Here is a 288,358-nt window from a genome sequence, read left to right on the forward strand (position 1 = left end):
TGTATTATGAGCTTCTAAAACCAGGTGAAACCGTTAATACTGATCGCTACTGACAACAAATAATCAATTTGAACCACGCTTTGATCATGAAACTACCAGAATGTTCCAGAAGACATGGCAAAGTAATTTTGCTTCATGATGACGCACCATCACACACTTCAAAACCAGTTGAAGACACGTTCAAAGATCTTGCCTGGGAAGTGTTAACCCACCCACCGTATTCACCAGACCTTGCTCCTTCAGATGACCACTTGTTCCGATCAATGGCACATGCACTTTCTGAGCAGCACTTCAAAATGTACAAAGAAATGGAAAATTGGGTCTCTGAATGGTGTGCTTCAAAACAAGAAAAGTTCTATTGGGATGGTATCCACAAATTACCTGAAAGATGGGGAAATGTGTTGCTAGCGATGGACATTACTAAAGTTTCTCTTGAAATTATCGTGTTTTCTTTGATTACAAAATTCGCATTATTAGCCAGTACACCTAGCGTTGAAAGTCGTAACTGTCAAGAGCTGCTATAAACTAAGAAAAATCACATAGCCCAGCAGCATGGCTCAGTGGCTGAGCATCAACCTATGAACAGAAGGTCCCGGTTCGATGCGGGCTGGATCCCCAGCAAGAGGCAACCAATCAATGATTCGCTCTCATCATTAATGTTTCTATCTCTCACTCCCTCTCTAAAATAAAAATATTATTTTAAAAAATCACATACCCAACCAAACTTTTGAATATACAAAGCTATACAAAGTTAATGCTTAGCAAAGAATGACCAATAGACATTTGAAATAATATTCAACCCTGTCAGTAACCAGGAAAGTCTAAAGGCACTATTTTTCACCCATCAGATAAGTATGACAATATGACGTGTTTAAAAAAGGTTGGGAGAAAACAAGGCACTCTCATCTATTATTAATGGAGCAGGTATATTGGTAGTATTTTTTGCAGGACAATTTAGCAGTATAGATTAAAATTTTTAATGTTCATACTCAGTTGAATCAGGTCACTTCCAGAAATCTATCTTAGGGAAATACTTGAACATGTGCACAAAGATCCTATACAATAAAGAGGGAATATGCTAATTGACCATCACTCCATCACAAAGATGGCTGCACCCACAGCTGAGGCCAAGTTCCCTTAAGGAGCCTTAACGAGCAATCAGCAGGGACCTGAGGCTACGCCCTCTCCTGCCCCCGTGGGGCTTGACAGGGGACCTCAAGGTGCTCTTCCCATCCTGGTGCTGGGTAGGGGACCTCAGGCTGCTCCCCCCACCCGGAAGGGCTTGACAGGGGACCTCAAGGTGCGCTTCCCGCACTGGTGCTGGGTAGGGGACCTCAGGCTGCTCCCCCTGCCCCAGCGCCAGGCCGGGGGACCTCAGGCCTCACCTCCCACCAGGTGGGGCTTGACAGGAGACCTCAGACCACACCCCCTGCCCAGCGGGGCTTGACAGGGGACCTCAGGCCATGCCCCTCGCCCCAGCAACCAGGCCAGGGAACTTGAGGCTGCGCCCCCTCTGCCTGGCTGGGCTTGACAGGGGACCTCAGGCCGTGCCCCCCACCCAGTGGGGCTTGACAGGGGACCTCAAGGTACACCCCCAGTGCTAGGTCAGGGGAACTCAGGCTGTGCCCCCACCCAGCGGGGCTTGATGGGGGACCTGAGGCTGCGTCCCCTGGCTGGTGGGGCTTGACGGGGGACCTGAGGCTGCACCCCCCTCCTGATGCTGGGCCGGGGGACCTGAGTCTACGCCCCCCGCCAGGCAGGGCTTGATAAGGGTGGGACTGGCCGGGTCGGGATCTAGCCCAATGCTGGGGCGGGGAGGGGGGGCGCTGGCCAGGTCTGGGTCTCATGCAATTTTGAGGTGCATGTGGGTGGGCGGGGACTTGACTCTGGGTCCCGTGGTGAGCCCCAGACTCTGACAGGAGGAAGGTTTTCATATACATTTTACTAATTTTCTTTCATCTCTAACACTTCTATTATAGAGAAAGGGCAAGTAGCAATATTAAATTATTTCCTCTAATTAATCCCCTTTTAATGTGCACAAATTTTGTGCACTGGGTCACTAGTATATACATGAAGATGTTGACTGAAGTATTGTGTGGGGTTTTTTTTGGGGGGGCTTATTGAAAAAATTGAAACTTTCTATGTCAGTCAGAAAGAAAACAAAGGATTGCTGAGCAGCCTTTAAAATGAATGAGTAAATTTATTGGTACTTACATGAAAAAATTTCCAAGATATACCGTAGTGTTAAATGGTAAAAAGTAAATTCCTGATTGTGAATTACATAGTGCAGCCATTTTGATTGTGTATATCACGTGCATCCATATGTATGGGGTCAGGTATGACATAGAACTTTCACATTTACCCAATATTCCAGTGTTTTGATTAAGAAAAAGAAGAAAACAGTTTAGAAAAAGAGACATCAAGCTATTTAGTTGTGTTTACCTTAAAGAGGGGAGAAAAGGGTGAAATGAGATTTTTACTTTTCACTCTATAAACTGTGAAAATGCAAAAACCAAACACAGTTATTTTGCAATTTTTGTGAAATTAAAGTTAATATAAAAGATAACGAGAATACTTTCAAAAATAAATGTCATGGACCTCAACCAAGTTTACCCTAGCGATTTTCCAAGTCACACTAAACAGTAACGTAGGATGGCATCACGGGGCTGGACCTGGCAGTTTTCCAGTCCTCCTTCCCTTACAACATCGTCAGGAAATGCTTCCAAAGCATTGCTCACTCCTTCATGGAATATTACCACCTTCAGCATTGCCTTCCGGACCACGGGCTGCAGCGCCCAAACCGGCAGGATCCCGGGGGTGGGCGGGCTTTATTTCTATTAGAGGGTGCGCACTCTGTGTGCAGCAGTCCAATTTCCACAGAAGCTAGTCATGTTTGAAAAGGTAACTGTCACCTGTGATTCATTGGGTGTACATTCCGCTGGGGTGGCAGAGCGGCCCTGGGCGATGACGCAGGAAGGAACGCCCCATTGCCGGCCGCGCGGATCCAGTCGGCGGACCTCACCGCCCTGCGCGCCGGCGGCCCGACCACCAGCCGCGGCCTGACTGCGCAACCAGCGCTCCGAACCCTGCACTCCTTCCGGGGCCTGAGACACGCGGAGGCCACGCGTGACCTGCCAAGGAGGCTTAAGGTCATCGTGAGGCCCTCGGCCTCGGGGTGGACAGAAAAACCCCCAAAAGGCAACTGCCCTGCGCCGAGCGCCGGGAACCTGGCCTGACCCCATCTTACACCGCGCAGCACGCGCCCCCTCACGGATGGCGCCGACACGCAGGACTTTTGGTTTCACGTTCATGCGCAGCCATGGGGGGCGAGGGAGTGACGTGGCCCACCAGCTAACATGAAACATGCACGTTGCAGGCCTTTTTGTACTTAAACCCAAAGTCCTTCAGCGCCCCGTGAGGGCGGGCAGACGGCCCGACGCACGTTCAGTAACGAGCCACTCCCTCCATTTTGTCCCAGTCTCCTTCAGCGACCCCAGCGGCGCTGCTTTAAAGCCTCTTGAGTATTGAGTGTAAAGAGGGGGGAGGCGGGGGCGCAGCCCGCCCAGCCCGCGCTTGGGGGACGGGCTGCACCCGCTGCAAGGGGGCTGGGGGCCGGAAGGACAAAGGACACGTCGGGGCCGCGGGCCACGGCCTGTGCGAGCCCACTTCCGGGCGGGGGCCGCGCGCGGGACAAAGCGGCGGTGACGAGCGCCCCCCTCGCGGCGCGCGCCCGAGGGCCGAGCACGCGGAGCACGAGCGCGGGCGACGGTTAGAAATGGCGGTTGGGGCGGAAGGCGGGGGCTGGGAGGGGAGAGGCGCGGTCTCGAGGTGCCAACCGCGCCCCGCCGCAGCCCGGGTGCGGCGTCGCTTCCCGAGCCCTCCCCTCCCGCGGTGCCGGCCGGCAGGGCGGGGGGGAGCCCCTCGGGGAGAAGGGGTAGCCCGTTCGATGAACAAAGGAAATGGCCCGGCCAGCGAAGCCACTGCAGAGCAGCAGAAACGTTCCCTAAAATGGCGGCCGGTGCGGGGGGGCGGGGCTTCCGCTGGCGCGGCCCTAGGCGGGGCGGGGCTTCCGCTGGCGGCGGCCCTGGGCGGGGCGGTGGTGCAGGCGCCGACTAGTCCCCATGGCCGCCGCGCCGGAGCCCGAGGAGCCCGGGCCGGAGAAGGTAACCTGGGCGGGGGGCGGGGGGCGGGGGGCGGGCGGGCGGCTCTTAAGGACGCGGCCTCTGGAGCTGGGACACCTGAGGCCGGAGCACGTGTTGTTGGCTTCCCTGCCGTGCGGGGGTGGAATCTATTACTGTGCTCCACTCCCCTGACATTTTTGTCTGCATTGCCGGGACAGGGGAGCACACAGCAGGAGGAGGGGACCGGTACTAATGAGCACTGCGGGGCACTGTGAAAGGCCGAGAGGCCGTGGCGGGAGTTTGCCGACCAGGGCCTTGCGCTGTAATTTACTAGTCCAGGTGGGTTTAGCCTTGCCTTGGATGCTGTACACTCAACATGGAGGAGTCCGTAAATCCTGAGGCGTGGGAAGCTGGTTAGATTCCCGCGGGTTTCTATGCAGAGGAGGAGATAAGATTGGGATTTTCCCGTTAACCTTGCTGTCTCTCGACCTCGTGGAGCACTGCAGGGTGATTGCATGTAACCCGCAGCTTCCGAGCTGGAGCTCGCGATCCTGCTCTGCGCTCATCCACCGTGGTGGCCAGGACGCGCGCCCCTGTAAACTTCCAATCCAGGCTCGGCCACACGCTGCTCCACCGGGGCCTGACCGTGCAAAGCCCTCCACCTCGCCGCTGACTGTCCTCCACATGTCAAAGCTAAACGAGGCGCTCTGGTCTCCTGCGGAGCTCCCGTCCCCACAGCAGTGTCATCTCACCATTCATTGTGCCGGAAGTTAATCATGTCTCCTTTCTCTTGGGCTTGATATCCACTGCGTATCAGTGGCTCAATCATGAACACACATTGAAGACCCGCAGTGCGTAACTGCTCCTAATCTGTGTTAGGATAGTCTCTGACCAGCTTGGAAATTTTGCTCACTTTTCCAAAGTTCCTGTTTCTCTGGGGACTTTCCCACCTATATTTGGCCAAGACAGCCCATCATCAAAAGGTTAATATGAACAAATGTTGGATAAAGTCTTTCCCTATTTAATAACAAATTGTCAATTTATACAACTCTTGGTGCCTTTTGTTTTTAATGTATATTATTTGGATTATGTTTAGTGTAACAAAATGTACCCGTTTGAAACTCCCATATTTAATGTATGGAGAACACTGGGCTCTTGAATGGAGCTTTAATCCCTTCTGTATCGCATTGTTCACTTTGATAGGAGAGAACCGCTGTCATGTAATGGTCATCACGGTGGTTTACTTCACTGAGAAGTGATGAAAGTATTCAATGAAAAAAATGACCTATTTAATTGGCACAGCATTAGCAAAACAAAATACTGTAAATAAAAAGTACTGTAAATTCATGGGACACTAGTACCTATCAAAGCTCATCAAAAAGTATAATAAAAGTAATATAAGCTATGTCTGAATTACGTAGCAGCCCAGGGTAATATCAGAAAAGTCAGCACTTAAAAATTTTTTTTTTCAATTATTTCTACTATAATCCAGAGATTGATCTTTAAGAGTCGGCCAAGATAAAAATGAGAAAGGGCACTGGCCTGCAGACCAAAGTGTCCCGAGTTCAATTCTGGTCAAGGGCATGTACCTTGGTTGCAGGCTCCTCCCCAGCCCAGGCCCTGATGGGATCTGAGCAGTGTTTCTGTCTCTCCCTCTCTTCCACTCTCTCTGAAAGATCAGTGGAAAAATATCCTTGGGTGAGGATTAAAAATAAGAGTGAGGGAAAGGTATCAAGCTAGCAAACCTGATAGAACTAGCCCACGAGGAAAACAACATGGACACTGAGGCAGATACATTTGGCAATGGGAAATGAGCTGGGTTAATTTGATCTGATCTATTTCCTATAAATTATTAAACTGGCATTCTGGCTTAGAAATCTTGAACTTCACTTGGTTCTATCAAGGTGAGCTGGTAATGTTGCTTTTATAAATCTCAGAATATGCCTACAAAATATTTTTTAAAATCCTTAGTTTAAGGGCTAAATTTATTACTGACAAGTTAAACTGAAGACTAATTAGGGAATAGAGAAATGCAAATATACATTTCTGAGAATCCTACATTTCATATGCTGAAGACTAGTTCTTACTTGCTTCTGGAAATTAACAGTAATCAATACTCTGAACCAGCGATTTTCAATCTTTTTTCATCTATGGCACACATTACTAAAATTGTGGCACTCCAAAATACATTTTTTGCTGACAAAAAAATTAGGTATAATTATGACTCATTCACACCAGATGTCTGTTCACTGTTGTCATTTTAAAATTTGACAATCTAATGGAAAAGAGGTCAGTGCCCCTGATTAGTCAGATTTGGTCATGTTTTTAATTTTCTTTGCAAATGTATTTTATTGATTTCAGAGAGGGAGGGAGATAGAAACATCAATGATGAGAATCACCAATTGGCTGCCTCCCGCACACCCCCCACTTGGGGATTGAGCCCGCAGCCTGGCCTATGCCCTTGATCGGAACCAAACCCAGAGACAGCTGATCAATGATTCTCCTCTTAGATTTTGTTCATTCTTACCCAGTTTCCATAGAAGTTGCAGATAACACAATTATGTATTTTAGTGCTATTACTCCCTTTGAAAAATGACTCCTGTGAGCCTTCGTTTTTTCCATCCATAACAGACCCAAAGGATTAAAGGATGCAATGGAAATGACAAGGTCTTGGGGAGGCGGGGGTGCTCCAGGCCGACTTCCATTCTGTCAGCACCCTACAGCCCTCTATGTAAAGACCCTGAGCTGTTTCAGAGATCTCAGAGGTCATGAGAACTAAACATAAGGGCTGTCAAGGGCAGGGCACTGATACCCCCACCAGCTCTGTACTGAAACTGGTTTAGGCCAGCGTTGGTTTCTAGCCTTGGCAGTACTGGCATCACAACAGGTTACGTCGTAGAAGGTTTAGCAGCAGGATCCTGGGCCTCTAGCCACAAGCTGGTTCTAGAAGGGACCATCTTAAATAGGGTATGTAATTTCTGGAAGATGTTTGTCTTTAAAAAGACCTGAAGTCTTCTAAACATCCCAATGGCCTATCCCAGATCTGACTTTTGAAAATACCTTCTGAAAAATCGGGATAGTTACCTAGCTGGCTTAAATAGCACAATCTTATATTTGGCAAGTATGTTTTATATGCTGGTAAAGGATTGGGGTGGATGGCATTTTTCACAAGTGCCCCAAGAAATGTCCGCAGATTCTGGTTATCCTGGGGGTGAGGGGGTGTCACCCCATGGCTCCATTGTAAAAGGGAATCCAGACTTGAAAAGCCCAGAGGCCTTATAGGAACTTGTGTGATCTTCGGTGGAGGTGTCCTGCTTGCCATGTTGTGTGGACAACCCGATGGCTTCTTTACTTCTCCACCCAAACATGAAAGCCACTCCTTCTACGCCGTGTTAGCGCCTAGGACCTATTAGGGCTGACACTACTGACCACGCTCTCTAGCCCTAGCATCGTAAGCATCCTTCTTCCCCTGGGGAGATAGGCTGGGTTGGAGGTGGCATGCAGAGCCCAACATTCCCTACCTGCAGAGCAGCTCACACCCTCACCTCCAACCACTCGTTCCACTGGGCTTTTGAGCTGATAGAGAAACTGATTTTTTTTTTTTCTAAGTGAAATGAAAAACCTAGAAGCACAATTCAAATGTTTATGAAAATTTGTATCAAAGAGCTTCCGAAATTAAAGTGCAGTATTAATGAACACCCGCTGTGTGCGTGAAGTAATCTGTGTTAGGGGGAAGTGTTAGCAGGGAGAGACCAAAGGAAAAATGGAATAGAATGATCCAAGAGGGTATGTAATTTTTGCTTTATTATGAACCAGGTCACACATTTTGTCTTTTCTGGCAGAAGCTTAAGCCAAAGCAGCAAACAGGAGAAAAATACAACCAAGAATATGTTATTTCAACCTTTAACCTGACTTCCTTCCCCACTTGTGACCTGTCTTTCCCTTATATTACACCTCGTCCTAGAGACCCCTCCTCCCCCTTTGGCCTCCCACTAGAGCAGGGTGGGCAAACTTTTTGACTCGAGGGCCACAATGGGTTCTTAAACTGGACCGGAGGGCCGGAACAAAAGCATGGATGGAGTGTTTGTGTGAACTAATATAAATTCAAAGTAAAGGAGCGGAGGGGAGGGGAGAGCAAGAGAACCCTCCGCTCTTTCGGCCCCGTGGGCCGGATAGAACAGCCAATCCGGCCCGCAGGCCGTAGTTTGCCCACGGCTGCGCTAGAGCCACTTAATGGACAAGCAGCTTTCTTTTAAAAGCTACATTACTTACTGAAAACCTGCTTAAGTTTTCTACTTTTTTATTGAAGAGAAATGCCACAATGAAACATAGATGTGACTTTTTTCTTGAACATCTGTCCTGCCCTCCATTGAGGGCCACAAGATAAAGACAAGTACAATTTCCTATCAGTCAAGAAAACAGATCAGCAGTTATAATGCCTAATACTTATCTTTACATTAAATATTTAAAAAATATATTTTTATTGATTTCAGAGAGGAAGAGAGAGATAGAGACATCGATGATAAGAGAGAATCATTGGCTGCCCCCTGCAGGCCCCCACTGGGGATCAAGCCCACAACCTGGGCATATGCCCTGACCGGGAATCAAGCTATGACCTCTTGGTTCCTGAGCCGATGCTCAACCTGAGCTACACCCGGCTGGGCTAAATATTTATTCTTATAAACAACTGATGTTCACCTCATCATTAGAATTGTACTAGTCCCACTTATGCTTCCCAAATTTAAAGAGCTCATAAAATGTGCTTATTTCCAAACTATTTAATTAGCAAATTATTACCCAACATCAAAATTCAATGCATTTAGGTATGTTATTCTACTAGGGGCTTTCTGGTTTATTATCAAGGTTTCCCACTAAGATTCAGCTTGTTCAGACTGAATACCAAAAGCAGGATGTTAAAAGTAAATGGATCGATTCCTGTCTTTGCCAAACCACTGTGATCTACAATATTTTCTTGTTCAATTTTTATTTTATCTTAGCCCTTTAAGCTCCTAGGAATTTTAGATGTCGAGAACATTCCCTGTGCACGGGACTCAGTATTATATGGTTCATTAGGATCTGTTGTGGCTGGCCTTGGACATTTTTTGTTAACTAGTGAGTATCTATTTTCCTCTATATAAACACACATCTATGTGTGGCGAACAATTATTTTCTAGATGAAGTAATATGTCATATATAATAATTACAATGGCTGTGCTTTTTGACAGGTAGAATTAGAAGATCATGTGATGTTGGAGTGGGAGGATTTATTGTCGTGACTTTAGGATACTGGTATGTGCACTAAGTATTCAAGAGGACCCATGATTATAGGTTTATCCAATTCCAACGCACATGCTCTTTCCAGAGCAATTTCCCATTGGGAGATTTCCACCCTCAGTTATTTAGGAAGCATTTTTATTTTTAAGGAAAGGACTTTTTAATGGAAATTCCTTAAGAAATGATATTGCTGGAATGTCTTAATCCTTTCAGTATGTGCATGTACTCATTTTATACCATTTCTTAAATAAGTAGATGACTGCATAATATGCCATTAATGCCAAGTTACGGCTTATACTTGTTATGAAGGCCTCCACCCTGTACCTTATACCCTAATTCCCATTTCATCCCTGCTCCCAGCATATCTGATGTTACTAGGAACTGATATAGTATGGATGACTATCAACTCTGTTTTCGTCAGCAAAAAAAGACCCAAAGTACTGGTTCCATTTGCATGAGGTTCTACAAGTAAAGTTAAGCTAAGGTGACAGAAACCCTCATCCTATGAGGAATATGCTAATTATCCGTCACACCGCGAGGCTTAACGACTGGATCACAGATCTGCAGGCGGGCTGGGCAGCAGGCGGAGAGCTATAGGAGGGTGGCAGCGACCTACTGGTGCACGGATTCGTGCGCAGGGCTGCTAGTTTTACATAAAACAAACATAGTGTTCATAGGTACCGTTGACACCAAACCACTGAAAAGAGGTCTCCAGATTAGAATGGATGTATTTTCAATCTCGGGGTACTCATCTGTAAGCATTCCTGAATTTTATTACTATAAAATGTCAAATGTTTCTATAGGAACTTTATATTAACAACTTCGTATTCTTCTCTTCCAAGGCTCCATTGTAGGTATAATTATGCCAAGCTAAGGATCCAGGAAAGAATCACCAGAGAAGGAATTAAAAATAAGATTTTATATGAAAGTACCCACCTTGATCCTGAAAGAAAACAAACCAACAGCAACAGCAGCAGCACCTGAACAGTCTCGAGCATAGAACCCAAATACAACTGATGTCAGTGTGAACCAAGATAAGATCAACTATGTAAATCATTGCATGTACCATAAGGTTTTCAATCAAGTAAATAAAGCATGTGTAAGTTGCAGAGTCTCTTTTTCACTTGTAGGAACGTTTTATGAACTTATTATGGCCCTGTTATCTACCACCATATAGCTTAATAGTGGACTTGACATACAAAATAAGCAGTGTTCAGCAAGCTTAAAAAAGTTCCTTTGCAGTGAGTGTAATGATGTCCATTTTAAAAAATAAAATCCCAGTTGGATTTTAAAACTTGCCTTAAAAACAATCCTATTACTGTACAGTTAAAAACAAGGGAATACTTCCTGGTTTCTTTTAAAAATATATATATTTTTATTGATTCGAGAGAGAGGAAGGGGGAGAGAAACAATGAGAATCTTCGACTGGCTGCCCCCTGCACGCCCCCTACTGGGGATCAAGCCCGCAATCCTGGCCTGTGCCCTGACCGGGAATTGAACCCTGACACCTCCTGGTTCATGGCTCCACACTCAAGCACTGAGCCACGCCAGCCGGGCAAGTCCTCATTTCTCAAACCAATGGTAGTATGTGAGACTTAAAGCTAACGGATGGGATCACTTTGCAATTATTTTAAAAACATGTCCATTGCTTGACACTATTCTTCCATGTCTTACACAGGAGGTAAAGGTTGCTTTTTAACTGTTCTAAATATTGTTTTGGAAGTATGCATAGTTTTAAGTTTTATGTAGAATTTAAATATGCACAAAATATTTTCAAAACTTGTTTGATGCAAAGGAAAAAGAACTTCCAGATTACATAGTAGTATTACACTGATATAGTAAGACATTTATAATTCATTCTTCTGCCATATATATATGAATGAAGAATGAATTATAAATTCATTTATAAATGAATTATAAATGCTGCATTTATTCATTCAGGAAAAAATTCTTCCTCTCCAAAGCAGTGACTTTTTTTGTTTTAAAATCAACATTAAAAAAAATCTGTTAACTAAAATACATGCTAGGTCTTCCTGGTTAAGAAATGATCCATGTGTGGCTATTACTATGAGGGTTAGGGTGCCTAGGCTATGTGGTTTACCAAATGCCATAATGGCTAGACTAGTGAATGACATTGTCACACACCTGTCTTAATGTTTACTGATCCTAATCATCTTTGACTGCCAGCAAAGGAAGGACTTGGCATTGATTAGGGAAGGGTATCAGAAAGGAAAATGCAGTTGGCAAGGCCTTGCCCACTCTTATTGACACAACACTGAATGCAGTCTATGTTATTCATATTACAACAACCAAATATGTTTTTAAGAAGCCATGATGTGACACTCATTTAAGAGGCTGCACGAGTTGGGGAAAAATTGTTGAGTACTCAGCAAAGCTGATATTTAACAAGCTATCTGTGCAGGCCACTTGTGTCCTTAGCTTCAGTTTACAAATATATGTAACATAAAACGAGGCAACTGGATTAAATAACTAAGGCTTCTTCTAGCTCTAGCATACTATGGTTACATCTTACCCCGGGTGAGAGAGAAGCCTCTCTTGGCTGGTGAAAATTTCCAGGACCCTCACCAACAACAAGGTTAGTTTTCATTTTCACAGCAGGACGCTTTATAAATTGGAGACCTGGAGAAAAACAGGGAGATGTCACTTCATAAGTTTACATGATCATTAATACTATGTATTTTTTTCTTTAGTAAGATGTTAGATGTATTACTGAATTATTAGACTAACAGACTCCAGGCCCTTTATCACATTGCTCTGGACACATTTGGTAAGGCCTCCATTGTATATCTTGACACTTCCACTTCTAGCCTTTCCAGTCCATTTCCACTCTGCCATCCCACTTCCAGGCCAATCACCTCTATCTTCAGTGCACCCTGGGCCACCATGACCTGAATGCATACTCCCCTCTAACTTACATTCTACTTCCTCTCTGTAACCTTTTTTATCCTCCTGGTCACTAACCTCTGGGGATTGGGATCACCTTCTCATTTAGGCTCTCATGCCCGTTTCATCTGTTACAGTAGGTGGCACTTCCATTGACTTGTGCTGCAAGCTGAGCCTAAGTGTCAAGAACCCTGTCAATGTTTATCTTCACATTCCAACCGAGGGTCACAAAACAGTCACCACGTGTTTGTTCCAGTGAATTACTAAATGATCACTAGCAAATGGACAGAAACCAGGCTCCCTTCTCATCCAAGCGCACACTTCAGAGTTTAGTCTGAAAGAGTAACCTACCTGCCACGCTCACCTGGAGCCTCCAGCTGCACCGCGTCCGTCAGTGTCCCAGCAAATCCGAAATGGCACACTAGGTGACATAGCAGTAGGTACCAGCTAAATAGCTGATTAAAATAGAATTGTGGTCATTAGTAGTTTTTACAACTTCTTGTGGCTTATCTGTCATACCTACTTTAACTTTCCAGTGCTTTATGCATTTCCCTCTTCCCTCGCCCCTCCCCTTTGCTTTGACTACTTGATTTTACATTTTAATAAAAGGACCTCAGGGAATTAAAATTAACTTCAAGCTTCTCTCTGGACTTGTAATTGATACTGACCAAGTTAGGCAACAACAAAGTTTGACTATCCCTAGTTCCATTATTTGATTTGCAAGCATCTCTTTAGTCTACGTACCTCTACTCCATCGCTGGTTTCCCTTTGCTTCGATTATATAATGCGAGGAGGTCTACATAATAAATTCAGGATTCCTGTTTATGCACTTTTCAGCACAGAGCTAGGGATCAAATAGGGTTTGAATCCTTCTATTCCTAGATAAAAATCTGTTGCAGATGGGGGTCAAGGCACCCCTTTAAAAGTCATGTTAATATATACACTATGCTTTGGGTAAGCAGAAAACCTTAGTGAGGAAAGTAGGAAAATTAAAACGATTGCTATGATTGATTTTAATGGTCCTCCAGAATAAAGGATTTTTGGAAGCATCTTAAAATATTGTCCAGCGGTCATCAAATCAGGTCAGTGTAATATACCAATATCCTTTACCACCCAAATACTGTTATCTTACACATTTATTTTGTGCATTAAGTTCCATCTCTGAATTTTCTCTTAAAAAGGAAGCTTTAGGGACAAAAAACTTATGAAGGCATTTCTCAAAGTATTACATTTTCAAAAGGTTGTAACCTGAGCACTACAAACATGCTGTACAAGTCTTTTCAACCACTGCCTTTGCCTTCCTCTTCATTTTCTAGAATGATGACTTTCTCCGCAAGTATTTCTATTGTGAGAAAGCGATCAGTGACACCAAGCAGGTACTGCTCACTTTAAGCTGAGCTATGGGCTCTTCAGAAGCCATTAGATTGTTTTTAGTTGACGGACTAGAACTCGTTTCATTGAACAGACCCCTGAGCTGCATTTCAAGTCAGTCTAGCACCCAAGTCCACTGATTGCACCAAAATACAGTATTATGGAATACGCAGCAGGAAAAAGCAATGTCCTCTAAGCTCCTTATCAAGCTTTAAACACATCAGGGAAGAGGCATTAATACTCTGGACTGGCAAAGCTCCCCGAGCCTTATTCCTTCTTTAATACTTAAATTTACTTCCTAGAATCTCACTTTGTTATCCAAAAGGATCTCAATCACTTTTTTGTTTTTTTATACTTACGCATTTAGTATAGATGCAGGAAGTTTTGGGGAAACTAAGAACACAGGTATTCTTTTTTATTTTTTGCATCAGAATACTACATTTAAAGTCTACAAGGATGGAGGACATTATAACAGATGTCTTGCAAAGTTAAACAATGAATTCAAACAATCAGAAGAAGGTTCTAACCTTAAAGAGGACTGGGCTCTATTTGCATATACTGCAAATATCTATGCAAGGGCACCGCCCACTTCTGGTATAGGAAGGAGAAATCAAACTTTATTTTCTGTTATAGAACCTACCCATCTGCTTACCAAGTTTCCCCCTTGCCCTCCATCTTTTTAAAATAAGGGGAATGTGAACTAAGGTGACCCTAGAAACTCAATGTAACAAGTGTTAAATGTACAAGCAGCAATTAATTTGGAGTACCTATTGGAATCACTGGAACAGATTTAGTTGGGCCCTTTTACTCTTCACACAGCACAGTCACATGGACAGACTAAGGAAAAGGAGATGAAATTTAAATCAGCACATTGTTTTATTACTTATAAGAAAAAAATAGTGAAGTTGGAACCTTTTATATTGTACTTAACCAGGACTCCTGTATCTCCCTTCACTGTTATCAAACACCTTAATAGCTACCTTAAAAAAGTAACCTGTTAGCTGCCACTCACATAAGCCCCAATCACTCTGAAGTATTGGTTTTATCTCATCTTCTCTCTAGATGCCTTAGCATTTTAAAGCTTGTGTCCCTCAAGTTAGATGTCTATACTGTTTTTACCTAAAAATTTTCTGGCTGGTAGTAATTTGTGGCAATGCCTCTCAAGTGCTTGGCAAGCATAGGTTTACTGGACAAAACTAATTTTACCTCCTGGCGATGGCGGACTGTTAAAGGAACGGCAGGAAAGAACATGCCACAAATAGCTGTGTGTATCAGCTAGATGCTATGTCAGCCTCTCTAGCCTATAATCCCTGCATCCCTCCAGTTTGCAGACACTCGAGCTGGACACTCAGGAGTGACTGCTGTGCCACGGGAACAGCCACAATAAGGGGCTGAACCTTTCTTGCATTTCTCGATTTGTCTCGAATGTCATCACCTCACTACTTGACTGGAGTATAGCTGCTCATACCGATTCAGCTCTGTCCAAAGTAAAACCCCTGTTCCTTGTCAAGTTGCAAGTTACTGGTGACTCTTGGCATAGAAAGGGAGGAAACAATAATATTCCTAAGTAATAATTAGGTAATTACAGGTTAAACACATGGTCACGTTCCTTGTCCAACCTAACCAAGCAGTGATTAAGGATGTTCTGGCCTATCAGCTACCCGCACCCTTCATTCCCCCAATACTGGATCTGCAATCGCCTAAAACCACCTATCTACATGATGCTGAAGAAAATGATCTGGCTTTCCACATGGACTGCACTTGCCAACTTAATCACACAAGATATTTACATTCTTTAATTATAGGTTAACATTTCTCACCTATTTCCAATCTACTAGCCCTTATAGTTCATTGGGCAAATGAAACATATTCAACCACCTGTATTTATAGTCAATTGGATAGGATGTGAGAGTATATCCTTAGTGTAAGTGCATAGTCATCTTTGTTAGCCATTCCCACCTACCTACATGTTTTCCTGTACCTGTGTGGTAATAGTATTAGGTAAAAAACACACCCTGGAGATTAACCTAAAAAAAAACAAAAAAAAACCCTCAAATGCTAAACTGGCTAACCCTACCATCTGCATGTTTTGGTGTGGAAGTGGAGTAATGACTAGGCCAGTAAGAAAATTCCAATTTTAAAAATTACCCAAAGGAAAAGGCTCCTTTCCATATCAAAAGGGTATTAGTAGTTTGACTATTTTTAGATTAAATGTAGGCAATTAATGATTTGAAGAGACTGTAGTTTATGTAATAAATGCAAATTGCTGTTTAGAGAGCTGAGGCATTGAGGGATTTTTATTCAAAGCACTAACAGCCCCTTTAAAACAATGGATTGCCAGGCCATAACCTACTCTTGCTTTATTAACTATTTACTAAAATGTTAAAACTTAAACCCAGGTTTTCTCAAAGCCCCAGAAATAACGACAAACTCAAAACATTTCAAGAATTTTAGGGATAAAATGGCTTTTGAGAGTATTATGTTCAACTTTCTAGAATATTCTGATGATTATTCTGGAGGGCTGGACAGTAGAGAAGTTCCATCCATTTTTTCAAAGACATTCCAGTTACATGTAAAAAGGAAATTATGGAAATTTATGTTGTTTTTAAGATGTGCATGAGAAACTAACTTTAAAGGATGGAAATGTATACTTTCTTTAGCAAAATCTTAACTGGATCTGGTTTGGCTTTTTAAAAACATCAAATATACTCCTGTAAACTGACAATCAGATCTTTATGAGATGTCAATACTACTACCTAAAAAGTACTAAAATATTTCATCTTTTTCATTTGTGCAATGGGACCTATTATAAAAATGATCCTAGGATTAAAAGCCAATTTACACTTAATTCCCACGACTGAGGCAAATATTAAATACAGAATAGACTGTTCATGAATGTAAACTCCCCAAGTAGGTGAAAAACATACTATTACCTTTCCTGGAAAACTTTCAAGTACTTTTTCTAAGAAAAATATCTTTAAGATGCTTTAAATACCTTGTTGCTAGTGCTTAGGACAACTAGTTTCATATTTCTCATTTTCAGACAGGATATACCCTAGGCAAATGAGAGCTTATTGTTTTGTGGGTTTACTATGGCTTGTTTGCCATTTAAGATTTCACCTTGCTATCTGTCTGTCAGAAGCTGGTCACAGCCTTCTAGGTCAGAGCCCTCCATGGAAGGCTAGATCCAGTAACAAGATGTAACCTACCAGCAGCAGCAGAGAACTTTCTAAGTCATGTCAGTTCACAGTACTTCATTTCTATCTTGCAATTTTTTCTTTTCTGATTAACCTCTTATGTTGTTAATGGTTTTAATACTATGGTAGTTGACCAATCTAATCCAACTCTTGACTCAGCATCTGCAGAACTTTCTAGTGAAAAGCACCCAATAGCAATCTCACAGGTGAGTGTTCCCTAGGTATAGCTGGGACATTTGTTCAGCACTGTACCTCGTGTTTTTGTTTTGCTTTCCAGGAGGTAGGCACGGGGAGGAGAGGATAAAACAAGTTTCTCATTCACAGATCTCACTCTCCTCAACTTGGCATTTCTCTCCCTTTTGCTTGCTATTTAATGCTCTCCCTGTTCTGAATGTTTTATATACTTTCTAAGATTATTTCTTTTAATATAACCATAGACATTACTACTAATTCTGATCTTGAGACTCCTTAAATCTATCTAATAGTGCCTGTCATTTGGCCATTACTCTTCCACTGCAATTATTAGAATATGGAGTTCTTAGTAAGCAATATTGAACTACAAGGTATATTCAAGGTTTTTTAAAGGCACCTAGACATTTAGATTACCTAAGCATTCATTAGCAACAAAGTTTGAATTTTGCCCCCTGGGTTTAAATTAAGTCTACGCAATCCTAGTAATAATGTATACTGCAAAGTAGCTCATGCTAGTCACTGCCAGCAGCTCGCTAATTGCTGAAAAGACAAAAGCCCTTGAGACACTGCCTTGTGCTGTTAAGTATTTTTATGGTGATTGTAAGATTAGTCCTGCTCCACAAATTTATCAACTGAAGCTACCTACACCAACATCTAAAACTCAACTCCAGCTCCGCTTGTAGAAAAAAAATCCTAGTTTGTTAAAAATCTGATTTGAAGTGGCTAAAACAAATCTAAGCAATCAAATATAGACAAACCTAAACTTACCAGAAGCAACCTAGAATACCAACGAAACACTAGACTGAAGCTTTAGTTCTACAGTTTGACTCCTGATTCCTCACTTCACATTAGTGAGGGTCCTTTAGAAGATTAAGTGTTCTGTGCAAACCCAATAAAATTACAGTTAGGGGATCTAATGTTATCACACAGCTACAGTAAGTTAGCAGTGTTGTGTAGTAGTGAAATCAATGACTGGCTTGCATGAGGCTTCTAAAAGCATCTGTTCCCAGAGTTTCACGTATGTATATAAAATATCAGTTGAGGACAGCCATTAGCGTTTTGTAAGATGATAAACTGAGTGTTAACTTCTCCCAGCCATTACCTTTTCCCCTCATTAAATGTTAAGTCATCTGTGGGGGAGGGGAAGGGAAGAATTCAACTTTACTTCATAATTCAGATCAACTGTCAATATACATTTAAGTTTTTAAAACCTAAATGTTCCAAGTACAGAGTAAAGAATAAGCTGTCCAGAGAGCACACACTTAGGTTTTCTCCTCTTGGGAGTTTTAAAAAGGGATTTTGAACCTTGATGGCGAGAATCCCAAAACGAGAGTAAAATGAATTCTTTTTATTGCAAACAAACGTCTAAATTAATTTCTCCACCCACTTTCTTTAGAAAGAAAAAAGAAATCAGCAGGCTAAGGAGATACCCATTCAAGAACTGACATGATTAAAAATTAAGATATAAATGGGTGACTCACAATTGCATTAGCTTACAAAGATGGTGGAGTTTACTACTACAAGCACACTAGGTATACAGTATTTTGTGGGAGAAGGGCATACAGACATAGCTAACTTCATATAGATCCCATTAGACAACTGGATTTACAACAAGTTTTTTTAATAAGAAATGGGCAAAGCCAGCTTTCTTTTCAGAATCAAAATGCAGAACAAATGGAAAATTATGGTATTTAACCTTCACAAGTTTGAGCCTCCACAAATAATACAACCAAGTTTTACATTTTTAACAGCCCTTCTACATACACTCCATCTTCTCTATCTTGGTTCCAAGTTTTATCTTCATTCAATTATGCCAATTCCAATGTTATTTAAAAAGAAAAAGCCTTCCCAGTTATTGTCAGAAACTACTATTTAGCATACCCCCTCCACTACTCAACAAACTACAGAGAGGATGGAGTGTAATATGAGCAGTACAGAGTCTTATGCAATTCATGAGGACCACTTAGTCCTTACATGAATCTGGTTGCTAACATTTCTATTATATTGTGACAATGACTCCCGACTGTTATCTCTGAGAAATGGGGGGAGTAAATTCTTAATAAAAGACACCAGGTACAAAGCAACATTTTACTTTTGTTGTGATAAAAAAAAAAGTCACATTTTACAGATAAAATGTAGAACCCTGAAATACTGACACATTCTCTTATCGTGCACAATGCTGAGGTTCTCTTACGATTCACTTTAAAACTGCAATTAAAAATGTACAAAAAAGAAAAGAAAAAAAATCAACCCACAAAGCTTCTAAAAAAGGAACCCGCAGGCACTTCCTCTTGTGGAATGTTTAAAAAGTTAGCCTACTAAAGAAAACAGTCGACTTCTTGTGAAGGTTTTGGAGAAATATGTATCAGTTCGTTTTATTTGGGTATTCAATAATATCCTTGGTGATAATGCTGACTCCATGGCTTCTGACCCCAGAATTGCTGTAAGAGAAAATTTTTTTTTAAAGAAAAAACATCAATAAGCCACTCAAACTGCTTTTAGGAAATGACAATGAATCTAATTCAGAGTAATTGCTGGAAACAAATTTATACCTGTCATACCTCTGATTTCTATCAAACCATGTTCAGTTAGTATTAATATCCCATTATTATCATCAATAAACACATTACAAAAGGAAACACATCAGGACTTGGTTAGTTTATACAATTAAAGCTAGTAGTAAAAAGAACCATATGTATTAAATACTAATTAAATACTAAGTTATACCAAACATCAACCTATTTTACCTCCAAAAGATAAGATTATGGCTACGACTGCAACACAATTCACACCTTGCCCAGTAACACTTACAAACACTTCAATCCCTGGATAAGATCTTTTTGAAGAATGATTCTTATGGAAAAATACAATTTAATGTACTAAGCACATAAGAAATTACTTACACCCTGCTGCCACTGGTTGTAGCCCTGAGATTGATTTTTATAGCCACGATTGTTTCCTCGTCCTCTGAAGTTCTAAAATGTAAAAAAAAGGAAGAAAAATCTTTAAGAACTCGGAGCACAACTTCTTAGAAGGGTTGTACATGGGAAGGATGAGAGGGCACAGCACAGAAATGGGATAGTTGCTAATTAGTGTGCCTGAAAATCAAATTTAATTAAGTGGACTCATTTTACTGCCATCACTAATTTTCCTTATGTCAGTGCATGGACACTGTGTCCCCACGATGCTTACAGGGGCTATACAACACAAGCTCACTCTTAGACTGATTTATACAGATAACTAGGGATCAGTGCATGGACACTGTGTCCCCACGATGCTTACAGAGGCCATACAACACAAGCTCACTCTTAGACTGATTTATACAGATAACCAGGGACCACAAATCGTTACCTGGTTGTAGTTCCCTCTGTTGGGCATTCCACCTCTGTTGTAGTTCCCTCCTCTGTTTGAATAGCCACCTCGGCTGCTAAAAACAGGGCCACGTGGGTACGGATAGCCAATCCCACCACTTCCGCCTCCGCCGCCACCTCTCTGTGGCATGTTGCCCCTCCTGTTATATCCACCACGATTCCCAGGAGCTAAAAAAACAAGAGATACTTTAGATTACAGTGTGTTATGCCTCCTTTATACATATGACTTAAGAGTTCTTCTGGACCACTTCCTTTATTTTAGGGGAAAAATTAATGTTTAAAGGTGGAAAGTAATGTTTAATTTAACCACTGACATAACCTAGGTGTGTGTCCTACCAAATCACATTAAAACTTTAAACTAGGAGCTATGATCAATATGAGGATCAGTTTTCCTATGTTAAATTCAGCTAAATAACATGTAGACCCAAATTAGAAGATTTTCACTTGTGTCAATCTCCAGTCAAATAGAGAATACTGAATATTAACTTGCCTCCTCCTCTGAAATTTCCACCACGCATATTGAATCCACCACGTCCTCTGTGGCCACCACCTCTGTTAAACTGGTTCTTGCCGCTCTTATTTTTATTGCTCTTCTGTTTCTTTTCGGGGTGAAGAGCCTTTTTGCTCTCTTCCTTATATTGCTTCAAAAGTTTTTGGGCCTCCTCCTTCTGAAGTTCCACATAGGTTATCTCATCAAAGCACTCAGCTACCTCTGGCAGTGTAAAGTTTCCTATAAGGAATAAAGTCAGGAAAAAAAAGGGAATAAAGTCAGATTAGCACACATTCACAATCCTTAAATCTCCAATTCTTGAATGGCTTCAAGTTTTTCAACACACACTACAGTAACTATTCCTGGTTTACTAACGCATTTTCCTAAAAGTAGAAATAAGCCAAACATACTCATTTACAAAGAGTTAATGTAACTCCTGGAACAGTATTACTAGCAGAAACTATTAATTTAAGTTTACAGATGTAAGTCACAGAAAGAGATTTAATGTGACAATAGAGTAAGATCCCATGCCTTTCATTTTGAGGACTGCATGTTCTGGTAGGTCTTTGCCCTCTACTTCCGCTTTCTTCTGTGTTCTCTGCTTATAGTCTTCATCCTTCGGGCAAACGACAACAGCTTTCCGCTGGAAGCCCGCGAACAGGCACATTTTTCTCCTCTGGGCAGCAGCAGACACGTTTGTCTTAAAAACAACAACAAAAACTTATTAATTCTACACCAAACCCAATTCTCATTTACTTTTCTCAACTTCAAAGCTACAGAGCTTACCTGATCCAGAATAAAATTCCGCTTCTTGCGAGCAGCAATCTCAATAAACTTTCCAAGACATTGTGGAGCTCTCTGCAGCAGTGTGTTCAGTTTTCCCGTGTCTGCCATTTGCTTCTTAAAGCCTGCTACCTGTTTTAAAAGTGAGAAGTTTCCTTTGAGCTTGTGAATCTTCAGCTAAGCATCAGCTTAAATCAGCCGCCCACAGGCCGGATCCGGCTATTCTATCCGGTTCTCTTGCTCTCCCCTCCGGTCCTTTACTTTGAATTTATATTAGTTCACACAAACACTCCATCCATGCTTTTGTTCCGGCCCTCTGGTCCCGTTTAAGAACCCATTGTGGCCCTCGAGTCAAAAAGTTTGCCCACCCCTGGCTTAAATCTATCCTACATATGGAAAACAGGCAACATTTTAAAATTTAAATATTGCCTTTTCCCACTATTGCTATAATAAAAAGGGTCACTAGCATGTACTAAGACCCCAAGCTACTCATAATCTTTGTAGCTATTGGATGGTGAGAACTTTAATTCTTAAAAGACAATGAAGCCTAGAATTTGGAAAGCAGTTTACCTTACAGATAAAGAGCCCACATTTAAGTAACCAATTTCACTTTCCCCAAACTCCCCACTCTCAAATACTATCAAAATGGATAAGGACAGTAGGCAGGATTACTTAGAATACCTTTGGGTCTTTTTAAAATGCTGAGATCATACCCTAAACATTCTACTTACCATCATTTTATCCATTATGGTATTTGTTCCAAGAATGTTGTATTTACCAGGATTTTCTGCTGCATGTTTAGTAACCCAGGTAGTTTTCCCAGCTCCTGGCAAGCCGATCATCATAACCACCTACAATGGAAAGAGAAGTTATTTCACTGTCTAATCATCAGAAGCCACCTAATAATTCAAAAATATATTTTAATGCACAAAACCCACTTTAAATATCTGAATTTTCATAGCACAGTAACAAAGTAATTTGTGGAAAACTTAACACTCCACATAAAGAGAGAAGATAGCTACTTAGAGAAAAATTACAGGAATGGCATAAAGTAAATGAAAAACACCAATCACCTAACTCTTCTAAATGTCATTTTTGCCCAAACAAAAGCAGTGCTCAACCGCTTTTTTAAAAAGGTCACTTACTTCACAATCTTTCTTCTCTTCAGGCCCCTTTGGACCTCTAACTCGGTCCTCCAAGGGAACATTCTGGATCAAAGTATAGTCTTCAGGTATTGGAAAATATGGCTTTTCCTTCTGACCAAAATTAAATTCAACAGCACAGTTGTGGCAGAGAACATGTGGGAAGAGTGGCCGATCAGCAAGAATTTCCTTACTGATTTTGAAGGCAACACCAAGGTCTTGTCCATTCTTTGCATAGGAGAGTTCGACTTCATCGCTTTCAAAGTTCTGTTAACGGGGGGTGGGAAGAGATTAAGTTTTAATCTGCTTCCTGTAAACCTTCTAAGAACTTCAAAATTCAGATGAGTGAAGGTTACCCTATGGAAAACCTATTTAGGTTCGATCTATATCCCAAAGCAGAAACAATACTGCTTTAGAAGGTAAGACTAGATTTTCAGGTCAACTCGATGTTAAGTACTTTTTATCAAAGTGAGTTAGCAGTGAATGTTGATACTGACACAGCTTTAAAAAAAAATTTCCTAGCATATAACTTGCCATTTACACATAAAAACTTAGCTATGACTTACAGCAAAACATGTAATCACATCATTTTCATCAAACTTCTCTCCATAATCTTCAGTCTCACAGTTGCATGTTTTTATTCCTTTTAGAGAATACCCATAAGAAAATTCTTCTTCTCCTAAAAATAATAAGGAACTACCATGAAGTTGATTTTTTTCAAAACAGCTCAATGACCCATACATTTTAGTATTCCTGATGTAAGGTTTAAAAAAAAATGAGCATATACTAAATACTCTTTCACATACACTGACTTTATACTAGATATATTGAGTTAAATAACTAGTTTGCAAATTGCATAACATGGATAACAGTCTATCTTAAGTATTACTGGTCATAAAACAAGTAAACATAAAAGAACAAAAACTAAAACTTAGCCTATGCCTACTACATGCTAATGTTATTAATCTTACTTAAAATATTAACAGAATTGGACAAAAACAAGCAAACTATTTGGAATGCCTTCTACTCTAACTACTAAAATCAGACCCTAACACTCTAGTACACAGTGTTCAGATAGGAACTTCACCAAGTAACATTCCACTGGTGGTTAGAGACCAGCCAATCCGAACTTCATGGATGTCAATATCTTTTGTATATAAATGCCTCACTGGGATCTTCTCTGTAACCTGAAAGTCAAATCATAAATGATTAGCTATAAGCCAAAAGATAATCCCTTGAAACCTGGCTTATTTCATTTCACGGGATAACTCTTCTCTGGCTACGAATACAAAAGTCACCCACTCAAGAACTTAAAAAAATTAATATAAGAGCTTATAAATTGAAAATGTTTAAGTATTTGATTGAATCATGTTTAAAAGAACAGTTAATGTTTAAAAATTACATCTTCTCAATACGCAACCTACAACAATTAAAACACATAGTTAACATTTTTTCCTCTGGAACAAAACCGAGTCTATTTTTAAACCCTTGGTGGGTCTTTTCAAGTGCCTGATTAAAAAAAGAGCGCACTTTTAATAAAAATGGGGCTAGCTGTGTAACACAAATTCTGATCAAACATGTCCAACTATTACAAAAGGTTTCTATCCCTCTTCTAATTCACAGAAACTTCCAAAAACAAAAAGTTCTACTGATACCCAATAGCACCAGGTAAATGGAAACTCACAAAGGTTCTTAAAAAACAAAACACAAAATTATATTTACCTTCATTTCAAAGCAGACTTTGCCTTTTGACACACCGTAAGAAGCCCTTCCTCCAGCCCAAAGAAAAGCAAAACTCTCCATAGTAAGGGAAGAAGCACTGAGGCGATCTCTTGATATTTTAAAATGCAGATCACAATTATCTGTAATTATATCAATACCATATTATTTCTTTTCACATCGAACGTAAATATATCTGCTATGTAGACAAAACTTGGTTATTAAATTTTTGCACATATGTCTAACTGCTACATAAGACACTTTTTTTACATGCTCTTTTAAATTTTCAATTTTAAGCCCCACTCCCACCAAGTCACTCTTGCCAAATTATGTACTGAAGTGTAAACCACCTATAAAACTAAGAAGCACCAAGGTTTAATGTGTATTTTAAGTATATAAAATAATCAAGACAATGTGACATTAATACATACCTGGTCTGCTCTTTACCTTGATTTAGAGGCAAGCAGTAGAGGATAGCAGGAAATCAAAGTGAAGCATGCCAGAACCAGGTAGAATTTACCAGTGCCACAATAGAACTGACAGGAGGCCATGACCAAATATTTTTTAATAGGAGTATGAGCTGCTGATCCTGTACTTTCTATTTTTAAAACACCAGGGACTCTAGATCCTAAATTCTTTTCTAAAACTTGTGAAGGCAGCCTCATCTACAAAACACAAACCTGGTTGTCTAATGCTGTAACTATTATCACATTCAGGTCTCCTTTCCTTGTGCTGCCTGTTCAACAATGGGGGCTACCCACTTCCGGGATTACCCAAACCCAGAATGTCTTTAACCTAGCTAGCTACCTTTTGGGTCAGTGGCTCATTAACAAGCACTTTTGAGGGAGAGCTGAAGTTAGAATGCTGTTTCGTTAAAACGTTTTTATTGGTGAGAAAAAAAAAAATGAAATCTACAGTTTGGAATTCCCCTTACATTAGCTTTGTTCTTAAAATTCCTGACCATCATTGACAGAATGAACCCAATATTGCACTTAACAAATTGATATTCCTAGGTGACCAGTTACAGTCTGTCTACTTTATAATAATGTTACTTTCTTGGATCATTGCCTCCTTTATCTTGCCAATACCTAATACTTTATACTTAAGAAACCGAATTTAACAAAACATTCATCTGACTACTTTTCCATGTAGTTTTCTTTTAAAAGACTCCACTATCTTAACTACCTGTAAAGGGTACTCAACAAGAAACCAAGAGTTGGACGTTAACACTCTGACATATCTGAACAAAAACAATCTGTATTCAAAAACACTGGCATCTAAGCTTCAACTCCCCAGGCTCTACAGGGCAGGTCGACACCTTACCTCTTATTTTTCAAGCAATTATTTCTACCCTTTGTTCTATCACTGAAAGAACTGTGTTCTGATCAAATACTAAATCAACAGATCTCTTCCTAAGTAAAAATTACAACTCTGACAGCCATGGCCATTTAGGTTTGCAATACTAATACTTCCTCATCCTCAACTGCAACCCAACTGGGTAAAGTAGCAGTATTTACAGCGCTGCCATTGATACCATTCGCTGGTGAAGAAAGCTAGTGGCCCAGTGATAGGCCACTGCTGCTGCCCCAGGTCTTTGGAAGAAATCAACTTATGTTAAAGCAGCAGCTACTGAACTGGAATTGAGAACAAAAGAGCAGTTATTGATAAAGTAATATTACAATCTTTTAGAATAGGGAATACACTTGTGTGCTAATGGGAAAAGCCATTAATAAATACGTAACTAATCCAAATAGCTCACTTAAGTCCAAAAAAGATGAAATTACTTTATTGAAGAAGCCTTACAAGTTTCCATTAGCTAGTCAAAAGTTGGCATTAATTTTACATTCCTACAAAGAACTTTCAAGTAATATAAAAGTATTACCAAATTGCTAGAGCCTGTGTAATTATCAATACAACTGATGCTATACTAAGTATTTAAAGTACCGGAAAAATCATCTTCCTGCCTTTAAAAACCTGTTTCCATTTCCCCGTTAAAGTTTCTGCATTTAAGCTCAACGTACTACATTTTAGGTTTCCTAACATTTTAAAACCGAAACCACATTTGATAACTGGGGGGAGCAGCAGCTTCACTTACAAGTGTCAAGACAAACCACCGTGTCATCGAAGTGCTCATCTTCTTCTTCAACAGGTGGCTGAGGAGACTTGGCTCTGAAAGACAACATTGTCTCCTGATACAGCTTTTCCCACCAAAGAATACGGAATGGGTGACAGGCAAGCCTGGGTGAGCATCCTCTACCTGCTATACTTGTTCTCTTCAATGTACTCAAAATATCCACGGCCATGATCTTCCCGAGGGCGTTTAACACCTCTCTTTTTATCTCCGCCCTTCTGCTCTGTTTTGCCGTCTCCTACAAACACACAACACCCCTATTTAGGAGGCCAAGCCACAAGGCAACACAAACAGCTCTTTGGTTTTAAGGCTCGAAACAGCTCGGCATTTCCTTGTTCCTTGTTGGAAGCGCTTTTAATCGACGAATCAAATGCGAATTTAACAACAATCAGTTTGAAACCGGATTGGAGTTAGTGACGCAGTCTAGAGACATTGCAAGTATTGGCAGTCCATGAGAAGATTCGAGAACCCTAACGAAAAATAGCGCCGCACAGGCCGAGCCCACGTGCACCCAAAAAAAGAGTTCAGGACGGGAGAGGGGACGCGCCTGCCCCGCCGCCCCTCCCCCTCCCGGGCCCGCGCGCCCCGCGGCCGCATTGTACTTACTTTCCGACCCGCGCTCCCGGCGGCCCCTCCCGCCGGAAGTGACGTCACACCGAGCCCCCACGCTCAGGGCACAATACCGCGGCCCAGCGCCGCCAAAGCGCGCCCAACCCGGGCCCTCGGGACTCTCCCCTCCCCCCGAGACATGTGCCCGCACCGCGCGCACGCAGCGCGGCGGCGCCACCGCGGGCCGACTGGGCTCCCTCCGCCCGGGGCACCCCCGCCAGCGGCAGCTGCAGCTCCCCCGCCTCTCGAGCCACATAATGGAGGCGCTGCCACCCCCGTCGCACACACCGATCCCCAGGCCTCCCGGCTAATCCGGGATTCCCCGCCCCCCCCCCCGCGCCCCGGCCCAGGCCCTCCCTCCCTCCCGCCGCGCGACGTTACAACGCAGCACCCACCCGCCGCCGGCCCCGCGGCGACCGCCACCCCCGCCCGCTCACCTCCCGACTGCTGCGGGCCCTGGCTGGCCCCGGGCGGCGCCACCGTGACCGCGAACAGCGAGGTGGGGCCGCTGCTCTTGCCCGCGGCCTCCTTGGCGGCCCCGCGCTGCTGCTGGGGCTGTTGCTGCGACGTCGCCGGCGGTTGAGCCTGCTGCTCCCCGTGCCCGTTCTCGTCGCCCGCGCCTTCCTCCTCGTCTCCGAGCTCATCCTCCCCCTCCTGGAAGCCCTGGTCGTCGCCGTTCTCGTCCTCCGAGGCGGCCTCCTCCTCCTCCATCGGGCCTGCGTCGGCCGCCCCCGCGGCGCCGTTCTCCTCCCCGACCTCCATCTGGTCGCCATCCAGGGCGGGGATCCCCTCCTCCTCGTCCTCCTCCTCCTCCTCCTCGTCGCCGCCGGCCGCGGCCTCTTGTTCGAGGCCTGCTCCCGAGCGCCCGGCGGAATCCCCGCCCAGGTCAAGGCTGCCGTTCCCGGGCTCCATGGCGGGGCGGCCGCCGGCCTCCTCGCTGTCCAGCGCGGCCTGGAGCCGCTCCATGAGGTCGGCCTTGAGGCCCTTGTCGGAGAGGCGCCGCTTCTTGAGCTCCTCTTTCAGCTCCGAGACCTTCAGCTTCTTTACATTAACAGGCGAGGAACTCATGGTGAGGGCCCCGTTCACGCTGGCGCTGCTCAGACTCGCTCCTCCTCGGCACTGGCTGCGGCTGCTGCGGCTGCTCCTCGGCGCGGGCGGCGGCTGCGGCTGCGGCTGCGGCTGGACGTGGGTTCCTGCTGCAGAGCGGACCCGCCTGGTGTCGAACGGCGCCAATTCCTTTCACGGAGTTCGCGAGGGAGACGCCGAGACTCGCTTGGCGCGAGCGAGCACGCAACGTCCTCTCGCCGCGGCGCCGCGCACGTAATATAGCGGCCCCGCCCCCCGATCCGGGCGAGTCTGCGCGCAGGACAGGCGCGCTCCCGACGCCCCGCCCCCGCGCCCGGCCCGGGTCCCGGCCCAGAGCGCGGCGGGTCCGCGCAGTGCGTTGCCCATTGGTCTTGAGCGGATGGGGGAAGAGCAAAGCGCCTTTCGCTTACGCCGACCCACCGCGACCCGCGTTGGCCTTCCTAGTTCTCTGGTGGCGACACCCGCACCGTCTCTGCCCTTCCGGCCCGGAGGCTGCTTTTACCCAAATGCTCTCCGTCCTCCACTTGTCAATTTCAACTGGAATCCTCCGCCTTCCATCTTAGATTGTCCAGCTATTTGTTTCAAATTCCTTATTAAATTTTTTTTTCAGTTTTGATTTGTGCAACACAAATCGGCAGTTATTACACGCAGGGCGTTTCCTTACGCTTAATATTTGGTTTAATATTTTCTAAGTCCTGCCGGCGAATTGGATTTTAAACTGCGGAAGGGCGAGGGCAGAGCCCTTCTTTTGTCTCTTGCGCTCCCCTGCTGCGGGCGTGGGGGTGCGCTTGCCCTAGGACCCCCCACCATACTCCTCGGCCTGGTCGCGGCAGCTGTGCCCGCGGTTCTAGCAGCCGAGGAAATCAAGCCTCAGAATTGCCTTTCTGGGTCTTCTGCACCCACCAAAGAGACGCACCCCCTCCAAGACGCACTCGGCCGGATTTAGGACCTGGCCATCCAGGGTGAGGTCCCGGGAGCTAACAATGAGGATGTAGGAATATTCTTGACCAAATCATGCTGAAACTCTAGTAAAAGCTTATGAAAAATAAAGGGCTGTGATTTTGTAAAAAGAAAAATAGACTCACTCTAGAAATGTGTGGAGTTGATTTTTGGTGTCTTCGAAGTTTAATTTTTCTCTTTACTAAGGTGTGTTATGTTCTTGAGGTTTTAGATAGGGGTGCCAGAATTTGGATTTGGGATAGAGGTGACCATCTTAAAACCCAGAAAATCTACCAGTGTTCCACTATCTCTGACTAATGAGGTCAGTTATACTGGGTACACTGGTGCTTAACTGGCACAATAATGCTGCCCCAATATTAATTTGAAATTTGGAAAAATACACATGTAAGCTTGCTCCCATAGGTTAGTATGATTTTACTGATGAATATATATACATTTTTATATTTTGCCATGTAGTCATGAATAAAGATGAAATATTAACACTGAAGTGATTTTATTTTTTTATGAAATGATTTTAATTGAAATGAATGGACTATGTACAGTACTGGTAATTCTCAGTTCAAGTTAATGGAGGTAGATGGCATAGCATCCAAAATAGAAACCTCCACATAATGTCAAAAAACTCATTTTAGCCTTTGGATATAATGTCCTGGGTATAATGTCCTTTGGATATAATGTGACTTATAAACAAGTCACAAACTAGAATTTAAACTTTTCAAATTCTTTGCCCTTGTTCAAAAATGGGAAGAAAGCTAAGGATGCTTACCTGTTCACAAACTGGGGAGTTAATGAATGAAGTATAGTTATTATGATGGTCCTTTTGAGTTTATGTGTTCTTATTTTTTTAAAATATATTTTTATTGATTTCAGAGAGGAAGGGAGAGAGAGATAGAAACATCAATGATGGAAGAGAATCATTGATTGGCTGCCTCCTGCACGCCCCCCTACTGGGGATTGAGCCCACTACCCAGCATGTGCCCTTGACCCGAATCGAACCTGGGACCCTTCAGTCCGCAGGCCTACGCTCTATCCCCTGAGCCAAATCAGCTAGGGCAGTTTATGTGTTCTTAGGTACTACCTATATTTATAAATATTAGTGATATGAAAACAATTTCCATTTAACTGGAAATAATTAAACTATGAAAAAATAAAGTTTATCTAAATAACAATTTATAATGATTCTTGGTAGGTTAAGTCAGTTGTAATAATAAACATGAACTATAGAAAGTTCCATGGCTTTATCCCCAAGAGCTCTGCAGACTTTCTGGGCCTGAGGAAGCATGGAGACCTTCAGTCTGCTCACGTGACAGCCCAGGGAGTTCCCAGCCAAGAGCTCCTCCATTACGGTGGGCTTTCTCAGGCAACACGTGAGAGAAAAAATATTCAAAGAGCCATCACCTCACTGTTTGCTCCTCTTATAAACGGGTGAAACCTGCCATTTGACATTTCACCACTTGAAAGTTCATGTAATGCCAGTTTTACTCATTGGTTTTGCTGCTTATGCTTTCAATGCTATCATGAAGCAACTACTTAGACCATCCTGCACAAGAATGAGATGAACGTGATTATGACCACATAAGCTCTCTTCCCACATGCATCCTCAGAGCTAGTCTAAGTTCCTTGAGAGCAGGGAGCAAGGTGAACTTGACATTTCCAGCCCCTGTGCAGTGTCTTGTCCTCGGAGAGACCTGCCGTGTGTGGGGAACAAGTAATGAAAAATATCCTCCAAAGACGTGTGAAATGTATCACAACCCTGATGCGCACTGAATAATTGTTCACTTTAAGAGAGTTCTCCAAAAATCAAGTAGAGGCTGTGCTAATAAGTTTTATTTACCAGAGCTTCCTTGGCATAGCACCTGCAGAATAAATAAGTGATTTTATACTTATCTTAAGAGTAGCCAGGCCCAAGGCTGTAGTATATTTCTCTAATGTCCCATGTCTCCTAACCCATTTCCTTATTCGATAGAAAACAAAGGTAGGGACTTATATTCTCTACCACTCCTAGCAATATTGCCAAGTACTGGATGCTTGACGAATATTTTTTAGTTTATTTAGAAGGTGGTATTAAACTGTTAAGAAAGTCTTCTTGCCCTCACCGGTGTGCCTCAGTGGATAGAGCATTGGCCTGTGGACTGAAGGGTCCCGGGTTAGATTCCGGTCATGGGCATGTACCTTGGTTGCGGGCACATCCCCAGTGGGAGGTGTGCAGGAGGCAGCTGATCGATGTTTCTCTCTCATCGATGTTTCTAACTCTCTATCCCTCTCCCTTACTCTCTGTAAAAAAATCAATAAAAAATATTTTAAAAAAAAGGAAGTCTTCTAGCTCCAGATATAAGCACCATTGACAAGTGTCGTCCAGGATCTACCAGTTGACTATGATCTAGAAAAGCACATAACGATAACAAATTATAACCAGCGCTGCCCTAGCCGGTTTGGCTCAGTGGATAGAGCATCAGCCTGTGGACTGAAAGGTCCCAGGTTCAATTCCAGTCAAGGGCACATGCCTGGGTTGTGGGCTTGAACCCCAGTAGGGGATGTGCAGGAGGCAGCTGACCCATGATTCTCATCATTGATGTTTCTATCTTTCTCTCCCTCTCTCTTCCTCTCTCAAATCAATAAAAATATATTTAAAAAAAAGATTATAACCAGCGCTGTCCAACACAGTAGCTGCTAAGCCATATTTAAATTAAAATTAAAGGTTAAATTTCTCACTCACACTACCCACACTTCAATGCTCCATGCCACTGGTCTCATACTGAACAATGCAGAATAGAATGTTTTATCGTCCAAGTTCTTTGGGACAGTGCCTTTACAGACTGTTTTGAAAGTGCAACTTACACCAAGGAAGGAACCCTCATCCATATATGACGCAACAGCCAGACTAAATGGAAAGCTGGTCCCAAGAATTAGACTCTACCCTTTGTTCTAATGGGAAAAGCCATTACCTACTGTGAGCATTAGATAAACTCTAATTATTAGAGTAAAAGTGTGTGTGTTTATATGTATTTATAGTATAGTTTTATAGACACATACAGTCATCTCCCAATTCATCTATGTCTCTACTTAACAAATATGTATATATACTTAGATATATATTGTTATTTATTTTTGTTATTCCTCACCTGAGGATATTTTTCCATTGATTTTTAGAGAGTGTGGAAGGGAGAGGGAGAGACAGAGAAAGAGGAATATCGATGTGCGAGAGACACTTCGATAGGTTGCCTCCTGCATGTGCTCTGACCCTGGTGAGGGATCAAGCCTACAACCGAGGTACATGCCCTTGAATGGAATCAAACCCTCACCATTCAGTCTGTGGGCTGACCTCTATCCACTGAGCCAAACTGGCCAGGGCTACTTAACAAATATTTATGGAACGCCTGCTATGTACCACGCACTATACTCTGCAGGGAAAACAGATATGGATGGCACCGTCCCAGGCATCCAGGAGCTTGCAGTTTGGAGAAAAAGACAAACCATAACCAGGATGCTACTGGGACACTAGCACCGCTCCGTGGGGAACCCGCCATTTTGACCATCTGCTGAGCCATTGTCAGTAAGGTTCCCGTGGTGCAGGTTTGCACACATGCTTGCCCACCCACAAACACTCACACATGCAAAAACAAAGCAAAGCACAGCCTCACAGACGCACTGAAGAAGCCAGTGTGTGACATTTGCAAGTAAACAGTAATTAGCTACGATGATCCTATATCATATGCATTATTCTAAATACAGAGCTGCCAATCATTTGCAGTCTTCTGACCTCTGACAAGTCCTTCATTAAAAGCTACCTGGGCGTGGCCGCGGTTGGGCATTGACCTATGAACCAGGAGGTCACGGTTCGATTCCCGGTGAGGACATATGCCCAGGTTTCAGGCTCGATCCCCGATGTGGGGCGTGCAGGAGGCAGCTGATCCATGATTCTCTCTCATCATTAATGCTTCTATCTCTCTCCCTCTCCCTTCCTCTCTGAAATCAATAAAATATATTTTTTTAAAAGCTGTCTGGAATATAAATCTTAGGGATATAATGTACAGCATGGTCACTACAGTGCTATACTATGTTGTATATTTGAAAGTTAAGAGTGTAGATCTCAAAGGTTCTCATCACACAAAAAATTACTGCAGTGATAATTTCACAATATATGCAAATCTCGAATCATTATGTTGTACACCTGAAACTCATATATCATATGCCAATTATATCTTAATTTTTAAAAAGCTGTCAGGGGTTAGGGGGGAAACGTTCAACAAAGGGCCTCCTGTACTGTCCTAATTGCCTAGACACTGTGTATACTCGCTATCTGCATAGCCTTTCCTTCTATTTCCTGCTTCCGCTTTGCTCCACCCGAGCACATTTTCCATGAGCTGTCTTTGGAGTCCGCTGTGTTTTGTCCTGATTCATTTATTTGTGAAATTAACGGACAGTGATTGAGTGCCTGCTATGCACCAGCCACTGTACTAGGCATGTTGTACCAAACAGCTCTAATCTCCAGAGCAATCTCACAAGGTAGGAATTATTTGTCTCCGTTTATAAATATGGGAACTGAGCATCAGAGGGGTTAAGGAAATTGACCAGGCTTAATACGTGGTCAAGGTAAGATATCAAATCACAGCGACCTGACTCCCAGGCCAAGCTCTTTTTCCTGCACCAGTAAGTTGGAGTCATTAGAGTTTCAAAGTCAAAACCGACATGCACTGTTCTAGCAAGATTTTACAGAATGTGGTACAGGAGAAAGAGACAGGTGAACCAACAATTGTATTCTTAGAGTAATATGTGCTATGACAGAGGCGTGTATTCAGTTTGGGAAATAGAGCCACGGGCTTCTTAGGGGGAGAGGCACTGAGCTGAGTGTTCTGACGTGAGCAGGGCTGAGAGAGGCAAGGCATTTGCACACAGGAGGAACAGCCTCTGCTAACGCATTGGTGAGCCCTGGCCAGTGAGCATTGTCCCGAGCACCGAATGGTCACTGTTCGAGTCCTGGTCAGGGCACATACCCAGGTTGTGGGTTCAATCCCTGGTTGGGGTGCGGAGGCAACTGATTGATGGTTTTTCCCACATCTCTCTCTCTCTCTCTCTCTCTCTCTCTCTCTCTCTCTCTCTCTCTCTTTCCTTCTCTCCCTCTCTCTCTCTCTCTCCCTTTCTTTAAAAAAAAATGGTACCAAGGATTGCTGTTTTCCCATTTATTTTTCCCCTTTTTTGTGACCTGTACTTTTCAATTACAGTTGACATACCCTATATAATAAAAGGGTAATATGCAAATTGTCCCCTCAACTGGGAGTTCCACCTGAGTTCGACCAGAGGGCTGGGCTGGCCCACCAACCGCCCAGGGCCCCTCCCCGAGGCCAGCCCCATCCCCAATCACCCCCCACCAGGGTCGGGGGCGGGGCTGGCCCACCAACCCCCTGCGGCCCCTCCCCCAGGCCGGCCTGACCAGATCACCCTGATAGAGGCTGGACCCCATCTGTGCACTGGGCCTCTAGTAATATTATATTACTTTCAGATGTAAGCATAGTGATTAGACATTTACGTATCTTATAAATAAGCCAACACGCCTAACACCGATCTGACACCATACCTGGTTATTGCAATATTCTTGACTATATTCTCTGTGCTATACTTTACACCCCTGAGGCTTTCTCGTGTTTTTTTAAAAAAATATATTTTATTGATTTTTTACAGAGAGGAAGGGAAAGGGATAGAGAGTTAGAAACATCAATGAGAGAGAAATATTGATCAGCTGCCTCCTGCACACCCCCTACTGGGGATGTGCCCGCAACCAAGGTACATGCCCTTGACCGGAATTGAACCTGGGACCCTTCAGTCCGCAGGCCGACGCTCTTTCCACTGAGCCACACCAGCCAGGGCAGCTTTCTTGTTTTTAAAGGAGGTGGGAAATCTTCATTTTTATATAAATTCTCCTAAATGTCAGGGGTGGTTGACACTATATAGGCCAAAATGACCATGTCTTTGGCCATTTTTTTTTCCGTCCTGCGCAGCCGTCGCCAGCCTTTTGGACTTCACGGACCACGACCACCCGTTGGAGACCGCTGGCCGAGAGGGTCTTGGCCCGGGCACTGGCAGGAAGATGGCACAGGAGGCCGTTGGGAGTGGAACAGGTGGGAAGTGATGAAGGCCACTCTGGCCCAGGTCAAAGGGTGTGTTCAATCTGAGGAGGGTAACAGGGCCGTGAAACACATCCCTGACGATTTCTAGGGTTTTCTTAAGCCCCAGAGGTGTTCACTGGGCCTCTGACACGACCATCCAGTCTTGGCAAATACAACCATTTGGGTTAATTTTCTAAATGTTAGGTTCTTGGCCTAGCCTGAGAGGTAACAAAGCATCCAGGACAAGTGACAGGGGAGTGCATGAGCCCTTGGAGAGCGACAGGGCTCAACAAACAGCTCTATTCCTCACCAGCCAGCAGGTAACGTAGGCAAAGTTGCTCCTCTCTCAACGGCAGCCTCTTACCTTGTGAAATGATCGCGTCTTATCTACCCCGGAGGGGTAAGAATCACATATGCGAGAATCGTAAACCACGAAATGCTATACAAATGTATGGTATTCATGTAATTATTACTTATCAAACATAGGCTTTGGGGGGAGGGGGGAGGGAGAAAGTAACTATCTACTTATTTCAGTCTGAACTTGAGAGGTAACTGTTTATCGGAAGACTTTACAATGTAAGTCTGACAGCTCAGGGAACACACTGACGGCAGTGGCCAGGTCAGTAAGCTCCGCCTCCTGTGACTAGGACCCCAGACCACGCACAGTTCATCTTCTCCCTGGAGTAGCAAAGCCATTTACACAAACGGCCTTGAGAGATTTTTGACTCTTGGATGCTTATCTGTGGGCGAGGTTCACGCCACCATTATTGCCAAGGAAAAAGATACCTGGGGCCTTATGCGCATTACTTCCTCAGAAGCATTGTTATTATTATGAAAAGTAAAAACACACCGGATCAGGCACTAGAGAAGAGTGCAGGGCTTTAAAATGTGAAGAGAAGGTCATTGGCTGCCCAGCAGGGGAAACAGGTCTCTTCTTGGTAATGGCAATGAGTTTTCTCTGCCGTCCACAATCACCAGGATTGCTCAGCGATCTGTGGGTTGACGGTCAGCTGACAACTGCAAGGCCCCAGGGTGCAGAATGGGGTGTCACCTTGGAGGTGCTTACCTATCCATGTCTTCACTCCAGAAATGGAACTTCTGCACCCGGCCTTTATTGCATAAGCACTCAAATGAGTTGGAAACAAATTCACACTCAAATTATAATGATAATGTTGCCCAAGCAAGCTGATTAAGCACTTTGTAAACAGATTCCTTTTTTAAAACATATTTTATTAATTTTTTTTTAAAAATGTACGTTATTGGAGAAAACAAGATGGCGGCATAGGTAAACACCTAAACTGCTGCCTTGCACAACAATTTCAAAAGTACAACTAAAGGACAAAAACGGACATCATCCAGAACCACAGGAAGGCTGGCTGAGTGGAAATTCTACAACTAGAAGGAAAGAGAAAAGCACACTGAGACTCAGAGGAGCTGCAGGAGGCAGAGGTACCAAGGCGCGCACACGGAGAGGACTAGCAACTGAGTGCACGGCTGGCTTTCTCAAGGGGGAGGGAGACAAAAGCTCCCAACTGCACTGAACTCCAGTTCTGGGCGAGACTCTGGGGACCCAGACTCATACGGGGTGAAACTGGACTGTCAGGAAAGAGAAATGCACACTAAGACTCAGTGGAACTGCAGAAGGCAGAGGTACCGAGGCGCGCGCGTGGAGAGGGCGGGCAACTGAGTATGTGGCTGGCTTTCTCAAGCGGGAGGGAGACAAAAGCTCCCAATGGCTCTGAACTCTAGTTCTGGGCGAGATTCTGGGGACCCAGACTCATTCGGGAAGAAACTGGACTGTCTGGCAGCAGGCAGAACTCGAGGGCAGCTTTCTCTCAGAGGTGCTTGCAGCGATTACCATGGGACACTGAGACACAGGGGCCTCTTAGGGCAGGGCTGACAGGAAACTAATGCTGTCTGCTTTGCCCTGATACTCCGCCCCATCCAAGCTGAGCACAGAGGCTTTTGCAAGTCTTGTCTCATAAGGGTGTCTCCAGCACAGAAGTTCTCCCAGCGTAGACACAGCTGATCCTCACAGCCAATTGGCCTGGAGGTCAATTCCTCCCAGAGATACCAACAACGATCAAGGCTTAACTACAACAAGACTGTGCACACAGCCCACAAAGGGGTGCACCAAGAGTGTCCACCTCAGGTAACTGGGGAGGCTGAGCCACTGGGCCCTATAGGACACCTAGCACACAAAGCCACTCTATCAACTCAGGGAAGCAGCCAAAATGTGGAGACAAAGAAACAGATCACAAATGAAAGAAATGGAGGAAAGCAAAGGACGGGATATAGAGTTCAAAACCATGGTTATAAGGTTTTTCAAGAATTTTCTAGAAAAGGCCAATAAATTTAGTGAGACCCTCGAGGATATGAAAAAGGACCAACTAGAAATTAAGCATACACTGACTGAAATAAAAAATATTATACAGAGATCTAACAGCAGACTAGAGGATCACAAGAATCAAGTCAAAGATTTGAAATACAAAGAAGCAAAAAACACTTAACCGGAAAAGCAAAAAGAAAAAAGAATCCAAAAATATAAAGATAGTGTAAGGAGCCTCTGGGACAACTTCTAGAGTACCAACATCTGAATTATGGGGGTGCCAGAAGAAGAGAGAGAGCAAGATACTGAAAACCTATTTGAAGAAATAATGACCAAAAACTTCCCCACCTGGTGAAAGAAATAGACTTACAAGTCCAGGAAGCGCACAGAACCCCAAACAAAAGGAATCCAAAGAGGACCACACCAAGACACATCATAATTAAAATGCCAAGAGCAAAAGACAAAGAGAGAATCTTAAAAGCAGCAAGAGAAAAACAGTTAGTTACCTACAAGGGAGCACCCATACGACCGTCAGCTGATTTCTCAATAGAAACTATGCAGGTCAGATGGGAGTGGCAAGAAATATTCAAAGTGGAAAAAAGATGAACAATTGTAATAATGTGAACAATAAAGATTTATTAAATTTAAAAAAACACACAAAAAAAGGACATTATTGATTTTTTTACAGAGAGGAATAGAGAGTTAGAAACATCAGTGAGAGAGAAACATCAATCAGCTGCCTCCTGCACACCCCCTACTGGGGAGGGGATGTGCCCACAACCAAGGTACATGCCCTTGACCAGAATCGAACCTGGGACCTTTCAGTCCACAGGCCGACGCTCTATCCACTGAGCCAAACTGGTTAGGGCTAAATAGATTCTTAATTTACATTTTTCTAGAAGCAATTGGGGTTATAGATCCTCCCTTCCCCCTACTGGTGGGTGGAGTATGACGTAACCTGTGTCTGCGGCTGGGACATGCCCGAGACATTGAACCACCAATCATCGCGTGCTGAGTGCCCTGGGCCCCACCCCTTCCTGTTCCTCCCTGGGCCCCACCCCTTCCCGTTCCTCCCCTCAAAAGGCGTGTTCACCTCTGCACGTGGCACATGTTGCTGTTCTCTCATTTTGAGACAGCCCAGCTGGGTCCTCCTTCTCCTCTAATCCTGGTTTTTCTACCCTCTTTTGTAATGAATCTCGCTCATTAGTGTGGAATAAACTTCCTCTTTTAACTTGTCTGTGTCTCCGACAAGGTAAGAGGCTAAGCGAGAGCCGCCCGCCCGCCGCCCCGCCGGCCACTCCAAACAGCTAAGTGAGATTTCTGTTTGTCTGTAGAAATTTTGGTTTGCTCTTCCCTTGTGTATTGTGAGCGGCCGCCATGTTGGCCGCCTGGCTTGCTGTTCCCATGGGGGCCGCCATCTTGAAACAGCAAGGCCCAACCCTCTCTGGCCGCATGGCTTGCCGCTCCCATGGGGGCTGCCATCTTGAAACAGCAAGTTCAACCCCTCTCTTTGAATGAAGTTACTGAGACCTCCCACAGCCTGCCCCTGTGGGCGCGGCCAGGTGTGGCCACCCGCTGCCGCGCTCCTCCTCCTCCTCCGGCCCACAGCCCGCCGCCTGCTCCGCCACCCCCCCCCCCCAACGCCTTCTCAGACCCCGGTCCGAGATCTAGTGAATACGGCCTTTAAGGTTTTAATGCCCGTGAGGAGCAGGCAGAGTCAGATCGGGAAGCCCACCTTCGACAGAAGGTGAACCTGCAAACCCAAGCCTTGGTTGCAGCTCTGAGGCCGACAGCAGCCACGCACGGTCCCAACCGTGCATGGTCAGGTGCAACGAGAGGACAGACGCCACCTGGAGGATGCTTCAAGTGCAGAAACGAAGGCCACTGGGCAAAGCAGTGCCTCGGCCCTGGGCTCCAACCAAGCCCTGCCCGGTGTGTGGTCAAAGCGGCCACTGGAAAAATGACTGCCCCTGGAAAAGTGACGGGCCCTCTGCGTCTCAGCGTGGAGGGGCCGCCCTTCCTGCCGCTGGCCATGACTGAAGACTGGCTGAAGACTGAAGATGCCCAGACTCAACGACCCCCATCACCCTCGCCGAGCCCAGGGTAATGCTCAAGGTAGCGGGTAAGCCGGTGTCCTTCCTGGTCGATACGGGGCTACCTTCTCTGTCCTGCCCTCCTTTTTCAGGGCCCCTTTTTCCCTTCCATGATCTTGGTCATGGGTATTGACGGCAAGTCACCCTTTAATGCTCTGAAAACTGCTCTGGCCTCAGCGCCTTCTCACCCCGCCCCCTCCCCCACTCCACCCTTCCTAAAGAACAACTTTCTTACTGGCACAGGCTTATCAGAAATGTAGATCTTTATCTCTAGGAAAAAAGTGGCAGTTTTAAAATTCAAGCAGCTAGAGGCTCCCTCCTCCCCCTGCCTTTTCTAAATATTTTAAATAGCATACAATACTGAAACATTAATTGCTAGACATGTTTAGAATATTTAATGGAAGGTATGTTGAAAGAAAGAAAGAAGTTCCAAAGTTAACTGTTGACAAGACTTGTAAAAGGAATCAGACTCTTACCATTTGTTTGCATTTACTTGGCGGGACCCAGAGAGCAGGTATCCCGCCAACTCACCTGGACGGTCCTGCCCAGGGGTTCAGGACAGTCCTCATCTGCTTGGCCAGGCCTTACCCAGAGACCTCCGACAATGCTCGTTAGAACCCAGCACTCTTCTCCAGTATGTAGATGATCTCTTTCTCTGCAGCCCCTCCCTGGACATGTCTCAGAGGCATACAGCTGGCCTCCTCAACTTTCTAGGGGGACAAAGGATACCGTGTGTCCCCTGCCAAGGCACAATTGTCGGCCCCCACCGTCACTTACTTGGGGATCTGTCTGACGCCCAATTCTCGAGGACTGACAGTTGACCAAACACAAGCAATATGAGACCTACAGCCTCCCACTTCTTGTCCTTTCTAGGGCTGGTAAGATTCTTCCGCCATTGGGTCCCAAACTTTGCTCTCCTAGCAAAGCCCCTATACCAGGCCGCTAAAGAAACACCAGTAGGCCCCCTCTCCTCACCCTCCCTCATTCACCAGGCTTTTTCTAAGCTCCAGGATGCCCTTCTGGCATCTCCCTCTCTCCCGGGTTTCGGCACCAAATTTAAGGTTCGAGGTACAGGAAACGGAGTCGGAGACACAGACAGGTTAAAAGAGGAAGTTTATTCCGCACTAACGAGTGAGATTCATTAGGAAAGAGGGTAGAAAAACCAGGATTAGAGGAGAAGGAGGACCCAGCCCGGCTGTCTCAAAAGGGGAGAACAGCAACACGTGCCACGTGCAGAGGTGAACATGCCTTTTGAGGGGAGGAGCGGGAAGGGGTGGGACCCAGGGCACTCCCATGGGCTGATTGGTGGTTCAATGTCTCGGGAATGTCCCAGCCGCAGACACAGGTTACATCATACTCCACCCACCAGTTGGGGGAAGGGAGGATCTATCATTCCAGAGTTCAACTTCCTGCCCTCAGGAAAGACATGAATCTACAAGTTGAAAAAGGGGGGCCAGTTATGTTTTAGGGTCACATCTTACTGAAAGGCGATATGATTTCTTCCCATCCTAGGAGAAGCTGGCTGGGCTGCAAGACGGAACTCATTTCCAGTTTTCTCCTTCATCAGACCTTGAGTCGCATTTACTTCAAGGTGAATTCCTAGGACAGGAACTTCAAACATAAATACAGACACATTTTACATTGTAAATACTAGTGGTTTTTCTATCACAGGTGTTTGGAAGCTGTGCTTTGCACCATCTACATGACAATGAAATGCCATCGGGAAGGGGGTCCGTCATGAACACTTCTGAGGGACTGATCTTTGGAAGGCCCTGCTAAAAGCTCTTCGGTGGCTTCCCCTGTCCTGGACATAGAGACCCACGCTGGGCCTCCAGGAGGTGGCTTCTGCAGCCTCTTCAGTCTTATCTCAGGTTTCCCTGTGCTTCGTGGGCCCGGGGGACCCACCCGTTTCCAGGGCCTGCCTGTGCTGGAAATACTCTGGGCTACCCCCGCTCAAGCTTCAGGTCTCAAGGTAACCCTGACACCCTGACCCCGTTATGTCCTGCAGACTGTACCTCCCTAACACTACTGTTGGCAATTCACACCTACCTCAGAGGCGCGTCCCCTGCGCACACTGCCTGCTGTTGGGGGTGGTGGGCGGGGGGGAGCATTCAGCAAACGTTAGCTCTTCATCTGCTTGTTGCTACTGGTCTGCTCACCTCCCTCCCCAGACTGTGTCTCACTGAGGAGGAGAGAGTGCATCTGCCTTGTTCATTCATCCTGTAACCCAGACCTCCCACAACGAGGAGAATTAAGGTGACTCATAGGTGCTCATTACATAGTTGTTGAAGGAAGGAATATATGAAAATCTGTTGAATGGGGAGAATGGGGAGATTTTGTTTAATGGGTACAGAGTTCCTGTTTGGGATGATGGAAAACTTCTGGAGATGGATGTGGGTGCTGGTTACACAATGACGTGAACATACTTAATGCCACTAAACTGCATACGTAAAAATGGTTAAACGGTCCATTTCATGTTATATACTAGTGTATTGTACCACAATAAAACATTTTGTTCAGTGAATGCATAAGCAGTTAACCAGCTCCTATCCAACTCCAATATTTCAATTCAGTACATATTCCTAGAGTGTCCACTCTGGGTAAAACATGAATGTGTGCTTTTGGACTTATTTAATAGTCTGTAAATATAAAATATGCTCAACAGTCAATCTCCATCACCCTTTGTGTGTCACATGTGTTTTAACTAGATAGACAGGTCTTATTTATCTTTAAATCCCAGGAAGCTAGCACTCATGTGCTCAGTTAATGTTTGTTAAATCAAAATAAGACAAATAATATAGTGTTTGTTAGGGCTTTCTCCATTTCATAACACTTCCACCAGCAGAATCTCATGTTATCACAGAATCGCCTTTACTCTCACCCCTTCTTCTCTTTTCCCTTTTCTTCATGTTAACAGCCATTTCTTCTTGACTTTCTGTTGCCAGAATCAGCACAACTTCCTCAATTTCTTTTTCATGTTTTACCCAAATTTGCTGCTTTATACCTTTGACAACGTCCAAGTCCCAGAAAGGAGTTACACTTGGCTGTGAGGTGGAAGATTACTGGGGACAGTGTAGCAGCAGCAGATGGATGAGTCCACGCCCTAGAATCCTGAGAACTCACCCGTGTCACAAAACCTCCGGGCATCCTTGAGAGTATTACACATCTCACTTCAGAAAGGAATCACATACCATTCATTTGTCCATTGTCTGTAGTTTGAATGGTGGTCATGTTTTCTCATTGCTTCCTTTATTTTCCACAGAAAAAATGCCAGCCTTTTTTATAATGGAAGAAAGTAGACGAGAAGATACTGTACAATAAAATATTGGGAAACATTATAAAGAGAAGGGAACATTGAAAGCATGAGGCTAATGAGAGGATAAAAAATAGTCCATTTTCTTTTTTTTAAAAAAAATATATTTTATTGATTTTTCACAGAGAGGAAGGGAGAGTGATAGAGAGTTAGAAACATCGATGAGAGAGAAACATCGATCAGCTGCCTCCTGCACACCTTCTACTGGGGATGTGCCCGCAACCAAGGTACATGCCCTTGACCGGAACCGAACCTGGGAGCTTTCAGTCCGCAGGCCGAAGCTTTATCCACTGAGCCACACCGGTTAGGGCAAAATAGTCCATTTTCAAGGCCTAGTGTCAAACAGTGTTACTGCCAGGAGCAAAGTCTCCCACAGACCCTGGCTTTCAATGGTCGACAAAATGGAAAGGAGGAGAGAGGTGACAGTAGCTGGATTTGAAGCCAGAGATCTCATTAGACTTCCATATACATGTAGGCAGAGTTCTCGTTCCAATATTCCTAACAGGCAATGTAGCAGAGTAGGTAAGAGCACAGATGAACAGGCTGCTAGAGACAGTCCTTTTTCCTTTACTTACTGGCTGTATGAACTGAGGCAAGTTTCCTAATCTTTCTACGCTTCTGTTTCTCGTTTATAAAATGAGTATAATAAGAGATGCTCATAGAGTTTTCATGAGTATTAGATAAACTAATCCTTGCAAAGCACTTAAAACAATGCAGGCTTGTATTAAGTATTATATCAAAGTTTGATAAATAAATAAAATTACAAATATAGTTAATTTACATCTTAGCATCCTATAATTTAAAAAACACTTTTTCGTGTATGTCACCTCATCAAATTCTCCCCAACTCCGGGGTAGCTCTTGTTACCTTCATTTTATGCACGGGGGAATAAGATTTCTTAAGTGTTTTTGTTAAGTTAATAGCTTTGAGACAATGTTGATAAAGAAGAAAAATGAGCATTTTATATCTTTTCTTTCTTACCCTTTCTCCAAGGGAAAGAATCAGCTTCTTTTTTTTCCTATTTCCACAGCAAAGAGAATGGTAATTCATCACTTAATTGTTATTTGATTGCCGTGATGATGAATAGAATAGTTGTTATGATAATAAGCAGAATAGCTTTCATTGAGATAAAATATAGTTTGCATATTTGTATTTATAATATGTGGCATATTGCATGTCTCTCTTCTAAGAACACTTATCTATTGGTAAATCTTTTAATGCTAAGAAAATAATATTAATTTCAGACATATTAGCCTTAGTGGTGTATGTCACACTTATGCACTAACTCCTAGGCTGAAATTCAGGCTATAAGCCTGTACAGGGGAGCTCACCGCACACTTTGGTTTAAGAGACTCTTCCCCTTCTTCTCCCAATACATACCCATACCTGGAGTTACATAAGAAGTTTGTTTTCTGCTCTGCAATTATTGGTGTTTCCTATTTTATTTTATTTATTTTTTAAAAATATTTTTATTGATTTCAGAGAGGAAAGGAGAGGGAGAGGGAGAGAGAAACATCAATGATGAGAGAGAAGCATTGATTGGCTGCCTCCTGCATGCCCTCTATTGGGGAGCGAGCCAGCAATCCAGGCATGTGCCCTTGACTGGAATTGAACCTGGGACCCTTCAGTCCCCAAGCCAACACTCTATCCATTGAGACAAACCAGCGAGGGCAGAGTTTCCTATTTCCTATTCTCTGCAGGGGCCAAGATTCTCAGGGTAGCAGGTTAGCAAGATTGCGTTCCTCCTCAGGCCCTGGGAGCTGCTAGACACTGCAGAGTGGTGTTTAACGTACAGTCTTGGGAGCTGGGAGCTGGACTGCCTGGTATTTATTTGGCTGTGTGACTTCAGGCAAGACACTCAATGTCTCTTCATTTCCTCACTCAAAACACGGAGATAATGGCAGTATCCACTGTATTGGGTACTTAGAAATATTACATAAGTTAATGAATGTTAAGCATTTAGAACAGGCACTACTCATGGCCAACATTCAGTAAATGTTAGCTATTAACATTATGTTCTATTTGTTTAACACCTCTCATCATCTTCTTGTTTAAGTCAATGGCTTTCAAACACTTCACCTATAACCTTCAGTAAGAAATGCATTTTATATCACAATTCAGAAAATCCATATTGATATTACTAACACATAAAAATGAAATTGAAGTTTCAAGAAACATTGATACTTACTACATGCATTGTACTCTACTAATTTATGTTCCCTTTTAAAGAAAAATACCGAGAGTGTTCTACTAAATTGATTTCACAGTCCATTAATGGGTTAGTTTGAAAGATTCTGCTCTTTGATGGGCAGAATAATGTCTCCCTAACATGTCCACTCCCTAATTCCTGGAACCTGTGACTATGTTACCTTATGTTAGGTGGCAGAAGGAACCTCACAGATGTGATTACAGACTTTGAGAGGAGAAGATTATATCAGATTATCCAGGTGGGCCCAGTCTAATCACATGAGCCTTTAAAAAGTGGAAAACCTTCCTGAGCTGGCCAGAGAAGGAGATGTGACACCAGGAGAGTCAGAGATGCAAAGTGAGAAGGGCTCAGTCTGCCACCGCTGGCCTTGAACATGGAGGAAGGTGGCCATGAACCTCTAGAAGCTGGAAAAGGAAAGGAAATGGATTCTTCCTGGAGCTTCCAGAAAGGAGTGCAACCTTGCAACACCTTGAACTTAGCCCAGTGAGACCCATGCCAGGCCTCTGACCTCCAGAAATGGAAGATAATAAAGTTGTGTTAAGACACTAGGTTTGTGCCTGGCCGGTGTGGCTCGGTGGCTGAGGGTCGACCTATGAATCAGGAGTTCAATTCCCAGTCGGGGCATATGCCTAGGTTGTGGGCTCGATCCCCAGTGTGGGGGCATACAGGAGGCAGCCAATCAATGATTCTCTCTCATCATGGATGCTTCTATCTTTTTTTTTTCTTGGTATTAAATTATTATTATTATTATTTAATTTCTTTATTAAGGTATTACATATGTGTCCTTATCCCCCAATTACCCCCCCAACCCCTCAACTCATGCCCTCACCCCCCTGTTGTCTATGTCCATTGGTTAGGCTTATATGCATGCATACAAGTCCTTTGGTTGATCTGCTTCTAAGCTCCCTCTCTGAAATCAGTAAGAAATATTTTTAAAAAAGACACTATGTTTGTGACAACTTGTTTTCACAGCAACAGGAAACAAATACAGGATCTAAGCCGGGAACCTTAACGTCACCTTTGAAAGCTCTCTCCTCTTAGCCCCACATAAATCACCTGTTTCTTTTGCTTATAACTTTGAGGATCTCTGGAATAATCCATAAGCTTTCCCAATTTCCATGGCCATTGCCCTCATTCAGGGCCCCTTGATCTCTCTCTTGGGCTGTAAAACCTCCTCATGCTTTCCCTTCTCCTGGGACTCAACCTGTTCCACATCGCCCTCTTTCTGGCTTTCAGAGTTAACTTCCTGAACTACCAGTATTATTACCTCCTGGACGTCTGACGCCCCATCGTGCCTACAGAATGAAATCTGAGGTCTTAAGAGTGCTATTCAAAGCCCTTCAGAAGATCCAGTTCAAATCTATACGGACACATTTTCCTGCTGCAATTTTCCCTATTCTGGCCCCTCTGGAGATCATATTCAGAAAGTTATTTTACCACTTCACTTTATTATAGTTGGTAGTTTAATTTTTTTTTTTAATTTTACCCTAAAAAATGGCTTTTTGGGAGCCAAAGGGTGCACCAAGGAGCCCAGCCTGCCGGCCAGCCAGCTCCTTCTGCATCCCCGCGCAGGCCTCAGGCCTGTCCTTTATATTCTGCCTCCCCCGTCTCAACGTGTTTTACTTTTTAATTAGGGCATCAGTGGCCCAGAGAACTCTCTTTCCCATGCCTGGGAAAAATAAACAAATTCACTAGGCAGCACATTCTTCATTTACATCTTTTATTTTAATAAACCTCATTAAAAATTTTTACCAACCTATGCATTTGAAAGGCCCTGCTGGGACTAACATCAATATGTGAACCATAGAGAAATGGGGGGTGTTGCTTCCCTCCTGCCTCTGCAGGCAGGAGCCTGAGATGCTTCTTAGGGGTCCCACAGGTGATGAGGGTGGTTGTTTCTCCAATGAAAACCGAAGTCCGAAGTCTTGACCCTGCCTCGAAGGCTTCTCAGGTAATGTGCCCTTTTCTCCACATCCCCTGTGGTTTAGCCAACCAAGTCACATCAGATACATAATCCAATTTCAGCCCCGCTAGAGGAAATTTCAGGTTAGAAACTACATACCGTTGTGAAACAGTGTCCCAGTCGGCTGAAGCAGCAGAGGTCCATTTTCTCACAGCTCTGGAGGCTGGAAGCCCAAGATCAACGTGCCGGCAGGGTTGGTTTCCTCCGCAGCATCTCTCCTTGGCTTGCAAGTGGCCGTCTTCTCGCTGTGTCCTCATGGGGTCCGTATCTGTGCACACACATCTGGTGTCTCTCCCAGTGTCCACACTTCTTTTCTTTTCTTTTCTTTTTTTAATATATTTTATTTATTTTTTACAGAGAGGAAGGAAGAAGGACAGATAGTCAGAAACATCGATGAGAGAGAAACATCGATCAGCTGCCTCTTGCACACCTCCTACTGGGGATGTGCCGCAACCAAGGTACATGCCCTTGACCGGAATCGAACCCGGGACCCTTCAGTTCGCAGGCCGACGCTCTATCCACTGAGCCAAACCGGTTTTGGCCACACTTCTTTTCTTAGGACACCAGTCAGATGGGATTAGGGCCCACCCTAAAGGATTTAAAATATATGTATTTATATTGATTTCAGAGAGGAAGGGAGAATATTAATCCCTGCCACAACCTTGCACAGAGTCATGGTTCTAATGAATTGCTTCTAGGCACCCCGACCTCCGCTATGGCCCTCTGTTTGGACACTGTGTTTCCTTTTCTGTCTCAAGGCTGCGCTCTGTGCTGTAGCCCTTGTTTGGTCTCCTGAGGAATGAATTTTTTTTCGTGCGGAAAGACCTACCCCATGTCCTTTGGTTATAACTGTTTCCCGTGTCACAGCTGCTCTGTCACAAAGTCACGAAGCCTGTGCTCTTTCCAACGTTTTTTGTTTTTGGTTTTTTTTTTCAGAGAGGAAGGGAGGGGGAGAGAGAGAAATATCACTGATGAGAGAGGATCATTGATCGGCTGCCTCTTGCATGCCCCACACCGGTCAAACCCACAACCCGGGCATGTGCCCTTGACCAGAATCGAACCGGGGACCCTTCAGTCCACAGGCCGACACTCCATCCACTGAGCCAAACCAGCGAGGGCTCTCTCCGACGTTTTTGACTTGTACTCTTTTGAAGACTAGCCTAAGCCCTTCCATTTGCAATGGAATTTCTGAGGTACTGTGTTGTGTTCCACTCTCGCCTGCTGTTTTTCTTTATGCCCTTGTCTTCTTTAAAAGCAGCTTTTAGAATTTTTAGAATCAACTCTTTGCTCTATGTAGTCACTTAAATCTTACCTCTGCAGAATTCAAATCCGGATTCCCAGATACATGATCTTGCCAGTTAGAAAGTCATAAATATCATTTCCAGTGAAGTGAACAGCACTGACTTCCATGAAACATTTTAAGTAAATAATTCGGGGCTTGTAGCTCTTCTTCCTCCTGCTTCTATATGTATAGTGGCAACTGGCATTCTTGCTTCAGAGGCCAGGTTCAAACTTGACCAACATACTTGGCCGCACAGGAGCTAGGTCCTGGTTCTGGGCTGTGGTCTGGGTGTAGCGGTAGCTTCTCAGGACTGTCAGTGGCCGAGTGATGCAACATCCTGAATAGGAACAGATTTGGGGACTGATAACTCATGCCTTGAGCAATCACAGGCCCAAGTTCAATGTCCTGTCCTGGAAAATTTGGTGGTTTGTGCAGGTAGATGTTTAGAAAATGAGCAAGGGTAGCTTTACTAATCTTGACAGAGCCTTATTTAAAACTAGAGGCCCGGTGCATGAAATTCGTGCATGGGGGGGAGGGGTATCCCTCAGCCCAGCCTGCACCCTCTCCAATCTGGGACCCCTTGAGGGATGGTGGGATCGGGCCTAAACGGGCAGTCAGAGATCCCTCTCACAATCCAGGTTTGCTGGCTCCCAAACACTTGCCTGCCTCTGCCTGATTGCCCCTAACCGCTTCTGCCTGCCAGCCTGATCACCCCCTAACCACTCCCCTTCCAGCCTGATTGATGCCTAACTGCTCCCCTGCCAGCCCAATTGCCCTTAACTGCCCTCCCCTGCAGGCCTGGTCACCTCCAACTGCCCTCCCCTGCAGGCCTGGTTGCCCCCAACTGCCCTTTCCTGCTAGCCCGGTCACCCCTAACTGCCCTCCCCTGCAGGCCTAGTCCCTCCCAACTGCCCTCCCCTGCTGGCCTGGATCCCCCCCCCCCCAGCTGTCTTCCCCTGCAGGCCTGGTCCCCCCCAACTGCCCTCCCCTGCAGGCCTTGCCCCCCCCAACTGCCCTCCCCTGCAGGCCTGGTTCTCCCCAACTGTCCTCCCCTGCTGCCCTGGTCTCCCCCAACTGCCCTCCTCTGCCCTCCCCTGCTGGCCATCTTGTAGCGGCCATCTTGTGTCCACATGGGGGCAGCCATCTTTGACCATGTGGGGGCAGCCATCTTGTGTCTTGGAGTGATGGTCAATTTGCATATTACTCTTTTATTAGATGGGATAACTTTGTTTCTGTTTTGTGTTTTAGTCTGACAACTGTGTGTGTGTTAAGTAGGCATTGAAAGTCCAAGTGCACCCTAGCTGGTTTGGCTCAGTGGATAGAGCATTAGCCTGGGGACTGAAGGGTCCTGGGTTCAATTCTGATGAAGGGCACATGCCCAGGCTGCAGGCTCGATCCCTAGTAGGGGGCGTGCAGGAGGCAGCTGATCAATGATTCTCCCTTCCCTTCCTCTCTGAAATCAATAAAAATATATTTTAAAAAAAGTCCAAGTGCAAGGCACAATCATCCTGAAGGACAAGTGTTACTCCAACTCCAGGGTCTTCCAACCGAAAAACCAAATTCATAGGCAGCAGGGGGTCTTTGCTTTGATCTTGTTTAGTTGAGGTTTGATCATTTGCTTCCAAAGTTCATACTAATATTCAGGCTAAGAGATAAGGCTATCAATGCTAAGGTTGGAGAGCCAGCCCATTTGTTAGCTGTTGTAATTGAGATAGACTCTGGTCGTTAATATAAATGAGAGCGACTCTCCTTCGTCATCCGGTTAGTAGTAAAGAGCTCTGGTTCACGTCCTAGCCCTATCTCAAGCATCCTCTTCACCTCGTAGCAAACATAGCCCTCATTTGCTAAAGGATGATAAAAGTATCCTCAACATTAATTTGTATTTTTATAAAAATAATACATGCATATTGTTTAAATCATCGAAGGCTTGTCACACACACACACACACACACACACACACACATACACACACACACACATACACACACACACCAGCAATTCACTGTCTATGACAGACTATTTTCCAAAGATGGCCACAGCGATCTCTCCCAGCCCACAGTGCTCTTCTTTAAGGAGACCTTGACATTCCTCCCATGGAATGGTGGTATCTGTGTTTCCTCCCCTCTAGCCTGAGTGGCTTCTGTGACTGCTCTGACTGATGGAGTAGTATGCTATGTGATGCTGTACTAGCCAGGGTTCTCCAGAGAAACAGACCAAAAGGTTCTCTATAGAAATATAGAGATTTTTAAAAAAATATGTATTTTTATTGATTTCAGAAAGGAAGAGAGAGGGAGAGATAGTAACATCAATGGTGAGAATCATTGATCAGCTGCCTCCTGCACGCCCCTTACTGAGGATTGAGCCTGCAGCCTGGGTATGCCCTGACTGAGAATCAAACCATGATCTCCTGGTTCATAGGCTGATGCTCAACCACTGGGCCACATTGGCCGGGCGAGATAGAGATTTATTACACGATATTGGTTCATCCAGTTATAGAAGCTGAGGAGTCCCACACGTGCCCTCTGCAAACTAGAGATTCAGGAAGGCTGATGGTGCAAGTGTAGTTTGAAGCCTTGAGAACCAGGTACACCGAGGGCAGGAGAAGAAAAACGTCTCCGTTCAAGTGGTCAGAGAGTAAATTCATCCTTCCTCTGCCTTTTTGTTCTAGTCAGACTCTCAATGAACTGGATGATGCCGGTCCCCCGCCCCCCCCCCCCCCCCCACACACACACATTGGGAAGGGCAATCTACCTCACTCAGTCTACTGACTCAAATGCTAATCTCTTCCAGAAACCGCCTCGCAGACATAGGCAGAAACCATGTTTAACAGAATAGCTGGATATTCCATGACTATACAAATTGACACAGAAAATTAACTGTCAAAGACGCTATTTGGCATCATGTTCTCTTGAGACACTCACCTCTGGAACCCTGATGTCCACTGTCTTGATGTCACCATGCTGTGAAAAAGGTCCAATGAGCCTATCTGGAGAGATCTCACAGAGAATCCCTGAGACTACATGAAGGGAGAGAGAGAGAGAGAGAGAGAGAGAGAGAGAGAGAGAGAGAGAGAGAGAGAGAGATGCCTGGCTAGGCCCCAGCTGCTCCAGCCCCAGATCCAGCTGCATTTCCTGTATCTGATAGCAACATCTTGAGAGACCTTCACTCAAAACTGCCCAGCACAGCCCTCCCTAAAATCCTGATCCACAGAAACTGTGAGCAATAATGCACAAAATGATTGTTGTTGTGCAAAGACATCAAATTTGGGGGCGATTTTTTACACAATGATAGAACCTGATCACTTCTCAACCCTGCTTATCTTTCAGTCTCATTCTTCTGAGAGAAGCCTCTTTCCATGCCTTTAGCTGTTTCTCCTCCCATTCACAACTCCCTAAAAATTAAATGTTTATACTGCTATCAATCTCAGACACATTACAATTTGACTTCCTATTTTGGAAGATGAAGGTATCATGCTCTTATGTTATCCTACCTTCCCAATGCTACTTCCTCAATTACCCAAACATCCTATATAATAAAGAGGTAATATGCAAATTGACCCTCATGCCCTCGCACCAGATGGCCACCCCATGTGGTCAAAGATGGACACCACAGATGGCCGGCAGGGGAGGGTAGTTGTGGGAGATCAGGCCAGCAGGGGAGGGCAGTTGGGGGCAATTGGGCCAGCAGGGGAGCAGTTAGGAGTCAATCAGGCTGGCAGGGGAATGGTTAGGGGGTGATCAGGCTGGCAGGCAGGCAAGCGATTGGGATCCAGTAGTCCCAGATTGTGAGAGGGATCCCAGATTGGAGGGGCTGCAGGCTGGGCTGAGGGACAACCCCCCCCCCCCAGTGCATGAATTTAGTGCACCGGGCCTCTAGTAATTATATAAAAACGTTGGTTAAGCCAATATTTACTTTTTTGCCTTATTGTTACTACTACATAAGTCTTATTTACTGTTGAGTCAATTTATGCATAATCATTGCATTCTCTTCCTTATGCTACTTAATTTCTCCTTTGCTCAATTTCCCATGTCATTATCACTCTTTCTCCTCACACTCTCTATCTGAATTGCAAAGGCCCTGAATAAGATTTTCCCCATGGTCAGACATCACGTGGGCTACTATCAGTGTCCTTTCCCCCTGGGCTGCATCCTCTGGCCCCCGTTCCTGATGGGCTGGCACTCTAGGTGCAACTTCTGTCCTGGGGCTTCCTTACGCCTGTCTCCTGTGATGGATTCCGTTGTTCCTGACTCTGGTATCCTAGGCTTTCTTGGGTTACTCCCTCATTTTCATGGAGCACATCCTCTAGTGGCTTTCTACGAAAGGATGAGCCACAAATGAAAATGTTGAAATCTTGCCTTGCTGAAAATGGGTTGCAACTATTAATGGATTAATAGTTGGGTGAGGTGGAGAACTCCAGGTTGAAAACACTCTTTCTCAAAAATTTGAAGGCATTGCTTCATTGTCTTCCAGTTTCCAGTGCTGTTTTTGGGAATTCCACTGCCAGTCTGATTCCAGAATCTTTGTTGTGAGACCTATCTTTTTGTTGTTCTTCTATAGGAACTGTTAGTGTCTTCTTATTATCTTCAGTGTTCTGAAATATTACAAAGACTAGAGGCCCGTTGCAGGAAGATTCCTGCAATAGCGCTTCCTGCGGCAGTCTGCTTCCCTCCCTTCTCCCCCGCCCTGCTTGCTTGCTTCTCCGCAGCTTCGCTCCCTTCTGCAGCACTTGGCTTCCTTCTACACTGTCTTCAGTCTTCGCTCTGCGCCTGCATATGCAAATTAACCGCCATCTTGGTTGGATTAATTTGCATACTTGCTCCTGATTGGCGTGACTGGTGGGTGTGGCTTGTGGGCATAGCAGAGGTACGGTCAATTTGCATGTTTCTCTTTTATTAGATAGGATATGACTCAGTGTAGGCCTCTTCTTCATTTATTTTTTTCTGGATGGACCTTTGAATCTGGAGGCATCCTATCCTGGGACATCTGTTACTTCTTTGATCATTTTCTTCTCTCTATGTTCTATTTCTTAAATTTCTATTAGTTGGCTATTGGACTACCTGGATGAATCCTTTAGTTATAGAAATCTTTCCTTATTGCTCCATCTCTCTATATTATGGGAAATTTCCTCATTTAAAAAAATTGTTATCACTTTATCTTCCCTCTCTGAGGATGCCAGTTAGTTTCTGAAGGTTTTTTCCCATTTCCTGTGTTGCCTTTGTTTTCTCTAATTTTTTTTCTATTTATTTGCTTGTTTGTTTTAGTTCCTGTCTTTCATATGGGAGTCTTCACCCAAATGCCCAGTAATTCTTTCATGACCACTCCGGTTAAACAGGGGGCAGACTGAAAAGCTGAAGAAACATGACTGAACCTTGGGAATGAGCGGGCTGTGGGATGACAGGACTGCCCATTCCCGGAGAGTATTCAGCTGAACGTTTTCTCCTAGGAAGAGTCATTCTCCGGCCTCGGATGGTGAGGCTATTACACACCTGGGTACAGCACTGTGGGAGCAGGTGGGGATGGGGCCTGGATGCACTTTCCCATGACTCCCTCTGGCTCTCAGCCCAGGGCCTCACTCCTGGCCTTTCAGTATGTCAGCTCTTCCTGAGTCTGCACCTCTGGACTCCTGGGACCAGGGTGGGGTAGGAGTTCTCACCTGGCAACATGGAGGAGTGAAGGGGTCATAATGGGAAACCTTATACAGATGTTGGACCCATTCCTCTGTTCCCAGCCCCACTCGGCAGATGCTGGCCTCCCTGGGTCCTGGGCCTCCATGGGTCTGCAGAGCACATCAGCCTCTCCTCTGGGTGCTGATCGGGTGCCGCGCTCCCTTCCTATGTGAGTCTCCACGCTTCATCATGGTTCTCTTTGATCCTTTAGGTTTTTGCTTTTTCTTTGATCATTTACTGGAGCTTCATGAGACAAAGGAAATGAACAATTGTGTTGATTGTGCCCTGTTTCATTGGCAATCTCCCTACCAACTTTGTAAGAGTTTGGTCAGTACCAAATAGGATCACCTATGCAAAAGTGCTTTGCAAAGGCTAAGATGTCATACAAATGGGATTCGTTATCATTTGTTTTTTAAGACACCTTGTTGGATTTTTCTTTTGTGACATCCTCTCGCTCCTTTTGACAAAATAATCACCTCAGCAATGGCAGCCATCCATCTGGTAATAACTCTTAAAGTCTCAAGATGAAAATCAATAAACTGCTCCCAATGATATGTTAGTCACAGTGCGTTGAAAATACGTAGTAATTTGTTACCTGAAGGAAATGTATCATTCTTGGAGTTTTGGCAAAAGTCCTTTAGATGCTTCAGCTCAAGGCATCTGCTCCTAGGGACCCACCCACGGTCCCCAGGTGGAGGCCGCGTCCCCTGTCCTCAGGGCTCCCTGTGCACAGCCCTCTCAGCACTTCCCACTCGGCTGAAGTTGCTTGCTTCCTTCTTTGTTTCAGCCTCCAGGTGTGGGCTGTGTCTCACCCATGTCTCTACTGCCAGCACCCAGCACTGTGCCTGGCACACAGTGGTTCTCAAGTGTTGGATGAAGTGAATGTAGAAGCTCCCTCCTACATTCAAATATGATTCAGTCTTTGGGGGAAATACTTCCACTTTAAATATAAAAAAAACAGAGTTCTGACGTTCTTCCTGCCCTATAAAGACAAAGAGAAAATTGTGGATCGTCGGACAGATTGCTTCGTCTTTTCGTGCAATGGGAAAGGACAGAGAAATAAAGCCACGGTTCTGGCAGCCCAGCACACAAGTGTTGAACACAAGGCAGGAGGCAGCGGGGATCCTGGCAGCAGTGATGTTCCAGGAGAAACACCTGCTCCGCTGGCAGCGGGAAAGAAAGACCCAGAATAGCACAGGCACGCCCACTCACAGAACACAGGAACTCCCCTGACTGCAGGCAAGAGTGGAATGTCAGGAGGGAGGCCTGGTGGAGCCGACTTGAAAAACGTACCCATGAAAAGGACTTGAATTTCCCCTTCAATGGGAAGAGAATGAAATCAACACCTCTTTCTCAGAGGCTGGGAGCGCTGCTCCAGGCTCACGGATCGGCATGGCCAGCTTGCCGGAAGGGCACACGCCTGCAGGTTACTCAGGTAGGACTAGCCACCCGTGAAGCATGGGGCCAGGAGCCCAGGGCGGAGGCTCTCTAAACCACACAGGGATGAAACCACTGAGCAATTACTGACCCTCTGTTGGGGGCAGCTCCTGGTGAGTTGGGGGCTGCACTCTGCGTTCTAGGGGCCGGGGCGGGGCTGGCGCCTCGGAGGGTATTGGAGGAATCGAGAGAAGCAACCAAAACAAGTGAGAAGGCCCACACATAAGAAATGGGGCCAGAATCAAAACTGAGCCCTGAAGACCATGCTGGTAATCAGCTGGACCGACTCTCCTGTCTCTTCTCCATTAGTGTCCAAAACAGCCCCTTCAGCCCTAGCCGTTTTGGCTCAGTGGACAGAGCGTGGGCCTGCGGACCAAAGGGTCCCGGGTTCGATTCCAGTCAAGGGCACATGCCTGGACTGCAGGCTCCACCCTGGCCCGGATTCCTGCAGGAGGCAACCAGTTGATGTGTTTCTCTCACCTCGATATTTCTCTCTGTCTTCCCCCCTCTCTTCCATTCTCTCTAAAAATCAATGGAAAAATATCCTCAGATGAGGACTAAAAAAATTAAAACGAACAACAACAAGAAAAACACAAAATAGTCCCTTCAGATGATCCTTAAGAAAAGGGTCCTCTGGTCCCAGAAGTCTGGGGAACCCTGAGAACGGTAAACCCTTTAGGGGCTCACATGAACATCAGCATCTGGAGGGCCTGAGGGATTCTTCCTGAAAGGACAGATAACAAAAACTGCTCTTCTTGGTTAACCCAGGGCTTTCCAAACCTTTTCCCTCAACATCCTGCTAACATCCTGCTGAACTGGTGTTCCGTGACCATCAAAAGGGCCCGCTGTCCTACCCAGGCATGACTCTTGCCTTTGGCAATGACACACCTTTCAGAATTTTATAGTGAAAGGGAGGTGCAGTTATAAACATTCGTTGTGAATTTTCAAATCTCTTTTTCTCAACACGTCAGAGTGGGAAATCCACTAAGTTTCTTAAGTTTTGTTTTTCCAGTTAGCTTAAAATAATTTTTTTAGACCTGTTTTAGATTCACAACAAAGTTGAGCAGAAAGGGCAAAGAGCTCCCATATACTCCTGTGCCCCTGTACCCCAACAGGAACACCCCCAGCAGAGAATTACATCTGTTCCAGCTGATGAACATGGACTGACACCGCATCATCACCCGGGGTCCATACTTTACATCAGGGTCCACTCTTGGCATCGTGCATTCTATGGGCTTGGACTATGTATGTGGCCTGTACCTACCACTGTCCTATCGGAGTCGTGTCACTGCCCTAAACATTCCCTGAGCTCCACCTGTTCATTCGTCCTTCCTCCCAACCCCTGGCAACCACTGATCTTTATTTTATTTTATTTCATTTTTTAAAATATATTTTTATTGATTTTTTACAGAGAGGAAGGGAGAGGGATAGAGAGTTAGAAACATCAGTGAGAGAGAAACATTGATCAGCTGCCTCCTGCACACCTCCTACTGGGGATGTGCCCGCAACCAAGGTACATGCCCTTGACTGGGATCAAACCTGGGAGCCTTCAGTCTGCAGGCCGACGCTCTATCCACTGAGCCAAATAGGTTAGGGCCAACCACTGATCTTTAGACTCTCTCCATAGTTTCACATTTTCCATAAGGTCACATAGTTAGAATCCTTATAATAACTTATTGTTGTTAAATCTTATTGTATTTCTATGTAAATTGACTTTTTTTTAAAAAAAGGCAGTGGAGAAATAGCACCCCTTCCACTGCCTTTGTCTTCACCATTTTTTAAAATTTTTCTTTCTTTTTCTAAAATTTTTAAAAAAATATATTTTTATTGATTTCAGAGAGGAAGGGAGAGGGAGAGAGAGAGAGAAACATCAATGATGAGAGAGAATCATTGATTGGCTGCCTCCTGCACGCCCACGCTGAGAATCCAGCCTGCACCCAGGCATGTGCCCTGACTGGGAATCAAATCCTGACCTCCTGGTTCATAGGTTGATGCTCAACCATGGAGCTTCGCTGGAGGCTTGTTTTGTTTATTTTATCCTTCACCTTTTTAAAGGGTTTCTTGGCCTCAGCACAATTAACATTTTGGACAGATAATTCTTCGTTGTGGGGGCTTTCCTGTGTATTGAGGATATTTAGCAGCACCCCGGCCTCTACCCACTAGATGCCAGTAGGATCATCCTTCCCTAGTTGTGACAGTCAAAAATGTCTCTGACATTGCCTAATGTCCCTTTGTAGGCAAAATCACCCTGATAAAGAACCACAGTTCAAAAAATTCAGAAGTATTTTATATCTGATGATTTACCTTTGGTAAGCATTTGGTCACCTAAAATATTTGGCATAAAGACCAAACAATTATTTTTTCCTCAAAAAAATGAAAAATGGAACTACTGCGTGGTGCAATAATTCCACTTCTGGCATTTATCTGAAGAAAAGGAAAACACTAATGTGAAAAGGTATCTGCATCCCCATGCTCACTGCAGCACTATTTTACAATAGCCACGATATGGAAACAGCCGAGTGTCCATCGATGGACGAATGGATGAAGATGTGTGTATTTAATCTATTAGAAATATATATATATATATATATATATATATATATATATATATATATATACACACACACACACACACACACACACACACTGAGTGGCCAGATTATTATGATCTCTGAATGCATAATAATCTGGCCACTCAGTGTATAGCCTATATAATAAAAGGCTAATATGCAAATTGTCCCCTCGACCAGGAGTTCGACCAGCAGGCAGACTGGCCAACCGCCCATGTCCCTTCCCCTGGCCAGGCTGGCCGGACCCCACCCATGCACGAATTAATGCACTGGGCCTCTAATACACACACACACACACACACACACACACACACACACACATTGAGTGGCCAGATTATTATGCATTCAGAGGTCATCATAATCTGGCCACTCAGTATATATATCAACATGATAGGATGAACTTGATCAGCAACGATACTTAGGTATGTTGTGCTATTCAGATGTTGTTAAAAGAGCCATCAGGCAGCTGGTTCCACAACCATCAAATCTCACAGAACTGGACAGTGCTATTCGTCAGGCATGGTGTCAGATTCCTCGCATCACCTTTCAACATCTCGTGGAGTCAATGCCAAGAAGAATCGCCGCAATATTGAAGGCAAAAGTGGCCCAACAAAGTACTGATGGGGTGGTCATAATAATCCGGCTACTCAGTGTATGTGTGTGTATACACACACACACACACACACAGAAATATTATTTAGCCACAATAAGAACAAAATCTTGCCATTTGCTACAAAATGGATGGACCTGGAGGGCATTAGGAAAGACATTAGAACATCAGACAAAGAAAGCCAAATACCTTATGATCTCATTTTAAGTGGAATCTAAAAACAAACAAACAAAAAAACAATCCCAGTTCATAGCTACAGAGAACTGATCTGTGGTTGACAGAGGTGGGGGGTGGGGGTGGGTGCAATGAGTAAAGGTGGTCAAAGGTACAAACTTGCAGTTACAAGAGAAATAATTCCTGGGGATGTCATGTACAGGATGATAGCTATCCTACATAATAAAGAGGTAATATGCAAATTGACCCTCACACCCTTGTATCACAAGATGGCTGCCCCACGTTGTCACAAAGATGGCTGCCACAAAAATGGCTACGCCCCCATGTCATCACAAGATGGCCACCCCCACATTGTCATAAGATGGCCACCCCCAAGTTGTCACAAGATGCCAGCAGGGGAGGGCAGTTGGTGGTGATTGGGCTGGCAGGGGAGGGCAGTTAGGTGTCAATCATGTCGGCAGGGGAGCAGTTAGGCGTCAATCAGGTTGTCAGGGGAGCGGTTAGGGAGCAATCAGGCAGGCGGTCAGGCAAGTTGTTAGGAGCAGGGATGTTAACTGGATTTATTGTGATCAGTTTGCAATATATACAAATATCAACTCATGTGTACACCTGAAACGAAAATAATGTTATATGTCAGTTATGGGTCAATTACAAATTTTGAGAAACCTACAGTATTGCCGAGACCATGGGCTTTTCATCTCACATAACAAAGCTGCATTAGCCTTTGGCTGGGACAGCGCACTAGCAAGTCGGCTTATAAGACGCAAGAAAAAAGAAGAGGTTGTTTTCTCCCTGAAACCATGAAAGGAAAACAGTGGAACCCTCATTTTGGGGTTGTTTACATGTCTTCTCTTGATGTGAAAGTAGTTTGGTTCTGTTCAAGGGTTCTTTCCAATGTTCACAGAGGAGGAACAGTTGGTCTCTTTAAGAATTAAAAGCTAATGCTTGGCTTACCCATCATAGACGGTGAAATCAATCTGATAGAAGTTAGAAGTTTTAAAAAAAATCTGTTAGAGCCCTACCTGGTTTGGCTCAGTGGATAGAGCGTTGGCCTGCGGACTGAAGGGTCCCAGGTTCGATTCCAGTCAGGGGCACATGCCAGGGTTGTGGGCTCGATCCCCAGTGGGGGGCATGCAAGAGGCAACCAATCAATGATTCTTTCTCATCATTGATGCCTCTCTCTCTCTCTTTCTCTCTCTCTCTCTTCCTCTCTGAAATCAATAAAAATATACTTTACAAATAAATAAATAAAAATTAAGTTAAAAATTTTGTTAGAAATTTAGGTGTGGGGTATCTCTGGTCTAATGAACTGTGAACAAGGGGGTGAGACCACATCCTAAATGCTGGGCAAACTTCCCGAAAGGTGCATTTGGAAACAGGGGGGGACTCTCACCATATCACCCATCAAAAAGACAAACAAATTTTTATACTGTCATCTCTTGCTCTTACAATAAAATCCAAAATCCTTAGTTCTTCACATCCCCAACCAGGCCCAGAATGGCCTGATCCTGCCCATCTTGCCAGCTGTTTTCACATCACTTCTCACCTCCACCCCTACTTTTTAGTCAGATTGAACAAATCGATGTTTCTCTCTCTCCCCCTCTCTCTTTCTAAATTAAAAATAAATAAATAACATAAACATTTTTTCCACTTTTATCCCATCAGATGAAGCTTGCTTCTCACCCTTAACTCAGTGTTCATGGGAGTTATCCTGCTAATTCTATACCCAACTTTCACTTTTTTCTGTCTGCCTGATTTCCTGTATGTCTTGCCCTGCCCAATGGGCAAATGCATTGCTTGACTTCCATGTCTCATTACTCGTCTGATTGATCTGTTCACTGAATAAATATTTATTGAGCACCTACTATGTGCTAGAAATGGTGCTTGACAAAGTAAAGTAAACCACTAACCAGTCAGAGAAAGACAAATACCATATGATCTCACTTATATGTGGAATCTAATGAACAAAATAAAGTAGCAAACAAAATAGAAACAGACTCATAGATACAGAGAACAGACTGACAGTTGTTAGAGGGGAGGAGATTGGGGGACTGGGTGAAAAAAGGTGAAGGGATTAAGAAAAACAACTATAAACTACTCCTCACAGACAACAGTATGGTAATTACCAGAGGGAAAGAGGGGTGGGCGGAGGTAAAAGAGAGTATAGGGAGGAAAAATGGTGACAGAAGGAGACTTGACATTGAGTGGTAAACACACAATAAAATAAACAGATGATGTATTTTAGAATTGTACACTTGAAATTTATATAATTTTATTAACCAATATCACCCCCAATGAATTCAGTAAATTAAAAAAAAAAAAACTTAGATGATCTCTTAGATGCCAAAAGTGCAGGCAGGGTCACCATCAATCAGAAACCAACTAGAGGCCTGGTGCTCGAAATTCATGCAGGATGGGGGTGGGGTCCCTCATCCTGGTCTGCACCCACTCACAATCCGGGACCGCTGGCTCCTAACCACTCGCCTGCCTGCCTGATCACCCCTAATGGCCCCTGCCACCGCGGCTTCATCCGGAAGGACATCTGGAATGACGTCCAAAAGGTCGTTCGGCTGTCTAGTCTAATTAGCATATTATGCTTTTATTACTATAGATATCACCCCAATGAATTCAGTAAATTAAAAAAAAAAAAAAACAACTTAGATGTCAAAAGTGCAGGCAGGGTCACCATCAATCAGAAACAACATGGGAAGACAGAGAAACAGAAGCTTGGTCACTGTAGCAGAACTGAGCCCAGGTGATGCCAAGCAGGTGGAAGAAACAGGAGCCTCTGAATCCACAGGTGCATGAATCCACACAGAGACTGACATTGCCTCGTACCCCACAATGCAATCCTGCAGTTTCCAGAGGGTCTCCTAAGTCAGCTTTTACTCAGAGACCATCCCTTTTGTATCTTCTGACGATGGACACTTTGCTCAAGTCAGGAGGAGCACCGTGAAGAATGAAGGGGTTGATTCATTCTTCCATTCGTCCCTCAAAATGTCTAGGCAGAAAGGTGCTATCAAGCAACAGCTGTGTCCAAGGCACGTATCATGTAATCAATGGACAAGTGGCTGGGGTGATGAGTCACAGCAGTACCATCGTGTGGAAATTCAACCCAATGGCCAGGCAGAAGAATTTCAAAAAGTGACCACTTGCACCAGGTTGGAACAGAGGCCTCCACTGTGAATTATTTGCCAAGATCATTCCCTAGGAGAGAAAAAAGGAACCTGCCAAGCTTTTTATATTTGTGTCAAGCTCTTTTAATACTTGAAGGGTAATTTTGGGGAATTTGCATACTTCTGGGTGGCTAACCTCAGTCCCACATAACACATAGATATATTTTTCAAATTGAATAGGATCTTAATTTCCAATGATGGGTTTTGTAAATGCAGAATTAGCACAGTACTTTGAGTGAATAACAGGTCTGAAGAAATGATGCAATCTGCAACTCCCTGCCTTCACTGTGCACTGAAGTTACTATTAACTGCTCCAGTTACAGCCTGCAAAGGAGAAAAATACACACCAGCTCAGTCATTTGGAAATTGTTTTGCTATGACTGCTCTTGTTTATTTGTTTGCTTTTTAACCTAAGCAAGTTGTTTTTACTTCTCTGTTCCTCAATTTCTGCATCTGTAGTACAGGGATGGCCAAGGAAAGTGAGTAATAAGGGTTGTTGAGATTACATGAGTTTACATGTATATAAAGGGCTTAGAGATCAATGGCTATTACATGGTGAATGCTTACCAAATGCTAGCTATTATTATTAGTACTAGAGGCCCGGCACATAAAATTCATACATGGGTACAATCCTTAGGCTTGCCCTGCAATCAGGGCCATCTTCCCTGGCTGCTGGCAGCTGGACCGCCCACCCCCCCTGCCCCCGCCAGCACCCACCCCCAGTTCCCTGTTCCCCATCAGGCATTGGAGCCTGCCAGCCAGGGGGAGGGACTGAGAGGTTGGCCAGCAGGCCCTGATTGGGCGATTGGGGCCTGCAGGCTTGGGTCAGCTCCTGCATTAAGCGTCTGCCCCCTAGTGGTCAGTGCGTATCATAGCGACCATTCATTCTGCTGTTTGGTTGATTTGCATATTACCCTTTTATTATATAGGAGGATTATCATTGTTAAAATACATATGAACTGACAGTTCATATCTACCTAGAATATTTAGTGCTTTCGTTAATACAATGCTAGTTTTTAAATTATTGGGTGAAATTATATTATTTTTCTTGGTGATTACCCAATTCTTAGGGTATAATGAGAATTTTGGATATTTCAATGAATTAGATTTGTCAGGATGAAAACTGAAACATGAGAGGATTAAGATGATAAAATATAACTAAAGCACAGAGTTTCTGTGAAGATAAATTTACAGGGAAAACTATTGTCTTCTAGATCGAGGACAGCATGAAAGAAGGTAGAAATAGCTGCAAGCCATAAAAATGGGTTGCAAGCTGAGCCATATAGAAATGACAGTGACTGGGGTGTGTAAGTTCTATCAAAGAAGCAGAGATAAGCCTGGTTGCGTAGTTCAGCTGGTTAGAGCATCATCTCAATACACCAAGGGTGCAGGCTCAGTCCCCGGTCAGGGCATGTACAAGAATCAACCAATGAATGCATAAATGAGTGGAACAACGAATCTCTCTATCTCTTTCAAATCAATAAATGAAAAAAAAAATTAAAAAAGAAACAGAGATGAATGTGCATAATCATGACATACAGGAAGTGATGTTTGGGTAGTTTTTATCATTTCTATGGGAGATGTAGGTACTGAGTCAAGAATGTGGTGAAATAAAAAGAAAAAAAATGAAGACGATGGGTAGAAGGAATGGAATATTTTTGGAGACAGCACTGCCCTAGCGGAGAGAGCATGGCAACCACAGGAGGAGGCCTTTCTGTGCCTCAGTTTACCAACTGAAAAACGAAAATGAAATGGAGGCAATTTTGCTCTACATTGCAAAGTTAGAAATAGAACAGGAGTAAATGTTAAAGTTCCTTATAAGAGATATTTGTGACTATTGTCATATATCTCGTATTGTCATGTATTTTCTCTGCTGATTTCTGATGAAATTCTTTTGGACTTCCTGTTGATCCTTAGTTAAATGTATAGGTTAAATTGGGGAGCATGAACAATTTTAACATTAGCTCTTTCCTAATGGGAACGGGACATGCCTCTCCATCTTTTCTAATCTCTTGTGTGCTACAGGAGAAATTTTGACTTTTCTTCCTAAAGGCTCCTTACATTTCTAATTTTGTTTATATCTAGACATTTTACATTCTCTGGTTGCTTTATTGATTGATTGATTGATATGTTTTTATTGATTTTAGAGAGAGGAAGGGAGAAGGCGAGAGAGAGAGAGAGAGAGAGAGAGAGAGAGAGAGGCGGGGGGAGAAAGAGAGAGAGAGAGAAAGAGCAAGAGCGAGAGAGAGAGAGAGAGAGAGAGAGAGAGAGAGAGAAAAAAAACACACATCTCAATCGGTTGCCTCTGTAACCTGGGCATGCGCCTTGACCAAGGATCAAACCAACGACCTTTTAGTGCACAGGACGATGCTCAACCACTGGCCAGGGCGGTTGCTATTTTAGATTGGACATTTTCCCATTATGTCTGTAACTGGCTTATGGGAAGACTATTTTTAAGATTGATTTTATAACCAGTCACTTCGCTGAATTGTCTTATTCTTCCCAATAGCATGGCAGTTGATTCTCTTGGAGTTTCCAACTACACAGACATAGCAAGTGCAAAAGAGAGAAGAAAAAGATAATAACCTCTTCTTTTCCAATAATTAAACTCATTTTTTTCATTATCTCTTAGAGTGGCTAAAACTACCAGAACAACATTGAATAACCGTGGTGACAGAGGACACACCTTTCATGTTTGCTTCAGAGATTTCAGTGAATGTCTGTAGTGTTTACCATTAACTATGTCAGTTGTCGACTTCAGATAGAAAAGTTGTATCACATGAAAGAAGATTCCTTTGATTTTTTCCTTACTACTGGTTTTCCAGTTGATTATTTATTAGAGTTCCTCTTGCTCAAAGTATTTTTCATAAGGCCCCACATAGTCTCATTTTGGTCAAAAGCCTTTAGATTCATCCCGATTTAAAACACATTAGTGGATTCATGGATTAGTAGTCATAATTTGCATCATCATCAGGACCTGAAATGTGAAGCCCCTTCTCAATCAATATGGTGAAAATGACATTAAATTCAGAAGAAGAAATATTATACATAAGTGCCATGTTTTTTGTAAGCATTTTTTATTGATTTCAGAGAGGAAAGGAGAGGGAGAGAGACATAGAAACATAAATAATGAGAGAGAACCATTGATTAGCCCACACTGGGGATCAAGCCTGCAACCTGGGCATGTGCCCTGACTGGGAACCTAACAGTGACCTCCTGGTTCATAGGTCGACGTTCAACCACCGAGCCACGCCGGCCAGGCGTGTGCCATGTGTTATTAGATGCCCCAGAGAAGTGCTTCTCAAAGTGGGGTCCACTACTCACTTGAAGTACCTGTTAGAGGTACAGACTGATGAACTGTACCCCAGGCTCACTGAAGGAGAGGTGATGGGGATGGAAAAGGGGAGTTGCATTTGCAATGAGCCCCCCACGTGATGCTTATGTACCTTATGGTCGAAAAGCCGGCCACAGAGAAAAAAGAGCAAGCAAACATACAGAGCTTCAAAAACGAGAGGAGCTGAGTGCATTTGAACTTAAGCAGCACAGAGTGGCATGGCTAAATCCGTCAGGCTATCGTGAATAACCTGGTTGTGAGCATGAGGAAGCCGCTCAGCCACAACCCACTGCAATCACTGTTTGTCTAGCCTTCATTCTGGCCATTTCTAGAAATTCCTTTAACCGCTGATTTTCCCGGCGGGCTGCGGAGGCTCCAGGACAGGAACGAAGAGGGGGCTGAGCTGCTGGAACTCTCTTCTTCGGCTTCAATCAGAGAAGCCCCACTTTCTCTGCGACATATTTTAGGGTTCCGAGCAACATTGTAAGAATGCAAGTTTGACAATGACTGATTTATAGCCTTCAGCAGCATCTTAATTTTACTATAGAGTCAGGTCGTTTTATGCTGGTGCACATGGTTAAGACAAGGCTTGATTTGAGCAAGTTTGACAAAGTCCCTTTTATATTTTCCTTACTTTATGTATTTGTCTCGTTTCAGAACATGAAATCTCTTCTCTATTGGGGACCCTAACTTTGCATGTAATGTGTAAAATGCTTCTACATGTCGGGGTGTGGGCTCGATCCCCAGTAGGGGACATGCAGGATGTAGCCAATCAATGATTCTCTTTCATTATTGCTGTTTCTATCTCTCTCCCTCTCCTGTCCTCTCTGAAATCAATAAAAATATATATTTAAAAAAATGCTTCTACAAATCTGAGAACATTTATAGCTGTTTATTATAATTATTATTAATTAGGAATTCTCTAAAACTTGTATTTTTATTTTTAATGTCTTAATTTTTCAATTACATTTGACATACATATTGGTTTCAGGCGTATAACAGTGATTAGTTGTTTAAAACTTGTATTTTAAAAGTTTTAGAAAGGGAAGCAAAACCGCAATGGGATAAATAAGTGACAATTAATATAGGCTCTGCCCCAGTGAACGGGGCCAGGACTAGGGCGGGAACTGGAGTTTCCGGCTGGAGCACCCTGATCATCTCCTGTTTTGGTCAGTGTCCTCCCCTCCTCTGGGTCCCAGCCCCTTTTTTGATACATGGAAGATGCTGAAGCGTGAGATTTCCAAGATTCTCCCAGCTCTAAGAATTGATGACTACTTTGCATGTCAAAGAATTCAACGTAGATTAGTGCACATTGTCATAAACAAGAACATTTTTTTCTGGCCAAATATTAGGCATAGAGTAATGTCCTGTACTGGTATACATTAAGACTAATTTATTCTAAAATTAATTAATTCAGCACAATAGTATTTACTTATCTGTAATTAAAAGCAGATTATTTTGAGGTTTTAAAAAAGCTTCTAAGCTAATAATTATGCTTTTTTTCAAACATGGCATGATAAATGAACTTTTTATATTTCATTAAGCTAACCAGATCATTGTGGACAAAGATGTCCCCTGAAATCAAGCTCAGTACTTAATTTCTTTATTTTAGGCTTTAGTTCTCTTTATATTTATTTATTTTTATATAAACTTCTAAAAAATATTTTTTTATTGATTTCAGAGAGGACAGGAGAGGGAGAGAGATTGAAACATCAATAATGAAAGAGAATCATTGATTGGCTACATCCTGCATGTCCCCTACTGGACATGGGAATTGAACTGTGACCTCCTGGTTCATAGGTCAATACTCAACCGCTGAGCTACACTGGCCGGGCTCTTTATATTTATTTTTCAAGACAAATTTTGTTTTCTCAGATAGGACTTTCCTCTTCTCCCACAGTTGGCAGAGCTGAAATTTCAAATGCTTTTTTTTGTTGTTGTTGTGTTCTATAATCTGTCATTATTTTCCACTGCTCATAACAAAAATGAATTAAGTTGGATCAGAAACCTTTTATCTGTTTAACAAATACCCTCTGAGTACATGCCATTGATTGGCTACATCCTAGCAGTGTACCAGGACATGGGAAAGAAAGAAAGAAGAAGAGGGGATGGCCGTGACCTTGAGGAGCTCACCATCTTCCTAATGCACTGGAGAGAGAGGAAACCGTGCCGCACGTATTGATGTCATGATAAGGATGATCCTTAATGAATCATCATTTTTACCATTTATTTTATTTTTATATGATGAGAGAGAATCATTGATTGGCTGCCTCCTGCATGCCCCACACTGGGCATCGAGCCCACAACCCAGGGATGTGCCCCAACCGGGAATCGAACCATGACCTCCTGGTTCATAGGTTGACACTCAATCACTGAGCCACGCTGGCTGGGCTATTTTTTTTATTTATTTTACTATTGTTTTAATATATTTTTTATTGTTGATAATGTTACAGATATCTCCCATTCTCCCCCTCCCCTTTAACCGCCTCCACCCAGCCCGCCCCATGTCTTCACATTTTTACCTTTTAAACAAAAGTCCTTAGCAACAGTTGCTTGTGAAATATACTTTTGAAATGTTAACTATATGGGATTGCTCTGAAGCAGAGCTCTAGTAATATTTCCTCGTGGTTGTCAAAACAAACTCAAAGCCAAGATAATGAGTGGGGTGAAGTAATTAATAATACTTTGGTATAAGCACCACTAACAAAGCAGTAAAGACAAAAACATGGAAATGACAGCTGCTATAATATATATATTTTCCCTCCCTATCCCCTAAGTGTTATTATACTACTTTATAAAAGAGAGCTTTTGTGGCCCGGGTGGCTCAGTGGTTGAGCATCGACCTATGAACCAGGAGGTCAAGGTTTGATTCCCCATCAGGGCACATGCCCAGGTTGCAGGCTCGATCCCCAGTGTGCGGTGTGCAGGAGGCAGCCAATCAATGATTCTCTCTCATCAATGATGTTTCTATCTCTCTCTCCTCCCTTCCTCTCTTCAATAAAAATATATTAAAAAAATAAAAGAGCTTTTGTGGTAAGGCGTCTTAGTGGGAGAAAAGAATATGCAGATATAGCATACGGAAGGAATTTTGTCTTACTTTTCTCTTCATCCCAGCTTATTTTTAGCGTAGAGATGGCAGAGATTGCATAGACACTGCTCCCATGAGGCCGGGTCCCACGCGGTTGGGTACAATAACGTACCTTAAACAGTTCTCCGCTGTCAGACTCTCACCTTGCACTTGGATGAGCCCTGCCCTGGGTGAGCCCGCACTTACTTTACATATGGCGGGTCTCTGCTTCGCTGTTCTTTCCCACGTGGCTCAGGGACACTTGATAGTGTCCCCAAGGGCAGTGTTTCTCCTCACCTCCCAGCTCTCTCACTTTCGTGAATTAAAGTCAGACACTGCTAGAAAGTTCTGTGTCTCCTGCTTTGTTGGAAAAGCTTTCAGTGGCCATATCTATGATCGCTGGTGGATTGAATGTCAGGCCTCAAATAAGTATTCTGCCCTGAGCTGATGGCAAACTAAGAGACTAACCCTGTACTTTTCATCCCGCACAAGGACACTTTTCTTTGGATTCAACATATACAAGTCAGAAAAGCTCAGACTCAGCTGCAATGTGGATCCCACTCTACAAAAAAAAAAAAAAAAAAATTGAATTCACAGAATCTAGGCTAAATACTACCATTAAAGGAAATTGCATTCGCCACATTTCCATGAAAATGCCAAAGAGACCCGATATAAAGGCCATAAAAAAGAAGGAAATCTTACCTTTTGCAACAGCATGAATGGACCTGGAGATTGTTATGCTAAGTGAAATGAGCCAGTCAGAGAAAGACAATACCATATGATCTCATTGGAACCAATGAACAACATAAACCGAGGAACAAAATAGAAACAGAGGCATGGATACATGGAACAGACTGTCAGCTGTCAGAAGGGAGGGTGGAGGGGGAACTGGATGAAAAAAGGTGAAGGGAGTGAGTAGCCAAAGAGCATATATGCATAACCCACGGACATAGACAACAGTGTGCTAATGGCCAGAGGGAAGGGGGAGTGGGAGCTGAGAGGAGGGGGGTAAAGAGGGGAGGAATGGGGACATCTGCAAGAGTGTCCACAATAAAAATAAAGAAAAATAAAAAATAAAATGCATAGTCTATCCTGAAACAAAATTTCTACAGCAATACAATTTATTCTTAAAAATATATTTTTATTGATTTCAGGAATGAAGGAGGAGAGAGAGATAGAAACATCAGTAATGAGAGAGAATCATTGATCAGCTGCCTCCCGCACACCCCACACTGGGGATCCAGCCTGCAACCTGGGCATGTGCCCTGACCAGGATTTGAACTGTGACCTCCTGGTTCATATGTCAACGCTCAACCACTGAATCACACCAGCTGGGCACAGCAATACAATTTAGATAAAATATCTAAAATGCTAACCTAAAAAACAACAAATAAATAAATGCCAGAATACATCTTGAATTTTTTTCTTACTGATTTGTCAGGTTGTGGCAGATTGTAGAAAAGCAGAAAAAGATGTAACTTTCTACCATTTGGGATCAAATAAAAATTTTTTCAAAATTATTTAAAAAGTATTATTTGGTAATTATTTCTTTTGTCCATTTGAAAACAGAAGTAAATTAAAGAATCCAGTGGGCTTTGAAATCCTCCTACACGTTAAAAAAAATTACAATCTCTCTCATGTAAGAATCTAGGGATCATTTTTAAAAATATATATTTTATTGATTTTTTACAGAGAGGAAGGGAGAGGGATAGAGAGTTAGAAACATCTATCAGCGACCTCCTGCACACCCCGCACTGGGGATGTGCCTGCAACCAAGGTACATGCCCTTGAATGGAATTGAACCTGAGACCCTTCAGTCTGCAGGCGGTTAGGGCTAGGGATCATTTTTGCATTGTAATTTAATTTCTTGTAATTCATGTTCTTTTCACGTGCTCTCTGAATTTTTTTTTTTTTTTTAGAAAGTACCAGTGTTCTTAGTAGAAAGTGGAGTCCTTAAACAATTTAAACAACTCCAATTAAGTGTGCAATATGTTAGGCACCGCCTGCCAACTGGTAACGTTTGGGGTTGTGGTTTTCAAAATATATGTAATTAAGTTCTCTGTTAAAATGATCCTGGAATCAGCACGCCTGTATTTGGGAACACAGAGAGAATAAATAAGGGGAAGCTGGGGCCCTGAGGCTTCGGAGGTGGGACTATAAATATGCACGGGCTTAAGGCAACGAGGCAGCAGGCAGCAAGCGCCCTGGGCCCTGCGCTCCTGGGGGCCGGGCACAGCCCCGCCTGACGGACACTCGTGCACAGGCGGCCCCTTGCGCTCGGGGCGCACATCCACCCGGAGTCACGCGCGCGTGGGGGCTGCAGAGCTGGCCCAGCGCTGTGGGCTTGGCAGAGCCACGGCTCCGTGTCCATTTCGCACGACAGAGGTTCTTGAGTGATGCATCTGCTGTCAGAAGCCAGCTTGCCTAGGCATGGCGTATGTGAATACAAGCTTATCTTGTAGAGCAAGGCAAAAAGAGATACCCACACACATCCAAACGGCAAAAGCCCTGTCAGCTCTGAAATTCCCGCCCTCCCTTTAAATATTTACTGAAATAATCAGAACAAGGAGGGCAAATGTTTATTTTAATATTTTAAAAATATTTTTAAAATTGATTTCAGAGAGGGAGGGAGAGGGAGAGGGAGAGAAACATCAATGATGAGAGAGAATCATTGATTGGCTGCCACCCCACACTGGGGATCAAGCCTGCAACCTGGGCCTATGGCACAGGCCCTATGCCCTGACCTGGAATCAAACAGTGACCTCCTGGTTCATAGGTCGACGCTCAATCACTGAGCCATACCGGTCGGGCTATTTTAATATTTTTATTGAGTTTTAGAGAAAGAAGAAGGGAGGGGAACACAGGGAGAGGGATGCCCTAACAACTTAGCTACACTGGCAAGGGCTGGCGTTTCCTCGTGGTTTTATAAGAGGGGAGGACACATTTACCACTGGGACTGTTTTAACACACCTGCCTTTAGTTGTCCAATTGGACATGTGCCTAGCGATTTTGATTGGCCTTTCATTTAGTGTTTGCTTATTTTAGGAGAAAAAGAATAAGTATTAAGAGTATGAACCCCCGTTAAGCTGGTAAGTCTGATCGAATTTTTGGCTTAAATACTTCAGAGGCTGTGTATTTTCTACTGTGTCGCATCAAGGGTACATAATGCCTAGGGGTTTATCTTTTTGTGATGACAGCATCTGCTGACAGGTACTATCAACCTGAGACATCCATTGTAAAGTTCCCCACCAGCTCTCCCTCTGTGGTTTTAGCGGCTCTCGATAGTCCTTTATTAGAGAGTTTATTCATTAAAGATTGCAAAATGGCAATATTTTAATTGTATCATGCGCTCCTTCTTTATTAGAAGGCTTTCTTCTCATCAATTATTTGATGACCTGAGAAATAGCTCATAGAGAAAAGACAGAATCAATGCTTGATTCTTTATTTTTATTTATTCATTTTTGGCATGGAGAGCTGTTTTCTTTCCATCCTTCAAAGGTGACCAGCAAATCTATTTTTGGAACATTACTGCAAACCCGTGGATAGCATCACGCCTGCTGTATCTCAATATGCTGCAGTTTATTTACTTATTTATTTAATGCTCAAAATAGCCCCTTTCAGCTAGTGCCCCGGGCCCTTCTGCATGACCCGGAAGTCTTTGACAGTTTCCTTGCTTCTGGTGTAACAAGATGTTCCGGGTCAGAGGAACATATTAAATGACATAATGAAGAAGCGATCAACAAAATTGAGAAGGTAAGAAACATGTAGGACAAACTATTCACTTTCTTCAGCAATAAATTGCAAAGGGAAAAAGGATGGGCGTGTGAAACCTATAGTTTGAAAAAGACTGCAAAGACATCGGATAAATGCAACATTGGCACCTTGTTTGGATCCTGATTTTTTTTTTTTTTTTAAGCTGTAAGAAATAATGTATGAGAGGCCTGGCCGGCCTGGCTCAGTGGTTGAGCATCAATTTATGAACCAGGAGGTCACAGCCATATGCCGGGGTTGCAGGCTCGATACCAGGTGTCGGGCATGCAGAAGGCAGCCGATCAATGATTCTTTCTCATCATTGATATTTCTATCTCTCTTTCCCTCTCCCTTCCTCTCTCAAATCAATATAAATATATATTTAAAAATAAATAATATATGAGAAAATCAAGAAAATTTTAATGCTAGTTGGCTTTTTGATGATATTAAGGAATTATCATTAGAAAATTGAGATGGAGTGGTGGGTTATGTTAAAAGACTATATTTTAGAGATACATTACCGAAGTATTTATGGATAAAATTATATGCTATCTGAGATTTGTTTCAAAATAATCTAGTTGGGCCGAAACCGGTTTGGCTCAGTGGATAGAGCGTCGGCCTGCGGACTGAAAGGTCCCAGGTTCGATTCCGGTCAAGGGCATGTACCTTGGTTGTGGGCACATCTCCAGTAGGAGGCATGCAGGAGGCAGCTGATCGATGTTTCTCTCTCATCGATGTTTCTAGCTCTCTATCCCTCTCCCTTCCTCTCTGTGAAATATCAATAAAATATATTTAAAAAAAAATAATAAAAAAAAATAATCTAGTTGGGTGGAGAAAGTCGGTGTGATATAGATGGGGTAAGATTACCTATGTGTTGATAACTGTTAAAGCTGAGCAATGACTACATGGGGGTTCCCCATGTTAATCCCTCTGGTTTGACATATGTTTGAAAATTGCATAACAAAAAGTTCAGAATTTATTTTAATAGAGAAATCACCCTAGAAGGAAGCTGAAGAGGAAGAAATTATGGTAGAGCTACACCATCTCCATAAGTTAAGTCTTGACTAATGCAGAAACGTGCGAGCCACCTGCCAGCGGTGGTAGCAGAGTGTGAGGCAGGACTGTGATGAAGTGGAGACAATACTACTTTGTGTTACTCAGGTATGCCATGGGCCTGTGCGAGGTGCTCTGCATGCGTTTAACTCATTTAATCCTCACAATAACTTTATGAGGTTGGTACTATTTAAATATCCACTTTACAAATGGACGACCTGAGGTTCAGAGAGACCATTCACTTGATAGACAACAGAGAGAGGCATCAACCATGGTCTGGCTCTGGAGCCCATACTATTTTTTTAAATTCTCACCCGAGGATATTTTCCCATTGATGTTTAGAGAGAGTAAAAGAGAGAGGGAAAGACAGAGAGAAATATTGATGTGAGAGAAAGACATCGATTGGTTGCCTCCTGCAAGTGCCCTGACCGGGCCTGGGAGCCTTTGATCCACAGGCCGACACTCTATCCACTGAGCCAAACCTGCTAGGGCTGGAGCCCAAACTATTAAGAAAAGCAATATACATAGCTCCCTGTTCTAAGTGCTTTACATTGATTAATTCATTTAATGTTCACAACAATCGCCTTCTGGGGAAGCTCTCAATAGACCCTTTCACAGACGAGAAAATTGAGATCTAGACAGGTAAGTAACTGCAAGGCCACATGTAAAGGTAAAGTAACCAACTGCAAGGTAAAGTAACTGGCTCTGCCACTTCTAGTTAGCTAGTTAGCTAGTACGTGGCAGAGCCGATCCCAGGATTAGCCAGTGGGCCTCACTGACAGCTAATGTGCAGGGTGCCTCCTTCCTGGTTTAATAAACATCTATTGAGCACAGGCAAGAGGCCGCCTTTGTCAGAGGAGCTGGGTGTGGTGATGAACAAGACACATTTTTCTTGCCTTCTGGTAGCTTGGAGTTTCCCATGACATCATGACTTTCTGGGATGCTATTTAGGAGATGCAGGACCGACACTCAGAAGCTCCTGCTGCCTGCTGGCACGTCCTTGTCTGTGGTTGAGTTAGAAAGAGGGCTGAATCAGCAGCCCAAGAGGGGCTCCACTGAGCCTTAGAATTTCTGAGAAAGTCTCTCAAGGAAGGTGCCTGGGGATCCTAGTGCTTCACACTAAGAACCTCCATGCTGGGGCCAGCTGGCTCCCGTCCCCCAGGACACCATGCTCATTCCTGTTCTGGAATCTTCTTTCCTACTTTGGCTCTCAGTGAGCTTCCCTTAAGAGAAATCTCAATGCCTTATTGTTTGCACTAATCAATTTAGTTTTTAATTAGATACAGACCTCAATTGTTACCGAGCAGATTTACCGTGTGTATTGCGCCTCTTTACTCAAGTTGTAAATATTTGAAAGACAGACACAAGCTCTTCTACTTCATTCCTATTCCCCCAGCAAGTACCAAACTATGGAGTGAGTGCTCACTACATATTATTTAAAAGAATAAGTTATGTTTACAACAGTGTAAGTTAGATGGCAATATATAGAGTGATTAACAGCACAAGTTCTCTTTCTCTTATTAGTTGTGTGCCCTAAGGTAAATGATTCACATCTTTATGCCTTAGGTTTTTTTATCTGTAAAATGGACACAACAGTTTACACTTCATGCATGTAGAGTGCTTAGCACAGTGCCTGGCACAGAACAAATGTTCAATATGCTAGCAGCTAGCATTTTTATTATTATTCCCACTGCCTAGAAAAGTAAGGTTTTATTGACTAACTAGAGCATTTATTCCTACACGTGATGTCAGATTAATGCAGGGGTGGGCAAACTTTTTGACTCGAGGGCCACAATGGGTTCTTAAACTGGACCGGAGGGCCGGAACAAAAGCATGGATGGAGTGTTTGTGTGAACTAATATAAATTCAAAGTAAAGGAGCGGAGGGAAGAGCAAGAGAACCCTCTGCTCTTTCGGCTCCGCGGGCCAGATAGAACAGCTAAACGGGCCAGATCCGGCCCGCGGGCCGTAGTTTGCCCACGGCTGGATTAATCAGAAGGTTGCTTGGTAAGCGTGATATAGTTGGCTGGGAAGGCTGTGGCCTATGGTGGAAGAAGAATGGGCACTCCAGCTGGACCAGAGTGCAAATCTCACCTATGCACTGACTGGCAGACCTTGGTTTTGGTGAGCCTCAGTTTGTTCATTTGAAAAATAGAAATAATAGTAATAATCATCTCATTGGGCTTTAGTATGGTTCAGAAATGATACTCTAAGGCAACTAGCCCAGAGCCTGACAGAAAATGGATCTTAGATAAACCATTCTCTCTACATCAGCAAGCCCGTGGTGTCCCTCTTACAAAGACTACGTGTGCTCAGTAGATGAGACATTCCTGTTTGTGCATTGGTTCTTCTTTTCTAGGAAGTTCTGGCCCTCTAAACTAACTAATACCTCTGTCCCTCTGACTTCTTAGTATTTAACTGTATCTCTTGCGGTTCTATACTCCCAGGGTCCTTGATACATGGTGGGTACTTAATGAATTTATATTGAATGACCCAATAACTCGTCTTTTGTAGATGCATACAAACCATCCTCCTGTTAATACATTCTTTCTCAGCTTATCAAGCCCTCCATCTACTGATGACTGATCTCATCTATTACATTTTTGTGTTTCTTAATGTTTCCCATTGGATAATTTTCACGCCAGTGCCCCTTAATTACACTATCTGATTTGAGAGCAGATAGGAGAGGGAACATCTTGGGTTGGCAAATGACGTTTCTGAAAGGGTTGAGGAACACCAAAGGAAGAGTGCGTGACTGGAACACAGAGTTCAAGATGGAAAAAAAATCAGAGATAAGATAAGCTAGGGAGCGTGGAGATAGAGCGCACAGACACGTTAGCATCAGGCTGGGAAGTCCTGTTCCCACTCCCCGGAGGCAGTCGTGTTCGGTTCCTTTAACTGTTTCTTCTGATTATTTAAACCTACTTGTTTTCTTTTATGGAGGATGGCTCCCAGCTCTTGCTCCATCCCCTTCTTCCATCTTCCGAATATAGTCACATCATCATTTTTACCCTGAGAGAACAGTGAAGAAAACAAGATGGAGTCAGTGTAGTTAAAGTAGAGTCAGAACATCAAGCTGGCAAAACTGGTTCAGATCAGAGTGGGCTGAAATGTGAGGAAATGATGTTTATCTTACTTTAGCCTGAGGACTTTTAAACCGGTGCATCAATATATAGCCATCTAAAGAATTTAGGATCACCTAAGAACCTTTCACCAGATTGCCTACATTTGAAAGATCACCATCTTGGACTAACCAGAGGCTAATTCTTCCCTCAAGAATGTACTTTTTACTACAAGAACTCTCAGATTTTCTTTCTCCTTGGGTACACTCTGGTATCATCTAGTTGCGTGTGTGTGTTTTTTTAAATATATTTTTATTGGTTTCAGAAAGGAAGGGAGAGGGAGGAAGGGGTAGAAACATCAATGAGAGAGAATCATTGATTGGCTGCCTTCTGCATGCCCCTTATAGGGATCCAGCTCACAACCGGGGCATGAGCCCTTGACTGGAATCGAACTCGGGACCCTTCAGTCCCCAGGCCGACGCTCTATCCACTGAGCCAAATTGGCTAGGGCTAGTTGTGTTTTTTAGTTGAAAATCATAAAAACCCTTGAATAAAAGTTTGTCTCTTGATTCATTTACGCTTGGTCAACAACCATTTACATTATTTGACTGTGGAAATAGAGTTCACAGCTAATTACATTTTAGTTCCTGTACAGTTTCTTTTTCCCTGTTGTTAATTATTGCTTCACTGTTTCATGTACTTAGTTTTCTGCATACCACTAATTCAATCCCAAATGCTCTAGTAAAGATATGAACTGATCAAATAGAATAAATAAGCTACTGGTTTTTTAAAAACTTGTCATATTAACTTGGATCACAGAAGTTGATATTTTACAAATTTTCTCATAGTATTTTGTCAGTTATCTTCTTCCAATACTGAAAAACAAACAAACAATCAAAAACCCAGAAGGTGGAATGATTCAATGATACCGACTGGGACAAATACCCCACTAAGTTGGTAAACAAGCTAGATGGTGAGTGTAATAGCTTATAGGAAAAAGCAGGATGTTGTTGACTGCTGAGGCGAAAGTCCCTCAAATAATGCGAATATTAAATTATGTTTCCCAAATACAGTGGATTCTTTTCTTCAGTATACCTGTTTTTATTCATCTCTGTGTCCCCAGAACATAGGCCACAATGTCTTTGGCACAAAGTAACTAGTATATATTACCTTTGTATACCTGGGATACACATCATCTAATTTTTGTTTTTGTTCTATACACTAGCAATGAAAAATAATAAAGGAAATTAAGAAAACAATTCTATTTCTAATAGCATCAGAAAATTTAAATACTTAGGAATAAACCTAACCAAAGATCTGAAAGATTTCTACACTGAAAGCTACAAAACATCGCTGAAAGAAATTAAAGACGTAAATAAATGGAAAGACATCCCATGTTCATGGATTGGAAGACTTGATATTGTTAAAATGTCAGTACTACCCAGAGTGATCTACAGATTCAATGCAATCCCTATTAAAATAACCAATGACATTTTTCCCAAGGATATCCTAAAATTCATATGGAATCTCAAGGGACCCTGAATAGCCAAAACAATTGTGAAAAAGAACGAAATTGGAGGACTCACTCTTCCTGATTTCAAAATCAGGGTGGTATTGGCATAAAGATAAACATAGAGACCAATGAAATAGCATAGAGAGCCCAGAAATATATATATATATATATATATATATATATATATTTCACCATTCTTCAAATGCTGTGAATCAATCTATAACACAGTAATATCCCATAAGTATAATTTATTTTCCAAATACCATTTAAGTTCTTGAAGATAGCTGTCATGTTCCCCCAAATTATTTTTCTCTAGACTAAAATCCCTAGTACCATTACTATTCTTCCATGTGTCACAGTTTTAATTTTGCTCACCACCGAAGTCACTTTCCTATAGATTCTCTTCAGATTGCTATTGTTGCCTGGCTGTAGTGGCTCAGTGGTTGAGCGTCAACCTATGAACCAGGAGGTCACAGTTTGATCCCTGGTCAGGGCACATGCCCAGGTTGTGGGCTTGATCTCCGGTGGGAGCATGCTGGAGGCAGCCGATCCATGATTCTCTATCATCACTGATGTTTCTGTCTCTCTCTCCCTCTCCCTTCCTCTCTGAAATCAATAAAAATATACTAAAAACAAAACAAAACAAAACAAACAGATTGCTATTGTTCCCATCAACACGAGGGATCCAGAGTTCAAAACATATTTCAGGTAGAGTCTGACTATTATAGAGCAAACACAAGAAATACCCTCTTTCTATTAACTTCATTCAGTAGTTGTATCATATTATTAGCCTCATTTTGAGGTTCTTATCCATGGAAGTACAAACCGTCCTTGCTCCCTTCCTTCCTCCTTCCTTCCTTCCTTCCTTCCTTTTCTCCTCTCTCCTTCTTTAAGTCACACTTTAAGCCTTAATGCCCATGTCTTCTCACTGTGAAATTGACTGTGAAAGCCTAAGTTTAGGATTCAACATTTATCCTTGTCAAATTGCATTGTTTTAGCCTTGACCTATCACATTTGCCTATTATAGTATTTTAATCTTAAATTTCCTATTTGATATAAATTATTGTGACTTGAAATTTTGTGACAGCTCAAGACAAACATCCTCATTCATTCATTCATTCATTCATTCAGTGTTTATATGTCCTACCATATTATAGTCATTACTCTGGTCCCAAGCATTAATAAATTGTTGATCAGCTCAGGGCCAAAGATGAAGCCTTTTGCATCTACTCCTGGGAATACAATAGCTGCTAATTAACACTTTGAAGGATAAGGTTATTTTACTCATTATCACTCACCTAAAGCTATTTTCATCTAGTTTCTATGACCATAGTTTGTTTACACATGTGTCTTCAGGCTTCTGGCATATGCCTTGACGGAATTAGCTCCACATTGTCAGCATCCCACCCTTTTTCTAGACGAGGAGATTCTGTGTTTCAAACAACATTGTGGATCATTAGGGCGAGGCGTGCATCTCAGCTTTGCACTCACCACTGTGAACCTGTGGCAAGTCACAGCAGTTCTCAGAGCCTCAGTTCCTCATCTCCAGAGAGGACAGCAAATCCAATCTTGCAAGGTTGTTATGAGAACTAGGCATAGTACATTAAAAGAATATTACTTTTTGAATTTGGCAGATGAAAAAATAGTAGAAAGAGAAGGATTTCCAGTAAGGTGAAATTAGATTTTTTCAAGTCCTTTATAAATTCATGAAAAGGTTTTATTCAGGGATTTGCAAATCAGAGAACTGAACAGTATATACAAAACTGATTATCAAATAATTTTAAAATGTTTTTTAACTTCAACGAAACTAGTTTTCTACTTTGTTAAAATATGCAATGTGATCATTTTGCTTATTTCCTTCAGAGGAAATTTTATTTTCTCTGGACTTCCTATGTAAAATAAGGACTTTTTACAGGATTCTGAAAAAATTATATGCTATGACATTGGTCTGGTTAGTCGCAGAGGAAAGTAACAGGACATTAATCAAAGAATGTACATATTTGCATGTGGTTTTTTAAAAGTAGAGAGAAATAAACTGGCAACTGTATCTAGGCAGGGATTTTAGGTGAGCGGAGGACAGGAAGGAATTTAAATTTTGTGCCATGTGCATATATTACTGATTCAAATAATAGTTAAATCTTTTTAATTTGTGGAAAAAGAATCTATAATAATAAAAGCGTAATATGCTAATTAGACCGGACAGCCGAACGACCTTCCGGATGACATTCTGGATGAAGCTGTGGCGGCAGGGCCGAGGCAGAGGCAGTTAGGGGAGATCAGGCAGGCAGGCGAGCAGTTAGGGGCAATCAGGCAGGCAGGCAGAGTGGTTAGGGGCGATCAGACAGGCAGGCCAGTGGTTAGGGATGATCAGACAGGCAGGAGAGAAGTTAGGGGTGATCAGACAGGCAGGAGAGAAGTTGGGGCAATCAGGCAGTCAGGCAGGCAGAGTGGTTAGGGGCAATCAGGCAGGCAGGCCAGTGGTTAGGGGCGATCAGGCAGGCGGAAGGGTTAGGGGGGACCAGGCAGGCAGGCAGAGTGGTTAGGGGCTATCAGGCAGGCAGGTGAGTGGTTAGGGGTGATGAGGCAGGCAGGCAGGCGAGCGGTTAGGAGCCAGTGATCCTGGATTACGAGCGGGATGTCCGACTGCCAGTTTAGGCCCGATCCTGTGGCAGTCGGATATCCCCCGAGGGGTGCCGGATTGTGAGAGGGTGCAGGCCAGGCTGAGGGACCCCCTCCCATACATGAATTTCATGCACCGGGCCTCTAGTCTATATATATATAAAAGCCTAATATGCAAATTGTCCTGTGGGAGTTCGACCAGGAGACCAATCACTCACTATGACGTGTGCTGACCACCAGGGGGAGGTGGAGAATGAAGGAAGGCCCCGCTGGCAGCTGGCAGACAGGGAAGGGTGGCCCCGGCCAGCAGCCGAAAAGCCCCAATCAGACCTGATCACAGGCCAGGCCTTAAGGATCCTTCCTGTGCACGAATTTTGTTCACCAGGCCTCTAGTTTTAAATAACACTATCCTTTTCATGAAGAGCTTCTTTTTATAAAATTTCAAAGCTTCTTTGATTACAAGAAGCCAAACTAAATTCCTTGGAAAAGCCCCATTGAAATCTGATAATATATGAGTTTAAACCAATTAAATGAACCATATTACAATAACCTCACTTTATAACAACTTCTAAACTCTGCCTGCTGGCCATTCAAATGAACACTAAATTGTTTTGACAAAGATGTGTGATCCATTGCAAAAACTTTATAGAGAACATCGAATTTTTAAACATGGACACCTTTAAGATATAATGAACAGGATAGTAAGCTCGATTTAGAGGTTAAAATATCAGAATCCGTGTTTTCAAAATATTCTGGGCAACTTTTATATGTAAAACTTTTGTGATTACATATTTAAATTTTTGCTGACAAAATTGTATCATATGAACAATCAACAGTTTTCGTAAATCCTGACCGCCTGCTTAAGGTTAATAACATAACGGTTATTCAAACAAGATTGTGCACAAGAGAGAGAGATTGAAAATATTAAGCCTCTCCAAGGACTATTTAGATCTATGACACGAAGTGTGAGTCTTTCAGTTTTAAAATTTCATGCAAAAATACTTGTTTAGAAAACATTTAAGTCTTGAGGTATTAGATGGCATCATGGGACTTTTCACTGTCCCAACAACTGCTATGAAGCAGCCGACTACGACGGAGATCTATATTAGGTGATTTGGGAAACACCAGGAAATGAAAGCCAAAATCCTTGCTCTGAACTGCGAATAACTACCTGAGTATATAATAACTGCGTAAGAAAATCCATAAGTCCCTGGCCGGTAGCGCAGTTGGTTAGAGCATCGTCCCCATAAGCCAAGGTTGCAGGTTCGATCCCTGGTCAGAGCACATAAAAGAATCAACCAATGAATGCATAAGTAAGCGGAAAAACAAATCAATGTTTCTCTCTCATTCTCTCTAAAATCAATCATCAACAACAAAAAAATGTTGAAGTCCATAAGAACTTACAAAGCACAAGGACCAAACGATGAAAATTACAGTTAAATATTCTGCAAATATTTCTTATAAGTACATTGTACAGTAGAAGGCTTGGTTCATCAGTGGAGCATCCGGAATACCCACTGATCGTCCAGTCTCCTGCACGCAGTGCTGGGTGACTCATGCCTTGTTTTTTCAGTTTGTTCAGCTAACTAGAAGAAAATGAATTGTAATATAAATCGGTTCTTTTTAAAACTCCATATGGAACTTAACTCTAAGCAAACATCGTGTTGGGGGGCCCTTCCTCCTAATAAACCAGGTGAAACGGTGTTATCTCCATTGTGAAGTTCCTGGTACAAAAATAAACACTCAATACATGTAAGGCCTCTTCCTTCCTTCCTCTCTAAGCTCAGCAGCCCAGTCTCCAATGCCTGCACCAAACGAAAGGAGCTAAAATTTTCCCAGGCAAACACTGTAAACCTACTTTTGCCCAACCCATATGTCAGGGTCTCCTAACAGGACAGTCCAGCAGCAGCCAGCAGAGAAGACCTTACTTAAGGAGCCACTTGAGCAGGAGGAGGCGGACCAACCCTCTTATAACTCTACTAGAGGCCCGATGCACGAAAATTCGTGCAAGATTAGGCCTTCCTTCCCCCGGCTGCCAGCACCAGCTTCCCTCTGGCACACAGAACCCGGGCTTCCCTTCTCCAGCTGCCAGCAGGCAACCTGGACCCTGGCTGGCTTCCCCCAGGCCACCCACAGGCACCCGGGACCCAGCTGGCTTCTCCGGCCCTGGCTTCATCCGGAAGGATGTCTGGAAGACCTCTGGTCTAATTAGCATATTACCCTTTTATTATTATAGATTGACATTTAGGGAAAAGTCAAAGTCACAAGGTACAACCTCAGACCACCCAGAGAACGCCAGCCTTTGATCTGGAAAGCATCTAGGTGTTCTCTCGGAGAACATGACAGGCATTCTGACATCTTCACTGGGCGGTTTTAACCAGACCCAGTTAGATGCAGCCGAGAGAGCCAGGGGTTTCCCTTTAGGGGTGTGCATGCATTGCTACTCCTACAGAACCTTATCGAGAGCAAGCAGGCAGAGACACACCTGCCCAAAGCTAACCTTCTGTTAAACAATGACCAGAACTCACTCAGGAGGTTCCAGCGGATGGCCGAGGACTGCCAGGGCAAAAGGCCCAACCGGAAGGTCTGGCAGTTGTTCAAATGGCACATGGGGTTTTACAGTCCCTTCCTGCCACTCAAATGGAACCTGCCCAGGCTGCAGAGTTCCAGGAGCAGGGGGTGATCCTGTAACCAACACGCCTCTTCCACGTGCTTTGAGCTTTTCTTTTCTTTTCCTTTCCAGGACATGAAGAAACTCAGAGCAATAAAAAAATCACGGGGGGCAGAAGTGGCCGGACCGGCCATCCTGGGAGGCTGAGTCAGGGTCCCGGAATCTGCACAGTGGGGCCTGCCATGGGTACGTGCCCAACTCCTCCACGTACTGCGTCGGGTCGCCATGAAGGACTCGCTGGTGCTGGTTCTTAGCCTGGAACCCCACAGGAACCCTACTAGCCTCGTGCGGGGGCGACCGTCAAGTCCGCATTTGGGGCACCGAGGGTGGCAACTGCATCTGCAAATCTGTCCTTTCTGAAGGCCACCAGCGCACTGTGCGGAAGGTGGCCTGGTCTCCCTGCGGCAATTACCTGGCCTGTGCCAGTTTCAATGCTACCACTTGTATTTGGAAGAAGAATCAGGATGACTTTGAGTGTGTGACCACTCTGGAAGGCCATGAAAATGAGGTCAAGTCAGTGGCCTGGGCCCCATCTGGCAACCTCCTTGCTACCTGCAGCCGAGATAAGAGTGTGTGGGTCTGGGAAGCTGATGAAGAAGAAGCGTATGAATGTGTCAGTGTCCTCAATTCCCATACGCAGGATGTTAGGCATGTGGTCTGGCACCCAAGCCAGGAGCTATTAGCCTCTGCCAGCTATGATGACATGGTGAAGCTATACCGGGAGGACGGTATGCTGTGCCACCCTTGAGGGTCATGAATCCACCGTGTGGAGCTTGGCCTTTGACCCCAGTGGCCAGCGTCTGGCGTCTTGCAGTGATGACCGTACCGTGCGCATCTGGCACCTACCAGGCAATGAGCAAGGGGTGGCGTGCAGCGGCTCTGACCCAGCTGGAAACGTATCTGCACTGTGTCAGGCTCCACTCCAGGACCATCTATGACGTTGCTTGGTGTTCGCTGACGGGGGCCCTGGCTACAGCTTGTGGGGACGATGCCATCCGAGTGTTTGAGGAGGACCGCGGCTCAGATCCGCAGCAGCCCACCTTCTCCCTGACAGCGCACTTGCCTCAGGCCCACTCCCAGGATGTCAACTGTGTAGCCTGGAACCCCAAGGAACGCGGGCTCCTGGGCTCCTGCAGTGATGATGGGGAGGTGGCCTTCTGGAAGTACCAGCGGCTTGAAGGCCTCTGAGCCACCTTGACTTTGGACAGAATCATGGTTCCCCCCAAAATGTCCTAAGACTTTTCTAGCTCAGGAAGACCCGGAAAAGCAGCCTGGCCTTGCTTTAACTTGGTTCTCCCGTGCAGACCTGGGTAGATGTGCGGAGCCATAGGACCACTCCTTCCCATGTTGGCCTGGGCCCTTGGTGAAGAACTGCGGAAGAAGAGTACCTGGTAGTTATGCCATGGATTTTGCTTCCCATCAGGACACAGTGCCAAAGTTTGCGGGGTGAATGTACTACTTATAATCACCATGTTTACATATCGGAGGCATGTATCGCAGACCTTTCTGAAATTGTAAGCCTTCTAGAAATAATCCATCTGAGTCCCAAGTCTTATTTATATTATTAGAACATTCACAATTTAAAACATTTCTATGATGCGTCCTTCTGAAATCGGTCCTGCCTTCCTGATTTCTGACCAAGTCCTTGCATTTAAGACATTCACTCAGTATTGAAGATTTTCTAATGTAGGCTAGTTTAGAGTAAGACACCTCTGCTTTCCCTTAGAAACCTTTGTGTATCTTCTATGGCTTGCAGGGAATGCCAAAAAAATAGGGAAGGGTGTGAACTCTAAAAGGGAGAATTATTATTGGCCACAGGCCATGCATTCTCAATGGGGCTGAAAATTGGCTCTTCGGTGAAGGACAGAAATATCTTAAAGACAATGATTTGTGGCCCCCAAGGGACTGTAGTACACAATATACAATGTATCTATGGTATTCAATTTTCATGGTGAGGGCAAGTAGGAAAAAGATGTCTGATAGAGCCCTGGCCGGTTGCTCAGTGGTTAGAGCATCAGCCTGTAGACCGCGGACACTGGTGGTCCGTGAGGTCCAAAAGGTTGACGACCACTGGACCAAAGGGTCCCAGGTTCTATTCCCGGTCAAGAGCACATACTTGTGCCCTAACCGGTTTGGCTCAGTGGATAGAGCGTTGGCCTGTGGACTCAGGGGTCCCAGGTTCAATTCCGGTCAAGGGCATGTACCTTGGTTGTGGGCACATACCCTATAGAGAGTGTGCAGGAGGCAGCTGGTCGATGTTTCTAACTCTCTATCCCTCTCGCTTCCTCTCTAAAAAATCAATACGATATATTTTTTAAAAAAATCACGGTAAGTACCTGCTCTGTGCTGCCGCTTTGTGCCACACGCTGTAGACGAGCCGAATACACTACACCAGTGGTCGGCAAACTGCGGCTCGCGAGCCACATGCGGCTCTTTGGCCCCTTGAGTGTGGCTCTTCCACAAAATACCACGGCCTGGGCAAGTCTATTTTGAAGAAGTGGCGTTAGAAGAAGTTTAAGTTTAAAAAATTTGGCTCTCCAAAGAAATTTCAATCGTTGTACTGTTGATATTTGGCTCTGTTGACTAATGAGTTTGCCGACCACTGCCCTACACCAAGCCAACATATTGTCACGACACCTTGCAAGGAAGTATTGTTGTTCTCATTTTGTAAATTAAAAGATTGAGGCTCAGAGGGGTTAGGTAACATGCCCAAGTTCACAGCACTAGTGGCAGGGATAGGATTTGAACTCAGGACCAACTAGGATTAATACCCACGCTCATCCCACTTGGTACACAGGTCTATAATTAGATATGGAGTCACAATGCTCCTGGTAAGGCAAAAAGTCTCTAGCAACACAGGATTTTTTTTTTTTTTTTAGTCTGAAATGAGAAAATATATGAAAGCATATAGCCTGACCCGCAGTAGGCAATTTATTTATTTATTTATTTATTTATTTATTTATTTATTTATAAATCATTAGCTTACATCCTGGAACATATGCTATGGAGTAGGATAGGCATACGAAGATCTTCTATAGGGCTTTAAACGGGGACAGCTATTATGTCTTTAAAAATAGCAACACTCACATGGCTCCCTAGTAAGTCAGTTGGCCAAATTAAAAATAGATTCTAAACATAGCAAGAGCAGAAATTCAATCTACGATACCGAGTCATGGCAATCAGGGACAGTGGTTGCAACACAGAAAGGGGAGCATGCATACCCTGATTAGCATTTGTATAAAATCATTCACCTCCTTTTCACATTTGGTCTATCCCTTCTCTACAGCAGAAAATACACAGATACATGCGGACATACATATGCAAATAAGTAAGCGAGAATATTTTTGTTCGCAGTAGCATCATTTAGAAACCCGTCAATTTCGAGGCTTCAGCACTTCCTAACACATACTGGATAAGCTACAGCAACATGCATTTCCTTCAAATCTTTAGGTGGAGGAGAGAGGATAAAGTTTAAAATGTCTGGGGTGCAGATGCACACATGGCTAGACCGTAGATGACTAGAAAGGATGGGGACAGAAGCTACCTCCATGACAACTCCCTCTGTGCCCCCTACATTCACAGTGACAGGCTTAGAAAGTCGGGTTAACGTGCTGTCCCGCCATTTGAAGCCAGGGGGGCTGGCTTGCCAGAGAAAAACTCCCATCCCTGTGTGAGGGCCCCCTCCCCAGTGCTTTCAGGAGAAAGCATGGAGCATCGCCTTTCCTTTGGTCCCCTATTTCACAGATATCCAGAGCACGCAGTTACTGTTCTTTGGTTTGCTAGGGAGCTCCAGCTGTGGGAGTGATCACTTAGGGAGGAAGCCATGAAATCTTCATCCTTACATCACAGCATCTTGCCCGGCCGGCGTGGCTCAGTGGTTGAGCGTCAACCTATAAACCAGGAGGTAAGGGTTTGATTCCTGGTCAGGGTACATGCCCAGGTTGCTGGCTCGATCCCCAGTGTGGGGCATGCAGGAGGCAGCCAATCAATGATTCTCTTTCATCATTGACGTTTCTATCTCTCTAGCCCTCTCCCTTCCGCTCCGAAATCAATAAAAATATTTTTTAAAAAATCACAGCATCTTATTTCACAAACATGAGGAAGATCATGATAGATGGATGTGTATTATAACTTGAACTGATGACTCATTGCATCAAGCAAACCTTTCCGTAAAAATACAAATGTAAGAACAGATACCTCTAATGTGGAGAAAAGGGAACCCCAGTCCCCTACTGATGGGAATGTAGACTGTTATGGAAAACAGTATGGAGTTTCCTCAAAAAATTAATATGGAACTGCCATTTGACCCAGTGATCCCACTTCTAGGAATATATCCTAAGAAATCTGAAGCACCAATCAGAAAGAAGGTATGCACCCATATGTTCATAGCAGCACAATTTACAATAACAAGATCTGGAAACAGCCCAAGTGCCCATCAGGAGATGACTGGATGAAAAAGCTGTGGTACATGTATACCATGGAATACTACACAGCAGTAAAAAAGAAGAATCTCTACCCTTTGAGACAACCTGGAGGGACCTAGAGAGTATCATGCTAAGTGACATAAGCCAGTCAGAGAAAGACAAGTATCCCATGATCGCACTCATATGTGGAATCTAGTGAACAAAATAAACTGGTGAACTGAGTGCAGAATCTCAGAGGGAAGGTGGGGGAGGGAGGGGGGTGAGAGGCAATCAATCAAAGACCTTGAATGTCCCATAACCCATGGACACAGACAATAGGGTGGTGAAGGCCTGGGGTGAGGGGTGGGGGCCTGGAGGAGGTCAATGGGGTGGGGGAAGGAGACATACGCAATACTTTCAACAATAAAGAACTATTAAAAAATTCAAAAAAAAAAAGGGAGGCAGTTCTAGAGAATCGGGCAGCAATAGATTATTTGCTGTTGTGGCATAACCACGGTTGTGAGGAATTTAGAAACAAACAAACAAAAAAACAGCAGATACCTCTGGGGAATGAATGTTTGGGGAGCTGAAATAAAACAACCTAGTGAATGGGTTTAGTCAAAGTACTTAAAGATACATTACAAATGGGTGTAACCCACCACTCAGCACCTGGAGAAGACCCCATTGGCCTAATGCAATGACACCCTTCCATGGTGTTCGGATAACTGGTAATTGATCACATACTGTAGCTATAAACCACTGTTGGGTACGCTGTGGTATGGTAAGGGATCAGTATGCACTGTACATCATTTGAAGGAGAAAGTAGCTTTGGTGGGTGAGTTTTTCAGTTTTGTGGGTCAATCATTTAGTAAACTTAAGGACAAAACAACCCCCAAACCAAGACTGTAGCTTAAAACTACCAGCTCTAAAAGTATGTCGGCAAAAGAGAGCAGCTTTCCTGCTTGCGGACTCCCCATTGTGCCCGCAGGCTGTCCCTCATTCATACTTTATACATACTTCATAAATATTTTCTGAAGGCTGGGTGAGTGTTCTCCCTCCACGACTGGGGAGGGCGGCTAAAATGAACAGGACCCCCCCCCCCCCCCGCCCCGGAGTTAGCAGCTGCCTTCCTTTTATTAGGATTGTGAATGTAAGAAGAAATGAGAGGGGCTAGGGAACTAGTTATACCCTTTACCAGCTAACCAGCTTTCCCTTGGCTTGCCCCTCCCCCACCCCATGCATAGCAGACTTTCCCTTTCTAGCCAAGCCTTCCTAAAAATAACTTCCTTTCTCACCTCTCCTGTCACCAGGATTCACCCCCCAATCTCACACCTTCCCTTCTTAAAAATACAGCTGACCTGAAAAACAAGGAAGTATAACAGAAACACAGCAAAACCTGTGAAGATGTTTTTAATTTTTGTCCATTTGTACTGTTTTATTTAGTGACTAGAGGCCGGGTGCATGAAATTTGTGCAAGGGGGGGGGTCCCCTCAGCCTGGTCTGCACCTGCTCCAATCCAGGCCCCCTCGCAGCTGGGCGTGGCTGTCTGAGCCTCAAGCAGCTGCCATCCGAGGCTTACCTGAGCCTCAGGCAGTCGCTGTGGCTTTGTCCGGAAGGATGTCCAGATGGTCATCCTAATTAGCATATTACCTTTTTATTAGTGTAGATGTTCTTTGTGGTGGAAGAGGTTACAGATCCGTGGTCTAGGGAGGTTACTGGGTAATGTGAAACTTGATCAAGGAATTAGCTTCCAATTCACAAGAATGTTTAGTCTCAACTGATTGTCCTTCACAAGCATTTTATTGAGGGTAAGTGGCCATGATCACAGGCCAGGCCTCCAGCATCAAGGTGAGGCCCAGCATTGAGTTATTCTCTCAATTCTAAAGCTGCGAAGGGTATTGGAACCACCTATAACACAAGATAATAGGACAAATTTACTTTTTTGTATCTGTTTGGTGATAATAGATGGCAATTTAAAAAAAATCCATATGCAGTACATCTATAACTATCTATTTATTTATCCCCTAGGCTATTTTTCTTTTGTCTGGTAAGAGCCACATGGACTAGCATTGATCTGTGCAAACTCTGGGAAGGAAAATGAATGATGTACTAGCAGGAATGGCAGGGTGAAGGAAGAGCCACAGGTACCAGGCACACCCTCTTACCATCTCAGAGAGGGTCAAGAATCATTGAGCAAAAAAGAAGAAATAAAGAGAAAGAACTCATGGACACAGACAACAGTATGGTGATTGCGGGGGCCAGGGGTGGCGGCGGAGGAGGGTACAGGGGAGATAAACGGTGATGGAAAAATAAAAGAATCAGGAACCACATCTGTAAAGGTTTTCTAAGACTCCAGGATGTTCATTACATCCCCATTTGTTAATTTTATTGTCCTGTCTCTTTAGGTCACAGTGAAACCCTGAACATTTAAAAAGTGCTCTAGCCCTAGCTGATTTGGCTCAGTGGATAGAGCTTCGGCCTGTGGACTGAAGGGTCCCGGGTTTGATTCTGGTCAAGGGCACATGAAGGGTTTCAGGCTCACTCCCCAGTAGGGGGCGTGCAGGAAGCAGCAGATCAATGATTCTCATCATTGATGTTTCTATCGCTCTCTCCCTCTCCCTTCCTCTCTGCAATCAATAAAAATGTGTTTTAAAAAATGCTCTATAATGTTATTAACCAATATCACCCCAATACATTCAATTAACAAATGCTTACAGGGTAGCAAAGAAAGTGGAGCTAGACATATTGGGATGCCCCAGCCCCTTTCACATCCTCTCCTCACCCCATTGGATGGACAATGCCCCCTTTGGGAGACAGGGGAGCAGGTTGAGACCCTAGGTTTCGGTTCAGGGTATCCAGGGTTAGATTCTGAAGCAGACCCTCAGGAGAGACTTTGGAGGACACAGCAGGAGAAAAGCCAGCTTTTCCATCAGAGAAGAAACTTGGGGATGTTAAGTCTTGGTTTCTTTACCTTTAATATGGGGATCATATTAGTATTCTTCTTATAGGGTTATTGTGATGACTAAGTAAGAGTCAGTAGAACATAGTAAATGCTCCTAATAGTGTCACTATTGGTCTTAGAGCCATTAGAGTCACACACCTTTAGACCAAAGAAATTAAATCAGGCCAAAAGTCAAGGGAGAAGTCTACATTGCCTTCCTGTGTCAATTGGTTAATCTTCTCCTTATCTCCATGTAACCTCTATGTAACCTCAGATGGGGAAACTGAGGTTAGACAGGAGAAATAACATGTTCAAAGTCATATAGCTAATGAGTGTTGGAATAAGGTTCAATAATGGGTCCATTCACTTCCTAAGACAAATTTGCTTGGTTCTTCTATAAGGGTTATCTCCTAATGCAGTGGTCGGCAAACTCATTAGTCAACAGAGCCAAATATCAACAGTACAACGATTGAAATTTCTTTTGAGAGCCAAATTTTTTAAACTTAAATTTCTTCTAACACCACTCTTCAAAATAGACTCGCCCAGGCCATGGTATTTTGTGGAAGAGCCACACTCAAGGGGCCAAAGAGCCGCAGTTTGCCGACCACAGTCCTAATGTAAATGTTAACATAAATGAAACTTCATTTCAAAGATTTCTTTCTGGAGCCAGAACTAAAAAATCATCCCAAAGCCTTCCACACTTTTCCTCTATTCCCCCCAACTTAAGGAGGAATGGGCTATGTGAACAATTGTGAACATTTATTCAGTCTCTGGATCAGCTCCTGGTCTTCACCTGCCTGGTCTTATTTTCTTCCAGTATTTCTTCAAACAGGTTCTCTATCCCTTCTCTCTTTCTGCCTCTTCTGGCACACCTGCTATTCTAATGTTGTCACATTTCACATGGTCCCACAGCTCCCTTAAGCTGTCCTCCTGTTTTATAATTTTTTTTTTGTTTTGTTCTCTGATTGATTTTTTTCAACCCTGTCTTCTAATTCACTGATTCAGTCCTCAGCTTCCCCTAATCTGCTGTGTATTACTTCCAATGTATTATTTGTGTTATGTCATTCTTTATTTCCTACTGTTCTTTTTTCATAGTTATTATATCTTTTTTTCATGCTGTTCAGAATCTTTACCATCATTACTCAAACGCTATTTCTAATTATATCAAGCAAAGACTCAAAGCCTCTAGACTCGACTGCATCTGCCTACAGACTAATAGGATTCCAACTTGAATGGCTCCAGGCAATTGTCCTCAGGTGTACTGAGAGTTTTTTGGACAGGGTGGGACGGTTACTTCTGCCTGGAGGCTAATTGTTATTTATAGTCTTTGAAGTGGCCTCAGGGCAAGGTGTTTTCCAATAGGGTGTGTTGACTTATGTCTGTGTGGGAAAGATGTCCTCCACTGTGTGCAGGAATGACTCAGTCAACGGGGTGTCTGCTTTCTGAGCTCTATCCCCCAAGTCTCCAGTCCACTTCACCCTCCCTCTGCCGGAGCACAAGGTGGGTGGCTCCACAGGGAATTTTGTGCGTTGGTCCTTTAAGAGGGTGCCTGAATTTCTAGCCCCTCCTTCCCTGGCAGACAGCAACCCCACTGCTTTCCACAGCCAGATGTTATGTGGGTACCCTTCTGAGTTCTGGTGCTCTCTGCTGGGGGGCCCAGCTTGGGGATTAGATCCCAGAGTTCTCAGTGGCAACCCCTCACAGCTGAGATATCTCTCCAGGACTTCCGTTGCTCTCTGTGGGCACCTGGCCAGCACTTTTTTTTTTTTTTAATATATTTTATTGATTTTTTTACAGAGAGGAAGGGAGAAGGGATAGAGAGTTGGAAACATCGATGAGAGAGAAACTTCGATCAGCTGCCTCCTGCACACCTCCCACTGGGGATGTGCCCGCAACCAACGTACATGCCCTTGACGGGAATCGAACCCGGGACCCTTTAGTCCGCAGGCCGATGCTCTATCGCCTGAGCCAAACCGGTTTCGGCTGGCCAGCAATTTTGAGCCTCTGCCCTTCCTACCCGTCTCTATGTGGTCTGCACTTTCGGTCCTTGGGTATCAGGGTTCCTCCGGCGAGTTTTCTGTTAATTATTCAGGAAGTTTTCCTGTATTTTAGTTGTAATTCCAGCTTGTTCCTGGGAGCATGTCCGTGCAGCATCCACTTACCTGCCGCCATTTTTAATCCTCCTGGTCTTATTTTCAATGAGTGAAGAACAGAGACTCACCAAATTTGCTTAGCAATGAGCGTCCCTAAAAATGCACCTTACGACAGGAAATGTTTAAGTAATGAATTAAACAATGACTTGCCTTGGTGGTGTGTTTTTAAGGGAAACAGAAAGAAACATGCTTTTGAGAGAAATAGGGCCAGGAGTGTGATTTTCCAAATGCTTTCAAGAGTTCTGGTTTCACCCAGCCATCGTGGCTCAGTGGTTGAGCATCGACCTAAGAACCAGGGGGTCAAGGTTCGATTCCTGGTCAGGGCACATGCCCAGGTTGCAGGCTTGATCCCCAGTGTGGGGCGTGCAGGAGGCAGCCAATCAATGATTCTCTCTCATTATTGATATTTCTATCTCTCTCTTCCTCTCTGAGATCAATAAAAAAAAAAAAAAAAGTTGTGGTTTCACTAAGATTTACTTATAAGGTGCCCACAGAGCTGCAGTCCCAGCTTCCTGCTCTGGGCCTCCCTGCAAAGCCCAAAGGAGCTCTGGCACTGAAAACGCTCTTGTCCAGGGCCAGGAACTTAACACCATTCTCCCTTATGATGACAGGATGGAACCTGCTGGAAGGCAGGCAGGCAAGAGAAGGTGAGCATATCAGGGAGTTCCTCCTCCTCTCCTGCCAAGCAAAAGCCAGGCCTGTAGTTTAACTATTTTTCTGGGCAGATAAGGACAACGTGCATGCCATTATCTGGTTCCCTTCAAGTCCCTAAGGGACCCTGCCAGTTGTTTTGGATGATATTTTGAAGTAAAAAAAAAAGTAGGGAGGAAGATGACTAATCTCCCCCAGAATTTTTGTCCTTAGCCTTCTTCTAGAAATATTCAGGTTGCTAAATGAAATAGAACAATGATCCTAATATATAAAAACCCTGGGTTGTAACGGCCAGTAACGACCGGAGGCTGACCAAACGAAAGTCAGTGCTGGCCCTGCCCCCCAGCAAGCAGTAAGGGACAATCAGGCAGGCAGGCAGAGGGGTTAGGGGTGATCAGGTAGGCAGACAGCAGTTAGGGGTGATCAGATAGGCAGACGGCCCCTTGCAGGTCTGGCCCTGCCCCCCAGCAAAGAAAGAGGGTGGCCCAGGCCAGCCAAGGCATTGCACCCCAGCCTGGCGCCTGCAGAGGGAGGCCACTGGTGGCAGGGGAAGGGGGGCATCACTGCACAGATGGCAAGCAGTGGCAGTGGCGGGGGCGGGGCCAGCTGCCTGCAGCCCCGGGAAGGAAAGCCGGATAGGCCCTGTTCTCAGGTATTTAAAGGAGCACTGTTAAAAAAGAAAAAAGAAAAAAGTAGCAGCGTAGCACTAGAACCAGGATACGAGTATCAGCTTCCTAATGGATGAAAGAGAGAATGTAACAAAGTACTTAGAAAAGTTCTATTATTATAACTGCAATGAAACCACACCCGTGTTCTGTTTGATTCTTATAAGGTTTTCCTTTTGAGATCACAGGGTAAAGCTACTGCATTATGGGTAGGGTAGCATCTTCCTCAAAGGGAAGACACTTCATATTAAGTGTCCAGGGAAGGGATGTATCCTCAGTTAGGAAACTGGGTCTAGAGCTCAAGGAATCTAGATATGCTTAAGGCCACTCCTGCTGGGTAAGGTTCAAGGTGGGAACCAGGAAGGGGCCACAAAGTGAAAATGGTGAACTCGATCATCTAAAGCAGACAGTGTCATTACCCGAAATAATTCACTGTTTAATTTTATTTTTTTATATATTTTATTGATTTTTTACAGAGAGGAAGGGAGAGGGATAGTTAGAAACATCAATGAGAAACATCGATCAGCTGCCTCCTGCACATCCCCCACTGGGGATGTACCTGCAACCAAGGTACATGCCCTTGACCGGAATCGAACCTGGGACCCTTCAGTCCGCAGGCCGACGCCCTATTCACTGAGCCAACCAGCCAGGGCAATTCCCTGTTTTAACTTGTTAGTTCCACCTTCTTGCGTCTGTAAAATCTTCCATTTTGTGAACTCATCCCAGCTTCCTTCCAGTTGCTAGATGGGATGCTGCTGGACTCATGAACTGTTTGATAAAACCAATTAGATCTTCAAATTTGCTCACTTGAATTTTGTTTTTAACAAAACGAAGTCATTACAAATCTATGTGAGAAGCTGTATGACATGAATACAGGACAATCAGGGAAAGAGGTTGTTGACAGGGAAAGCTTCAAATAGTCCCTGACCTTCCGGAGGTCACTGACAACCAGGAGCGAACAACATGTGTGACTGTGGGATGGTGACTGTTGGGAGAGGAGGGGGAGGGAAAGGCATTCCAGAAAAAGGGAACTCCCAACAGCACGTGAAAAGGCACGGAGGGTAGGAAGTAAACCTGAGGCCAGAGCTCTTCATTATCTGTAAGGCAAGAGGGACTCTTTAAAAACAAATAACTAGACCAGAATGACTATGAAAGTTAAATAGAAATGTTAATGATTACTTTCTCACGTTTTGGGGTGTTATGCATTTACTGTACGCAACTGTGTTCACTTATATAAAATCTATCTTCTAATATGAGCCATTTTGTGATGATTTTGTCATTTATATTCAGTTTCAAAGAGAATGCTGATCACAGCACCACATGAGAATACTTTCTATATAAAAACTTACTTTTACTAAAGAATAATAGTTTGCTTTAGGGTTTAGTGAGCGATTACAGAAACAGAATCAATAAAAGGGGCGTAAAAACTTAAAATCATTGAGTACTAATAACTTGTATTTGGAAGGCCTCTTAAAATATAGTTAACAGTTTAGAAACTGTTTTTACATAACAGCATCATTTAAATTAGTACAAATATGCACTTACGATCACTTAAGATTAGTTTTATATACATTCGTTTGACCCTCATCATTAGGCAAATTATCCAAAAATCACTTTAAAGAGAAAATATATATATATTTTTTAATATATTTTATTGATATTTCACAGAGAGGAAGGGAGAGGGATAGAGAGCTAGAAACATCAATCAGCTGCCTCCTGCACACCTCCCACTGGGGATGTGCCCGCAACCACGGTACATGCCCTTGACCGGAATCGAACCTGGGACCCTTCAGTCCACAGGCTGACGCTCTATCCACTGAGCCAAACCGGTTTCGGCAAGAGAAAATATTTTTATATAGTGAGCGTATCCTTAAAAATGAGACCAAAGCTTCAGCAAAGCGGGATCTAAAACTTTCCAGTCACTGGAGGTCAGGTCCAATTTCACAACCAAGAACATCCTAACATGCGTAACAATAATCACAACATGGGCACGCTTTGGTTGCTATGAGAACCTTCTATTTTGTATCAGAAATTGCAGCCCTGACGACGCAATGCTTGCGCCTTCTCACACGTGTTTCTGCAGCCATGCCCCTCTCCGGGTCATAGCGGCTTAATGGCTGTGTTTTCCTCCCGCACAGCCCGTTTCCGTTCAGCCCCAGTTCTGGCTGCGCTGTCGCCGGCCTGGGAGCGGGCGGCGAGCCCGGGAAGGGAGCAAACCAGGAGGCGGGAGGCGGAGTCTCCCCCCAGCCGCCCGCGGGCGCCAGGGGGAGGCGGCGGGGTGGCAGGGGAGCTCGGCCACCCCTCGGAAGCCGGGCGCTGCACCCAGCTCTCCTGCGTTTTAAAATCTGCAGTAAAAATAAAATCGAGCCACACCACGTCGTCCCAACAGGAGGGGAGGGGAGAGCTGTGATGTCTCCAAATGGGTCGGAAACCAGGGAACGGAGACGCGCGGAACTTGATTAAATGAACGAGGGCTCGGGTTCTGGAGGGAAAGCCTGAAGCCAGGGCCGCGGGCGGCGGACGGGACTTCAGGTCTCGCGGGAGCTGGAGGGTCGGGGCGGAAAGGGGGGGGCACGCGCTCTGAGCCTCCCCCACCCCCACCTCCTGCGCCCGGGGTCTTCGCCCCTCGGGATTCCGAGGCCCGGGCCCTTCAGGCCCGACTCGCCGCGGGGCACGAAGGGGGCAGGGACGCCGCGTCCTCGGGCAGCGACGGGCGTCTCCCGGGCGACGGGCTCCACACAAGATGGCGGACGAGAAAGAAAAAGAAGGCACAGGTAGGCCGCCCTCGCCGCGACCCGGCCGCGGGAGGTGCCGGGCCACCCCCGGCCTGGGGCTCCCGCCGCTGGAGCGGGTGACTGCGGAAGGGCCGCCTGCCGGGGACGCCGCCCTCCCGGCTCCTGCCGCGGTCCCCGCCGCGCCCAGTCCCGCCCCGCCCCGTCCCGTCCTCGCCCCGCCCGTGCGGCCTCCTCCTTCTCTCTCTCAGGCCTCCCTCCCCCCTTTCCCCGGCCTCCCCCTGAGGACCGAGGCTCGGTGGCTGCGCGGGTTACGGCCTGGGCGCCTCAATGGCGTCCTTGCTCGCGGCCGCGGGGACCAGCCTCCAGACCCTCGCCCGGCCTTTCGGGGCCGCAGGCGCCTCCCCGGCCGCTGCCCGGGCTGTGGGCCCCTGGCCGGTCCGGGGGGAGACGGTCTGCGCCGACAGCTGGCGGGTCCTCTCCGGCCGCCCCGCCCGGCCCGGGCGACGGCTTCCGCGGCCACCATTTTGGCTCCTGGACGGGGACATGAGGGGGACGGCCCCGAGGTCACAGGGTCCCCTCCGCGCCGCCAGCCTCGGGCCTCCGAAATGTCTGCTCGCGGCCGGCGCTGCGCCACCGGCTGGTGTGTCCTTTAACACAAACACACGACACAGTTTTAATAAAGACGAAGAGCTAACCGGGGCGGGGACGCGCACGAGCGCTGTGCGCCGGCCCGGCCTCCGGCGGGCCCGCGGCGGACTCGGGCGCGGCCACGGCCACGGGCACCCCCGGCGGTGGAAGGATGGGCTGCGAGGCTCGTGGCCACGGGAACCGGAGGGTTGGTGTGTTTGGTGTGTGGAGTGAGAGGTGATCCACGTTTATTTGCATTCAGCAGTATGCTTGCAAACCCGATCCTTGGTTGCCGTCCTGTTCCTCAAAAATAATAACTTTATATTTGGTAGTTGTCAGACATATTGCAAAAGTTACATAAAAAAGATAAATATTTTAGAAAGGAAATAAAATACTCTGCATTTGTTTCCTTTCTTGAGTGTTTACACCACACCAACACACCATTTTTCTCAGCATGGAACTAGGTGTTTCAAGTTAACAACTAATATTTACAAGTGAAAACACCAGTTCTGAGAGTCATTTGTCAAGGCGATCACAGAAAAGTCTGCGGAGAAACACTTAGTGAAATTGAGCCAAAGATCTAGCAATTGATAACAGGCTGTTCTTTTTTAAAATGGTACCGTTAGCCTGAAAAGTCAGAATTGTTTTATACATGTTACCTTTCCTAAAATGTCCTCATGATTTTATTGTGCTGCTTTAAAGTATTACATCCTAATACAATTATATATTTTTTAGATTAATTTTAAACTTCCCAGAAAACCAAATGACTTAATTTTTATTAAGTTCTTACTCATACAAACGGAAAAATTATTAGGAGAAAAATTAAGTAAATGGTGGAATTTTAAAAAAAAGATTTGATTAAGTCAGCATGAGAAAATGCGCTGGATTAAGCTGCACATACAAATTTTTTCTTTACCTTTTAAAAAATAAAAAATATTGAAAGCTTTCCTGATTTTTCACTTTTCAAAAATAGTTTTCTACTTAAAGTCAGAGGAGGAAGCAAGTCTGTATAAGAAGTAAGGACTATTAAAAAGCTGAGTGTTTCCGAAACCGGTTTGGCTCAGTGGCTAGAGCGTTGGCCTGTGGACTGAAGGGTCCCGGGTTCGATTCCGGTCAAGGGCATGTACCTTGGTTGCGGGCACATCCCCAGTAGGAGGTGTGCAGGAGGCAGCTAATTGATGTTTCTCTCTCATCGATGTTTCTAGCTCTCTATCCCTCTCCCTTCCTCTCTGTAAGATGCCAATAAAATATATTAAAAAAAAAAAAAGCTGAGTGTCAGGTGGGCGCAAGACTTATCGTATGATCGCTTAGTAAGTTGTGTCTAATCACTGGGGTGTACACCTAAAACTAATATAATAATGTATGTCAACTGTAATTGAAAAATAAAAGATGAGCTGGATGTCATTCATTCAGTTGGTACAGCTATAATGCCTATTAGATGGAAGGAATTTTGGAGGATACAAAGGTGAAAAAAAGTCTCTTCTCCCAAGGAGGGTGAGATCACTAGGAACAGTTAACTGGGCTGAGCGGCCGCTGTGCCAGATGCTGGGCCAGATGATCAGAATTGTCAGGTTTTGGGATTCACTCAAGTTAACTAAACTCATGAACAGGGATGTGCAAACCTGTGTACTGATTTATTAACGTAAATAGGGTACATTGATACACTGTCCAGAAAGCTGATCTCTGCAATGTAATATGAAGTTTTGGGGCGGGGGAATTTATATTGCAAAAGTTGCTTGATGAGCATGAACTCACACAAAAGAAAGGTTAATTTTGGAGGATATATACATGACCCTGTAAGATCCGGAGGGTGGGGGCCATTTTCTGATCAGTTATCCTGAGTGTTTTGCAGCGTGCCCAGCACATGGTAGGAACTCAGTATTTGTTGAATTAGATCATTTGAGTTAATTAATGTGTTTATGTTTTAACCAAAGCATTACTTGCTGTTTCCCAAAAATCTACTCTATTCCTAAAGTATAAAACACTATTTTTAGGGTTTCCCCCCCTCTTTGTTACAGATAAGCTATATGCTTCTATTTCATGTCGCTCAACAAACATGTTTTTGAGAGCCAGATATTCACTGGCCTGTCTTTAAAAAGCAATTACGAAAGTCCTCTTTGTAGAAATAATGTTTTAAATAGTTCCTCTTTAATCTTAAGGGTTTTTTTTTTGGTTTATTTTATTTATTTATTTAATATATTTTATTGATTTTTTACAGAGGGGAAGGGTTAGGGATAGAGAGTTAGAAACATCAGTGAGGGAGAAACATCTATCAGCTGCCTCCTGCACACCCCCTACTGGGAATGAGCCTGCAACCAAGGTACATGCCCTTGACTGGAATCGAACCTGGGACCCTTCAGTCCGCAGGCAAACGCTCTATCCACTGAGCCAAACTGGTTAGGGCTATTTATTTATTTTTTTAAAGCTGAAAGGAGGATTAAGTTTCTGAGTAGCCATCATATCCACCTTTTCTTCAACATTTAGGGATTAATCTTAATACAAGTATTGAGAATACAGGGGTGGGCAGAAGTAAGTTTACAATTGTGACATTCTTTTGAGTTAATAAAGCTATTGTAATAATCATAACTTGCATGTCTTTTTCCATATGAATAAGCATAAACCTACTTTTGCCTACCCCAGTATTGGTTAGAAAAAGTTAACTCTATGGCAAGGGCTCTTATGTTCTATTTATAAAATTTTTCTATAAGATTGTGTTTATTGAAGTTGCTAATCTTACTTGTAGTATTTTTGTGCTTTAACGTTTTATAATTTAATTTGTCTTAGATTTAAAAATGTCTAAATGGAAAATCAGTGCAGATTCTTTGGATCTTTACATCTTATTTTATTGGTTCTGTCTCCTAGAGAATTTTATATAGGACTGGAAGGATCTTCTGTTTGTAATTCAGATCATTCCTAGGAGACAAACTGCTTAGAAATAAAATTCCAACTTTTGGCAGGCCTGTAAGTTTTGGAAGATATGTCAGTTTTTTAGTAAGCCTCAAATACTCAAAGCTCTCTTTAGGATTTACTGTTTTTGTTTGTACTAAAATATTCTGTTACTTTGCATGCTTTGATAACATTGCTTGGTAAAGTTCCTCCAATATAGTTATTAACCCCTAGATGGAAAAGGTTTTACAGGTTTATCATCATAATTGTTATTATTATTATTATCATTTCTCTGTAATCATGCCCTCCCCTCAAAACCTAACATTTGGAAATCTAAGATAAAAAAACACAGAAATTGTGAATATTACTTTTTTAAAAAGGGAACTGTTGATAGTACAGAATATGGTATGGAATAGTAGAAAAAGTGAGCTCTTGAGTAAGACCTGAATTTGAATTCTAGCTTTTCCAACTTCTATCTGATCTTAGCCAAGATTGTTAAACCTAAGGAACCGCAGGTCCTTGAAATGTAAATTGGGAATAATTATATGTATTCATAATGTTGTTGTAATGGGGACAGTGTCTTTTTATTCATGTTTATATCCTCAGTACCTGCTACAATGCCTGACACTAAAGGAATGCTGAATAAATAGGAAGGGAAGTGCTTGGTACATTTAGGGAATAGCTGTTAGTAAATGTGTGACATGGAATGTAAGGGGTAAGAAAAACTTAAATCCAAGTCCTACCAACTATTGATCACATATGATGCGTTTATACAGATATTTGGGGCCATTTCACAAGTTTTGCCCCTGTTTTAGACTGATAACTCTCTAGGTAGAGACTAACTGAAGAAGAAAACTAGCTTATTGAAATTTAACTTACTTCCTCTAATTCAGAATTAATAAAGTTTGGAGAAAAACTGGATTTAAATTTATCTTTGATTAATGTATAAAAATTTGTCAAAAATTCTTTATTTAAAAAATCAAATGGACAATGTAATACCACCTCACACCCATTAGATTAGCTACTATAAAAAGAAGTGTTGATGAAGATGTGGGGAAATGGGCGCCCTTGTATATTGTTGATGGGAATATAAAATGGAACAGCTTGCTCTGGGGGGGCGTGGCTCAGTTGGTTGAAGCGTTGTCCTGTACATCAAAAGGTGGTGGGTTCCATTCCCAGACCGGGCACATAGCCAGGTTTCCAGTTCCATCTTTGGTCGGGACCCATGTGAAGGGAGCTGATTGATGTGTGTTTTTTTTCTCTCTCCCTCTAAAATCCTATATAATCCTATATAATAAAGAGCTAGTATGCAAATAGTCATCATGCCTTCATGCCATGGCATAAGGGCTTAGACACTCAACACTGGGGAGAGAAGAATGGGGACCAGCCAGGCACAAATGAGCTCACGAGAGAAGAATGGGGACCAGTCAGGCTGTGGCCTGGGAGAGGGATAAGCCACCTGCCCGGCGGTTCTGGGTGCCAGCACCTGCGACTATGGCCCGGGAGAGGGACAAGCCGCCCGCCCCACGGTCCTGGGTGCCAACGGCTGCACCTGTGCCTGCGGCCCTGGAGAGGGACAAGCCGCCTAGGACCGTGGTCCTGGGCGCCAGCGGCTGCACCTGTGGCTGCGGGCTGGCAGAGGGACAAGTCGCCCACCCTGTGTTCCTGGGTGCCTGCAGCTGTGGCCTGGGTGAAGCCACCCATCCACGGTCCCCTGCGGCTGCGGCTGCGGCTGGCCTGGGTCCTGGGTGCCTGCGGCTGGCCAGAGGGAGAGAAGCCTGGGTCCCGGGTGCCTGCGACTAGCCAGAGAAGGAAATCCTGGGTCCTGGGTGTGGGGCGAGGTAGAGGCAGTTAGGGGCGATCAGGCCAGCAGGGGAGCAGTTAGGGGTGATCAGGTAGGTAGGCAGAGGTGGTTAGGGGTGATCAGGCAGGCAGGCAGCTAGCGGTCCTGGATTGCGAGAGGCAGTCGGACATCCTCTGAGGGGTCCCGGATTGGAGAGGGTGCAGGCTGAGCTGATGCACCCCCCCCCCCCCGAAATTCGTGCACGGGGCCTCTAGTCAATAAATAAAATGGTGCAGCTGCTGTGAAAAATAGTATGGCAGTTCCTGAAAAAAGAAGAAAAAAAAGATTGAATTACTATATGATTCAGCAATTCCACATCTGGGTTTATACCCAAAATAATTGAAAGCAGGAACTTGGAATAGATAATTGTATATCCAACATTCATAACAGCATTATTCATAATGACCAAAAGGTGGAAACAACTCAAGTGTCCACCAGTGGACGAATAAACAAAATGTATTATACACATACAATGAAATATTATTTAGCTTTAGAAAGTAAGGAAATTCTGACGTGCTGCCACAAGGATGAATCTTGAAATTATGCTAAGTGAATTTAACTATTCACAAAAAGACAAGTACTGTATAATTTCACTTATTTGAAGTACCTGGAGTAATCATATGCAGGAACAGAAAGTAGAATGGCAGTTGCCAGGGGAGGGGGAAAAGGAAAGTTTTTATTTAATAAGTATAGAGTTGAGGTTTTGCAAGATGAAAAGAGTTCTGAAAATTGGTTGCACAACAATTTGAATGTACTTAATTAACACTAGTGAACTGTACACTTAAAATGATTAAGATGGTTAATTTTTTAAAAATATATTTTTACTGTTTTCAGAGAGGAAGGGAAAGGGAGAGAGAGATAGAAACATCAATGATGAAGGAGAATCATTGATGGGCTGCCTCCTGCATGCCCCAATTGGGGATTGAGCCCTCAACCTGGGCATGCGCCCTTGACCAGAATTGAACCTGGGACCCTTCAATCCACAGGCTGACGCTCTATCCACTGAGCCAAACCAGATAGGGCATGATGGTTAATTTTTTATATTTTATCACAATTTAAAAAAATCAAATGGAAATGTTGAGCACCCCCCCCCCCAAAAAAAAAAAAATTGGTCCATTGGCCCTGGCCGGTTTGACTCAGTGAATAGAGCATCAGCGTGCTGACTGAAGGGTCCTGGGTTTGATTCCCGTCAAGGGCACATGCCCAGATTGCAGGCTCCATCCCCAGTATTGGGCATGCAGGAGTCAGCCAATCAATGATTCTCTATCATCATTGATGTTTCTATCTCTCCCTTCCTCTCTGAAATCAATAAAAATGTATTTTAAAAAATTGGTATAGTGTTTTTTGAAGGCAATTTGGAAATTCCTATTTAAAAAGATATTCACATGCTGTGATTCTTTAATATACTGCTGGGTATTTTTATCCTTAGAAGTATATTACTGAGTGTAATAAAATAATTTATTTTTTAAATGCAGCAATAAATTTGAAGTCTAAAGGCCAGGGCTTGAATTTGGACACTGCTTCCCCCCTCCCCCCCCCCCCCGCCCCCGCCAATTTTACTTGGGCATCTCATTTAATTGCTCTGAAAAGTGGGAGAGAGAAGGGAATTTGTGTGATGTTTTTCTCATAATTAAACTGGGGTATGGAATTTGGGGAGGAAGACCACAGAGGTAAAATGCTATTTTCTTCACATCATATCACGGGTACAGATGATCAACATAATTTATATCACTGTTGATGTTGACCTGGATCACCTGGCTGGGAGTTTTGTCAGGTTTCTCCACTGTAAAGTTACTCTTTTTCTCCTTTTCCATACTGGACTCTTGGAAGGAAGTCATTATGTAGAGCCCACACAGAAGGAGTGGGGAGTTTGCTCTGCCTTCTTTTTTTTTTTTTTAATTTTTTTTTTAAAAATAAATCTTTATTCAGATTATTACAATTATTTCTCCTTTTTCCCCCCATAGCTCCCCTCCACCAATTTCCCACCCCACCTTCTGCCCTTACCTCCCCCCCACTGTCCTCATCCATAGGTGTATGATTTTTGTCTATTCTCTTCATGAACCCCCCATACCCCTTTCCCCCTGAGAATTATCAGTCCACTCCCTTTCTATGCCCCTGATTCTATTATATTCACCAGATTATTCTGTTCCTCAGGTTTTTAATTCACTTGATTTTTAGGTTCGCTTGTTGATAGATATGTATTTGTTGTTCATAATTTTTCTCTTTAGTTTTTTCTTCTTCCTCTTCTTTAAGAATACCTTTCAGCATTTCATATAATACTGGTTTGGTGGTGATGAACTCCTTTAGCTTTTTCTTATCTGTGAAGCTCTTTATCTGCCCTTCAATTCTGAATGATAGCTTTGCTGGGTAGAGTAATCTTGGTTGTAGGTTCTTGCTATTCATCACATTGAAAATTTCTTGCCACTCCCGTCTGGCCTGCATAGTTTCTGTTGAGAAGTCAGCTGACAGTCGTATGGGTGCTCCCTTGTAGGTAATTAACTGTTTTTCTCTTGCTGCTTTTAAGATTCTCTCTTTGTCTTTTGCTCTTGGCATTTTAATTATGATGTGTCTTGGTGTGGTCCTCTTTGGATTCCTTTTGTTTGGGGTTCTGTGCGCTTTCTGGACTTGTAAGTCTATTTCTTTCACCAGGTGGGGGAAGTTTTCGGTCATTATTTCTTCAAATAGGTTTTCAGTATCTTGCTCTCTCTCTTCTTCTGGCACCCCCATAATTCTGATGTTGGTACGCTTGAAGTTGTCCCAGAGTCTTCTTACATTATCTTCAACTTTTTGGATTTTTTTTTTTTGCTTTTTGCTTTTTCGGTTGAGTGTTTTTTGCTTCTTTGTATTTCAATTCTTTGACTTGATTCTTGGGTTCCTCTATTCTGTTTCTGGGTCTCTGTATAATATTTTTTATTTCAGTCAGTGTATGTTTAATTTCTAGTTGGTCCTTTTTCATATCTTCGAGGGTCTCGTTATATTTATCGGCCTTTTCTAGGATATTCTTAAAAAGTCTTATAACCGTGGTTTTGAATTCTATATCCAGTCATTTGTTTTCCTCCATTTCTTTCGTTTGTGATCTGATTCTTTGACCCCGCATTTTCACTGATTCCCTGAGTTGGTAAGGTAGATATTTGTGCTAGGTTTCCAATATGGCCCAGTGGGTCTGCTTCTCCAGTTAACCTGAGGTGGACACTCTTGGTGCACCCCTTTGTGGACTGTGTGTACAGCCTTGTTGTAATTAAGTCTTTATTGTTGTTGGTATCACTGGGAAGAATTGACCTCCGGGCCAGTTGGCTGTAAGGATCAGCTGTGTCTATGCTGGGAGAAGTTCGGTGCTGGAGACAGCCTTATAGGATTAGACTTGCCAAATTGCAATAGCCTCTGTGCTCAGCTTGGATGGGGTGGAGTCTCAGTTTTGGCTTCCTGTCAGCCTTGCCCTTGCGCGCATGTGCGCTTTCAGTCCTCCGCCTTCCCCAGCTCGAGTCTCCGCCTGAGAGTCCAGACTCCCCCCACAAGAGCGTGGGTCCCCAGGGGCTCGCCTGGAACTGGGGTTCACTGCAGTCAGAACTGGGGCTCAGTGCCGTCAGGAGCCTCTGACTCCCTTTCACTAGGGAAAGCCTGTGGCAACCTCCGCAGCCTTTGTGCGCACCGGCGCGCGCGCAGGCACTTTCAGTCCTCCGCCTTCCCCGGCTCCCGAGTCTCCGCCCGAGAGTCCAGACTCCCCCCGTAAGAGCGTGGGTCCCCAGGGGTTCGCCCAGAACTGGGGTTCAGTGCTGTCAGAACTGGGGTTCAGTGCGGTCAGGGGCTTCCTTCCCCCTTCCGCCAGAGAAAGTCAGCCAGGCTCTCAGCCGCCCTTCCTCTCTGCGCGCACAAAGCCCCTTTGCCGTACCTCCAATTCTCTATGAGCTTTTCTCTTTCCTTCTAGTTGTAGAATTTTCACTCAGCCAGCTTTCCTGTGGTTCTGGATGGTGTCCGTTCTGTCTTTTAGTTGTAGTTTTGAAATTGTTGTGCGAGGCAGCAGTTTAGGTGTTTACCTATGCCGCCATCTTGGTTTTTCCTCTGCTCTGCCTTCTTGAGGACAGTGAATCTACATAAATTATTTGGAATTCTTCTGCACAGATTTGTTTCCTGTCTCCTATTTATTGGTTTACTCAGTCATTCCTTTATGTCAGTACAGACTTGTGGATGTTAATTTATACTTAGAATTAGAGGTCCAGTGCACGAAATTCGTGCATGCCGTGTATGTGTGTCCCTCAGCCCAGCCTGCACCCTCTCCAATCTGGGACCCCTCGAGGGATGTCTGACTGCCTGTTTAGGCCTGATCCCGTTAGGATCGGGCCTAAACGGGCAGTCGGACAGCCCTCTCACAATCCAGGACTGCTGGCTCCCAACTGCTCGCCTGCCTGCCTTCCTGATTGCCCCTAACCGCTTCTGCCTGCCAGCCTGATCACCCCCTAACCACTCCCCTTCCAGCCTGATTGATGTCTAACTGCTCCCCTGCAGGCCTGGTCGCCCCCAACTTCCCTCTTCTGCCGGCCTGGTCACCCCTAACTACCCTCCCCTGCAGGCTTGATCGCCCCCAACTGCCCTCCCTTGCAGGCCTGGTCCCTCCCAACTGCCCTCCCCTGCTGGCCATCTTGTGGCGGCCATCTTGTGTCCACATGGGGGCAGGATCTTTGACCACATGGGGGCAGCCATCTTGTGTATTGGAGTGATGGTCAATCTGCATATTACTCTTTTATTAGATGGGATAGAGACCTGGTGCACAGGTGGGGGCCGGCTGGTTTGCCCTGAAGGGTGTCCCGGATCAGGGTGGGGGTTCCCTTGGGGTGTGGAGCAGTCTGGGTGAGGGGCCTGTGGTGGTTTGGCCAGCCACGCCCCCCGGTGACCCAAGTGGAGGCCCTGGTATCTGGGGTTTATTTATCTTCTACAATTGAAACTTTGTGGCCTGGAGTGGAGCCAAGCCTTCTGCTCGCTCCTTGGTGGCAGCCATTTCTGTTGGAATTTATTTATCTTCTATAATTGAAACTTTGTAGCCTTATGCGGAGGCCTGGGCCGGCCAGGGTGTGCGGAAAGCTTGGCTTCCTCCATCGCCAGGGAAATCCAAGCCTCCCTCCTGCTCTCTCCATGGCTGCAGCCATCTTGGTTGGGTTAATTTGCATACTCACTCCTGATAGGCCTGTGGGCGTGGCTTGTGGGTGTAGCGGAGTGATGGTTAATTTGCATATTACTCTTTTATTAGAAAGGATAAGCCATTCTCTACTTTGGGCTTCTACTAAGATAACTGAGAGATATTAGGCTTCTTTTTAAGCCTTCTTGTTTGATTGAAAGGATTTCTGAGACACATCCTTAAACTCCTAAGCGGTTCTTTTGCTAGTTTGTGTGGTGCCTGAGACGCTAGATTTGATCTTTCTGAGGTCTTAACAAAGGATTTTACAGCCATATACTTTGTTTCATGTTTAAGCTGTGTTTTTCTGCCAGTGCCTTAAATTTGATTTTTGCCCAGAAGCCATTTCTTATCTTAGCGTCTGTTGCCATCTGGAGAGGCAGGTAATTTCATAACTAGCAATTCATAGCTCCTTTTTGTTTAAGTTTTTCCTTTAGGCGATCTTTCTCCTCTATCCTATATAATAAGAGCCTAATATGCTATGTGTCTGGTTGTCAAGTCAGCCATTCAACCAAAGCGTAATATGATAAGACTAGAGGCCCAGTGCACGGATTTGTGCCTGGCCTGTGGGGATCGGGCCGAAACTGGCTCTCCAACATCCCTCAAGGGGTCCAGGATTGCTAGAGGGTGCAGGCCCGGCCGAGGGACCCCTCCAGTGCATGATCAAAGTTGGGGAGGGACAGTGGAAGGGCTCCAGGGCATATCCAGTCCATTTTGTCCAGTCCCGATCAGCAGGACCCCAGCAGCAAACTAACCTACCAGTCAGAGGGCCTGCCCCCGTTGATCAGTGCGCATCATAGCAACTGGGCAAATGGTTGAACACTTAGCATATTAGGCTTTTATTATATAAGATATGCTAAGGCTGCCCAACTGCTTGCTATGGTGTGCACTGACCACCAGGGGGCAGACAGCTCTGACCAGTAGGTTAACTTGCTGCTAGGTTCCCACTGATCGGGACTGAGAGAGATGGGCTGGACATGCCCTGGAGCCCTCCCACGGCCCCTCCCCAGTTGGCCAACCTCCCACATCCCTTCCCGGCCCCAGTTGTGCACCAGTGGGGTCTCTGGGCCTGGCCTGTGTCCTCTTGCAATCCGGGACCCCTTGGGGGATGTCGGAGAGCCGGTTTTGGCCTGATCCTGCAGGCCAGGCCGAGGGACCCCACTGGTGCACAAATTCATGCACCGGGCCTCTAGTTTTATTATATGCAGCCAGAAGGAAGCAAGGTGCACCTTTAGTAGTTTTCCTAGAAAATTTTTTATCTAGACCATTCAGTTTATCATGAATATTTTCTACTTCCCATGTTAATATTATTTCTTCTGCTATTCATAAAAAGGACGCCCCTTCACAGTTTGCAGTGTGATTTTCCTCACTTTCCTTTAAGCTGTAACTTACAGCATACTCAAAGGCCAGCACTTCCTGACTCTAAATCCTCTCCCACATTTTTTGGCATTTGTTATGGCAGCATCTCACTTTCAGGTACCAAAATTCTGTATTATCTATTATTACTATGATCTAAGTGGTATTCTGTCACTTTTGCCGTGTTCCTGCCTTTAAGAACTTAATAGTCTAGTGAGTGTTTATTAGAGCCTACAGGTTCTAAGTATTGAGTTAGACCAGTTGTTGGCAAACTCATTAGTCAACAGAGCCAAATATCAACAGTACAACGATGGAAATTTCTTTGGAGAGCCAAATTTTTTAAACTTAAAACTTCTTCTAACGCCACTTCTTCAAAATAGACTCGCCCAGGCCATGGTATTTTGTGGAAGAGCCACACTCAAGGGGCCAAAGAGCCACATGTGGTTCGCGAGCCGCAGTTTGCCGACCATGGGGTTAGACCAACTCCTGTTCATTTGGTATTTACAGTCCTGAAAGGAACTGCTACCCCAGTTGAAGCTTACAAAGATCAACTCACTTGTCAATATTTCACCAGAGGACCCAGATTTGAATCTAAATTTGGGTAAGAAGACAGGAGCCTGGGCCTTAGGTAAAAGAGGGGAAATATTCTATAAGATTGTTGCCTTTGTATTTAAGTATGAATTTTCTTCAGCATAGTTATATTCAGCTGTTTGACTTATGTTTCATATGCAGACATCTCCGGTTATTTTATTTTCTTGTGTTCCCTTCTTTATATAGCATGACCTTCTTTACCTGTCCTTTCGCTTCCTCCTGACTTTCTTCTCACTACTTTGTATGGAGTCCTTTGGTGCTTGAGGCTTATTCTCATGTAAATAAATTTCTTTACAAATACTTTTTTTTAATTGTCTAAAATTTTACATATGTCTCCTTTTTCCCCCCATTGACAACCCCCCAACCCAGTCATTCCCATCCTGGCCAGGCCCCCACCGCCCCAGTGTCTGTGTCCATTGGTTATGCTAATACGATGCATACAAGTCCTTTGGTTTCTCTCTAACATCCCCACCTCTCCTGCCATTTGTCTCTGGATCTATTTTTGTTCATCAAATTATCTTGATCGTTATATCCCACATATGAGTGGGATCATGTGATATTTATCTTTCTCTGACTGGCTTATTTTGCTTAGCATAATGTTCTCCAGTTCCATCCATGTTGTTGCAAATGGTAAAAGATCCTTCTTTTTTATAGCGGTGTAGTATTCCATTGTGTAGGTGTACCACAGGTTTTTAATCCACTCATCTGCTAATGAGTAACCCCACTTCTTGGACTATATCCCAAGAAACCAGAAACACCAATCAGAATGGACATATGCATCCCTATGTTCATAGCAGCACAATTTACAATAGCTAAGATTTGGAAACAGCCTAAGTGCCCATTAGCAGATGAGTGGACAAATAATCTTTTTATAGAATACCCCTCTCCTCCCTTTTTCTTAACTTAATCTCTGCTTTCTCTTGGCCTACCACTTCTTTTGGTGCCATTTCAGAGTAAGGACTATTCATTCTCCCATGTCTTTTTGCCTTCAAGTAGAAGTTGAATCAGCCCACTTCAAATTCCAAATTATTGCTCTTTCAATCTTACATAAAAATTCTTCCTTTGAAATTTGTTCTTCTTTACCTTTTCTCTTTATTACTGTCTCCCTTTTGCTTACTGTTTGCTGATCAAAGCCTTTGGCATTTCTTTATCAGTTTTCTGTCCATTCCAAATTCCACCATCATTCTGATGACTTCCGTGACTAGGTAGGCCATTCATCCAATACAGTAGTTTCATAATTCTTTATTCTTTTCAACTTCAGTGATCTTCATTTCCATTATTTTTTAACATCTTATTCTCATATCTAGATCCCGTGAGACACTTTGACTCTTTTATACTATCAACTGACCACAGTCTCCCAGATTTCCAGTGGTGTTCTGTTTCCTTACATAAAATACCTGCTGTTGGACCTTATCTAGCCTCTGGTTTCTGCAATCCTCCTATCTCTCCCCCTCCCAATTTATCAACCAAATAAAACAGATAGTTGCTAATGTAAGTAGAAAAGGAATTTATCAGAAGTTACCAGGGAGCTCACAAAATCAACAGGGAATCTGGAGAATGAACTTGGACAACACAACCAGCAAAAACCAAGGAGGTTGTACGGCTAAGGTCATGCTACAAGGACAGTTTGGTTAATTTTCTACAGCTGTGCTGAAACTGGACAACCAGTGGGTCCAGGCTGCCTGCCACTGTTTAAGCCAATTAAGCAGAGACAGGGTTGAGTCATATATGAGTGTTTATTCCAGTACTGCCAGCAGTGTGGGAGAGCAGCATGTCATCCACCAAAATCTGCTCTGCACCCCTCCATAAGCAGCTGCTTATATTGGGTAGGAGAAAGGTTACATGGGAAAGTAGGCAAAAGGAAAAAAATGGGAATAATGGCTACTTACAGGTTACAGGCATTGTGGGCTCGGGGCAGGCCATCCTTATTTGGGCAACAATGTTGTTAACCTTTCTGTGATAATAGGCAGTTCTTGGATGAGAATGGACCCCATTCAAAGGTTGACTCCCAGGTCCAAGATTGACTCCCAGGTCCCGGGGATGTATAACTGCCAGCCAGGTTAGACTGTGCTTTCTATTTTTTTAAAAAAATGTTTTTATTTCAGAGAGGGAGGGAGAGGGAGAGAGAGATAGAAACATCAATGATGAGGGAGAATCATTGATCGGCTGCTTCCTGCACACTCCCCACCCTGGGGATCGAGCCCGCAACCCAGGCATGAAAACTGATAAAGAAATGCCAAGGAATTGAACCGTGAGTGCCTGGTTCATAGATCGACACTCAACCACTGAGCCACGGCGGGTGAATGTGCTTTTTTAAATCAGAATAAAACAATCATGGTTAACAGAGCATGATTAATATTTCTTACAACTAATAGTCCCCAATATTCTATTTCTGTCCCTAACAGTACTAACTGCCCTCGAACCACTGTTAACTAAATTCTTGCTGTTATTGCTTTTTCCATTCCCATATGTAATTCAAAAACTGTCCCTACTTTTTTGTATTAGCTCCTTAAAATTCAAAACCCTGCACAAGAATATTGATTGGCTGTGCCTGGGTCACATTCCTATTCCTTTACTACCTGAAGACGGAGAGGGAGGATCTATCCCTTTTGGCTTCTTTAGTGAGATGACATTGTATTCTGCTAATGCACACAATAGGAATTCCCTCAAAATAGGAAGTATTTGGATCCTGGTTGCCAAGAAAACAAAGAAGGAAAAGGAGAGGAAGAGGAGGGGAAAAAGCAGAAGGAGAAGGAGGTGGAAGATGAGAGGTGGAGGGGGAAGAGGAAGAGGAGAAGGCAGAGGCATCCATGAATGTCTACTTTAGTCTCCTACTGGCTTGGGGGTGGGAAGGAACTTTGCTTAAAACTGTTTGATCTAACTTCAACCTCCTTATTCTAGAGCAGTGGTTCTCAACCTTTCTAATGCTGCGACCCTTTAATACAGCTCCTCATGTTGTGGTGACCCCAACCATAAAATTATTTTCGTTGCTACTTCATAACTGTAATTTTGCTACTGTTATGAATTGTAATGTAAATATCTGTGTTTTCCAATGGCTTAGGCTCTACAGCAGTGGTTTTCAACCAGTCGCGACCCACAGGTTGAGAACCGCTAGCAGGGTCGCCTAAGACCATCGGAAAACACAGATATTACGATTCATAACAGTAGCAAAATTACAGTTATGAAGTAGCAACGAAAATAAATTTATGGTTGGGGGTCACCACAACATGAGGAGCTGTATTAAAGGGTCGCGGCATTAGAAAGGTTGAAAACTACTTTTCTAGAGGATCTTGCTTTGTTTTCTTAAAAATGGTAAACATTAGACCTGAACTCCCTCAGCTTGTTGCCTCTACCTTTAAACATATCTTCAACACTCCTTTCCTACCTCCCCTTAGTTATTTTAGTAGAAGAGCGTTCCTTTTCTCATTTGTATTCATGAACTCATCTACTTTTTTCTTCTCCAGAACTTACTTTCATTAATTAAGCCTTTCATCTTTTTAGTTAAGAGTATTTATTAATATCTCCTTTATGCCAGACATTGTTCAATGCCAGAGATATAAAAATGAACTTGATATAGATGTGAAGGACTTAGTATTTAGTGGGGAAAAACAGACACAAATAATTGATTGCAGTGCAATTATTTGATCACAATGAAAATTACTTATGTAATTTTAAAATATATTTTATTGATTTTTTACAGAGTGGAAGGGAGAGGGATAGAGAGTTAGAAACATCGATGAGAGAGAAACATCGATCAGCTGCCTCCTGCATACCTCCTACTGGGGATGTGCCTGCAACCAAGGTACATGCCCTTGACTGGAATCGAACCTGGGACCTTTCAGTCCACAGGCCAATGCTTTGTCCACTGAGCCAAACCGGATAGGGCTACTTATGTAATTTTTAAAATATATTTTCTATTAGAATGTCAGTACATCAGTTTTCTCTACTGTGTCTTCAGTGTCTACTAGTATATCATAGGTGTTCAATGAATATTATTTCATGAATGAAGAGAAGTGATGTGTAAGCAGAGAGGATGAGTACTTGGCCTAGTCTAGAGAAGGAGAAGGAAGATGGGTGTCTGTGTGGGTGGAGATCGAAAGAGTGGCTTAAAGGCGTACAAGTTTGCCCAGCCAGTGTGGCTCAGTGGTTGAGTGTTGAGCTATGAACCAGGAGGTTACGGTTTGATTCCTAGTCAGGGCACATGCCTGGGTGGCAAGCTCGATCCCCAGTGTGGGGCGTGCAGGAGGCAGCAGATCCATGATTCTCTCTCATCATTGATGTTTCTATCTCTCCCACTCCCTTCCACTCTGAAACCAATCAAAGTATTTAAAACAAAAAAAAAGCAGGGAAAAAATGGGAGAGTACCAGCTTGAGAGAGGAGCAGGAACAAAGGGGATGGAGGAGAGGTGGATGGTTTGAGCAGTTAAAGTAGTTATTAACAGTTAACATCTATTTAATATTTACGTACATATTGTAAGTATTTATATACATTTTCTCATTTAATACTTACAATATTCTGTGTTCAAGGCATTATTCTCATTTTAGAAAAGTATGTTTGAACTTTAGGGAAACTAAATAGCTTGCCCAAGCCCACTTAGTCTATAAAGGTTAGAGCAGTGATTTGTTTGGGGTTGTTTCTCACTGCAAAGCCTGATGTTCTTTAAAACTACCCTGTTAATTAATGTAGTGATTCCCAAACTTGGCCCCTCATCAAATCCCCTGAGGTACTTTGTAAAAATACTGGTTCTTGGCTTTATTCAGGATACTGAATCAAGTTAATATAAAGCATATCATTTGAAAGAGTACACTTAAGAGTTAGTATCTAGTAAACATCCATGAGAATGCATGGGGAATGGAGTGTACACAATAAATGCGTTCTTACTGTTTAACACAAAAAATATTTCTAACGTTCTTATTTTATCAACATTGATAAACCTTCAATCAGTATACAACATATTTTAAATATACATGATAGTCTGAAATGTGGTATCTTTTGTAGTAAAAGTGTGCTTGTTAACTAGTATTTCTGGTATTATTTCACCATCTGATCATCTTGTAAAGTGCTTTTTTCCACATATGGTCATTTCACTTTTGCTAAATGGACACTCTATAAAAAGTAACATTTTCTAGAACACCTGCTAACATGACATTTCTGTGAAAATAAATGTATTATTGCTAATATTTTCCTCCAAGCTTGGCAAAATTTCATAAAACTTACTGAAAACCTACATATTAATTTTAGCTTCACTTAATTTTTGAGATATTATTTCTGATTTTGAATTAGATGTAATCATCCTAGCTAATAAAGAAGGAATTTGCAAATTGACCATCACACTGTCACAAAAGATGGCGGCGCTCACAGCAGAGGCGGGGTTTCTGTAACACAAGATGGCTGCACCCATAGCAGAGGCTGAGTTCCAGTAACAAGCCTTAAGGAGCAATCAGCAGGGACCTGAGGCTGCGTGGCACTGGGCCGGGGCATGGGACCTGAGCCTGCACCCCCTGCCTGGTGGGGCTTGGCAGGGGACCTCAGGCCGTGCCCTTCAACCCTGGAGTCAGGCTGGGGGACCTCAGGCCATACCCCCCACCTGGCAGGGCTTGACGGGGGACCTCAGGCCGCACTCCCCATCCTGGCACTGGGCTGGGGGACCTGAGGTTGCGCCCCCCGCCCAGCGGGGCTTGACAGGGGACCTCAGGCTGCGCCCCCCCGCCCTGGTGCTGGGCTGGGGGACCTCAGGCTTCTCCCCCTGCCCCAGGCCAGGGGACCTCAGGCCACGCCCCTATCCCGGTGCTGGGCTGGGGGACCTGAGGGTGCACTGGGGGACCTGAGGCTGCGCCTCTCACCCAGTGTGCACTGGCCACCCTGAGGCTGTGTGCTCCCACCGGCAGGGCTTGATGAGGGACCTGAGGCTGCGCCCCCCTGCCCGGTGCTGGGCCAGAGGACCTGAGGCTGTGCCCCCTACTCGGCAGGGCTTGAAGGGGGTAGATCCGGCTGGGTCTGGATTTCGCCCAATGGGGGTGGGGCCGGCTGAGTCTGGGTCTTGTGCGATTTTGAGGCACCATGAGTGGGAGGGGACTTGACTCTGAGTCCCACAGCACACCCCAGCCTCTGACAGGAGGAAGATTTTCAGATACATTTTATTAATTTTCTTTCATCTCTGACACTTCTATTATAGAGAAAGGGCAAATAGCAATATTAAAATATTTCCTCTAATTAATCCCCTTTTAATGTGCATGAATTTTGTTCACTGGGCCACTAGTGAATTAAACAGAATTACTTGGATTACCAACCAACCAGTTTCTCATATATATCAAGGGTATAGTTTAAACATGTTCTGTAGCAAGAAATTATTTCCAGAGCACAATGATGAATTATGGCTTTATTTACATTTCTATATTTTTAAAAAATATTTTTATTGATTTTAGGGAGGAAGGGAAAGAGAGAGAGGTAGGCTGCTCCCCTGCATGCCCCACACTGGGGATAGAGCTCAACCTGGGTATGTGCCCTAACAAACTCGGACCTCCTAGTTCATAGGTCGATGCTCAACCACTGAGCCAGTCAGGCCAGGCTTTACACTTCTATTAACATGACTAATCAAGAGTTAAGGTTAAGTAAGATTTTTGCCTGGTGAAGGGGAACTGAGTATAGATCTTTAAAAAACATTTTTAAGATCTCAGTAAACATATTTTTTCATTTGTGGTGGTCATAGTCAATACAATGCTTTTTAAAAACAAAAGCGATTAGTCCTTACAGTAGAGAAGAATAAACCAAACCCTGGTCCATGACCATATAAGCATGTTTCAGAGGGGTATTTTCCTTTAGTTGAGAGGGCTAAATGACATCTAAATTCTCTTTCATCTTGAGATTCTGTGGTTTTTAATTGATTTTATTTCTGCACTGACCTAAATTTGTCATTAGCCAAACACTTCATGGAAGTTTCTGAAAATTTGTATAACATCTTAATCTGTTGTGTGTTAATAACTAATGAAGATATATGGACTCCAGTTAGTACTTTTGTGGCGAAATGGCATCATAATGTTATTGGCGTTTGGACCTCGGTTCAGCAACCTCGGTACTTGAGCTCTGGCTAAGAAAGAATTCAGAGCCAAGACTCAAATACAAGCAAAAGTTTATTTAGAAAGTCACAGAGGGCCAGGCTGAGTGACTCAGTTTGTTGAGCATTATCCCATGCACCGGAAATTGCTGGTTGGATTACCGATCAGGGTACATGCCCAGTTGGAGAGTGTACAGAAGGACGCTGATTGGTTTTTCTCTCTCACTTCAATGTCTCTCTCTCCCTCTGTCTCTCTCAGCATGCCCTTGGGTGAAGATTTAAAAAAAAATAAAAATAAAAAAAATAAATAAAGTTAAAAAAAAAGGCACAGAGGTAGAGAAAGTGAGCTGTGGAAGAAGTGAGCCAGCTGGGCTGTGTGGGCTCAGGAAATAAGTTAAAAAATGGGCCTTTGGAACTTAGGAGAAAGAAAGCAAGATGTACACGCCTGAGGGGGGAGGAGGGGGCAAAAGGCGAGGGGCACACTCCAGAGAGAGAAAGAGCACACTCTGATCCCTCCATCCTGAGGGTTTTTATTTGCTCTCTAAAGGCGGAGATCTTAGGGAAAGTCCCAGGGGAGGATCTCCATGGAATATTCATCAGTTTTCCAGGTGTTGTTCTTTCAGGGTTGTGGTGTCTACTTATTGGTTGGTGCCAGGGTAGGGGGTCATCAGTCATCACAGCTGGTCCTAAAGTCAGCCGTGGCATGTGTGGTGCCACCCCTCCCCCCTCTCCTTACTCCCTCTGTTAGCCTTGCTGCCTTTCTGGGCCTGGAGCTGAAACACAACTGAGGCCTGTTTTGACCAAAACTCTGTCAATAGACCGGAGACTTTATTCCTAAGGTTATTTGATGTGGGTCAGAACCTCATTGTCCTGAGGGATTAATGCTTAAGGGAGTGGTCATGCAAGAGCTTGCATGGAAGTCCTTTGAGGCTATTCTCTGGCTCCTTTGTTTCTCCTCTAAGGGAGTCTGCCACGTGACCAGCAACATGCCAGGGGAGGAAAGTCAGGGGAGGGTCTGAACATCGATGTGAAAGTCAGGGCGTCTAAAGCTCCAGACCAGCAGTATCCTAGGGGAGGAAAGGTCATCCTGGGGTGAGGTCCTTTTTTCCCAGCTTTGCCCATTGCTAGGCACCCAGGGCTTCCCCCCTGGTGATATTCCATACCAGGCCTATTGCTCTTGCTCTGCTCATGTCTATCTGTCTACTACAGTTCCAGTTTACACAAATATATAGAGAAGCACAAAATTTTTTTACTCAGTGATTATACATTCGTTCACATTACATTTTATTCTAAAAAATATATAGGTTAAAAATGTATTTCTTAAAACATAATAATTTCCTTAGGTACTGCATTCCTTATATACTCTAATAATCCTCAAGATTTTCTTCTATATAAAAGTTATTTTTTCATGAGATATTTTAAAGTCAGAGGCATTGTTTCAGGTATTGTTTTGAAATGTTGATTTGAGCAGTGTAAGTTGCCAAATATTTTTGCAACCACTAATATCCATTATTTAGACATCATGCAGAGACAATTGTTATAGTTATACTTTCATTTAAATTTGAATAGTTTAAATATATTTTTCTGACAATAAAAATTTCTAAAGCTTTTATTAATCTGTCACATGAAAATATTAATAGTTTAATATAACTTTCTGACATGTTATGTATCATGGTATTTTAGCCATTCTTTGGCAAGAATATACACAATCAGTCTGACTATAATTTTCATGAAAAGGGCAAGAAGGGGAAAGTGATGTTTTAGTTTGGGTTTGGCTTGCTGGTTGGCGTTACTACCTGGAACCTTGGATAACAGTGTTCAGAATGAATATTAGAATTGTTAAACCCATTTTATTGTGTAATATGTATGCCCTTTAATTTTATAACCAACAATACATTTGAATTAGGATGCAGCGTATTACCATTTTTTAAGTGCAGTTAAGTGACATAAAGTACACATTGTTGTGCAACCATTGCCACCATCTATTTTCAGAACTTTTTCATCATCCCAAACAGAAACTTTGTACCCATTAGATAGTAACTCCCAAACCCCACTCCTGGCAACTACCATTCTACTTTTTTTTTGCTATGAGTTTGACTATTCTAGATACTGGTAAATGGATTTAAGCAGTACTTAACCTTCTGTGTCTGGCTTATTTCATTTAATGTCTTGAAGACATTCATTCATTTTGTAGTGTGCATCAGAATTTAAATTCTTTTTAAGGCTGAGAAGTATTCCATGCTATGTATATACCACATTTTGTTTATCCATTCATCCATCTATGGACCTTTGGGTTGTTTCCACTTTTTGGCTACTGTGAATAATGCTGTTAGGAGCATTGGTATACAAATATCTGCTCGAGTTCCTGATTTCAACTCTTTTGGGTGTTCATCCAGAAGTGGACTTTCTGGGTCATATGGTAATTTGATGTTTAACTTTTTGAGGAACTGCTGTACTGTTTTCCAAGGATGATGCTATTGTTATCACCATTTAAGTTGAGGAAACAGGCACAGAGAGACTCAGCCACTTGCCCAAGATCTCACCGCTAGTATGTAGAAGAGCCAAGTTTGAGCCTAGATGTCTGGCTCCAGGGCCAGTGCTCTTAATCAGATTACTGAACCTGCTGTCTCTGTTGTATCAGTTTTAGCAATAATGGAACATTATGCCCTCCTAATAGAGAAAGATTGGCAGATATCAATCTTTTGAGAATTGGACTATATCAAACCAATATTTTTATTCCTAATACTAGAAGCCTGATGCACGAAGATTCATGTAAGAATGGCCTTCCTACCCCTGGCTGCCAGCACCACCTTCACTCTGGCCCGGAGCCACCTTTCCACCTTCCCACGCTGCCTAGAGGCCCGGAGCTGCTGGGGTGGTGTGGAACACCTGCGTTGTTGCCATGGCGATGACGCAAGTGTCCCTCCCTGCCCCCGGCCGCTTGGCGCCTGCATATGCAAATTAAACCGCCATCTTTGTTGGGTTAATTTGCATATCCACTCCTGATTGGGAGTCGCAAAGGTATGGTTAATTTGCATCTTTCTCTTTTATTAGTGTAGATTTCCATTTTGGGGTTGATTTTTTTACATGACTAAGTTGTTATAATTTGCACTCTTAAAACTTTTCCAGAACAGTTCTAGATAATTATACAGGGAAGTCCCTTTCTTTCCTAGTTATTTGAGTGTTTTATCATAAAACAATGTTGAATTTTGTCAAATACTTTTTCTTTGTCAATTGATAGGACCCTGGGTTTTTTTTCCTATATTTTATTTTATTTTTTTATTTTATTTTATTTTATTTTTTAAAATATATTTTATTGATTTTATACAGAGAGGAAGGGAGAGGGATAGAGAGTTAGAAACATCAATGAGAGAGAAACATCGATCAGCTGCCTCCTGCACACCCCCCACTGGGGATGTGCCCGCAACCAAGGTATGTGCCCTTGACCGGAATCGAACCTGGGACCCTCCAGTCTTCAGGCCGACGCTCTATCCACTGAGCCAAACTGGTTTCGACTCCTATATTTTATTAATGTGGTGTGTTACATTGATTGATTTTCATATGCATTCCTGGGATTAACCTCATTTGGTCATGGTGTATAATCCCTTTTATATGTGGCTGGATTTGATAATACTATTTCATTGAGGATTTTTGTGTCTATATTCATAAGGGATATTGGTTGTAGTTTTCTTCTGATCCTTTTTTTTTTGTAACATTGACCTTATAATATGCATTGGGAAGTATTTCCTCCTCTTCAATTTTGGATGAGTTTGTAAAGGATTCAGTTAATTCTTTAATCTATACACTTTAGATGTGGCACCATATATATGTTTGCATCTTAAATTTATGATTAGGAGCATACGTCACAAAAATACATTCATCAATAAACAAGTGGAGACATGTTCTACACTGTGATATGTATCTTGCACTTTCAATATTGGAAAAGTAGAATAGAAGGCACGTAAAGAAGTCTGATGAGATTGCTCTTCTCAATTTATTGATTAATTGCAGGATAGATAAGGACTTGTTGTTAAGCTATTTTATAGCAATTTTTACCCTTTGAGTATAGGTACATTAACAGATGATGGAAGGGCATGAAATAATGGCAATATATTTATCATATACAGTAGTATTTTGGAAATTTTTACTCTCTATCCTATACTAAGGCTTTTGAGAATATTTCTACCACACAGGTTTTCTGGTCAATAGTTAAGTAACTTGGCTTTGGAAAGGTAAGATTGGGAATGGGAATTATAGAGTTGAGAAATTTTTGGCTATTAATACTTTAAAACATTATTTCGCTACAAAAATTTTTAAAAAATATATATTTTATTGATCTTTTACATAGAGGAAGGGAGAGGGATAGAGAGTTAGAAACATTGATGAGAGAGAGACATCAATCAGCTGCCTCCTGCACACCTCCTACTGGGGATGTGCCCGCAACCAACTGCATGCCCTTGACCGGAATCGAACCTGGGACCTTTCAGTCCGAAGGCCGATGCTCTATCCACTGAGCCAAACCGGTTAGGGCTCGCTACAAAAATTTTAAGCAAACATCTCATATTGAAATCATTTGGCAGGAAAATAAATGTCTGGAAACCTACCCTTAAGTTATTAAGGTGCTTCCAAATAAAATGTTTATTTTACAGGGACACATTTGATTTAAAGTCAGTATATGTATTGGTTCTCTTTATACATGAGAACTTATTGATGACATTAAGTGCTGTGCTAAGGTAAACTTAGAAATTAATCTTTCACTTTAATCAAGTCAAAATAAGTTTTAGATGACTCAGCCATTGTGGCTCAGGGGTTGATCTGACCCATGCACCAGGAGGTTGCTAGTAACCCAGGGGGAGGGGGCCCATGCAGGAGGCAGCTAATCAATGTTGAGGTCTCTCCCTCATCCATGTTTCTATCTCTTTCTTCCTCTCAGTTCCTTTCTCTCTAAAATCAATAAAAACATTAAAATAAAGAAAAATTAAGTTTTAAATAAAATAAATTTTGGATGGATCACAGTAAATATATTTTTTAATTGTAGAAGAAAAAAGAATTGACTATTCATCAAACATTCAGAAAAAGGATGATTTTGTCCCTCCTTCTTGTTCTTTTAAAGAATAAGTTTCTTTTTCTTCTCTCTCTCCTGTATATTAAAAAATAAATGCAAGTTGTAATGTGTTCTTCCCATAACCCATTGAATTGTCTTGCATATACACTGGGGGCACATATATTCTGTATTTAGACAAAAATGAAACATTAGAATAATTCCCCTCTAAAGAATTTTTGGGTAAAATGAACATCATTTGTACTTGACTTAGGAATGTGACACTAGCACAGTATGAGAAAGTGTACCATAGCTTTGCGGTAGGCTGCCTTGGGGTGGTTTTCTATCAGTAGCAGTGGAAATATTCACGACTGCAATCGAGAGTTGGACTGAGCACCCTCTGATATTCCTGCTAAGATTCTAACTCAGGAACAGCCGAGTGGAGAGATGCACAGGGCAAAGAAGGGAGGGGAGGGGTGTGGAGCTTCCACGGGTGTGATACTCCTCCAGGACCTCCACTTGTTCACCAACCCAGGATATGTTTCTAAACTTTATAAAATAAGAAACTCAACAGCTGTGACTACCTAAGAATGAAAGATAATGGACTTTAAAGATGTTCTTAAATTTAAAAAGCAGATATCAGCTTTGTGCAATGGCAGTGTTCTAACCAGTGAGATCTTCCCCAGGTACTATCATGAGTAATAGGGACCTTTCCAGTGCCTCACACAAATTCAAATGTATTCAACTCATTGTATTTCAGTTAGATAAGAAGACAATACACAAGGGTGAATTGTGCAAGATTGATCATTAAAGAATAATTATAACAATGAAAAATCAGAAACAACCTAAATGCCTACAATTCGGTGTTTGGTTAAATAAATTATGATAAAGCTCTATAATACAATGCCAGTCACTAAAAATCTACACTAATAAAAGAGAAAGATGCAAATTGACTGTACCTTCACTACGCTCACCAGCCAATCAGGAGTGAGTATGCAAATCAACCCAACAAAGATGGCGGGTTAATTTGCATACACAGGCACCAAGCCGCCAGGGGTGGGGCGGGACGCAGGCATTTTGCACTGTCCCAGCAGCTCTGGGCCTCGGCAGCGTGGGAAGGCGGAAAGGTGGCTCCCGCCAGAGTGAACGCGGTGCTGGCAGCCAGGGGAAGGAAGGCCCATTCTTGCACAAATCTTCATGCATTGGGCCTCTAGTGATAATATAATATTTTTTGAGAGTGAAAGATGCTTACAGTTTATTGTTGAAAAATTGGATTACAAAAAGACAACAAGAGTAGTTAACTCTGGTAGGATTTGAAGTGATCTTTACTGAATCTAAACTCTAACATATCCTTTTCTTCCTCCATTAACCATGATGATCAGAAAGGATATAGGACCGTTTTTATTTTAGAAAAAACTAATCCAAAATGACCTGGAAAATTGTTTGCACTTATTATGACACAAGATTAAGTCTTTAAAAAAATCTTTATTGTTGAAAGTATTACATGCCCTGGCCGGTTTGATTCAGTGGATAGAGCGTCAGCTTTTGGACCAAAGGATCCCGGTTTTGATTCCTGTCAAGAGCATGTACCTCGGTTGCAGGCTACTCCCCGGCCTGGGCCCTGGTCAGGGCATGTGCAGAAGGAACCAATTGATGTGTTTCTCTCACATTGATATTTTGATGTCTTTCCCTCTCTCTTCCACTCACTTTAAGGATCAGTTGGAAAGGTATCCTCAGGTGAGGATTAAAAATAAATTATTATATATGTCCCCCATTGACCCCTTCCAGCCTACTAGTTAAGTCTTTATTATTTAAAGAGCACAAAAAATTTAAGAAAAAAATGGAGGAACTTATGGAGAACATGAACAGGTCCTATCTAATAAAAGAGTAATATGCAAATTGACCATATCTCAGCTACACCCACAAGCCACGCCCACCAGCCAATCAGGAGCGAGTATGCAAATTAACCCAACCAAGATGGCTGCAGCCATGGAGTGAGCAGGAGGCTTGGGTTTCCCTGGCAATGGAGGAAGCCAAGCTTTCCGCACACCCTGGCCCGCCCTGGACTCCACTCAAGGCTACAAAATTTTAATTATAGAAGATAAATAAATCCTAACAAAAATGGCAGCAGCCACGGAGCTGGAGAGAGCAGGAGGCTTGAGTTGCCCCCGGCAATGGAGGAAGCCAAGCTTTCCGCACACCCTGGCCTGCCTTGGCCTCCACTCAAGGCTACAAAGTTTCAATTATAGAAGATAAATAAATCCCAACAAAAATGGCTGTGGCCTCAGAGTGAGCAGGAGGCTTGGCTCCGCTCCAGGCTACAAAGTTGCAATTATAGAAGATAGATAAGTCCCAGATACCAGGGCCTCCGCTTGGGTTGCCTGGGGGCATGGCCGGCCTGCAAACCACCACAGGCCCCTCGCCCAGGCCGCCCCACGCCCCAAGGGAACCCCCACCCTGATCCGGGACACCCTTCAGGGCAAACTAGCTGGCCCCCACCCGTGCACCAGGCCTCTATCCTATCTAAGATAAGAGTAATATGCAGATTGACTATCACTCCAACACACAAGATGGCCGCCCCCATGTGGACACAAGATGGCCGCCACAAGATGGCCAGCAGGGGAGGGCAGTTGGGGGGGACCCAGGCCTGTAGGGGAGAGCAGTTGGGGGGGACCAGGCCTGCAGGGGAGGGCAGTTAGGGGTGACCAGGCTTGCAGGGGAGGGAAGTTAGGGGCAAACAGGCTGGCAGGGGAGCAGTTAGGCATCAATCAGGCTGGCAGGGGAGTGGTTAGGGGGTGATCAGGCTGGCAGGCAGAAGTGGTTAGGGGCAATCAGGAAGGCAGGCAGGTGAGCAGTTGGGAGCCAGCAGTCCTGGATTGTTCGTGGGATGTCCGACTGCTGTAGGATCAGGCCTAAACGGGCGGTTGGACGTCCCTTGTGGGGTCCTGGATTGGAGAGGGTGCAGGCTGGGCTGAGGGGGACACCGCCCCCCCTGTGCACGAATTTTGTACACTGGGCCTCTAGTAATATATAACAAAATAGAGGTGATAAGCCTATGGATCATTATTCAGATTTATTTGTAATCAAAGAAGGGTAGATTTAAATGAGATGACATTTACTTGTTAAATCAGCAAAAGTTGTTCAATGCCTGTAAGAAAAATTAATATCAATAATTGTAGTATATTCCTTTGGTACTATTAAAAATGGAAGATTATGCCGAAACCGGTTTGGCTCAGTGGATAGAGCGTCAGCTTGCGGACTGAAAGGTCCCAGGTTTGATTCCGGTCAAGGGCATGCACCTTGGTTGCGGGCACGTCCCCAGTGGGGGGTGTGCAGTAGGCAGCTGATCGATGTTTCTCTCTCATCGATGTTTCTAACTCTCTGTCCCTCTCCCTTCCTCTCTGTAAAAAATCAATAAAATATATATATATATATATATATAAAAGGAAGATTATGGAGATTATGTTGCAGCCTGGAAGAAACATAACATTTGAGTGAAATAATTAGGAATTAAAGTATTTAAACTAGTTAGGTGGGGTAGGGAATGAGAGAGAGCAGGATCCCTCAAGTGAGAAAAATCTGTGTTCAATCCAACTCTGCCACTTAGTAATTCTGCAATCTTGGGCCAGTGTATGAACCTCTCTGAGCTTCGATTTTTTTTTTTTTTTCTAAAAATGAGATGCTTACCTCTCTGATTGTAAATGTAGACATAGCACCTGACCAGCATCTGATACAGTGTTCATTCAGTAAGTTTTTGTTGAATGAATGAATGTGGTTACTAAGTGCTATATATAGCAGGTGTGTATGAAGAAAGATTAGAGGAAAATACAGGAAAATGATGGTGCTTATGTAGGGTAAATGGAATATGAGTTAATTGACATTTCCCCCCATTTTCTATAATTTATGGTATTTATAATTAAAATAATTATCTAGCCGAAATCGGTTTGGCTCAGTGCATAGAGCGTCGGCCTGCGGACTGAAGGGTCCCGGGTTCGATTCCGGTCAGGGGCATGTACCTTGGTTGCGGGCACATCCCCAGTGGGAGGTGTGCAGGAGGCAGCTGATCGATGTTTCTAGCTCTCTATCCCTCTCCCTTCCTCTCTGTAAAATATCAATAAAAAATATATTTAAAAAAAAATAATTATCTAAACTCATACTTTTAAAAATCTTTTCCTTTTGGGTGTCCTACTGTACTTACTATTTGAACAACAAATCTTGAGACTTGATTGCATTTAAAATATTATTTCAAACACCTTGGTGTCAACCCCTACCCCTTTCTTTCTCTCTGCACCTTATATCAAACCTATCAGCAAGTCTTGTGGCTCTGCCTTTAAAATATACACTGAGTGGCCAGATTACTATGATCTCTGAATGCATAATAATCTGGCCACTCAGTGTATATCCTATCTAATAAAAGAGTAATATGCAAATTAACCATCACTCCACCACACCCACAAGCCACGCCCACAAACCAAGCCCACCAGCCAATCAGGAGCAAATATGCAAATAAACCCAACCAAGATGGCTATGGCCACAGAGAGCAGTAGGGAGGCCTGGGTTTCCCCGGCAATGGAGGAAGCCAAGCTTTCTGCCTGCCCTTGCCGGCCTAGGCCTCCACTCAAGGCTACAAAGTTTCAATGATAGAAGATACATAAACCCAAACAGAAATGGCGGCAGCCATGGAGCTGGAAAGAGCAGGAGGCTAGGGTTGCCCCCGGCGATGGAGGAAGTCAAGCTTTCCGCACACCCTGGCCGGCCCAGGCTTCGCTTAAGGCTACAAAGTTTCAATTATAGAAGATACATAAATCCCAAAAAAAGTGGCTGCCGCCACGGAGCAAGCAGAAGGCTTGGCTCCGCTCCAGGCTACAAAGTTTCAATTGTAGAAGATAAATAAACCCCAGATACCAGGGCCTCCACTTGGGTTGCCAGGGGGCGTGGCCAGCCTGCAAACCACCACAGGACCCTTGCCCAGGCTGCCCACCGCCCCAAGGGAACCACCACCCTGATCCGGGGCACCCTTCAGGGCAAACCAGCTGGCCCCACCCATGCACCAGGCCTCTATCCTATCTAATAAAAGAGTAAAACGCAAACTGACCATCACTCCAACACACAAGGTGGCTGCCCCAATGTGGTCAAAGATCCTGTCCCCATGTGGACACAAGATGGCCACCATAAGATGGCCAGCAGGGGAGGGCAGTTGGGAGGAACCAGGCCTGCAAGGGAGGGCAGTTGGGGGCGATCAAGCCTGCAGGGGAGGGCAGTTAGCGTTGACCAAGCCGGCAGAGGAGGGAATTGGGTGCGACCAGGCCTGCAGGGAAAGGCAGTTGGGAGGGACCCAGGCCTGCAGGGGAGAGCAGTTGGGGGGTACCAGGCCTTCAGGGGAGGGCAGTTAGGGGTGACCAGGCCTGCAGAAGAGGGCAGTTGGGGGGGATCCAGGCCTGCAGGGGAGAGCAGTTTGGGGGAACCAGGCCTGCAGGGGAGGGCAGTTAGGGGTGACCAGGCATTCAGGGGAAGGCAGTTAGGGGCAAACAGGCTGGCAGGGAAGCAGTTAGGCATCAATCAGGCTGGCAGGGAGTGGTTAAGGGGTGATCAGGCTGGCAGGCAGAAGCGGTTGGGGCAATCAGTAAGGCAGGCAGGTGAGCAGTTGGAAGCCAGCAGTCCTGGATTGTTCGAGGGATGTCCGACTGCCTGTTTAGGCCTGATCCCACTCGAGGGGTCCCAGATTAGAGAGGGTGCAGGCTGGGCTGAGGGACACCTCCCTCCTCTGTGCACGAATTTCGTGCACCGGGCCTCTAGTTCTATATAATAAAAGGTTAATATGCAAATTGTCCCCTCGTCCAGGAGTTCGACCAGCAGGCAGGCCGACCAACCGCCCATGTCCCCTCCCCCTGGCCAGGCTGGCCGGACCCCACCCATGCACGAATTCATGCACCGGGCCTCTAATATATATACTGAGTGGCCAAATTATTATGTGTTCAGAGATCATGCATTCAGTTTATATCTGAAATCCTACCATTTCTTACCACCTCCACTTGCTACCATTCTGGTACAAGTCACCATCAGTCTCTCACCTGGAATACTGCAATAGCCTCCTACCTGGTCTCTTTGACTCCACTGTTGTTCTTTTCCAGATTTTTAGAGAGAGAGGAAGGGAAAGGGAGAGAGAGAAACATTGATTTGCTGCCTCCTGCATACCCCCCACCAGGGATGGAGCCCACAAGCCAGGCATGTCCCCCGACTGGGAATTGAACTGGCAATCTTTCAGTGCATGGGGCAGTGCTCAACCAGCTAGTCACACCAGCCTGGGCTCTAGTATATTCTTTTCTTTTTTAAAAAAATATATTTTATTGCTTTTTTACAGAGAGGAAGGGGGAGGGATAGAGAGTTAGAAACATCGATGAGAGAGAAACATTGATCAGCTGCCTCCTGCACACTCCCCACTGGGGATGTGCCTGCAACCAAGGTACATGCCCCTGACCGGAATCAAACCTGGGACCCTTCAGTCCGCAGACCGACGCTCTATCCACTGAGCCAAACCAGTTAGGGCTCTAGTATATTCTTAACACATAGCCAAAGTGAATATAAGCCAGGCCATATCACATCACTGCCTAGAAACCTGCAGTGATTTCTCATCTCATTGAAAGTAAAAGACAAAATCCTTAATGTAGCCCCTGTATAGAATCTGTCCTCCACCCCAAAACTCATCTTTTCTGACCTTATTTCTTGCCATTCTGCTTTTCTGTTCTCTCTGCCTAAAAATTATTCTTGCAGTAATTTATAGGGCTCTTCCCCCTCCTGTGGTTTGCTTAGAAGTCAACTTATCGTGAAGTAGGCCTTCCCAAGCCATCATACCACCCTTTTCCTCCACCCACACGCCTAGCGCTCTTCACATCCCTTCCCTGCTTTATTTTTTCCAGCACCATTTGACTTACTCTAAACCTTTTACCAAATATGTGTAAGCTTATGTATCTCCCCCAATAAAGAAATCCCAGGGAGCCCTAGCCAGTTTGGCTCAGTGGATAGAGAGCGTCAGCCTGCGGACCAATGGGTTCCGGGTTTGATTCTGGTCAAGGGCACATACCTTGGTTGCAGGCTTCCCGGTCCGGCCCTGGTTGGGGTGTGCATGGAAGGCAACCAATTGATGTGTTTCTCTCACATCAATATTTCTCTCTCTCTTTCCCTCTCTCTTTCATTCCCTCTGAAATCAATGGAAAAATATCCTTGCGTAAGGATTAAAAAAAAATATCATGGAGGCAGAGATTTTTGTCTGTTTTGTTCCTTGCTATAACCTGAACACCTAGAATAGTGTCTAGTACATAGTAAGCACTCCATAAATATTTATTAAATACATTACTTTTTAATTGCCTCAAAACCAGTTGTTGCTTTTGTATGCTTCCCATCCCCCAACTTCAGCCTTCCTCAAGTGTAGGAAAAGCAAGGCAGGTGGGCAACTAGTGCACCCCAATCAGTATTGGTGGCACTGGATCCTTGGCCTCTCAGGCTACTGCTTGAGATAGAGGGTAGGCTGTGTGGGAAATATTCTATACCTTTATCCGGGTGGTGGTTTTATGACTAAGTACTTATGTAAAAACTCATGAAGCTGTGCATTTAAGATTAGTGCACCTTTGGTACTAAAAAGGTCTAAAAAGAGTTTGTTCCCTTCTTTGAGATTGCCTGAGGAAGTTAAACACGCTAAATGACAGATTAAGATGATTAGGAAAGAGTTCTGCATATTCTTTCTTATTGAGAATTTCTAGTTTATTGAAATTTTTCTGTTGAATTCAAAATTAAAGTAAAATAATTTTTATTTCCTTTGTCTTTTACAGAGATAGTAGTAGCAGACTTGCAAAGAAAAATCAAAGAGGCTTTTGAAGTGTTCGACCATGAGCTGAATGATACAGTGGATGTGAGGTTTGGAAATATTTTCTTTGTTCTTATTCTAAATTACTGATATAACTCATAAAATAGAAGAAGGCTCTTTTTTCTTTTTCTTTTCTTTTCTTTTTCTTTTTTTTTTTTTAACATTCCTTGGATTTATCATGCTATTTTAAGTATTTATGTTGCGGTGCCCTGTAAAAGGTCTTTTGCTAACTACTGCTTTAGATCCATACTGTTTCTTATTCTTTATGGACTGGTGAAAGAATATATCTACATTGCCTGTTCCAAACTAATTCTGTGAGTTAGAGAAACTCTACTGTAGCTTTAGTGCTAGACACAAAGTTGGCATTCAGTAAATATTTGTTGAGTGAATGAATAGAATTTTATTTTAAAACTAGAAGCCCCGCCCTAACTGGTTTGGCTCAGTGGATAGAGCGTCGGCCTGCGGACTCAAGGGTCCCAGGTTTGATTCCAGTCAAGGGCATGTACCTTGGTTGCGGGCACATACCCGGTAGGGAGTGTGCAGGAGGCAGCTGATCGATGTTTCTCTCTCATCAATGTTTCTAACTTTCTGTCCCTCTCCCTTCCTCTCTGTAAAAATCAATAAAATATATTTAAAAAAAACAAAACAAAACAAAAACAAAAAAAAAACTAGAAGCCCAATGCACGAAGATTCGTGCAAGAACGGGCCTTCCTTTCCCTGGCTGCCGGCACCGCCTTTCTGCTCCGGAGCCGCCTCTTTCCGCTCCGGCCCCGCCTTCCCATGCTGCCCAGAGGCCCCGCCCCAGCTGCTCGGCGCCTGCGTATGCAAATTAACCCAACATCTTTGGTTAATTTGCATACTCACTCCTGATTGGCTGGTGGGCGTCGCGAAAGGATAGTCAATTTGCATCTTTCTCTTTTATTCGTGTAGATGAGTAGGTATGTATTATCAAGCCGTGAATGGGAAATTACACCAATTAATAATGCTTAAGGAGGGATACACGTCCCAAGTAAAATAACAAAAAGAAGCAAAAACAAAAGAACATAAAATGATGAGAGAAAGACATGAATACCAGTAGATCTAGAATGGAGGACAGGAAACAAAGAGTAGTTTGAGACCAGAAAAAAATAAAGGCAGAAGGCAGAGGAGACATCCATGGGTGTAATAGAAGTTGTAGGATCCATGCCCCCATTCTGTGTTCCTTCCCCTTACTCTGCTTTGCACACATTGAAAGATTTAATGGAACTTTTACCACAGTGGATAGAGGGGATTCAGGTATCGTGACTGCTGCAGCCAGTGGGTTTTCCATCACTGTGTGCAACATGAAATGCCTTGCTGCTTTCCACCAGCTCCCAGGAGCAGTCCTGAGGTCTGCAATCAGACTTCCTGAGTTCCAGGCCTGGCTTTGTGACGTATTGATGCCCTCTGGGCCTCAGTTTCCATATTCCCCTCAGGAGTATTTGACACAGCAGGGTTAGGAGACCTTTGTGTGTCCCAAGGACCCTTTCAGGGGTCTGTGAAGTCTAAACTATTTTCATAATAAATCAAAGACAATATTTGCTATTTTCAATCTCATTTTTTTTCACAAGTGTGTATGGCGTTTTTTAAAAGCTACATGTTATGTGATATTGCGACAGTTTGAATGCAGAACTAGATAGGAGAATGCAGATGTCTTCTATTAAGCCAGACATGAAAGAGACTTGCAAACATGTAAAACAGCCATTCTTCTAATTAAAGTTATTTTTTGGTTTGGAAAATATAGTTTATTTTCATGAAAATTATGTTATTAATGTAAATGCAGAATGGGTTTTTAAATTGTTCTTTCTAAATGAAGTAATATTTTTTAAATTTGATGTTTGATTTCTAATGAGGTACTTATAGATAAATATAACTCATATTAACAAACTCTTTGAGGATCATAGTAGTTTTTAAAAGTGTAAAGGGGGACTGAGACCCAAAAATTTGAGAACCACTATTGTCTATGGGCATTTTTATTATTTTATTTACTTTTTTAAAATACATTTTTATTGATTTCAGAGAGGAAGGGAGAGGGAGATAGAAACATCAATGATGAGAGATAATCATTGATTGGCTACCTCCTGCACTCCCCCTACTGGGGACAACCCAGGCAAGTGCCCTTGACTGGAATCGAACCCAGGGCCCTTCAGTCCACAGGCTGATGCTCTATCCACTGAGCCAAACAGGTGTCAAGGGCATTTTTAAAGCTCTTAGAACATTTTTAGCTTGTGACAAATTTGCTTGGGATTTATTGTTTATAACAATATTAGGTATTATTATTTAATTTATTCCACTTTATATTCTTGTGGTAAATAGTTTAGACTTATTTTTCCCCTATTTAATCTGGGTTAGCAGTGTTATATTGTACATAACAAAATTCTCATAAGACCTTTTTATTTATTTCTGTTTTGATATTTTAAGTTCTGAAATAATTCATTTTCCTTGTTAAATAGTTTTGGAAGTTGAGGTATATTTTTAAAATAATTACTTAGGAGCAGTTTTATTTTGCCTCATACAAAACATTTTCCTGTTCTGTGTTCAGATTTAAATCAATAATATTGATTGAAAATTAAGGTTTTGAATAGACAGTATATTCATGTGGGATAAAATTCAAAAGTTATAAAAAAATATATAGTGACAGGTCAGTCTCTTCACCTCTAACTCCTGGCTATCCATTTCACCTTTCTAAAGGCAAGATTTGTTATAAGTTTCTCTGATTCTTCCAGAGATCGTCCATGCAGATACAAATGTGTGTATGTGTGTATTTTTATTATAAATATATATAACATAAAATTTAACATTTTAAAACCTATTTAAAAGTTTAATGTCTGATTCAGTTTGGAAAATTATACACACTGGTTATGCAGTTTATTTCTTTAAAACTTTAAAAAAATTTCAATTAACAGCTGACAACTGTATTGTTAGTTTTAGGTGTACAACATAGTGATTAGACATTTATATAACTTATGAAGTTATCACCCGCATAAGTCTAGTACCCATTTGACACCATTATTAGTTATTACAATACTAGAGGCCTGGTGCACGAAAATTCGTGTACTCAGGGGGTCCCTCAGCCCGGCCTGTGCCCTCTCGCAGTCCAGGACCCCTTAGGGGATGTCCACCTGCCGGCTTAGGCCCTAAGCTGGCAGTCAGACATCCCTCTGGCAGCCCGTGAGCCCTCAGGGGATGTCCGACTGTGGCTTAGGCCTGGGGAGCGGGCCTAAGATGCAGTCAGACATCCTTAGCGCTGCCGAGGAGGCGGGAGAGGCTCCTGCCACTGGGCTCGCAGCCATGAGCCCGGCTTGTGGCTGAGCGGAGCTCCCCCTGTGGGAGCGCACTGACCACTAGGGGGCAGCTCCTGCGTTGAGCATCTGCCCCTGGTGGTCAGTGCACGTTGTAGCAAATGATTGTTCCTGGTTGTTTTGCTGTTAGGGTCAATTTGCATATTACTCTTTTATTATATAGGATTATTGACTATATTCCCTATGCTGTACTTTACATCCATGTGACTATTTTTATAATGTGATTTGTACTTCTTAATCCCTTCCTCTTTTTTGCCCACATCCCCAATCCTTTGTATCTATGAGTTTTTTTCTTTTGTGTTTGGTTTAGTTTGTTTTTTAGAGTCCACATATAAATGAAATCATCTGATATTTATCTTTCTATAAATTTGAAATTTTAAACATTTTAAGGGTATAATTCCCTGGCATTAAGGACATTCACATTACTGCCATCTAGCTCCAGAATTTTTCATCTTTCTAAACTGAAACTCTGTACCCTTTAAACCAGCGGTTGCCAACCTTTTGGACCTCACAGACCACCAATGGTCCGTGGGCTACCAGTTGGCAACTGCTGCTTTAAACAATAACTCTCCATTTCCCTTCTCCCTAGTTCCCCAGTTTCTCCACACCCCCTCTATAACTTGATAGTTTCTGAATTTTGTTTTTTTTCAAATAACCAGTCTAATGAGTATGAAGTGGTATCTTGTGGTTTTGATTTTTATTTCCCTAGTAGAGGCCCGATGCACGAAGATTTGTGCAAGAATAGGCCTTCCTTCCCCTGGCTGCCAGCACTGCCTTCGCTTCAGCCCGGAGCCGCCTTTCCGCCTTTGCTCCAGCCAGGGCCACCTTCCACTCTCGCCTTGTTGCGTCAATTTGCATATTCCATCCTTATTGGCTGTGGCGCTGCCATCTTTGTTGTGGAGTTACAGTCAATTTGCATATTCCATCTTTATTAGATAGGATGACTCTTGATGTTCAACATATTTTCATGTACTTATTGGCTATTTTTACATCTTTGCTGCAGAAATGTCTATTCAAGTTCTTTGCCCATTTTTAATTGGTTTGCTTGTTTTTGTTTTGATGTTGAGTTATATGATGTATGTCCCAGAGACTCCTTACACCATCTTCATATTTTTGGATTCTTTTTTCTTTTTGCTTTTCCAGTTGGGTGTTTTGCTTCTTCGTGTTTCAAATCTTTGACTTGATTCTTGGGATCCTCTAATCTGCTGTTGGATCTCTGTATATTATTCTTTATTTCAGTCAGTGTATGCTTAATTTCTGATTGGTCCTTTTTCATATCCTTGAGGGTCTCACTAAATTTCTTGGAGGTTTCTAGAAGATTCTTGAGTAACCTTATAACCGTGGTTTTGAACTCTATGTCCAGTATTTTGCTTTCATCCATTTCTTTCATTTGTGACTTGTTTCTTTGTCTCCGCATTTTGGCTGCTTCCCCATGTTTGTTTCTATGTACTGGGTAGCTGCTAAGTCTCCTTGAGTTGATAGAGTGGCCTTTTGTGGTAGATGTCCTATAGGGCCCAGTGGCTCAGCCTCCCCAGTCACCTGAGGTGGATGCTCTTGGTGCACCCCTTTGTGGGCTGTGTGCACAGTCTTGTTGTAGTTAACCCTTGATTGCTGTTGGTATCACTGGGAGGAATTGACCTCCAGGCTAATTGGCTGTGAGGACCAGCTGTGTCTACACTGGAAGATCTGTTGCGCAGGTGACACCCTTATGGGGCAGGACTTGCTTCAGTGGGGCTTTGGTGCTCACTGAGTCTGCCCCTTGAGTGTGTCTCTTATGGATGTGAAGAGTTGTAATCTGGTATGGTTTCACTCTGACCACTGGGTACACTGGCTCTTGGATCTCCAAGGAGGTGCAACGTCAGCCACTGTCTGGGGCTGCCCAGCAGGAGCTACAGAGACATCTGCAGATTCCTCCTCTTTGTATGGGGTTTGGAAGTGTCCAGACGAGGCCCAGCTGTGAAGCAAGGCCGGCTGCTGCTGTCGGGCCTTGGGCCTTCTTTTGGAAGCTCTGGGCTCTCTGACCCAGCTGCAGTTTGACAGGTTTTAGAAGGAGAAAGGACAGGCCATTCATATGCAAAAGCCGATGCGCACAGCTTGGGTGGGGTCTCTGGGAATCACCAGGGCGGATCAAACAGCAATGGCTGCCAGTCAGCCCTACACCAGAGAGGTCCCCGGGTCTCTGCATCCTGCGCCCCCGTGCAGGAACAATGATCACTGCGAGCACCTCTGAAAGCCGCCCTCGTGTTCCTGTCCCGATGCCAGACAGTCCAGTTTCTCCCCATATGTGTCTGGGTCCCCCAGAGTCTCGCCCGGAACTGGAGCTCAGAGCAAGCAGGAGCTTGTATCTCCCTCCCGATGCAAAGAGCAGCACATCCAGGTGCCAGCACTTTCTGCGCCTCCGTACCTCCTACCAGTCTCACTGCGCTTTCTTCACCTCTCTAGTTGGGGAACTTCCACTCAGCAAGCTTTCCCGTGGTCCTGGGAGGTAGTTGTTCTGCCTTTTAGTTGTAATTTTGATGTGGTTGTGAGAGGCAGCAAGTATAGGTGTTTACCTATGCTGCCATCTTGGTTCTCCTGCAGGTGTTGCTATCGTGACAATACATTCCCTCACTTCATTATTTGAGCGTGCCTGTTTTCCCACTCCTGCTTAAACAAAGTTAAAATGTCACTCCATCTGATATGTAAGAAATAGAAGCTTGGTGTTAATTTTCATTTCTGTAATTGTGGACATCTTTTCATATGCCTAAATATGATTTGTATTTCCTTTTGTTTGAACTGGCAGTTCATGACCTTTCCCCATTTTTTTTCCATTGAATTGTTCATCTTTTTATATATTAAAGATCTTAGCCCTAGTGGATATAGTGTCAGCCTGTGGACTGAAGGGTCCTGGGTTTGATTTCAGTCAAGGGCACATGCCTGGGTTGCAGGCTTGATCCCCAGTGTGGGGCGTGCAGGAGGCAGCCGATCAATGATTCTCTCTCATCATTGATGTTTCTATCTCTCTCTCCCTTCCTCTCTGAAGTAAATAAAAATATATGTAAAAAATAAAGTCAATGGAAAAATAATTTTGGGTGAAGATTAACAATAAATAGATAGATAAATAAAATAAAACGGGTTTATTCATGCAATGATAATTCACACATTTGAATGATAAGAATGACAAATGGCGATGTGTGTAACTTGGATAAATTTAAAAAAATGTTGAGTTAAAAAGTTACAAAAGGAAGAAAATGTGAATTTTAAACACACAAAATAATAGTGTCTATTGTTTATGATAGAAACATCAATGATGAGAGAGAATCATTGATCGGCTGCCTCCTGCACGCCCCACACTGGGGATCAAGCCTGCAACCCAGATATAAATGAAATCATATGGTATTTATCTATCTTTAACATTCATGGTTGTGGTCAGCATTCTCTTCAGAATTGTGGTTGCATCTGCAGATGGGGAGAAGGGACGGAGAGGTACTTCATCTGTTTCTGCAGTTTTAAGGAAAAAAAAATCTGAAGCAAAATGTGGCAAACTGTTAATATTTGTTAAATCTTGGTATTGGGTATATTGGTTACATTTTTCTATACTTTTTCTGAAATATTTCACAATTACACATAGAAATATTTTTTTTTTAAATATATTTTATTGATTTTTTACAGAGAGGAAGGGAGAGGGATAGAGAGTTAGAAACATCGATGAGAGAGAGACATTGATCAGCTGCCTCCTGCACAGCCCCTACTGGGGATGTGCCCGCAACCAAGGTACATGCCCTTGACCAGAATTGAACCCGGGACCCTTCAGTCCGCAGGCCGACGCTCTAGCCACTGAGCCAAACCGGTTAGGGCCATAGAAATATTTTTTAAAGAATGGTTTAGCCAAAACCGGTTTGGCTCAGTGGATAGAGCGTCGGCCTGCGGGCTGAAGGGTCCCGGGTTCGATTCGGTCAAGGGCATGTACCTTGGTTCCGGGCACATCCCCAGTGGGAGGTGTGCAGGAGGCAGCTGATCGATGTTTCTCTCTCATCGATGTTTCTAGCTCTCTATCCCTCTCCCTTCCTTTCTGTAAAGAGTCAATAAAATATATTAAAAAAAAAAAAAAAAGAATGGTTTACATCTTGTCTTTTCACTGTCTCACTTTCCAGGTGCTTTGTAAAAAATCGGTTTGCTAATATTAGCTTTTTGATGAACTGTGATTAAAAGAATCACTTAAAGTTTTTTTAAAATTTGTTTTTATTGATTTTAGAGGAAGAGGAAGAGAGAGGGGCAGAGAGAGAAACATTGACTCCCTGCACACACCCAGGCCAGGGATTGAACCTGCAACCTGGGTATGTGCCCTAACTAGGACTCAAACTGGCAACTTTTTGGTGCACGGATGATGCTTAACCAACTAAGAGGGCAAAAGAATGACTTAAATTTTTAAAAAACTATCCTAAATTCTATCTCCTGAAATAACAATCGTTAATGTTAGAGATCTATCATTCTAGACCTCTTTTTATCCATGTGTACTAGGATAAATGGATAGAAGGGTAGGGATTTATTAAAGAAAGAAAGGAAGAGAAAGGGAAGGAGGGAAAAAGAAACAAATTATGGAAAAAAAAATTCAGAGCCAGAGGCTGAGGTTGGTGGTCTCAGGGAGTGTACTTCCTGGGGCCTCTGGGCATATAATTCCTGTGGCCTCTGGGTGTGTACCCTCTGTGGCTCCCAGGTTCATACTCCTGCAACTTCAAACTGTTCTCCTTAATGTAGAAATAAAAGAGTGGATTCACTTGAAAAGTGTCCGCCCTATTAAGTGTGGGAGACTTAATGCAAATGCATAACAGAGAACAGTTCATGGCAGTGTCTTCCTTAGCTTTGAAAGGTAGAGGGGATACAAACCAAAACATTGCCGCGTGCTCAGAGGGCCACAGGCATATTTGGCAATCTGGGTCCCTCTTCTTTTTCTATGGGTCGTGCTCTTTTAGGTGGCCTGGGGTCAAATAATCTTTAAGTTTTCTCAGGTAATGCAAGTGTATTACAGGATATATTTGGAAGTGTGATATAAGGAGTCATTATTCCTGATGCCACCTCCATGACTGTAGTGTGAATGAAAAAGCGGCCACATACTGAACCTGACAAGCTCAGGGGAGGCTTGCCCGTGGCCTTACAAACTCAGAGACGGAAAGTAATCACATAGGGTGGTCTGAAATTAAAACTTAACGAAAAGCGGGCAGTCATGTCCTAGGCTGGTATCTTCTTTGGCAAAGGTCTTTCTTTACCTTAACAGAGCCTGTGTATTGTCTTTTTGCATCTAAAATAACATACTAATATCAGGGTAATTTCTTTTTCCAAACCCCGCAGGACACAATCACTGCTCCAGAGCAGAAGACACACCCCCCCTCATTGTTACTATTATGTTAATTGTTAACTATCCTATACCCGCCTATGTAAAAGAAGTATGTGTTTATTCCTTTTACTTTTTATCCAATCCTAGAGCTTTCCCTCCCCCTTTGTTTTCTCCTGCCTCCCTAATCTATCACCCATGGATTATGTAACCCCCCCTTAAGTGTTCCCCTTTTGATTCTGATGTATAAAATAAGTGGTAAACTGCCATTTTCCAGAGCATTTTCTCAGTCCATTGAGGTTTTGCTTCCTGGCAATTGTCATCAGTTTGACTCAACCTCAAAAAATTTCTTACGTTGACAGTAGTGTTAAGCCACTGGATGGGGGAGTTTGTTAGAGCACTGACCATTATCCTCACAGAGGGGCAGTATTGACTTTTCTCCATAGGAACCCAGGAAGGTTAGGGGCCTCTACACATCTTGGTGGGCTATGTCCTAGGCCAGTGGTCGGCAAACTGCGGCTCGTGAGCCACATGCGGCTCGCGAGACGCGGTTTGCCGCTCTGCTGACTAATGAGTTTGCCGACCACTGTCCTAGGCTAAAGTTGGTTGACAGGGTGGCCTGTCCAGAGGGGACTGAGGGGGTATAGAAGAAGAGCCATCAGTGTCTTGCTACTCCTGTCAAGCATGGCGTGAAGAATGTCTCCCTTTATAAAACTTCCCCCACAAATCAGAAGCTGTGGATAGCAGATACATTTGTAGTCACACAACACAGTCCAGGAGCTGTTTGAAATGGCTCCAGATTTACTTGGTGGGGAGTGAGAAAGGGCTGTAGGGGGGAGTAACGAGTGGTTCCACCTTGTGCACAGAGCAAGTAACTCCATTTTCACAGTCAGCTGTAGCAGAGGACTTCAGTGTTCTGTGTATTCTGGGTTCAGGGAGTCACAGCACCTCGTCCATTCCATCTGCAGAGTTAGTAAGGCAAGATAGCCATGTCTGTGCTTCCCCCGGGAGGCGAGCAAGACAGGACTGGGATGGTGCTGTTCCAGTGGCACGGAAGGGAGTGGATTTGGCTCCATTAGCAGGGTCCCAAGGAGCATGGAAATTCGTTATTTCTGTCTTGGAAGGACTCAGAAACAAGTGTTCAGAGGTGCCCCTGTAGAATGCAGCAGTAAAACCTGGCCAGAAGCCAGCTATAAGTGCTGTAATTCACGTAGGCTTTTGGTTAATTTAAAGGCATGGTAGCCACTAACCCATAGCTGCCTTCTCTTTCCTTTTTTTGAATTACTGAGAAGTGCCACTCAGGTCTCTACCTTTTCTGAAAACTACTGGTGCATTTAAAAAGTACTTTCCAACCTTCCTCGGAGGGCTTATTTAGGCCATCTTTCCTTTGCTCACCTAACTCTAAGAATATGGATGTTTTTAACTAAAAAATGTATACTTCTTGTCTTTTCTAAGATATAAACTTAATAAAGACAAAATGGCTTTAATATTTGGGTTCTTCAATGTGTATAGCATTGTCTTCTATTAACATATAGTGTCAAGAGTATTACTGGAGAGTATATAATTAGTTGTGGGGAGTTTTTAGGAAATGAATCAGATAAGGTGGGTTAGGGGTCATTCAGTGATGGATCTTGTTTGTTGCCCTAAGGAGCCTAGAGGGTATTATACTAAATGAAATAAGTCTGTCAGAGAAAGACAAATACCATATGATTTTACTTATATGTGTAATTTAACGAACAAAGTAAATGAACAGGGAAAACAGAAGCAAACTCAGAGAGAACAAACTGATGGTTGCCAGGTGGGAAGGGGGTTGGGAGGCTAGGTGAAAAAGGTGAAGGGATTAAGAAGTACAAATTGGCAGTTACAAAATAGTCACAGGGATTTAAAATATAACACAGGGAATATATAGTCAGTAATATTGTAATGATTATGTATGGTGTCATACTTAACGGGGTCACGTCATAAGTTATATAAATGTCGAATCACTATGCTGTACACCCGAAACTAATATAATGTTGAATGTCAACTATAATTGAAAAAGAAAAAAAGATTAATGCATCAACCACATAACATGTTTTTAAAGCTAAAAGAAATTAGAAAAATCAAGAGATAAATGACAGTTTGAGAAAATGTTATTTGCAAAACATTGATATCCCGAATATGTAAAAGTGGTAACTCTGAAATTATGATTAGCCATAAATCTCCATTCTTTGACCACAGAGAAAAAAGAAATTTAGTATGCCATTTCTGTAAAATTTAATCTATTCATTATTTTAAAAAACATTTTATTTTGATATTAATTTTAGAGTTACAGAAAGCCAAAAAATAATAGTGTTCCTGTGTATCCTTTGCCCAGCTCCCCCTAATGGTCATATCCCACAGTGCTATTATCTAAAGCTCTTACTGGACTTGGACCAGCTTTTCCACTAATTTCCCTTTTCTCTTCCAGGATCCAACCCAGAATCCTATGTTGCATTTCATTGTCTTGTCTCTTTAGTCCTCCTATCTCAGATAGTTCTTAGTGACCTTGATACTGTTGAAACGTCCTTGCTCAGTTGACTTTGTAGAATGTCTCTCATGTTGGGTTTGTCAGATGTCCTTTCATGCATAGATTGAGGTAATGTATTTTTGGCAAGAATATCATAGAAGTAATTTCATATTCTTCTCAGAGCATGATGTCAGGGCCTACTTGATGGTGCTGTATTTAATTGATAATGTTAATCTTGCTCCTTGGTTAAGGTAGTGTCTGCCCGTTCCCCACTATATACAGTTATTATTTTTTCCCTTTGTAATTAGTAAATGTCTTGGGGGAGACACTTCAAGATTATGCAAATGTCCTATTTCTCCTCAAAATTTGCCCATTGATTTTAGCATCCATTGGTTGATTTACTTATAACAACGATTACATAGTGATTGCCAAATGGTGTCTCAGCGTTGTTTTAGAAGGAAACTCCAGGATAGTGAACTTTCTGTTTGGGCAGTAAGCAGCCATTTGGCAGTGCTGAATTTGGAATTATTTAGACCTTTCACAACAATGAAAAATGTTTCAGTCTATTGATTTAGTAAATGTTAGGGTTGCCGAAGGAGGACTGCATGAGGCCAAAAGTGGTAAATTAATTAGGTCATCTGGAGACCAGATGGGCTGAGCCCCCAAATGGCGCCAGCACCTAGGGGTGGGGAGGCAGGTTTTCAAGGACTCCAGGCTTTTTTGGGCTTAATGGTTGAGGGTTGGCCTATGAACCAGGAGTTCGTGGTTCAATTCCAGGTCAGGGCACATAACCCAGATTGCAGGCTCGATCCCCAGTGTGGGGTGTGTGGGAGGCAGCCAGTCAATGATTCTCTTTCATCATTAATGTTTTTATCTCTCTCTCCCTCTCCCTTCCTCTCTGAAATCAATAAAAAATATTTTTTTTTAAAAGAGGGAATTTGGCAGAGACATGAGGGGATGCACGTGCAGGGAGGAAAGACCAAGTGAGGACACTGTGAGAAGATGGCCGTCTGCAAGCCAAGGAGAGAGGTCTCAGGAAAACCAACCCTGCCAACACCATGGTCCTGGAGTTCAGCCTCCAGACTGTGAGGACTTAAAGGCTGTTGTTTAAGCCACCCGGTCTGGTATGTTATTATGGCAGCCCTGGCAAACTAATAGGCTCATGATGATGGTGCTGGTGCTTTCTCATAAGGTTAGCTCAATGTGTACTTATTTGAGTGTGTGTGTGCTTTCTCCCACTTGATTGTGCATTCCATGGTTAGAGCAGGGGCCTTGTCCAATTCTGGACAGTAACCTCAGTCAGAGCCTAAGGCAGTGCCTGAGCCATAGGAGATCCAGGGTTCTTCATTTGGGGCCTGCAAACCCTAGCACAGAGGACAGTGTAAGAAATAATAATGTAACAGGTTAGAACCAGATGGTTTTCTGAAAGCATATTTTAGTAGCAGAAAAATGACTCACTTCATTAGAGGGATATTTGGAAAAAGAGGCTTTTTTTTTAAAGCAGTTCTGCAAATAAGGAGATTAGCCATTATTTCAACTTCATTTCATGGCTTTGTCAAAATAAGATTAATCTGTGAAAAATGCCTTCCTTGAGGGCAAGGCTTTCTCTGTGTTGTCTGCTCTACTATAAATGGTTCTAGGCACATAGTAGTGTGCAATAAATATTTATTAAATGAATGAAAATAACTTCACATCTTTTTTCCTTCGTAAGAATTTTTGAATTGCTTTTAATAGTCTCTTATACTTAGCCCAATGTCAGTTATTCCATAGAGGGTAATATATTTTGTCTGTTCTTTTCTCCCTTAGAATTGCATCAGTTGTCTTGAATCAGGTCTTCGCTTTTTGATGTTTTGACCTTAGATTGCCCTTAAACTGAAGTCTCACCACCTAGGTCCTAGCTCAATGGCACTGGCTCCACCTTGTGTCAGAAACGTGATACCACACACACTGAAGGCTGGCTTGCCAAGAATCAACCTGCCCCTCCCATCCCCCTCAAACATTTTAAATGGCCCAAATGCTATATATAAATCAAATGGTGATGTCACTCTTGGGCACCTTATTGTGACTCATTTGTTGTGAAATGACTGTCTCCATGTTTAGTACTGCCTGTAACTCCAAGTGCAGAAACAAATTCTTAATATTTAACCATAAAGGCTTTTGGAGTTAGTTTGTAGTTCATACCAAGAATTAATGGCCTGATCTTTTTCTGGCCTCTGTTTTTTCTTGCCCTGCTCCTTTTTCCTTACCTGACCTCTGGGAGCCTTACTACGCCTCGGTTAGCTGTATGGTTTTCCCAGAATGGCCAGGTTCCCAGCTCCACCCAGAGGCCATCTGGAGTTCTTCAGGGCCCACCTGACCCTTCTGCTGCATTCCCAGGTATTGACACAAAATTGCAGAGTGAAAGGAGCTCATGGGATCACCATATTCTGTCCGCCGGGCATGTTTCAGGACATGAGAGCAGGAGAGCTCTGAGTCATCTGTTCCTGCTCTGATTTCCCTTTCCTCTCCTCCCAGGGACTCTGTGCAGGAACTTGGGAGGCCTCCCGAAAGAAATGCACCTCATTCCATTGCCTTTTGAGGAAGGAACACATTTGAGTAGAACGGCCTGTTCGTATTTAAACATAGCCTCCCTTCCTCTACCTCTGTCCTTGGTTTATGTTCTTCTTAGTCACCCTCTACTTGGCCTTTACTGGGCAGCGCCATCAGCCAGCCTTCTTGGGCCAGAGGTCACTCTGACCGTTTTGCTGGGAACTGCTCACCTTTTGAGAGCCTGAGCCCAGTGCTCAGTACAAGTCAGTCATGCAGCCCGGCTCTCGTCCTGGGGCAGCAGGAGCAGTTCACAGCGCTGCCTTCCTCATTGTTCCACCATCTCTCCACATGCTTCTTATTTCCTGCAAGGAGCAGACGACCGTAGCAGCCGCATCTCGGCTCATTCTGCGGGATATTTTAGATCGATTCAGTGTTCCCAAGTTTTCAATTTCAGTTCTACAGTGCCGAGTAAACAGGTTGTAACTCCTATATTTCACTGTGAAAATGAAGGTTAAGACATCCTTCATTTCAAGCCCAAGTGATAAAAACAGTATAACACAAAAAGCCAGTTGTTTGTAAGTAGTTTATAAAAGGCAGGATTTCTTTTACTATTCCTTATTACTTTGGTTTTGATTGCTGAGACTGAAATGTGCTTATGTGTATTTTTTTAATAAACACTGTTTCATAAAAAAATTTCAAACTTCTAGACAAATAGAAAGAATGGTGTACCGAACTGCTATGCACTTTCACCTAGATTCCCCAGTTCTCAACATTTTGCCAAATGAGCTCTTGCTTGCATGGACTCACTCTCTGTCTCTCTCCATATACAGGGTGTCCTAAAAAATGTATACACACACTTCGAATAATTATAAAGGCAGTATTTATAAAAATACATTTCATTTTCAAAATTGAGCTATCAGCTCTTAAAGTGTGTGCACAGTTTTTGGGACACCCTATATGTGCACATTTATGCATTTTATTGTTTAATGATTATTTTCATTTTGCTGGACTATTTGAGTAAGTTGCAGACATTGTGACCTTTTTCCATAAATACTCCAGGTATATATTTTCTTTTTAAAAAATGTTTTTACTGATTTTTAGAGAGGAAGGGAGAGGGATAGAGAGATAGAAACATCAATGAGAGAGAAACATCATTAATTGCCTCCTGCATGCCCCTACCGGGGATTGAGCCTGCAACCTGGGCATGTGCCCTGACCGGGAATCAAACCAATGATCTCTGGGTTCATAGGTTGATGCTCAACCACTGAGCCACACCAGCTGGGCCAGTGTATATTTTCTGAGAACAAAAGTATTCTCTTACACAAGCCACAGGTTTTGTGTGTATTTTTAAAGATAATCTTAGAATCAGAGCATTGGGGAGGACTTTAAGAGTCATTTGCTCATTCCTCTGGTTCTTGCAGATAAATTCTTTGACAGAACAAAATCGATATTTTCCAAGGGTGATAAACAGGGGCCAGGTCTGTAACATAAGTGTGTGAATGAGAAGGTATAGGACAGTTCTCGTGACATGTATGTATGCGCCATGTAAACACACCAACACTATGCAAACAAAACCTTCTCTGAGGGCCAGGTCTATCCCTTGTGCTAGGGTCTTTTCCGCAGCTAGGGTTCAGGAATCTGGAGAAGGGCTGCATATAAATGAATAAAGAGACTAGAGAAGAAATATAAATTTGGGAGGCAGGGGGAGCCAGGGGAGGCTCCACTTTCTAGTGAAGTGGGCTCTCCGAATGTCCGGACCCACGGCTTTTTACTTGCTGGAAAACACATTGGCCCTTTAGGAATGCAAACAGGTAAAGTTTGATAAACAGGAAAAGATGATCAGGTTAGGGTAAATTCCTTCAGCTATTCCCCCAGCAGCAGGTAAACAGGATAAGATTATTAGGTTAGGATGCTCAAAGTCACTAATTATCCGAGAGATGCAAATCAAAACAACAATGCGATACCATCTCACACCTGTCAGAATGGCTATCATCAACAAATCAACAAACGACAAGTGTTGGCGAGGATGCGGAGAAAAAGGAACCCTCGTGCACTGCTGGTGGGAATGCAGACTGGTGCAGCCACTGTGGAGAACAGTATGGAGTTTCCTCAAAAAACTGAAAATGGAACTCCCATTTGACCCAGTAATCCCACTCCTAGGAATATATCCTAAGAAACCAGAAACACCAATCAGAAAGGATATATGCACCCCTATGTTCATAGCAGCACAATTTACAATAGCTAAGATTTGGAAACAGCCTAGGTGCCCATCAGCAGATGACTGGATCAGAAAACTATGGTACATCTACACAATGGAATACTATGCTGCCGTAAAAAAGAAGGAATTACTACCATTTGTAGGCACTTGGATGGAATTAGAGAACATTATGCTAAGTGAAATAAGCCAGTCAATGAAAGAAAAATACCACATGATCCCACTCATTTGGGGATAATGAAAAACATTATAAACTGATGAACAAAAAGATAGTTACAGAGGCAGTAAAGCATCAAACAGACTGTCAAATTACAGTGGTAAGGTTAGGGAGAGGTGGGGGAAATAAGAGATCAACTGAAGGACTTATATGCATGTATATAAGAGTAACCAACGGATGCAAAACATTGGGGGGTGAGGGCATGTATGGGAGTGGGGTGGGGGTGGGGGCAATGGTAAGATATGTACACATATAATACCTTAATAAAAATTTGAAAAAAAAAAAAAAAGATTATTAGGTTAGGGGAAATGCCTACAGCTGTTGCAGATCTTCAGACCTGCTGAAGCCCCAAGGTCCATCAGCCTTCTGATGAACTTCTTGCATAATTATGACCTCTGGAATTTGCTACCAGCATATCCCCCTTTTTGATTTAATAAATTTAACAAGAATTTATGCCATTTGCAGAGCTCGGGTCCTTTTAAGATTTTTAAATTCAATGGAAAGAATTGAGTTCTTTCATGTCCTTTTAAATTGCTGCCAGGCATCAAAGGAATCAGTCTATAGTAAGCTCCTTTCTGAGCCAACAATTCTTTGAGTCCCCTTTCCAATCACTGTCCCCTGTGACATGACAGCAATGATATTCCAGTTCTGGATGGTGGACAAACGGTGAGCAACGGCAATGCAGATCTGACCTTCTTTGGCTTTGTCCTGGGCAACCTGCAGCGATGCACAGCTGCTGACTGCTAGCATGGCAAGGCGTCTTTACTATCCCCCATCTCTGGACTGTTTCTCCTCTGTCTCCTCAGCGTGTTGCTTGGGGCCTCCGCCGTCTGTGGCTGGAGTAGTCTGTCAGTTCCTCTCTCGGATCCATTGTTGCAGAAATCCACACGGCTTGGAGGAGTTTTTTGGAAATATATAAGCATATTCTCAACCAAAGGTTAATAAAGAGATCTTTCTATAAGCTAGACTTGGGATCTTTTCATTCTGCCCAAACCATTTTCCTTTGGCTTATTCTGACACCATGGGTGTCTTGCCATCAGCATTACAAGTGAAAAAAATTTTAAGTAAGGCTTAATGTAGTTTACTTACAGGAGATTACTCCACTATCCCCCCTTTTTTGTTTTAATACATTTCAGAGGCTTTTGGAAATCCTGCAATGCAGTCTTGATAGCTTTTAATTTAATTCTTAGCACAGAAGTATGACTGGCCTGAATTCATTGTGCGATAAGTAGCTTTTACTATGAGATGAACCATCAGTAAAAAACTATTTGAGGCAGAGGGCGGGGGCCAGACGCTGTGGCTCAGATGTCATGTGGTCTGTGTTTCTTATGCTCCCTATGTCACATTTCCTGTGGCCTTCGTGGTCGGGGCTGTGAGCTACCACCTGGAATGGTTCATCCGGGGAAAAGATCCCCAGCCTGTGGAGGAGAAGAGATCTCAGAGCGTCGGGAGGACCGAAAGTTGGATGAGCTGCTAGGCGAGGACCACACCCAGGTGGTGAGCCTTAAGGACAAGCTGGAATTTGCTCCTAAAGCTGTCCTGAACAGAAACCGCCCGGAGAAGAATTAATAGAGGACACAGGGCCATATGGGTCCTTCCATAGGCTGTGACTGGTCCTGCCACCATTTTGACCCAGCTCCAGAATCCACATCTGATTTGCATTGTTGCTTATTCTGGCCCCTCGGGCACCACCCAGCCACACACATACTGGGTGCTCTCCTACAGTCAGGCACACGGACACACTAGAAGCTGAGAGGCCAGTGAAGAGGAAGGCCCTGGAGGGTTCTGGCCTGCAGGCTGCATCCGTTGTATGGTGGGCACAACTGCCCAGGCTTCTGGGCGCACTTCTGGGAGTAGCATTATGAAATGAACCTGGGCTGCCAGTCCCTGCAGGGAGGCAGTTTGGCCTCAAGCCAAAGTGCATGGGATTGGGGTGTTGCCTTAACAGAGATACCACATGTCTAGTTCCGGTTTGCATGGGAAGAATTCAGAAATCTACCTGGTTCCTTCTCTGTCCTTTGTGCTCACTCTTGCTGAAATCTTGTCCTGCCAGCTCAGGAAAGTGGGGGACTCATTGGGGAAGGGCTGTTCTTGGCAGCCCAGGCTGTTCACTTGGGGTAAGCGAATTTGCTTGAAAATAGTCACCATCTTTCATCCCCCCATCACTGTATAGTGCAAAACTTGATTAAAGTGTCATCTGAGAACCATATTGATCTAATTCTATCTTCCAGATGGTGTATGGGGTCTTCTTAGGAATTACGCAAGTGCAAGCATTTCAGAGTAGGATAACATTGGCCTTTAACTGGAGGCTTGGTTTTACTAGTGGGGTTGCACTGGGTCCTGGAGGTGGTGAGTCCTGGAGGCCCAGGTTCCCAGAAGCTTTTCTGTCATGGTGAGAAGAGGCTTATTGGACCTTTCAGAATCTAAATTAGAATAGACCAGGGTGCTTAACAGTTGCTATCAAATTTTCCAATTTCACACACACACTTTTCCCTATAAAAATAATCAATGTACTTAAAAGAACATTTGGTATGGATTTTAAAAAAGGGCTTTAGTACAACTCCCAGGGCTCTAATACAACTAAAAAGCTAACATTTTGTTAAGTTTTTAACAATTTCCCTATTGCTGGAGGACATTTAGGTGGTTTCTGGTTGTTCACCAGTATAAATAGTGCAATGAATATCTTATACAAGGTTTTTCCTGAATTTTGGGTTAAATGGTAGGAATAGTAAATGGCATTTTAGATGAAATGGCATGAGCAGTTTTAAGGGTCTCAACACATAATATAAAATGTCTTTCCTAAAGAGCTATAGAAGATTATACTAAAAGCTACCATTTAAGATGCTGCAGGGCCCTGGCTGGTGTGGCTCAGTGGGTTGGAGCATCAACCAGTACACGGAAAGGTCATAGTTTCAATTCCCAGTTAAGGCATATATCCAGGTTTTGGGTTTGATTCACACAAAGGAGGCAGCCGATCGATGTCTCTCTCATGCTGATGTTTTTTCTCTCCCTTTCTCTCTAAAATCAATAAAAACACCCTGGGGTGAGTGTTAAATAAAAATAAAAAAAATTAATTAATGCTCCAGGAATAGGTTTCTGCCTAGTACAACTAAGTTCCCCTGAATATTCACTTATTTCAATTTGCTAATTTAAATCAGTCTGAAATAAAGCTTTTTTCCTAACTTTACTTGATCTTGGGTATGGACAGTAAATGACATTAATTAAATTTCTGCTATTAGTCTTAGGGTATACCCATATAAGCTTTGTTTAGGGAGGCAAAATGTAAATTACTTTTCTTTTTGAGGCCTAATATGTTAATTTTTAATTATAGTTCATAAATATTTGAAGGAAACCTCCCTTTATTTCCTCCCAGTGTAATTTCTAGGTTACATTTAAGGAGCTTCTTTTAAAACCTTTTTCTTTCTTTTAAACAGAGCAACACACTTGTTTGATTTTTTTTTTTTTTTTTTTTCAGATGCTGGCTCATGCTACCATGCCTATATTTCAAGTGACTCTCTTTTATTTATGGTGACTGATTAATGATCAGATTTAATGCTTGAATAATAACCTCCAGTTTACCCTTTAAATATCAGCAGAAGAGATTTAAAAATTTTTAAATTTCTCCTTTTTATTAAGCTTAAAATTTACTTTTAAACAGTATTCTTTTTGGTCAGTGCTCATTTACATACACAGAGGGATTATGGGAGGTCTTAGTAACTATTTTAGAAGACTTTACTAGAATTAATTGTTTAACATTTTGGCTTCTCATATAACTGCAATTATATGAGACCTTGATTATATTTTAAAAAGCTTAATTTATTAAGTAATTAAAGTAGGCATCTTTATTGAAAAAGCAAAGTAAGCAAACTTATACGTTTGACCTATGAAGTATAAATACCGTCCCATCCCCCCAGCCTATCTGAAAGCAGGATGCCTGAGGGCTATTGCTTGCTTTTGTTTTTAAAATTCCGCTGCTGAAGAAATATTTAGCAACTTTGCCTTGCCTCCCTTAGAGGTTAAAATCCTCATAACATTTAAAATATATGCATATAAATAAAGTAAAATATATTTATTAATTTCTATTTGATAAAGCTTTCCATGTGATTTCAAGTCTAATTAGATTGGCCTATTTCAAAATTCTTTTAAGAAGAGAGAATAAATTCTTGAACCACTCCAGGGCCCTTGGAGTGTCCTAAAATCATCTCTCAGTTAAATTCTTGAAATTTAACTTGGAAAGATTATCAAATATATATACATATGTCCCAATGATTATATTATATACTTTTTATAATTATTCTAAAAGATATCAATTAAATTTAAACTGGCTTTATATTAAAAATTTGGTTAAGACCACAGAATTAATCCTCTTTTTTAATTAGACCTAGGTTGAAATTTTACATTACGTAGTACTAAAATATATTTTGAACTATTAAATTCTCCAGAGAAAATAAAAGAATTATTTCCTCAAAAATAAATTTCTATACTTTATGTATTTTGTTATCACAACTATATGGTTTCTCCTAACTTAATTTGAACTTTAAACTCTTAGAAGCCTCAAATTTTACCTGGCAAGTTAAATACTTAACATTTCTCAGATTAATAATAACTTCACATTTTTAGAATATATTTCAAAAATAAAATAAAAGACATATTTAATTAAATAGATTCAATTCTGTCCTCTAGATTTTTCATATGAGGCAGACTCAGATTAACATTTCAGTATTATGTCATTTCAAAATACCTAGATATTTAATAAGTTTTATTATGTAATTCAGCAAACTCCAAAATTTTAAGTTGCCAACGGCTTTGGAAGCAAGCCTGGTCTATTTAAATGTAAAATCGCCACATTCTTTCTTTAGAAGTTGCTGCCAGTGGGAAACTAGCCCCCTCCATTAACAAAGGGTGCATCCCAGTCTTCACCTGGGCTACTGGACCTTCATTATCAATATACCTATACTTATTACTGAAAAGCTCTACCACAAATCCTTTACTTTAGTTATATTTATTTATCTATGTTTTAATAAGTTTGAGATTTTAAAGCCAATTATTATTATCCAAGGCATTTACTGTGGCAAATTCTGTAACAGAGATAATTTACTGACTTTGAGGAATGTGGTCTATTATTATTCAAAATCTACCCTTTATTATGTAAACACCAACCTTATTGCCTAAACTCAGCTTGCATTTTTTTTTTCTTTTGGGTCATTTTCACCTTTTTTTTTTTTTTAGAAAAAGTCTTGGGGTTTATTCTATGTCATCTGTAAAGAGATTAAATTAGTTCAAAAAGCCAACCAAGATCGGACAGGGTGTGCCATTTTTCTTAAGCCAGTCTTTTTCTTTTCACGAGTATAGAAATCCCAAATTTGTATCCCTTAAATTCTGCAAAATTTTACTGGGAAATAAAAAACATGGCGGAAATGAGACTTTCTAATAGTACTCTCGGGTGTGGGCATCCATTTTACAGGATTACCACATGTCTCCCCACCCCCACATCCTGTTTCTTCTGGGGAAATTCAGTAAATGGTCTGGCCGCCCAGGTGGTTTCTTTTCCCAATTAAACTAAAGGCATGCTTAATATACTAACAATAAACACATTAATATATTACAGTTCTTTTCCTGAATCATTTCCTGTTCCACTCTCCATAGCATTGACTGGCCTTTAAAGTTATTTTAGCTAAAATCTGCCTGTCCCAAGACGTCCCACGGTAATTTTTAAACAAAGCATCAGAGAGTTCCCTGGTGAGAGGATTAACAGCTCCACCCTCTCTAGTTGCCAAGTCTTTCCACACTAGAAGCAGAACAAGACATCACATAGTTAAAGATGACAACAGCACTCTTTTTCATTGAGCCTGATTTAAGAAAGTACCTTTGGCATTTGAATTTCTTTATCCTTGAGCATGGAAGCTAAAAATTTACAATGATATTTTTGCCTTTTGGTCGAATCCTTCCCCATTATGGCCTGGCTTGAAACAAAAGACGTTCCTGCCCACTCTGGATCTCGAATTCCAAAGCTTGGTATGGGCTTTATGCGAAGTGAATCTCCCCACCAAATTTACCAGTGAACCCCACCTTTACCGGTGATTAACTTCTTCGCTCTGGTGAATCTTCTTCTCCAGGTGTTTCTCTTTGAGATGCCAGAAATGCTAGGGTCTTTTCTGCAGCTAGGATTCAGGAATCTGGAGAAGGGCTGCATGTAAATGAATAAAGAGACTAGAGAAGAAATATAAATTTGGGAGGCAGGGGGAGCCAGGGGAGGCTCCACTTTCTAGTGAAGTGGGCTCTCCGAATGTCCGGACCCACGGCTTTTTATTTGTTGGAAAACACATTGGCCCTTTAGGAATGCAAACAGGTAAAGTTTGATAAACAGGAAAAGATGATCAGGTTAGGGTAAATTCCTTCAGCTATTCCCCCAGCAGCAGGTAAACAGGAAAAGATTATCAGGTTAGGGGAAATGCCTATAGCTGTTGCAGATCTTCAGCCCTGCTGAAGCCCCAAGGTCCATCAGCCTTCTGATGAACTTCTTGCATAATTATGACCTCTGGAATTTGCCACCAGCACCTTGGACCATCGCTTTGTGACCCCTGGATCTCTCTTCAAGGCTCCCATGGGGTGGAATTTCCAGATCTCTCTTTAGAAGCACCTGTTACAGTCAAGAATTCTCCATTAAGTCTAATTAAATTCTCAGCTGAGATTTATGCGAGTCAGCAGTGTGCAATGGTTAAAAAATACAGATTCCACCTGCCTGTGTTTGAGTCCTTTCCTCTTTTTACTAACATCTTGGGGAAATTACCTAACTTTTCCTCATCTGTAAAACAATAAAAATATTACCTACCACACAGAGCTAATGTGAGGATTAAGTGGATATGAATATTTAAAGCACTTTACAACAGAGCCTGAAAGACTTAATAAAAACTTGCTATCTCTGTATTCTATTACTATTAACCCGACAGCCTGGAGGTACTTTTTCTCACCTCCGGACAGATCATGATCATGGTATCAGGGATATGAGTGAGATGTGAAGACTGTTCTTTCTAGAAGTCTTAGGGGAGATGTCTGCTCCTAAGCCAGAAAGCTAATTAACCTGTTTTTCTCACCTGCGAGCGACTTCGTTTCTGTCTCATCCCCTGTTCTACTTGTCCCTCCTGTCAGACTCTTCACAGCTCCCGAGATTCCCCTCATCCCGTGGACACTGCTGCTTGAATATGTTGGCTATAGGTGACTCGGAGCAAGTTACCTAACTGTTTCCTCATCTGTAAAAGGAGGTTCAGAGTGTATGTTCTAAGACTCTTGACTACTTTCCCCCCAGAGAGATCGGGACCATCATCAGGTCGTTGGGATGCTGCCCTAACGAAGGAGAGCTGCATGATCTGATTGCAGAGGTGAGTGGCCGAGCAAGGTTTGTCAGCAGACTCTGCGACTCTGGCTTCTTATCATTGAAAACCTTTTTACCTGAAAGTAAAAATGCCCTAAACTGATATATGGCTCAATGAAAACATGAGGGCAGCTATGTGAATTATCCAAGCAGCAGGATCTGAAAGAATTAATATCAGATCTTGAGAAAATGGCTATAACTAAGTAACGCAATGGATCAAGTGAGAGCCCACTTTAGGTAGTGTATTCTCTAACATTAGTTGAAAAAAGGCCAGTAGCCACAGGGACTGACTATATACAGAAAGGGTATTGACAGATGACAGGAGCATTCTAAATAAAGTCAGTTCAAAGGGGATAGGTAGAAGCAGAAGTAGAGACTAAGGAATTTATATTAATTTGGAAATGGGGACGAAAGGGGCCACATGCTAACCTGACAGCTCAGGGAAGGCCTGCATGGCGGTCTTGCAAACTCAGAGACCTAAAGTAACCGCAAAGGATGGTCTGAAATGAAACTTTAACTGAAAGCAGGTATGGTGGGTAGTTACGTCCTAGGCCGGTATCTTCACTGACAAGGTCAACCTTTACCTTAACTGAGCCCATCTGTCTTTTTGCATCTACAATAATGTATCCTTGAAATGTCTGGGTAACTTATAACTTCCCTTTTTCTGGACTCCTTGGGGCACAACCTAAAGTGCCTGGGCTCCAGGACAGATACCACAAATTCCTTCTTGTTATCATGTTAATTGTTGACTTTTGGCTATCCTACACCCATCTAAGTATGTGTCTATCATTTTACTTTTTAACCAATCCCAGAGGTCCCCCACCCTGCTTTGCTTTCTCCCGCCTCTCTAGTCCATCATCAGTGGATTTCATGTAACCCACCTACGTCCCTCCTTTGATTGTAGCGTATAAAATAGATGAAAACCTGCCATTCTCCGGAGCACTATCCCAATCGGTTGAGGTTCTGCTTTCCCGAAATTGTTGCAAGTTTGGCTCAAATAAACTCACAAAAGTTCTTTACAGGTGTGAATGTTTTTACGTTAACAGAAAAAAACAAACTAGCTTTCGGAACAAGTAGTAAACAATAAAATAATGACCACTTTGCTTTGACCAAACAGTCTAAGAATTAAAAATAATTGATTATTTGCAAGAGTGTAGATGAAGGATAGACTTACCTCGTGCAGCTGTACTGAGCAGCCCAGGCCAGAGCTCCACGCCTGTTTGGTTTTCTAGAAAAGTGATCTCATTTCAAGTGCAGCTTTCAGTTCAACAAAGCAGAGCCCCAAAGGAAAATCGCTGCTGGGCAACCACCCCGAGAAGAGTGTTTTTCAGAAATGCTCTAGCTCCGTGGTCGGCAAACTGCGGCTCGCGAACCACATGCGGCTCTTTGGCCCCTTGAGTGTGGCTCTTCCACAAAATACCACGGCCTGGGCGAGTCTATTTTGAAGAAGTGGCGTTAGAAGAAGTTTAAGTTTAAAAAATTTGGCTCTCAAAAGAAATTTCAATCGTTGTACTGTTGATATTTGACTCTGTTGACTAATGAGTTTGCTGACCACTGCCCTAGCTGGTTTGGCTCAGTGGATAGAGCATTGGCCTGCGGACTGAAGGGTCCTGGGTTCGAGTCTGGTCAAGGGTGCATGCCTGTGTTGCGGGTTCGATCCCCAGTGGGGGCCATGCAGGAGGCAGCCAATTAGTGATTCTCTCTCACCATTGATGTTTCTGTCTCTCTGTCCCTCTCCCTTCCTCTGAGATCAATAAAAATATATTTAAAAAAAAGGAAAAAAAAGAAATGCTCATCTAGGTGTGTGGGTTTTTTTGGAAGCCATGGACAACTAAGAGAATAAGAGGAAAAGAGAAGGAAGTGGGATTTTATTCCCTCATTCCTCGCACCTAGCACAGTACTTACTTGCTTAACGGAATACAGAGGAGAAGCAGTTGTGGCTGGATGAGTAGCTTAATCTCTATCAGTTTCTCCATAATAATACCTGTTTCAAAGTTTGCTTCAAAGGTCAGTGAAATGATGTATAAGAAGACATGTTTTGAGTCCTCAAGCACAATATAAAGTTAAGGAATGGAAGATTAGAAAAATGATTCTTTTGCCTGCATGCCAGTACCTTGGTAACTAAAAAGCACTACTGATTTTTCATTAGCATTTTATTAAAAGTATTCAATAGCCGAAACCGGTTTGGCTCAGTGGATAGAGCATCAGCCTGCGGACTGAAGGGTCCCGGGTTCGATTCCGGTCAAGGGCATGTACCTTGGTTGCGGGCACATCCCCAGTGGGGGGTGTGCAGGAGGCAGCTGATCGATGTTTCTCTCTCATCGATGTTTCTAGCTCTCTATCCCTCTCCCTTCCTCTCTGTAAAATACCAATAAAATATATATTTTTTAAAAAAAAAAAGGTATTCAATAAAGCAGGAAATCTTTACATTGTTTTTCCATTGTGGGATCCAATGAAGCTATTCTTACTTGTTGGCTACACATCGGTTTTTGCACCTAAGAGTATATTTCCTGGGCTCCCTCTTCAACGTTACCGGCCATTATATGCGACCTCAGCTTCTATGGTTACACCACTCTGCCTGGCTTCCATTACTTGGGGAGGGGGATGGGGCTGCTGGCCAGTGATTCCATGGATATTACCATGCCCAGATCTGTGTGCGCCTGTCCTAGTTGGCCGTGGCCTGCAGAGGGCCACCCCAGAACTTCTCAGGGATGCCCGTGCCTTTCTCACCAGCACATTCTCATGTCCTTGGTGAGGGGTGAGTCCTCTGAGCCCTCCCGTGGAACATCATTCTCTGGTGGGTTTCCTGATTCATAATATACCCATTCCAGCCAGCCCCCTTTTCTCAGCTCAGCATTCTACTTCTCTCAGGCTGGTCACCACTTATTCCAGGTGTCTAAGGAGCCACCCTCTTCTGTCATCCTTGCCAGGGTGTTAGGTCTTATGTCCTGAGAATGTGCCCAAAGCCAGTGAATTCTTGCTGATCCAGTCTTCTATTCCAGCACCTTTGACAAACTTTCAGCCAATATCAGGGGTACTCCCTCAGCTCCTCCTCGTTCATGCTAGCTTATTCTTTGGGCTGTATCAGTGTATAGTCTCATCCCTCCCTTATCAGTGCCACACTTCCCCAGCCTGATGGCTATTCTAGGGTTTAAGCCAACTATTCCGTGTCCCTGCTAGGAGAGGAAAGGGGGCAGTTCCTGAGGGTACTGTGGCCAGGCCACGGACATGTTCTGCAGCACAGTGGTGTGCTGCCTTCTACCAGGGAAGGGTGGGTGCAAGCCAGCATGTCTGGGGTCTCCACCTGGATGTTTCAGTTACAGAGAACTGGAATAATCAAACAATGCTCAGAGAGTTTGGAGTCACACTTTATTCACCGGTGGGCTTAGAGAAAATGAATTCAAATTCTAAGCAAGGCTACAAGCAGAACTTGCCTTTTTATTAAGGAGCCAGCCCTATGTGCGCTTAGTGGTTATCTCGCTGCTGGCCTTGAAAACAACACAGTTCTATCTAATTAAAAAATGCACCTGGCATGGCATTGAAATTATGGGCATATCTAGTCTCTGGCCTACAAGGTCAGACAGCTAAGTTTATCTTCCTCATTATTCAAGGAGGCTAGAAAGCAAAGTTATATTTTTAGAATAAGAGTCCGTCTAAAAAAAAACAGCAGAGAATTCCAAACAGCAGTTTTACAAAATAGGGGTTAGCCTTCTCATTTCCATCCCATGTTTCAGTGTGCCAGGTTTTTGTGGCCAGGGCCCTGACCTCAAATACTGGTCTTGGCTGTGCAGTTCTAACTTGCATGCCTTTTTAAAAAAAAATATATCTTTATTGATTTCAGAGAGGAAGGGGGAGGGAGAGAGAGAGATAGAAACATCAACGATGAGAGAGAATCATTGATTGGCTGCCTCATACTGGGAATCGAGTCCGCAACCTGGGCATATGCCCTGGGCCGGAATTGAACCTGGGACTCTTCAGTCTGCAGGCTGATGCTCTATCCACTGAGTCAAACTGGCTAGGGCATAACTTTCATGCCTTTTATTTGTAGATGTCAAACTGTGGCCCACAGACCAAATCCTCCCCACAGCCTGTTTTGTACAGCATGCTAAGAACTGTTTTTACATTTTTAATGGGTCTGAAATACTCTCAACAATAAAAATAAATGAAAAAGAAAAAAAAAAAGAAGTGCAGAGGTTGACCACCCTGTTTTATATGTTGCTGAGTCTGCTCTTTCACCGCTGTTGATAAGGGCATCTTTGTAAGCCATCACAGAGGCTCCCAGGCTTTCATATGTACTTTGCAACCTCTTGGCAATGGCCCTCAGTTCTTCCTTATTCTGCAGGGCATCAGCACAACCTACAGTCACCTCGACTGTTTGTAGGCCATGTTCTCCCCCATCTTTCAAATGCTTGAATCATGGCACCTGCAAAGGCATTTCTCTTCACCGGGGTTTTCCCAGGTCACCTCTGGTTACATCTTTAGCAGTGAACTGCCGGAGACTGTCCCCAACACCACAGCATCCTTTTGCCTACTTGGCAGAGAGTGACCCTGTCTCAGAGCTCCATCTAATCACCTGTTTGCTCCAGCCACTGCTGGCACCACTTGTGATACTTTGGGTGCTGAGAGGCAACAGTGAGCATTAGATGGTCAAAAGGTTTATTGTGGAAAACACCAGTGAGGGGAAAATCAGCCAGGGGAGGCCAGGAGAGCCATCAGAACACAGTACAGGTCTGACGCCTGTGAAAGAGGGAAGGAAAGGAGGGAGGGAGGAAGGGAGGAATGGAGGAAGGGCTTTAGACTGAGTAACTCTAGGAAACAAAGCAGTGGGGGATTCTCAGTCTAAACTTGGCCATCAGAGGAGTCCGCCTCCTCAGGAATGGCACTTATTTTAGTATCCCCACCACTCAGTTACCAGCTGGGAGCAGCACAGGACTAGTGTGGCCTTGGCATAGACTTGATGGCTAGAGACAGCATTTAATGACGGTGCCTACGGTTGGTGGTCTGAGGTGGGTTTTCATGGCTGCCGCAGTTGTCGTCTGAGAGAGCCGTAATGTGAGCCAGGGGTTGAATGTCCAGTAGAATGTGGCCAGAGAGTTGGCTGCCCCGGATTTTCTACCTCTGAGCTTACCATGGCCTGCCTCTAGTGTTCAGGAATGGAACTGAGAAGAAAGCTGCTTAGGGATAAAATGAAAGCCCTCATCAGGGCCAAGCAGCGGGCATGGGAGAGTGAGCAGAAACATTACCAGCCAGGTAGGTCAGTGACAGATCAGAACGGGGCCAGGCTTATCCTGGAATTCTGTCCTGGGGTAAAGAGATGACTCGATAGCAGGGGTGATGTTGCTAGTGTTGTCCTCAACATATCTGTCTCTTTAGGCAAACAGCTTTCCTACACGTCTGGCATTGTGGAAGGTGGGAGAATGGACTAGATCTCCCCTGATTTGTGTCATGTTAAATGATAGAGTTAAAGAAGTGTAGACCTGAGGTACTTTGGGGATTATCTAGTATTGGCTACCAGCCATTACTTCAGAATAGAAATAGGTGAAGTTGGGCTGGGGTGGGGTTGGGAGGAATGTGTTGTACAGAGAACATTGAATTGTTTCATTGTAGTTGGAAGAAAATAATAAACAGTGCTAAAGTGTGATCAACAGCAGGGAAATAGATAACAGTGGTTTTTCCTCTCTCACATAAATGTACAACATTTATAAGTAAACTAGAGGCCCATTGCAGGAAGATTCCTGCAAGAATAGGGCTTCCGGCAGCCTTCTCCGCAGCCCCGCCTTCTTCCCTCCCATCTCCGCAGCCCCGCCTGCTTCTCTGAAGCTTTGCTCCCTTCTGCAGTGCTTGGCTTCCTTCTATGCTGTCTTCAGTCTTCGCTCTGCACCTGGATATGCAAATTAACTGCCATCTTGGTTGGGTTAATTTGCATACTCCTGATTGGCTGGTGGGCGTGGCTTGTGGGCGTAGCAGAGGTCCGGTCAATTTGCATGTTTCTTTTTTATTAGATAGGATGCATTTCATAATTTTATAGAGAGCACAACCATGACTAATACAAATTAAACTAATACAAATTTTTATTTTAAATATTTTATTGTATAAGTAACATTCACATTACAGAAAACTTTTAAATAGAGAAAAATATCCTTTCCAATAACCCATCACCTTTAACATAATCACTGTTAGTATTTAGTATACTTCCACGTTATTTTTCTGTACATGTTTTTAACATGACTGTAATCTTATAGTACAAATCAGTATGTACAATTCTGAACCTTGCTTTTTCATCTAATTATAACAAAACCATGTTATTACAGAGTTTTCATTATTAAAAAATACATGCCAATTAATGAAAATTGGGCAAGAAAAAAGTAAGGGAATGATCTCTGTGGTACCTATCATTCAGACACAACCAGAATATTTTACTTTTTTAAAACTCAGTATTACATCAAAACAATTCTTCCACACTGTTATCTAATTTTTAAAAACTAACATTTCAAGAAGGAAACCCTATCATACAACAACATGGATGAGCCTTAAAGATATTATGCTGTGTGAAATGTGCTAGTCACAAAAAAGGCATATACGTCATGATTCCATTTATGTAGGCAGACTCTTAGAAACAAAGTCTTGCTGTTGAAGATGCATTGAGTTAGAATACAATCCTATATAATCCTATATAATAAAAGAGTAATATGCAAATTAACCATCACTCCGCTACACTCAAAGCCACACCCACAAGCCACGCCCACCAGCCAATCAGGAGCGAATATGCAAATAAACCCAACCAAGATGGCTACGGCCACAGAGAGCAGGAGGGAGGCTTGGGTTTCCCCGGCAATGGAGGAAGCCAAGCTTTCCGCCTGCCCTTGCCGGCCTAGGCCTCCACTCAAGGCTACAAAGTTTCAATGATAGAAGATACATAATCCCAAACAGAAATGGCGGCAGCCATGGAGCTGGAAAGAGCAGGAGGCTAGGGTTGCCCCTAGTGATGGAGGAAGCCAAGCTTTCCGCACACCCCAGCCCAGGCCTCCGCTTAAGACTACAAAGTTACAATTATAGAAGATACATAAATCTCCCAAAAAATGGCTGCCGCCACTAAGCAAGCAGGAGGCTTGACTCTGCTCCAGGCTACAAAGTTTCAATTGTAGAAGATAAATAACCCCCAGATACCAGGGCCTCCCTTGGGTCGCCAGGGGCGTGGCCGGCCTGCAAACCACCACAGGCCCCTCGCCCAGGCTGCCTCACGCCCCAAGGGAACCCCCACCCTGATCCGGGACACCCTTCAGGGCAAACCAGCTGGCCCCCACCCGTGCACCAGGCCTCTATCCTGTCTAATAAAAGAGTAATATGCAGATTGACAATTACTCCAACACATAAGATGGCTGCCCCCATGTGGTCAAAGATCCTTCCCCCATGTGGACACAAGATGGCCACCACAAGATGGCCAGCAGGGGAGGGCAGTTGGGAGGGACCAGGCCTGCAAGGGAGGGCGGTTAGGGGTGACCAAGCCAGCAGAGGAGGGAAGTTGGGGGCGACCAGGCCTGCAGGGTAAGGCAGTTGGGAGGGACCCAGGCCTGCAGGGGAAAGCAGTTGGGGGGGACCAGGCCTGCAGGGGAGAGCAGTTGGGGGGGAGCAGGCCTGCAGGGGAGGGCAGTTAGGGGTGACCAGGCCTGCAGGGGAGGGCAGTTAGGGGAAAACAGGCTGGCAGGGGAGCAGTTAGGCATCAATCAGGCTGGCAGGGGAGTGGTTAGGGGGTGATCAGGCTGGCAGGCAGAAGCGGTTAGGGGCAATCAGTAAGGCAGGCAGGCGAGCAGTTGGGAGCCAGCAGTTTTAGATTGTGAGAGGAATCGGGCTTAAACGGACAGTCGGACATCCCTCGAGGGGTCCCAGATTGGAAGAGGGTGCAGGCTGGGCTGAGGGACACCCCCTCCCCTGTGCATGAATTTCGTGCACCGGGCCTCTAGTTGCTTTATAAAATGTAAAAATGAACAGTGATATTTAAAAATTAACATGTTGTTATATATGTGATTTTGAGTATATCTGTGGACTAATACATTTATATATTCAACTTGACCATAATTCCTTTAGGGATTTCTCTCATTAGGGAGAATGAGGATTACTCTTTATTCATCACTCTATTCAGATTTGTATTATGTTAATCACCATGGCTTCCTTGCTTAAACCAAATCTCAACCCAAGATGAAGCTTTCCTCCCATGTATTGCAACAGTTTCAAACAATTGCTTTTGGGATAGATGGATGGAAGAGGACCGTAGTGGTGACCATGGCTCCAACACTTGTTGCCTCTGTCAAAAAGGAGCGGACACCACTGGGGGTAGGAGGGACACTCATGCCCAGGTGGAGAGAAGCTGACACTGAAGGGCATGAGACACTTGGTGTGGTGGAGCCCCTCAAGACCCCCTCCCACTCCTAGAGGATAAAATGGGGAAATTAATGGCTTGATGGCCACTGATGCACCCATGGCTCCAGATTGTAGAGACTCACAGTTGGAAGGAACCTTTATCAATGACCTGATTTAGCCACCTGTTAATTCTTGGAATCTGATGGTCTAGCCAAGAGATGATTCAGTCATTTTTAAAATATGCTTCCAATAATAAGAAAGAGACTTAAAACCCCAAAGAATCTCATATCCTAATTTTTGCACAACAACCTCTGGAATGTTTGGAGTAAATTATTTTTCTAAAATAGGCAGATTTACAGTTTTCATATGATAGTTTTGACAAATGTCAATTAATTTTTATTATTATATCCAAGGTAGAGAAATATTTTTAAATTGCATTTATGGTTTGTTTTGAAACATGATTTATGTTAAGATTTTTATATGTGGTATTTAGAGTTTAACTTGAAATATCTTACGGTTTTCATATTTCTACTACAAATAGTTAATTCATTTGCATATCTTATTTGGTGACCTGGAACTTGTTGAAATGGAGGTGCTTTATACACCATCTTAACTGCTGATCTGATCTTGCTTTCGTGAAGCATGAAATAGTTCAGTGTATTGACTGATCGTTGTGTCACTGGGGAGAAATGAATTTCCAGTGTGTGTTTTATTGCACCTGTTCGGTGAGTTCAGCATTAGAATAAATAAGGCTTTAATGAGGAAAGAGATGGCCTGCTGATTTCACTGTGGGAATGGGAGCAAAGAGCTCTGGGCTGTGGTCCCACCAAATCACCGGCGCCGGTGAGGACCAGGACAGGCACTTCACCTCTCTGTGCCTGGATACCCTCAGACGCAAAATAGATGAAGAACATTGACCTTTACCAAAGGAGAGTGAGAAGCAGTATTTGCCTCATGCTTTGAGACTTAGATAAGGTATATTTTAAAATCCCACAATATTTACATAATTACTGAGACTCTCCCATACTGGGCAAGAGGATGCAGAGAGGCTGTGGAGTGTCTGAGGCACTGGGTAGCCTCCTCTTGTGGCAACCGGAGCAGTGGCTTTTCCTCAGGGCGCTACTCCCATAATTCTCAGGAGGAGGAGAAGTCGGGTTGGTGTATGAGGGCTGTGGTCTCCAGGCGAACATCTGCTCACACTATTAAGATGAATTCACTATAAATGGTATGTGGAGGCTACGCTGGGGGATCTTCCTGCAAAGAGGTTTTAATACATTTGCATTCATAAATGCTGTCTATGTTACTTTCCCATCATTACCTCCTTTTCAGCACATTAACCCTTTTCTTAGGTGAAACAAACTAGATTTTGCCTTATACATGTTTGCAAAGCAAGATATATTTGCTGTGTTTGTTTCTGCCCTTTGAAGAGGAGGGATGTGTTTGGTGGTTGCCTGTTACTCTCCTCTTATCATGCCAAAGAGGCCAGCAGGGAAACAGCGGAGGCGGAGGCCTCGCTGCTAATGCACATACCCTAGCGGGCAGGGGTCCAGGGGCGAGGGATGGGCTGGTAGATATGCCCAGCAATTTAATACATTCTCACCACATTCCATGCTGCACTGTATGGTTGGGAGGCAGAAACAGTTAGGTCTGTATGGTGAGCCAAGGAGGATGTGTCTGAAATTTTAGCACCAGAAATTGACTCTTTCAGGAGGAAGTGTCATTGCATGATATAGAACCAAAAGTGTGTGCACCATTGACAGAAATAATGATTATAGTAGACTCTCAAGGTTCACGAAACACCCTGTCATCGTGTGTAACCTTCACAACTATGTCAGGTATCACTGTTCTCTCTGTATTACAAACAAGGACAGGAAGCTAGGGCATGAATTTAATCAGAATATTTTAAACTAGCCTTGGCCTAACATGGTGACTACACTGTTATATTTTTCTATGAAGAAGGCAATATCATTTTTTAAAGACCCTAAGCCATATCAAAGTGAAGTGGTTTTCCCAGCATGACTGCTGTAAGTGAAGAAATGGCAATGAATTCCTAGTCTTGGAACTTGTCTGCTGTAAGTTAGGGAATCTTTCTTGACTTCATTTCATTCTAAATTGGTTAATTGAGTTTTCTGCTGAGAAAGTAGGTCTGAAATGCATAATTTTCTCTCAACTCTGTAAAATCAGTTCTAAATTTGGACTATCTGCTTTTGTAATCTCTAGTAGATGAGTAAGGAATTATGCTTGATGACAGTGATTCAGAGTCTTTGGATTAAAATGTTCCATGCATAGTTAGTAAGTAAATATATCTCACAGCTCCAGAGGTCAGGAGTTTGAGGTCAAGGTGTCGGCAGGCTTGGCCCTGCTATGAGGGGAGGACCTGTTTTAGGCCTTTCTCCTGGCTTGTGCATGATTGTCTCTATGTTCATGTGGTGCTCTTCCTATGTACATGCCTATGTGTCCACATTTCCCCTTTTTATAAGGCTGCCAGCCATAGCGGTTTAGGCCCTACCCCAGTGACCTCATTTTTATTCGCTCTGGTAGCCGCCTTCCTCCTTCGCTCCGGCCCTGACGCCCTCCTGTAGCTTCCTCTACCCCCTGCCACCCCCCCGCAAAGCAGGCGTCCCTCCCCGCCCCAGCTGCTCCACACGCTGCCCAGAGGCCTGGAGCTGGGCGGAATGCCATCTTTGTCACGTCTATTTGCATATTCTCTCCTTATTGGCTGTGGGTGCCTCCATCTTTGTTGCAGAGTGATGGTCAATTTGCATATCACCCTTTTATTAGATAGGATAGTAATGCAAGGGTTGACAATAGGGGAAACTGGGTGGGAGGAATATGGGAAATCTGCATCTCTTTTCTGTAAATCTAAAACTAAAAAGTTTATTTGAACAGTAAAAAACCTTTTATAATACAAAACTAGTGGCCCAGTGCACGAAATTCATGCACATTAAAAGGGGATTTAATTAGAGGAAATAATTTAATATTGCTATTTGCCCTTTTCTATAATAGAAGTGTCAGAGATGAAAGAAAATTAGTAAAATGTATATGAAAACCTTCCTCCTGTCAGAGTCTGGGGTGCACCATGGGACCCAGAGTCAAGTCCCCGCCCACCCACATGTTCCTCAAAATTGTGTGAGATCCAGACCCGGCCGCTCCCCCTCACCCCCCCGCATTGGGCTAGATCCAGACCCGGCCAGTCCCACCCTTGTCAAGCCCCGCTGCGCAGGGGACGTAGCCTCAGGTCTCCTGGCCTGGCGCCAGGATGGGGTGGCGTGGCCTGAGGTCCCCCAGCCCAGCCCGGGTCGGGAGGCATGCCTTGAGGTACCCCGTCAAGCCCCGCCAGGTGGGGGACATGGCCTGAGATCCCCCGTCAAGCCCTGCCAGGTGGGGGGACGCAGCTTCAGATCCCCTGGCCCGGCATCGGGAGGGGGGTACAGCCTCAGGTCTCCCGTCAAGCCCCACCAGCAGGGGGGTGCAGCCTCAGGTCTCCCGTTAAGCCCTGCTGGGCGGGGGGCACGGCCTGAGATCCCCCGACCCAGCACTGGGGGTGCACCTTGAGGTCCCCTGTCAAGCCCCGCCAGGCAGGGGGGCACAGCCTCAGGTCCCCTGGCCCGGTGCTGGGATGGGGTGTGGCCTGAAGTCCCCTGTCAAGCCCCACCTGGTGGGGGGTGCAGCCTGAGGTCCCCCAGCCTGGCGCTGGAGCGGGGGGAGCAGCCTGAAGTCCCCTAGCCCAGCACCAGGACGGGAAGCGCACCTTGAGGTCCCCCATCAAGCCCCGCCAGGTGGGGGGTGCGGTCTGAGGTCCCCAAGCCTGGTGCCAGGGTGGGGGGCACGGCCTGAGGTCCCCCGGCCTGGCGCTGGGGCGGGGGGAGCAGCCTGAGGTCCCCTAGCCCAGCACCAGCACAGGAAGCGCACTTTGAGGTCCCCCATCAAGCCCCCTAGGTGGGGGGCACGGTCTGAGGTCCCCTGTTAAGCCCTGCCAGGTGAGGGGCGTGGCCTGAGGTTTCCTAGCCCAGCACCAGGACGGGAAACGCACCTTGAGGTCCTCTGTCAAGCACTGCCGGGTTTGGGGCATGGCCTAAGATCCTCTGTCAAGCCCTGCTGGGTGGGGGACATGGCCTGAGGTCACCTGTCAAGCCCCATGGGCGGGGGAGGGCATAGCCTCAGGTCCCTGCTGATTGCTCTTTAAGACCCCATATGGGAACTTGGCCTCAGCTGTGGGTGCATCCATCTTTGTGACGAAGTGATGGTCAATTAGCATATTCCCTCTTTATTAGATAGGACAGTGTTTGATATATATAAAACAGTCTATTTTACTGTATTTAGAATCATCATATACCTGTTTTATGAACCTTCATTTGCAAAATGCTTATGTATCTTTTTGTATAAAAAATGGATAAGATATGGCCTCCAGAGGATAGTGTTGGGTCATAGACAGATTTTCACAATCTGCCCAAGTTGAAGATGAACTTACTTTTCCTTCACTTTTGAACTCCAAGGCTTTTATTCATTATCCCTCTTTTTAAAAAAGTCAAAGGAAATTTATGCCTCTTCTGTTATCCTGATTGGTTAGAGATCTGCTTTAACTTGCTATTTTTGTGCAGTTTTGGCTCTACACTGATCTCTCAGGCCAGAATGAGCCACAGAATGTTCACCTTAGTGTTCAGTGTTCAGGGCACCAAGGGCTCCTGGAAGTTGCATGGAAGCTAGAGTGGGTGCGAGTGGGGCTTCATTAGATGCATGTCATGTGTTCGTGAATTCTCACGTGGTGGAGGGCGTGCTATAGAGCTGAAGTCCATCTGGAAAAACTGAAAACAGTTTGTAGATTGGTGAGGATGCTCGTGAAATAAAGGGGTCTCTCTTTCACAGTTGAGACTATCTGCTGTACAGTGGTTGTGGGGTGGAGGGAAGAAAAGCAAACAAACCATTGCTCTGGAGTAGATTTCTTCAGGAATCAGAATAGAAACTCAACATTTTACTTTAAAAATAACCCCTCCAAAGGTAGTCTCTTGAGATTGACGTTTTATTTTTAAGAATCTCCTGGGTTTGGGAATCACAGGGTGCGACCCAGTCAAGCACATCAGGACCATGTGAACATTCATTTGCAAAATGCTCGCCTTGGACCTAGAGGCAGCTGAAGACAATTGTTCATATATTGACGAGCTCAGAAATTTTGAAACACATCATTCTATCATTAGCGGAGGACATATTCTGCCAATAGTGGAATCTGAGGACTCCACTCATACTAGGCGAGAATCTAGTATAAACATTAACAAATAGCTGTCATTCGGAAGACAGTGTGTTCCATGTAGCAGCGGCCTATAGATTTCTTATTTTTGTTCAAAGAATAAATCTGTTAAAAGCTCTTCTGTTGAGTTGGGATTTATGAGCCTTTTAATAGGATTTTTGAAAGGCAGTGGAAAATTTACAGCTCCTGGTAAATAGCCTGACATGAAAGTTAAGATCGATGGTGTTTTGTTCAGCCGCACCATCACAGTTAACCTATGGGCAAGAGTCTTTCTCATTCTCATCTAACAGTGCTGGACGCCAAAAATTCTCTTTCCAGGTGTAGTGTTCTCTTAACTAGTGGTGGTAGAACAAAGTTCTGTTGACCATCTAGGTGTTTTTTTTTTTTTTTAATATGTATATTTTTTATTGATTTCAGAGAGGAAGGGAGAGGGATAGAGAGATAGAAACATCAATGATAAGAATCATTGATTGGCTGCCTCCTGCACGATCCCCCTCTTCCCCGCTGGGGTTCTCGCCTGCAACCCAGGCATGTGCCCTCGACCGGAATCGAACCTGGGACCCTTCAGTCTGTAGGCTGATGCTCCATCCACTGAGCCAAACCAGCTAGGGTGACCATCTAGGTGTTTAATAGCTATTTTACAATGATTCGATACATGATCATTGAGATCATGATTGGTCCCCTAACCTGGTCCCTTATCCAGTGTCCTTCTCTCAGGGGAAAACATCACTCCATCTTATTTGTGCAGGTTAGAATCCTAGAAACTGTCCTTGACTCTTCTCTTTTTTCCTCATCCTTGCTCACCAGGTCCTATTGATTTTACTTCTTGAGTAGTTTTTGACACCATCCACTTCTGTCTCCATGGCCACCAGTCTAACCCAAACCCTTAGATTTATTGCTACAGAAGCCACCTTACCCACAACCAGTGTATCTTTCAGACATACGTCTATGAGACTTTCAGTGATTTCTCATTGGCCTTAGCATAACAACCAAAGTCACTTTTGTAGACAGTAAGGCCCTGCAAGGTCTGATCCCTGTCTCTGCAGCCTCATCTGGAAACATTCTCCTCGCTCCCTATGCTTCAGCCTCCTGGCCTCCAATGCATCAAATCACACAGGGTCTTAGTGCACGTAATTTCCTCTTCCTGGGAGTCTCTTCACTGCGGTCTTTGTCTGATGACCTTCTCCTCATCCTTTATTCATCAGCTCCAGGGTGATTTCCTCAGAATGCCTTTCCTGGTCTCCTGGCTGAGAAAAGTTTGCTTTATTTTGTGCTCTCATAGGCCCATGCCCCTTTACTTCATTGTGCTTACATAAACTTACAGTTAGACACTCAGCTTTGTTGGTTTTTGATTAATATACCTCCTCACTACCGGAATATAAACTCTGGGAGCAGGGACCATGCCCGAGGATGCTCATTATCAAATCCCCAACACTTGGCACAGTGCTTGGGAAAAGTAGCTGCTCAATGTATTTGTTGAATGAGTAAGTGACTATTTTTATTGATTGTTTAGGTAGAGGAAGAAGAACCCACTGGATACATTCGATTTGAAAAATTTCTTCCAGTGATGACCAATATACTACTGGAAAGAAGGTAAGAAAGTAAGTGCAATGGTAAAGTAATGGCTATAATTACATTAATTACAAATTGTTTTTTTTTCACTTCATATATTATCATCACCCAGTATTTTTCCCAGGATTGCTTCCTTCTAACTTTTCACTATACTCTGCCAGTTGGTATGTATTTAAAAATATCAGTCACTTCTGTATTAATCTAATAAGCAAAGTGTAATTAAAGGGCAAATAAGCTACAAAAAGAATAAGTCAACAACATTCTATTTTGAATTATCAATGATAAATAAGAATTAACCCTAATTATTTTTCTAGAGAAAGAGTAACATTAGTTTACTATAGTTGGTTTATTGTAAAAATTTTGTTCCCAGATAAGTTGATTTCTATGATGATGAAAAAATTAATAGGTAATAGTAAACATGTCAGTGATTTTGAACTAAGTATTTCCCATGGATGTGGAATGCTTTCAACTTCCATATCTAGAAACCAAAAAAGAGTTCAATGAGGGAAGCATTATTTTTCTAGTATGTTAGCAGTGTTTGTTTTATTTTATGTGATCGTTTATTATGTAGAGCCTGAACTAAATACTGTGGTATTTATGTCTTTTTTTGCATAATTAGATACAGACCAATTCCAGAAGAAGTCCTTCTTCGAGCTTTTGAGGTATATAAGCTCCAGATTTTATATATATTTATATGAAAAATTCATCATGTAGAATTTATTCATCAAACAAAAAAGATAATTTCTATCTTTCCTCTAGGTATTAGATCCAACTAAACGTGGATTTCTTTCTAAGGAAGAACTGATCAAGTATATGACTGAAGAAGGTAAGAGTTATTTATTACATATCTTGTAACAGTGACTTATTTAAGTGACTAACAATTTAATAATTATGCAAAAATTCTAGGGGATATTTTAAAATCAATCATTCTGGTTAAAAGGTTATTTACTATTCCTATTATTTTGGTATTGGGATGGTTTCTGTTTAGTAGTAGGTAAGAGGAAAAGGGTATGTTAAGGGGAGATGGATTTTTGCCTTTATAGGACTTCTTTAAAGTATAATGATACTTCTATAAATTGAAGGCTTTCCATTCACTTAGAGTATTTTCAGAATAAAAGGTATGCCACCTAGAAAACATGAACTATAGAAAATTTTCAGTTTTTTATGCTCATGGAACCATAGATTCTTGCTTTGAACTTGAATTGTACACACACACACACACTTTTTAAAAAAATGTATTTTATTGATTTTTTTACAGAGAGAAAGGGAGAGGGATAGAGAGTTAGAAATATCGATGAGAGAGAAACATCAATCAACTGTCTTCTGCACACCCCCTACTGGGGACGTGCCCGCAACCAAGGTACATGCCCTTGACCTAATCGAACCTGGGACCCTTCAGTCCGGAGTCCGACACCCTTTCCACTGAGCCAAACCGGTTAGGGCCACACACACACTAATACATAATATCTCTACTCCAAATAAGCCAACATATTTCCTGTAGGAATTCTCTCTGCTTAGGCTGATGTGTCAATTTGTTTTTTTTTCTGAATGTCAGTAGCCTAATGGGCATTCTCTTGGCTATTCTCATATTGGTCATATCCTCTTCTCCTATGCAAAGTTGTTAGAGTTCTGTCTCCTTTGCTCAATCTACTGGTTCACAGATTGAATCCTGATTCAGAGTTTCTAATCATGTGCTACAAAATAAAAAGTACAAGTAATTTTGAGTAGGAAAGACTAGACTGCGTCTGCATGCACAGCTGGTGTGGCCATTTTGCCTTGAGCCAGTGCAGGTGAGAATATAGGGAAAGAGTAAGAATGACCTGACACTCATAGCTGCCACCCAAGAACTCTGTGACATTGTTAAAATGATCTGAGGGGTTAACCCTGATGGAAATGTGATGACTTCAAAGCATCAACCTCTTAATCCTAAGAATTAATTTAAGGGAAGTAAATCCTAGATTATATTAGGCAATATAAGTGTAGTCAAAGTGGCCAAAACAGTTCAATGTCATTTAGTATGGTGTACCTACTAAGTGCAATGAGAAGTAATGATACTAAAATCTCTTCCCTTTCTTAAGGATATTGAAGTCTTATTGGGGGAAATGAAACTAACTTACAAAAGTTCAAAAATACAAGACAATAGAAAAGTTGAGTATTAACCTGGAAAGCTTGGTCTGGGGGAATTTAAAGAGAAAATATGTTTCTTAAGATGGTGGAATTTGTGTGGGTGAGTTACTGAGAGCAGGGGTGAAATCTTATGGGTTATAGCACCCCCACATATACTAAGTCTCGACAAATATTTGTTGAATGAATGAATGAATGAATGAATGAGTAGATGAATAAAGAGTGGGTGAAGGGGCCCAGCCAGTGTGGTTCAGTGCTTGAGCATCGACCTATGAACCAGGAGGTCACAGTTCAATTCCCCGTCAGGGCACATGCCCAGGTTGTGGGCTTGATCCCCAGTAGGGGATGTGCAGGAGACAGCCAGTCAATAATTCTCTCTCATCGATGTTTCTGTCTCTCTCCCCCTCTCTCTTTCTCTCTGAAATCAATAAGAAAAAAAAAAAAAAAAGAGTGGGTAAAAGGGCCAATGAGAGGAAGCCATAGTATGAACAAAAACTGGGTGGTAGGAATGAGCATATTTGGGGAGCCTCTGAGAAGACAGGGCCAGAGGGGCTTATTGGCCAACAGTAGGAAATGAGTGTAGATAGGTTTCCTGGGAGGAGATTTTGGAGGCCTGGGCTCAGGAGTTTAGAATTCATCTTGTGGGCAATGGAGAAGCATCATAGTGTTTTGAGCAGATGAGTCACACAGTGCAAGAGGGATGGTAGGAAAGTTAATCTGGTGTTGGTAGCTTCGTTAGATGACTAAGAAAGAGGTTATATTAGGGAGATCAGTTAGGAGGCGATTTCAGCATTTGAAGGTACCCTAATAAGGTCCTGATCTGGCAGTGGCAATGGGAATGGAAGGAAGAGATTGATACAATAAGACTGTCTACAGTGGGATCATGGGGCAGGATGAGTGCAGGGGACAAAGATGGGAACGGAGTCAAAAGGAACGAGCCTGTGGCCTGGGGGATGGGATTATGTGATGCTACCACTGAAATAGGAAAGTTGTTGGCTACAGGAACAATGAAAGCATTCACAGTGTCCACAGAACATGAATTGTTTGAGAATGTTCATTCTAAATGCCCAGGATGTCATCTGATGAACATAAATACCACTGAATCATGTTCCTACAAGATAGAAGTCCATGTGTGTCAGGCATGTGTATTGTGTCAGACAGTAGTTAGCAGCAGGGAAGATCTCAAATCATTAAAAAAACACATGTTGCTACTTATGTTCCAGGCAGTGTTCTAAGTACTATACAAATAACATTTTAATCCTCATAACCCTATGATAGGTACTATTATCACTTCCATTTTTGAGACAGGAAAGCTGAGGCACAGAGAGGTGAAGTGACTTGCTCGAGATCTTAGAGCTAATGAGACAGCTTAGCATTTGAACCTAGGCAGTCTGGCTCCAATCCTTAGTCAGATGCTGCACATTTCCTTCCCCAACCGAGGAGGCATGGACTGTCTTCTGTCATTTCCTGGAGCGAGGCCTTGTTCTAAGGGGAGGTGTGGTCATTGAGTTCAGGGCCTGGTGCGGGCCTGCTGGCCCTCGGAGTCCACCTTCACCCCTCGCCGGCTGGACAGGCTGCTGCGTTCCTCTGTGTGCCGCTGTCCTCCACTCTGAGCGGGGATGGCACTTTGTACTCTCAGGGAGCGGAGGGAGGTTAGCTTAGTGAGTGCAGATGAACACTAGTTCTCATGAGGGTTATTAGTGTTCTCTTAAGGACTTACTGTGCCCATCAAAGGTTATTGGTAGCATATTTAGTATTTAACCATCAGGCATAAGATTCAGAATTTGTCATTTTAAGCATTTCAGGTAGTCTTTCTTTTTTTTTTTTTTTTGTTAATCCTCATCTGAGGATATTTCATCCATTGATTTTTAGAGAGTGGAAGGGAGGGAGGAAGTAGGGGAGAGAGAGAGAGAGAAAAATTTTGATGTGAGAGAGACACATCAATTGGTTGCTCTCTGGGCTGGGGATCGAACTGTAACCCAGGTAGATGCCCTTGATTGGGAATCAAACCCTTGCGTGCATAGGCCGATGCTCTAACCACCGAGCAGCACTGGCCAGGGCAGGCATTCTTTTTTTCTTATGGATGTAAGCATGATTTCAAAAGAACTCAGCACATTCCCTTGTTTGATAATACCATCATCATTATCATCAAAATCCCCACTTGAATAATTCCTGGATTATTAAATGAATTCCAATTTAGAAAGCATTGTTTGTAGAGGCAGGTGACTTAAGCTCAGAAGGTGGGTGATCCCCAGGCCTAGGTAACTTACCTGCTTGCATAAGACTCTTCACAGGTAAGGTGGCAATTTGGATATTTCTTTATTTTTGTTTGAGATCAGGACAAAGTTTTTCTTAAATAGTCGACAGCCTTTCCAACATTCTTCATGAGTTGGCTTCTCATCTTGGTAAAACCAGTATCCAAGATGGCCCTCAGCCCTCAGCTGTTACCTGAATCCGACTAAAGCTCACAGATTTTCTCTCCACCTTCTGGTTTCCTTTGACAGCAACACTGGATGAAACTGTAAGAAACAGAGAGGAATGCTTGGAGTGCCTGCTGGATGGCATCTGCCATTGGGTGCAACTGCCATCACTACGTTGGCCAGACCTGGTTAGGGAATATTCCGAGATTCAGTCCTTACAGTTTCAAGTCTCCGTTAGCTGCTCTTCAGCAGTTTTGTAAAGCAATCATTGAATCCTCTCTTCATACTCTTACTAACTAAAAATTAGACTCTCGGGACTCAGGTTACTCCTTGCAATTTCAATAGTTTTAATTTAAGTAAACAAACAGCCTTATTTATGCTGTCCTGATGGCCTCTGCTATTTTGACTGGAATGATGGATTCCAAGGTTGCTTGAGCTATGACATCTGCAAGGTAAAGTAAGTCCCAGCTCTGCCCGGGGTGCAGCAGCATGCTCTCTGAGCTCCTGGGCTGTCATGGTGGGTGGCTCTCGGCCTCAGGGAGATCGACACGAAGGGGCTTATGGGGTCCCGTGGCAGTGAAGCTGGTAGTGGAAGAAGAAAGAAAAGCACCAGAGGGTTGTGAATGATGAATTTCCCTTCTTGTTCCTGCCAGGTGAGCCCTTTTCTCAGGAGGAAATGGAAGAAATGCTGTCTGCTGCAATTGGTCCAGAATCGAATTTCATTCATTACAGGGACTACATAACAATGATGGTGATAGATGAAAATTAAACACTCCAAAGGCTTACTTTCTAATGGAAAGGATAATTTTAAAAAATTGCTTATCTTTGTTCATTTCACATTATATCTTACAATTCCTTAATATGCTAGTTAATCCCTCATGACAACTATTTCAAGATATTCTATTTTTCAAAAGATGATCCTAACAATTTAAAACAAGTTTATTTGGTATGTCTTGCATTGTGGAATGACAAATTGCTAATTATTTAAAAACTATTCTTAAAACACTTTAACATTACCCATGGATGGTTGTTAATTTTCTGCAATAAAGTCTAGGTTACCGTCCAATGGATTAAGCTGACACAATGGAAAATGCCTGGAATGACCATAGGTTTGGCCTGTAAAGGTCTGGGGAGGGAGCAGCGTGACCACAAATGGAAACCGAGTAGCATCGTGATGAAAGCTCCTTTTTAGACCCACATGAAGCACTCCAGCAATCTGAATGTGGAAGCGAGGTATGAAAATGAACATTAATAATCAATTCCTAATGAATGCCAATTACCGATCTCATTTGAGATGATAATAACTTAGTGTAAAAATGTAAATGTGCTGATCCAGCATGTCACCATTTGCGGAAGAGCTAAAGGAGTTGAGATAATTGAATCTAGAGAAAAGAAGACTGAATAGAATTCGGTCATGTAAGGAAGTGGCAATTACCTTCCCGTCTTTAGAATGCTCACCTCTTCAGACGCCCTGTCGTGCGCGTATCGCCCTGGATGCTGGGTGGGAGCACTGAGAGAGCTCATGCTGTGCAGGAGGTGCGGCTGTGAAAGCGCAGGGCACAGTTATCCGAGCACCAGCAGCCACAGCAGAAACGGCGCGGGATTCCAGGCAAAGGGAGAATCACGTAAGGAAAATTAATAATCTTCCACAGCCTGCTTTCCACACACAAACACACACACACACACACACACCTCTGAAGATGCTTCCCCACTACATGTGTGTAGATGCATGTAAGCATTTCATGTTGCCTGTGATCTGCCTGCTAGTACCTGAGACTCTATCACTGTGCCTTCATTCAGGGAACATTCACAGTACTACTGGGTCATGTGTTGGAACTGGCATTGCAAGGTGAATCACAGTTCAGTGAGGGAGACCTGCCGGTCAGCCAGCAGCCACATGCCGATGGGCACATCCAGGGGCTGTGGACGCACCTAAGAGGGCAGCTAACAGCCTGGCGGGAGCTTACTGGGAGACAAAAGACAGCTGTGAATAGAGGGCTTCCCAGAACAGGGAGCACTGGACTTAAAACCAGCCGTTTACTGAGTGGTGGCAGGGCACAGGGCATGTCAGCAGGGGACCCGCAAGCACAGAACTCCCAGAAGTGTCATGAAGCATGGAGCAGTCTGGGAGCTGAAAGTACTTCCTCATGTTTGGTGTGAGATTTGAAAGACGTGCGAGAGAGATGAAATTGGAATGGTGAACAGGAGCTGTATCATTAAGGAGATTAGGTTAGCCATACAGATAGGGTTTTAGTGTTATTAGAGTTTGGACTTTTTTTTGAAGCTCATAGAGAAAGAAAGATTATTTGTTAATAGCACAGAAAGTAGACACGAAGGGTCAAGACTAGGTGGATGGGAAAAGTCAAGCATGAGTCCCAGGTCTCTGGCTTGGATAGTGGGTGAATTTCAGTGTCATTCACTCAGGAAAGAAATCCAAGAAGCCAGTCAGGGTTGGTAGGCAAAATGATGTTTGGCTCTGGACATCGTGGGGTTGCGCTAGTGATACACTCTGGGGAGAAATCCAATAATCAGTTGGATTAGTAGGAGGAAAACCTGGCTAGAGACGTGGGTTTGGGAGTTTATATGCGTAAACCAGGCTCGGACTTGGGGCACAGGACAGAGCTGAGCTGTTTTCTGTAAGCCCGTTACCCTGCATGACCCGGTTCTGCCAAAGCAGTAGCCCCAGTCTCTTCATGGTCAAATGGTGACATCATGTTCTTCTAGGCTGTCTCAGGATTGGGTGCCCCCAGGTCTCCTTCTAGAATTCTTCAGAAGTTCTGGCTGATGTCAAACCCCACACCCTGTCTCAGGAAGGAGTCACAAGCGTTAGCTTTATGGAATACTAGAGGCCCGGTGCAGGAATTCATGCACAGTGGGTCCAGCCGGCCCATCCTGATGGGGGCCCATTGGGCCAGGCTGGCTGCGGGGAGGGGAGCTGATCGGGGCCCAGATCAGGCTGGTTGGCTGCCGCAGTGCATGTCATAGCCACCGGTCGTTCTGGTCGTTCTGCCGTTCCGGTTGCTGGGCTTTTATATATATAAATGATTAATTTTTCATCTTTAGCACAAATTTGTTGCTTTTTAAAGGCCATCAAAAAAGTACAACACAGGTGTCCATAGAAATCTCATTTTACCTCCTAGTTGCAGAATAAACGTAGCATATTTGCACAGGGAACATTTTTCTTTGTACTCAGACCATTTTGGTTCATATTTTGTCCCTGTCATTCACCTACTCAGCCCTAGTGATCCAATTTAAGTCAGAATGGCACTGGCCTGGCAGGAGGTTGCTTGGTGCAGAGTTCTCTTATCCTTGTGACCCAATTTCTTCAGAGCCCGCTCTGCCCCAGCTCTGGGGGCTTTGGGAAGGACAGCTGGTTCCCACACCTCTGGGCAGGGAGCTGCAGGAGCTGGCAGCCTGGAGACTCTTGCCTCCACCTGGCTTTGCTGGCGACTCACTCTGGGTCAGGTGCTTCCCTCCTGTGCTCCTCTGTCTGGCCCAACTTTAGTCTTCTCCCTCCTTCCAGAAGCAGGCTGATTTAGTCCCCTTTGCGTGCACCCAACGTACAAGTGCCAAATGCTAAGGGACAGAAAGAATGTGGAGAGGGCAGACTGTGCGATGGTCACGGGCAGGACTGTCTTCTGTGGAACCAACTGTGGTTAGGTCTTTCTCTTCTTCCTGCTGTCCTCCCTCCCCCTTCAGAACTGCCTGCTGCCAGGTGAGAATCTGTGTTTGTGCAGCCAGTTCCTTGTAGAATATCGGGGTCACTACACTGACCCTGAGGGCAGCTCAAATATGCAGAGAGCGTTGGCGTGCATGTGCCCCACTCGTGCCAGGCATGGCGGCTGGCTCCTCGGCCTGCGCGTTTCGGGAGCGCGCTTACCAGTCACCTACTTCAGAGGCACCTGGGCGGCTGCTGGTTAAAAGTCCAGACTCCAGACCCTAGACCGTCCCCGGGGTGGGGCCCAGGAACCCACGTTTTCCTCAGGAGTGTTGTGCACACAGCAATGTAAGAACCACTGTCCAGGACGGTAGTTGAGGGGAAACGGGGGGATTTGGAGCTGGGCCCTGCCACTTACTGGTCAGGTGACTGGCACCGACACTTAATGCTGCGTCTCTGCGTCTTAATTTGTAACGTGGACAGAACACCTACCTTACAGGGCTGGCGTGAAAACTAAATGAGGGAATAAAAGTGAAAGTTCTTTAACACGCGATTATTCATAGGAATCCAGCTAGGTAAGAAGGGGGAAGGAAGGAGGGGTAGAGAGGAAGAAAAGGGGGTGAGGAGTGGGAGGGAGAGACGGAAGCGAGGCTAGCTCTCCGGGGTGGGCAGGCAGAGAGTGGCAGAGCAGGTAGGTAATAACTGCTTCATCTTGGGGTGAGGGCGGTGAGCCGCCCGAGGTACTGATGGGGAGATGCCGGGTTTGCTACCAGGGTGCTATTAATTACAGACTGTAAAGTCTATTTCTAGATGTGAAACTAGGAGGTGTTTGTCTTTCTTTTATAAGAAACCGTGCTAAAACACAGAGCATGCCATTTATCATCTTAACTGCTTTTAAAGGTACGGTTGGTAGTGTTAAGTACACTCACATTGTGACTAGGTCTCAGAACGTTTCATCCTGCAGCTCTGAAATGCAGCACCCAGGGAACAAACGCCCTTCCCCTGCCCCAGCTCGCGGCAGCCTCCACTCCGCCTCCTGCTCCCGGGAGTCTGGCTTCTCCAGGAGCCTCACAAGTGGAATCGACAGTGTTTGCCTTTTGTGACGGGCTGATTGCCCTTTGCCTAGTGTCGCCAGGGCTCTTCCATGTTGTAGCACGTGACAGGAATTCCTTCCTTTTAAAGCTGAGTAATATTCCATTGTTGGCTAGACCACGTTTTGTTTACCCATTCATCATCCATTTGTGGACATTTGGTTTGCTTTACCTCTTGGCTATTGTGACTAATGCTACTAAGAACATGGGAATACATCTTTGAGGCCCTGCTCTCAGTTCTGTTGGATACAGACCCAGAAGTGAGATTGCTGCATCTTTCTTCTTTTTAAAAAATTGTCTCTCAGTCAGTGCTTTTAGAGCAGCATGAATTATTCACCGCCCCCCGGAGCAAACTCTTACTCATTTGTGGAAATGGTGTTTTGTTTTTCTAAACTCACCAGGTTGAAATGTTGAGGCAACTTGCTCTTTAGACCGGAGGTTAGCTTTATACGGGGCTCTGCAGAGCGCCGGGCGGCTCCCGGTGCTGCCAGTAAGTCTTCGGTCCTCAGTCAGAACCTTGGACCAGCGTCTCACCATTGGTCACTAAGTTCCTGACATTCATTCAGGGATGGGTGGAGTATCGCCCTTAAGCACAGCTTAAAAAGTGCCAAGGTTTGTTTGTGCTCTGAATACAAGTCTTATGTTCCAGGCAGTGTTCTAAGTACTTGCAAAAGACTCTTTACAGGTAACCACCGAGCAGCACTGGCCAGGGTGGGCATTCTTTCACTCTGATAAAACCACATAGCACAGTCCTCTAGTCAACTATCCCCATTTTAAAATGTTCTGCTAACTGTCTTGGCTTCATTCTAAGCCTGGTCACCAGCTCAAGGCGTGATAGTCACTTAGGCAAAGGTCATTGTTAGTGACAGTAAAGGTACATATATTTTCCAACTAGTATTCTTGATAATTTACAATATTTTTTAGTTACTTCTCATCAAATCAAACTAGTTACTAGACTATCATAGTTTTACCTTGTAACATGGCTGACAGCACTCATAGAGGAGAATTCAAGCTCACTTCCACTTACAGTATTAGTAGACTCTTCAAGGTTACTTCATAGGAAACTTTTTATTTTTTTAAAAATGTATGTTTTATTGATTTTTTACAGAGAGGAAGGGAGCGGGATAGAGAGTTAGAAACATCGATGAGAGAGAAACATTGATCAGCTGCCTCCTGCACACTTCTCACTGGGGATGTGCGCGCAACCAAGGTACATGCCCTTGACCGGAATTGAACCTGGGACCCTTCAGACCCCAGGCTGACGCTCTATCCACTGAGCCAAACCGGCTAGGGCCATAGGAAACGTTTAAAATAGTATTTTTATTGATTTCAGAGAGGAAGGGAGAGGGAGAGAGAGAGAGAAACATCAATGATTTGATCGCCTTCCTCTTGCACGCCCCCCACTGGAGATCGAGCCCACAAGCCGGGCATGTACCCTGACTGGGAACTGAACTGTGACCTCCTGGTTTATAGGTCTATGCTCAACCACTGAGCCACGCCAGCAGGCCTGTAGGAAAGTTTTCAAGCCTCTTCTCTGTGAGGGCCAAACTAGATGACATCTGGGAGATCCTCCACTTAACTGGGTACCCAGACATTTAGTGATGACCCTAAGCCAGGTGAAAGTGCGTGGGGTGAAGGCGGGGCAGTTTGGATAGTAGGTACAGCCATTTGCTCAGTTCTTTAATTTCTCACAAGAAATGCTTCTTGATTTTTTTTAGAAGCATGCATTTTATTTTTTATAATTTCGTGTGTGACAGGTGGGGTTTAAAATTGCGTGTGCCCTTACCAGAAGTATAAGCCCCCATGTGACCTGTGTGCTGGTCAAATCTGCTCCAGATAACAGTTTTCTTCCCTTGTTATTTTCTGGCGACTCAGCATTTCCATTAGCCATCACACTGCTGGTTTTGATATGGTGAGTCTATCTTCTCATGGGGGTGGCAGTGAAGTGCTTGGACTAGATGTAATTAAGCGGTAAATTGATAAAACAGATTTTGAACCCCATAGGGCTATAAGAAAAAAGATGATTTAGAATAACTACTTATGTAAATAATAATAATACAGCAGGGATTTATAAAAATTCTGAATATAATTCTTTGCTAAATAAACACTTTAAATAATGAACACACATTTTAGTTTACTTTGTTATTTAATATATTTAAATTATATATTTAAAATAGTGTATATTTTAAAATAAGAAACCACTCACACACCTCAGATTCGCAGCTTGTTAGTTCTGTGTTTCTTCCATTTTAAATTTGGTCATTCTACAGCACTGCACTGGGAGTTGTAAGCCAGGTAGAAATTTTGTTAATTTCTACAATAATTAGGGTTAACCAGATAACTTCAGAATTTTCTTAAGCTAGGAATTAGGGCTTCATATGATATATATAAAAATAGAATCATTTCTAAAGAGTTGTAACTTAACTCCAAGGAAAGGTTGCATTTCTTTTTTTTCTTTTTCTTTTTTGCCGAGGGGCACACTGGCACGTTATATATACACAGCGCAAAGTACAGGGTCTCAATAAGAAAATACACTCTGCTGAAGTGTACCCCCACCACCCTTCTGTACACCCCAGATTAACGACACAGGAAAGGGAACAACCATAAATACAGGAGAGACGGGAAGGTTAATGCTCTAAGGGGCAAACACAGGCAGGGACACACTGCCAGGAGGAGACACAACCGCTTCTTCCCGGGAAAGAGCAATACGGCGGCACAGGAGAACAGTAGCCACAACTAAGCCTGTGATGCCTGGCACGGGGCACCTGCACGGCTAAGAGGACAGGAGCGGAGGGGAGAAGGAAGAGAGCAGAGAGAGCTTCCTTTCCTGCTGTAGGCCCGAGGTGGTTCAGTTTATATCCATGGACTCAGATAGGGGGTCACAGGCAGGAGGTGCTGGGGGATCAGGTTGGCTAGGCTGGGGCTTGGTTTGCAGACGACGCGCCACGTCCTGGCGTTGATAGAAGAGGACGTAGGCTGCCTTGGACTCAATCTGATTCTCCGTCACAGGCGAGACGCTGTTATCTTCAAAGTAGTGCCACTGCCCACTGTCCTTGTTGCAGGCGAATGCTGTGTAGTGTCCATCACGCAGGCTGCCATAATGGTTGGACACGGCAATGAGATCGTATTTGTACAGCTCTGGGGCTGACGCATCCTGTAGCTTGATGACAAACTCTGAGAAGTCCAGGTCCCGAATAGGAAACTCCACAAGGGTGTCCAGCTTCTCTCGGGAGAGCTTGGTGTAGGAGAAGCGCTTCAGGTGTATAATGAGCTCTCGGGCAGTGTCCACAGGCCCAGCTTCTTGGTGGCCAGCTGGTGCTGCTTGCAGTTGGGGCAGTACCAGGGGTTCTCCTTCTCCAGGGTCTCCACGGTGGTGAAAGCTCAGTGCACTCCTGCAGCCGCACAGGAGCCTTCTTCAGCATGTACCCCACGCAGTCATGCCTGACGTAGCCCTCAGCTTCCAGCTCCTCGTCGTAATGCTTCTTCATCTCTGGGTCCCAGTTGATGGCGATGTAGGGCTGGGCTTGAGTATCCTCGTTAAAGTTGGAGCGGTCGCTGGTCCCGTTGGAGTTCACCGTTTGCAGGGTGAACAGGTGCTTGCGCCACATTCTCTGGGGCCAGTGAGATGGTCCAGGAGAGCTGTCCGCAGGGGCCCGGCTCCCACTAGCGACTCCAGAGCTGGGCCCAGCCTGCTCCGGCCCAGGGTCTTGGGAGCTGCCCCCAGCCACGTTTCCAGGCTTGGGGATGTTACCACCCTCTGTGTCTTTCTCATCACCGTCATCCTCATCCTCTGAGCTGGGTCTGGTCACATAGCGTGAGAAGCGGTACAGCAGAATGTGGTACAGGGCGTCCCAGGAGAGGCGGTCCCGGGGCATGGACACCAGGAGCGGGTGTCCGAAGAGCATGAGGCCATAGTAGGAATAGTTGTAGTCACGGGCTGGGGTACGCTCTCACAGGTAGATGGGGATCACGACGTCCTCCCTGGTGTTCTCCGTGATGGAAGACCTGCCTGACACCTCGTAGATGAATATATCGTCCCGATCCAAGATGGTGCTCAAAGACTCCTCAGATGGAAAATCTTATAGAAGCGGTGACTGAACATATCGGCTGCCATCATTCTTTCTGGTGAGATACCAGTGTGCTTGGCCGGGACCGTGCACAAATCCGAGATCTTGCCTTTCTTGGGGACCATGAGCCAGTGCTGTTCTGGCTTGCAGCGGGGGTCCATAGAGACAAAGAAGACCTCCATGACCCTCTTGTGGCTGACAGGCAGTGGGACACTGAGGTAACAGAAGAGGTCAAAGGTCACAGACACATTGCCACAATCAGGGCACACCAGAGTGGACTTGAAGAGTCTGTGGAAAGTGTCCACAATACAGAATCGTTCCGCCGTTTGTGGTTCTGCCAGGCCTCCACAGCAACTTCTTGATCAGGCCGCCCAGCAGCATCACGCTGCTCCACGTATTCCTTCTTCTTGACATGACAGGTCCTCATGCAGCCCATCCAGAATGAATGACAGCAGCTCCTGCGAGTCATGCTGCTGGTAGCCCAGAAACTGGGATGCAAAGTGGCCGGCCTTGGTCTTGAACACATTGGGCACGATGGAGCGGTGGTGGCCGGACCAGGCCTGCTTCACCAGGCCCGTGTAGGCCTCTGCAATCATCCTTCACGCCCAGCAGGTTGCAGAAGTTGAGCTCCTCCAGGTAGCCGTTTTTGAGGAAGTACTCGGTGAGCTGGGGCACGTTGCCGAGGCTCTGCGGGGCTGAGTTCATGAAGCACGTGTTGCCCAGGTTGGTGAGACCCCAGATGCCTGGCTGGCCCTGGAATTCCTCCTCCTCCTCCGGCCCGCTGCTCGCAGTGCGTGGCTGTTGGCGGTGCCAGGTACCATCCTTGTTCGGGTCTCCACGATGACCAGCTGCCCAGGGTTGAGGGCAGCGTCGCGCACTGTGACACGTGTGTTGCACAACCTCTCAAAGGAGCCCTCTGTGTTCTTGACCCGATGCTGTGTCTCTTCCTGGGACTCACCACGAACTGGTCTTGAGCGGTCTGCAAAACGAGGTCAGTGGAGTCTGTCTGGCTGAATTGAGCGGTGTGAGGTGTGTCCTTATCACTGTGCTGGGTAGGCAGCAGTTCTACTGGGTGCACTTCCACCTCACAGATGCCACGCAAATCCACAACCTGGCGTTCAGTGGGCGTTTGGCCATGCTCTAGGCCATACCAGCTGACCAGGTGATTCCAAGCAGTGGTGGGGAGCAGCACATAGTCCTCACCTCCCACCAGTCCCTTCTTGAGGTGCCAGTTTATGTTGTCTTCAAAGAGCTTATCATTATTGATACACTTTCTCCCGTCCTGGGAAGGAGGCTTCCGCCAGAGGCAAAAACCTTGCCGCGTCACAGTCTTTGCTCATCCGAAGACGCCATTTTCTGCTTCAGCCGAAAGGTTGCATTTCTAAGTCCCTGAAGGACATTATCTGAATGCCTGGCTAACATTGAGGGCTCGGGGTCCTGAGAGCAATGGAGCAGTAGGGAGGCTGAGAGGGCAGGCATCAGCACTAACTACCGAGAGAAGCGCAAACGTTGGACCCAAAAGGTAGACACCAGCCACCGTCACTAATGGTTGGAAACACGCGGAGAGGAAGATGATGAGGGCTGCATGTGGAAGCTGTGAGGCCTACAGGCTGCGATGCCCAGGGAGGCCAGCAGAGGGGGCAGTTTTGGTTTCATGTGCTTGCTCATTGCAGAAGTGGCGGTGGAGCCAAGCAAGGGCCAAGGTGTGGAAAGCCTTGCATGTGCATCCAGGTAACAGACTTTGTGGTACCAAGTGGGGCAGGCTGTTCACTGGCCCCGGCACTCTGAGACTGCATGCTGCACTCCGTCACTGTCTCCTTCAATAACAAAATTAAAGGCTGATCCAGCTCTTGGTAACTCTCCTGCAAGTTCTTATCCCATCCCTGGGCCTTCTGTTCCAGTCGGAGGACCTGGCTTATTATTTGACAGAGAACATAGGAACCTTTAGACTTGCATATTCTCAAATCTCCCTTGTCAGAGACCACATGGCACCTTTAAGATCTGGGGCCAGAAGGTGCAGCTGCAGGGATTGTTGTCGGGAATGTCTGTTCCTTGGAGTTGGTACGTACGCTCCTGCCTCCGCGCAGCCCTCTGCTGTGCTCAGTCCCCTGTAGGGCCCAGGCTTTGGGGGTTCCCTGTGCACCACGTTAGGCTGGCCAGGCAATAGGGTGATTTTCACAGTTTCCTCCAACAGACAGAAGCAGCCCCTGACTCAAATCAAGGTATGATCTATCTATTGTTTCTTCTCAGTTTATGAACAGAAGGTCAGACCGTTAAAAAAAATTCCTCATAAGCTCTTAAGGCTCTGTGATTTGGGGTATGTTTTAAAATTGTAATTAAAAAACATGAAGTTTACCACCTTAATCATTTTTAACTGTACAGTTCAGTAGTGTTAAGTATATTCACATTGTTGTGAAACAGATCTCCAGAACTTTTTTATCTTTCAAAACTGAAATTCTTTATGTTCAGTAATCTTCTCTCACTCAGCTGTAACTATCCCCAGTGCGGGGCGTGAAGGAGGCCAATCAATGATTCTCTCTCATTATTGATGTTTCTATCTCTCCCTCTTTCTTCCTCTCTGAAATCAATAAAAATATATTAAAAAACAACAACAACAACAACATCAACATAACACCTTTTGTCCCTGAGCCACCCAAGGCAACAGCACAGGACTGGGGACATCTTGAAAGTCCTCTGGTCAATATCAGCTCTTCCGAATGATGTTGTTACTGTTGTTTTATATGAATGGTCCACATTTAATTATTCCGTTTAAGTCCAGCTTTAAGATGATTGGAGTGTAAAAGAGATAGCTGAGTGAGAGAAGAATACTGAACATTTTACAAATGTGTGTGTTTATGTTTAGAGAGATGTGTTGAAGCATGTGATTTTTAAACTTTATACTCTTTTTACTGTGATAAAACTACATAGCACAAAATATACCATTTTAACCAGTGTTTGGGTACAGTTCAGTGGCATTAAGTACATTCACATTGCTGTGCGACCATCACCGCCATCCATGTCCAGAGGTTTATCATTCCAACGGAAGCTCTGCACCCACTAACCAACCACTCCCTTTCTTTATGCTGAACCCTCTTCCTGGGCGTCTCTAGCTCCTCCCTGTGGAAGCCCCGGCACCAAGCTCAGTGGCTGGCCGGAGGCCGTGTCCGCCATGTTTCATGTCAGGCGAGGACTTACAGGAAATTCATTGGTGCTTCAAGAGCCTGCCTGAGTGTTTGGCAAAATATGGCCCAGTATTTTATTTCTTAAAAGTGTATTAAAGGGAAACTAACTGATTTAAATTGTTAGTTTTAGAAACACTATTGCCCACTTGTGAGCAATGAGGAAGGAAGGGAGTTACTTCTTGGGTCCTCGAGTATGGCTGTTACACCTGGGACGGCAATTCTCCCGGAGAGCAGCGACCTGCTCTTAAGTTGAGAAGGTGGTTGGCAGGACCTGGCACAACCAATTCATCTCCCCCCACTCAGCTGTTTGCCAACTGTGATGTGGGTCTCATTCATTCTTTCACTCGCTCGCTCACTCATTTATTTGCTCATCAGTAAGTTCGTTCCTTGAGTGAGGCACACCAACCATGGGCAGGGCTTGCTGTCTGTGCGGGAGTGACTCGCGAATGGGTAAATCCCAACCCCAATGGCAGTGGCTGCTGGGGGCGTCTAGACATGAAGAAGTGACATCTGAGCTGTGACTTGAAGGACAGCGAGTTTCCAGGCAAGTAGTCAGGGAGGGGGGCTCTTTCAGGCAGAGAGAGCATTTGCACAGAACCTGCAGAGCCAGCTGGTGGTGATGCCTCACCCGAGAGGGGCAGGGGTCAGAATGGGAACTCCCGTGGCGGTGAAAGGAAGGGCCTGGCTGCTGGTGTCTATTGTGTATGTAAATATAAACTCCTACACTTTTCTAAAGCTTCCGGTCATCTGGCTAAGACCTTTCTTTGTCTTAAACTATAGACACAAAGATTAATGTTGGCAAAGTAGCATAAAAGCTGGTCTTGTAGAAATATTTTATCAACTAAACACACGGATGAGCTGTATACTAAAATCCTGGCTCTAGAACTCTTGATCGTGTACCATGCGGTACAGAGTATTTAGTTTTTATCTCCCTTCTTGTGACTAATGCTTCTGGAGCCAGCAAGGATGTTACCCGACAGAAATATCAGTGCCAAAGCCTCTCGCCCTGGCTGCTCACTGAGGATGGCTCTTCCCTTCTTTCTTTGCACCAGTATCGCGATGATCCCAGAGGCACCCCGGGTTAAGCAATCTGTATTCAGTGTGTGGTTCCCAAATCTGGCTTCCTTCTACTGGAAGTGATAACAGTGAAACTAAAGCGCATTCACTTCATTTTAAATATGCATCAAATGGGAAATAGTGATGCATGTTTATTCCGGGCAGGCAGCAAAAAGCCTCAGGAACGGTCCATGAAGGTTACCAAAACTTGAGGCACTTTGAAACCATGGGGTGGGCCTGCTCTGCTCCGTGTTTATATTATGTTGGCACCAGAAAGACCTTAGCGTCAAGAATATCCAAGATCTGCTGTGACAAATAGACGAGAAGGGGTTAGAATGAACTGTGGCACCTATCATGCATTTCTGATATTCAAACTGTAGAGCAGACTCTCCCAGGAAGTCCATGGAGAATCTTGAAGGAAAGAAGCAGGGCCCAGGATAATCTATGCGCAGGTGGGCTGTGCTGTGCTGGTAATGTCAGGGAGGTGGTTACGCTGCCTGAATGCCCTTGAGGTTCGCCTTGTGGCTTCCTCTGGAGAACTGGGAGAACCCTTCCGGTTACTTTCTAGGGCTTTTAGGAACGAATGAGAACCCCTAAAGGAAGGAATATGCTACTCGCTATAAAATAATGACAATTGTTGGTGGAGTGCTTTGATTTCTAGCAGACACTATATATAGAGAAAATTGTCCCTGCATGGGAGAGCTGGCAAGCTCTCAGCTAGGAAGAGGGGCATGGTTGACTCACGCCATGATAAAGCGAATTTAAAGGACACAAAAAGAGGACTTTATGGGCATGTACACACGTACACACACACACACACGCACACGCACACGCACACACACACACAGCGATTTCCGACTGGTGTTCTGTGGAGTGGCTGCTGAGCCCCGCTGTGGCTGTGGGACCAGGGGAGGTGTGATCTGCCTCAGTGAAGGACACCCGACATGCACTGCTAGGGTAGCTCACTCTGTTCACTAGCTCTCTTCTGGCTCAGTGAGAACTTACAGCCTGGGAAGGGCAGGCAGAACACAGGCCACAGGGAGAGAGGAGAGCCAGGGAGGGAGTACCAGAGCTCTCTCCTCTCTGCCAGGTCTGCCTCCTCTGCATACTCCCTCCTGCCCAGGGTCAGGAGAAAGGGGGTGACACCTTCCCCTCCCTGTCCCTGTCCCATGTCACCTCCCAGCACATCACTCCCTGCACCGCCCAGGCTCATGACAGACAGTGTGGCCTTTCTACTTCGGAAAAAGAGAATCCTCAGAAGACGGCAGAAATGGACGTAGTAAATGATGGAAATTAATGGGTATCAGGAGAGATGATGCCCCGAAAGAGAAGACTGGGGAGGAGTTGATAGGGTGGAATTGCCTGAGATTCTATAATGACATGAAATTTGCTTATTTTCTGTGGCTTCTGTTCCAAATAAGTTTTGTTTCTCACGGCGCAGTGTGCAGTATAACCCGGTGTTCATCACGGGGACCCCCAGGGGGTGGTCCAGAGGTCCCACGGGCATGTGGCGGGAAGCTGGGATACTGGCACCCTAACCAGAAGGAAGCAGGAAGAAAACAAAGAGACTGCCATGGACTGAATGTGCTCTTCCCAGTTCACATGTTGGAATGTGACCCAGTGTGACGGTGGTTATGTGCTAGAGTGGGGCCTTTGGAGGTGACTAGGTCATGAGGGTGGGGCCCTCGTGAACAGGATTTACCTTTAGAAGAAGAGGCCGAGGGTGCCCTTGACCCTTCCACCATGTGAGGACACAAGGAGAAGCCAGCAGTCTGCAACCTGAGAGAGATCTCACCGGAACCTGACCTCGCTGGCACCTTGACTTTTGACTTCCAGCCTCCAGGACTGTTGTCTCCACAAAATGCCAGTTCCAGGAGGGCGGCCTGCTGCTGTAATCCCAGCATCCAGGACAGCGCCTTGCTTGTCTTGCGCACTCAGTAGTTACTGACTGAATATGTTGAGACATCTCACTAACCCTAACCCTCCCCCAAAAGTATCACTCCAGGCACACAAACTTGGTTCACACCCTTTCTCTTCGGAATGATCAACTTTGGACTGAAATCAACTATCAACTTTGGAATTTAGCATGAAAGGAATTGATGAGGATAAAATGATTAAGGATTGAAATGAGAGCCCAAGAGTGGAAAGTCTTTCTCAGCTTGTGGGCTAACAACCCTCCCCTCAAACTACAATAGTGACCACGCCCACAGATGAAAGTTACCAGTCTGCTGCTGACTGGCAGCCCGCACATGATCATACGGTCCCCAGGACACCAGTAGATCGTATGCAAATATTGTTTGCATATTCATCAAGCTACCACATGGACAGTGTAAGCTGCTTTAATTATCTTTAAGAAGAAACAGCCGCCTCTGGCACATGCACTCGGCTGCCTCTGTTGGCAACCGACCTGGAAATTATTTCAGAAGACAGATATTAAAGAGGAGTGGAATCTGTTCTGCCCTCTGCTTAGCAATTAGAATTTGCCAGGCTGATTCTGGAGTTTCATTTCTGATTCATACTTTTAGACTTTGACATATTTTAGCTATAAAATGAGTGACTCCTGAGGTATAAATAATGAACAAGCTAAATTGCATTTTATGAAAATATAAAAGTCCCATGAAGCATTCCCAAAGAAGTTATGTTGGTTTAATAATTAAGCAACAAGAAATATGGAATAAGAATGTCATTCTCAGCCAGGTAATTGACCTTAATTTTTTGCATTTTGTGCTTAGAGTTAGGGAGTCACTGTTTTCACCCAGGGATATCAGTGGAATAAACAAATAAATAATTGTTTATAGAAGCTCTGGACTTTTAGAAGCCAGTATGTAATTTTTTCATTCATAAAATGAGTGGGTTTTGTTAACCTAACCTGAGGGTAGGTTAATCCTCACCTGAGGATGTATGTATGTATGTGGATGTGTGTGTGTATACATATATTCATATTTCCATTGCTTTTCAGAGAGAGTAGAAGAGGGAGGGAGGGAGAGAGAGAAAGAGAATCATTGATGTGAAAGAGATACACGGACTGGTTGCCTCCCACACGCACCCCTACCGTGGACAGGAAGCGAACCTGTAACCCAGCTACATGCCTTTGACTGGGAATCAAACCCAAGACCCTTTGGTGCATGGGCTGACACTCTAACCACTGAATGAACAACACTGGCCAAGGCATAACCTAAATATTGAATTAAAGCTGTCAAATCCATAAATGTGAAGACATGAGAAATCTATCAATCATCTAATTTATGTATCAATGAATGGTTTGGTTGCATCATTAGAATCTTCCAGTCTAATAGAAAATAAAATTATAGCTAGTTTCTTTAAAGACTATTTAGGCTGCTAAACCCACAGAATGAAAATCCTTGAAACTACAAGAATTCTAAAAGCCTAAGGTGGACCTGAAAAAGCCACCATTAAACCTAAAATTAGGGAGTACTTCATACACAATTGAATTTTCCAAAGGGAATGATGACCAACTGGGTAACAACAACATGAAACCTGTATAGAGGCACTGGAGAGTGGCCCGAAGCAGGCAGAGACTGGCGGGGATTCAGGGACTCAGAGGGTTGGGTGGGGCTTTCCAGTCTGCTGGGCATGGGGATTATAACTCAAGGAGATGGCCAGCTTTTGACGTGAGGTGTTACCACGTGGTGGAGTTCAGGGCTGTGACTGGAAAGGGAGGAGGGAAATCCTGTTAAAGGAGAGAGCCAAGATGAGGCAACCCTAAAATCCACATTAAATTTCCCTCAAATCCTTGGGTAACAGTTTTGAATTTTGCATACATGGAAGAGTCCAGAGGAAAGATGCATCTAGAAGCTGAGAGAGTTGAGCAGAGATTTCAACTGCTATCTCTTCAGGGAAGCAGAGCTTGGACCCAAGTTAGAGGGGCTCAGCAAACACTTTAGGCTTCCCACTGAAACCCCAGAAGTGCCATACGTTAAGGGTAGAGAACAAGTCCCAGAATGAAGGGATTTTTCTTAGGTCTAAGGGCAAAACCTAAATAGAAGCACTTTTGCCAAGCCTCACAAGTTCAAGGTGATCCACCACTAAACACCTTGCTGACCGGTCATGAGATAACTTGTATCTGCACTTAAATTAATTTAAATAATTTGAAGGTCTGAAAGCACTGTAGAGTTTTAAAATTACTTAATATAAGTGTGGACATGAATTACCTCATGACTGGTCAACAAGGTGTTAACTGCCTGCTAGAACACAAATCAATACTCCTCAAAGGAAGATAATAGAATCTAGCATCTCTATGCTGTAATAGCCACAATTTTCAACATACAGTTAAAATGGGATGTGAAAGAAATAGGAAGATGTGGTTCAGAGTCAAGAGAAAAATTAGTTAATAGAAAGTGACCCCCAAATGAGCCAGATGTTGGAAGTAGCAGACAAGAAATTTAAAACTGCTATTATAACTATGTTCAAGAATTTAGAGGAAAAAGAGGTAGAGTCAAGCTGACGTGGCTCAGTGGTTGAGCATTGATCTATGAATTATGAGATCACTGTTTCATTCCCGGTCAGGGCACATGACTAGGTTGTGGGCTTAATCTCCAATAGGGGGCATGCAGGAGGCAGCTGATCAATGAGAGAGTCTTAGAAACATCAATGATGAGAGAGAATCATTGGTTGACTGCCTCCTGCATGTTCCCCACTGGGGATCAAGCATATGCCCTGACTGGGAATCAAACCGTGACCTCCTGGTTCATAGGTTGACACTCAACCACTGAGCCACACTGGTTGGGTTATGCTTTTATTGAAAAGTATCTAATATGAAGAATTCACTGGATAGGCTTAAAAGATATTGGAAATAGCAGAAGCAAGGGTGGTGAACTTGAAGGATCAACAGACATTATCCAATCTGAAGACTAGAGAAATAAAGATTGAAATAATAAACAGGCCTCAGTAACTTAAGGGATAATCATAACTTTTCCCAAATTTGGTGAAAAACTTACAGATCAACTTACAGGTCCTAGAAATTCAGCAAACCTTAAGCTGAATAAATACAGAGAGAACTAGATCCAGGAATACAATAATCAAATTGCTGAAAGCCAATGGTAAAGAGAAAATCTTCAAAGAATCCAGGGGAAAAAAGGCATTACATAGAGGAGAATTCCCATAAGAATTACTGCTGACCTTCAAGGAAGGCCAGAGGCAATGAATGGCATCTTTAAAGAGCTGAAAGGAAAATAACTTACAACCAAGACTTCTACGTCCAGTTAAACTAGTCTTCAAACACAAAAGTGAAACAAGGAAATGACCCAGTTGGAGAGCTGGCTCTTTACGAGGGGAAAAAAGTCCTAGAAATGGTAAAACTGAGTAAAATATAAAAACTACATATTTAATTTTTTCTCATTTCACTAAAAGACAACAGATTGTTTAAAGTAAATTGATAAGGTTATATTGTGGGTTTTATTTTATATATATATATATATATATATATATATATATATATATATATATATATATATTATCCTATATAATAAAACCCTAATATGCAAATCAACCGAACGGTGGAACCACCGGTCACTATGATGCACCCTGACCACCAGGGGGCAGATGCTCAACATAGGAGCTGCCCCCAGCCCGAAGGCCCCTATCGGCGGAGGGTGGGGCTGGGTGGCTCCAGGCCAGCCAAGGCGGGTGTCAGTGGGGGGCCCCACCCATCACCCCACCAGTTGCCTTGCAGATTGGTCCTGATCGCAGGCCAGGCCTAGGGACCCTACCCATGCATGAATTTTGTGCACTGGGCCTTTAGTATATATATAAAACATCAAAATAGCACAAAGGAGGGAGATAAAATAATGACACAGTTGCAAGTTTCTTATGTTTTTGGTTAAGTGGCACCATGCTAACTCTAAGTAGCCCATGATAAATATGCATATTATAAACATTAGATTGAAAAGGGTGAAAGAATACTAAAAAATATTCAGTTAAGGCAGGAAAGGAATGAAAAACAGGGCAAATAGAAAACGGGTACTAGCAACAATGTGAAGCTCAAAACTCGAGTTAAAGCGAAAAAGTCAAGCACTGAAAAATACATGTTGCATCGATTTTTAGCAATAAAAAGTTCACGATCAGGCAAAACTATAGTGATAGAAATCAGCAGTTCTTGTGTATGAGGGATGGGCTTTGCCTAGGAAGAGAGAGAAATTTCTGGAGTCGTGGAAATTTATACTTTCATTGAGGCTGTGGATTAACTGGGAGTATACCTTTATAAGATTCATATAATTGTACGCTTAAAATTTATGCAGTTCTCTGTAAATTTTACATCCACTTTTTAAAAGCCTCAAATCAAAACTCTCTTGCGGGGCCTGCGACTGTGAACTTTGATCAACAGAGGGCGCTCCGAGCTCACCAAACACGTTTTAGGGGCTCGGCCACTTGGGAATGCAAATCAGACAAGCTGTGGGTCTCGGTCTCCAAGGTAGCTCTCCCCGGACACCCCATCTCCCCCAACCCGGGCAGTCCATGTCGCCTGGCCATACGCGGCTTCTCGGCTGATAAGCAGCGCGTAGCTAATGGCGATGCTATTTCCCGCCACATCTCCCCGGAGTGCAGATGCGGCTGGGATCTGGCGTGGGCTGCCTGGAGGTGTACCTGCCCCCACCCTGAACCCCAAGGTCTCTTGATATGATCGCTGTTAAATGGGAAGTAGGAACGTAAAGGAAACTTCCGCACTGTTCTCAACATCTTCATTTTGACCTCCTTTCCTCGCTTTGGTGACTGTAATATTCCCACGCAAGGGTTGTGGAGGGCGGGAGGGTGGGTGGATGGCAGCGCGAGGGAGGCAGGGTGTGTGTGTGCGCGGGGGCGGGGGGGGGCGTTGCCCGGGGTTCCAGGTTCCAGCACCCCAGAATGCAGTCTTCTTGTCCCTCCCTATCACAGAAGGAAGCTAGTGACAGAAAGGCACCAAACGTCCTTTGCGCCCTCGCCTACCCCCAGGCTGGGTCTCTCCGGGCGCCGAGATGCCAGTACACCTCACGTGATCCCCACCCTGGGTCGGTCCTTCCAGAGGCGACTCGAGGGGTGTTAATTAAAGGTCACAACAAAACAGACCCGCCGCTCACCAGGAGAAATGGACTCCCGGGAAATGAAAAATGACTCCCCGGAGCAGCCACGTGTGGAGCCCGGCTAGGCTGGCTTCCTGCGCTCCCGGGCGCTGCGCCTCGGGTGGGTGGGGGGTCCGAGAGGGGGCGATGCTGCCGCTCCCGGGACTCCGTGAGTCCCAGGGAAGACATGGAAGGACGGGTGCTGAGGGGACCGGCCCGGCAAGGCGAGGCCAAGTCCAGTTCGCACACACCCCTCTCCAGGCCCGTGCCGTCGCTCCGTGCGTCTGCAGCGCGGCGAACCCCTCAGTTTCCCCTGCCCGAGGCTGCCTTCTTGATCCCGGGCTCACCTGTCCCAGCGCTGGGCGACTGGGCACCTCACAGATAGGGGCTGGGCGGGTGGGGACCCCTGTCCTCGGGCTGGGCGGTTGTCCTTGGGAGGGGGCCCGTGGCCGGCCGGGGGTCGGTAGGGCCATTCCAGAAAAGGTTTGCAGGGAAGGTCTGGGAGAACAAAGGGCGGGGGGAGGACCCGGCGTGTTTTCGGACTTGTTTGTGACTCAATCGCTTTTTCCCGGCGTTTCAAAGGCAGAACTGCAAGCCTCGCTGGGAAGAGAAAGAACTTGGGGGCGGGGGAGGCGCGGGCGCATTTCGGTCCAGCCCCGCGGGCTCGGCGCGGCCCCTCGGCCCAGGCGCGCGCAGCGGTGTTTCATTAGAGCCCTGGACGCAGGCCACTCACCAGGAACTTCCCCGCAAGGAGCGAGATTTACGATCCCCTCCCCCCGCCGGCTCGCGGCCTCTCAATGTCAGGCGGGAGCGCCGCAACCTAAAATGGAGCCGGGGCGGCGTGGCGGCGGCATCCAGGCGGCAGGCTCCCAGGCGGCGGGGCCGCGGGTCCCCACGCTCCGCGCTGCGCCCGGGCGCACACGCGCGCTCTGACCGCGGACTGCGCCCGGCCCGCCGAGCCGCCCCTTTCCCTGCCCTCGCGCGGCTGTCAGGCGGCGCGGGCCGGCGGATATTGGCTCCCACACGCCGAGGCTCCTCCCCGAGCTGGATCTTTATATTTTGGGAGAATTTCTTTGAACTCAGTTACCGAGCTGCGGGAAGGAGACGAGTTCCCACAGCCGGCTCGCAGGCGGGGGCCGGGCGGGGGCTCGCCCACCTCCACGGCGGCCACGTGCCCCGATTGTGAGGCTCCTTTCCCTCGTGGAGGAACACGGACTTACTCGGCTGCGGGAAATGCCAGTTATCTGGATGTGACCGTGGAAAGAGAACGTGTGGCTGGAGGAGGAGAAGAGGATGAGGGGAAGCAGTATTTGAAGAAAGGAGAAGCCACCCACTCCAGCCCCTTCTGCAAATTGGTGCTATTACTTCTGGGACCCGTTTGCCTTTATGCCCCCTCCCCCAATTAAGGAGCCTTGACTTGAGGACCAAAAGACAGCCCCCGCCACCGGCAGACCCTTCTGGGTTGAAGACCTTGTGGATGTAGCGCTGGTGGACCCTTAGACTCTCTTCTGGGAAAGCCACCATGAATTCGGTAGCTGGGAATAAAGAGAGGCTCGCGGTTTCCACCAGGGGCAAGAAATACGGGGTAAGTTGTGACGGGTACGATGCGGAGGCGCGTTCCCGGACCCACGGCAGCCCGGGTCCCCTTCTCCGGAACCGCGCGGCGCGGCAGGGCGGCTCCGAGCTCTCTCCCGGCTCAGAGGCGCCGCCGCCGGGCGTGCGTGCGCGGAGGCGGGTCTGTCGCGGGGACCCGCACACTCGTCTTGCCTTGGGAATTTTCAGCCCTCGCCTGCCTCCCCTTCCCTGCACGCCTCCAACTTTCGCAGCATTCCTGCACTTAAAGGGAGAGCTATGCCGAACGGGAGGGTTTTCCATGAATTCCCTGCGGTTCCTTGGGGTCATTTCCCGGTGCCAGGATCCAGAGGCTGCACCCCGAATGAATGAATAAAGTCGCAGCCCCCTCCCCCTCCCGCCACTCCGGGATAGCGGCTCCCAGGATCCTGAACCAGGGCTCTTGCTGGATGGGTGTCGGGTTCAAAAGCGCGGAGCTCAGAGTCTCTGGGTCCCCCTGCAGAAACCACGGAGCCCACCGAGCGAGGCATTTCCCCCGCCGGCGCCCGGGGACGGCTCTGGGAGCCTCGGGGCGTTGGGGACTCACTGAAGGAGCATGAACGCGGCCGATTTGGCCGCAGGGCTCGGCCGGGCCCTCGGTGGCGCGCAGTCCCGGGAAGGCGCCCTGACACCGGCGTGTCTCCCCGCAGGTGAATGAAGTCTGCTCGCCCACCAAGCCCGCGGCGCCCTTCTCCCCCGAAAGCTGGTACCGGAAAGCCTACGAGGAGTCGCGCGCGGGCAGCCGGCCCACCCCCGAGGGCGCGGGCTCGGCGCTCGGGTCGTCGGGGACCCCGTCCCCTGGCTCGGGCACTTCGTCCCCCAGCTCCTTCACGGGCTCCCCGGGCCCCGCCTCCCCGGGCATCGGCACCAGCTCGCCGGGCTCCCTGGGCGGCTCGCCGGGCTTCGGCACCGGCTCCCCCGGATCCGGCAGCGGCGGCGGCTCCTCCCCCGGCTCGGACCGCGGCGTCTGGTGCGAGAACTGCAACGCCCGCCTGGTGGAGCTGAAGAGGCAGGCGCTGCAGCTGCTGCTCCCCGGGCCCTTCCCCGGCAAGGTGAGCGCGCGGCGGGAGGGCGGCCGGGGCGGGGGGCGGCCCAGGGCGTCCGCAGCCCCGCAGCCCATGGCGCCTGCCCCTCCCGCGGCCACTGCGCGCCTGGCCGCGGCCGGAGGAGCCTGGCGGCGCTGGGGGCAGCCTCGCACCCGGGGGCGCTGCACGGGTGGGGCAGATGCGGGCCGGTGTCGGGGGCGACCCCGCCCGTCTCTCTCGCTCGGACACGGTGGGGCGCAGAGCGTGCGGGCTTTCCATGGTTTGGGGCCTCACCGCCCACGGTGGGTTCAGGTGACTTGTCCTGCTGTCCCCCACTCCGTAGAGTCCCTTTGTGATCCCCGCACCTGCCTGCCATCCTGCTGGACCTGCGCGGCGCCCGCAAACGTTTGCTGGGGGGGCAGGTGGGGGACACGCCAGCACCCGCTCCTGGGAGTCTTCCCTTCCGTCGCGCACCTGGGCTGCCGGCCCGCCCGTAGGTTTTTCTCCCCACCACACCCCACCCCACCCGCGATCCGTTGCAGAAATGCCGGTGGGGGAGTAAAAGCCAGCGGAGTTGGTGCTTCTCCTTGCCTGCCTGCGGTCCTTCCTTCCTGCCAGAACCACAAAAACAGAAGCAGCAGGTCACAAAAGCCAGCATTTCCCGCAGCATTCACTCTGTCTGGGGAGCTGCCGGGTGAGAGCACCCCGGAGCACCGCTACCCCCTGGCCGCTCCGGCACCGAGCGCGCGGGGTTCCCTGTGGCAGCCCGCGGGCCCCCAGCGTGGAACACAATGCGATTGCATTTGCTCGGTGGGGTCCAAGTGCTCTCCAATGATAATATTTACTCTTGCACTTCAAAGAGTTCTTATCAGTGGTTAAAATATCAAGAACACAGAGTGGATTGCTGTGAGATTCTGATAGGGTTTGCTCAATGGCGTTTCTAATTTACATTTCGGTGACTTGAAACACTGGTTATGAGTCGTGGACTTGAGGGGTAAGAGCCTCTGTTTGCCTCACCTGCTTATCCAAACACACGCACATTGATGGTGTCATGTGCAAGGGTTAAATTAAGCAAACACCCACACCCACACACGTTGTAAAATCCTAAATGTGGAAGATCGCCACCGAGAGAATTGGTTTTATGAATCCCGAATTTACCTCAGGAATAATTAACTTGTGGGTTGTTGTCAGTATGCCATTTCGGCAGTTTGGTAATAAAACCCCAAGAATAAATCTCTGGGATTCTAAGACTTCTTTCACTCCTTCATTTTTACACTGTTTCCTCACTCACAGATTTATGTAAGCTCTTCTGATCACGTGTCAATGTTCTTTGATTTCCTAGCCATTCAAGGCTCTGTGGTAAGCCCAGCAACGAAATAACAGGTACCTACAGCCCTTGTCCACATGGGGCTTGTATCCTAACAGGATACAGACATTGACCACAAAATGCACAATTCGTAATTTATTCTTCTACCAAGACGAGTGTGGGGTGCTGTGAAAGCATATAACCAGAACAGACCATGTGATAAATTTGGGAGAACCTTGGCTCTTAAATAGATAACATCTGATATTTGGAAATCCTAATAAGTTGCACTCTTCCAGATCATTCTAGAACATTCTTGAGGATGCATTTTTTAAATCTTTATTGTTGAAAATATTACATAGGTCCTCCCCCCCCAACCCCCCCGCATTAACCTCTTCCAGCCTACTCCCATCTCCCCCACCCCAGGCCCTCACCACCCCATTGTCTGTGTCCACGGGTTAGGCATATGTGCATACAAGTTCATTGGTTGATCTCTTCCCACCACCCTCCCCTGCCTTCCCTCTGAGTCTGTTCATGCTTCTGTAGGACTCATTCCTATAATAGCGTCATGTTTGAGTGCTCTTGTGTGCAAAGGGAAATCAAAATATACCCTTCCCACACAAATGGAGGAAGGGAAGGAAATCGATAGGAAGAAGAAACAAAGGTTGGGACGCAGATCCATCCATCTTGTTTTGTGGAGTCATGTGACAAAGTAGAGTTTTGGTTTCATTGAAGCAGCCTGGGAGATTCATTCACGGGGCAGGCAGCTCAGTATATTTGCCAATTTTAGGTACGGGATGAAATAAAAGAGATGCTGGGAAATGAATCATATTGTCACAGTGATGGGTCTGCCATACCTCAGTACCCTATACCCACAGGGACAGTCACATGGGGTCGCTTTAGGTGCACATGGGAATATCACACACTGCCTGGATTTTCATATGTGACATAATATGATGGAGCATGACCTTGGTACAGGGAGTGCCCATGACTCCATGAGAACCAGTGGTGATATGGATCACCTTATTGTTAGAAACAAGGAGCGGGGCCTCAGTTTTAACTAAAAATGCCTTGCCTGTCTCCGGGAATAACAATTGTCGTGTTATTTTCCCTTTCGAAAGCATCGGTACCCTCGGGTTAGGTACAATTTTCATCGCACCTTGAAGTTTGCAACGTTTTAATCAAATAAACGCTGTGTTCTCTCAAGCACCAGGGTGGAGGCCCCTGTAACTCGGAGACAAGACCTCTCTCCTCCCCAGAGCTGGCTTTAGGGGCAAGCCGGGGACCCTTGCAGCCCTCAGGCCGGAGGAGTTAAGTTCATTAGAACAGGAGTGTCATGTGGCTCCAGCATGTAGCTCGCCCTCCAGAGTAAGGGTCTGGAAGATAATGGCATGTTTTGGAGGGGTGATGAGCAAAATCATCTTTGTAATTTCTTAAGATGCTTAGCTGTATTTGGGGGAATATCTTCTGTTGAGTATTAAGTTCTATGAGGTGGTATTAGAAGTCTCCTGGGCAGGCCGGACCAGCACTTCCAGGACCTTATTGTTTTGGGGTGATTTGGGGTTAGGTCTTTCTCCAGCACTGATTACGTTTGTGACATTGAGCCAGTCGGTTTTCCTCTTTGAGTTTCACTGTCCCACGCACACACTGAGGGAGAAGATGATTCACAGTTAGAATGTCATGAAAATTACTTCAGATAAGGTTAGAAAGGTGCTCCCATTCTTCAGAGACTATTAGACAAGATTCTGGTTGGTTTATGTTTCATGGAACTAAGATTTTTCTCAGAAAACATCTGCTTTCAGTCTCTAATTTCGTCGGTGCATTTCCCAAATATCACACCGGCATACGATTTCTCGCGCGCGGCGCCCTGGTAGGTAGCAGGCCCTGTTGAATGCCCCCAGTTGTGTCGCTAGGACAGTTGGTTAAGAAGGTCAGGTGAGCTCAGGCTGGCGTGGCTCAGTGGTTGAACATCGACCCGTGAACCAGGAGGTCACAGGTTCGATTCCCGGTCAGGGCACATGCCTGGGTTGTGGGCTTGATCCCCAGTGGGGGGCGGGGCGTGCAGGAGGCAGCCGATCAATGATTCTCTCTCATCATTGATGTTTCTCTCTCTCTCTCTCTCCCTCTCCCTTCCTCTCTGAAATGTATTTAAAAACAGAAGGTGAGATGAAGTGCTGGTGGGCCCATGCAGGGGGTCTGGCTGACTCTGGGGGCCTGTGGAGTGACTGCCCCCTCCTGAGCTCTCTCTGTAGCCAGGTGACCACTTCATGGATGGGGTAATGTTACCTGAGGCAGGAAGTGGGAGGAGACCCAGATTTGGGCGGAGCTCAGAGCGAAGGCCGTTGCTAATGGATTTGGTGCTGTGCGTTGAGTTTGAGGCAGATTTAGGAAAACACAGACTCCGGGATGTAGACGGTGACAGCTGTGAGCTCACATAACCCTTAAGAATGCCCTGGATCCAGCCTTTCAGATGGCACCTTACCTGGCCGAGCCAAGACCGGCGCCTGGTGGCAGACCGTAAGACACGCGGGTAGGTTCTCACCACCTGGGCCAGTGAGAAAGGACTTCAGGTCACAGCAGTTCTTTTCTAGCGTGGTAAGTGGAAGTGGTGAGAAAAAAACAAAGGAATGTGATTTGCAAAGTGTTGGGATTTTAAGTAAAACAGCCCTTTTACCACTGCAGCGTTTCAATGTGTAAATATAAAACCATTTTATATCCACTGGCAAGCGCGCCCTTCCTGTTTTATACACAGCCGAGGCACCACGCCAGGAACAGGGGCCAAGGCATGCATCTCCCGTTCTGGGCGATCCGGGATCATTCCGATACCAGCCACAGAGCAGCCCTGCGAAACCTCAGCCCGAAGGAATTCCCCGGAGTAAGCAGAAACGGTCCAGCTTGGCGAGAGGTTATCAGACATCTGTTCATTTCCATATCAATAAAAGAAAATCTTCTTTTATGTAAAAAAAAAAAAAAAAAAAAAAAGGTCCAGGAAGACATTCCTATCTGATTTGTTCTCAGTCACAGACTCCGCGTCCATTTATGCCCCAGAAATACCAGGAAGATTAGCCAGACACTGAGAAGGGTGGCCGGGAGTCACCCAGATGAAAGGAAGGAATGTGTCACGGGTTTAAAAACACCAAGCGTGGCCTCTAAATAGCCAGGGCCCAAGTGAGTCTAGACTTAGAGATCTCATCTATATGTTTGCGTTTTCCCAGCTCCAAAACAGGGGATGGAAAAAGAACTCCACTTAAATGGTCGCCTGGAAGCCATTGTGAGACACTCTATAAATAGATAAAATAGACTGCCTTTTGAATAGTTATTAATTATGAGAAAACTCTATCTGAAATCTAAGAACACGTGACTATTTTCAGACGGCTTCATTCGCATCTTTTCCATCTCAGAAGTATTCGCGATAAAGGACCAGCTAACAGATGCTATCAGGAATGGGAAAGTCCTGTAGCATTTATCATTCAAAGAAAAATTTCCGAAACATTTGAGGGATTATAAGAACATTCCTAGTATAGCCATGTGACAGCAACCTCTTCTTTAAGGCTTCGCGAGCTGTGGAATGATGGCATTGCGTTCTACCAGACTTTTAATTGTGCACCACCAGGTCAATTTTTATAGCGACTTAATTCACTTTGTAAGAATCCCTGGCCCGTAGTAATTTCTCCCACACTCACTGCAGATAGGATTATTGCATTAGAAATGTGATTTTTAAATGGCCGAGGCTAGTCATTTGTCAGCATTTGGAGGGATTAAGTCAATAAAATTAGGCAACATTATTGTTGCTCTTTGGCATGTCACAGCTCGTAGTAATGGTGAAGGTAATAATGATGATTATAAATGGCTCGCAATTACCGTCGGTAGGTGCTAGGGCGCTGTGCTGAGATGCACCACATCTATGCACACGAACCTTCATAAACCTCAGAGCAAAGTGGAGACGAACCTGATTCCTTTACCCTTGGATCTCCAGGTGATCGAAATGATTTTGGTCACAAAAGAAAGCAGCATTAAAGATGCAAGGAACAGCCCTGACCAGTTTGGCTCAGTGGATGGAGCGTCGGCCTGCGGACTCAAGGGTCCCAGGTTCGATTCCGGTCAAGGGCATGTACCTTGGTTGCGGGCACATCCCCAGTAGGGAGTGTGCAGGAGGCAGCTGATCGATGTTTCTAACTCTCTATCCCTCTCCCTTCCTCTCTATAAAAAAAAAATACAACACACACACACACACACACACACACACACATATATATATTTATTTAAAAAAGAAGATGCAAGGAACAGAGACACCCCAAGATGCTTGCACCCCAATGCCATTGAGGGTCCCTCACTGTTACTGTAACTGCCTGAGGGGGAAGCTGTGGGGGAGAGAGTATGTTCTGATGCCTCCTCCTGGGCTCACAGATGGTAACTTCATTTTCACGGTGGGGTGGGGTGGGGTGGGGAAAATCTGTGAGTTGTCAAGGTTCTGAGCGGAGTCACTTTCCCGGCTGGAATGGAATGGAGGGGAAAGGACCCTCCTCATAGCTAGCATTCACTCAGCTGAGGCTGTTGTCGGCTCTTTCTGTGCTGATCTTCGTGGGACGGCCCAGTGACAGGTCAGCAGGGCTCCCGGACTCCCACACTGTTCTTTCCTGGCCAAGATTGCAAACTGGGGCGGCCCTGAGGGTCCACGCTCTTTTCAGGAATACCACACTGACTTCCTTTTCACCACTGTCTCGAGTCACAGGCTGAGGATAGCATCTTTTCTTGCTTCTTGGTAAACCTCCTGTCTGGTCCTGCCCTCCAGAAGGGCTGCCCTCGATCATTCATACTGACGTGCACAACCAGAAACATCTTAAAGTGTGTTCGCAGAGGTGCAAAGGGAGGGAGGACACCGGCATTCCTAAATTACTCTGGAAATATTTATCAAAATGGTGAATCGGGCCCGGCTGGTATGGCTCAGTGGTTGAGCATTGACCTATGAACCAGGAGATCAGGGTTCGATTCCCGGTCAGGGCACATGCCTGGGTTGAGGCCTAGATCCCCAGTGTGGGGCGTGCAGGAGGCAGCCGATCCATGATTCTCTCTCATCATCGATGTTTCTATCTCTCTCTCCATCTCCCTTCCTCTCTGAGATCAATAAAAAAACTAAGTAAATAAAAGTAAAAAAAGAAAAGGAAGCTCCTACTGACGTGTGTCCCCCATGAGAGCGTCACCCAGAGCCCTTTACCACCAAGTTCACGTGGACGCGCCCCTCCCCTGCTTCGCTGGGATGTGAGTGGCCAGCACCTCCCGAAGGTTTTCAGAGTCCAGGGAATAAGCGACAGGACAGATGCCAAGACGTGGATGCTGACGGTCACTTTGTGTATTAACCTGGAGGAAGCTGGCATTATTATGATGTTGAACCTTTCCCAAGAACATGGGACGTCTTCCCATTCGAACACGTCGGCTTTTCAACAATATTAGAGGTTTTTCTCTTACAGGCTTTGCACATTTTTTGCCCAGTTTATTCTTAGGTTTTATATCTTTTGTTGCTATTACAAATGAGCTCTTCACTTTCATTCTCTCTTCTAATTGGTAATTGTTTATATATAACAAGGATAGTGATTTATATATAAATTTTATATCCTATTACCTTATTACATTTTATTCATGTATTCATTAGTTTTTAAAATTGGTACTTGAATTTCCAAAAGAATTTATCTTCTGCAAATAGAGATATCATTACTCTTTTTCTTTGCTGCTTTTATTCCTCTAATGATTTTCTCTTGTTTGTTACATTGATTAATGCTTCCAATACAATGTTAAATGGTAGTGATGTAGGGGTCTGTGTATAGTTTGTCCATGAGGTGATATACTGGCATATATATATATATATATATATATATATATACACACACACACACACACACACACACACACACACACACATATATGGAAATCACCATCAATTTCTATTTTACGTAGTGTTCTTAATGAGGAATGGGTGTTATATTTTGCCAATTGTCTTTCCGGTATTTAGGGAGATGATCATAAAATTTTTCTCCTTCTATCTGTTATTTTTGTGAATTATAACTGATTTCCTAATAGTGAGCCATCCTTGCATTCCCGTAATAAACCCCACAATGTATTTTTAAACTATGTTGCTGGATTCAGTTTGCTAATATTTTATTTATTGTTTTTGCTTTCTTTTTAAAAATATATATTTTTATTGATTTCAGAAAGGACGGGAGAGGGAGAGAGAGATAGAAACCCCAGTGATGTGAGAGAATCATTGATCGGCTGCCTCCTGCACGCCCCACACTGAGGATTGAGCCCACAACCCGGGCATGTGCCCTTGACTGGATTCGAACCTGGGACCTTTCAGACTGCAGGCCAATGCTTTATCCACTGAGCCAAACTGGTTAGGGCTGTTTTTGCTTTCATATTCATTTGCCAGTAAGCTCTTTGTCCTCCCGCTTCTGTGCCCAGCTACTGTACTATGCCACATTATAACCAAGCTATAAAGAAGGCTAAAATTCTGCCCCTGAAGTCTGTTATCAGAGACAGGGAACCAGAGAGTTACAGTGCAGTTACCAGGTGCCAGGCTGGAGCTGAGCAGGAGCAGCCTTGTGAAGGGTGACACACCGACACTCCAGGCCGAGCGAATAACAGGCTTAAGGCACCAAGAGGTCATGCACGCTCAGTGCTCCTGGGAACCTGCGGTGTCTTGTCACCACAGCAAGGTGTGTGCATGGGTGAGTGACAGGATGGGAAGGAATGTTCCAGAAGGGTCCAAGGCTGAAGGGCCTTGCAGGCTGCGGTCTGGTACTATCCCGTGGCCATGGGCCGGCATTCAAGGGCCTTCAGGAAGGGAATGCAGTGATTAGATACGGTCATGTGGGAGAGACTGCTCTGATGGTGAGAGGGACGGTGGGTGGAAGAAGGGTGTCACGGAGTCCCGGTAAGGGGCCCCCTGGCCTGCGTGGAAGATGGCGCAGACCTGAACTAAGGCAGTAGCAGTGGGAATGAGGGGACAGCGTGGACCTGACCAACCTTGTGCCCAGATAACCCATGCAGGTGGCAGCGGAGCTGTGGGAGGGAGGGAGAGGAGGAAGACGAGGTGTCCTCCAGACTTCTGGCTAGGGCGTGTGCGGATGGGGCTGCCATTCATTGAAATGGAGAAGACAGAGCATTTTTGTTATTGTGGGTCTGATTTTTGAGGATGGCTGTGGACAATAAAATTGGGCTGGGCTCTGTAGAGCTTGAGGTGGAATGTTCCAGAGGGGTCCAAGTTGGGGGGCTCTAGGGTGCCTGCAAAGCTGGAGATGGGGACCTGGGAGACATCACCCTGAAGAAGGAGGCGAATCCTTAGATGGGTGAGGTCTCCACGGAGCATGTGTAGAGTGGGACAGTAGACACCTGAGCATGGAGTTGGGGACGCACTCACATTGACGGGCCGGGGAGCGGGAGGAGCCAGGAAGATAGACCTGGGAGAGGCCAGAGAAAGGGGAGGGACGTGGGGACAGTGGTGTCAGAGAAACCGAGGAGGAGAGAGCTTCAGGGGGCAGAGCGATAAAAGGTCAGATCCCTCGGAGAGCCAGGGAGGCGAGGACTGGGGTTTCCATTGAATCGGCAAATAGGGGGCCACTGGGGGTCTTCGTTAGAACATTCTGGCGCCCTGGGGAAGGACAGGCAGTGACAGCGTGCGCGGAGTGGACGGGGAGGGGAGGGCATCGCGGCAGCACGCCTGGTGTGGAGGACTCAGAGGCTAAGAGACCCAGTTCTTCAGGCTCCTATGACCTTAAAGGTGAAGACCTGGGTCAGTCCCCTGGTGCAGACCCAGGCTGCCTCACCAAGTGTGTGACCCCGGGAGCCGCTCAGCCGCTCTGCGCCTGGTGATCCCCGCTAGACCGCGGGGCAGTGACACCACCGCGCCAGGGCTGCTGGGAGACCGTATTCAGCCATCACTTCCCGTCTTTATTCCAGTGACGTTGAATTTTATTTTATTTTTTTAATATATTTTTATTGATTTCAGAGAGGAAGGGAGAGAGAGATGGAGACATCAATGATGAGAGAGAATCATGGATCGGCTGCCTCCTGCACCTCCCACACTGGGGATGGAGCCCCCAACCTGACCGGGAAATTGAACGGTGACTTCCTGGTTCAACGCTCAACTACTGAGCCACACAGGCCAGGCCCAATGAAGTTGGGTTTTATTTATTTATTTTTAATATATTTTTTATTGATTTTTTTACAGAGCGGAAGGGAGGGAGATAGAGTTAGAAACATCGATGAGAGAGAAACATCGATCAGCTGCCTCCTGCACACCCCGGATTGGGGATGTGCCCGCAACCAAGGTACATGCCTTTGACCGGGATCGAACCCGGGACCCTTCAGTCCGCAGGCGGACGCCCTATGCACTGAGCCGAACCCGTTAGGGCTGAAGTTGAATTTTAGAAAAGGTCCCTCCCCTCCCCTCCCCCTCCTCTCCCCCTTGCCCTCCCCTCCCTCCACCTTCCCCTCCCCTCCCTTCCCCTCCCCCTCTGTCCTCTCCCTCCCCCTCCCCCTCCTTCCTCTCCCCTTCCTATTGCCACTGCCCTGACACCAAGTGGAAAAGTACAGCCAGAGAAAACGCAACCACCCAGCTCGCCTTTCGTGCTTCTTCACCTGCAAGTGACACAGCATCGCAGACTTACGTTCATCGGTAGCGGGTGGCTCCCTGGAAAATGTCGGAAAGCTCCGTTGCTACAAACAGCGACTCCTTTTCGCAGAGCCACCATGCATGTGGACGGAGAGCCTGTCACAGGGAACTCCCTGCCTCAGCCCTGCCCCTCGGCCCTGGGCCCTGCGGGGAGCATGGCAGCGGGTCAGGGAGAGCAGGCCTGGCGGCTGCGCATGCGCCAGGCATTGGGGCTTGTCTGCCTTCCGGTCCGGGGTTATCTCTCTCAGACAGTTTTCTCTGCAGTTGTGCTTTGCTGATCCTATCGCATCGATCCCGACCAGACCCCGGGAGAAGTCTGGGACAGAGACACCCTCCCCACCAAGAAGCATTTCCTGCACCATCGCAGCTGGCGAGCGGGCGACGCTGACCGCTGACCGCTGAGCGTGCAGGGAGCTCTGAGCAGCGGGGGTGGAAAGAGTCGCTATTTTTAGCTATTTTTATGCCGCTATCCGGAGGCTCTGGGCAGAGTGGTTTTCTGATAAGCAGAACTATATCTAAATATATCTTAAGTGTGACAGGCTGGGTGACTGCTAAGGGCCTTTTAACCCAGCTTTCTGTTGAGTGGAGTTCAAGCTCCGCGCTGTTACCACCCGCCGGGCGTTCTGGGGGAAAAGTCTTCCCGTTCCCTGCAGCATGCTTCTAAGATCCCCGCTGAGTTCTCAGAAAATGGCTTTCTTTTTAAAGCTCAAACCGCAAAGGCTCACTTCAAGGCCACCTTGCTACCACAGCAGTGACTGATGCCAACTTTCAGTCCTTCCTCATCGAACCGGAGCGATGTCTGAGGTTGGTAGTGGCTAATTCAGAATTTTTTCCCCTGAGATAACACAGGAGCTCATAGGACCTGAGCTGCTCCTGGGCCATAATTCCGTCCTTCAATTAGCAGTGATGAACGGCTGTGCCTTCCCTCAAACACTGTCGTCCTCCTTATGGCGGTTGCTTTCTTCAGCGCTGTAATCACCACTTCCCCTCGCCCCGCGCCACCCAACGCGTGGTTTCAAGCGGCATTGAGTCTGATTTATGAGCCGATCAGAAACCACCACCACCACCACCACCAGCCAACACTGTTGAGCTACCTAAACAAATGGTTATACAGAAAATGGACAGTTGAATTCAGGTGAACAACTAGCACCTACCATTGTTTAAGAAAAATAGTCAGCTCTAGCCGGTTTGGCTCAGTGGATAGAGTGCTGGCCTGCGGACCGAAGGGTCCCGGGTTCGATTCCAGTCAAGGGCACATACCTTGGTTGCAGTGTCTTCCCCGGCCTGGCCCCTGGTCAGGGTGCATGCAGGGGACAACCAATGGGTGTGTTTCTCTCATATTGATACTTCTCTCTGTCTACTCTCTCTTCCACTCTCCCTAAAAATTAATGGAAAAATATAAAAAAGGAAAGAAAAAAGAAGAACAACAGCCAGCTGCTTGGCTCAGTTGTGTGTCTTTCGTGGAGGATGGCTTGACCTTGGACCTGGCAGCTGAAGTGGCCTTGAATGTCCTCCCTGAGGTCCCACAGCTGTGACTGTGAGCATCACTTGTGGCTCGTGGGCTGAGGGGTAGATGGGGGAGGAGAGAAGAGAGGAAGAAGACGGCGGGGAGGAGAAGGAGGAAGCAGGGGAGAGGAGAAAGAAACAGAAATAAAGGGGTGGGTGGTTGATAGGCATTGGAGATTGTCTACAATCCCAGATGTTTAGGTTAGAAAGGACTGTCCTGACCTAGCCCGTCTGGTTCCATGGATAGAGCGACGGCCTGCGGACCAAAGGGTCCCGGGTTCGATTCCGGTCCCGGGCTCGATCCTTGGCTCTGGTCGGGAGCATGTGCAGAGGCAACCAAATGATGTGAGAGAGACACATGGATGTTTCTCTCTCTCTGTCTCTCCTCCTCCCTTCCACTCTCTGTAAAACTCAGTGGAAAAATACCCTAGGTTGAGGATTAATTGAAAAGAAAAAAAGAAGGAGAAAGAAAAGGACAACCTTAGGGGAGAAGGTGCAGGGGGTCCCCAGCACTGATTGGCCTGTGGGCTTGGGCTGGGGCCGCCCTGGCTTGCGCCTTCTCTCTCTTTTGTAAACCACGAGGGCGGAGTCGTGGTCTTTAAACTCCTTCTAGGCCTGCGTGTGAGTCTCTGAGGCTGCAGAGGAGCCCGGACTTGATGGAGCCCCTTCGTGCCCCAGGTTCCAGAGGGGGTGCCTCGCAAAGTCCCCGATGGTCTCTGGCTGAACCGGAGCCCGAGGCAGGTCCGTGAGCTGCTAGGTCTGTGGGCCTCGGTCAGTGGGGCGTGTCCCAGGTTGGCGCATCCGGACGAGGGTCCTGGTAGCACCCTCATGGCTGATGGGTCTGCCTTTGGAATTTGGGCCATGAATGAACTGACAGGATTCTCCCTGCTTCTTAATGCAGCTGTTTACTTTACTGTTGTCTGTTTGCAAGCAGAAATCAACTTGGACAAACAAAGGGACAATGGATTTTTAAAAAGCGTTTGGCAAGGAATGCTTGAGGAAATGTATTGCCTTACTTTTCTGACAGCCTAAACTTAGTTTTACATTTTAACAAACGTGCTGCCGTCCAGCGTGGCTCAGTGGTTGAGCATCGACCTATGAACCAGGAGGTCACGGTTCGATTCCTGGTCAGGGCACATGCTCGGGTTTCGGGCTCGATCCCCACTGTGGGGCGTGCAGGAGGCAGCCAGTCAATGATTCTCTCTCATTGATGTTTCCCTCTCTCTCTCCCTCTCCCTTCCTCTCTGAAATCAATAAAAACATCTATATAAGAAAATAAAAATAAAAATGTGCCATACTCATTAGGATTTAGAAATAGTTTGTGGGGATCTCCTGTGGGTAGCAATACAGGAACACCAGACCTCCCAGCATTTTATTCTGCATTCCTAAAACATTCTCCCTCTGAATTTTAGCTCCCTGTGACTTCTCCTTCCTTTTCCTACGCCTTCAAGTGTCTGAATGGGGCCCTAATTGCTCGGACCAATATTTACAATTCCCGTGCCCGTGACTTGGGTGTAATGACTCTGTAGCTTTCGATACTGTGGTCTACAAACGAGTCAGCAAGGTCGATTAAGTTCTTACCGATTTTATTTTTCTTTATCATCAGCCCAGGTGGCCTCTTAAGCTGTCTGCTTCCTGTGAATGTTCCCCTCCTATTTCAGCGGTAATAATTTATATTTGTATTTGAGTGTAAACACAGCTCGGGAGCACAGATAGGAAAAGCAGAACCTCGTTTGGCCTCGGGCAGCCCAGCGCTCGTTAGGAGGAGGCACAGAGCGGCAGGGGCCCCGTTTATGACCCTCGTTCTTTTACTTTCTTTTTGTTCTTGAGAAATAAAATAAGGTAAAAAGGTCAACATCTTCCTTAAAGTTCCTCCTCCGAGATGAGGCAGGTCCGCACCACCACGCTTTCTGCCCAAACCCTGCCCTGCCCCCCGGAGCGGCTCAGCCAGCCCCCCTGGCCCCCCCCCCCCCCCATAAGGCCGTCAGAGGGAATGCTTCTCTATGCAGAGCTCGCTTCTGACCCCATCCTCGGCCCGGGTCTCCGCACCGACTTTCAGGGGCGTGCTCTGCGGCCAGTCACCCCTGCTCAGCAGGTCCCCGCAGCCCCGCAAACCCTCCCGTGCTCCGTGGATCATGTTCTCAGCTGCTCCTCATCGCCCCTCAGCTCTTGTTCCTAAACGTGCTCCTGTCATTCTGTGTGAAATTGCCAAGGAGAGGTCTTTGCTGCGCTGCAGGTGCGCGGTGCAGGCACCCCAGGAGTAGGAAACGGGCGTCGGCATCCCGGCTCGGGTTTTAGACATCGGAGGCCGAGCTTCTAGTGGAGGTCAAGGCAGCTCCTAAAGTGGGCTGTGAGGACAGGGCGGTGACTGTCCCACGGCGACTGTCCACAGGCTGAGGGAGGGGCTGACACTGCACGTCTGCTAACGGCGGCCTTAGGAGCGTTTTGGCAGCCAGGGCGGTAACTAACACACGGGCCGGCCGCCAGGTCCAGCCGCCTCTCTGCCTCCTGTGGGGCAGCCAGGGCGGAAGCTGCTGGCTGCGGCCTGTTTGTGGTGGTCGGTGGTGCTACTTTTTTAAAAAAATTAAATTCTTCCCCTAACCGGTTTGGCTCAGTGGATAGAGCGTCGGCCTGCAGACTGAAAGGTCCCAGGTTCAATTCCGGCCAAGGGCATGTACCTGGGTGCGGGCACATCCCCAGTAGGAGGTGTGCAGGAGGCAGCTGATCGATGTTTCTCTCTCATCCATGTTTCTAACTCTCTATCCCTCTCCCTTCCTCTCTGTAAAAAATCAATAAAATATATTAAAAAAATTAAATTCTTTATTGTTTAAAGTGTTGCCTAAGTCTCCTTTGCCCCTCATTGACCTCTCCCAGCCCCTCCCCCTCCCCAGCACGTGCCCTCACCGCCCTCCTGTCTGTGTCCATTGGTGTTTAATGCACTTTTTCCATCGAGTCTCGTGGTTATTAGCGCTTCTCCCTCGTGCCTCCTTGTGATGGTCAGGAAGGAGGCAGCGATGGCGCGGAGGTGGAGGAGCTGGCCCAGGGCCCGGGGCACCCGGGCTCCCCGCTCCCCACCGGGCGCTGAGAGGGTTTCTTCGTGCAGATGTGTAGCCCTGGGAACTCCTGGACCCTGGGCCGGGGCGTGCGCTCATCGGAGCTCGGTATTTTATGTTTCGTTTGGTGCTGAGCACCCAGTAGACAGTAATTATTTTTTAAATGCACGAATTCTCCAAGGATTTCTGGCCTTTTTTAAAAAATATGTTTTTATCTATTTTTTATTTATTTTTATTTTTTAGAGAAAGAGGAAGGGAGAGGGATAGAGACAGAAAAAACTGGGACCTCTTGGTTCATGGGTTGACGTTCAACCACTGAAGCCACACCGGCTGGGCGATTTCTGACCTTTTTTTAAATTAAAAAAAAAATATATATATTTGTATTGTTTTCAGAGAAGAAGGGAGAGGGAGAGAGAGACAGAAACATCAATGATGAGAGAGAATTATTGATTGGTTACCTCCTGCACACCCCACACTGGGGTTCGAGTCGAGTCCGAAACCCAGGCATGTGCCCTGCCCAGGAATTGAACTGTGAACTCGTGGTTCATAGGTCAATGCTCAACCACTGAGCCACATTGGCTGAGCGATTTCTGGTCTTTTGAAAGAAAAATCTCCTTTCCACTGCCGTGAATGAAAACGCCACTGGGGCTGAAGGAGGGGTGAGGGGCAGGAGGTGATGCCTGAGCTAGTCCTGGGGGTGACTCACTGCTGTCCCCCGACACGTCCCCCGTCCCCTGGAAGAGTGAAATCACAGGGCCCCGAGCGTGAGAGTGGGCTCCCCTGGGGGATGTTGGTCTAGGTATTTATGGACCAGCTAGTGTGCAGGTCCTGGATTCCTTGTTTTTGCTCAGCTTAATGCGGTTATATCCACTCTGGTCTTGCAGAACAGCAGACTGGATGCTTAGAATGGGACCCGGGGACTCCAGGAGGAAATTTATTATCACTGGTTGGAACTCAGCCGAGAGGGCAAGCGTGAGGCCCCTCACTCAGGCCTGGGCCCCTCAGGTTCAATGTCTCCCGTCATCTGAGAAGTGGTCCTGCACAGTGGTGAGATGGTGCCACGTGGCCACGTCTGGAGGAGGGTCTGGAAGAATAAAGGACTCTCTCTCCCCGGAAAGGCTCGGGGCTGCCCCGGAGTTTGAAGTGAGAGGAGACATGTGGCCGGCTGGTTTCGGGTCATTCAGTGCAGGGCAGCGAGGAAGAGGGATGGCTTTGCCACAGGCATCCCTGGGGTCGTGCTGGGTCCGGAGAGCAATGGCGTGGAGTTCATGGCTCTGGCTGAGCGTCCGCTGGGATCTCTTTAGTTGGCTCCTGGACTGTCTAGACCCTCTCTCTGAAGCTTACAGAGGGCAGACTTTAATTTAATTTGTCAACTTAAACGAGTGCCATCAATTATTAACATTGCTCACCACCTTTCCGCCTAGAGAGCTCAGAATGTCCTTTGTGGTCATCAGCATTTGGTAAGCGTAGAGCAGCAGCACGGAAGGAACCTGGGTGGTGGGCCTTGCACCGCTTCTGTGGTTAAACGCCGGGCTCCTGGTGCCGGACCCTCGGGCTCTGCTTCATCGTTTACCGGCTCTGAACCGAGACAAGGATGGACTGCTTTCCGTCACGGTTTCCTCACTTGTCTAATGGGGTTAATAACAGTTCCTTTGGCCCAGCCGGTGTGGCTCAGTGGTTGAGCAGCGACCTATGAACCAGGAGGTCACGGTTTGATTCCCAGTCAGGGCACATGCCGGGGTTGTGGGCTCAGTCCCCATTAGGGGACATGCAGGAGGCAGCCTATCAATGATTCTCTCTCATCATTGATGTTTGTATCTCTCTCTCCCTTTCTCTCTCTTAAATCAATAAAACAACAACAAACAAACAGAATAATAATTGTTGCTTCATAGGCATGTTGTGTCTGGCACGTAGTGGGTGTTCATTAAATGCTAGTATCCAACGGCCGTCTTGGAGAAAAGTAAGACTTACTATCTAGAGATGGTGATGTCTGACTCCGGATTCATCGGACACAGTTAACATTCCGTTTATTCATTTTTCATTCTCTCTCTAGCCATCTCTCTATCATCTATGTGTTCGTCTGCTTGCCCAACGTTTCTTGGCTTTTACCGTGTAGCAGTGTGGACTCCGGGCTTGCTGCTGGGGCTGGAAGGATGGATAACACACAGCCCTGCCCTCGAGTCTCTAACAGCCCGCTGGGTGGGGTGGGCACAGACACGATGCTAGTGCAGCGGGAGCACCCGTTTAAGGAATGTCACAGCTGGGGAGAGATGGTTTCCTAGAAGCAGTGCCTGTAGCCCTAGCCAGTTTTCTCAGTGGGTAGAGCGCTGGCTTGTGGACTGAGGGGCCTTGGGTTTGATGCCGGTCAAGGGCATGCACCTCGGTTGCAGGCTCTATCCCCAGCGCTGGTCGGTGGCATGTGGGAGGCAACCAGTCGATGTGTCTCTTTCACATCGATGTTTCTCTCTCTCTGTCTCTTCCCCTCCCTTCCACTCTCTCTGAAAAACCATGGGAAAATACCCTCAGGTGAGGATTAACCACACCAACGAAGACCTGGGGCCTGCTCAGTTGAGTCTCATAAGGTGAGTGGAGTTGGGGAGTGGAGGCTGGAAAGGTGAGGCTTTCCAGGGAATCTCATGCGCAGAGAACAGAAACAGCCCGGGGCCTGCAGACCCTGGAAATGCCAGACCCCAGGTCTCCAAAGAGGGGAGCCCACTGTGGCGCCTTCGTGAGGAGCGACACGCCAATGTCACACGTGCACCCGTTTTAACAAGTGCTGATGCATGTGTACAGGTAGCAGTGCCACCCCTCACTCACTACTGCGTTAGTCCCGGCAGCAAAGGCAGAAGCAGTGCAAGTGCCCGTCATGGGCGAGTGCATAGTCAAAGCCTGGGGGTACACACGGGAACGGACACACCTCCAGCCTTAAAAAGGAAATCCCACATGCGCTGCCACGTGGATGAGCTGGAGGACGTTACGCTGAGTGCAATTAGCCCGACATAAAGGGGCAAATGCCGTGTGATTCCACTTACAGGAGAGACCTCGAGTTGTCGAATTCATGGAGGCAGAATGATGTACAATGGTGGTTGCAGGATGGGGGGGCCTGGGGGAGGGGCAGTGGAGAGCAGCTGCTTAGATGAGCGAAGAGACTGTTTGGGAAGATGAAAACAGATCTGAAGCCCGGCCAGTGTGACTCATTGACCACTGAGGTCACAGGGGTCACAGTTCCATTCCCGGTTAGGGCACATGCCCAGGGTGTGGGCTTGGCCCTCAGTAGGAGGCGTGCGGGAGGCAGCCGATCCATGATTCTCATCATTGATGTTTCTCTCTCTCTCTCTCCCTTGCTCTCTCAAGTTGATAAAGATGTTCTGTAGTACAACAACAGGCCTGGTGTACTCAATGCCTTTGAACTGTCCACTAAACAATGGTTGAAATGGTAAATTTTATATTCTGTATATTTCAACACACACACACACACACACACACACACACACACACACGGCAAAGCGGACTGTGCCACAAGTCAGTGTTCTAGTGGGAGAGAGGTAGAGAGAGAGAAACATCAATGCTGAGAGAGAATCACTGATCGGCTACCTCCTGCACGCCCCACACTGGGGATGGAGCCCGCAGCCCGGGCATGTGCCCTGACCGGGAATCAACGGTGACCTCCTGGCTCACAGGTGGATGCTCAGCCACGGAGCCATGCCCGCCGGGCTCTCTGGCACTTCTTGGAACAGGTGGTTTGCAGAGAGTTCTGCACACCATTTGCCAGAACTTCTGCACAGACACACAGAGGTGTGGCCAGTTCCCCTGTCTCATGAACAAGGATAGCCCTGTCGTTATCGAGCCTTCATTCCCTCTACGACAGCACGGTGTCTTAATAAAAGGAGGGGCTCAGTTACCCTATTCAGAGCTCTTTGGGGGATGGATTGTGGCGTGTCAAAACCACGAAGAAGCTGGGCTACTGTGGGTGCATGTTAGCATGACAGTGCAGACAGGACAGTGCAGATGGGGACAGTGCAGACGGGACAGTGCAGACGGGACAGTGCAGACAGGGACAGTGCAGACGGGGACAGTGCAGATGGGACAGTGCAGACGGGGACAGTGCAGACGGGGACAGTGCAGACGCAGACACGGATGAGTGGCTCATCCGAGCAGCCAGGAAAGTGTGTTTCGGAGCCTGGCCACCTCCCAGGTGACTTCCCGGCCTGCTTGTCTGAACGCCGTCTCTCTGGAGCCCTGGTTCCCTCACTGCCTGTGGAACCAAGGGGTGGGCCCACTGCCCGTGGTTCTGATTTCACTTGTGTGGGTGTGTGCATGCGTGTGTGTACACACGTGTGTGTGTGTGTTTGTGTGTGTGTGTGTGTGGTGTGTGTTTCCCCCTAGCCTTCTCGAGATGGATGGCGGTGGCGGGGTCTGGGCCTGTTTCTGATTAGTGACATGAGCCTTCCCGTGAGGCTAAGAGGAAAATGCTCTCCTTAACCCCGGAACCTGGTCTTTCCTGACTCAGGTTTAAGGGACCCAGGTCCTGGGTCTCCGCTGAGAACATGAAGGCTTGGAGCGGGGAGAAGGGCGTTTTGTTTGGAGAGAAGGTGGAGGAGTTGCATTAAGAGTTGGCACAGGGCTGGACTGGGCATGGCTTCCCCTCGGGAGGAAAGGCCTTAGGGGGGCTGGTGGGTGCAGCAAGGAGAGTCTCTGCGGAGTCTTCTTCCCCAGGAGAGGCCACGGGGTCACCTCTCCCCACCGCCCTGCGGCAGGAGACGGCCTGGCCTCAGACCAGGCCTGGGCCCGCAGTGGCTTCGTCAAGCGATTCTGGAACATTCAGGAAACATTTAGAGCACCTACTAAGTGCCCGGCACTGCGTTAGGAACTTGGAACTTTCAGGAACAACCAAATAACCGCGTGTGACCTCGGGGTGTCCTCGGTCTGGGATGCATTTTAAACAAGAGGACGCGGCCTGAGGCTTCGCTCCCCTTCGAGGATCTCCTGCCTGGCCTTTATCAGTCACCGGCTGGGCTGTTTTGTTGTTTGTTTGTTAACCCTCGCCTGAGGATATGTTTTTCCCATTGATTTATTATAGAGAGAGTGGAAGTGGGGGGGAGAGAAAGGGAGAGAGAGAGAGAGAGAGAGAGAGAGAGAGAGAGAGAGAGGGAAACATGGATATGAGAGACTCCTCGATTGGTTGCCTCCTGCACGTGCCCCAACCGAGATGGAACCTGCAACCGAGGTACGTGCCCTTGACTGGGATTGAACCTGAGACCCTTTGGTGTGCGGGCCGATGCTCTAACCCAAATATGGTCGGCAAACTCCTTAGTCAACAGAGCCAAATATCAACAGGACAAAGATGGAAATTTCTTTTGAGAGCCAAGTTTTTTAAACTTAAACTTCTTCTAACGCCACTTCTTCAAAATAGACTCGCACAGGCCGTGGTATTTTGTGGAAGAGCCACACTCAAGGGGCCAAAGAGCCTCATGTGGCTCGCGAGCCGCGGTTTGCCGACCACTGCTCTAACCACTGCACCATACCAGCCAGCGCCTACTGGTGGTCTTTAGTCCAAGTGACTTGATTAGACCCCCGTGACTTCATTAAATCACTCATTCCCTTGTTCGTCCCTCAGGCGCCTGTGAGCCCTCCCGAGGGGCGGCTCTGTGTCAGCTGCTACAGAGAGAAAAACAAATGAGACGCAGCCTTTGGTCTCGAGAGGGTTACCAACTCGTAGGGGACACAGGCATGTCAACGGACAAGCCCCGCTGAGTGACAGAGGCCACAGGGCGAGCGTGGAGGGCGGGTGGGGCCGACCCTTCGCCGGAGCCTCAAGGACAAGCAGGTGTTTCCCTGGACAACAGGGCGGCGGAGGGGAGGGCCTCCTGCAGATCCGCAGCTGTGGGAGCCGGCGCCTGGAGCACCTGCGGCCACGTGCGTGTGCGTGTGCGTGTGCGTGTGCGTGTGCGTGTGCGTGTGCGTGTGCGCGTGTGCGCGTGCGCGTGCGCCTGGCCCGGCCGCCGCCTCCCGGCCCAGCTCTGCAGCCAGGGGAGCAGCCTGCGCTGGGACAGTCCCCCGTAGAGTGGACAGCGCTGGAGGGAGGCCACCAGCTGAGACAGTAAGAGACTCTCCCGATGCGTTTAAAGGGGCAGCTCGCCTTTGAGATAGCCGGTGGTGCTGGAACTTGTGTTCTCCTAGGACAGTGGTCGGCAAACTCATCAGTCAACAGGGCCAAGTATCAACAGGACAACGATTGAAATTTCTTTGGAGAGCCAAATTTTTTAAACTTAAACTTCTTCTAACGCCCAGGCCGTGGTATTTTGTGGAAGAGCCACTCTCAAGGGGCCGAAGAGCCGCATGTGGCTCGCGAGCCGTGGTTTGCCGACCACGGTCCTAGGAACTATTGGGTGCCAGGTTCTCCGTTTCTAAGCGTGGTCTGCTTGGTGTGCACCTTGAACTTCAGATGCTGGCGGTGGAGAGGCGGCTGGGAGAGGGGATTCGAGTCTTTGAAAACCGTGGGGGTCTGCTCCGCGGGCCTGAGCGTGCGCTGGTTTTTCTGCCTGCGGTAGGTGGGCGGTGCGAGGGCCGGGTCCCTGTGGACGTGGGAAGAGAGGACAAACTGGAGGAGCAAGTCACAGAAAGGGTCACGCACTAGCCCGGTGGGGCATGGTGGATAGAGTGTGGGCCCGCGGACTGAGGGGTCCTGGGTTCAATTCTGGTTCAGGGCATGAACCTTGGTTGCAGGTTCCCCGGCCTTGGTCGGGTGTGTGTGGGAGGCAACCGATCTATGTGTCTCTCTCACATGGATGTTTCTGTCTCTCCCTCTCCCTTCCACTCTCTCCTGGAGTGACTGAGCAGATTCCCTTGTCCACTGTGGGCGAGATGGGGCGCGGCCAGCTGCCTCCCCCCAGCCCCCCTTCCTTCCCCAGCCGGCGGGATGGGGAGAGGCTGAGAGCCGGGTTATGGTGCGGGAGAGGAATTCTCCAGACCTCTCCGGCTCTCTCCACAGCAAAGTTTCTCCTCTTTATCTCTTCCACACACAAATTCAAACCCGTTTCCCCTTTAAGTCACTTTTGTGCTGTTTAACCTCTTCACCCTGATTTTCCCTCCCTTCTTTCTTGCCTCTTTCTAGTAGTTCCCGCTAATGGACCACCTGGCTGCCATTGCCCCCGGCTTTGTGGGGCGCAATTAGCGCTCACCCCGAAGGCGGCCTCGCCTGCAGGGCACGGTGGCCCAGTCCTTTCATCGGAAAGTGGGTTATCGATTAGCGCTGATGCCAATTTACAGCGCAGGCTCTGGCCAGACCCTCTTGATCTCATTATGGTGTAAATTTTCAAGATGGTATCACAGGAGCTCAGAGAATTCAGGAGAGGAAAATGTAGAGTAAAGGAAAAAAAACACAGAAATCCCCAGCCTCAGGAACAGGAACAGTCCTTTTATTACATTATAACCCCGGTGAAAACGACACAGCTCCATTCCGGAAAGAAACGCGAGCGCGCGCGTGCGTGCGTGCGTGTGTGTGTGTGTGTGTGTGTGTGTGTGTGGAGGTGGGTTGGTTGGAAGCATGGTGACAGTGGCCACAGGTTTGAAAGTGCTTTCTGGTTTTGCTTTCCTCTTTGATTTTTTAAAAGATTGATTTCCGCCCTGACTGGTTTGGCTCAGTGGATAGAGCATCAGCCTGAGGCCTGAAGGGTCCCGGGTTCGATTCAAGGGCATGTACCTTGGTTGTGGGCTCATCCCCAATAGGAGGTGTGCAGGAGGCAGCTGATTGATGTTTCTCATCGATGTTCCTAACTTTCTATCCCTCTCCCTTCCTCTCTGTAAAAAATCAATAAAATATATTAAAAAAATAAAATAAAAGACTGATTTCCCTGGGAATTGATGACTTTAGGGGAAAGATGAGACTTACATTTTCCATGGGAAATCCTTCTACGCTCAGCTCTGTGAGACGGAGGGAGGAGACGGGACCCCTGAGCTGGGCGAGGAGGGCGCCTGGCCCGCCGGCCAGCTGTTGCTAATTCTGAACATTTGTGTAACAGTCTTTGTGTGGACATAGTTTGTGTGGGCCAGTGGTCGGCAAACTCATTAGTCAACAGAGCCAAATATCAACAGGACAACGACTGAAGTTTCTTTTGAGAGCCAAATTTTTTAAACTTAAACTTCTTCTAACGCCACTTCTTCAAAATAGACTCGCCCAGGCCGTGGTATTTTGTGGAAGAGCCACACTCAAGGGGCCAAAGAGCCGCATGTGGCTCGTGAGCCGCGGTTTGCTGACCACTGGTGTAGGCCAAACTGTTGCACAGAAAAGAATAAGAATGTAGCTCGGCTGGGGTGGCTCAATGGTTGAGCATTGACCTATGAACCCGAAGGTCATGGTTCGACCCCTGGTCAGGGCACATGCCCAGGTTGCGGGCTCGATCCCTGGTGTGGGGTGTGCAGGAGGCAGCTGGTCAGTGATTCTCTCTCATCAATGATGTTTCTATCTTCCTCTCCCTTCCTCTCTGAAATCAATAAACATATACTAAAAAATAAAATAAAATAAAAGAATAAGAATGGGAGGTTTTATTTTTTTTAATAGCTTTATTGAGACAGTTGACATGCCAAAAAATTCGCCTGGCTTAAATGTACAACTCAGTGGGTTTTAGCTTATCTCCAGAATTTTGCAGCCATTAGCATCATCGGATTTTAGAATACTTTGTCACTCCAGGAAGAAATGTTGTGGCCATTAGGAGTCACTCCCCCCCGCACCCCTCCCCCCAGCCCGCCCTTCCCAGCCACAGGAAACCCCTAATCCACTCTCTGTGTGTAGATTTGCCTGCTCTGGACATTCCATACCCATGGAATGTGGCCTTGTGACCGGCTTCTTTCACTTGGAACAGCGTTTTTAAGGCTCACCACGCTGGTCCGCGGGCGGCCTCCACTCCTTTTACTGCCCGGTGGCCTTGCGCTCTGTGGAGACAGCATGGCACGTGTCTGTCCCTCAGTGGCTGTCGGAGCGGCTATTTCCGGTGCTTCGCTATGACGAAAAGTGCTGTTATAACATTTGTGTATCAGTCTTTGTGTGGACATAAGCTTTTTTGTTTTTTGTCTTGTTACTCTTCACCTGAGGACATGTTTCCATTGATTTTTAGAGAGAGTGGAAAAGAGAGGAAAAGACCGAGAGAAACATCGATGTGAGAGAAACACATTGATGGGTTGCCTCCTGCACACGCCTGACCAGGGCCCGGGCCAGAGATGAGTGTGTAACGGAGGAGGTACGTGCCCTGGACCGGAATCAAACCCGGGACCCTTCGGTCCACAGGTCAATGCTCTGTCCACTGAGCCAAACCGTCTAGGGCTGGACATAAGCTTTTTAAAAACTATTTTTATTGATTTCAAAGAGGAAGGGAGAGGGAGATAGAAACATTAACAATGAGAGAATCATTGACTGGGGATCGAGCCCACAACCTGGTCCTGTGTCTGGGAATTGAACCATGACCTCCTGGTTCGTAGGTCCACGCTCACCCGCTGAGCCACGCTGGCCGGGTGGACATAAGCTTTCATTCCTCCTGGGTGGATACCGGCAGTGGAATTTTAACGTTTTGAGAAATGTCCAGATCATTTTCTGAAGAGTCTCACCCTGTCCGTTCCCACCAGCAGCGGATGAGGACTTCGTTCCACGCGTGCCCACCGGTGGTTGATGTTGTCTGTCTGCTGGTTCTGGGCTGCGCAGTGGTATCGCGTTTGCGGGTTTGACTGGCATTTCACTAATGACTAATGAGGTGGAGCGTCTTTTCATTTGCTTAGTGACCATTCATGTTTCCTCTGGAGAAATCTTTAATCACATCCTTTGTCTGTTTTTTTAAAATTGGGCTTTGTTGGTATTGAGTTTGTAGGAGCATTTTGTTTTTCTTTTAATGAAAAGCTTTACTTTTTTTCAGATTTAAAAAAGATTACATTGATTGGGTGACATTGGTCAGCATGAACAAATGGCTTCAGGTGTGGGTTTCTATATTGTAAGATCTGCACAGGCACCGTGCGCCCACACCCACATAGGAGTCTTCTGTGTACTCCGGATGTAAGTCCCCTATCAGATAGGTGATTGGCAGTGGTTTGCCTAATCTGTGAGTTACCTTTTCACTTTCTTGATGATGTCATTTGAAAAAAGTTTTATTTTTGATGAAGTCCAACTTGTTAATTTTTCTTTTGTTGCTTTGCTTTTCATATCGTATCTAAGAAATGGCTGCCTAACCCAAGGTCATGAAGATTTATTCTTACAGGTTCTCCTAAGGGTTTTACAGTGTCATCTCCGACTTAAGTCTAAGACCCATTTTTGAGCTCCGATCATTCGTTTTTCCTGTAGTAAGACATTGGTCCAGACTCATTCAGGTTTCAAAAAGATAGATTTAGAATTCCACTGGATTTTCTTTTCTGCTCTTTATTTTTTAACAAAACATTCAGAGTGGCCATTACATGCTGGGTAGAGTCAAGATTCCAGAGATTGACGTGAGAGTTGGCCCGCGACAGGCAGGGGCTGGAGACCCTGCCAAGACCTCTAACATCAGCGGAGGGGGGAGCTGTCACAGGCAGCTCGGAGGTAGGAGATGGACTCCAGGCCTTTGGCACGAAGCAGAGGAAAGCTTGGCCTCTTGACCAGCATCGGAGGTGACAAAGCCGACGAGCATCCGAGGGAGGCTGGGTGGCGGGCACAATTGAGTCATTGTGGCACCAGGGCAGTCCGCCAAGCGAGCTGTCAGAGGCAGACAGCGATCAGATCGGCTGGGGTGCTGTCATGTACTTATCTGATAGAGCTGCCTCTCCGTTCCTGCTTGCGGGGTTTTCATACCCCACCCCTCAGCCTCCTGCACAAGGTGTCGGACTTTCTTTTTCTGTGTGTTTTTAATCCTCACCCGAGGATATGTTCCCCTTGGTTTTTAGAGAGTGGAAGAGGGAGGGAAAGACAGAGAGAAATATCGATGTGAGAGAGACACATCGACTGGTTGCCTCTTGCACGTGTGCCAACCAGGTACATGCCCTTGACCGGAATCGAACCTGGGACCCTTCGGTCCTCAGGCTGATGCCAAACTGGCCAAGGCCATAGGAGTGTTCCTAAGCTCACCTCTGGTTTTCCCCCAAGGCCCCCAAGGATCGGGGGGAAGTAGGGGAAGGTGAGATGCTGGGCGTAGTTTTACCCCAAACCAAGACAAGTAACTCAAGCTAGAAGTTGCTAGATGCAGTGACCTCATAGGATGTTGTTCCCTCCTGAGGCACAATTGCAAAAGCAAATTGAGTGGTAGCCTGTCACGATGAACTTGAATGCTTTGTAACTTGAGCTCCAGGCCAGGTCTCAAAACGCTTTGGGCGCCAGGCCAGAAACAGCTCAGCTCTAGAGCGAACTGAGTGATAATGGAGAGGTATGGTGGGTTGGCCTTGGGTGCTGATCTTGGCATTTGTCCACACACATGTGACTCATCGTGTGCACACACACGTGACTCGTGCGCGTGCACACACGTGACCCATCGTGTGCACACACATGTGACTTGTGCGTGTGCACACGTGACTCATCGTGTGCACACACACGTGTCTCATGTGCACACACACGTGACTCATCGTGTGCACACACACATGTGACTCATCGTGTGCACACACAATATACCAAGAGTTGTGTGCGCAGACTCTCGGTGAAGCTGGTTCATGTGTACTGTTCTTCCATCCATCATTTGATTTTAAAATCTTGGGGAAAGGATTGAAAAATCAATTGTTTTCATCCCTCCTGCGTATAGAGAAGGAAAGAGCCAATATTTAGAACTGTGAGTTTATGCAACACATTGAAATGGACCATCAGTTGTCATCACAGAGTCATGCACTGTGGTTAACTGAGCGGGCAGTTTCTCCTGGGCGCAGGCGCAGTGGACGTTCCAGGGGGCCTGTCATGGCACACTAGAGGCCCAGGGCACAATGTGCACGGGTGGGGTCCCCAGCGGCTGCTGGCTGCCGGCTACCGGCCAGGACCTCCCTTCCTGCGGTTGGCCGGCCGGCCCCGCGCCCTGGTCGAACTCCTGGTCGAGGGGACAATTTGCATATTAGGCTTTTATTATATAGGATGGAGTGCACCCGCCCCAGCTGTCTCTGGGAGCAGAGGCTGTGCCACGAGGGGCCGACGGTTTTCAGCAAATGTGGCTGTGTGGGTGCCTCCTCCCGTGCCTGCGAGGGTTGAAGCGCAGTTACCGCTGTCGCAGCAGATAGAGCCGTGTGCTGCACGTGTCCCTGCTTTGCCCCGACAGCCGTCTGTTACCTAAACCTTTCTCTGGGTATTCACGTCCCAGTACAACGGGAAAGCATATGATTCTAGATTGGAACCGAAGACGCTCAAATCCACAGCTAATTTTCAGAGCCAGTTTTTGTGTGTACTGCTTCTCTGGGATTATGCTAATCATCCCATTCAGATTCCATTCAGCCCACATCTTTGAGAGCCTGCTGTGTGCGAAGGCGGCCGAGACACTTAATGAGACCTCAAGAACAGCGTACTGACAGGAGCGTCTGGACAGTCTCCAGAGAGGCCCGTTGTGTATCTAAACTGAGTCTAAACATCCGCTCCCCGGTTGTCTCGTTCCTCTGAAAGTCAGCGCTGTCCTCAGTCGGCGGCGCTGGGGTCTCTCCTTCTTCTTTGCAAAGCCTGGGGCGGGCGCGTTGCACGTCTATGTCACAGGAGTGGGCAACCAGCTGCCAGGTTAGTGACCAGCGTCAGGAATTCCATTTGCCGCCAGTTTACTTGTACATCTCATGTTAACATTTTTCTCAGAATGGGTCCCCTCCCCCCAAACTATGCTAGTCTCCTAAGTCAGTGGTCGGCAAACTGCGGCGCGCGAGCCACATGTGGCTCTTTGGCCCCTTGAGTGTGGCTCTTCCACAAAATACCACGGCCTGGGCGAGTCTGTTTTGAAGAAGGGGCGTTAGAAGTTGTTTAAGTTTAAAAAACTTGGCTCTCAAAAGAAATGTCCATCATTGTACTGTTGATATTTGGCTCTGTTGACTAATGAGTTTGCTGACCACTGTCCTAAGTGATGGCGACAGGGACAAAGTTCCCATCCATAAGTCATGGACTGAGTTGGGTTGTGGAGATGCTGGCAGCGGATGGACAGGGAATGAACCCTGCTTCCTTAGCCCCGGGTTAAAGGTCATGCTATTAGCACCTTCCTGAGTGTACTTTCTGCTTTATTTGGGTGTAACTCAGATCAGTGATACAGCCTTAGTAAGTTACCCCTGGGATAAAGCCACCTCTCCCTGTCTGGGAGGTGAAAGGAATTTCAATAACTTACTGTTGACAGGAGTTGTTTTCAGAGTGACCCTGAAGGGTTGAGAGTGGGAGGTCACGAGGTCAGGAGTAGGAACACCTGCCGGTTCTAGTCCCGCTCTCTGCTCTGAGAGTCACGTGGCGGTGATTGACACCTTCAGTTTGGCCATTTGTAAAGTGGGAGTCTTCATACCTGTTCTGCTTATCTTTGGGGCAGAAGTCAAATGCGACAGACCTAGCCGGATAGGCTCAGTGGATAGAGCGTCGGCCTGCGGACCAAAGGGTCCTGGGTTCGATTCCAGGCAAGGGAACGTACCTCGGTTGCAGGTTCCTCCCCGGCCCGGGCCCTGGTCAGGGCTCGTGCAGGAGGCAACCAATCGATATGTTTCTCTCTGTCTTACCCTCTCTTTTCCATTCTTTCTAAAAATCAATGGAAAAATATCCTCGGGTGAGGATTAACAGAAACAAACAACAACAAAACATATGCAACAGGAGAAGTGTGTCCTCAATTCCAGCGCCATCCTTATCGTCGTCAGCACCGAAGGAACTGTGATAGCACTAAACTAACCAGAGAATTTCTGCCAGCTGAAGTCTCTAAAATAGACGAGAACAAGACCGTGGGGTGCCTGGTGGGTGGCCGATGGCGTGGCGTGTCTCTGTGGTCCCTTGCTCTGGGCCGCCTGAGCGTCCGTAGCAGAGGGTTGATTCCTGTCTTGACTGCTTGGCGGCCCACCCACCTGGGCTCGGAGAGCGTGGACGGCGAGGCTCGGGCACCCCAGTTTTGTGAGGGAAATGGGTATTTACATCGGGAGCGGACGCGATGGAGCTCCGTCTCCTGGCTCACTAGCTAATAATAAACAGTTCCTCGGACATGTATTGGTCATGTGATAGAGTGGGTCGGTTAAGGGCCTGGGAGAACAGGTGCGAAGGATAGAGAGTTCATGTTCTTGAGCTCAAGACTGAGATCATGAAAACAGGGGCCGAGGATTCCTTTTCTGGTCTTGGAGAAATTCACGTCTGAATGATGAGAATCTGAACATTGGAACAGGGACCAAGGGGCCGATTTAAGACGGTGTAGAGCAGGCGTGGCTGCTGAGCCAGGTGAGGGCGTGGGAAGTGAGGCCACGGCAGGAGCAAAACACCCTCTTCCCCGGCGGCCTCTGCTGAGTCAGGACCGGGTTTTCGTTGTCTTCTTTGGGTTTGATTCAATAGCTCCGTTTAGGAGAGACACTTAACTCTCCCATGATGCTTTGCAAACTGATGACAAGATAAGTTTTGAGAAACTGGCCACCAAGTAAATTCCACTTACAAAAATATTTAAACTTTAAAACCTGCGTACTGATGTGCATTGCTGGTGGGAATGTCAAATGGTGCAGCCACTATGGAAAGTGGCATCGTGGTTCCTCCAAAATTAAACATGGAATCGCCATATGATCCAGCAATTCCATTCCTGGGCATATACACAAAAGAAGTGAAAGCAGAGAAGGGGAGGAGAGAGGCGGGAGAGAGCTGTCAACCGGTTGACTCCCATACACTCCTGGATTGAGCCTGAACCTAGGAATGTGCCCTGACTCGGAGTCAAACCCGCAACCTTTTGGTGTACCGGATGATGCTCGAATTAACGGGGCCACCCGGCCAGGCCGTTTCACCGTCGTTTCAATGAGAGGTGTGCAGGGGTGGTGCGCCACCCTGTCCCCGCGGATGCTGTGAGATGGTCACACGGTGTTCAGCTGCACCTGGCTTGAGCTCCTTGGAAGACCGGGTCACATAAACATGAACCTGTGCTGTAGGACTGAGTGTCTGCCTTGTATCTTCTCAGGCAGACCTTCACGGCTGGGGAAGGAGGCGGCCGTGTGGGGTGCCCTGGGGAAGTCATGGGCTTGTCACCCTCCTTTGGGGGGGACCAGAGCCCTTGTCTGGGACCCGAAGTCATCGTCTAGGCCCTTGCAGGGTGTCCTGTCTGGGGAAGGAGGCTCCTGGGGCTGTTCCCGTCTTTTGCCCGGTTTTGGGACCTTATGCATTATGGTCACAAATAGGACACAGTGGTCAGATGCTGTCTCTATGGCAAGACCCCATTTAGCAAAACCGCTTTTCTCCTGCTCGATGAGATTTAAAATATAATGTCTTTTCCCAGCAGCTACGCTGTGGTCCAATTTGAATCCTGTGGTTCAGGTTTGAGGCTCAATCCAGGAGTGTATGGGAGTCAACCAGTTGATGTCTCTCTCCCTCCTCTCGCCTCCCCTTCTCTGCTTTCACTTCTTTGGGTATAGGCCCAGGAATGGAATTGCTGGATCACACGGTGACTCCACGTTTAATTGTGGAGGAACCACGACGCCCGCTTTGCGATGACCAGAGGCCAGTTCCTGCTTCTGCCTGGCTCCCCAGCCCCCTGCCTGGTCTCCCACAGTCAGTTTTCCCTCCACTCCTGATGCCCCGCAGGCCACTCGCATTGTGGTTTCCAGGTGTATTTTCCAGCACAGGCTCTCCCAGCATCACGGACCTGCTCCCAGCCTCCTCCCCCCCCAGCGGTGAGCTTCGTGTGATGTCGCCCACCAGCCTTTCCAAGCTTGTCTCCTGCATGTGCACTGGGCTCCAGACCAGACGTTTTAAACGTCCGCTTGCTCCACAATCACTTGGGAAACTTGTTAAAACATAGATTGCTGGCCCCCCTCGACCAGAGTAGGTCTAGGATTGGCCTGAGAATTTGCATTTCCTTTAAAAATTTATTTTCATGGATTTCAGAGAGGAAGGGAGAGGGAGAGAGATAGAAAATTCAATGATGAGAGAGAATCATTGATTGCCTCCTGTATGCCCCCCTACTGGGGACCAAGCCTGCCACCGGGCACGTGCCCTGACTGGGAATTGAACCATGACCTCCTGCCTCCTGGTTCATAGGTCGATGCTCTAGCCCAGTGGTCGGCACACTCATTAGTCAACAGAGCCAAATATCAATAGTACAACGATTGAAATTTCTTTTGAGAGCGAAATTTTTTAAACTTAAACTTCTTCTAACGCCACTTCTTCAAAATAGACTCGTCCAGGCCGTGGTATTTTGTGGAAGAGCCACACTCAAGGAGCCAAAGAGCTGCATGTGGCTCGAGCCGCAGTTTGCCGACCACTGCTCTAGCCAAACTAGACAGCTGTGGTTGAACAGACCAGGCATTCTCCCTTGAATTTCTTTTCAGTGCTTCTTCCTTCATTTGAATACTCTCCTTGGCTCATTCTGCCCATCAAAGTCCTGTGCATCCATCAGAGAGGCCCCCTGGCCGGGAAGCGACTGCCGCTCCCCCAGATGGCTGTGCGCACCCCCTCTTTTGGCCGCCCACGAAACTGTGCCTTCCATCAGCGCCGCTCAGGTGCTGTGGTTACCTGCATTTCGTCTATTTCCCCCTTCTGCATGGTAACCTGTTCGTGAGGAACAAAATACTGGAAAAACAGCTTTTGAGACAAGAAACCCGACTTGTGGCTCATTCGTTCTGCATTTAAAGGTTCTGGCAAATGCCCAGACGCTCCTGCAGGGCAGGTGTATATCTTGCCCATATTGGGATTCTCGGCAGCGCCCGACTAATTCCTGGCCCGTAGTAAGCCCTTCGTACATATTTGTTGAATGAACAATAAGCTGAAATGCTCAAGATGGTGCAGGCCTGAGAAAGACAGAGGACTCCATGGAGCCGCCTCACTTGCACGCCTACAATCCTCTTAGAAACGGTGGGCCTCCAGGAGAACAGTTATTATTTTTAATGAACTGGTGTGTGGCATAGTTTAAACCTATTTATTATCCCTCAACACTTAGCCTTGAATAGCATGCATCAGGCGGGAAGATCAGAGGCGGGGCGGGCCTGCCCATCCCCAGGGCACTACTTTTGTAGAGGAGGACTTTGAAGAGCCGCGAAGGCTGATCTTTGATTTTAGAGCAATGTAATTATAGTCACCTTGTTCTTACAGCACACACTCACTCTGCAGACATTGCTTGCGGCCAGTGACGAGAAGGTTCGAGAAGCAAGGGAGGAGAGGTATACGTTGTTTTTGTTTTTAAAATATATTTTTATTGATTTCAGAGAGGAAGGGAGAGGGAGAGAGAGATAGAAACATCAATGATGAGAGAGGATCATTGATCGGCTGCCTCCTGCACGCCCCACACCGGGGATCAAGCCTGAATCCAGGCATGTGCCCTGACCGGGAATTGAACTGTGACCTCCTGGTTCGTAGGTCAACGCTCAACCACGGAGCCCCATGGCTGGGCGAGGTATTCATTTTTAAGGATTTATTTTCAGAACTTGATTTTCTTAATATATAAATGTAAATAATGCTCACTGTAAACTATCAAATCTGTACAGAAATAGATACTCAAAGTTAAGTCTCCCCAGGGAAGTATATTTTTGTAACTTGAAGTGGTATGTAGAGTTTTGACGTTTTAATGCCTCACCCGGGAAAGGAACAAGGCTCATAATACAGCCCCTGATGGGCCAGTTTCTCTGGGGTGAGCCCCACACGGTTTCCTGATACCCTCACAGTTACTAGCACGCTGCACACCCCGACTCTCACGGGTGTCTCAGCGTCTCCCTGTCTCCCTGTGGTTCCCGCTCACTCAAGCAGACGCCCTCAATCCAGCCGTGGGAGGAAGAAGCTAAGGGATGCCGTCGTCTTTGGGGATCCCCCCTCCCTTCTTCCCTTCCTTCCTTCCCCCAGCAGATACTGAGTGCTCCCTGCGGGCTGCCTCCCCCGGGCACTGCGCCAGGCGTCAGGGGCCAGTGGTGAGCAGAGCAGACCTGGCCTGCCCTGGGAGGCTGGGATCCGGGGAGCAGTCCGTGCAGTCTCCGGAGCCAGAGGGCCTGAGTTCCAATCCCACATCAGGCACTTACTCGTGGCGCTGGGCCTCAATTTCCTCATCTGTAAAATGGGGATAATAACATTACCTACCTCAAAGGTTATTGTCGGGATTAAAATAAACAACATGTAACATGGTGAGAGCAGAGCCCAGGACTTGCTAAGCGCTCACTAAACGTTAGCTATTATTTACAGTTGGGGTGGGGACAGGCATTAAATGAGGACTAATAAAGTATGAAGTTATAAACCGAGACACGTGCTACAAAGGAAGGATGGAGGACGCTGAGAGTGTCACAGGGGGCCTAATTTAGAGTGGGAGTCAGCAAGCACGTGAGCAGCTGGTGGGGGAGGGAGGCCTGGGGGGCGGGGAGTGTGAGCTGAGGCTGGAGCCCCAAGCGGGTGGGGCCCAAGGGCGTCTAGTTTGCCTCATTCATGTTAGCAACGAGGCAACAAAGGCCTAGGATTATTGCTTTTCCCGGGTTAAGACTGGTGCGTCCCTTAAACTTTTACCACTTTCAGTTCTCATCTGATGCAAATCTAAGTGTCCTCAGACTTGTGCCTGGTGGGGGCCGGTCCTCATACCAGGAGAGGGCAGAGTGGTGGGGACCAGGATATTCCCTGTGCAGGCGCACACAGACCCCCCCCCCCCTCACTCCCCCTTCCTTCCTGCCTTTCCTCCGGGGCGCAGGGCTCAGGTGTGTGTTGGATGGTAGTGGGTAACTAGCTAAATTAGGGGAGAATTCAGGCTGCTCCTTCGTTTCCAGATTTAAATAATCTGTTCTATGTGTCTCTTTAGGTATGTCTCATTCCACCCACCCATCTGCCCGTCTCTCCCTCCCTCAACCCCTCCCTTCCCCATCTCCTCCCTCCCTCAACCCCTCCCTCACTCCTTCCCTCCCTCCTTCCATCCTTCTATCCCTCCATCCCTCCCTCCATTCCCCCATCCATCCATCCATCCACCCATCCATCCACCCATCCACCCATCCACCCACCCACCCATCCACTTACTTGTTCATTCACTTATCCATGCAGTCCACAAATAGTTACTGAAGGGCAGCTGTAAGTCAAGCATTTGTGCAGGTATTTTTGATAGTCACCTAACCAGGCCCGCTCTCTGCCTGCATGAAGCTTACAGCCTATCGGCAATAACTCCACAGCAGCTAGTCACGTGTCCACACGTCATACGTGCTCAGTGTATGGGATTCAAACAAGTAGCAGAGGTAGTCCTAACCCCACAAGGGATGGGCAGTCCCGTTGGCCCACCAGGCTGTTCCTGTACTGGCTTATTGATTCTTAATTTCTAATGTAGGGGCATTGAGATTCCCACACCTCAAAGCTCCCCGTCACCGATGCTCAGGGAGGAACTGGGACAGTGGCCGCAGCACACGGCCGCCGCCGAGGAGCAGAATGGCAGGAGCCGTTTCTGTATCTCCCTTCTGGTCTCCTGGGCCCGGCTGATCTTGTCTAGAGCCCTGATAATCTCCCAGACAAAATATTTAAATCTTCTGCAGCTCTAGGGACTCTGGGGAAGGAACAGTGTGGCTGAAATCCTAAATATTTTGGAATATAATTAATGCAAGTGTTGCCTGGCAGATGCTGCTCACACAGCCGCTACCCCAAGAGAGTGGCTGAGATCCTCGCATATGGAAATGGACATGTGCACGCATACATTTCTCCAGCCTCCCGGTTTGGTCTCCTCTCCCCTCTGGGGCTACCCTCAACTTTCCCCCTTCAGTCCCTGGTTGCCTTCACATATATTTTTGTCTTTGTTTTTGGAAAAGGACGAAAATGATCACTGTCTAACCGATACAGGCTCGGATTATTATTGTTATTTCTCCCAGGGAACTTGCCTTTTCATAGAAATCAAAGCTTTAATCCAAAGGAATGACTCTCTAATTGTTGAATTTCAAATGTGCACAGGGCTGATTTGGGGGGTAATAGGATTTCCCATGCATTATTAAAAAAATATACTTTTATTTCAGGGAGGAAGGCAGAGGGAGAGAGAGATAGGAACATCAATGATGAGAGAGAATCACTGATCGGCTGCCTCCTGCATGCCCCCGACTGGGGATCGAGCCCGCAACCTGGGCATGTGCCCTTGACGGGAATCGAACCAGGGGCCCTTCAGTCCGCAGGCCAACGCTCTATCCACTGAGCCACACTGGCCAGGGCTTTCCCATGCGTTGTCGCAATCACAGTGAGTAGGCCTGGCTATTGGTGAGACTGCAGTGCCAGGCATTTTTCAAATAGGGTGAAGGTCATTGTGCTACCCTGGCCATTCTATTTTGTGGAAAAGGCAACTAACTGGGTTTTTAAAAAATGTTTAGTAATCCCACACCATGTGCTCAGTATCCTCTCTCTGACAACCCTGAGAACGGGCATTGCTACTGCATTTTACCCACGAGGCCGCCGGATATCAGGGCAGGTAAGGGCCCCGCTCGAGGCCACAGGTCTGAGAATTAGCGCTGGGCTTGGCCTGGGCCGTGGGTCGGGATCCACGAGTGAAATACAGTCTCCATATCCGCCGCCTCACCTCCAGAGTACAGGTCAGCTTCATTGAAATAACGTAGGTAGAATGTGGATAATGCCACGGTGGAAATAAAACAGTCCCGACAACAGAGAAAGCGCCGTTACCGCCTGGGATTTGTTAGAAGAGAGGGCCCTTTCCGTGCGGGCGGGGTTGCTCCTGGGCCCCTGAATTCTCCGTGTTTCCGGTTGTCCCATCTGCCTTCTAACCAGGGGTGTCTTCTGCCACCACGGCTGGAGCTCTGCATTCACAAGGTTATTAGCCACCTGGGTAATTGCACCTCGGTGACTCCTAAGACAACCCCCGGAGGCAAACGGCAATAAATGAGCTGCAATTCTAGGCTGAGAGCTCTGCCCTCCTTGGAGTCACAGCCTGAAGAAGTCGCAGCCCACTGCCCCGGGAGTCCTTCTCTCTGTAAAGGCTGCGCTGTAACGTGGGAGCAGGCCTCCCTGTGGGGGAGCGGTGGGGGGCCCCCCTCCCCACCCTGCCTGCCGGGGGTCTGCGGGGGCTTTAAAAACGGGGCCATTTTCCCACCGGCTATTTCTCACCACAGGAGGCAGCTAGGCTTCCTGCTGGGGAGGAGCCTGGGATTTCCTGTTTGGGTTTTCTGGTTGCCCTTGTCTGGGCCGTCGCTGTTTTATAAGCCCACCTGCGGGCGGGAGCCGGTTGGTCTAGGTTTTGTTGGCCGTAGGGCATGGGTTGACAGAGCAGCATTATGTAGAAATGGCTGGGCAGGCCACATGGACTCAATTATCCCGTTTTGAACCACGTGGGCCTGTGTACCCCGCCCCCCTGCGAGCCCTCCCGTGCGGCCGCCACTCACTGTGACACTGAGACCCGGAACGGAGGGCAGGCGAAACTCACCTGCTACCGCTGGTCCCTGTGAGGACAGGTCTGCGCATCCCGCCCTGAGCCAGATTTGTCCCGAGGCCACGATAGAAACGCATCCCTTTACGGAGTCCCCAGGCGGGCAGGGGTAGGGGAAGGAAAGTGGGCTTTGAAACCGCCGCGCCCAGGCCAAGTCCCAATCTCTTGTCTGAACCTGGGAACCTGACCCGCCTTTCCCGAGCCCCAGGCTCTGCATCGGCGAGTGGGCGGAGCTCCGGGAAGGGGGTCCGTGCCCAGAGGACAGATGGGCAGGAGGAGGGCTGCTCCGTGTGTGTTGCCCCCGGATGGTTTCTGACACGGATGTTGAATCCGTAGCCGTGATCCCCTCCCCCTACTTGTCTCCTCGAGTTTCACTCAACAAACACTCACTGGTCACCCTGTGGTGTTTCAAGACGCGTAACTGACTTTTATCTGGGAAGATGCCCCGCAAGGATTTTAAGTTGTAGCTGACCACGGGGTGGTCACTCCCTGTTGGTGGGGACTGCCTTGCTGGGACCCCCAGTGGCCACCCGGCCAGCAGCGTCCACGCGTACAGATCTGAGATCTCCTTGCCTGTTGCACTGAGTCAGGAAGTGGGCTTTTCATAGCGTCTCGTGGTTTCCATGCACGGCCTCCTGCCCTCCCCAAGCCCTCGCCTGCCTCCCACACCGTGACCGTCAGCCTCCAGGTCTTGGCATCTCTGTCTTGTCACTCATTCCCTGGACGCTGAAAACCTTCGGGACGTGCTGGCCACATTCACATCCCAGCGAAGCAGGGGAGGGGCGTGTCCACGTGAACGTGGTGGTAAAGGGCTCTGGGTGACGCTTTCATTGGGACCGATGTCCGCAGGAGCTTCTTTTTTTTTTTGTCTTTAAACTTTTATTTATTTAGTTTTTTTATTGATGTCAGAGAGGAAGGGAGAGGGAGAGAGAGATAGAAACATCAATGATGAGAGAGAATCATTGATCGGCTGCCTCCGGCACGCCCCACACTGGGGATCGTGCCTGCAACCCGGGCATGTGCCCTGACCGGGAATCGAACTGTGACCTCCTGGTTCGTAGGTCAAAGCTCAACCACTGAGCCACGCCGGCCGGGCAGCAGGAGCTTCTTGAATGTAGTGGGGATCGGAGTCCTGTTCCCAGAGGAGTATGAGCCCACGGCTGTTTGAGCCAACGCACCGGTGGCTTCCAGGACCGGCAGTGGGCGGACACCTCCACACAGACACGTTCTCGTTCATTTCACACATCCGGGAAACGATGTGTGGGGACCTGAAGGGGTCCCCCGAGGGCCTGGAAGATGCCCGGGCCTGGGCAGGAGGGACAGACGGAAGCCACACTGCTGCTCCATGGATGACAGTCATACGCACGTGAGCTACCCCAGCGGGAGCGCCCGTGAAGACGCCATTTGGAACGTCACCCGGGGCGGGACTCATTTGCAGGCGCAGGGAAACGCATCTTTCATGCTGTTAGGAGCTCTTCAGCTCCCCTCGTGGCTCTGTCTCAGTCTCCAAGCAAGCAATTCCCCTAAAATGTTAAAGTTTTTAATCGTTTTCCTATAAAGGACTTTATTTGCTGAGGTATTTCTTAATTGTTCATTAACAGCCCTGACTGGGGCTGTAAGAGCGAGTCGCTGTGTTTGTTCAGCCTCCTATGCAAATGTAGGCCTCCCGAGTCCCTTCCAGCACACCGAGTCCCAACACAGCGGGTCGGTGCACGCCGGGGTGCCAGCGTCTCGTAAAAGGACCATTGCTATAGCTTATTAGTTTTGCAAATGCATTTTATCCTCAGCAGAGTATACCAGAGTTATTTCTATAACTCATGGTGGTGATTATCATTAAGGTGTGTGGGAAGAATATTTATTCTTGTTTCTATCGGATAAAGCAGCTAAGGCACAGAAATAACCTGCCTGTTGAATCTTCTCCTAAGAATCTAGGGAAATAGTGCTTGAAGTGCATAATAATCTCTATATAAAAGCCTAAGCAACTGAACAACCGAACCACCAGTCGACCAGTCACTATGACGCGCACTGACCACCGGGGGCAGACGCTCAACGCAGGAGCTGCCCCCTGATGGTCAGTGTGCTCCCACAGCCAACCTCCCGCGGCCGGCCAACCTCCCACGGTCCGTCCTCCCAGCCGGCCGGCCAGCCCTGATTGGCCCCAATTGGCCCCAATTGCCGGCCAGGCTGAGGGTCCCAACCCATGCATGAATTCATGCACTAAGCCTCTAGTAATAATAATAAGTGCAACCAGCAACACCAGTCACAGTAAGAATGATGCGTTTGCAGGCTGCATTTCCACAACGGTCCCCAGCACGTGGGAAAGCACAGAGCCACATGCCACGTGGCATTGCTGGTGCCCTAGCTGCCCAGTCTCCAAGGGGGCTCTGCCGCCCTCGCTGGCCCTGGGCTAACAGAACAGAGCAGTGTTCGTGGGAACTTTGCCGATTGCGTCTTTGTTGTCTATGTTTGGAGAACGGTGAGCCGCCAGAGTTCTCTTCCTTGACGCACACTGCGGGCTGTCTTGCATTCACTCAGACCTCGTGTCTGGAAGTATCCGAGGCCTTCTCACCCACCAGCTCCCGGCGAAGGCTGCAGCATAGCTCTGGGAAACCTTTCGCTCAGCGGGGAGAAATGGGGTCATTGGGAGCAGAAGTGGGATGTGAGCTTAGAACCTTCATCATAGCTACACCCAGTGTGGTCCCCATGTTTTCTACTGTTAGCATCCTGGTCCCCCCTCCCCCACCACTCTCTTTGCACAGAGAATGTGTTTTATGTGATACGTCTTACGTTGATTTTCTCAGTGAGTGGGACTAGAAGGTAATTATTGAATCAAATGATGCATTTTCTATGTGCATTAATGTTTTTTTAAATAAGATTGCTTTATTTTTTAAAAACTTTTTTTATTGATTTCAGAGAGGAAGGGAGAGAGAGAGATAGAAACATCAATGATGAGAATCATCGATCGGCTGCCTCCTGCACGCCCCCTACTGGGGATTGAGCCCACAACCCAGGCATGTGCCCTTGACCAGAATTGAACCTGGGACCCTTAGTCCGCAGGCCGACGCTCTATCCACTGAGCCAAACCGGCTAGCGCTGCACTGATGTGTTCTTGACATTAACAGGGCAGCTTCAGACTGTGCAGGAGCGTGAGACAGTTGCACAGAGCGATGCAGCAGCGGCTGGCGCACAGCGAGCCTCAGCGGCTGCTTGGCGGGTGCGAAGCCTGGAGGCGGGGCTGGGCAGGAGCTCTCACCCCGGGTCCATGCTGCCTTCCGCTGTCGCGCTGACCATTTGGGGCGCCTCAGGGCAGGCCACCACCGGGGAGGCCTCTGCAGCAGGCCACTTCCGCTCCCTCTGGCTTTGCTCTTTAAAAATGAAATATCGTAAATCAGTTTAGAAAAAATTTTAAGTGGAAAATTAAAATATCTCGATGTTTATAAAAGTTACACACACACGCACATTATAATTATTAATTATAATGGGTTAAATCTGAAGAGAAAGGAACATTAATTGAGCCATCAGCTGTTAAGTGGGTATACATTTTTTGGGATAATATATATTGCCAAAAATATATACTTTTTTATAATGTGTATAAATACATATAACATACAATACCATTACATATAACATATAATACACACATTATAAAGAATGTGGAAAATACAGGAAGAAGCCAGGAATATAAAATCAGCAGAGACCACAGAATTCAGGGTGATTTTGACGGGCTGGGGCAATCACGTCTGAAGGAGCCTGACGACACCTCAGTGGCGTGTGTTTGCTGTGGTCTCAGCCCCACTCCTCCGAGGGAGGAGCGTGTGGCCGGAAGCCTCGCTCGGGCTGTGCAGAGCAGAGTGGTTTGTGGCTGCTGAGCGAATGAATGAAGAAGCGGATGCATGGAATCAGGCAGGACGCGCTATAGGAACCAGGATAGGTTTCTGGGGCGTCCCGTGAATGACATCATAGGATCCTACGTCACGAGGGTGTGGGGCTTTTCTCCCCTCTGTGCTGGGCTAGTGGTTTCCGCTTTCCACTCCCCACCTTCCCACAACCCTCCAGACACACACCTGCACGTCCATTTTGCACACCATCGCCCTTCTTGGTAAAGGAAAGCGTGCATTACATTTGCACACCAGGTGCAGACACTGTTAGGTCTGCTGAGAAACGTGAAGCAAAAAGGAGCGTTCGTGGCCCTGGCTGGGGAGCTCAGTTGGTTACACATTGTCCCGATATACTCAGGTTGCAGGTTCGATTCCTGGTCAGGACACATATAAGAATCAACCAATGAGTGCATAAAAAGGTGCAGCTACAAGTTGATGGTTCTCTCTCTCTCTCTCTCTCCCTCTCTCTCTCTCTCTCTCTCCAATCAATCAATCTTGCTAATCTCAATTAGCAAGAGCACTGCCGTGGGGGACTCGCACAGGCTTCCTTCCAGCAGGTTGCTTTTCTGTACAGACGATTCTCGATTCTCGGTTAGCTCATGCAGGGCCCTCCCGATGGCGCTCCCCCGCCGATTCTCATCTCTGCCAGGGACATTTTCTTGGCAATTGAAACCAAAGCGATGGCTTGGCTGGGGGTAAAATAACCAATGATTGCCCGTAATTGCAGAAAACAGTTTCAAGTTTTGTTAACGAGGTGCTCTAAACAAGCCTTTTAGCCTTGTCCACCTCACCACGAATTCTCAGGAGCCCCGGGCTGCAATTCACTGTGACCTGCAGTCCACAAGCTGGTCCTTTCAGGTGGTTTTCTCTAAGGACAGGAACTCAGCAGACTGATCAGGCTCCTCCCGGAGGCTCCTGCTGGGCTTGTCTCCGTTCCCTGAGGAGGAGGAGGAGGTGGGAGGCACGGGAACAGCTCTATAAAGTGATACCTGTTCCTTTCACCTGCTTCCTCCCGCCCAGGGCCCGCATCCCCAGGCTGAGCCAATATGTAGGGTTCACAGCAAGGTTTTGGGAGGGAGGGGCCTCGGAGGTGAGGGGGGTCCCAGAGGTGAGGGGGGTGTCTTGGAGGTGAGGTGGGGGCCTTGGAGGTGAGGTGGGGCCTCGGAGGTGAAGTGGGGCCTTGGAGGTGAGGGGGGGCCTTGGAGGTGAGGGGGGTCCCGGAGGTGAGGTGAGTGTCTCGGAGGTGAGGGGGGGGCCTCGGAGGTGAGGGGGGGGCCTCGGAGGTGAGGCGGGGCCTCGGAGGTGAGGTGGGGCCTTGGAGGTGAGGCGGGGGAGGGGTTGCTGGTGTGGCCATCGGTTATCATTTCCCAGGGTCATGTCTCAGAATAGGAGGGAGGGTCACCATGCGGATCCGTGAGCCTGGCTCGCCCGTGTCCTACCTTCCGGATATGCTTGCACGGTGTGTTTACCGCACATCCTCGCGGCCGTGGCTCTGGGCTGGGCGTGCAGGGCGTGTGCGGCCAGGTGTCCGCCCCTGGAGGCTGCGGGCCTGTCTCTCCTGATCTGCCTTTGGGCCTCTGGTCCCTGGACAATGAGGGAGGGTTAAGTGGGGAGAAGATGAGTACAGATGTCGGGGCAGCGCCAGCAAAGGAGAAACACAGGGTGCAGAAAGGGCTGAAGAACGTAGAGCAGGTGCCCGCCTTCGGGGGTGGGGGGCAGGCTTCAGAGAGTAGAGCAGGTGCCCGCCTTCGGGGGTGGGGGGCAGGCTTCAGGGAGAGACGGGAGGCTGCTGGGTCTGGAGGTGAAGAGCAGGGGCAGGATGTTGGGTGACCTCGGAGCACGTGTGTGCACATGGGGAGAGGGCGGCTTCGGCTTTCACTGGAGGATTGGGTGTCTTCAGGAGGCCCAAGGGCGATGCAGGTCGCAGGGGGTGTTGAACGGCCAGGTGAGGGTGGGACTGATCCATTCACTGGCCATGAGGTTGTTTTAAAGGTCTTTGAATGTCAGGCCATATGGCCCTTCACACAGTGAGGCAGAGTCAGTGGCTTTAAAACAATATATATTTTTGTTGATTTCGGAGAGGAAGGGAGAGGGAGAGAGAGAAACATCAATGATGAGAGACAATCATTGATCGGCTGTCTCCTGAACGCCCCACACTGGGAACTGAGCCCACAACCCGGGCATGTGCCCTGACCGGGAATCGAACCAGGACCTCCTGGTTCATGGGTTGATGCTCACCACTGCGCCCTGCGGCCGGGAAGTCAGTGGCGTGTGCACGGCGGAGGCGAGGCGTGCCGGCTCCTTTGGCCCTCGGACGGCTTCCAGGAGCCCGGGAGGAAGACAGTCCTAGGACAGGCCGGGGAGGGGCCCGCCGGGTCCTGTCTTGAATGAAGGTCCAACCTTCTCTAGTTTGGGGCCTTTTCCTTTGTTCTCCTCAGAGTTCAGCAGGATCTCATTCCGGTTCTGAGGGCCCCGGGGCTGCGTGGGTGAGGTCAGGTCACCATTGAAACGGGAGGGTAACGGTCTCCAGAGGAACTGTCACCCGGGGTGGAACCTGATCACAGCCAGGGAGCCCGGAGCCTCTCAGGCCCACGTCCCATCTCGGGTCATGGCTCCCTGCGTGGGGAGCTCGGGGGCTGCCCAGCAGGGACCCCGGTGATCCCCAGCCCCTTCCCAGGTGCCCTGGTTTGCTGTGGGGCCCAGGCTGTCCCTGCAGGGGTGTAGCCAGGTCTTCGGCCTTTTCTTCCTTCGAGAACCTTCCTTTCGGGAGACGTAGCCGCCTCCCCAGCTCCGCCCCCTTTCCCCTCCGTGATGCTGGCTGGCCTGGGTTACCAGCCTGGTTTGTGTTTTGAGACCAAAAATATATCCCGAGGAAGCATGGCAGTCTCGGGCTCCCGCCGGCGAGCGTGTCTGGGCCGTGTCTCCTCCGTGTGATGGCTCACGAAGGGAAAGGCAGCACAGTATTCCCAGCTCCCGGCCCAGGGTCCGGCCTGGCTGGGCGTGGGGTGGGAGCCGCCTCCAGGGGGTCCCCTGAGCTCGGTCTGAGCCCCTGTGTGGCCTGAGGCTCCCCATGAGCGATGCAGTAGGAAGTCTTTGAAGCAAAAGATCCACTGCCCCAGGGTTGGTCCCCTCCCTCCCCACCTCCCCAGGGGTGGGTCCCCTCCCTCCCCCCTGCCCCAGGGGTGGATCCCCTCCCTCCCCCCTGCCCCAGGGGTGGGTCCCCTCCCTCCCCCCTGCCCCAGGGGTGGATCCCCTCCCTCCCCACCGCCCCAGGGATGGGTCCCCTCCTTCCCCACCACCCCAGGGGTGGGTCCCCTCCCTCCCCCCTGCCCCAGGGGTGGGTCCCCTCCCTCCCCCCTGCCCCAGGGTTGGTCCCCTCCCTCCCCCTGCCCCAGGGGTGGGTCCCCTCCCTCCCCCTCCCTCCCCCCTGCCCCAGGGGTGGGTCCCCTCCCTCCCCCCTGCCCCAGGGGTGGGTCCCCTCCCTCCCCCCTGCCCCAGGGGTGGGTCCCCTCCCTCCCCCCTGCCCCAGGGGTGGGTCCCCTCCCTCCCCCCTGCCCCAGGGGTGGGTCCCCTCCCTCCCCCCTGCCCCAGGGGTGGATCCCCTCCCTCCCCCCTGCCCCAGGGGTGGGTCCCCTCCCTCCCCCCTGCCCCAGGGGTGGATCCCCTCCCTCCCCACCGCCCCAGGGATGGGTCCCCTCCTTCCCCACCACCCCAGGGGTGGGTCCCCTCCCTCCCCCCTGCCCCAGGGTTGGTCCCCTCCCTCCCCCTGCCCCAGGGGTGGGTCCCCTCCCTCCCCCCTGCCCCAGGGGTGGGTCCCCTCCCTCCCCCCTGCCCCAGGGGTGGGTCCCCTCCCTCCCCCCTGCCCCAGGGGTGGGTCCCCTCCCTCCCCCCTGCCCCAGGGGTGGGTCCCCTCCCTCCCCCCTGCCCCAGGGGTGGATCCCCTCCCTCCCCCTCTCTCTCCCCCCTGCCCCAGGGGTGGGTCCCCTCCCTCCCCCCTGCCCCAGGGTTGGTCCCCTCCCTCCCCACCACCCCCATGCCCCAGGGGTGGATCCCCTCCCTCCCCCCTGCCCCAGAGGTGGATCCCCTCCCTCCCCACCACCCCCATGCCCCAGGGGTGGATCCCCTCCCTCCCCCCTGCCCCAGGGGTGGGTCCCCTCCATCCCCACCACCCCCAGGGGTGGATCCCCTCCCTCCTCATCATCCCAGGGATGGGTTCCCTCCATCCCCACCGCAGCTGCCCAGCTTTCTGCCTCCTGATGGGACCAAAATGCTCTGGCTGCAGAGCCAGCTTTGCAAACCCAAGGCAACCGGGAGGCAGAGCAGTCATGCAGGAGGGCGGGGACATCTGCTGTCCCGGAACCCCCCCCCCCCGCCCGTCAGTCTGGGTGTGGGCTCTGTCTTCTCCCAGCACCTGCTCAGGGACGGCCTCGGCTGAAGCCTGTCGATGTGACGGGCGTGTTACGGCCTCGGCCGTTCATCACAGTCTTCCTTATGCTCCGCTGTTTCTGAGAGTTCATGTTCGTTTCTTACAGAGAAAAGAATCCTCTTACTTTGTCCACAACATGGAAGACCTTCCTGCAGGAGTCGTTTAGTTCTGTCTTGGGTGCAACTGCTTTGCCTGCGTCTTAGACGGTGCACTGCCTTGTGCTGGCACCGGAGCTGTCCAACGCGTCTGCTTCCCATTCGGCCGGCACCCGGAGGTGGGCCTCAGGATGCGCCCTGTGGTGGTGGTGGTGGTGGTGCACCTGGCCTGAGGCCTGGGGCCAGGGAGAGGCGGTGGAGGCCGGAGGAGGCAGCCTCCGTGGCCTCGCCCCACAGACACTGCTCCTCCTGCCCCTCACCCCTCACCCCTCACGGGCACGACAGCCTGTCTCTGGGGGGCCGTGGGAGATGGGTGCCGTCCAGTTCAGTCCTTGGGTATTACACCTGGAGCCCTCCATCCGGGAAGCATGTTCTCAGCATCCCATTTGGGAAAGGAGAGTGTGGCTCACCTGCATTGCACAGGCTGGGGAGCGGAGGCCTGGAGAGAGGAGCGACTTCTCACGGTAACATAAACGTGGTGCAGCTGGGACTTGGGACTGCGAGGCCTTGAAGGGCCTGTGCCGCTCCAGCCTGCTCTGCTCTGGCGATGGGTACAGGCCCTGGAGGTTGCTTCCCGTGTTCCTCTCCGTCCTCAGCAAGTCCATCGCCCGCTCCCATTCTGCCCTCTTGACAAACAGTTGTGATGCGTGGCGTGCGTTTACGGTGAGAGCTCACGCAGGTTTTCCCTGCCCCGTCCTGCCGGGTGAGGTGACTCGCCTTGCCCCGATCCCGTCCCGTGGAAGGGCGGCAGCCGCGCTGCATCCAGCTCGCCCGCGGGCGTGAATCGGAGTTGGCCGAGGTTTGGAGCCCAGGTGTGCACCTGATGTGACCTTGGGTGAAGGCGCCTGAGGGTGTCATGGGGCGGGACAAGCCGCCTGGGTGTGCTCCGCCCGCTTTACCTGGTGGTGTCCCTCCCGGTGGCTCTGCAGTGGAGCCGCGTAATGCGCACCTGACGCTGTGGCTGGACGAGGACAGTGGTCAGCAAACCGCGGCTCGTGAGCCACATGCGGCTCTTTGGCCCCTTGAGTGTGGCTCTTCCACAAAATACCACGGCCTGGGCGAGTCTATTTTGAAGAAGTGGCGTTAGAAGAAGTTTAAGTTTAAAAAATGTGGCTCTCCAAAGAAACTTTAATCGTCGTACTGTTGATATGTGGCTCTGCTGACGAATGAGTTTGCCGACCACTGGACTGGGATGACTGCAGCAGGACGCCCGCCATCGCGCGGGGGTCTGCCCGGAGCCCACGGAGGGAGACGTTAACCCAGTGAGCCAAGCTGGAGGTAATAAACAGCAGGAACGCAGCTGCAGGCTATTGACTGATGCACCTTTAAACCCAGGGAGGCTTTCCAAGCTGGGGGAGGGGAGGGGGGGCCTCAGGTAGCGAGAGCATTCTTTTTTTCAATTAACTTCATTCGGTTTTGATTTCCTTCAGGTTCAGAAGCATTTAGGTCAGTCTCAGATTTTTAAGAAAGAACCTCTGGAGAGAAAGAAAACGAACCAGGCCCTAATGGGGCTGGGTTACCACAGTTAACCCAGAGACAGAGGCTCAGGCTGACTGGGGAGGGGGCTGGCGAGGGTCCGCAGGACCACTCCAGGCTGCCCCTGGCACACACGGAGAGCCTGGGGGCCGGCCTTTTTCTCTCCTGCTGTCTGGTTAAGTAAACATGGCCGGCTCCGGCGCCTGCTGAGGGCTCCCGTTTCTCAGGCTCCTTCTAGCCTGAGTCTTCTCTTCTCTTGAGCAGAGGGGTCAGCAGGTTCTCTACCCTCCAGGCGCACTGGCGGGCGGGGCTCAGGGCTGGGAGAGCCGCCTGAGGCAGGGCCCAGGAGGAGGGAGGGGCTGAGGACAGGGAGGGGCCGGGCAGGAAGCAGGGCCAGGCTGCTTTCTCTTAGGAGCAAGGCTGTCACTCACTGCGGCCGGGCCGTCCATCACCCGCCAAGTCCCCGTGGCCTCTCATCATCATTAAGAAGCATTTATGCAGCGTGGATGCCTGCGTGGCCGCTCCGGACCTTCTGATGCCCCCACTCCTCACTCACGTAGATGATGAGGGATGCGGCGCCTCCACTTGGCTGCGGGATTCCCTGAGGGAGGATGGAGCCCGGGCTGCCTCCAGGTGACCGTGGGGTGGTCATTACACCCGGAACACACATTTTTCTAAAGTTTGAAAAGGACATGCCGTTTGCTGCTTTCCATACAGCGAGACTGTAGACTTCACAGTCCTTCTCACCCCTTCCTGTGACGTTTTTCTCCTTTTTGTGCAGGGGGACCAGAAGCTGAAATTTAAAAAAATATATTTTTATTGATTTCAGAGAGGAAGGGAGAGGGAGAGAAACACAGAAACATCAGTGATGAGAGAGAATCATTGAAAATCATTGATCCGCTGCCTCCTGCACACCCCACACTGGGGATCGAGGCTACCCCGGCGTGTGCCCTGACTGGGAATCGAACCCTGACCTCCTGGTTCATAGGTCGAGGTTCAACCACTGAGCCTCGCTGGCCGGGCCAGAAGTAGAAATTTTGTTCGCAGGGAAGTCTGTTTCCCAGGGAGGAAGGACACAGAGGTGGGATGTGAACTCTGACCTTATAATTTGGTGGAAACCTGATAAATGGGAGGCCCTTGGAGACAGGTATTCATTCAGTGGCTGAGGGTCCCAGGTACACCTGGGTTTACCATCCGGCGCCCACCCAGGGCCTCTGAAACTAGACAAGTCCCCGTGTTCTCACACATGTAGCGTCAGGACCACAGGGGCCACGGGAATGCCCACACCCAGGACACTGTTGATCTGTGTCTCCTAACGGTCCGGGATTCTCCTCCCCGGAGACTGGTCCATCTGCCCAGGCCGGACAGGGTTCCACGTGGGAAGCCAGACTTTGTGCCCAGGAGCGTCATTTCCATCTCAGGCTCGGGTTCCAGCGGTTGGAACACAGCGAGTGCCCGTCAGACGCCTACCGTCTAACCTTCTCTGTCAAGCGAAGGAGCTTAAGGAATTTAAACACAGGTGGTCGCCATACCTTTTTGCATCCACACCAGTGCTCACCTGTGACCTGAGTCTAAGCAAAGCGTAGTATATGTTTCCGGGCACAGCCCCCCAAAATGAGTGATATCTGAGCAGAGCTGGCCAGCAACCGAAAGGAAGTTGTAAGAGAGGCCTTTCCCACCTATGACGCGCTTGCTCCTGTGTTACCGGGGCGACGCCGTTTTGCTGAATTGGCAGATGCCGCCTGCTTCCTGCTGTCTCCTCTGTACCCTGGGAGCCACGCGGATAGAAATCTTGGACGCTGATGCATATGGGTTTACTGTAATGTTCTGACATGAAGATTAATACAGAAAATTAGCATTTTCACTTCTTCCACTTTTAGGTTTGATTTTTGTTTTATCTTTCTTCTTTGGGTGTCTCTGACCTTGAGGTTTTGTTTCAATTGTTCCATCTTCACTTTATTCTTTCCTGAAATTATTGACTTACTAGAGGCCCACTGCATGGATTCGTGCACTGGTGGGGTCCCTCGGTCTGGCCTGTGGGGACAGGCCAAAACGGGCCCTCTGACATCCCCCGAGGGGTCCCAGATTGCGAGAGGGTGGTTCTCGGCTGATGCACCCCAGAATCAGGCTCCCTCCTCTCTTGTTCCAGGTGCGTCATCCAAGAACCGCAGCTGCCAAGTCACCACAGCTCGGCAGCTCCTGCGTTGAGCGTCTGCCCCCTGGTGGTCAGTACACATCATACCTACTAGTTAGACGGTCAAATGGTAGGCCAGTTGGCCGGTTGCTTGGGCTGATAGATAGATAGATAGATAGATAGATAGATACCTTGAGTCCCATTTTCCTGGAATCTTCTAGGCTCCCTCAGAGTTTGTAATTTGCATCACTCTCAATTTCAATCATCCATCTGTGCATCCACCCATCCTTCCATCAGTTCATCCATCCATCCGTTCATCTATCCATCTGTTCATTCATCTGTCCATCCATCCTTTCATCCATTTATCAGCTCATCCATCCACCCACCCACCCATCCATCCTTTCATCCAGCACATGTTCATTCAGTGCCTGCTCCGTGCCAGGCACATGCTCACTTGGGGATACAGAAGGTCATTGAGCCTTGGTTCCTGCTCCGGAGAGTCTTCCGGTCCTGTGAGGGGGGATCTGGGCCCCGGGAGCGGGATAGCAGAAAGTGCGTCTCTGTGTGTCATCTCTGTATGTGTGTTTCTTCAGAGACTTACATAACCAGTGTCTTTGGCCTCAAAAATAATCTGAAATTATGCCCTTGGCTTTATCGCTTAGCATGGTGTCACTCGGCATGACCTCATCTTCCTTCCGACCTTCCACATTTGGCGGCGGTGCTGTGTGGCCTGCTGTTTCTTTAAGAGAGACTCCTTCTCCTTGAGTTCCGTTTTTATTGGCATGACTTGCTCAAAAATAATAAATAGGACTCGAAACCACCCAGCGTTGCGTTGATATCTTAGGGAGATAAACCACCATTTCTTTCACTGAAGCTCCTTGCAAGAGAAGATACATCTGTAACAGAGAGGAGCAGAGAGCGAGCGCGTGCTCCTGGCAGGGACACTCGGAGAGACCGACCCCCCTCCCTCCCACCCCCACCCCCACCCCCAGTCCACCCCCCAGAGCTCCGGAAGAACAAAAGGCAATTCAAGTCGCAGGATATTTCTCCTGTCGCCGTGGCACCAAACTATTAAAAATAAAACTGTCCCTCAAGGCAAAACATTTCATTTATTTTCCTTTGAATGAGTAACTTGTTTATTAAGATGAACTAAGTGGCTAAATCTAGATTGCACGCAGGCAAGAAAATGTGATTTATTGCAGCCTTTCGGAAAACGTGCTTTCTGTTCTCGGGAATCGGCGCTGGACTGTGAATGAAGAACTCGGCCGAGCCGGCCGCGGCGGGAGCCCAGCGTAGGCCGCCCCTGCCTCTGCCCTGGGCAGGCTGGTCTGCAGGACCAGGTCAGGGAGTTGAAGGGTTTAGCTGGGTTTAGTGATCTCCAGGGGGACTCCAGTCCTGCCTCAACTGGAGCTAGGGTTTTCATTTAACTGATGAACGTGGGAGTGCTTCCCTTCGCCTGGTGCACATTGGAGACCGTGTCCCCGCACCCGCTGTGGTTCCGAGAGCCCCGGGGCTTCCTGTGTCCTGACCCCGCCCAGGAGTGGCCCTGGGGAGGGCGTTTGTCTCAGCAGGGAGGTCCCATGACTGCCCCCCCGCCTGGGACAGGGACGTGATGTCTGATCCCCTCTGTGGAGGCCCTGCTTGCTGTGAGCTGATGGAACGAGGCCGGAGACAGAGACGGTTATGAAACAGCACAACCTCCAGCCCGTTTACCAGTGAAGCAGGGAACCTTGTGTTGAGGAGAGATGGTTTTAGTTCTGACATTTTCTCTTTAAACATGTGGATGAGTGACTCTTACCCTCTTTTTGTAGCTGCAATTATTGTATTGTAACATTGCAACCCACGTTATTTCTGATAGGTCATCTCGGGACACCTCTGGGCCCCCCAGAATCCCGAGTGGTTGCCTGGTCATGATTATTAAGTCCATTTTTCAGATGAGGAAACCAGCTCCGCGCGGCTTTGTCACACGCTTAATAGTAACAACAGCAACGGCCACCAGTAACTGCACTTCTTCGTGCCTCCTCTGGTCCCGCCACCCTGCCATCAGCTTTGACCATCACCCCGTTTTACAAACGAGGACTGGAGGCACGGGGCCGATGAATGCGCTGCTCGACATTAACCAAATGGTGGCAGAACGGGGCTTAGTCCAGCATTCTGTCCAAATTCCCACGTTGGGGACACACTCTGTGGCCATTTGCTTTGTCCCATTCTGTGGCCATTTGCTTTGTCCCACGTTGGGGACACACTCTGTGGCCATTTGCTTTGTCCCTCTTGTATGGAGAGAGCCCCCCATACAGGCATGACCTGCACAGCGGGCGGAGGGCAAGGCCCTGTGGGGGTCTCGGGACTCTGAGGCTGCGACGTGAGTCCAGGGGCCCAGGTCTCTGTGTGTTCATGTCCCCAGAGCCTAGCCTTGGCTCCTCAGTGGGGTGCATTCGGCGACCTCAGCTGGTGGGGGGTCGTCCCCCCATTTGGTTTGCACGAGGTGAGTAGGCACAGGGGTCACGTGACACCAGGAGGGTCCTCATGGCCCTTTCTGTTCCCTGCTCACCTTTCACCATCTGAGGGCGTGGCGGAGGACAGAGGGGAGTGAGAAGGAGCGGGGGTGGGGGGGCAGGGGGGGAAAGAGGGGGCTGGGCTGATGCTTCCTTGTCTGCCAGGAGCTCTGATGTGACCAATAGAAGAGATGCGGGCTTCCCTTTGGCCGTTTCCCGCCTGTGACGGGAGCTCGCGGGGCTGTGTGGGCCACGCAGGGGGTGGGGGGGGGAGGGGAGGGGGCGGCTTCAGGGTGGACAGTGTCACTGCGTGTTTCCCACGTGCACTGCAGCTCGGAATTTTAATGAACCAACATGCGTTGCGTCTGCCGCGGGGGTGGTTCATACTTCCGGGCTCACGAGGGAACAAACAGGAGGAGCCCTTTGTAAAGGGAGCCGGGGCAGAATGAAGCGCTAGAGGTTCTTGGCTCGCAACGGCCGCTGTTGCTGCATTTCGACAAGCTCCTCTGGTCCCACCGAAGCCTTTCCCGTCCCGCTGCTTTCCTGACTTTGCCGTGGCAGTGTGCACCAAGCACGTCAAACCCAGAGGCTAACACGGGCCAAATAAATGAGGCATGCGGCCCGTGGGCCGCGAGTTTGACATGCTTGGTGTGCACGATCCTTCCAAGACTATGTGTGCCCCGGGAGCGGGCACTGCCCGCACTGTTTGCTGGGACGGCGCCCTTTCCGGCGAGTGGAGAGCATCTCATCCGCCCTCGGTGTCCCTCCGTGTCCCTCTGAGAGGTGGAGGCCCCGCCCCCCAGGAGGCACAGACGGCGCTTACCCACCTGTGTGAAAGCAGGTCGCCCGCTGTGTCTTCTCGGTTCCACCCGACGGTTGCTTGTCCGGTCAGCTCCCGCTTTTGGGGCAGATGGGCTGTGGCGGGGAGAGAGAAGGACGCCCAGCGGGCGGGCTTCCCCGAGGCCTCAGCGGCCTTAGGGTGGCGGGCGGTGCTCCCTCCTTTACTCCCTGGAGTCTCGGGCAGCCCTGCCCCGGGGGCTCTGTCATTAGCCTTCATTCCGGCTTCTCGGGGGTGAGAGCCCAGCAGGACCGCGGGCCTTCAGGACGCCCTCGCGGACCCTCCCGGCAGCTCCGCCTCCCCCAGGAGCCTCTTGTCCAGGTTCATTGTGGACGGTGCCGTGTGGGGGCTTCGGGGACAGAAGGAGGAACGGGGGTGCTCCTCCTGAGTGTCACTGACCCCCCCCACCCCCGACAGCACAGATGCGCCGTAATAATGACCAGCAATACACGTCGCACTGATGACTCACCAATCCTCACATTCATCCTCACAGTGACCTGGGGTTTAAGGTCAGAATTACGGCTGCGGGACCGTTTCTCACAGATGCGGGAGCTGAGGCTCAGAGAGACTGGGGACCAGAGGACTGGGCTCACTGTCCTCATGTCCTCCGTCCTTCCATCTGTCCTCCGGCGTTGGTTTTGGGAGCCTTGCCTCCCAGCTGGACAGGTAGTTCCATGTGGTGAGTGGTGGGTGGTCAGGAAGTGGGCGCGACATTTCAGAGCCATCGGTCGTCTGTGACGTCAGTGGGAGGACCAGGTGTCCCAGCTGAGCATGGGGATGGAGAGAGCATCCTTTCTAGTCAGCATCCTCCCTGGTCAGCATCCTCCCTGGTCAGCATCCTCCCTGGTCAGCATCGTCCCTGGTCAGCATCCCGGAGGAATGAGATGTGCGACTGTGTGATGTTCCAGTGAGTGTGTGACTGTGTGATGTGTGTGTGTGTGTGTGAGTCTGTGTGTGTGTGTGTGAGTGTTTGAGTGTGTGTATATGTGAGTGTGTGACTGTGTGATGTGTGTCTGTGAGTATGTGTGTGTGTGTGTGAGTGTTTGAGTGTGTGTGTATGTGAGTGTGTGACTGTGATGTGTGTGAGTCTGTGTGTGTGTGTGTGTTTGAGTGCGTGTGGTGTGTGAATGAGTTGTGTGTGTGTGTGTGTGTGAGTGAGTGAGTGAGTGTGGTGTGGGCTGTGGGCAAGCTTGAGAAGTGTTCTTTGAGACATAAAATACTGTCTTTTGCAAAAAGAGGCTGAGATGTTGCAGCTGGTTTTCCTTAACTCCCAGCAGCACCAGCATTGTTTCGGAAGCCACAGACTTTCCAAACACAGTGGAAATTCCAAGCGTAGAGGCTGTGGGTTCTGGGACTGGGATGGGTGTGGACGGGCGTGGGAGGAGGACCGCAGCCGAACCGCCTTGTCCTTCGTGGGCGGCGCATTTCACACGGCTCCCCTGAGCTCAGTGTTGTCTCAGGGTAAGCCTGGGACGGCAGGGGGTCAGGAGGGACCAGCCCCCGGGACAAGCCGAGGCCATAAACCAACCGCCGGGCAGGACAGCCCCATTTGGCGTGACCTTTAGTGACCGCCCCATCAGCTGGTGTCCGGGAGGCCCCTGGGATCAGCTACACTGCAGCGACGTGTGTATAAACCCTCTTGTTAATGGGAAGTTAATTTTCCTCTCCGGTATTGAAAACTGCACACTCTGTCCCCAGATGTTTTCAGAGTCACAGCAGACAGGGAGCTACTGTCGCCAACAAGACGTGTGGGGTCAGACCAGTGAGAGAAAAGGAAGAAATGAGCAAACCAACACCAGCCTCCGGGGAAACAGTCCCCCCGGCCGTGAGGTGCTCAGCAGTCTTTGTGGCGAGCCTGTGACCCGCGGGGCTCAGAGGTGGCCGCCGACTCGCTCTGAAGTTGGAGGGAAAAAACAATTTTTTCTCGTCCTCATTCTCCTCTGGCTTTCCTGCTTCCCACTTTTCATTTCCATTCGACTTCTCACTTGACCGACCCCGACAACCTGCCCACACAGCGCAGGAGGTGCGAGTTAGCAGCGGTGCTGAAGCCACATCTTAGAATGCCTCTTACCCACTGACGTGCAGGGGCCAGGCGTCCTGGGTTCCAGGTCTGGCTGTTCTCCGACTAACAGCGATCTGTAATCCTGTCGGGAATGAACAACTGCTTCCCGCTGGGCTGCCCTCACCCCTGGCTTTCCTTCTGCGGCTCTCCCCAGCTCCCGATGCCTGTGCCGGTGGCCGAGGCCAGAGAGAGGCACCCCCACCCCAGCCCCCAGGGACAGAAGGAGTTAAGCTGGAGTGTACTTACTCTTAGCAAAACACATCTAGCTTTTATTATTATTAATATTATTTTAGGACGTGGGATAAAAAGACCCATAAAAACGAGGGTATAAGGCAGCTTTCACGGACACGCACCACGTGGTTTATCTGTGAGGGAACCCTATGGGCTAGTTTTCCCGAAGACGCGCGAGGGGCTCGGGATTAAGGGAGCAGGCACTTGGCAAGTTCGGTTTGCGTTTCACTGAACACATTGTGTTAAAACATAAAAAAATAGAACCAGGGTGCTCGGTGGCCCCACAGCCTCCGAGCGCTGACTGTGCACAGGACTGTGCTCAGGGATTCATATCCGTTACCTCCCGGCATCCTCGCCCCAGGCCCGCAGACGGCGCCTTCGCACAAGGGCAGCCATGGACCGAGCTCGGGCCCTGGGTACCGGGGGAAAGGCGGGCGGAGCGGGGAAGACCTGGAGCCCAGGCATGGCTCAGCCGGGCCAGTGTTCCTTCTAAAATCCGCCCTCAGGGATGGAGCTGACACGGGGACCTGACCTGGGGTTCCAGAGAGCCAGCTGCACCCTCTCTCTCTCTCTCTATTTTGTTTATTGTTATTATGATTATTATTTTATTAATCCTCACCCGAGGATATTTTTCCATTGACTTTCCATTGGAAGGAAGGGAGAGGGACAGAGAGAGAGAGAAACATTGATGTGAGAGAGACACAGAGTGATTGCCTCCTGCACGCCTCCCAGCCTGGGGCTGGGGATCGAGCCTGCAACCGAGGTACCTGCCCTTGACTGGAATCGAACCCGGGACCCTTTAGTCCTCGGGCCAACGCTCTATCCACTGAGCAGCACTGGCTAGGGCTGCACCCTCTCTTCAAGGAGCTGGGCACAGTGGGGACTGAGCTCCAGGTCCCCCTGACCGCCAGGCCGTGTTTTCTCTCTCGGCCACAGCTGCCTGGGAGTCGCAGCCGTCACGAATGCGGGCGGGGTGCATCTCTGAGGTTTGGAAGGGAGAGCGTGTGGCTGAGTCGTGTGCTGCCCGCAGTGGTCACGCGGACGCCATTCTCAGTCCTGATGGGTTGACGTTCCTCGTTTGCGGTGAGAAAGCCCGGAGGACCCGCCCTCTGCCCGGGACGGTGGCCTGAGGACGCCAGGCTGTGTTTGCTCATTAGGCACCTCGCAGGCCCTGTTCCGCGTCGCTGGTTTGTCTCTCAGGTGGCATTTTTCAGATTCTTGAAATGCAGGCAGCGTGTTCTGAATGAACCGGAGGGAACGGCAGGCTGTGGACTCAATCAGCCCTCGGAGTGGCCAGTCCCGTGTTGTCTTTTGGCATGTTCTAAGGAAACTGCCCTTGGCGTGCCAGGCGACACGCAGTGCCAGGCGGACAGCATAGCGGGGAGACAGCTGTATGTTTTATACGGCGATCCCCGATATTTCCTTCTCCCGAGGAAGACACCCCGTGGTATCTGAGAGTCTCTTCCTGAGGGAGACGGTGGCGGCGTGACGGTGGCCGTGCCACCTCGTCTGCCAGCAGCAGCGGTCACCTCCGTGGCAGGGGAGCGTGCGCTTTTCCAGTTCCGGGCGGTGGGCAGAGCCTGCGGCTTCGGCCTCGTTGGGAGGGACCTGCTGTGGGCGCCTGGCCTGGTCCAGACCCTGCTGTTGCGTCGGCCGAATCCTAGAGGGAGGCAGACGTGGGGGAGGGACGGGGAAGGAGGGTCATGGCGTGGGGGAGGGTGCTGACTGTGCACAGGGTCATGGCGTGGGGGAGTCTGTCGTCCGCTGGTTCCCGGCCCAGTGTAACTCCCGTCCTCCTGGCCTCTGCTCACACTGCTCTCAGCTGTTCGCCAGAACCAGACTCCAGACTGCATCAAAGTGTTTGTGAGAAAGGACACATGCACACACACTCACAGCCACACACACACTTACATAGTCACACACACACTCACAGCCACACACACACACACACACACACACACTCCCAGCCACACACACACACTCATACTCATAGCAACACACACACACACTCACACACACACACACACACTCACAGCCACACACACACTCACACTCACAGCCACACACACACTCACAGCCACACACACACTTATACACAGTCGCACACTCACAGTCACACACACTCCCACTCACCGTCACACACACACTCCCACTCATAGCCACACACACACACACTCACAGCCACACACACACTCACACAGCCACACACACACTCACACTCACAGCCACACACACACATTCACACTCATAGCCACACACACACTCACACTCACAGCAACACACACACACTCACAGCCACACACACACACAGTCACACACACACATAGTCACACACACTCCCACTCACAGTCACACACACACACTCCCACTCACAGCCACACACACTCACACACACACACACACAGCCACATACACACACACATACTCACACAGTCACACACACATACACAGTCACACACACACAGTCACACATACACACTTATACAGTTACACACATACACATACATACATTCAGTCACACACACTCACAGCCACACACACACAGCCACACACACACAGTCACACATAGTCACACATAGTCACACAGGCACTTACAGTCACACACAAACACACACAGTCACACACATACACACATTCATAGTCACACACACACATACACACAAGCCACATATACATACTTACACACAGTCACACACAGTCACACATGCACAGTCATACACACATACACAGCCACACACACACACACACTCAGTCACATACTCACACACATACACATTCATAGTCACACACACAGTCACTCACACAGCCACACACACACTCATACACACACTCACACTCATACACACATTCACACTCACACACTCACACACAGTCACACACACACTTACATAGTCACACACACTCATACACACACTCACACTCATACACACATTCACACTCACACACACACACAGTCACATACGGTCACATACACACACACACAGTCACACACAGTCATACACTGACACTGCTGTGATTTGCTCTGGGCTTGACGTTTCTGGTCCTTCTGTTATGACCCTCAGTGACCCTCTGTCCTCCAGTCCTCCCACCACCTGGCCCAGGGAGGGGCTCAGCGTGAGGGTCAGCTCATCGCCTCACAAGCAGACGTGAAACCGGAGGGGCCGTCTGGCTCTCGAGGGTTTTCAGTCACTGGGTCACCTCAGGGCGGAGCTCTGCGGCTCCCTTTACATCCGTCTGGGGTAGAGGTCCCACAGGGCGCACGGGGACCTCGGAATGATCGGGAGGAAGACGAAGACAGGAAACTGACTCCTGGTGGAGGCTGACAGTTCAGCAGGTGGGGTCTGAACGGCGGAGTGGAGCTGACAGAAGCCGGGCTGTCTGTCCGCGGCTCCAGCTGAGGTCTGAGTGAGCGGTCTTTGTTCCTCACCCGCTGGTGGGATCCCTCACGCTCTGTGCCCTGAGATAGCTTGTGGGGTGTCTGCTGAGGGCCAGAGCCCTTGACCGTGTGCCCTGCGGCTGTGCCCAGGGTGGGCAATGTCGGGAGCATGGGCCTGCTCTTGTCCTTGCCTGGGGGGGCGAGGCCAGGCTGGAGCCCGGCTTCCTGGCACAGTGTCACTGCCTCTCAGCGGACGGCAGGGCCCTGGAAACGCCTAACTCACTTACCTCAGATGCAGACCTCTGAAAGCTTTGCCGAGTAACTTCGAGTAGCTTTTTGGATGAATCATGGGTGGATTTAAGATTTATAGATGCATGAAGGACTTAAAGATACAGCCTTACTTCATTTATGTATTTAGATTCACATATGCATGAACTCCTATGGTATTTGTCTTTCTCTGAGTGACTGACTTCACTTAGCATAATACCCTATAGGTCCACCCATGCTGTCACAGATGGTAAGATTTTGTTCTTTTTTATGGCTGAGTACTAGTCCATCATATATGTATGCCCATCATATATATATCCACCCGCCTATTGATGGGCTCTGGACTGCTTCCATAGCATGGCTATCCTATACTAGATAATAAAAGGCTAATATGTAAATCGAACTACCGGCGGAACGACCGGTCGCTATGACGTGCACTGACCACCAGGGGGCAGGCCTAAGCCGTCCGTCAGACATCCCCTAAGGGCTCCCAGACTGCAAGAGGGTGCAGGCCAGGCTGAGAGACACCCCCTGCCCCGCACAAATCTCATACACCGGGCCTCTAGTTGTACATAATGCTGCAATGAAGATAGGGGTGCATATATTCTTTCAAATTAGTGTTCTGGGTTTCCTCAGATATACACTGAGTGGCCAGATTATTATGATCTCTGAACGCATAATAATCTGGCCACTCAGTATGTATGTATGTGTGTGTGTGTGTGTGTGTGTGTGTGTGTGTGTGTATGTATATTAGAGGCCTGGTGCATGAATTCGTGCATGGGTGGGGTCCGGCCAGCCTAGCCAGGGGGAGGGGACATGGGCAGTTGGCCGGCATGCCTGCTGGTCGAACTCCTGGTCGAGGGGACAATTTGCATATTAGCCTTTTATTACATAGGATATACACTGAGTGGCCAGATTATTATGCGTTCAGAGATCATCATAATCTGGCCACTCAGTGTATACCTGGAAGTGGAATTGCTGGTGAAAAAGGCAAATTTATTTTATTTTTTAAAAGACAGAAACAAAAAGATGCGGCCTTGGACATCTGTTCTTCAGATTTGACTTTGGAAAAGACCTGTCAGTGACGTTCCTCCTTTTAAACCTCAGCCCAGCCACTCAGGTGCCCCCTGCCCGGGGGCTCGGCCCCGCAGTCCTGCCGTCATCGGTGCTCCCAGGGTGGGCGTGCCTCGTCCCCGTCACTCTGGTCTTCTGTGGCGTCAGCCCAGGCTGCTCTTTACTGGTGCCCGACCCCACGCCACGCTGGTTGCTAGCATATCTGAGCTCCCCCACGTGCCTCACAGCTGCTGTCCTGAGTCGAGTCCCCCGGCCCCAGGCCACTCCTCTAGGGTTTCTGGGACCCACAGCAGCCACTGAAGGGGGTCTCCAGCCCTGCCCCCTTGGCTGGTTTATAGTCTAATAGGAAGACAGATAGGCATTCGCACCCCCGCCCCCATGGTCGTTGAGGAAGCCATTGTGATGGACAGAAGTCCACGTTCCAAAACTTGTTCCATGTCGTGACTGTCAGAACATCATGGAACAAAAACGTGGGCCCTTCGCTGTGACGAGAGGACAAAGGAATTCCACTGTGTGCAGAGCTACGCGCTGGGTTCTTGGGAGACGTTATAATAATAGATGGTGCATGAAAATCTGGCTTGTCAGTGCAGAACACACACACACACACACACACACACACACACACACCCCTTAAAGGAGCCGTGCATCACGCATTGACCCTCATGGAGGGCAGACACGTGAAGGGTCCGAGAGCCAGGAACAGCCAGGCTGCCTGGGTCTGAACGACCTTTTCTGCGTTCCTTCGATGCCTGCCACCGGGCTGCATCGGGTTTTGGGAAATATTTACAACTGCAGTTGATGGGGGAATGTCAAACAAGCGACATTTTTAGGCAGGATGGGCCGATGCAGAGAGAAGAGGCGGACATGTGGATGGGCGAGCACATGGGTGGGGCAGGTGTGGCCCTCCGGTGGGGAGCTGCGCTGCAGGCGGCCGTGTATGGGCCTGAGGGGCAGGGAGGCAGCTGGCAGGTCCCCCGAAGGCTGGGCAGTGGGTTTGGATTTAATAGGAAAATCAACAGGAACGCCTTCCCTTAAGTGACAGGGCGGGCTCCTCGCCCCAGCACAGTTAAAACCCACCTTCGAGGGGAGAAAGGGGTGCGGGGGAGGTACTTGTGACCACACCCTACAGGAAGCGTCACTCTTGCTTTCTCTCTGTGTACCTTCTCATCTTCTCTGCCAGAGCTGTCACCGCTGCCCACCGCTGCCCAGCGCCCATCGGCTGCTTCCAGTCCCAGGGAGGCTGGGAGGAGAAGGGAAAACCACATATATTAGTCCCATCACCACCAGGGCCAGCGCCGCTGTGCACATTCAAATGGTTCATTATTCCCTCGCATCCTGGGGCTCCGAGGCTTACAGCTCAGACACACTGCTTGTTCTCCCTGGGAGGAGAATGCTGGCAGTCTCCCTGCCTCCCTCCCTCCCCCCTCTCTCCCTCCCTCCCCATATATTTTTATTGATTTCAGAGAGGAAGGGAGAGGGATCCAGCCTGCAACCAGGACATGTACCCTGACCGGGCATTGAACCGTGACCTCCTGGTTCATAGGTCGACGCTCAACCACTGAGCCACGCCGGCCAGGCTGTAGTCTACTTTTAAACCCCAAATAACTGAGCACGTGGACAGAGGCGCTGTGACTGACGTGGGGACTTGAGCAATATGTCTGGGAGTGCTGGCCTGTGGTGGGGGCCCTCTGTGGGGCTGCCCTTGGGACTGAGAGCCCGTGGCCATGGCTCATCAGCCAGGTGTGAGCACTCTTTCCACTCGCCTGCTGCCTGCCAGGGGCCAGAGTTCTCCTTGAGGGGCCTCAGATCCCTCTAGCCTAGCGGTTCCCAAGGTGGGGCACACGCCCACAGTGGGGCGATTTGATGTTTGGGGGGGGGGGCAATTCAAGAATGAGTTATTAACAGTGAACTTTCTGTATTTCTTATGGTTCTAGGGGCCTCATCTACAGTTTATAAATATATATTATATTGTGGCATATTTTTGCATTTCAGTTCTCTTATGTTTTGAAACTTTGCTATTTTTTCCTATCACTTCACATTATTATTATTATTTTTAACAATTTCTTAGTGATTTCTTCCTCAGCACTGCACCTGCCCTTTCGTCCCTTTATTTTTCTCTTTCATGGACGCCATGTTCTTTGGAAGCTGGTTTAGACCAAGTTCATGGCCTTTCAGGCTTCCTCCATGTGACTAGGAGTTCACTTTTTGAATCATAAGAATTCTGTGTCACGGGGGGGGGCATCAGGATTTTGGAGGTGCTTACGGGGGCGTGGCCAACAGAAGGGTAGGAACCACTGCCCTAGAGTCTCCTGGTGTCCCCAGCACCAGCGGTCGCCCACCTTTCGGACCTCTCGGACCACGGGTTGGCGACGCTGCCCAGGACTGTTTAAGAACAGCTTTCCACATGGGAAGGTCCATCTGTTTGGCCAAAGACCGGACTTAGGCTATTTCCTGAACATGGGAACAATGCTTAAAATTCACTCATTTTTAATGATTAGCAAATAAACACGCTTGCTTCTCCATGCACCACCGTTCAAAAACTAAACAGTAATGAGCTTGAGATGGCCGTGTGCCCATCACCGCGGGGGGTCTAGGTTTCCATGAGACACTTGGTGGTTTTTAGGGTGAGGCCCTCTTGAAAAAAAAAGCTGATTATCCCTCACAGTGGTTCAGACTGAACTTGATTTGTGAATTTGCTTATTTTCTTTTTGTTTTGTTTTGTTAATCCTCACCCGAGGATATTTTTCCATCGATATTTAGAGAGAATGGAAGAGAGGGGGAGAGACAGAGAGAAACATCGATGTGAGAGAGAGACATCGATTGGTTGCCTCCTGCACGCGCCCAGACTAGGCCCAGGGATTGAGCTTGCAACCACGGTACGTGCCCTTGACCGAAATCAAACCTGCGACCCTTTAGCCCGCAAGCCGATGCTCTATGTATTTGCTTATTTTCTCTTTTCTGTTTGAGATATTTTTCAATATTTCTGACATATCTTGTCCCATGGAAATAAAGACAAATTGACATGTCAATGAAATCAAGTGTAGATTGATCTGTATCCCAAGACGTGGATAAATTTTTAATATGTCCCATTCTCTCTCCCTTGCAGAAGGCTTTGTGGAGATTGTGGAACTCTTGGGAACTCCTGTGGGTTACTGTGAGAGAGACGTTTGCAGTTAGGACAGAGGAAGTGATCTGGTTGGGGTGGAAGAAGCCGCGGAGGTGCCTCTGTAACGTGGATGGAGCAAGATGCGTGCTCATGGCCACACAGGACTCTCGTCTTAGGACAAGGACATATGTCAGCCCCCTGCTCTGTGGACAGAGGTTATTACAGTTCAGCTTAGACACGGGGTCACAGAGCCGACCCGGGAGGGTCACTATGTCAGAGTCTGTGCGGGGCCGGTCAGAACAACTCTAACGTTAGGTCTGAAGGAGCCTTAACTAGTGTCTATAAATTATACACTGAGAAGCGGGAGAAATCCTGCCTTCCTACCTGATAGAAGGTCTGTGTTGAACGCTACCCTACAAATGTCTCTCCGTTTTTAAAATTGTGAAAATTTTCAAATATTTAAATCTATGAGAAATAATGAGCATGGCTCACATAGCCTTCATATATTTAGCATGATACCATATTTGCTTCGGTACACTTTTTTTTTTTTTAAAGAGACAAAGCATTACGAAATTAAAAAAAAATTTCTTTTATTGATTTTTAACAGAGAGGAAGGGAGAGGGATGGAGAGTTAGAAACATCGATGAGACAGAAACATCGATCAGCTGCCCCCTACACACTCCCCGCCGGGTATGTGCCCGCCGCAGGCCGACGCTCTATCCATTGAGCCAAACCAGTCAGGGCTCGATACACTTTTTTAAAAAAATATTTTTATTGATTTCAGAGAGGAAGGGAGATGGAGAGAGTGATAGAAACATCAGTGATGGGAGAGAATCATTCATTGGCTGCCTCCTGCATGCCCCACACTGGGTACGTGCCCTGACCGGGAATTGAACCGTGACCTCCTGGTTCATAGATTGACACTCAGCCACTGAGCCACGCCGGCCTGGCTGGATACACTTTTTAATGTAATAGAACACGGTTGAAGGTCCCTCCCTTCGCCCATCTTCCCTCGCCCATCCTACCCTAGAGATCATGGCATTGGCTTCATCCGTGCATCCACGGACACCCACAGGGCTTTGTCAGGAGGAGTATTAAAAAGCAGCTGGTGGCCCTGGCCGGTTTGGCTCAGTGGATAGAGCGCCGGTCTGCGGACTGAAGGGTCCCAGGTTCGATTCCGGTCAAGGGCATGTACCTTGGTTGCGGGCACATCCCCAGTAGGGGGTGTGCAGGAGGCGGCTGATCGATGTTTCTCTCTCACCGATGTTTCTAGCTCTCTATCCCTCTCCCTTCCTCTCTGTAAAAAATCAATACACTATATTAAAAAAACAACAATAAAAATTAAAACACACACACACAACACAGCAAGGTGTACTGCTGCGTGTTTTTAAGTTACTCACCGGGTGGTTGCACCCTCTCCATAGCCTTTGAAAACGTGCTCATTTCAGTTGATGACAGTGTCAAGACTGCCCTGCTGATTGTTCCCTTAACTACTGCCGCCTTTCCAACGAGGGGCCGCAGCGCGATGGCCTCGGCCATTCCTCTTGTGACGGACACAGGTTGTTTCCAGTTTTTCTCCATTACAAGTGATGCCACAGTAAATAGCTTGGCCCGAGACTTGTCACGTGACACATCCCACGTGTCCCGCTCACAGAACACGCTGGCTCACAGGCTACACGTGTGGTGGCCGGATGGTTCCTGAGCGGTGGCTCCGCCGTGGCACAGTCCCTCTGTTTCCAGACTCCGAAGTTCTCCCCATCAAATGACGATGAAAGGGTGTTTCGTCGTTTTCATGTGTACCTCACGGATTACTCGTGAGATGGAGTGTTTTTTCATCGTTTTCTTAACCACGGGGTTTTTCTCTTCCACAAATCGCTTCCTTAGTCCATTTTCCTCCTTGCACTGCCTGCCTTTTTCATGCCAATTATTGTAGTTGGATCGTAGGAGGTTTGAATGCAAGGCCTTGTTGGTTACCGTGTCGGGGTCCCTGAGACCAGGCAGAGGTTCGGTGATCCCCTGGGGGCTCACCGCACAGATTCACTGCAGCCCCAGGCCACGAAGCGGAAGTGGCAAAGGGAAGAGGGCCTGGGGTGAGGGCCAGCGGAAATCAGGCTCGAGCTGCCCGACGGCCTCAAGCACCAAATCGTGCCAGGTGTGAAGTGCTGACCACAGAGAAGCTTACCAAAACGCTGGGCCCGAGGGTTTTATTGGGGGCCCGTCACGAAGTCACCCTGCCCAGCACATGGCCGAACTCCAGACTCCCAGAGGGACAGCAGATGCTGTGCGTCAGCCGGAATGTTTGTACCGATAGGCCAGGCGCAGGGGGCCACTCTTACCAGTGCTGGGGGTGGCGGGAGCCCTTCCGAACCCGAGTTCCCGGTGCCGGCCAAGGCCAACCTTGCACCAGACCTTTCTGAGGATGGCAGTCTCAGGTCTGCTGTGTGGTTTTTTTGGTGGTGGTGGTTATCCTCACTGGAGGCTATTTTTCCATTGGTTTTTAGGGAGAGTGGAAGAGAGAGGGAAAGACAGAGAGAAACATCGATATGAGAGAAACACATCGATTGGTTGCCTCCTGCATGATCCCCGACCAGGGCCCGGGCCTGGGAGCAGCCTGCAACTGAGGTTCGTGTCTTTGACCGGAATCAAACCCGGGCCGACGCTCTATCCACTGAGCCAAATGGGCGAGGGCAGGTCTGCTACGTTAACCCTTTCTACACAGTTATATCCATTTCAAATGCCTTCTCCTAACCTGTGTTTATATTGCTTTTTGTCGTAAAGTAGTAATGTCTGTTTTTCTGCAGTGCTTTGTAATTTTAACGTCATGCCAAAACATCCCTGCGTATCCCATTCGGAAAGGAAGCTCCGTATCTTTTCCTCTAATAGATTTCTCTCTCTCTGTGTGAGTTATGCAACAAACTGGTTAAACTCAAATTTTAAGTGTAATGCTTGGAAGAGTCTCTGGAAACTTTCTGTAGTTTTTGACGCTATCTGTGATTAGGACATCTCTTTCTTTTCAGGCTACTCACTGAGTTTTCTTGTCATGCCGCTTACTCAGGCTCTCTATGCCCTGTTGACGGACAGTAGTGATGGGGCATCCTTATCAGTTCTAAGTTTTTTCCAGGAAATGCGTCTGTCATTGGACCATGACATATGATGTCTGCGGTGTGATATGGGTAAATTTCCTTTAATTAAAGTAGGACGTTTTTGTCCCAGTTTGCTAATACTTAAACATTTTTATGAATGGGAATTGAATTTTATGAAGTGATTTAAAACATCTATTGAGGTGATTATAAATTTTGTTCTTTTTAAAAAATTTAATAAATCTTTATTGTTCAGATTATTACAGTTGTTCCTCTTTTTTCCCCCATAGCTCCCCTCCACCCGGTTCCCACCCCACCCTCTGCCCTTACCCCCCCCCCACACTGTCCTCATCCATAGGTGTACGATATTTGTCCAGTCTCTTCCCGCACCCCCCACACCCCTTTCCCCCTGAGAATTGTCAGTCCACTCCCTTTCTATGCCCCTGATTCTATTATATTCACCAGTTTATTCTGTTCATCAGATTTTTTATTCACTTGATTTTTAGATTCACTTGTTGATAGATATTTGTTGTTCATAATTTTTATCTTTACCTTTTTCTTCTTCTTCCTCTTCTTAAAGAATACCCTTCAGCATTTCATATAATACTGGTTTGGTGGTGATGAACTCATTTAGCTTTTTCTTATCTGTGAAGCTCTTTATCTTCCCTTCAATTCTGAATGATAGCTTTGCTGGGCAGAGTAATCTTGGTTGTAGGTTCTTGCTATTCATCACTTTGAAAATTTCTTGCCACTCCCGTCTGGCCTGCATAGTTTCTATTGAGAAATCAGCTGACAGTAGTATGGGTGCTCCCTTGTAGGTAATTAACTGTTTTTCTCTTGCTGCTTTTAATATTCTCTCTTTATCTTTTGCTCTTGGCATTTTAATTATGATGTGTCTTGGTGTGGTCCTCTTTGGATTCCTTTTGTTTGGGGTTCTGTGCGCTTCCTGGACTTGTAAGTCTATTTCTTTCACCATGTGGGGGAAGTTTTCAGTCATTATTTCTTCAAATAGGTTTTTAGTATCTTGCTCTCTCTCTTCCTCTGGCACCCCCATAATTCGGATGTTGGTACGCTTGAAGTTGTCCCAGAGGCTCCTTACACTATCTTCATATTTTTGGATTCTTTTTTCTTTTTTCTTTTCTGGTTGAATGTTTTTTGCTTCTTTGTATTTCAAATCTTTGACTTGATTCTTGCGATCCTCTAGTCTGCTGTTAGATCTCTGTATAACATTTTTTATTTCAGTCAGTGTATGCTTAATTTCTAGTTGGTCCTTTTTCATATCCTCGAGGGTCTCAATAAATTTATCGGCCTTTTCTAGGAAATTCTTGAAAAACCTTATAACCGTGGTTTTGAACTCTATATCCAGTCATTTGCTTTCCTCCATTTTTTTCATTTGTGATCTGTTTCTTTGTCTCCGCATTTTGGTTGTTTCCCTGTGTTGATAGAGTGGCTTTGTGTGCTAGGTGTCCTATAGGGCCCAGTGGCTCAGCCTCCCCAGTTACCTGAGGTGGACACTCTTTGTGCACCCCTTGGTGGGCTGTGTGCACAGTCTTGTTGTAGTTAAGCCTTGAATGTTGTTGGTATCACTGGGAGGAATTGACCTCCAGGCCAGTTGGCTATGAGAATCAGCTGTGTCTATGCTGGGAGAACTTCTGTGCTGGAGACACCCTTATGAGACAAGACTTGCAAAATCCTGTGTTCAGCTTGGATGGGGCGGAGTCTCAGGGCAGAGCAGACAACATTGGTTTCCCGTCAGCCCTGCCCTAATAGGACCCTGTGTCTCAGTGTCCCGTGGTAATCGCTGCAAGCACCTCTGAGAGAAAGCCGCCCTCAAGTTCTGCCCGCTGCCAGACAGTCAAGTTTCTCCCCGAATGAGTCTGGGTCCCCAGAGTCTCGCCCGGAACTGGAGTTCAGTGCAGTCGGGAGCTTTTATCTCCCTCCCGCTTGAGAAAGCCAGCCGCGTACTCAGTTGCCCATCTGCTCCACGTGCGCGCCTCCGCACCTTTGCCTCCTGCACTTCCTCTGAGTCTCAGTGTGCTTTTCTCTTTCCTGACAGTCCAGTTTCACCCTGTATGCATCTGCGTCCCCAGAGTCTCGCCTGGAACTGGAGTTCAGCGCAGTCGGGAGCTTTTGTCTCCCTCCCGCTTGAGAAAGCCAGCTGTGCACTCAGTAGCCAGTCCTCTCCGCGTGCGTGTCTCAGTACCTCTGCCTCCTGCAGCTCCTCTGATTCTCAATGTGCTTTTCTCTTTCCTTCTCGTTGTAGAATTTCCACTCAGCCAGCCTTCCTGTGGTTCTGGATGATGTCTGTTTTATCTTTTAGTTGTAGTTTTGAAATTGTTGTGCGAGGCAGCAGTTTAAATGTTTACCTATGCTGCCATCTTGGTTTTCTCCTAAATTTTGTTCTTAATATATTCATGGGGGAGCTACATTGAGATATTTCTCATATTACTTGCATCAAGGATCCTTTGGTTGTTGTTATAATTATTAAAAGCACTGAAATTTTATTTAGGAGTTTCTCATCTCTGTTTATGAGTGAATGTAGCTATAATTTTCTGTTCTGTACTATGCTCATCTGGTTTGGTTTCAGAGTTACAGCTATTTTGTCAAATGACTTGGGATGTTTTCTCTTTTTCTATTATCTGGAAGAGTTTTCGTAAGGCTGGATTGGTACAATGGGCAGAGTTTGCCTGTAAAACTATTTTGACATGGGGATTATTGTTTTGTCAATTTTTGGCCACTAATTTAATTTTTAAAAATGATTAAGGGATAGCTCAGTTTCCCTATTCTTTTTTTTCTTCTTTATCTTTATTGGTGGCACTATTATAGATGTCTCCATCCCCCACCTCCTCCACCAAGCCCCCTCCCCCTCCTATCTGACCATCATACACAGATTAAAACAAATTCTGATTATACTCTATATAATTTAAGTCCTGCTTCCCTCCTTTAACATTATAGGCATTTCCTAGATCCTTAAATATTCATGGAAAAGATGGCTTTTAAAGCATTTACTTTAATAATGGTTTTATCTATTTTTAGATGTTCATAGGTTACACGTGTAACATACATAAGGTGGTGACACTAGCAGTGCTGGGCACGGAGTAGGCACACGGTGATTCCTGCTGGACATCGCACCTAGAACTAACCAGGTCTTGTAACTTTCCAGAGCAAAGTGTCGCCATGTCCTCATGCTTTCCAGGGTGAGGGTAAAGGCAATTAGCTCTCTGAAAATTAACAGAGGGGAGGAGGGGGAGCTTTCCTTTTCTGCGAAAGGAAAAATAACATTCTTTTTGAATGATGACTCATTGTTGAAACGCATCCTGTCTAAACGGATGAGCTCAGCCCGGCCCGTGTGGCCCAGTGCTTGAGCATCGACCTGTGAGCCAGGAGGTCAGGGTTCGATTCCTGGTCAGGGCATATGCCTGGGTTGTGTGGGCTTTATCCCCAGTGGGGGGCGTGCAGGAGACAGCCGATCAGTGATTCTCTTTCATCACTGATGTTTCTATCTCTCCCTCTCTCTTCCTCTCTGAGATCAATAAAAATATATTTAAAAAAATTAAACTGATGAGCTCAGATTTCTAGGTCTGAGCAATTTCTGTTGAAACACATTTGTAGGCGTTTCTGAAAGTGCATGTAAAGGTGGCAGGTTCTTAGTTCTGAGCGGGGAGGAACCTGGGGAGGAAATACTTTTTCCCTTTTGTTGACCGCAGTTCACCCGGCATAGCATATGCCTTTTCTTGTGTTGGCGGCAGCGGGAGCCACACCGGGTGTCTGACCGGTGGGGTTAGATGGGAGGGCCTGGGTTCAGCAATCTCAGTCCTTGGGTTCTGGCTCGGAAAGAATTCAGAGTAAAGACCCAAACTGTAAGAGAACATCTGCTAGTTGTACCGGTCAATAATGCGGATTTTGTAGTCAAAGAAAACATGATAATTTCAAGAGAAACATCAAAAGTGCTTTACTCAAAGTAATGTCCATCGCTAGCTACACATTTACCCCGTCTTTCAGGTAATTTGTGGATACCGTCCCAATAGAACTTTTCTTGTTTTGAGGCAAACCATTCAGAGACCCAATTTTCCACTTCTTCGTATGTTTTGAAGTGCTGCTCAGAAAGTGCATGTGCCATCGATCGGAACAGGTGGTCATCTGAAGAAGCAAGGTCTGGTGAATATGGCGGGTGGGTTAATACTTCCCAGGCAAGATCTTTAACATGTCTTTAACCGGTTTTGAAGTGTGTGATGGTGCGTTATCATGAAGCAAAATTACTTTGTCTTCTGGCCCATTCTGGTCGTTTTATGATCAAAGTGTGATTCAAATTGATCTGGATGTTCTTTGTCTTTCACATCGAAATCATCACTTTTAAAGTTTAAACCAGCATTCATAAGTATCATGAGATGGAGCATGTTCACCATAAGCTTCCCAAAGTATACGATAACTTTCAGCAGCACTTTTCTTCAAAATAAAGTAATGAATTAAAACTTCCCACAAATGCTCTTTTTTTGGCATGAAATTTGACATTTTTAAGCGTAAAAATATCTATGATGTTAACACCTTCAGAAAATTTGACATATGAAGTTTTGAAGCTTGTTGTCAGTACAACAAAATAGCATACATATCAAATCGCATATATATCAACATATGTGTACCTCGATCTATTGAAAAAAATCTGCATTATTAACCGGTACACCTAGTCCTATATAATAATATGCAAATTAACCCTCACGCCGTCACAAGATGGATGTGCCCACAGCAGAGGTGGGGTTCCCGTAACAAGCCATAATGAGCAATCAGCAGGGACTGGAGGCTGCATGGCACAGGGCTGGGGCAGGGGACCTGAGGCTATGCCCCCTACCCAGCGGGGCTTGATGGGGGACCTCAAGGCACACCCCCTGCCCTGGTGCCAGGCTGGGGGACCTGAGGCTGCGCCCTTCGCCCTGGGATGGGGGACCTGAGGCCACGCCCCCTGCCCCAGCACCAGGCTGGGAGACCTGAGGCTGCACCCCTCACCTAGAGGGGCTTGATGGGGGACCTGAGGCTGCACCCCCCACCTGGTGCCGGGCCAGGGGACCTGAGGTTGTGCTCCCTGCCTGGCGGGGCTTGACGGGGGTGGGGCCGGCCGGGTCTGGATCTCGCCCAATGGGGGTGGGGCCAGCTGGGTCTGGGTCTCGCACAATTTCAAGGTGCGTGTGGATGGGTGGGGACTTGACTCTGGGTCCAGTGGCATGCCCCAGACTCTGCCAGGAGGAAGATTTTCACATATATTTTACTAATTTTCTTTCATCTCTGACGCTTCTATTATAGAGAAAGGGCAAATAGCAATATTAAAATATTTCCTCTAATTAATTCCCTTTTAATGTGCACGAATTTCGTGCACTGGTTCACTAGTATAATAATAAAAGCATAATATGCTAATTAGACCAGATGGCCGAACAGCGGAACGACCATCCGGACGACCTTCCAGATGAAGCCAGGGCTGCGAGGGCCGAGCCCCTTGCACGGATTTCATGCATCGGGCCTCTAGTTTATTTAGAAAATCACAGAGGGAGAAGAAGTAATTTGTAGAAGAAATGGGCTTAGGAAATAAGTTGTAGAGGCAAAGGAAGGGCCCTTGAAGCTTAGAAGTGAGGAAGGTCAAGGTGACCTGCTTGGGGGGAGGGACAGGAAGAGGAAAAGCAGGTGTGCTCCCAGGAGGGAGAGTGTGCTGGTCCTCCCTCCTAAGGGCATTAGGGGTGGAGATTTTAGGGGAGGTCCCAGGGGAGGGCTCAATAGACTATGCATCACCTTTCCAGGTGTGTCTTTTGAGGGTCTCCACAGGCCTGGGTCCCAGGGACCTGGATGTGGCTGCTGAATTTTCATCCCCTTGTTTGCACGGTCACTTCCTTGTCATTCCCGTCGCCCACAGGTGTCCCTGATAACCATCCTGAGAGGTAAGACGGAGCCCCATCTTCTGGGAGCCTGGCTTCCATTCCACCGAGGGGCAGGACCCACACGTGAGAATAAGCAACACGCTGGGTCGCCTGGGCCAATTGAACCTTGAACTTCAGGGCCCAAGTGCAGGGAAGAGGCGTCTCAGGTCCCCTGGGGACTGAGCGGGGCTCCTGCCGGGGCCAGTGCGGTGTTGGTATTGGAGCAGGATCAAGGCTCATGCCTCCCTAGCCTGCAGACCCGGGCAGGTAAACAAACAGGACCGTAACACAGAGACTGAAATGAAAGTTTGTCTCCCCGTGAGTAGCATCTGGCCCCGCTCCACATTCCACCTGCTCCTGTGGGGGAGCGATGGTGTCTCGTTCCGAGCGTCTTCTCCCAGCGTCTGACCCAGGGCCTGGTAACAACGCACTGTGGGTTGCCAAGGATAACAACGGCAGAGCCGCTGCCGAACACGGAGTTGGGGGCGGCAGATGGGAGAGCCGGCAGGGCCCGCAGGTGGGGGGAGACCCGCTGCGAGGCAGGGCTGCGGGAGGGCTGCTGACTCACAAGGTCTGCGAGTTACTCAACCTGCCTGTGTTCCCGCTTCCCCCTGTGGGAACAACGCTTGGGCGTTGGCTCCTGGATGGGCCCCTGGCAGAAAAGGCAAAGGCATTGGAATCACAGGTGCCCCTCATTCTATGCCACAGCTGAGTGTCAGTCATAGTACAGCAACAGTCAGCCAAGTTGCCAAACCTGTACCACCCCAGGCGGTGGGGCGTGGTCGAGCGATAGAAACAGTAACAGATCAGGAGATAATAGACCTTAAAAAGCCACTCTGCTTATCACTAAAAGAAGAGGCCTTGGCCCAGCTGGCGTGGCTCAGTGGTTGAGCATCGACCTAGGAACCAGGAGGTCACAGTTCAATTCCTAGTCAAGGGCACATGCCCGGGTTGCAGCTCGATCCCCAGTAGGGGGCGTGCAGAAGGCAGCTGATCAATGATCCTCATCATTGATGTTTCTATCTCTCTCTCCCTCTCGCTTCCTCTCTGAAATCAATGAAAAAATATTTTTAAAAAACACACAGAAGAGGCGTTGGATTGGATGGGTTCTTAAGAACTTCCTCAGCTCGGTTCTTCTGGTTTGTGCGTCCACCTTGGTGTGTGTGTCCAGGTGAGGGGACTTGAGGAGCAGAAAAGACAACAGGTGTCCTCTGTCTCCTTGGCCCCGCTGGGCTGCCACTGCGTCTCTTCCTGTGGGACAAGGACTGGTGCTGTCCCTAGAATGGGCAGGGAGTTAGGGTCAGTCTCAGTGACATAAATACCCTCGTCAGATGAGCTGTCTGGATTCTGGAGAGAAAGGCCTCCCGAGTGAGCACAGTGAGACGGAGGGACGGGAGAAAGCTGCTGGCGGCATTGAACCTGGCCACTAACCGCTAACGTCACCTCCTAGGGCCTGAATAAGCCCCCTGCAATGTTAAGAAACATTTCCCAATGCCGATAATAACTGGAAAATGATCTTTAAAAAGGATGATTTTAAAAAAATTTAAAATTGATTTCTGAGAGGAAGGGGGAGGGAGAGAGAGAAAAATCAATGATGAGCGGGAATCATGGATCGGCTGCCTCCTGCACGCCCCACACTGGGGATGGAGCCCACAACCTGGGCATGTGCCCTGGCTGGGAATTGAACCCTGACCTCCTGGTTCCTAGGTCGATGCTCAACCACTGAGCCACGCCGGCCGGGCTCTCTTGAGTCTCCTTGAGGGGGAGGGTAGCTGGAGCACGCGCTGGGATGGGTGCTGTTGATCTGCTGTCTGATGGGTGGAAGACATCCCCCAGCTGCTTTGCTGAGAGGTGGGGCCAGGGGAGGGCCAGTGAGCCAGGTGAGAAGGTGAAATATAAGAACATTGATCGAGTTGACTGGTAAAACTGGCCTCTCCCAGTGGGCTGTGTGCCTGCCCCAGGGAGTTCAGTGGGAGCTCTGCCTGCAGAACCGGGCGCCGTGCTAGCTGACCTGTAAGGCTGCCGCGTTCTTGGTGCTTCCTGTCCCTCACGGACAGTACTAGTGTGTAATCCCGGCCCCGCAGCGAGGGGGTGTGCAGGGTGGGGAGGGCCAGGGCAGCGGCGTGCAGGTGTGTCTCAGCGATGCTGCCAGCGTCCCGTGTGGCCCAACGCAGGCAGACCTCTTAGCTTCTCTGGGACCAGGTGCCTGGGAAAGGCAGTGAGTGCTGGCTCTTCCTAGGGCCTGGGAGGAGCCGCCCGTGGGCACACGCTGATGCTCCGAGGACATGATGCTTGTAGTGAAGGCTCTCAGAGGCCCGCGGATGAGCAGAGCCTGAGCCTGTGCACTGGTGAGCGGTCACCCCGCCCGTGGATTTCCTCCCTTTGAACGGCAAGGACGAGGGAAGTCCTCACACCTGTTACCCTCGGCCCCGTAGCCGTCAGGTGGCATCTGCTGTCCCTGTGCACTGGCCGGGTGGGAGGGTGCGCTCGGGAACAGACCCGGCCCTGCTGGGGGCGAGCGCCCCTTAGGTGCTGGGCTTCAGAGGCAGCATTTTTATTCTTATTTTTTAAATTTATTTTTTTGCAACATTTCTGTTTTTCGATTATTAGCTCAACAGCCAACTTGCCTCTGACTCTCGCTTCTTATAGTCTCCGTGGCACCTCGCTGGGCCGGGAACCAGCGCTCCCTACATACTTATGCTTGGCTAATTGATGCTGCAGTTTGAGGTGTTAACCTTTGCATTTCTTTTGTTTTCTTCGGTAAATTACTTATTGATATGTTTATATAACACTTTTTTCATTGTTTAAAGTATTATAAATAGTAGTACATATGTCTCCTTTTCCCCCATTGACCTCCTCCCGCCTCCCCCACCCCCGACACATGCCCTCACCCCTCTAGTGTCTGTCAACTGGTTATGCTTATATGCATGCATGCAAGTCATTTGCTTGATCTCGTACCCCCCCTCCCCTCCCCCGGCCCCGCCTTCCTGCTGAAGTTTGACAGCCTGTTCGATGCTTCTTTGTCCCTGTATCTTGCATTTCTTGATCGTTTTTTACGCGCAAGAGTCTGTAGTCTGGCAGCCACCAGTCATCTCGGACTCCACATTCACACCACGTCCTTCACAGCAGCTGGGGTGCCCTCCCTTGGCCACTGAGGAGTGTGGCCCACATTTGGCAAATACTCTGTCTGAACCGGGGCATGAAACAGTCCCCGTGGGGCACAGCATCTCCGCCGACGGGCAGATTGGTCATGAACTGGTATTTGTCTTGGGGGAGCCTTGCTTTCCTCCTGTGTGATATCTCCACCTCAGTGCACAGAAATCAAGATCGCGGAGGGCAAAGGAGCCAGCCACCCATCAAAGCCACTGATGGCCGGCGAGACGAGGGCTGCCAAGTTTGACGATGGGCCGTGACTTTGCTGTGTGCACAGTTGTATTTCCCTGTGGGAGAGGCTTGCTTGCTTCCTTGTTGACTCTGAGGAGACGCGGGGAGGCACAGGGAGGGTCTTTTAAACATCTGCCCGTGCTCCGCTTTTTAATTTCTTTTCCAGGCACCGTCTCTCGTGGGGGGTGATTTCCTACCGGGAACTCTCGGGAGCCTCACTCCGGAAGTGAAGTGGAATTTTCAGAGGGATGGGAGCCAGATGCTCATTTCGTGCACACATTAACATCAACAGCAGTGGCATTCCAGCCGGTGTTCAGAGTCTAGGCAGGAAGCGAGCCTCGTCCCAGTCACTCGTGTGGATGGATGGTAGAGCAGAGCCATGCCTGGTGGGAAAGAGATGCTGTGAGCGCTCTTTCTTCTTCTTCTCCTGTAGCCGGCATCCACGTGGGCTGCACACAGGGTCATGACAAGGGGAATTCACGAGGCTGCGCAGACCCACAGCCCCGCCTTTGTAGCCCCATAGACGGGAGGGGCATCGACGGGCAGGCAGTCCTTTAGTGACAGCGCCGAGTGGGCTGCCTGTGTCCTCTGACGTGCCCCTGCTTCTGACCTGTCCGTTCCCCTGAATTGCCCGAGGTCACACCTCTAGTTGCTCACTCCAATCGGGAGAGAAACGGAGCTGGGCCCGCGGTCACGTCTCTGTCACACCTGCCCACAGAGCTCTCGGTTTGAGGTCTGGGCATTTCTGTGCTTCCTCCCCCTCTGCAGGCGTGAGGTTGGCGTGTGTGACGAGCTGACGCGCTCTAGTGAGCAGCTCTCAGGGCATCAATCCAGGACTTTCCAGAGACGTGCAGACACGTCTCAGCACATCTCACAGACACGGCGGAATACTAAGCAGGTCCTGGGACGGAGGCAGGCACGGACGGAGAGCCAGAGGCAGCCCTGATGCCCATGTCCCCTGCCTCCTGCCCTCAGGAGCTCGGGGGTAATTGGCCCAGGAGCTGGCAGACCATGAGGCTCCCTGGCCCTCTTGGGAGACATGTGACTTGTAAGAACCATTTCCGAAAAATACGTAATCATCGCCCTGGAGGATTCTCTTCCTCGAATCAGCATCAGCCACTGACCCGTGCCCGCGATCCCCAACATTCATTTGGAAAAAAGGCGCAGTTCGCGAGCAGACGCCATCGTGCTAAGTGAAGGCGCCGACTCATTCTTTTGTCATCGTGTGGCCACAGTCCGCTTCGCGGAGGCTCCCCCTCAGGACCTGCGTCAGCCCCCGGCCCCCTCCTCAGTATTTAGATGATTAAACTCACAGATGGCGGATTCTAAGCTATCATGCCACTGATGAAAGAATTGTTAAGGCAGATTTATTTCTCCAAACACAAACACATGCACAACTGAGACTTGGGCCCAAACTTGGCGAGACACAGCAGCGCGCTCTCTCTCTCTTCAGGCGCATTCCCCGTCCCTGGGCTGTGGCCAGCGTGCCTGGCGCTCAGGTAGTGAGGCCCATCTCCAAGAGCTCTGAGCACGCAGCCTCCGTTCTCGAAAGAGCCTCCGTCCGCCCAGTGTTTCCTTTACTTTCTCCCACTGTCACCGTACGCTCCGATGTGACAATATACACAGAGCGTGCATGGCATTCGGTGGAGATTCACGAATTCTGATTATTGCGTTCATTATGCTTACCAGTAATCTGACACATGTACTCGTGGTTAAAAACGCATGGTGCTTGCTCCACATTACTGTGCCTTTTTTGGGGAGCAAGTAGAGAATTGGGGTGCATTGCTATCTCTTCTCTGTGTCCTGTTAACGTTTTATGCAAAGAAAGTGGAAATCACTGCCCCAGGCAGTTTGGCTCAGTGGATAGGACTTCAGTCTGCGGACTGAAGGGTCCCAGGTTCGATTCCGGTCAAGGACACCTGCCTGGGTTGTGGGCTTGAGGCAGCCGATCAATGATTCTCTCTTATCATTGATGTTTCTCTCTCTCCCTCTCCCTTCCTCTCTGAAATCAATAAAAATGTATTAACAAAAAAGAAGATGGAAATCACTGGTCTCATGCCAGCTGGTTTCAAACGATTGTTCTTAAATACACACACAAAACCCTGTCATCACTCACTGATCTGATTTTGTATGTCAACCCCCCTTCCATTTTACAAATGAATTATAAAAGAATTTATCGAGGTTTCTGGCTACAAAGGCAATATACTAAATTAAGTTGTATTTATTTGCTTAACTAGTAGTTTGATGATGAAAAAGTGCCCAGGAATAAATCTAACAAATGATGCACAAAAACCTCTGCGGAGAAAATGATAAAGATTTTTCAAAAGACCCGAAGAACTCGAAGTAAACGGAGAGCTCATCTGATCTTCACGGCAGGAGGAGGGGATACTGTAAACGTCAGTTCTCCGAACAACGATCTAAGGACTCAGCACAATCCAATCAGAACGACAGCGGGCTTTTCAGGAGGAGGAAGATGCGGTGCACTGATTCTAAATTTATGGGCAAGAATGGAAAGGGATGGGGAATTTCTTATAAGCGATAAAGAGTTAAGACAGCGTGGCATCAGCCCGGGGAGAAGCAGGGACCAGGGGATAGAACAGCTGGAAGCAGGCCTCGCGCAGGGAAGCTCGGTGTGTGACAGGTGCACGTGGGCGCGTGGGTGCAGGCAGCTGAGTCATACGTGGTGCCAGACAACGTGAAACCCCACAGGACGGCAGTGTGCGCTCGGGGCCCTCCCCTCAGCACAGACGCACATTAACTCCACGTGGATCAAAGTCTGCACGGTGGAAAGCACGCTCTACAGCTGAGGGGAGAACATAGGAAGGCACTTCTATGACCTTGGAGATAGCAAATGGCTTTTGGCAGACGACACAGAGCATGAACCATGAACTTAAAGACTGAGAAACGTGACTGATGTAATTAAAAGCATCAGTTCATAAAACATTATAGAGTAAACGTAGAGAGGTTACTGTGGGGAGCCGGCACGGCCAAGGCATACTCAGCCCCAGGGCGCCTCATGTGCTGTGCCAGCTCAGCCAGGTTCAGTGAACCCGAGTGGGGCGATGAAGGATTGAGAAAAGACAGACAAGAGAAGGAAAGCTGGGTCTCGGTGGGACGCTGCCCTGATGGGGACCCAGCAGTGCCACGGACTACAAGCCGTGTCTTTATTTTATAGCAGACTAGTGACCCGGTGCACGAAATTCGTGCACATTAAAAGGGGATTAATTAGAGGAAATAATTTAATATTGCTATTTGCTCTTTCTCTATAATAGAAGTGTCAGAGATGAAAGAAAATTAGTAAAATGTATATGAAAACCTTCCTCCAGTCAGAGTCTGGGGCTCACCACGGGACCCAGAGTTAAGTCCCCGCCCACCCACATGCACCTCAAAATCAAGTGACACCCAGACCCGGCCGTCCCCGTCCCCATTGGGCTAGATCCAGACCCGGCCAGTCCCACCCTTGTCAAGCCCTGCCGGGCAGGGGGCGTAGACTCAGGTCCCCTGGCCCAGCGTCAGGATGGGGGGCATGGCCTGAGGTCCCCCAGCCCAGACCAGGGTGGGGGGCGTGCCTTGAGGTCCTCCATCAAGCCCCGCCAGGTGGGGGACAGGGCCTGAGGTCCTCCATCAAGCCCCGCCAGGTGGGGGACAGTGCCTGAGGTCCCCTGTCAAGCCCTGCTGGGTGGGGGGCGCGGCCTGAGGTCCCCTGTCAAGCCCTGCCAGGTGGGGGGCACGGCCTGAGGTCCCCTGTCAAGCCCCACGGGGGCGGGGGAGTGCGTAGCCTCAGGTCCCTGCTGATTGCTCATTAAGACTCCTTATGGGAACTTGGCCTCAGCTGTGGGTGCAGCCATCTTTGTGACGGAGTGATGGTTAATTAGCATATTCCCTCTTTATTAGATAGGATGCCATGAGGCAAAGTAAGGGAGTGGTCAAGATGTTTACAACATTCTCATGGGTTTTGATGCTACACAAACATGCACCTTGTCAAGCTTTGTTTACTTGCAGCCTATATCACTCAGATACGTGGGGCCACATGTTCGGACCATAGGTTCAAGCTTACAGCTACAGCTGTTGGCTATCATTGTGCGGGGAGAGCTCTGCCCTCCAAGCTGGGGCCTGCACGTGGCTACGAGAGGACTGTGCCCTCTCATCAGGCCAAGGCTTGGACCTGTCCAAACACTGTGGCTGGGCCCCACAAGTTATTTGCAATGTATATAGTGGAAAAAAGATTAGTGTCAGAATATATCAAGAAATACTATAAATGAAAGACATAGTTCAGTAGAAAATGGGCGAAGGACTTCAGCAGGCATTTCAGAGAAAAGGAGACAGGAATGGCTGCTAACCATGAAAAGGTGCCTAACCACCGGAGTTTAGGGACTCCAGGTTAAAGCCGTAATGCGGTGCCGTTTTATACCGGCCAGGTTGGCAAACGGATGAGTCTGACACTACCAGGTGTTGGCGGGGGATGGGAGCATTGGGAATGTCGAACGTGGCGTAACCGTTTGGAAGGAAACTTGTTTTCACCCCGTTCTCTGAGTAATGGGCCCCCGGCCCGCCTCGCCAGCCCCTGGCACAGACTCCAGTGGGAGGAGAACGAGTGTCGGAGTCAGACCAGGAATGGAATCCCCTTCCGCCCTCTCCTAGCTGAATGAACTTGACCTGTGACTTCCTGAGTTCCTCTCTCTGTACAACGAGAGCAACTAGGCTGTTGTGTGTAATGACCGAAAATTCTGGCATGGAGCAAACCTCGCTAAATGTCACTGTTTTTATTACTATCTGACTGAAGGCCAAGTTCCTTGGGGGCCTCGTCTTATCCCCCTGTTACTGCTCGCAGGGCAGGTAGTGGGTGGGTTTGTTTGAAATTTGCAAGGTCTCCACTCAGTGGCCACTTCATTCTTCACCCACCCTCCTGCCTGCCACCTCCGCACCACGGCCCTGCTGTCACCTCTCTGTGACCTTTTCTGCTCCAGTCGGCCATAGCGTGACCTTCAGCCAGCAGCATACACATTCAGAACCCAGGAGGTTATTGAACAGGGGGCCAGGGCGGGGGGGAGGGATGTGCTGTTCCCTTATCACTGGGCGCCTTTAATGCTTCTCGAATGTTACAAACCCAGCACTGAACAGAACCGTGTAGAGCAGTGGCTGATGGAGACCCAGGGGCACCCCGATGACCCTCTCTCAGCGCAGCCGTCTCAGAGAAATTGAGTCTTTTCTGACTGTTCCCTGCAAACACCATTGTGTGTGGTTTCTGTGCTCAGCCATGAACCAGAACTGCTCTGAGCAGGTACTGCTGGGGCATCCAAATGGGAGCAGAGGGCAGAGGCAGTAACTCCACGGGGTTTCAAATCCCCAAGGGCTGGCAAATCCTGAGGAATTCTCAAATCCCTCAGCTTTTGGGTGAGAATAACTATCTAGACTGCTTAAGCGTTTTGGAGCAGCAGGTGTTTATGAGTCAGGAGACACAGACATGTTTACCGAGCTTCAACGGGTGAACGCAGGAGACCAGCCCCAATGCCGATTTTCTGTGCATCTTAAGGTCTTCCTTCTGTCCAAGCTTTTTGTTGCTCAACAAAGACTGGGGAGCTCATCCCCATCACCGAGAAGATCCTTAGAGAGTGGCAGTGGGCCCCGGCCGGGGTGCTCGGGGGTGGAGGCCGTCCGGATGCGCCAAGGTTGCGGGTTTGATCCCCGGTCAGGGCAGACACAGGAATCAACCACTGAGTGCGTGGCAAGCTGGCTAGTGTGTGGGAATTGGTTCTGTGCGCCCTAGAAAACGGATGCAATGTGGGGCGTGCGTTCGGGACATTTTTGCTTTTAGGTTATCAGCAAAACCTGGGAGAAGAACTTCAGACTGTTTTTGCAGCCCAGCCCACCTCTTCCCGGAGGGAGCCGCCTCCATGGATGTGTCAGCGGCGGGACTTCTGTCGGTGGTGCCCCTGAGGTCCTCAGCGTCCGGGCTCCTGGGGTGCCCTGGGGCTGCACTGTGGGGAGTGTGCCAGGTAGAGGCTGAGCCTGGGCTGTAGGTCTCTGACCTGCTTGGGCCAAAATGATGCTGTCTCACATGACCTATTTATAGGGGTTTAATTTAGGAGGTTTTTTTTGGGGGGGGGCGGGGGAGGCACTCTGCCACTTACGCAAGAAAAGGAAAGCCTGACAGGTGGCATCCTCTCTCCTTCCCCTTCTAACGCCACCCCTGCCCTGACACCCTGACAGGCTCAGTCCCTCTCTGGGCAGCACCCTTCAGGGGCAGCGGCTCCTGCAGCCCCGGGCGCTGCGTTGATTGGGAAGGTGAGGCGGGGCTTGGAGCAGAACCTACGAAGGTGGGAGTGGGAGGAATCGGTGCTTCTGATAAAATCCCAAGCAGTGGCTGCCTCACCCCGGCCTGTGCATCCTGATGATCTCTCGTGACCTCCTGCAAATATTCCCATCCTGGGCCGGCGTCCCCTCGTTCCCCACGGCCCACGGCCTTTCCCACGGGGCATAGGTGTAGAAGGTGGTGGGTGGATTATTCGATGTGGGGGCTGGGAACACGGGCAGGCGGGAAAATGATGTTAAAAGGGTTGAGGGGGGGAAGGGGGAGGGCGAGAGCTAAAGGAGAGTCAGCCCCTGCACTCCAGTGCTATAATCGCCCCGGGTATTGCCATAGAAATCAGCCCTCAGACTACGCCGGGCACACCTTCTGGGGGACCGTTTGCCTGTATTCTTCGCTCCACGCCATCGCCGCAAGACTCATTTCGCACGTTATCCCCTGCTTCTGGCAGCGCTCATGTCTCTTCCCGGATTTGCCGCCCACACATCCCCCTTTCGAGCCACGGGCGTCATTTAGGGCGCTTTTGACTTGACGGGCTTCTCATTTTCGGAGCTGCCTTCAGTTCTTTACTTCGCATTCCGATCATCAGCCCCAATCAGTCGCCTGGACTGAGTGAGAGGCAGGCCCTGCTTCCTGTGCCTTCCTGAACCAGAAATGTCCTTTTCTCTCTGGACGTCCAGGGTGGAAAACAGCTGCTGGATAAATCTTCATCGTTAGAGGGAACGGCGAGACAGAAACGGGTGATGGGAACCCCGTCCTGTCGGAGGCCCGGGGCCACCCCCTGCCTTCGCCTTTCACACTGGTTTCCCTGTCTTCCTCTCCTTCAGAGAAGGGACCCCGTGCCTGGGACCCGTGCACACGCTCAGAGCCATCCCCAGCTCTGCACGCCCCCTGCTCAGCCCTGCAGAAGCCAGCTGGCCTGTTGGGGGGATTCTGGGTGATAAAATAGCTCTCCTCTGATTCCCTCTGTTTAGAATCTGGCTTCCTCTGACTCCGGCCAGAGTTGGCCCCTTGCTGGGAACTGGGAAGCGTGGTTGAATGCGCCAGTGACCCCATGAATGGGCTCGTGCTGGGGCTGGGAGGCCCAGGAGGTGCCTGAGGAGGGCCGGAGTCCTCCTCCTCGTTGTCCCAGGCACTCATGCTCCTCGGAGGGCAGAGTGCACGGGCTTTCCAGGTCACGTGAGACGCAGGTGGGAGGGGCAGTGCCTGTCTTTGATTCACCTGAAATGTAGGAGGCAGGGCAGCATGGGCCTCCATCAAAGCCGGCTGTTCTCATTTCTCCCCAAGTAACCAATTCCAACCTCCCAGACGCTTTCTTGTTAGTGTTGCTCCCCTCAGCACTGATGGCAAGTCCTTAGGCCACCTGCCTCCTCTTCTCGCCGCCTCGGCAAAGCGGCGGGCCTCGCAGGGCCCGTGGAGAAGCCCGCTGGCCACGGTGAGTTAGAAGCTGCTGGGGAGTGCCCGGACTTGGGCTGTGGCAGTCTCAGGCCTCTGCAGCCGCTCTCTTTACTTGTAATTTTATTATAAAACTAGAGGCCCGATGCACCAAGATTTGAGCAAGAATAGGCCTTCCTTCCCCTGGCTGCCGGCACCGCATTCGCTCCGGCCGGAGCCATCTTTCCGCCTTCACTCCGGCCAGAGCTGCCTTCCGCCTCTTGCCTTGTCATGTCAATTTGCATATTCCCTCCTTATTGGCTGTGGGTGCCGCCATCTTTGTTGTGGAGTTACACTCAATTTGCATATTCCTCTTTATTAGATAGGATATGTGTGCAAAAAGTGTTTATAGATACATAGATATAAAGTTTAAGAAGAAGCAGTAAAACCTGGCCAGTGGGGTTCAGTGGTTGACATCAACCCTGGAACCAAGAGGTTGCTGGTTCGATTCCTGGTCAGGGCACATGCCCGGGTTGTGGGCTTGATTCCCAGGAGGGGCATGCAGGAGGCAGGCAATTGATGATGTTCCTTTCTCATCGATGTTTCTATCTTTCTCTCCCTCTTCCTTCCTCTCTCTCTAAAAATCAATAAAAACATATTTTTAAAAAGTAGTAGCAAGAAGAACACCCATGTACCCTCCATCAAGCTTAAAAAAAAGAGAATATTATATAGTACTGTGAACCCCGATATACAATGTTCCTTCCCCTCTCTACCCCCTCAGAGGCACCTCTATTCTGAATTTAGTGCCAATCAGCCCCTTGATATAAAAATAGGTGTGTGTGTGTTGCCACATATTATATATTTATTATTTAGTTTTGTCTCATTTTGAACTTTCTATAAATGGAATTACACAGTATGCATTTTCTGCAATATGCTCATTTTGTAGACATTTAAAATTTTTTCTTTGTATTGATTTAGTAACTCAGTTGTTTTTCATTGGGATTAATGTTCCTTATAATTTTATAATTTATCTCTAAGGAATCGTTGAGTTGTATGTTTAAGGGGCCTTCTTTGAGAGAGTATTTGGGTTTTATTTTTCCAGGTAGTTGGGGTATGATAGGAGGAGGTTGAGGGTTTCTCACAACTATATATATATATATATATATATATATATATATATATATATATATATATATATATTCACAGGTGGTATAAATTCTGGCTCCAACCCCTACATTGAGATGCAGCTTTCATCCCATCCGCTCCACCCAGTCTAGTCTGAGAGGTGTGTGTGTCCATACTTTTCTTGGGTGGGGACAGGATTTTTCTACATCACCCACTGCGGGTGTCGGCCTCTGGAGAATCCTGTTTTGTGTGGAATCTCTGACCTAGATTTGTCCACTTCTGAGGATATTAGTAGAAAGCCTGCTATATAGCATTGAAATAGCAAAGCCGATATTGGTTACCTGTTGTCACTAGCGTGTCTCCAAACAAGCCACCACAGAACTCGTTATAAAAATGATGATCATTTCCTCTTGCTCCCTTGTCTGGGACTCAGCTGGGTCTGCGGTCCAGGCTGGTACTGCTCAGCTTGGCGTCCCGTCTGCGGGTTGGCCCAGTCCATTCCACACGCCTCCCAAATTATTGGAATGTGGCTCTATCTTCAAGGCTGGTGAAGAGATTATTATAACCTGCTCTTTGGCTAGAGAGATCGCATTCTTATTAAGAGCCTCTGGTTTGAGGGTCCCTGAATGCCTTGTTTCTACGGACATCTGCCCACAGGGAGAAAGGGACAACCGACTTGAATGCAACTAAGGAATTTCATTGAAAGTAGCGGCTCCTACCTGTTTCTCCATCTTTACTTTTCTCACAGCTTCTGGCTTTGATAATTACCTTTTGAGTAATTAACCCAATCAGACTATTAGAGATCTTACAAAAATAAAAGGAATGGTAAGAGAAGGAGACAGCTAGAAATCCCGCTGACAAAGCCCTTTTCCTTGCCCCAGATGATTCTCTCTCCCTGCATCCTCCCTCCTCCCGCTCTGTCTCAGCCCCGAGCGTTGTTCCTGGGAAGACCTTTTCTGTTTTCTAGGAGCCCGTCTGCTCTTCCTACTCATCTCCCACCTGAAGCCATAATGTTCCACTCTGAGCATCATAATCATTTTCACAGCAGCTACATGCGATTTCACACACAGCAGAGGATGACGTCTGTGGAGAGTGAGCAGCGTAACATTATTAACCCTTAGGACAAGGGCCCCATCCCACACGAAGCTTCTTAGCAACCAGCAGAAGACAGGACAATGGGCAGCATGCATGGATGCGGGATAACAGAGCATCGCCTTTACCGATCTGTTGGCAAGGTCTCCAGAACACGATCGCCACCTGGAGTTGTAGCCCACACCAGAGTGCTGAGCAAGGTTCCCCGGAGAACGTGGCACTCCTGGGAGGAAGGACGTAGGAATGTATGCCTGAAGAATAGGATTGGGCCTGGCCGGCGTGGCTCAGTGGTTGAGTGTCAACCTCTGAACTAGGAGGTCAAGGTTTGATTCCCAATCAGGGCACATTACCAGGTTGCGGGCTCGATCCCCAGTGTGGGGCGTGCAGGAGGCAGCTGATCAATGATTCTCTCTCATCATTGATGTTTCTATCTCCCTTTCCCTCTCTCTTCCTCTCTGAAATCAATAAAAATGTATTTTTAAAAAAAGGATAGGACTGGGCCCATCCAAGATGAAGTCTTGCCCTACCGCGGTGAGGCCCTGGGCCAGCGTGACTCCTAGAGGGACAGCATCCGAAGACGGATGGCAGGGGTCTGAATGGGTTCAGTAACGAGTGGATGCTAATTTATGCCTCATGTCCTTGTGTTTTGAGGAGGGAGAACTACAGAACACATAGAACTAGATCTGCAAATTCACACTAATTCCAGTAATCCCAATAATTAACAAGAATAACTCAAAGGTCTTGATTTCTCACCCAAATACCTATAATCTCCTTGATACTTGATTCCCTGTTTTCAGTTACTCTTGTTATTTCAGGAAGGAAGTGTGTGTGTGTTTTTAATCAACAAGAGGAGAGTTAATCCAAATAGTTCAACTATTTTTTCGTATCTGCCTTCATATGACACAGGTGACTAATGTAATGAGCGCCATTGCATTTGGTGACGCCTGAGAGTTGTGCTATCTTGTCACACATGCCTTATAGCTAAAGGAAAGCTGTTAGAGTTGGTGATGGAAAGTCGCTCAGAAATAAAATGTTTCCCTCGCAATCACCAGTAGTTTTTGCATCCTCACCACAAATGATGGATCAAGTCTGGTGACCTTCTCCTTAAAGGGCAGTGATACTGAATGTTAGTTAATCATAGGTCTGGCTAACGGGTGGGATTTGAAAGCCTCTTCTATTTCTTGAATAGAAAACTCTCATCGAAAAAAAATCAAGACGTTGTAGAACCCTTCTGTTATCCCCTTCAATTATTATTATTGTGATTTTCTACTCAGCAAGTGTATAGACTTGAAAGAAATCACCTAATAAACATTTATTAGAGGCTGCTTTATGCCTGATAGCAGAAAATTAGCAGGCTCCAGATGCACCACTTTAATTAATTGGTGTCATCAGCAGTGGTATGCAGCATCATGGGTGGAAATTGCTCACTTCAATTGTGGCTTTGTGGCTCACATGAGTTTCGGTCTCCCCTCCCCCTTGAATAATTACATAGTTAGAGCTTGTGTTTTCCTTTCTCATCTATCTGAATGTGTTTCCTTCTTGTTTAGGAGGGTGGGAGGGGATTCCATTAAAACTCTTTTTATGGGAGATAGTTTCCAAATTGGCATTTATTCTGCAGGAGAGTTGGGAGTTTATCCCTCGAATTTTCTCAGTTCATTCAGAAGACCGAGAGCTTCGGAGATGTAACAGGTACAATAGGATGTGTGCCATCCTCCTTCCGGCAAGTGCTCCAGGTCGGGAATGCAAGGAGCAGCCCTCTGCCTGGAAATGCTTTTCCGTTTCTCCTGGTTGAGTTTACTCATCCTTTAGGTCTCTGAGTAGACATCATTTTCTCTGGGCCGTCTCCCCAAACTGTTCCCTCTTCACCCTCAATCCCACTTCCAACTCTGTTAGTGCTCCTTACCCCTGGCTTCGTACTTGATCTATTCTGTTTTGGAATTTCTCTTTATGGCCTATATTCTCTTTTACTTGGAACATGAGACTGTTTTGTCACCGTTATATCTTCAGCATCTAATGCAGAACCTGGCCTTCAGTAGGCGCTCAATAAAACCCACAATGAACGAATAAATGAGTGAATGAATGAATGGAAGCAGTATCTCTCACACTGAGGTGGTGGGATTTTCTATACTTCATTCATTTCTACATCCCGAGCGCCTCCTTGATGTATTAGTCATCTATTGCTATGCAATAAACCTCTCGACAACGTAGTGACTTAAAAAATAATGGTCCTTTGAGAGGTTAACCAAAGAACTTATATGTATTACCTGTGGACACAGACAATAGAGTGGCAAAGGCCTGGGGCCGGGTGGGAAGCTGGTGGAAGGGGCTTTGGGGGGAAAAAGGAGGACATCTGTAATACTCCCAACAATAATGACTGAAAAAGATAAAGCCACTATAAACATTTGCAAAAAACCCAACAGAAACCAGTCCTTTGTTCATCCTCGAGTCTGCAGGCTGGCAGTGCCGGCTGGGCTCAGCCGGCAGTTGTTCTGGTGTCGGTGGGGCTCCCTCCTGGGTCTGCAGTCGGCTTCCAGGCTAGTTGGGGGCCTGTGATTTTTTTTATCTTCCACAAGGTTAGACGGGCTTGTTCAAGAGGCAGCTGGGCAGGGCTCCCAGGGAGTGAGCACCGGGGTGCAGGTCCCTTGCCTGGCCCAGCACCCCTCCTGCTGAATTTCATGGCCAAAGGAGTCACAAGGCCAGGCCACGATTAAAGGGGGGGAAAGAGACCCCACCTGCTAATGGGGAGCTGCGCAGGCACTGCCGTGGGCAGGGGTGCAGGGGAGAGAAAAACTGCGGACATTCTTTGTGAATAATCGATCACACTTGGCAGAGAGTAAATGCAAAAAAACAAAAAAACAAAAAAAAAGCTTGAATTGAATTAAATTTGAGACAGTAATTTAGCCAAAATATGGGAAAACCTTTCAAAGAAGATCAAGTTTGTCTTTGTTTCCATTCCACATTTCCTCCTTCTCTACTTCCTGTTACCCTAAACCTCAGGCCTTGGCGCTGCCCTGCCCGTGCCCAAGTTCTGTTCAGCTGACGAGTGTTTATTGGGCACCTGCTGTATTATTGAGCACCTGGTAGAGGTCAGACTCTGTACTGGGGAAACGTAGTTCTTGTCTTGTAGTAGGAATATTTGTCTGGATAGACGTTATGAGTGGTATTGGTTACAAAGACGTAGGATGGAGGAGAACAGGTAACACCAGATCTGTTGAGGGTATGACCTTTAACCTGAGACTGAGTGGAGATGGCCATGCCAAGAGCATTCATGAGACAGAGAAGGCGGCGTGGAGCGCTGTCCGGGGCGGGAGGTCGTGGGAAAGGGTACCAGGAAGAAGAGGGTGTGCTGCGCGAGGAGCTGGGCGGGCGGAATGGCTGGAGCCCAGGGGCCAGGGATGGAGAGCAACACGAGCAGGTCTCCCGGGCTGGGCAGGCCCCGAAGGGTTTCCCAGGAAGAAGGAACAGCTGCTGAAGGGTTTTAAACAGAGGAGAGATAGGACCCAATAAACTTCAAGAAAATCTCCCCGGCTGCCGAGTGAATGGATTAGAGGTGCACAAGGCTAGACATGAAGTCCATTCCCTCCTCCGCCACCAAACCCCACTCCCCAGCCAGGTGTTGGGGAGAGAGCAGTCCCACTGAATGGAACTCACGCTGCAGTCACTGGTAACGGTGTCAGTGGCATTTGTGCGAATCCGTCTTTAACGTGCACTTAGAGTCCCCTGAGCCGTGCTCGACAGCGACTCCTCGGCCTTGGTGTGCATGGTGGTGCTCGGAAGCCGAGGGACCAGAGGGACGGAGGGTCACTGCCCAGCCAGAGCCTCCATCCGTCCTACCTGGGCGGCCTGCAGGGGCGGGCCAGGGACCACTGCTGCCCAAATCCTCCACCGGCCAGTGCCTGCTCCTCAGGCCACTTGGGTTGTCCACCTTTGTCCCCTTTCCTGGGACGTCATTAAAATATATATATTTCAGAGAGGAAGGGAGAGGGAGAGAGGGATGGAAACATCAACGATGAGAGAGAATCACTGATGGGCTGCCTCCTGCACGCCCCACCCTGGGGATCGAGCCCTGCAACCCAGGCCTGTGGCCCAGTGGGACTCGGACCCACTGAGCCACAACGGCTGGGCCATGAGGGTCATTTTCAAAACTCTGCAGCCTTTGACTGCCTCGGGCGCCTGGTCTTCCGGGCGGGGCGGAGGTCTTCCTTTTGGCTTTGCCTGCTGGGGGCATCTGGAAGCACCGCTTCCCAAGCTCCCTGGTCTTTGGGAATGACTGACAGGTCTGTGTCCATGGAGTAAACCAAGTGTGTGTCCGCAGCTCATGTCCCATCCAGGCCGCCCCGCGCTCAGCGGGTCCCAGGAGCAGGGTGGTACCTGCCCGCTTCTCCCTACGGAACGTTTACAGCCCTTCCCCGGCCAGCGCTTTACCGCCAGGGCCTTGCCCGGGCTCCTAAAGTCGGACATTTGGAGTTTTCTTTAAAACGCAGCTCCTGCTTATCAATCGTGTTCAATATCGGGTTACCTGCAGAACGGAGTCATTATCTTCAATGTTTAATAACTGGGCCACAAAGATAACACAATAAAATCCGAGAAATGCAATTTAGGGAGGCTTTCGACTCAAGCCTTGTGTGTGTGTGTGTGTGTGTGTGTGTGTGTGTGTGTGTTTAATCTTTCACAATCCTGTCCCCAGGGCTGAGAGAAACCTCGTTTTCTCTCTGTCTTCTGCTCGGCTGTCCCTTTTATTTTGTTCTTGTTTCTGCTGGGCCATGTGCTGCTGGGCCTCTGTGGGGTGCCGCAGTGTAGGAGTTGGGAGCAGAGGCGACTTTGGGGACGGAGGACCCTGAGCTGGTCTGGGCTGCAGGACGGGGACGGTGGCCACCTCGGAGTCTTGCAGGACTCTTTGCTCTGGATGCAAACGAGCAGTGCACCCAGGTCTCCTGGGAGAGTTCACGGAGCCCCCAGGCCTGGGCGGCTCAGGCCCCCAGGGACAGTGTAGCTTTAGAGCAGGTGGACGGCTCTCAGCAGTGAAGAGGTTCTTGGGGTGGAAGCCGGGCGACGAGGAAGAAAGAGTTCTTTCTTTTTATTTTTCTGTTTGGGAACACGCACAGCCTCAAGTCAGTCACTCTGCTCCGTCTTCTCAGGAGAGCCTCACGTTGCATTTGCTAGTTAAAACTCCACGTTCCCGCGGGCAGCGTCCCCTGAGAAAGAAGGCAGTTGGACTGCTTTGAGTTCCCCCTTTAAGGAGTGTAGACCATAATGGGGCCCTGTTTTGGATCCTGAGGGGATGTGGACAGGAAGTCTATGGCAAGTTCATAAAACACTTAGAGCTGTTCCAGAGAAAGGAGCCATAGAGCTGCGAGGCCCCGCCTGGGCTGGCAGCCTCCCGCCGAGCCCTGGGCTCCTCTCTCTCCAGGCCATAAGGGAGAGGGTGTGCAACAAGTTCCCCATCCTCCCTCCCGTCCCCGCCCCTGCTCCCCTCCTCTCCCTCCCCCACTCTGTCCTCCAGGAAAGGCTCAGACTCCAGCTGTGCATGAGCATCCCTTGGACAGTTCAGCCAGTCGCCTCCTTTTACACCTTTGGAGGAGGAGTTGCAGGGGTGGGGAACCTTCTTTCTGCCCGGGGCCATGTGGATATTTGTCACATCATTTTCGGACCATACACAATTACCAGCTTAAAAATTAGCCTGCTCCATTTGGTCAAACATTTAATTAACTCACCCCTAAAGCCTTGGCAGGGCCAGACCAAGTGGTTTCTCAGGCCTTATACGGACGTCCCCACCCCTAGTTTTAGTTTCCCTTTTATGACTTGCTTTATGAAGCGATGACTTGCCTTCTTAAGTAGTCCAGGCCAACAAGCCTTCCACAGCCTAACATGGCATCGGCACACAGCGGCATTGGCGTTCCCATCGAAACCCTCGGATAGCGCCTCTAGGACTGTTATGCTGGGAATAGGGAGGGGAAAGGTGCTAAAGGTGGAGGTGAGGAAAAGGGCTGAGGCCAGTTCTTTTTAAAAATATATTTTTATTGATTTCATAGAGGAAGGGAGAGAGAGAATGAGAATCACTGATCGGCTGCCTCCTGCATGTCCGGGATCAAAGGGATGGAGCCCACAACCCGGGCATGTGCCCCGACCGGGAATCGAACTGTGACCCCCTGGTTCATAGGTCAGTGTTCAGCCACTGAGCCACGCCGGCCGGGCGAGGCCGTTCTTAAAGCAGGTGCTGTTAAGGCCAGGCTTGAGTTCCATGGGCCCTCGGGTGTTGACTGCTCTGATGTTTGCTTAAATATATCCCGTCCTCCACTCATGGAGAAAGGCCGCAGAGCCGGAGAGCCCACCGTAGGAGGTCACACCCATGAAGACATGCGTGATGAAGCCAGACGTGGTACAAACCTCCACGTGGACCGCAGAGAAAGGCTCCCTTTTCAAGCATTAGGTCCAACTGCATCTATTCTAGGGAAATGTTTACACACACTGTTGGTTTAACATTCTCACTGAATCCATTAGACCTGTCACATGGTTAGTTCAGTCAGCTGCCTAATGGATGTGTGACAAAACCGAACCCATCAGCTGCTTGAAGCACGTGGTCACTTGTGGGATAGAGACGCAGGTCAGAGGGACCGGTGTGAACTGCCCAGTGATAAAGGGCTGAGGTCAGACCCCAGGGAGAACGGAGAGCTCTGACCACGGAGCGTAGCAGTGTCCCTGAAATAGCAAATGCAGCCATGACCCCCCACCCCTCGAGCTCTCACCCAGTTTCCTGTTAAGTGGTGTTTTCTGTTCATGTTGAAAAGCACCTGAGCAGGTGTTGACACATTGGGTGCATGGTGGGCCGTGAAGGAGGCAATGGGGGAACTTTCCAGAAGTTTGGGACATCAGAGATGGTGATTCTATTTAGAGTTGTCTTAAGTCCTGTTTTTTCTTAAGAAAAATATTTTTATTGATTTCAGAGAGGAAGGGAGACGGAGAGATAGAAACATCAATGATGAGAATCATAGATCATCTGTCTCCTGCACACCCCCTACTGGGGATCAAGCCCCTAACCTGGGCATGTACCCTGACCGGGAATTGAACCGTGACCTCCTGGTTCATAGGGTGACGCTCAACCACTGAGCGTCGCCAGTGGGGCCACACAAACATTCATTTCCTGAATATCATCAGCTGTACTTATAACAAAGTTTCAGGCAAGAGGGAGGTAGCAATGGTCACAGCAAACAGTCTTGGGCAAACAGAAGAGTCCCCACATGTCCCCGCTGGTCTCAGAAAGCACCCGTGTGTCACTGGTGTTCAGAGCGATGCTGGGACGGCAAGGCCTGGCCGGGCCGGGAGGCGCGGGCACAGCTGACTGGGCAGTGAGCAGAGCTGTCTGTGCAGCGAGAACGCGTGTGTTGGGCGGCGCCTTCGCTCGGGAGGCCAGATGGCATGTATGTGGTTTCACAACTGTGACTGGGGACTGAGTACCGAGCCTGTCTGTGTTCCTGCCCCGGCCCCTGCCTCCCGCCTGCCTTTAGCTTCACCTCCTTCCCCGAGCTGGGGTTGAACAGCCGCACTGTTTTTCCTTTCCTTATTGTTTTTATTGCACCAGTGCCAGCCTCGACCACCTCCAGCCTGCCCAGCGTCCAGCACAGGAAAGGAAATCCTTTCCCAGCATGTCTGACCAAATGAATGGCTTTCACTTTGCATTTATATTCAATTCTGGGTTTTTTATTTTTATTTTTTTTAATATAGTTTTACTGATTTCAGAGAGGAAGGGAAAGGGAGAGAGAGATAGAAACATCAGCGATGAGAGAGAATCATTGATGAGCTGCCTCCTGCACGCCCCACACTGGGGATTGAGCCCATAACCTGGGCATGTGCCCTGACTGGGAATTGAACTGTGACCTCCGGGTTCATAGGTTGATGCTCAACTACTGAGCCTCGCTGGCTGGGCCTGGGTTTGTTTTTCCAAGTTTGGGTCACGGGTCTGATGGATGGTGAGAGGACGAGTTCGATCCCTTGTCGCTTTCCTCACCCAGAGGACCGTCCTCCGTCGGATGCTGTTGTCATAGGAAACGCCAAGTTACTTAGCATGTGATGTGAGAAAACAAAATAACATGATAAAAATATTACAGAGCAATATTTGCAAAACACTTTAGAATTTCCAAAAACACTTTTCATGTAAATAATCTCTCTCGATGCTTCTAACAGTCCCGAGAAGGAATGGAGCAGGCATCCCCACGTTATAGGAGGAAACAGCACAGAGAGGGTAGGTGGTGTGCCCAAGGTGGCCCAGCTCACACTGGTTAGAGCTGAAGCTGGAGGCTTTATCGTCCGGGTCCCCAGCCAGCATTCTTTTCGCCGTCCCACGGTACTTCCTGGAAAAGAAAATCGAATTATTGTAAACAATGCCAGCGTTATCCATCATTTTGAGCTACTTACCAGGTCATTGTTGTTCTTTATTAATAAGTCATAGTGACCATGTGAACTTTGCAAAATCGTCTTTGATACTTTGTCCTTTAGCCAATCTTGAGACAAATGTCTACACTTGACCATTTTAACAGACGGGTAAAGTGAGTCAGAGATTGAGCACTGTGGGACGAGACCCTGAGATAGAGGACTGGGTTCAGGGCCTCTCGACCTGGGTCCCTGCTGTCCCAACAAGGGAAGTGGGGGCTATCAGACGTCAGACGTCGCAAATTCCCCCCGAGAAGCCTTCTGGAGCCTTCCAGTAGTTTTGGTGAAAGCACCACGCACTGCTGCCCAGCTGGGGTGCTCTGGAACGGCTCTGGGAGGGAGTGTGTCTCATCTTTCCATTTGTGGTGCCCAAGGCTTGTGATGTCACAGGAACTCAGCAACACTGTGTGGTGGAACCTCGGAAGGCACCAGTGTCTTCTAGTGGGGAATCGCAATCCATTGTTTAGCTCCATGGGAGTTTATTTTGTTACGATTTCAGATATAGCCCTTCCCACGTCAAGAAAAGATTTCTCATGTCTTTAGTTCAAGTTCCTTTTTTTAAAAAAATATTTTTTATTGATCTCAGAGAGGAAGGGAGAGGGAGAGAGACAGAAACATCAATGATGAGAGAGAATCATTGATCTGCTGCCTCCTGCACGCCTCACACCTGTCGCCCTTTCCCTGGTAGAGGCGCAAATGGACTGGAGTCTCATCGACAAGACAGTGAGCTGTGATGGCTCCGAGGTGGCCCGGGACTGTGGCCGCCCCTCCCGTCCCCGCGTTGCCGGAGGTGGCGGGCTCCCCGGCGGTGCAGCTCGGGTGATGATAGGGATAGGTCTCAGCACTGAGCATGAGCAGGGATCAGCCTGTTTCCTGTTGGAATTGGTTTTCTGTCCCGCTTCCATTTCCT

At 47.0% G+C, this 288,358-nt stretch overlaps 4 protein-coding genes, 1 long non-coding RNA gene and 2 pseudogenes across 11 annotated transcripts in view; 4 read left to right on the plus strand and 3 right to left on the minus strand.

Annotated features, from left to right (window-relative positions):
- The first annotated feature begins 3,914 nt into the window (after positions 1 to 3,914).
- On the plus strand, positions 3,915 to 10,507 carry COX20 (cytochrome c oxidase assembly factor COX20). Of its 2 annotated transcripts, XM_080651257.1 has the most exons (4): positions 4,046 to 4,163; positions 9,119 to 9,233; positions 9,347 to 9,410; positions 10,238 to 10,507. In XM_080651257.1, the coding sequence occupies exons 1-4, from the start codon at positions 4,122 to 4,124 to the stop codon at positions 10,377 to 10,379; spliced, it is 363 nt and encodes a 120-aa protein (XP_080507383.1). In that variant the 5' UTR covers positions 4,046 to 4,121; the 3' UTR covers positions 10,380 to 10,507. The 2 variants fall into 2 exon arrangements, with proteins under 2 accessions (XP_080507382.1, XP_080507383.1); XM_080651256.1 differs by lacking the exon at positions 9,119 to 9,233 and having other exon boundaries at positions 3,915 to 4,163.
- Positions 7,904 to 15,150, minus strand: LOC308238858. 2 transcript variants are annotated; one of them, XR_013959634.1, is made up of 4 exons: positions 14,438 to 15,150; positions 12,651 to 12,754; positions 11,929 to 12,035; positions 7,904 to 10,265 (listed from the first exon to the last, which is right to left on the minus strand). It is a non-coding gene; the product is annotated as an uncharacterized lncRNA (long non-coding RNA). The 2 variants fall into 2 exon arrangements; XR_013959635.1 differs by lacking the exon at positions 7,904 to 10,265 and having other exon boundaries at positions 11,901 to 12,035; positions 14,438 to 14,508.
- A 3,237-nt stretch (positions 15,151 to 18,387) lies between these two features.
- Positions 18,388 to 29,449, minus strand: HNRNPU (heterogeneous nuclear ribonucleoprotein U). Its single transcript, XM_080651254.1, has 14 exons — positions 27,742 to 29,449; positions 26,822 to 26,933; positions 26,660 to 26,733; positions 24,568 to 24,707; positions 23,933 to 24,032; positions 23,412 to 23,524; positions 22,849 to 23,112; positions 22,435 to 22,554; positions 21,707 to 21,835; positions 21,452 to 21,620; positions 20,921 to 21,160; positions 20,411 to 20,598; positions 19,963 to 20,034; positions 18,388 to 19,500 (listed from the first exon to the last, which is right to left on the minus strand). Exons 1-14 carry the CDS (start codon positions 28,370 to 28,372, stop codon positions 19,447 to 19,449), a joined length of 2,406 nt encoding a protein of 801 aa, XP_080507380.1. The 5' UTR covers positions 28,373 to 29,449; the 3' UTR covers positions 18,388 to 19,446.
- LOC308238749 (putative cytosolic iron-sulfur protein assembly protein CIAO1) lies at positions 28,371 to 84,532 on the plus strand (annotated as a pseudogene). Its single transcript has 2 exons — positions 28,371 to 28,624; positions 83,576 to 84,532. The product of its transcript is annotated as a putative cytosolic iron-sulfur protein assembly protein CIAO1 (transcript).
- Positions 84,533 to 96,416: 11,884 nt separating this feature from the next.
- DRC8 (dynein regulatory complex subunit 8) lies at positions 96,417 to 188,344 on the plus strand. Of its 3 annotated transcripts, none has more exons than XM_080651297.1 (9): positions 96,417 to 96,931; positions 129,285 to 129,369; positions 152,706 to 152,778; positions 167,888 to 167,967; positions 168,566 to 168,608; positions 168,706 to 168,772; positions 169,205 to 169,306; positions 173,144 to 174,115; positions 186,986 to 188,344. In XM_080651297.1, the coding sequence occupies exons 1-7, from the start codon at positions 96,901 to 96,903 to the stop codon at positions 169,222 to 169,224; spliced, it is 399 nt and encodes a 132-aa protein (XP_080507423.1). In that variant the 5' UTR covers positions 96,417 to 96,900; the 3' UTR covers positions 169,225 to 169,306; positions 173,144 to 174,115; positions 186,986 to 188,344. The 3 variants fall into 3 exon arrangements, with proteins under 3 accessions (XP_080507423.1, XP_080507422.1, XP_080507421.1); XM_080651296.1 differs by lacking the exon at positions 169,205 to 169,306 and having other exon boundaries at positions 173,144 to 173,723; positions 173,940 to 174,115; XM_080651295.1 differs by lacking the exon at positions 169,205 to 169,306.
- LOC308238750 (ubiquitin carboxyl-terminal hydrolase 11-like) lies at positions 176,832 to 182,974 on the minus strand (annotated as a pseudogene). Its single transcript has 2 exons — positions 182,914 to 182,974; positions 176,832 to 182,641 (listed from the first exon to the last, which is right to left on the minus strand). The product of its transcript is annotated as a ubiquitin carboxyl-terminal hydrolase 11-like (transcript).
- A 5,564-nt stretch (positions 188,345 to 193,908) lies between the features above and the next one.
- Positions 193,909 to 288,358, plus strand: part of KIF26B (kinesin family member 26B) — a 387,325-nt gene continuing 292,875 nt past the window's right edge. The window contains exons 1-2 of the mRNA XM_080651288.1: positions 193,909 to 194,184; positions 194,861 to 195,262. Of these exons, the coding sequence (XP_080507414.1) occupies positions 194,122 to 194,184; positions 194,861 to 195,262 (465 nt within the window). The 5' untranslated portion in view covers positions 193,909 to 194,121. The remainder of the gene's footprint in view (positions 194,185 to 194,860; positions 195,263 to 288,358) is intronic.

The sequence above is a fragment of the Plecotus auritus genome (assembly GCF_963455305.1).
Source record: "Plecotus auritus genome assembly, chromosome: 14".
NCBI lineage: Eukaryota > Metazoa > Chordata > Mammalia > Chiroptera > Vespertilionidae > Plecotus > Plecotus auritus.

What these genes read in the sequence shown, in the direction of transcription:
- HNRNPU (XM_080651254.1), bottom strand. Translation starts at nt 28,372, where the DNA reads ATGAGTTCCTCGCCTGTTAATGTAAAGAAGCTGAAGGTCTCGGAGCTG. An exon ending in TGCAGTCCTCAAAATGAAAG is followed by an intron (nt 21,161 to 21,451) that starts GCATGGGATCTT and finishes TATTCCTTATAG; the next exon opens with GAAACTTTACACTGCCAGAG. An exon ending in ACAGAGGGAACTACAACCAG is followed by an intron (nt 20,035 to 20,410) that starts GTAACGATTTGT and finishes TTTACATTTTAG; the next exon opens with AACTTCAGAGGACGAGGAAA.
- COX20 (XM_080651256.1), top strand. Translation starts at nt 3,947, where the DNA reads ATGAACAAAGGAAATGGCCCGGCCAGCGAAGCCACTGCAGAGCAGCAG. An exon ending in AGGAGCCCGGGCCGGAGAAG is followed by an intron (nt 4,164 to 9,346) that starts GTAACCTGGGCG and finishes GCTTTTTGACAG; the next exon opens with GTAGAATTAGAAGATCATGT. An exon ending in GTCGTGACTTTAGGATACTG is followed by an intron (nt 9,411 to 10,237) that starts GTATGTGCACTA and finishes TTCTCTTCCAAG; the next exon opens with GCTCCATTGTAGGTATAATT.
- DRC8 (XM_080651295.1), top strand. Translation starts at nt 96,901, where the DNA reads ATGGCGGACGAGAAAGAAAAAGAAGGCACAG. An exon ending in GAAAGAAAAAGAAGGCACAG is followed by an intron (nt 96,932 to 129,284) that starts GTAGGCCGCCCT and finishes TGTCTTTTACAG; the next exon opens with AGATAGTAGTAGCAGACTTG. An exon ending in CAAGTATATGACTGAAGAAG is followed by an intron (nt 168,773 to 173,143) that starts GTAAGAGTTATT and finishes TGTTCCTGCCAG; the next exon opens with GTGAGCCCTTTTCTCAGGAG.